Below are 277,500 nucleotides of genomic sequence, written 5' to 3' on the forward strand. Positions count from 1 at the left end.
TTGCCTATTTGAATGCAGTGATCTCCTTCTAAGGGGTCTATTTCATAGGTTCTCTGTTATCGGTCGTAGAGATTCATCTCTTACCTCCCTTTTCAGATCGACGATATACTCTTATATACCATTACCTCTGCTGATTCTCGTTTCAGTACTGGTTTGGCTATCTGCTATATGTAGATGAGTGTCCTGGGGTAAGTAAGTCTTATTTTCTGTGACACTCCTAGCTATGGTTGGGCACTTTGTTTATAAAGTTCTAAATATATGTATTCAAACATTTATTTGCCTTGACTCAGAATGTTCAACTTTCCTTATTTTTCAGACAGTCAGTTTCATATTTGGGATAATGCATTTTAATTTAACATTTTTTACCTTAAAATTTGACTTTTTCCCTGTGGGCTGTTAGGCTCGCGGAGGCTGAAAATGCTTCATTTTATTGCGTCATTCTTGGTGCGGACTTTTTTGCGCAAAAATTCTATTTCCGTTTCCGGCGTCATACGTGTCGCCGGAAGTTGCGTCATTTTTTGACGTTATTTTGCGCCAAAAATGTCGGCGTTCCGGATGTGGCGTCATTTTTGGCGCCAAAAAGCATTTAGGCGCCAAATAATGTGGGCGTCTTATTTGGCGCGAAAAAATATGGGCGTCACTTTTGTCTCCACATTATTTAAGTCTCATTTTTTATTGCTTCTGGTTGCTAGAAGCTTGTTCTTTGGCATTTTTTCCCATTCCTGAAACTGTCATTTAAGGAATTTGATCAATTTTGCTTTATATGTTGTTTTTTTCTTTTACATATTGCAAGATGTTCCACGTTGCAACTGAGTCAGAAGATACTTCAGGAAAATCACTGCACAGTGCTGGAGCTACCAAGCTAAGTGTATCTGCTATAAACTTTTGGTATCTGTTTCTCCAGCTGTTATTTGTATTGCATGTCATGTCAAACTTATTAATGCAGATAAAATTTCCTTTAGTACTGTTACGTTACCTGTTGCTGTTCCGTCAACATCTAATTTTCAGAGTGTTCCTGATAACATAAGAGATTTTATTTTTTAAATCCATTAAGAAGGCTATGTCTGTTATTTCTCCTTCTAGTATACATAAAAGTCTTTTAAAACTTCTCTTTTTTCAGATGAATTTTTAAATGAACATCATCATTCTGATACTGATAATGGTTCTTCTGGTTCAGAGGTTTCTGTCTCAGAGGTTGATGCTGATAAATCTTTGTATTTGTTCAAGATGGAATTTATTCGTTCTTTACTTAAAGAAGTGTTATTTGCATTAGAAATAGAGGATTCTGGTCCTCTTGATACTAAATGTAAACGTTTAAATAAGGTTTTTAAATCTCCTGTAGTTATTCCAGAAGTGTTTTATCTCCCTGATGCTATTTCTGAAGTATTTTCCAGGGAATGGAATAATTTGGGTAATTTATTTACTCCTTCTAGACGTTTAAGCAAATTATATCCTGTGCCATCTGACAGAGTAGAGTTTTTTGGGACAAAAATCCCTAAGGTTATGGGGCTGTCTCTACTCCTGCTAATGTACTACTATTCCTACGGCAGATAGTACTTCATTTAAGGATCCTTTAGATAGGAAAATTGAATCCTTTCTAAGAAAAGCTTACTTATGTTCAGGTAATCTTCTTAGACCTGCTATATTTTTAGCGGATGTTGCTGCAGCTTCAACTTTTTGGTTAGAAGCTTTAGCGCAACAAGTAACAGATCATAATTTTATAGCATTATTATTATTCTATAACATGCTAATAATTTTATTGGTGATACCATCTTTTGATATCATTAGAGTTGATGTCAGGTATATGTCTCTAGCTATTTTAGCTAGAAAAGCTTTATGGATTAAACTTGGAATGCTGACATGTCTTCTAAGTCAACTTTGCTTTCCCTTTCTTTCCAGGGTAAATAATCATTTTCGTTCCTTTCCTCACAAGGAACAAAAGCCTGATCCTTCATCCTCAGGAGCGGTATCAGTTTGGAAACTATTTCCAGTTTGGAATATATCCAAGCCTTATAGAAACCTATAGCCAGCTCCTAAGTACCTTTGAAGGTGCGGCCCTTATTCCAGCTCAGCTGGTATGGGGCAGATTACGTTTTCTTCAAAGAAATTTGGATCAATTCCGTTCTTAATCTCTGGTTTCAGAAACATTGTTTCAGAAAGGTACAGAATTGGCTTCAAGTTAAGGCCTCCTGCTAAGAGATTCTTTTCTTTTCCGTGTCCCAGTTAACACAGCAAAGGCTCAGCATTTCTGAAATGTGTTTCAGATCTAGAGTTGGCTGGAGTATTTATGCCAGTTCCAGTTCTGGAACAGGGGCTGGGGTTTTATTTTATCTCTTCATTGTACCAAAGAAGGTCAATTCCTTCAGACCAGTTCCGGATCTATCATTATTGAATCGTTATGTTAGGATACCAACATTCAAGATGGTTACTGTAGGACTATCCTGCCTTTTGTTTAGCAAGGGCATTATATGTCTACAATAGATTTACAGGATGTGTATCTGCATATTCCGATTCATCCAGATCACTTTTAGTGTCTGAGATTCTCTTTTTAGACAAGCATTACCAGTTTTGTGGCTCTACCGTTTGGCCTAGCCTCAGTTCCAAGAATTTTTTTCAAAGGTTCTCGGTGCCCTTCTTTCTGTAATCAGAGAATAGGGTTTTGGTATTTCCTTATTTGGACGATATCTTGGTACTTGCTCAGTCTTCTCATTTTCGAAGAATCTCATACGAATCGACTTGTGTTGTTTCTTCAAGTTCATGGTTGGAGGATCAATTTACCATTCAGTTCATTGATTCCTCAGACAAGGGTAACCTTTTTAGGTTTCTAGATACATTCAGTGTCTATGACTCTGTCCTTGTCAGACAAGAGAAGTTTAACATTGATATCAGCTTGTCAAAACCTTCAGTCACAATCATTCCCTTTGGTAGCCTTATGCATGGAAATGTTGGGTCTTAGGACTGCCGCATCAGATGCGATCTCCTTTGCTCGTTTTCACATGCGACCTCTTCAGCTCTGTATGCTGAACCAATGGTGCAGGGATTACTCAAAGATATCTCAATTAATATCTTTAAACCGATTTTACAACACTCTCTGACATGGTGGACAGATCACCATCGTTTAGTTCAGGGGGCTTCTTTGTTCTTCCGACCTGGACTGTAATCTCAACAGATGCAAGTCTTACAGGTTGGGGAGCTGTGTGGGGGTATCTGACGGCACAAGGGGTTTGGGAATCTCAGGAGGTGAGATTTCCGATCAATATTTTGGAACTCCGTGCAATTTTCAGAGCTCTTCAGTCTTGGCCTTTTCTGAAGAGAGAGTTGTTCATTTGTTTTCAGATAGACAATGTCACAACTGTGGCATACATCAATCATCAAGGAGGGACTCACAGTCCTCTGGCTATGAAAGAAGTATCTCGAATTTTGGTTTGGGCGGAATCCAGCTCCTGTCTAATCTCTGCGGTTCATATCCCAGGTATGGACAATTGGAAAGCGGATTATATCAGTCGCCAAACGTTGCATCCGGGCGAATGGTCTCTTCACCCAGAGGTATTTCTTCAGATTGTTCAAATGTGGGAACTTCCAGAAATAGATCTGATGGCTTCTCATCTAAACAAGAAACTTCCCAGGTATCTGTCCAGATCCCGGGATCCTCAGGCGGAGGCAGTGGATGCATTATCACTTCCTTGGAAGTATCATCCTGCCTATATCTTTCCGCCTCTAGTTCTTCTTCCAAGAGTAATCTCCAAGATTCTGAAGGAATGCTCGTTTGTTCTGCTGGTAGCTCCGGCATGGCCTCACAGGTTTTGGTATGCGGATCTTGTCCGGATGGCCTCTTGCCAACCGTGGACTCTTCCGTTAAGACCAGACCTTTTGTCTCAAGGTCCTTTTTTCCATCAGGATCTGAAATCCTTAAATTTAAAGGTATGGAGATTGAACGCTTGATTCTTGGTCAAGAGGTTTCTCTGACTCTGTGATTAATACTATGTTACAGGCTCGTAAATCTGTATCCAGAGAGATATATTATAGAGTCTGGAAGACTTATATTTCTTGGTGTCTTTCTCATCTTTTTTCTTGGCATTCTTTTAGAATACCGAGAATATTACAGTTTCTTCAGGATGGTTTAGATAAGGGTTTGTCCGCAAGTTCCTTGAAAGGTCAAATCTCTGCTCTTTCTGTTCTTTTTCACAGAAAGATTGCTATTCTTCCTGATATTCATTGTTTTGTACAAGCTTTGGTTCATATAAAGCCTGTCATTAAGTCAATTTCTCCTCCTTGGAGTTTGAATTTGGTTCTGGGGGCTCTTCAAGCTCCTCCATTTGAACCTATGCATTCATTGGATATTAAATTACTTTCTTGGAAAGTTTTGTTTCTTTTGGCCATCTCTTCTGCCAGAAGAGTTTCTGAATTATCTGCTCTTTCTTGTGAGTCTCCTTTTCTGATTTTTCATCAGGATAAGGCGGTGTTGCGAACTTCTTTTGAATTTTTACCTAAGTTGTGAATTCCAACAACATTAGTAGATACATTGTGGTTCCTTCATTATGTCTTAATCCTAAGAATTCTAAGGAGAAATCGTTGCATTCTTTGGATGTTATTAGAGCTTTGAAATATTATGTTGAAGCTACTAAGTCTTTCCGAAAGACTTCTAGTTTATTTGTTATCTTTTCCGGTTTTAGAAAGGCCAGAAAACTTCTGCCATTTCTTTGGCATCTTGGTTGAAATCTTTAATTCATCTTGCCTATGTTGAGTCGGGTAAGACTCCGCCTCATAGGATTACAGCTCATTCTACTAGGTCAGTTTCTACTTCCTGGGCGTTTAGGAATGAAGCTTCGGTTGATCAGATTTGCAAAGCGGCAACTTGGTCCTCTTTGCATACTTTTTCCAAATTCTACCATTTTGTTGTATTTTCTTCTTCTGAAGCAGTTTTTGGTAAAAAAGTACTTCAGGCAGCGGTTTCAGTTTGAATCTTCTGCTTATGTTTTTCATTAAACTTTATTTTGGGTGTGGATTATTTTCAGCAGGAATTGGCTGTCTTTATTTTATCCCTCCCTCTCTAGTGACTCTTGTGTGGAAAGATCCACATCTTGGGTAGTCATTATCCCATACGTCACTAGCTCATGGACTCTTGCTAATTACATGAAAGAAAACATAATTTATGTAAGAACTTACCTGATAAATTCATTTCTTTCATATTAGCAAGAGTCCATGAGGCCCGCCCTTTTTTTGTGGTGGTTATGATTTTTTTGTATAAAGCACAATTATTCCAATTCCTTATTTTATATGCTTTCGCACTTTTTTCTTATCACCCCACTTCTTGGCTATTCGTTAAACTGAATTGTGGGTGTGGTGAGGGGTGTATTTATAGGCATTTTAAGGTTTGGGAAACTTTGCCCCTCCTGGTAGGAATGTATATCCCATACGTCACTAGCTCATGGACTCTTGCTAATATGAAAGAAATGAATTTATCAGGTAAGTTCTTACATAAATTATGTTATTTGGACAACATAACATGGGCATGGGTGGGGGGGGGGGAATCTAAAAGTACCCAAATGAGATACTGAGTCACTGTGGGAACATTTTGTAGGCTAAAACAATAAACAGAATAAAATAGGTAGCCTAATAGGCTATAGCTGCCTCATTTAAAGACACCTACAGTGAGGCTAGGCAAAGAAAACCCATTGCCATGTGTTGCCTTCATACTGTATATTATGACTTTGTTATATAAACACAAAAACTAAAGTTATAGTTACTAAGAAGTAATTAATTTATTTCCCTGAAAAGCAAAGCAATATATTAAACAAGTTACAAGACCATTGCTTTTCATGCAAATTAATTACTAATTAGGAAATAGGACTATCCTGCTGATTTATTTGTTCTATATATGTTTTGAGCTTTATTTTTCCACTTTCCAGACAAATATAAGATAAGAAAGCAAGTGTGTGTACACAGAAAGGGATAACATAATGAGATATATCTGAGATTACCTACAAGCTAAACCCTTCACCCATTATATTTGCCACAGTCTTTAAAGAAAATTCACAGACCAACTTACTTCAGCTGACACACAACCCTCTGCAACCAGCTGAATTTAAAGTATATTTGCCATAGTCTTTAAAGAAAATTCACAGACCAACTTACTTCAGCTGCATCACATCCCCCTGCAACCAGGTAGCCTCTGGAAGATAGTTTCCCTCATTTATAGATAGTCTCCCACACAACTTTCATTCTCCTAAACTGACAGCTGCAAACAGTGATCAGCACATCCTTCCATTCACTTAACCCTTTAGAATACATACCCTCTCTCCCTAAAAATAGCTATATATCCCACATCGATAGATCAATAGAGTATATATATATATATATATATATATATATATATATATATAATATATTATATATACAGTATCTCACAAAAGTGAGTACACCCCTTACATTTTGTAAATATTTTATTATATCTTTTCATGTGACAACACTGAAGAAATGACACTTTGCTATAATGTAAAGTAGTGAGTGTACAGTCTGTATAACAGTGTAAATTTGCTGTCCCTTCAAAATAAGTCAACACACAGCCATTAATGTATAAACCGTTGGCCACAAAAGTGAGTACACCCCAAGTGGAAATGTCCAAATTGGGCCCAAAGTGTCAATATTTTGCGTGGCCACCATTATTTTCCAGCACTGCCTTAACCCTCTTGGGCATGGAGTTCACCAGAGCTTCACAGGTTGCAACTGGGGTCCTCTTCCACTCAGGCTCTCAATTAGAGTTTTTTTATTCTGACTACATTGGATGAAACCTTTCTCCCCTTGCTATTCCATAAGGAAGATAATTGTCTAGTCTTTTATTTAGATTTTTTTTTTTATTTTTATGAAAATTTCCTTCAGAAAAAAAAATATCTTGCAGCCCAATTAGATTATGATTTTTTTAATGGCAATTTACCAAATAGATTGCTAGGTCAGTAGACTTTTGCTCACTAAAGTTCCACTTGACTTTTTGAAAGAAAAAAAAATGGCCACCCAGGCCAGCCCCTGACTACTCTACTCATCTCAGTCTGTCTCCTCTCTGAGCTCTGACAGTCCTCCTCTGCTCCTCAGTTGGTCTCACTCCTCCCCAGATTCCCAGTTCCTCAGGCTCTCCCCACAGACTGAGACTGACTGATACACTACACTCCAACTCTGTCTCCCACACAGCTACAGGGACCCCACAAGAAGAAGAACTCTAGTGACACTTAATTTGACTGACTCTGACACTTGATTCTGACTCACTCCACTTCCTCCTACTCTCCGTCTCCGTGACCCTGGACCGCACTGCTCTTGCTACTGGGCCACAGGGCCAATTGCGACTGTGACAGTCTGTTGCCTGCTGCACACTGAAATCTGACAGCCATGCTCCGCCCTGCGGTGCTCCGCCTCCTCCCCTAACCCTCTCAGCACAGAATGATTGGAGAATAAAAGTTTATATGCTCCAATCATTCAGATGCTGTCACCTGTCTGTGCCGTGTGCTCGTGTCTGAGACTGTCTGTCTCATGGCCTCCCCTGCCAGTCTGCCTAAAATTTGCGGCAAAAAATAAAAATGTCTCTAAAATTATTATTTTTCCCGGTGCAGCGTGGCCCCCTGTCCACGGGGCCGGAGGCGGCTGTCTCGCTTGCCTTGCCCAAAAGCCGGCCCTGTGCTGCATGATATAGAAAAGGTGCAGGAGGCTATTTGCAGCTTAATCTAAGGTAAGTATTTAAGATGTAGACTGTCCATTTAAATACATAGTTTTATACAATCAGTGGTACAATAATAAAATGATCTAACATATTAAACATGATTGCATCTTTAGATCCCTTTAATTAATAACAGATAATAACTAAAAATTCTAGGTAATCAATATCTTGGTAAATTTATCACAATGTTATCTTAAACAAGGTATCCTCCGGCAGCTGGACACCAACACTTCAGTGGTACAAAGGGTCCCCACTGTTATAGTGATTCCTCTATTCACTACATACAAACTGTAATAAACAAACAGGAGAGGACAGTCCTATTTATTAAGGCAGCTTTATTAGAAAGATTCTATAAAGAGACAGAGAAGGTGCCACATATCCTGTGATATATCAGGATATAAGTAAAAACTCTGATACACGCACGTGTTGTGAATCACCAAGATGTGGTGCAAGCTGGGCAGACCGGAACCTCAGAGTTGTCCGGTAAAACTCTCCTCTCAAGCTCAGACTCCCAGGAACCAATTAGTAATCACTAGATGTACGTGATACTTGTAGGTCAATTTCACTGTTTCACCTCCAGCAGTTAGAGAGTTACGACAGGCAGGGATATCCAAAAGAGGCAACGTAGCAAGTAGTATGTATAAAAGTGTTTTTTATTAACACATTAAAAACACAGCAACGCATTTCTCAGTATCCAGTACTGTTTCCTCAGGCTGATAAAACTATACTAAACTTGCTACTTAATTACTTATTAAGTAGCAAGTTTAGTATAGTTTTCCTGGGTTCTGTTTCCTGGGAGTCTGAGCTTGAGAGGAGAGTTTTACCGGACAACTCTGAGGTTCCGGTCTGCCCAGCTTGCACCACATCTTGGTGCTTCACAACACGTGAGTGTATCAGAGTTTTTACTTATATCCTGATATATCACACAGAATTATGCTATGTGGAGCTTTCTCTGTCTCTTTATAGAATAACTCCTTGTGGATGACCTTATACCTCGAGGAGAGCTGCCTTTTATCTTTCTAACAAGACACTGGAGACTCATTGGACTTACTTAGTTCTGTGGGACAATCTTGTTACATACAGGTTTTGATTACCTGGATTCCCCGTATGTAATTTTCTGTATAGGTGACACCCCACTCTGTTACTAATATCTACTATCAGTTATATATGTGTGTGTTACCTTGGTTTTGTATACCATATTTTTTGTCACTTTGTGTACACTGATAGCGCCCCTATTTTATACTCTTGTGTGTATATTTTCTGGTTTATTAGAAAGATGCAGCATTATCATGACCTCTTATTGTGACTTCATCAGAGACATCTGACAAATCATTTGATGAGCAAAACGCGTAAGAATGGTCCTGATAATGCTGCCTTCTTTCTAATTAAGTAGCTGTGCCGTAATCTATAGGGTTGTTCTCTGTCATTTGCTTTATTTATTACTTTTACCTTTATTATTATTTTTTTTGCCCCATTTTCCTGTAATTTAAGTCTGAAAATTGTGTATTTTTCAGTCCTGAAAACTGAAAGTGCACATAGCAGGATCACATATCTACCAGAAGTGGATTCTTTTTGATCCAGGAGTTATATCTTACTGTAAGGTATATAATGTCAAGTTGCTATGAATACTTTCCTTTCCTTACATATTTCATCTTTTCAGTCTATAAAAAAAGAGATTAGGGGGTAGATTTAACAAGGGCTGAATGGCCCCTGTTCCCCTTGTTTCTGCGTGAGCCTTCAGGCTCGCCGGAAACATCAGTTATGAAGCAACGGTCTTAAGACCGCTACTCCTTAACTGGTCCGCTGCCTCTGAGGCTGCAGACATCAATCCTCCCGATCATATACGATTGGGCTGATTGACACTCCCTGCTAGAGGATGATTGGCCGTGAATTTGCAGGGGGCGGCATTGCACAAACAGTTCACTAGAACTGCTTGTGCAATGCTGAATGCCGACAGCGTATGCTGTCCACATTCAGTGATGTCTGGCGGACATGATATGCTACAGCATGTCTGATGAAACAGTGGTATACCCACTGAGAAATGTATTGCTTTTAAATAAAACCCCTTTTAACTAGAACTATCATTTTATTGTATACATTATATACAATTTCAGCAACTTTTTTACCTTCTTTTGCCAAATTGGTAACCTGAGTGCTATCCTGCTTGTCTGGCGAAGCTGTTTGCACATTCAGCTAATTGAGCTGACACTCTGCAGGAATCCTTTCCACAGAATTGCATTGATGCTGTGTGTGGGATCTGTTTCCACTCAAGCCTCCTGAAACAACCAGGGTTTGTCTCGCTGGAGGGACCGGTGTGCCCCAGCTCTCCTCTCACGCACCACTGGTGGTGCCTGCAAACACGTGAGTTGCCATTTTTCTGTTACTTGCAGCACTTAACTTGTCCTAACATACTCACCCTATGAAGCGCCTCCATTTCTTCTTTTTCATATATCTCTAGTATCGTTTGGGACTCAGAATCCCTACCATTGGAGAGCCGAATCGCTGGGTCATTTATCCACTCTGACAGCCTGTATATCCAATGGGTTTTGGTTTGTGGATCATCATCTGACTACAAGGACATATTTTATGTTATTCCTTGTTTATACACTTGTGGACTCACTCCAATTGTGCTCAATTGTTTTTTATTTTTACTATTGTTGTAGTGATTTATTATACATTGCCTCTCTGCTATTACTTTTATTGGATATTGATTTTGTCACATTTTATCTAATTTATATTACTTAGATTGGATATTGGTATAGCTACACTACACTTGCCACCTGTTGCACTTTACATTGTTGCACTTTATATTAACACCTCTTGTAGTGTTATATAATCGCTACTTTACACCAGCATAGTCACATATATATTTACGTATGCGCATATATTCTTAGGTATGTGTATGTTTGTTTTCCCTTACTGTTACTATTGAATATTGGTGGGCGCCCCCTAGTTTGTTATAGTACGCCGTTGGTACTCCATCTGGTGCACTTATATACAATTGTTGTCTTACCTGATAAATCCATTTATTTTCGGATATGGTGAGTCCACGGCCCTAGCCTTCTTATTTAAGACAGTTATCTTTAACTAACATCAGGCACCTCTACACCTTGTGTTACTTCCTTTTCTCCATTTACCTTCGGTCGAATGACTGGGGGTTATGGGTAGGGAGGTGATACTTAACAGCTTTTGCTGTGGTGCCCTTTGCCTCCTCCTGCAGGCCAGGAGTGGTATTCCCAACAGTAATTGATAAACCCGTGGACTCACCATATCCGAAAAGAAATGGATTTATCAGGTAAGCATAAATCTTATTTTTTCTATAAAAAATATAGTGAAAAAGTACAGGGACTTCCGGCTGGGTGGGGCACAGGACCGTGCGGCTGAGTCTTCTGCAAAGGCTATTGCCAGCCCCAAATAGTTGCAGCCTACACGGCATGGAAGCCATTGGTAGTATCTCCCGCAACTCTGATGTAAGAAGGTGCCTAGTCAAGCACCCACGAATGGGAGCAACGGATATTGATAGGAGAGAGCTGCAGATATACATCACAGGGAAGCTGCGAGAGCCCTGAAGTGTGAGGGGCAAAAGGGCAAAGAAATTAGAAGTTTGCAATCACAGCTGTTATCCTGTGTCCATACTAAAGGAGATAAAAGCATCAGAAATTAAGAAAAGCAGCAAAGAGTAATTGATACTTCACTGAAAATATTTCTAGTTTTAACTTGCATAATATTGCTGACTTTGTGTAAAGCATAACACAATTGTTGTCCATAATATCTCTAGAGACTGTAAAAGGCTGTCAAGGGGGCAAAGCTCAAAGGACTTAAAATAGGAATACAGCATCAAATGGTATAGGAGACACAAAATCCTGGTAACATCAGACTAACCTGGCTTACCTGCACCCTTGAGTCCTTTGGTGGATATACTGGTAAAAAGATATGCTATATTATTAGAGGAGCCTATTCAAGTGGGGTAGGTACAGATGGAAAGGTACACTATCCCAATAAACATGCCACCCGAAATGAGAAGTGCAGAAAAAAAAACAAAAAAAAACAGGGCGTGTCTGGACAGTGGCCAAGCTAGGTCGCAATTTTTGAAGCTCCCAGGAAAAATATGATAACCCGCCGATTATCTCTCGTCAATCCAGCCATCAGCTAATGAGAACACTAGTGTTAGCACCTACTTATCACGCTGATTAGCACCATATCAAATTCGAGATACACACATCTCCTGAGACCTGATCTGAACCGCTGAGGACCTAGGCAGCGACCTTTACACAAGTCCTCAGCATTCCGCCTGTACATCAGGGTAGACCAGCTTCCATACTGCTGCTGTCATAACTAAAACTACTACTACAGATAAGAGCCAACCTTACAAGTAGAGGGGACTATTCAATTGCCAACTATGACAGAGTTATAATGCTTAATACACACTTTGCTAAAGGATTTTGAGCAGGAACCTCCAGTTAACAAACCTGCTCAAGCTCAATCAAGGAAGAGCTTCCCGCTGCTCACAAGCTGTGCAGACGTTGGAAGAGGATCTCCTAACAGTGCAAGAACGCTTCATATGAGTATGTTGCCGATGCTCTGTCGCGGGGCATCATCCGCAAATCCTGCTCTCCTGCAGGGGCTGGATTCTTCTTTGTGAAGAAAAAGGGTGGCGAGTTAAGACCATGCATTGATTATAGGGGTCTTAATCATCTTACCATTAAGAATGCTTACCCTATTCCGCTCATTACGGAACTCTTTGACCGCCTCAAGGGAGCTACGGTCTTTACTAAACTTGATTTGAGAGGAGCGTACAATCTCCTTAGGATCAAGGAGGGCCACAAATGGAAAACTGCATTTAACACCAGGAGTGGGCATTATAAGTATCTTGTAATGCCCTTTGGTCTATGCAATGCTCCTGCTGTTTTCCAGGAATTTATTAATGATGTCCTACGAGATATGTTGCAACAGTGTGTTGTGGTGTACGTGAGAAAGGTCTGTTTTGTAAACTCGAGAAATGTGAGTTCCATCAGACTCAAGTAACCTTCCTAAGTTATGTTATCTCCGTTGCAGGGTTCTCCATGGATCCTGACAAGTTATCTGCAGTTCTGCAATGGCCTCGCCCAGTTGGTCTTCGGTCTATTCAACGTTTTTTGGGGTTCGCCAATTACTATAGAAAGTTTATTAAAAACTTTTCTTCCTTAGTCAAACCTATCACAGACATGACCCGTAAAGAGAATAATCAACTCCATTGGTCACCTACTGCCATTAAGGCCTTTGATAGTCTTAAGACTGCCTTTGCTGCTGCTCCAGTTCTGGCTCATCCTAACCCTGCCCTGCCTTTCGTTCTTGAGGTCGATGCGTCTGAGACTGGAGTAGGTGCCCTCTTGTCTCAACGTCCTACACCTGACGGTTCCTTGCATCCGTGTGGTTTCTTCTCTAAGATATTGTCTCCAGCAGTGTACAATTATGAAATTGGCGACAGGGAATTACTGGACATAATTTTGGCACTCAAGGAATGGAGGCATCTTCTCGAGGGTACTAGCGTGCCAGTGCTCATTCTTACTGACCACAAGAATTTAACTTATCTATCTGAAGCAAAACGTTTGTCGCCCCGACAGGCCAGATGGGTGCTATTTTTGTCTCGGTTTAATTATGTGGTCTCCTACCTGCCTGGTAGTAAAAATGTTAGGGCTGATGCCCTCTCTCGACAATTTTCCACTCTGTCCAAGGAGGAGTCTGTACCTACTCCAGTTATACCTCCTGACCATATTTTGGCTACCATACGTACTAATTTGACTTCTCCCTTGAGGGAAGAGATCCTGGCTGCACAAACCAATGCACCTCCTGAGAAACCGAGTGGTAAGTGTTTTGTTCCTGAGAATCTTTGAACTAAACTTTTGCACACTAACCACTATCCTAAAGCCGCAGGTTACCCAGGCAAGAACCAGATGACTTGGTCTGTCACTCGACAATTCTGGTGGCCAGCTCTTCGTTCTGATGTTGCTGTGTATGTTGCCTCCTGCTCAGTTTGTGCACAGAATAAGACTCCTCGACGTGTTCCTGTGGGTCTTCTTCAACCTATTGCTAATAGTGAGCATCCTTGGACACATCTTTCCATGGACTTCATTGTTGAGCTCCCCGTTTCCAATGGCAATACTGTTATCCTTATGGTGGTTGACCGTTTTTCTAAAATGTCACATTGCATTCCCTGAACTGTTACCTTGGGCAGAGTTTGCTCGTAATAGTGCTATTAATGCTTACTCCAAGTTAGCCCCGTTCATGGCGAATTATGGGTATCAACCATCCTTGTTGCCCGATTCATTCATGTCTCAGGGTATTCTGGCTTTGGAGGAGCATCTCTGGTAACTCTGTTCCACGTGGGTGCAGATTCAGGATTGCCTTCATCGTTCTATGCAGCGCCAAAAGTTCCAGGCTGATCGTAGGCGTCTGCCCATGCCTTCCTACCAGGTTGGTGAGAGAGTTTGGCTGTCCTCCCGCAACTTGAACCTTCGTGTGCCTTCCAATAAACTGGCTCCCCATTATATTGCTCCTTTTCGAATACTCCGACGGGACAATCCTGTGGCCTACGCTCTTGACCTTCCTCCTGCAATGCGCATCTCCAATGTTTTTCATGTCTCCCTCTTGAAACCTTTGGTTTGTAATCGGTTTACCACTGTGTTGCCCCGTCCCCATCCTATCTTTGTTGACAACCATGAGGAGTATGAGGTCAGCAGCATTATTGACTCTCGTATGTCCAAGGGTCCGCGTACAGTATTTGGTTCACTGGAAGGGCTACGGTCTGGAGGAGCGTTCATGGGTTCCCTCCTCTGATGTTCATGCTCCCGCCCTCCTCCGTGCCTTCCATGCCCGTTTCCCCAATAAGCCTTTTGTCCTCCCGTGGGGGAGGGGTCGTTGAGGGGAGGGTACTGGTACTGTCAGGGTTTTTTCCCTGCCTTGTTTGCCATGTGCTGCTGGCAGCCATTTTACTCACTTCCCTTGCGGACTCTGGTGCATACTGTGTGATGCTGCTCATTTCCTGTACTTCCTTTTATGGCCAGACTGGTGTACATCATCTGTGTGAGACAGGATGCAGTCTCAGAATTGTGATGTCATCACTTATTATTTAAAGGGCCTCTGTTCAGTATGCTTTGCCCTTGCATTGTCTCAGACCTGTTTGTGAGAGCTCCTGTGTATTACCTGGCTGTCTGACATCCCTCCTGGTTCCTGATCTCTGGCTTGTTCCTGACTCTGCTGTTCTCCATGTTCCTGATTCTGGCTCGTCTGACTATTCGCTTTGGCTCCTGACTCAGCTCGTCTGACTACCAGCTATGTTTTGATTCCTGTCTTGTTATTTGACTTGTGGATTTTATATTATTTGTTGCTATTAATAAAGGTGTGATTATTTTTGCACTTCTCTTCTCAGTCTGATTCCTGACACCATGACAGGTATGCTGAAACTGTACATCCCCAGCATACTACTGTAAGCCTTTTAATGCTACACTGGTGCCACATGCACAGGTGATTGTAGGTATGCTCTATGCACAGCCGACACAGCACTTAGCAATATGCCCCTTTGTTAGTGCTCTGATTGGCACTGCTGACGTTGGTAGCTATATCAGTTTAATTAATTAATAAAAAAATAAAATAACAGACTGAAGCAGCCTTGTTTTGTTGATGCTGTAATAGAATAGCTGCTGCTTTCTAGCAGGAGTATACTAGCAACCTTTTATGTCTGCTTTAAAGCCTAACATTTTCAGGTTGGTCAGATAAAATGGCTGATTGAAACTAGACATCTCCTATGCTATGTACTAAACCAAACTGTCACTAAAAGGGAAATTAATATATTGGCACATACAAGAAATAAAAACTAAAAAGATTTGTTATTCTATAGGTAATACATTAAACTCGGGTCCCGGGTTGGGAGTCACTTACTTCACAACTTCGCAAGCACATGCAGCAGCTATCCACTATCCAGCGCTGACTAGTCTGAGGTCACTCACTCGTGGTAACGGCTTACGGCTCGGCTTCCTCACACATGTGACGACTGGTATCATTCCGTCTCCACCTTGCTCAGTGGCTCCTAGATGTGAGAGAGGAGAGAGCAGGCGGCTGATTGGCTCCCAAGGCTACTTATAGAAAAGCCTCGTTTGGAGCAGTATGGGTTGCGAAGAGACTTAAGCGCCACTGGGTGGCACAGTCTCTAGCGGCTCATAGAAAAATTCAGTAAAATTTCCATATTGCGCAATGGAGGGGAGCTGAACGGCTCACGGCCTCTCCTTCATTGCGCAATATGGATGGATATGGGATCATTGCAGCCTTAGTTTTTTGGTATGGTGGCGGAGTCGGCGGCGGGGATGGGGGGGCTAGGGGGGTACTTCCTTGGGTACATTTTTTTTTTTTAAATAAATTAACTTAACCCCCCCCCCCCCCCCGGCGGCAAAAAAAAATGAAATGTGGTGGGCGGGACTTAAAAATCATAAGACTAAAGTAATATATATAAAATTCTAAATAAAGTCATATGTTTTAATACACAGGCAGCAAATCAAACACAAGCTCAAACCACTGGTATGGTTATGTGAGCTATGTATTTAATTAGCCTTTGCAAAGATATTGCTAAATATTTTTATCTTAATTGGACATTTAATTAGGCTTACCATACGTCTCGTTTTTACCGGGATTGTCCCTGTTTTGAGCCCCTGTCCCAGTGTCCCACCCGTTTCAACATTTTGTCCCGGCTGCCGGTGTTCAAATCACCCAGCAAATTTTGCTCATGCGCTGCCTTTAACAGCTGTCTCTGCTCTCTGCTGGCTGTCGGATTCTGCGACCCATCTGTTGTGGTGATGTCACGGTCGCACATTCCGACAGCCAGCAGAGAGCAGAGACAGCTGCTCCGCCTCTTCTTCATACATTTTAGGCGCCAGTTGTGAAAGCATCGTGTGGCTGCACACTGTGACTGCCTGTCCAGCTAGCAAATAAAAAGAATATTTTCGAATCCTGCCGATGATGATCTTCTTGAGGTGTTGAGGAGAAATAATATTTCACCAACATAACAGTATGTGTCATTTTTTTTACTACTTACTACAGCCAGTTACTACAGTCATTAGTTAGTTACTTACTTTACTTGATATTTTCATCAGATTTATAAAAATACCACATTCTAACTCTATGTCCCCCAGCAGCAGTGTCAAGTCAACTGTCAAGTTATATATTATTTTATTTATATATTTATATAATAATTAATAATTATGATATTTGCTGTGTAATTTATATAATAATTCAATTGTGCTGCAGTCACTCATCAATCATCATTAATTATAATTTATGGTAATATAAAATATAATTGTGCTGCTGGTCATTATTTTTAATTATGTTAATATAACATTGTGCTGCTGGGGTCATCATCATTAAATTAATGATGATGACCCCCAGCATCACAATTATATTAACATAATTAATGATGATGACCCCAGCAGCACAAGTAAATTAACATAATTAATGATGATGACCCCAGCAGCACAATTAAATTAACATAATTAATGATGATGACCCCAGCAGCACAATTATATTAACATAATTAATGATGATGACCCCAGCAGCGCAATTATATTAACATAATTAATGATGATGACCCCAGCAGCACAATTAAATTAACATAATGATGATGATGACCCCAGCAGCACAATTCAATTAACATAATTAATGATGATGACCGCAGCAGCATAATTATATTAACACAATTAATGATGATGACCCCAGCAGGACAATTAAATTAACATAATTAATGATGACCCCAGCAACACAATTATATTACCATAATAATGTAATTAATTATGTTAATATAATTGTGCTGCTGGGGTCATCATCATTAATTGTGTTAATATAATTGTGCTGCTGGGGTCATCATCATTAATTGTGTTAATATAATTGTGCTGCTGGGGTCATCATCATTAATTGTGTTTATATTATTGTGCTGCTGGGGTCATCATCCTTCATTGTGTTAATATAATTGTGCTGCTGGGGTCATCATCATTAATTGTGTTAATATAATTGTGCTGCTGGGGTCATCATCATTAATTGTGTTAATATAATTGTGCTGCTGGGGTCATCATCATTAATTGTGTTTATATTATTGTGCTGCTGGGGTCATCATCATTAATTGTGTTAAAGGGACAGTCTAGGCCAAAATAAACTTTCAGGATTCAGATAGGGCATGTAATTTTAAACAATTTTCCAATTTACTTTTATCACCAATTTTGCTTTGTTCTCTTGGTATTCTTAGTGGAAAGCTTAACCTAGGAGGTTCATATGCTAATTTCTTGAAGGCCTCCTCTTTTCAGAATGTATTTTAACAGTTTTTCACCACTAGAGGGTGTTAGTTCATGTGTTTCATATAGATAACACTGTGCTCGTGCACGTGAAGTTATCTGGGACCAGGCACTGATTGGCTAAACTGCAAGTCTGTCAAAAGAACTGAAATAAAGGGACAGTTTGCAGAGGTTAAAAGTGTATTAATATAACTGTGTTGGTTATGCAAAACTGGGGAATGGGTAATAAAGGGATTATCTATCTTTTAAAACAATAAAAAGTCTTGTGTAGACTGTCCCTTTAGTATAATTGTGCTGCTGGGGCCATCATCATTAATTATGTTAATATAATTGTGCTGCTGGGGTCATCGTTAATTGTGTTAATATAATTGTGCTGCTGAGGTCATCATTAATTGCGTTAATATAATTGTGCTGCTGGGGTCATCATTAATTATGTTAATATAATTGTGCTGCTGGGGTCATCGTTAATTGTGTTAATATAATTGTGCTGCTGAGGTCATCATTAATTGCGTTAATATAATTGTGCTGCTGGGGTCATCATTAATTGTGTTAATTGTGCTGCTGGGGTCATTATCATTAATAATGGCAATATAATTGTGCTGCTGGGGTCATCATCATTAATAATGGCAATATAATTATGCTGCTGGGGTCATCATTAATTGTGTTAATTGTGCTGCTGGGGTCATCATCATTAATTGTGTTAATTGTGCTGCTGGGGTCATCATCCATTAATTGTGTTAATTGTGCTGCTGGGGTCTTCATCATTAATTATGGTTATATTGTGCTGCTAGGGTCATCATCATTAATTATTTATAAATAATTAAATAATTAAATCATTTTGTTTGATTAACTCAGCAATGTCAAACAATGGAACAATACTTTTGTGTGGGCTACTGTGCAAGAAGCTATGTATTTTTCAACTGGGGAGTGTAATGTTGTTCAAAGCAGGCTTGTTGAAATAATACTAATAAATAAATAATACTTATCTTATTAACTATTATAAAAGTAACAGCACACACTTACTATTTAATGACCCCAGCAGCATACAATTATTTAATTTAAATAATAATGGTTTGCTGCGGGGGTCATTAAATAATAAGGGTTTGCTGCCATGCAGTGTTAATTTTGACGGCAAATTTCAATTTAGTCTTAGTTTAAGTCTTTTGACTAAAATGCCATTTTAGTTTTAGTCATATTTTAGTCATCTGAATTGTTTTAGTTTTAGTCTAGTTTTAGTCTAGTTTTAGTCGACTGAATTTTCAGTAGATTTTAGTCGACTAAATCCCAGTAGATTTTAGTCAACTAAAATCTAAGGGGTTTAGTTAAAGTGTAATGCGTTATTTAAGCATTTCTCTATCATTTGCAAACTGATTACATACTCCAGGAGTAAACATAATACCTGTTAATATTTATGGTATTAAGGTTTAAACATGCAATATAGACACAGATTTAGCCGTTGTGATGTGTAACATCTTTATTAAACTTACAATTAAATAAAACCAAGTTTCATAAAAAAACAGAAGTGCAACTTTAAAATATAAAAAAAAACTGTAAACTGTATTGGCTAAATTGAACATATTACCCAATATAAAACCTCTAAAAGTTCTCTGTTAATAATTAAAACAAGTATCAAGTAACTCAACACAACAAAAAGTTTCTGCAGATAGCACAGGCACAGCATAACTTAAACCCATACTGGTGGGTTATGCTTATTTCTATAGGAAGAATCAATTGATTGTTCACAGATTCGAAAAAGTTTCGGCAACGATATTAGCACTGCTCTAGAACTTCCAAACTCATTATATACTCCTGGAGTAAAGGTTTATTAACCTGTTTTTATTTATGGTATTAAGGTTTGAACATGCAATACAGATTTAACAGATTTAACTGTTGTGGTATATAACATGTCTTTATTTATCTTAAAATTTAATAAAATTAAGTTTAGTAAATTTTACAAAAGAGCAGTAATTAGATATGGATTGATTATAACAACTTGCATAAAATGTTTTTGTCAGCAAATTTTGATTTACTTTTAGTCATAGTCTTTTGACTAAAATGTCATTTTGATTTAGTTTTAGTCATAGTCTTTTGACTAAAATGTCATTTTAGTTTTAGTCGTATTTTAGTCATCAGAATTTCTTTAGTTTTATAGTAATTTTAGTCTAGTTTTAGTCGACGAAATTAACACTGCTGCCATGTTCATTAACCCCTTAATGACAACTGACGTACCAGGTACGTCCTGCAAAAACTTGCAGTTAGTGACAATGGACGTACCTGGTACGTCAGTTGTCTAAGAGAGTGCTGGAAGCGATCGCAATCGCTTCCAGCAGCTCTCAGGGTATTGCAGTGATGCCTCGATATTGAGGCATCCTGCAATACCCTTTAAAAAGCATCCGATGCAGAGAGAGCCACTCTGTGGCCCTCTCTGCACCGGTAGCGATGGGGCCGTTCGTTGGTGGGTGGGAGCTTACAGGGAGGAGGGTGGGCGGCCCATCGCTACCCGGCATCCGGTTCCTTCAAGTGCATTGTGCACGCCGGATGCCGGGAGCGTGCGGGGGGGGGGCTGCGTGCACGTGTGTGTGTGTGTGTGTGTGTGTGCGCGCGCGCAGCAATCACTGGCTGCCACCAATGAATTTTGTTAAGAGGGAGGGGGGCAGCAAACTATAATTTTTTTTTAATAATAATAGGATCTGGTAGGGTTAGGGGGGTGGGGGTACTGGGGGGGGCAGCTACACTACAGAAAAAATGAAAAAAAAAACATTTAAAAATAAAAAAAAAAACACTTTATTTTTTGGGGAAAACTGGGTACTGGCAGACAGCTGCCAGTACCCAAGATGGTGGCAATTAGGTAGGTGGGGAGGGTTAGAGAGGTGTTTGGGGGGGATCAGGGAGGTTGGGGGTTAAGGCAGGGGTCCATCACAGCTGAATAATTAAAAAAAACAAAAAAAAAACACCTTTTATTTTAGTACTGGCAGACTTTCTGCCAGTACTTAAGATGGCGGGGACAATTGTGGGGTGGAGGAGGGAAGAGAGCTGTCTGGGAGGGATCAGGGGGTGGGATGTGTCAGGTGGGAGGCTAATCTCTACACTAAAGCTAAAATTAACCCTGCAAGCTCTCTACAAGCTACCTAATCACTGCTGGGCTTAATACAAGTGTGGTGCGCAGCAGCATTTAGCGGCCTCCTAATTGCCAAAAAGCAACGCCAAAGCCATATATGTCTGCTATTTCTGAACAAAGGAGATCCCAGAGAAGCATTTACAACCATTTGTGCCATGATTGCACAAGCTGTTTGTAAATAATTTAAGTGAGAAACCTAAATTGTGAAAAATGTCACTTTTTTTTTATTTGCTCGCATTTGGCGGTGAAATGGTGGCATGAAATATACCAAAATGGGCCTAGATCAATACTTTGGGTTGTCTACTACACTACACTAAAGCTAAAATTAACCCTTCAAGGTCCCTACAAGATCCCTAATTAACCCCTTCACTGCTGGGCATAATACACGTGTGGTGCGCAGCTGCATTTAGCGGCCTTCTAATTACCAAAAAACAACGCCAAAGCCATATATGTCTGCTATTTCTGAACAAAGGGGATCCCAGAGAAGCATTTACAACCATTTGTGCCATAATTGCACAAACTGTTTGTAAATAATTTCAGTGAGAAACCTAAAGTTTGTGACAAAATTTGTGAAAAAGTGAACAATTTTTTTTATTTGCTCGCATTTGGCAGTGAAATGGTGGCATGAAATATACCAAAATGGGCATAAATCAATACTTTGGGTTGTCTTCTAAAAAAAAATATATACATGTCAAGGGATATTCAGGGATTCCGGACAGATATCAGTGTTCCAATGTAACTAGCGCTAATTTTGAAAAAAAGTGGTTTGGAAATAGCAAAGTTCTACTTGTACTTATTGCCCTATAACTTGCAAAAAAGGCAAACAACATGTAGCCATTGGGTATTTCTAAACTCAGGACAAAATTTAGAAACTATTTAGCATGGGTGTTTTTTGGTGGTTGTAGATGTGTAACAGATTTTGGAGGTCAAAGTTAGAAAAAGTGTGTTTTTTTTCCATTTTTTCCCTCATATTTTATATATTTTTTATATTAAATTATAAGATGTGATGAAAAAAATGGTATCTTTAGAAAGTCCATTTAATGGCGAGAAAAACGGTATATAATATGTGTGGGTACAGTAAATGAGTAAGAGGAAAATTACAGCTAAACACAAACACTGCAGAAATTTAAAAATAGCCATTGTCATTAAGGGTAAGAAAACTGAAAAATGGTCCGGTCATTAAGGGGTTAAATAATAAGGCTGTGCTGCTGGGGTAATTAAACAATAAGGGTGTGCTGCTATGTTCATTAAATAATAAGGGTGTGCTGCTGGGGTAATTAAATAATAAGGGTGTGCTGCTATGTTCATTAAACAATAAGGGTGTGCTGCTATGTTCATTAAATAATAAGGGTGTGCTGCTATGTTCATTAAATAATAAGGGTGTGCTGCTGGGGTAATTAAATAATAAGGGTGTGCTGCTATGTTCATTAAATAATAAGGGTGTGCTGCTATGTTAATTAAATAATAAGGGTGTCCTGCTATGTTCATTAAATAATAAGGGTGTGCTGCTGGGGTAATTAAATAAGGGTGTGCTGCTGGGGTCATTAAATAATTAATAAGGGTGTGCTGATAAGGTAACCTTGATTTTGGACATGAATTTAAAGAGGTATGAAATATTTTTTCTTTCATGATTCAGATAGAGCATATCATTTTTACCAACTTTCCAATTTACATCTATAATTAAATTTCCTTAATTTTCTTTGTATCCTTTTTGAAGGAGTAGCTATCTGGTAAGCCGATGACAAGAGGCATATTGTGCAGCCACCAATCATCAGATAGCTCCTAGTTGTGTATTGCTACCTCTGAGCCTATCTAGGTATACAAGTAAAATTGAAAGGCATTGATTCCAAAGGCCAGGAAAGTAAAGTTCTGATTTAGTTGAGATGTTCACTAAATGTTTGTGTATTAATTCCTGTTTATTCTTATGTTATTATTTCATTATTCTATATTTTCAAAGTGACCCCCTCAGCCACATATATTGGTATAGGAGGGAAGCACCTGGTGCTTTCCCATTTATACTTAACACCTCCCCTTCTGCTCAGCAGGTTGAGGGGTTTATACCGAATCCTTCCACCCAGCTATTGGTGACTGGAAGGGTTTTTGAGAGGTCAGCACTCAGACTCGCCAAGTATTTGTACTGAGAGAACCTTGGTAGTAATGATTTAATTAATATATTTATATTTTCTTTTCAGAATAATTTTGACACTTTGGAGTGTAGTGTACTGTAGTGTAGTGTTCACAGGAGCCACGATCTTGGAGATTTACAGGTAAGACTTTAATGAAGTGGTTGCAAAGGATCTTTCATTTGAACTTTGCTCACCACTCACTAACCCTTCTTTTCTACAGGAGTGCACCAGATAGTGAGCTGCTGGTCGTAGCCTCAGGCATCCCACAGCTGTACTTAATCCAAGGTGAAGCCTACCATAGAGACAAAGAAGCCGAGGTGCTGAGGGGGAACACTTTGCACAGTGGTCACAGCTCATGTGCAAGAGACAGTTGACATTCACATAATTTTGAACTTTACTTTGGCAAAGATTTTGATATTTGTAGTTTTAAATTTCTAATTAAATATGCCGAAAAGAGCATGCACAGTTACCAAAGAACTAGAACAGGAATACCCTTTTTAAAAAAGCTTTCTTTGGACAGGGTAAAATGTGATCATTGTCTTGCAGTGTTCTCGGTGTCGCACGGAGGGAGGTCTGATATTAAAAAACCATTTGCAAACTCAAAAACACAAGGTGAGTGTTGCCTCAGTTGCTACATCATCACGAGTAGATAGTTTTTTTTAAAGCTCAGAAACAACCGAATTGGAACTTCTCGTTGCCGCTAAAGAAGCTACCTTTGCTTTTCACACAGTTTCCCATGACTTGAGTTTCAAGACATCCGACTGTTCGTTAAAGTTGGTCTCAAAAAATTCTTTGAGCCAAAATTTCATCTGGCACGAACAAAATGTGAAGCAGTGATTTTGAATGTTATTGCACCAATGGCCAAATCTGAACTTACTGAAGACCTAGCAGTGGCAAATTTTGTCACAATTTCTATGGATGCTTCAAATAGAAAAGATGTAAAAATGATACCTTTCATGATTCAATACTATATACCTGGTCAAGGGGTACAAGTCAAATTTTTAGATATGCAAACTGTTCCTGGTGAGACGGCTGAGATCTTGACTGATGCCTTATTCTCGGTTATTGACAAATACAGGTTAAACAAAAAAGTTGTTGGATTTTGTGGAGACAATTGTAACACAAATTTTGTCGGTGTAAAACGAAAAGGCAAGAACAATGTTTTTAGCCGATTAAAAGCTAAACTAGCAAGGGACCTTGTTGGCATTGGCTGTGGTGCACACATTGTGCACAACTGTCTCCAAACAGCTGTTGACGTATTACCAATTGACATTGAAGCACTTATTGTCAAAAATTTTAAATATTTTCACATATACACAGTTCGTGTAACTCATTTAAAGGAATCTTGTGACTTTGTCGGAGTGGAATACAAAAAACTATTACAACATGGTAATACCAGATTTTTGTCAATGCTGCCAGCCGTTGAAATAATTCTTTAAATTTTTGATGGCTTGAAATCCTACTTTTGTTCTGAAGAACACTGCCCAGAATTGATAAAACAATTCTTTGACAATGAGTGTGGTGAAATATATTTATGGTTTGTACACGGGCAACTTAGCCTTTTCAACAAAGTGATTTTGGTCATGGAGAAGAACAATGCCAGTTCAGCAGATGTCACACTAGAAATGCAAACATTGATTACAAATATCAATGAATGGAAACTGTGAATTTATACCTCAAGGAGCAAAGGCTTTGCTGAGAAAACTTGAAGAAAATGGTGGTAACATTGAAAAAGTGAAGGGAGAATTTGAAAGATTTTATGAAAGATGTCTTTCATACCTAGACCTATGGAAGGAAAGCTTTGGACAGGCAGAAGACTTTGTCTGGTTAAATTCTGGAGACATATCTTGGCCAACTGTTGAAGAGTCTGCAGTTACGATCAATAAAAAGATAGGCAAGCAAGCAATAAACATTGATCAAATATTTGATGAGGTGGTTATTGCTAAGAGCTTTTTGGGCTTCTAGGGAAGAAATTTGGCCAATACAAAATTTTAATTATGAAGAAAAGTAGAAAGATGTTTTTGTTCATTGCAAAGAAAATAACATATTGGTACAAAATCTTAATGCTTTAGTAGAATACATTATTTGTCTTCCTGGTACTTCTGCACCAGTTGAACGAGTGTTTTCTATAATTAATAATGTATGGTCAGAAGACAGGAGTCAAATGTTGGAAGCTACAGTCAGGGGTCTTTTGATGGTTAAAATAAATTTGCCTTTAAGCTGTTTAGAGTTTTATGAAAAAATTAAAAGAAACAAACAATTTCTCAGAAAAGTTGTTTCAAGTGAAAAATATGGAAGTACTAGTGATTGAATAAAATATTACCTGTCAAGAAAAATATTTTTAATCACCACATCTGGGCCTCAAATTCACCAAACAGATATATTTCACTTTGATTTTATTGTTATGGTTTTATTTTTCTGTTAACAAAAGGGAGAGTGTATTGCATTGCATTTTCGATTATTAAGTCATTTTATCTATGGGATGCATAGAGACACATCCTAAGGAGGATTTTGCAAGTTCTTAATGTTGCACTAAGTGTTTTTTTTGTTTTACATTACCTCCTGACTAATAAAATGTTATTTTGAAAAAAAGAGTTGTTTCTTATTTTTAACTGTCAAATTTATCTTTAACTTAAAAATTAGTTCCGGTCGGCAGATGCCCCGCCCCTGGCCACACCCCTGACCACACCCCCACTGGCACTGCGCCAGGTCGTCCCAGTTTCACCTCTAAAAATTATGGTAAGCCTACATTTAATGATAAATTCTTTAAAACTGCTCTTTGCATTCCCCATTTATATTCTAAGTTCTGGCCTTTAAAGTCAGCAAAAATGCACAGTAGCACACTACATAGCATACACTTACACATACAGATACACACACACTACATAGCATACACTTATACATGCAGATACACACACACACTACACAGCATACACTTACACATGCAGATACACACACACTACATAGCATACACTTATACATGCAGATACACACATACTGTAAGATTTTAATGTGTATAAATGTAGTATTACTGTAGTTATAGAGAGATGGTATTATTACAGTTATAAAGAGGTTAATATGTCCTTCTTACTATTTTAAACATCAGGCATGAAGTAATGCTGAGGTAGCCAGTTTACGTATACCAAGAGTTAAGATCATATATGGGTAGAGAAGATTGCTTTGGGTAGCAAGAGCTTACAATAGTGTAGAACACCTTATTTGGAACAGAGCCAAAAGTATATGGTCAGTATTCTTAAAGGGTATAAGAATCAGGAGAAAGGAGAATAAGCTAGAGTTCATCTTTGAAAGGGAAACACCACGATACAAGCTGTAACCAGGACTCCCACAAGAAACAAACGGGGTAATATTCATTTTATGTATTATTTCTCTGTTAAATTGCTTTTATGTGTTTAACCTTGTAAACAATAACATGTAATCTTGTTATTTATCTATTCTTTAATAAATGTGTGATGGTTTAAATAGTTGAAGGTAGTATGGTTGTCTGTTTCTGGAGGGTTTAATAGATATACAGTACGGTATATGAAATTCGTTTGTACAGGGCCGATTATTAATATATTTATATATTAATTTTTAAACGTGAATGGTTTTTAACATAAGATCCTTTGGTTTAAGAGTAATTTCTTACATTTTGGTGGTAGCAGGTAGGAGAGTTGTTAAGATTCGTGTTCACAACAGATAGCTTTATTTTTAGGTTTTGTTAAAGAGAGATAGATAACTTGTGCTGAAGAATTAGCTAGCATTCTTTAGATGAGTAGTTGTTTGTAACATTCACAAGGTTAAAAGGTTATGGAGCTGTTTTTGGGAAAAATCGCTTCAGTTAAAAAACAAAATGAAATTTTAACTGTTTTGAAGGGGTTTTTAATCCATGGTCTAATGTGCAAGAGTATGTTAATAAATCTATTGACAATAAGATATTTTCCAAGTCTGAGGGAAAGAAAGCATTAATGTTTGGTGCATACAAAATAGCAGAAAATTATTCTAAAGTAACTGGAGAATTGCAGGATTTACAAAGACAGTTAACTGAGGTGAAATGTCGGAATGAATCTTTAACTCTAGCAAATACTTCAGCTGTTTCTTTTAGTCAGGAAACTAGAGAAGCTTTGTTGACAAATAGAGAATTGAGTGCAGAGAATGTGTCTTTACAACAAATGTTACTTGATGCTCATGGAGCAATACAAGTTTTAAAACAGTCAGGGCAAGTGTGTGTACCTGAGGATCATTCTAAATGTCATGAAATTATTAATGATTTACAAACAAAACTGGGTCAAAGCAATGCATTAATCGCTGCATGCAAAATACCAGTTAATTTTGTAGAGTCAGAGGGCTAGATTTAGAGTTGGGCGGTAGCCATGAAAACCAGCGTTTGGAGCCTCTACCGCCAGTATTTGGAGTCAGTCAGGAAAGGGTCTAACGCTCACTTTTCAGCCACGACTTTTCCATACCGCAGATCCCCTTACGTCAATTGCGTATCCTATCTTTTCAATGGGATCTTTCTAACTCCGGTATTTAGAGTCATGTCTGAAATCTAACGACAAAACTCCAGCCGCAGAAAAAAGTCAGTAGTTAAGAGCTTTCTGGGCTAACGCCGGTTCATAAAGCTCTTAACTACTGTGCTCTAAAGTACACTAACACCCATAAACTACCTATGTACCCCTAAACCGAGGCCCCCCCACATCGCCACCACTCTATAAAATTTTTTAACCCCTAATCTTCCGCTCCGTACACTGCCGCCAACTACGTTATCCCTATGTACCCCTAATCTGCTGCCCCTAACACCGCCGACCCCTATATTATATTTATTAACCCCTAATCTGCCGCCCCCGCTATCGCTGACCCCTGCATATTATTATTAACCCCTAATCTGCCGTCCGCACGCTGCCGCCAGCTACATTATAGCTATGTACCCCTAAGCTGCTGCCCCTAACACCGCCGACCCCTATATTATATTTATTAACCCCTAATCTGCCCCCTCAACGTCGCCTCCACCTGCCTACACTTATTAACCCCTAATCTGCCGAGCGGACCGCACCGCTACTATAATAAAGTTATTAACCCCTAATCCGCCTCACTCCCGCCTCAATAACCCTATAATAAATATTATTAACCCCTAATCTGCCCTCCATAACATTGCCGACAGCTAACTTCAATTATTAACCCCTAATCTGCCGATCGGAGCTCACCGCTACTCTAATAAATTTTTTAACCCCTAAAGCTAATTTTAACCCTAACCCTAACACGCCCCTAAGTTAAATATAATTTTATTCTAACGAAATAAATTAACTCTTATTAAATAAATTATTCCTATTTAAATCTAAATACTTACCTGTAAAATAAACCCTAATATAGCTACAACATAAATTATAATTATATTATAGCTATTTTAGGATTAATATTTATTTTACAGGCAACTTTGTATTTATTTTACTGGATGATTATAGGGCGCACTCTCACACACTGTAATTATTTTTTTTTGCACTTATTTGTATATAGTGTATATCTTGAGTCAAGCTTCAAACTGTATAGCGATATACGTGCTTTTTTTTTTCTGTGTAAATATATATAGTCTCTAGTTCACCTCACCGCAGTATGCACAAGAACATAGATTAGAATGTATGATGTAAATACGTATATCTATTGCATCTATCGGTATCTCTATAAACCAAAAGAGAGATTACCTTGTATCCACTGTGAAGTTCTATGCGTTCCTGCGTGGGTGGTAACGAGGCTCCTTGCAACCTGGAGATGAGACACTCCTTAGTCTCACGTGAAGGGATTCCTGGATACTGTGTAATTAGTCTGCTGCAAAGGAAGACACATCAGCCGCCTAGTTTGCAAGTAAAAACCGACTTTATTTAAAGTCAAAATTAAGCATGGTACAAGTATGCTCGGGAGGGAGCACTAAGAATGAAACGTCCGACACGTTTCCTGCCCGGAGGCACTTTGTCAGGGACTAAAGCACAGTGAATCACTTAGTTCTTTTAAACACATAGCATTTCCTGTTACGTTTGCTTATCTGCGTTGCAGCACACCTGTTGGTATTGATTAAGACGAATACTTCGTGGTATTGGTCTCTTCACACACAGCTTGTCCGCGCATGCGCTACGGACCACACACAGCTACTTCACAGTATATATATCTTGTATCTATTAGTGTCTCTGTCTGACTAATAGCTGTATGAGAAAAAACCAAAGCGCTTCCGGCTATTGCTGCATTATAAAAGTAACACTGGTAAAGCAATTTTGTAACAGTATCTTAAGAATCATTTCAAGCTAATATGTTTATAGATAATATAAAAAAAGGATATTAATAAAAAACAAAATTGGTATCAAAAAATGCTATTCTTATATGCAATCTTTATCTCATTACATGTTTACCTAATAAAATGGTTTCGGTATTTTTCTGAGAGAGGAAAAGAAAAGAGAATTCACTAAACATCCCCTTATATATACAGATCTACCAAATACAAGTTCATCTCTATATTAATACTTATGTTATATGTTATATTATATTATATTGTGTAGCACTGTACTCCCTCTTTTAGGTTTCCAATATTCAGGCTTCCAATGTTAAAGCTACAATTCCTCCATGTTGAATATGCTCTATATAGGTTCAAAAATTATTTATTTATTTATCTCTTTATTTATGTATTTATTTCCACTGGGTTTGACCTGGTATTAGTGTATATGAATTTATATTCTGTTTAAATCATTATTACCTATTTTCAAACCCACTGAGTTTTTAGCATACTTAACTCTCGTCATCCTTTCTTATCTCTTGTCATTTTTCATATTACTTTTTATTTAATTTTGTGTTATTTTATCTCCTCGTTTTTATCCCTATATTGGTTGTTATTTCTAATATTTTTAATTTATTATTTTTTATTTTTATTTTTTTTTTTTATTTTTTTTTTATTTTTATCTAGTGTTCTGTGACTTATCTTGTGATTAAACCCCTTGTGAAATGGAAAACTCTGATATATTAGTGTCTAATTGTGAATGAATTGTGTGTTGCACATCTACTACTTATTATGCTGTGTTTGTTCATCCCTTAGTGTTACTTCTTTTGAACTTGTGAATTTGTTAAAGTGACCATGGTGACTGTGTTGATGATAAAAAAAAATGTTTCATTATTACTGTTATTGTATAAAAAATAATAAACGCTCTATATGCTAAAACTTTGACTGTGTCGTGTCATATGAATCCTTTTTAAACTTACTGATTGCATTGCTGAGGTCAAACCCAGTGGAAATAAATACATAAATAAAGAGATAAATAAATAAATAATTTTTTAACTTATATAGAGCATATTCAACATGGAGGAATTGTAGCTTTAACATTGGAAGCCTGAATATTGGAAACCTAAAAGAGGGAGTACAGTGCTACACAATATAATATAATATAACATATAACATAAGTATTAATATATAGATGAACTTGTATTTGGTAGATCTGTATATATAAGGGGATGTTTAGTGAATTCTCTTTTCTTTTCCTCTCTCAGAAAAATACCGAAACCATTTTATTAGGTAAACATGTAATGAGATAAAGATCGCATATAAGAATAGCATTTTTTGATACCAATTTTGTTTTTTATTAATATCCTTTTTTTATATTATCTATAAACATATTAGCTTGAAATGATTCTTAAGATACTGTTACGTAATTGCTTTACCAGTGTTACTTTTATAATGCAGCAATAGCCGGAAGCGCTTTGGTTTTTTCTCATACAGCTATTAGTCAGACAGAGACACTAATAGATACAAGATATATATACTGTGAAGTAGCTGTGTGTGGTCCGTAGCGCATGCGCGGACAAGCTGTGTGTGAAGAGACCAATACCGCGAAGTATTCGTCTTAATCAATACCAACAGGTGTGCTGCAACGCAGATAAGCAAACGTAACAGGAAATGCTATGTGTTTAAAAGAACTAAGTGATTCACTGTGCTTTAGTCCCTGACGAAGTGCCTCCGGGCAGGAAACGCGTCGGACGTTTCATTCTTAGTGCTCCCTCCCGAGCATACTTGTACCATGCTTAATTTTGACTTTAAATAAAGTCGGTTTTTACTTGCAAACTAGGCGGCTGATGTGTCTTCCTTGCAGCAGACTAATTACACAGTATCCAGGAATCCCTTCTCGTGAGATTAAGGAGTGTCTCATCTCCAGGTTGCAAGGAGCCTCGTTACCACCCACGCAGGAACGCATAGAACTTCACAGTGGATACAAGGTAATCTCTCTTTTGGTTTATAGAGATACCGATAGATGCAATAGATATACGTATTTACATCATACATTCTAATCTATGTTCTTGTGCATACTGCGGTGAGGTGAACTAGAGACTATATATATTTACACAGAAAAAAAAAAGCACGTATATCGCTATACAGTTTGAAGCTTGACTCAAGATATACACTATATACAAATAAGTGCAAAAAAAATAATTACAGTGTGTGAGAGTGCGCCCTATAATCATCCAGCAACATATCGGGTTAACAGGCTCGAAAAATCTTTTACTCCTAGCACTCAACTCACAAATAACAACATGGCTGAAGCCAATTATTCAGACCGCAAAGCAAAATTCAATTTATTAATGCAAGGCACAGGCTCGGGAGGTGAGTATCCTGACGATCTAAGCTCTTTATTTGTTTTGAGAGAGAAAAAGGAAATTAAGGAGTTAAAACTATGGTGGGATATGGAGTTTCTTAAACTGTATACACAAGAAGAAAAAATTCCGAGAGGGCTCAGGATGAAGAAATATCCGGCCTATGCATCACAGCGTCCGGACTTCATGTCCGAGTGGAACAATACACTGAGTCACTGTTCACTTACTTTGATGAGACAGCTCCTAAAAGACAAAGAAGAGGAACATAAAAAAACATGTACAGAACTAACAGAATTGAAGGAAAACTGTAGACAATTTGAAAGTGACAAAAAGTATAAGGACTATGAGACTCAACTGAAAACAACTATCAGTACACTGGATGATGAACTAACTGAGACCAATATGAAAAAATACAATCGTGATAGCAAGGATTATGAGCTAAATGTTGTCTATAGTTGGAACCTAACGAGACGAAACTCCAGGAATAAAAACAAACGGAAGAATGAGGATAAGAGGGTCACCTTCTCCAGCTTTGAGGATGATACGGGTGATGAGAGCCCAAGAGCATCGACTCCTATACATGATAAGGAGGACCTACGATCAGAGGACCAGTCTGTCAAACCTAAGAAGGGCTCAAGTCATAAGTCCCTAGCTACATTATTGTCTACAGGGAACAAGAACACCAAGGGGGAAAAAACCCCAAAAAATGGAGGAGCCGTGGAAGAGGCAACAATTACCCCTGCCAGATATCCCAGCAGAAATCAGACAAAAAATAGGAATGTGAGTCACAACAGCATCAAGAAATAACGACTGGTGTGAATGGGGAAATAAGGAGTCAAACTATTCCACTAGATCCGGAAGGGAAAACCAATAAGAATGGGAAAGTTGAAGATCTAAATGTGGTGAATTTGTCATCTGTAACCTTGAGTGAGGCAGAAGAAGCGGTGCTTTCTAAAGGATTGGGTTTTGCACCAAGTAGGAACTTTGATCTATTTCAGACTTTGATCGATTTCAATAGATTCACTCGCAAGCTCACTCTTAAAAGACACTTTTCCTCAGCTATCACCCAAGAAGGAGGAGATACAGCTGGCGATGAAGGAAGTACAAATGGTATTGGCGTAGCTGGGGGACCAGCTGAAGCATATATTGGGGACATTAATATGGACACTTTTGATTTTCCTGACCAATGTCAATCTATTGACCTATTAAAACTAGAAAGTGAGAGTACACGATTCAGTGCAAATGATCTCAAAATCCCCAAAATTAATTATAGAAGTACAAACAAATTTTTTTTATCCAATACAAATGAGAGGGGATTTGATAGATGTGTTTCAGGGTCTAGTAGAACAGGATCTATATTTGCTATCCAAAGATATAGATATTAAATCCAATAAGAAAAGGTGGTCCCCAAATAGTAATTTAACAACTAAAGAACAGAGGGTCTTAAATAAGTTACAAAGAAACCACAACCTGATCATATTAAATTCAGATAAGGGAGGGAGCATAGTAGTGCAGGACAGAACCCAATATACTCGAGAAGCAGTGAGACAGCTAGGAGACACAGAAACATATCATAAACTTACATTTAATCCAATCAAGAAGTTTACCCAAGAACTAAATAAATTCCTTAAATTTTATGTGGAGAAAGGCATTATCACATCACAGACTGCTGAGAGTTTAAAAGTAGATTTTCCAGTGACACCGGTTTTTAAACATCTACCGAAAATACATAAGTCCCTAACTTCCCCCCCAGGACGCCCCATTATTTCGGGGATAGGGTCATTGGGGGAGAAATTGGGGTCTTACATAGATACTATTCTCCAGCCAATAGTCCAGATAACTCCTGCATATGTGAGGGATACAAAACATGTTTTACGATTATTGGATAACATACAGATTAACGAGGGAGACATCTTATTAACGATAGATGTAGCCTCGCTATATTCATGTATCCCACACCAACAGGGCTTAAAGGCTCTGGAACATATGTTGCAGCTATATACTGACTTTGACGAGAGATTCATCGAGTTCGTATGTGAGGGGGTGGGATTTTTGCTCTCCCATAATTGCTTCTCGTTTGAGGGGGACTACTATGTTCAAAACCAAGGCACAGCCATGGGAGCAAAGTTCGCCCCCTCATATGCGAATCTGTACTTAACAGATTTTGAACTACGAAAAATCTTCTGTGATAATAACCCTTACAAACCACATATCAGATTTTATCGTAGGTTTATCGACGACCTGATAATCATTTGGAAAGGGGGTATGGAACAAATAGAAGAATTTATTGGTTATCTGAACTACAATGACCAAAGTTTGAAATTTACATATACAGTGTCTGGTACTGATATACCGTTTTTAGACATAGAGTTAAAACTGGATTTTGATTTGCATAAAATAATATCAACTTACAGGAAATCGACTTCAGGGAATACTATACTTCGGGCAGACTCACACCATCCGTCCCACTTAAAAAGAGCTATTCCTAAAGGGCAATATATGCGTCTTAGACGAAACTGTACACATCTAGACGTGTATAAGGAACAAGCTGACTTACTTTCTAAGCGACTCATTGTCAGGGGATACGATAGAATCACACTTTCACAGACAAGCAAAGAAGTAGAAAACATGAGTAGAGAAGATCTACTGAAAGATAGCAATAAGAAACACAATAAAAGAAATAAACATAACATTGGACAACATACAGAGGGTCCAATTACATTTACTACTAGCTACAGTAGGCAATTCAAACACATAAATCAAATAATCAGAAAATATATTCCAGTTTTGGAAAAGGATACACTTTTACAAGAGGTGATGAAGAAACAAGGAATCAGATGTGTTAGTAAGAGAGCTAGAACTATTGGAAATCAACTAACTAGGGATTTCTCTAGAAAGCATACAGCTACATGGTTACAAAGTCAAAATGGATTTTACAAATGTAAAAGAATACCATGTAAAAGCTGTGAGTTTGTCATTTCAGGTGATTCATTTAAGTCCACGGTTACAGGTAAAACTTTTGATATCAGACATAGGATGACATGCCATTCTAATTTTGTGGTTTATTTAATTACATGCAATCTATGCCACAAACAATATGTAGGTAGGACTACAAGATTATTAAAAGATCGAATCCGTGAACATTTGATATCTATCAAACAAGACCCCCCTAAAACACCTATAGCGAAACACTTTGTTGCACATTTTAAAACTATGGGAATGCCCATAAATGATAACAATATAGGCACAGTACTAGGGTTTCAGGGCATTGACACAGCCATTAACAGTACCAAAGGGGGAGATAGAACAGCTGTACTAAATAGGAAAGAGGCTTTTTGGATTTTTCATTTGTCTACAGGGGTCCCTTTAGGAATTAATAAAATTACTGACCTTAGATATTTTGTGGACTAAGGCAATTCAAATAGAGAAGTACATAATACAGTTTAGACGAGAAGTTGACATAACAATCTAATGAGTACCACCAGTACCTCATAGCATCATTCATGGATTGGAATTGATGCAGTAGGGGCATGGAAAGTTATAAGCTTAAATGCATTAAACATCTAATATCTAACAAGTTAAGATGGCAACCATCAAATAATAATAATAATACAAGAAACCAAATACCAAAAATTAAATTATTCGTTGTGTAATATTGTATTCCAAGTATGCAGTATTTTGATGTTACAGTACCAATTCCTCAGTAAAACCAAAGAACAATAGTATTTAACATCATTACATAGGTTGTAGTTTAAGTTTTTATTTCAATTTTCTTTTTATATTGGATTGGATAAGAGTAAAGGAAATTTTATTTTTAAATATATATTTTTTTCGAGCACTATATATGTGAGACAAATTCTTAGCATAGAGAGATAATGCAATCAGTAAGTTTAAAAAGGATTCATATGACACGACACAGTCAAAGTTTTAGCATATAGAGCGTTTATTATTTTTTATACAATAACAGTAATAATGAAACATTTTTTTTTTATCATCAACACAGTCACCATGGTCACTTTAACAAATTCACAAGTTCAAAAGAAGTAACACTAAGGGATGAACAAACACAGCATAATAAGTAGTAGATGTGCAACACACAATTCATTCACAATTAGACACTAATATATCAGAGTTTTCCGTTTCACAAGGGGTTGAATCACAAGATAAGTCACAGAACACTAGATAAAAATAAAAAATAAATAAAAAATAAAAATAAAAATAAAAAATAATAAATTAAAAATATTAGAAATAACAACCAATATAGGGATAAAAACGAGGAGATAAAATAACACAAAATTAAATAAAAAGTAATATGAAAAATGACAAGAGATAAGAAAGGATGACGAGAGTTAAGTATGCTAAAAACTCAGTGGGTTTGAAAATAGGTAATAATGATTTAAACAGAATATAAATTCATATACACTAATACCAGGTCAAACCCAGTGGAAATAAATACATAAATAAAGAGATAAATAAATAAATAATTTTTGAACTTATATAGAGCATATTCAACATGGAGGAATTGTAGCTTTAACATTGGAAGCCTGAATATTGGAAACCTAAAAGAGGGAGTACAGTGCTACACAATATAATATAATATAACATATAACATAAGTATTAATATAGAGATGAACTTGTATTTGGTAGATCTGTATATATAAGGGGATGTTTAGTGAATTCTCTTTTCTTTTCCTCTCTCAGAAAAATACCGAAACCATTTTATTAGGTAAACATGTAATGAGATAAAGATCGCATATAAGAATAGCATTTTTTGATACCAATTTTGTTTTTTATTAATATCCTTTTTTTATATTATCTATAAACATATTAGCTTGAAATGATTCTTAAGATACTGTTACGTAATTGCTTTACCAGTGTTACTTTTATAATGCAGCAATAGCCGGAAGCGCTTTGGTTTTTTCTCATACAGCTATTAGTCAGACAGAGACACTAATAGATACAAGATATATATACTGTGAAGTAGCTGTGTGTGGTCCGTAGCGCATGCGCGGACAAGCTGTGTGTGAAGAGACCAATACCGCGAAGTATTCGTCTTAATCAATACCAACAGGTGTGCTGCAACGCAGATAAGCAAACGTAACAGGAAATGCTATGTGTTTAAAAGAACTAAGTGATTCACTGTGCTTTAGTCCCTGACGAAGTGCCTCCGGGCAGGAAACGCGTCGGACGTTTCATTCTTAGTGCTCCCTCCCGAGCTCCCTCCCGAGCATACTTGTACCATGCTTAATTTTGACTTTAAATAAAGTCGGTTTTTACTTGCAAACTAGGCGGCTGATGTGTCTTCCTTGCAGCAGACTAATTACATTGTATTTATTTTAACCAGGTACAATAGCTATTAAATAGTTAAGAACTATTTAATAGCTAAAATAGTTAAAATAATTACAAAATTATCTGTAAAATAAATCCTAACCTAAGTTACAATTAAACCTAACACTACACTATCAATAAATTAATTAAATACAATACCTACAATTATCTACAATTAAACCTAACACTACACTATCAATAAATAAATTAAATACAATTCCTACAAATAAATACAATTAAATAAACTAACTAAAGTACAAAAAATAAAAAAGAACTAAGTTACAAAAAATAAAAAAAATATTTACAAACATTAGAAAAAGATTACAACAATTTTAAACTAATTACACCTACTCTAAGCCCCCTAATAAAATAACAAAGACCCCCAAAATAAAAAAATGCCCTACCCTATTCTAAATTACAAAAGTTCAAAGCTCTTTTACCTTACCAGCCCTGAACAGGGCCCTTTGCGGGGCATGCCCCAAGAAATTCAGCTCTTTTGCCTGTAAAAAAACACATACAATACCCCCCCCAACATTACAACCCACCACCCACATACCCCTAATCTAACCCAAACCCCCCTTAAATAAACCTAACACTAAGCCCCTGAAGATCTTCCTACCTTATCTTCACCTCACCGGGTATCACCGATCGGTCCTGGCTCCAAAATCTTCATCCAACCCAAGCGGGGGCTAGACATCCATCATCCGGTGGCTGAAGAGGTCCAGAAGAGGCTCCAAAATCTTCATCCTATCCGGGAAGAAGAGGCGATCCAGACCGGCAACCATCTTGATCCAAGCGGCATCTTCTATCTTCATCCGATGAGGACCGGCTCCATCGTGAAGACCTCCAGCGCGGATCAATCTTCTTCCGACGACGTCCAACTGAAGAATGACGGTTCCTTTAAGGGACGTCATCCAAGATGGCGTCCCTCGAATTCCGATTGGCTAGGATTCTATCAGCCAATCGAAATTAAGGTAGGAAAATTCTGATTGGCTGATGGAATCAGCCAATCAGAATCAAGTTCAATCCGATTGGCTGATCCGATCAGCCAATCAGATTGAGCTCGCATTCTATTGGCTGATCGGAACAGCCAATCAGATTGAGCTCGCATTTTATTGGCTGATCGGAACAGCCAATAGAATGCGAGCTCAATCTGATTGGCTGATCGGATCAGCCAATCGGATTGAACTTGATTCTGATTGGCTCTTTTACCTTACCAGCCCTGAACAGGGCCCTTTGCGGGGCATGCCCCAAGAAATTTAGCTCTTTTGCCTGTAAAAATACACATACAATACCCCCCCCCAACATTACAACCCACCACCCACATACCCCTAATCTAACCCAAACCCCCCTTAAATAAACCTAACACTAAGCCCCTGAAGATCTTCCTACCTTATCTTCACCTCACCGGGTATCACAGATCGGTCCTGGCTCCAAAATCTTCATCCAACCCAAGCGGGGGCTAGACATCCATCATCCGGCGGCTGAAGAGGTCCAGAAGAGGCTCCAAAATCTTCATCCTATCCGGGAAGAAGAGGCGATCCAGACCGGCAACCATCTTGATCCAAGCGGCATCTTCTATCTTCATCCGATGAGGACCGGCTCCATCGTGAAGACCTCCAGCGCGGATCAATCTTCTTCTTCCGACGACGTCCAACTGAAGAATGACGGTTCCTTTAATGGACGTCATCCAAGATGGCGTCCCTCAAATTCCGATTGGCTGATAGGATTCTATCAGCCAATCGGAATTAAGGTAGGAAAATTCTGATTTGCTGATGGAATCAGCCAATCAGAATCAAGTTCAATCCGATTGGCTGATCCGATCAGCCAATCAGATTGAGCTCGCATTCTATTGGCTGATCAGAACAGCCAATCGGATTGAACTTGATTCTGATTGTCTGATTCCATCAGCCAATCAGAATTTTCCTACCTTAATTCCGATTGGCTGATAGAATCCTATCAGCCAATCGGAATTCGAGGGACGCCATCTTGGATGACGTCCCTTAAAGGAACCGTCATTCTTCAGTTGGACGTCGTCGGAAGAAGATTGATCCGCGCTGGAGGTCTTCACGATGGAGCCGGTCCTCATCGGATGAAGATAGAAGATGCCGCTTGGATCAAGATGGTTGCCAGTCTGGATCGCCTCTTCTTCCCGGATAGGATGAAGATTTTGGAGCCTCTTCTGGACCTCTTCAGCCACTGGATGATGGATGTCTAGCCCCCGCTTGGGTTGGATGAAGATTTTGGAACCAGGACCGATCGGTGGACCTGGTATGGTGAAGATAAGGTAGGAAGATCTTCAGGGGCTTAGTGTTAGGTTTATTTAAGGGGGGTTTGGGTTAGATTAGGGGTATGTGGGTGGTGGGTTGTAATGTTGGGGGGGGTATTGTATGTGTTTTTTTTACAGGCAAAAGAGCTGAATTCTTGGGGCATGCCCCGCAAAGGGCCCTGTTCAGGGCTGGTAAGGTAAAAGAGCTTTGAACTTTTGTAATTTAGAATAGGGTAGGGCATTTTTTTATTTTGGGGGTCTTTGTTATTTTATTAGGGGGCTTAGAGTAGGTGTAATTAGTTTAAAATTGTTGTAATCTTTTTCTAATGTTTGTAAATATTTTTTTATTTTTTGTGACTTAGTTCTTTTTTATTTTTTGTACTTTAGTTAGTTTATTTAATTGTATTTATTTGTAGGAATTGTATTTAATTTATTTATTGATAGTGTAGTGTTAGCTTTAATTGTAGATAATTGTAGGTAGTTTATTTAATTAATTTATTGATAGTGTAGTGTTAGGTTTAATTGTAATTTAGGTTAGGATTTATTTTACAGGTAATTTTGTAATTATTTTAACTATTTTAGCTATTAAATAGTTCTTAACTATTTAATAGCTATTGTACCTGGTTAAAATAAATACAAAGTTACCTGTAAAATAAATATAAATCCTAAAATAGCTATAATATAATTATAATTTATATTGTAGCTATATTAGGATTTATTTTACAGGTAAGTATTTAGCTTTAAATAGGAATAATTTATTTAATAAGAGTTAATTTATTTCGTTAGATTTAAATTATATTTAATTTAGGGGGGTGTTAGTGTTAGGGTTAGACTTAGCTTTAGGGGTTAATACATTTATTAGAATAGCGGTGAGCTCCTGTCGGCAGATTAGGGGTTAATACTTGAAGTTAGGTGTCGGCAATGTTAGGGAGGGCAGATTAGGGGTTAATACTATTTATTATAGGGTTATTGAGGCGGGAGTGAGGCGGATTAGGGGTTAATACATTTATTATAGTAGCGCTCAGGTCCGGTCGGTAGATTAGGGGTTAATAAGTGTAGTTAGGTGGAGGCGACGTTGGGGGCGGCAGATTAGGGGTTAATAAATATAATATAGGGGTCGGCGATGTTAGGGCAGCAGATTAGGGGTACATAGGGATAATGTAGGTGGCGGGGGTGTACGGAGCGGCAGATTAGGGGTTAAAAATAATATGCAGGAGTCAGCGATAGCGGGGGCGGCAGATTAGGGGTTAATAAGTGTAAGGTTAGGGGTGTTTAGACTCGGGGTACATGTTAGAGTGTTAGGTGCAGACGTAAGAAGTGTTTCCCCATAGCAAACAATGGGGCTGCGTTAGGAGCTGAACGCGGCTTTTTTGCAGGTGTTAGGTTTTTTTCCAGCTCAAACAGCCCCATTGTTTTCTATGGGGGAATCGTGCACGAGCACGTTTTTGAAGCTGGCCGCGTCCGTAAACAACTCTGGTATTGAGAGTTGCAGTGGCGGTAAATATGCCTGTACGCTCCCTTTTTGGAGCCTAACGCAGCCATTCTGTGAACTCTCAATACCAGAGTTATTTAAAAGGTGCGGCCAGAAAAAAGCTAGCGTTAGCTACGCGGGTCGTTACCGACAAAACTCTAAATCTAGGCGAGAGTGTGTTGAAGATGTGAGTGACAAAAAGAATGTGGAGAATGTAAAGATGGCACCAATTCTAGTGAAAGAACAGTTGGATGAAGAGGGAGAGATCATTTCACGTACTAAAATTAACCTTAATAAATGTGTGATGGTTTAAATAGTTGAAGGTAGTATGGTTGTCTGTTTCTGGAGGGTTTAATAGATATACAGTACGGTATATGAAATTCGTTTGTACAAGGCCGATTATTAATATATTTATATATTAATTTTTAGACGTGAATGTTTTTTAACATAAGATCCTTTGGTTTAAGAGTAATGTCTTACAATACTACATAGCCTACACTTATACATGCAGATACACACACACACTACATAGCATACACTTACACATGCAGATACACACACACACTACATAGCATACACTTACACATGAAGATACACACACTACATAGCATACACTAACACATGAAGATACACACACACTACATAGCATACACTTACACATGAAGATACACACACACTACATAGCATACACTTATACAGGCAGATACACACATATAACATAGCATACACTTATACATGCAGCATACACAGACACTACATAGTATACACTTATACATGCAGACCCACACACACACTACATAGTATACACTTATACATGCAGATACACAGACACTATATAGTATACACTTATACATGCAGACCCACACACACTACATAGCATACACTTATACATGCAGATACACACTTATACATGCAGATACACATACACACACTACATAGCTTACATTTATACATGCACACACACACACACTACATAGCATACACTTATACATGCAGATACACACACACTACATAGCATACACTTACACATGCAGATACACACACACTACATAGCATACACTTACACATGCAGATACACACACACTACATAACATACACTTACACATGCAGACACACACACACTACATAGCATACACTTGCACATGCAGATACACACACACTACATAGCATACACTTATACATGCAGATACACACACACACTACATAGCATACACTTATACATGCAGATACACATACACACACTACATAGCTTACATTTATACATGCAGACACACACACACTACATAGCATAAACTTATACATACAGATACACACACACACACACAGTTATGGATACAGATAGACACACACACTACATCATATATGGGTATCTGTAATTCATTGTATGGGGTCCTGGGGTTGGCAAGCACATTAGCTGGCAGTCTGCGGCTGCCACTGTTCGTTACCCTGGTATTAGCACTGCTCATTGTATAAAACTGAAGGCATGCTAGTATTATCACCAGGGGTTAGACATCATCAATACCAGAGGTAGGTTAGAGAGGTCACCATTACCCGTGGTCAGAGTGTAACAGCCTTCTTACTCCTGCTTAACCCACACACCATTCCTTTTCCACAGGGAATCTAACCCGGGACAGGGGGACAGACCCCTAAAATCGGGACTGTCCCGCGAAAATCGGGACAGTTGGGGGGTATGTAAATTAAGTGAATAGGTTAATACACACAGTGCAGCTCTATGTGCTAGTGAAGGGTTAATACACACAGTGCAACTATTTGTCTTAGTGAAGGGTTAATACACAGTGTAAATCTCTGTGCTAGTGAAGGGGTTAATACAAAGTGCAGGTCTTCTCAGTGCTAGTGAAAGTGCTAATAATATATATTGTGTAGCTTTATGTATATAGTGTAGCTTTATGTATATAGTGTAGCTGTAATGTATATTGTGTAGCTTTATGTATATAGTGTAACTTTATGTATATAGTGTAGCTTTATGTATATAGTGTAGCTGTAATGTATATAGTGTAGCTTTATGTATATAGTGTAGCTTTATGTATATAGTGTAGATTTATGTATATAGTGTAGCTTTATGTATATTGTGTAGCTTTATGTATATAGTGTAGCTGTATGTATATTGTGTAGCTTTATGTATATAGTGTAGCTTTATGTATATAGTGTAGCTGTAATGTATATAGTGTAGCTTTATGTATATAGTGTAGCTGTAATGCACTAGTAGAGGATATGACAGTGACAATGGGCTCAGTGCTAGTGAAAGTGCTAATATATATTGTGTAGCTTTATGTATATAGTGTAGCTGTAATGCACTAGTAGAGGATATGACAGTGACAATGTGCTCAGTTACTAATTTTATGAATTTGCAGCATTTAAACATCCAATTTGTCTTTGAAATAGCAGCATATTTTCTTTTGTCTGATTGGCTGCTGCTTAACATGTGACTTCTCGGCATGTATTGTATGCTGGGAGATGTAGTTCAGTATTGAATTGACCTTTGTTCCCCTCCCATTTACTTCCTGTGCAGGCGCAGCTGGGTGAGTGAGTCAGGCTGTGTGTATTGTGTGATAAAAAGTTTATAATTGTTATAAATGTTGTCCTTTTACTGCATGTTACTCATCTGCTTTTGCCACACAATGGGATACTAAGTGCTGTTCAAATTTTTGTGTTAGTGAAGGGTTAATACAGACGGTGTGCTCTCTGTGCTGGTTAAGGGGTTAATACAAATTACAGGAACGGTGTAAAAGCCGGAACGGAACGGAACAGGACGGAACAGGCCTTTTATGAAGGAAATTGATTTAAAATATAATGGGATGTGTTAGAGACTCTTGAGAACAATTTTAGGAACAAGAATATTTGTGATATAATAATTAATTAACCCTTTAACTACCAAAATAGTGTCTGGAACCAAACATAACAGCCCGGAACAGCACCTTCCCAGAAAACCAAATACACCAAATTCACAAGTCACATGTGACTAAATGTAATAAGTATAATCAGCCACAAACCATCCACAGAAACCACGTTCCAATACCCGTTCCGGCCTGTTAAACGCTTTTTCGTGAAAAGTGACGGAACGGCACCTTACCAGCAAACCAGATACACCAAATTCACCAATTACACATAACTAAATGTTATAAGTGTAATCAGCCACAAACCATCCACAGAAACCACGTTCCAACATCTAGTTATGTGTGGCTGGTGAATTTGGTCTTTATATTTTGCTGGGAAGGTGCTGTTCGCTTTTTATAAAAAAGTGTATTAAAGGCCGGAACAGATATCATAATGTGGTTTCTGTGGATGGTTTGTGGCTGATTACACTTATAACATTTAGTCATGTGTGACTGGTGAATTTGGTGTATCGTGTTTGCTGGTAAGGTGCTGTTCCGTCACTTTTCATGAAAAAGCATTTTACAGGCCGGAACGGGTATTGGAACGTGGTTTCTGTGGATGGTTTGTGGTTGATTACACTTATCACATCTAGTTATGTGTGGCTAGTGAATTTGGTCTGTATATTTTGCTGGGAAGGTGCTGTTCCATCACTTTTTATAAAAAAGTGTATTAAAGGCCGGAACAGATAATATAATGTGGTTTCTGTGGATGGTTTGTGGCTGATTATACTTATTACATTTAGTCACATGTGACTTGTGAATTTGGTGTATCTGGTTTTCTGGGAAGGTGCTGTTCCGGGTTGTTATGTTTGGTTCCGGACACTATTTTGGTAGTTAAAGGGTTAATTAATTATTATATCACAAATATTCTTGTTCCTAAAATTGTTCTCAAGAGTCTCTAACACATCCCATTATATTTTAAATCAATTTCCTACATAAAAGGCCTGTTCCGGCCTGTTCCGTTCCGTTCCGGCTTTTACACCGTTCCCAAATTACAGCTATTTTGAGTGCTAGTGAAAGTGCTAATATATATTGTGTAGCTTTATGTATATAGTGTAGCTGTAATGTATATAGTGTAGCTTTATGTATATAGTGTAGCTTTATGTATATTGTGTAGCTGTGATGTATATAGTGTAGCTTTATGCATATAGTGTAGCTGTAATGTATATAGTGTAGCTTTATGTATATAGTGTAGCTGTAATGTATATAGTGTAGCTGTAATGTATATAGTGCAGCTTTATGTATAAAGTGTAGCTGCAATGTATATAGTGTAGCTGTAATGTATATAGTGTAGCTGTAATGTATATAGTGTAGCTTTATGTATATAGTGTAGCTTTATGTATATAGTGTAGCTGTAATGTATATAGTGCAGCTTTATGTATATAGTGTAGCTGCAATATATATTGTGTAGCTTTATGTATATAGTGTAGCTTTATGTATATAGTGTAGCTTTCTGTATATAGTGTAGCTTTATGCATATAGTGTAGCTGTAATGTATATAGTGTAGCTTTATGTATATAGTGTAGCTTTCTGTATATAGTGTAGCTTTATGCATATAGTGTAGCTTTATGCATATAGTGTAGCTGTAATGTATATAGTGTAGCTTTATGTATATAGTGTAGCTTTATGCATATAGTGTAGCTGTAATGTATATAGTGTAGCTTTATGTATATAGTGTAGCTTTATGTATATAGTGTAGCTGTAATGCACTAGTAGAGGATATGACAGTGACAATGTGCTCAGTGCTAGTGAAAGTGCTAATATATATTGTGTAGCTTTATGTATATAGTGTAGCTGTAATGTACTAGTAGAGGATATGACAGTGACAATGTGCTCAGTGCTAGTGAAAGTGCTAATATATATTGTGTAGCTTTATGTATATAGTGTAGCTGTAATGCACTAGTAGAGGATATGACAGTGACAATGGGCTCAGTGCTAGTGAAAGTGCTAATATATATTGTGTAGCTTTATGTATATAGTGTAGCTGTAATGCACTAGTAGAGGATATGACAGTGACAATGTGCTCAGTGCTAGTGAAAGTGCTAATATATATTGTGTAGCTTTATGTATATAGTGTAGCTGTAATGCACTAGTAGAGGATATGACAGTGACAATATGCTCAGTGCTAGTGAAAGTGCTAATATATATTGTGTAGCTTTATGTATATTGTGTAGCTGTAATGTATATAGTGTAGCTTTATGTATATAGTGTAGCTTTATGTATATAGTGTAGCTATATTGTATATAGTGTAGCTTTATGTATATAGTGTAGCTGTAATGTACTAGTAGAGGATATGACAGTGACAATGTGCTCAGTTACTAATTTCATGAATTTGCAGCTTTTAAACAATGTTAAAAAGCATCCAATTTGTCTTTGAAATGTTTGCATTTTGTTCTTTTGTCTGATTGGGTGCTGCTTACTTAACATGTGACTTCTCAGTGTGTATTCTGGGAGATGTAGTTCAGTAAGTATTGAACTGCTCTTTGTTCCCCTCCCATTTACTTCCTGTGCAGCTGCTGCTGTGTGTACTGCAGACATCCCAACCTGCAAAAACTCATTTCAGGGAGGTAGCTTCACCAGCTATTGCAGCCCCCCCCCCCCCCCACACACACACACACTCTGTTTGAGAGGGGTTTTAAATCTATTATTTATTATGGTCCCTGCTGATTCTGCAGGGTATAGAATTGGTATTCTGCTTTTATTAGATCCCCTGTCAATGTGTTATCATATACAATCTAATAACCATTAATTTTCCTTTATAATGAGATACTGAAATCCTGATTTTTGTCTGTATTTCCAGCAATATAATAGTTTCTGCACAAACACTGTTCTCTACAGAATGTGACAAGAAAGTATGAATGTTTTATGGCAAAAAAAGTAAACATTTTTTTCAGTTTAGGACAAAAAGCAGTTAAATGCAGATCTTTGAGTGAAAAGGTTTATAGACTTGGTTTAAAAGGATGGGTTCAATGGCTCTGTGTAATGCACATCTGGTATGAAGAGGTTAGCAAATAGACTCAGGATCACACAGATCCTATTACCTTACATTATCACCTCCTCGCCCTCTCAGCCTCCCTCCCTCACACACAGACCCATGTTCATCCTCTCATGCCTTTTTCTTCCCCTCCCTACTAATCATACAACCCCAATCCTGTCTCACGCAGAAACCGTCCTCACCCCCACACATCAGTGATCACACAGTAGGCAGCTCACAAGTCACATATTATAAATAGCTGATAACTCACAGCAAAGATCACAGATTTGTTACCTCGGTTCCTCAACTAAAGTATAGCTGATGTCATGTGACTTTACCGGGCATATCAGGAATGATGGGATTTTACGAGAGCAGCTAGTTTCCATCCAGCATAAAGAAGCTGTGATTTTGTTGTAGCTGTATGAACTGCAGCCATGAAATATCAGAGCATAAAGCAACTGATCAGCAGAATAGTTTTGCTTCCTACGATCTGTATCATCTGACTGCGGTAGTCGCGTATCTACTGCAATGTTACTGGTTCTTTAGCTGGATGGGAGCCAGCTGTTACCAACTCAGTTCCCAATGTAGCAGATTCAGGAAAGTAGCTATAAGCACCGTACCTGTTTTGTAAAATATATGTTTATGTCGCAAGGATGGAGGGTGGGTTGTGTGCTAGAGAGGCAGAATAGCAGCTGTGTATAGGTGACTGAGGAGGGGCTGCGCTGGTACATGGCAGTCGCAGATAGACATACAATAATGTTATATATCTGTATGTATCTCAAAAAGAGAAACCAAGTGAGCCGAGTTTCCGGGATAGTGTATGTAATTTGCGGGTGTCAGAGAGCCGCTAGTACAATGCGGGAGACTCCCGGACCTTCCGGGAGACTTGGGATGTCTGGTACTGTGTGATAAAATGTTTTAGTCACTTTCTGGTCTTCTTAAAATGTTTACAATTGTTATAAATGTTGTTGTTCTTTGAATGCATATTACACTGTGCTGCTCTCTGTTCTAGTGAAGGGTTAATACACACTGTGCTGCTCTCTGTGCTAGTGAAGGGTTAATACACACTGTGTATCTCTCTGTGCTAGTGAAGGGTTAATACACACTGTGCTGCTCTCTGTGTTAGTGAAGGGTTAATACACACTGTGCTGCTCTCTGTGCTAGTGAAGGGTTAATACACACTGTGTAGCTCTTTGTGCTAGTGAAGGGTTAATACACACTGTGCTGCTCTCTGTTCTAGTGAAGGGTTAATACACACTGTGCTGCTCTCTGTTCTAGTGAAGGGTTAATACACACTGTGCTGCTCTCTTTGCTAGTGAAGGGTTAATACACACTGTGCAGCTCTCTGTGCTAGTGAAGGGTTAATACACACTGTGCAGCTCTCTGTTCTAGTGAAGGGTTAATACACACTGTGCTGCTCTCTGTGCTAGTGAAGGGTTAATACACACTGTGCTGCTCTCTGTACTAGTGAAGGGTTAATACACACTGTGCTGCTCTCTGTGCTAGTGAAGGGTTAATACACACTGTGCTGCTCTCTGTGCTAGTGAAGGGTTAATACACACTGTGCTGCTCTCTGTGCTAGTGAAGGGTTAATACACCCTGTGCTGCTCTGTGCTAGTGAAGGGTTAATACACCCTTCACATTGAAATTTGCCGTCAAAATTAACACTGGCGTGTGTCACGTGTCTGGCCCTGACTGTGGGTGTGGCTGACTGGCTGTGCGCGCTGCTTCAAGTTCATTCAACATCAAGAAGACTTGCTGGTAACAGTAGGATACTCACTGGCTGCTGAGCAGTCGAGACGAATGGGCAGGTTAATTAATAAACTATACCAGTGTATCGTCAGCAATGCAAAGTGCAAAGAAAGTGATTCCTGTTGTATTATTAATGGATTGATTTGCTTGTAGCTCCCTAAAATAGGGATTGGGCAAAAACGAGACTTCTGAAATTACTGACAAAAACGTTTTCAAGTTTATTTTACTTTGCCCACGCTACAATTTATTGGTTCTATAACGTCCCAGCAACTAAAGGCATTCCTTGAAAAAAACACTTTTCCGGATTTGGGTCACATTGGATCATGGTACTTGTAGTTTCAGGGAGATTGCGCATTCCATTTGCTGGCATCAGGAAGACTCCCGGAACTTCAGGGAGAGTTGGGATGTCTATGTATATAGTGTAGCTGTAATGCACTAGTAGAGGATATGACAGTGACAATGTGCTAATGTTAAAAAGCATCCAATTTGTCTTTGAAATGGTTGCATATTTTCTTTTATCTGATTGGTCGCTGCTTAACATGTGACTTCTCAGCATGTATTCTGGGAGATGTAGTTCAGTATTGAGCTGACCTTTGTTCCTCTCCCATTTACTTCCTGTGCACTGTGCAGCTGCTGCTGGGTGAGTGAGTCAGGCTGTGTGTATTGTGTGATAAAACATTTGTGTCACTTTCTGGTCTTCTTAAAAAGTTTATAATTCTTATAAATGTTGTTCTTTTAATGCTTGTTATTCATCTGCTTGTGCCTGGCAATGGGATACTAAGTGCTGTTCAACTCTCAGTGCTAGTGAAGGGTTAATACCCACTGTGCTGCTCTCTGTGCTAGTGAATGGTTAATACCCACTGTGCTGCTCTCTGTGCAAGTGAAGGGTTAATACACACTGTGCTGCTCTCTGTGCAAGTGAAGGGTTAATACACACTGTGCAGCTATCTGTGCTAGTGAAGGGTTAATACACACTGTGCAGCTCTCTGTGCTAGTGAAGGGTTAATACACACTGTGCTGCTCTCTGTGCTAGTGAAGGGTTAATACACACTGTGCAGCTCTTTGTGCTAGTGAAGGGTTAATACACACTGTGCAGCTCTCTGTGCTAGTGAAGGGTTAATACACACTGTGCTGCTCTCTGTGCTAGTGAAGGGTTAATACACACTGTGCTGCTCTCTGTGCTAGTGAAGGGTTAATACACACTGTGCTACTCTCTGTGCTAGTGAAGGGTTAATACACACTGTGCAGCTCTCTGTGCTAGTGAAGGGTTAATACACACTGTGCTGCTCTCTGTGGTGGTGAAGGGTTAATACACACTGTGCTGCTCTCTGTGCTAGTGAAGGGTTAATACACACTGTGCAGCTCTCTGTGCTAGTGAAGGGTTAATACACACTGTGCTAGTGAAAGGTTAATACACACTGTGCTGCTCTCTGTGCTAGTGAAGGGTTAATACACACTGTGCTGCTCTCTGTGCTAGTGAAGGGTTAATACACACTGTGCAGCTCTCTGTGCTAGTGAAGGGTTAATACACACTGTGCAGCTCTTTGTGCTAGTGAAGGGTTAATACACACTGTGCAGCTCTCTGTGCTAGTGAAGGGTTAATACACACTGTGCTGCTCTCTGTGCTAGTGAAGGGTTAATACACACTGTGCTGCTCTCTGTGCTAGTGAAGGGTTAATACACACTGTGCTACTCTCTGTGCTAGTGAAGGGTTAATACACACTGTGCAGCTCTCTGTGCTAGTGAAGGGTTAATACACACTGTGCTGCTCTCTGTGGTGGTGAAGGGTTAATACACACTGTGCTGCTCTCTGTGCTAGTGAAGGGTTAATACACACTGTGCTGCTCTCTGTGCTACTGAAGTGTTAATACACACTGTACTGCTCTCTGTGCTAGTGTAGGGTTAATACACACTGTGTAGCTCTCTGTGCTACTGAAGTGTTAATACACACTGTGCTGCTCTCTGTGCTAGTGAAGGGTTAATACACACTGTACTGCTCTCTGTGCTACTGAAGTGTTAATACACACTGTACTGCTCTCTGTGCTAGTGAAGGGTTAATACACACTGTGTAGCTCTCTGTGCTAGTGAAGGGTTAATACACACTGTGCTGCTCTCTGTGCTAGTGTAGGGTTAATACACACTGTGCTGCTATTTGTGCTAGTGAAGGGTTAATACACACTGTGCTGCTCTCTGTGCTAGTGAAGGGTTAATACACACTGTGCTGCTCTCTGTGCTAGTGAAGGGTTAATACACACTGTGCTGCTCTCTTCTCAGTGCTAGTGAAGGGTTAATACACACTGTGTTGCTCTCTGTGCTAGTGAAGGGTTAATACACACTGTGCTGCTTTCTGTGCTAGTGAAGGGTTAATACACACTGTGCAGCTCTCTGTGTTAGTGAGGGATTAATACACACTGTGCTGCTCTCTGTGCTAGTGAAGGGTTAATACACACTGTGTTGCTCTCTGTGCTAGTGAAGGGTTAATACTCACTGTCCTGCTCTCTGTGCTAGTGAAGGGTAATACCCACTGTGCTGCTCTCTGTGCTAGTGAAGGGTAATACCCACTGTGCTGCTCTCTGTGCAAGTGAAGGGTTAATATCCACTGTGCTGCTCTCTGTGCCAGTGAAGGGTTAATACCCACTGTGCTGCTCTCTGTGCCAGTGAAGGGTTAATACCCACTGTGCTGCTCTCTGTGCTAGTGAAGGGTTAATACCCACTGTGCTGCTCTCTGTGCCAGTGAAGGGTTAATACTCACTGTCCTGCTCTCTGTGCCAGTGAAGGGTTAATACACACTATGCTGCTATCTGTGCTAGTGAAGGGTTAATACACACTATGCTGCTATCTGTGCTAGTGAAGGGTTAATACACACTATGCTGCTATCTGTGCTAGTGAAGGGTTAATACACACTGTGCAGCTCACTGTGCTAGTGAAGGGTTAATGCACACTGTGCTGCTCTCTGTGCTAGTGAAGGGTTAATACACACTGTGCTGCTCTCTGTGCCAGTGAAGGGTTAATACTCACTGTCCTGCTCTCTGTGCCAGTGAAGGGTTAATACACACTATGCTGCTATCTGTGCTAGTGAAGGGTTAATACTCACTGTGCTGCTCTCTGTGCCAGTGAAGGGTTAATACACACTGTGCTGCTCTCTGTGCCAGTGAAGGGTTAATACACACTGTGCTGCTCTCTGTGTTAGTGAAGGGTTAATACACACTGTGCTGCTCTCTGTGCCAGTGAAGGGTTAATACACACTGTGCTGCTCTCTGTGCTAGTGAAGGGTTAATAACACTGTGCTGCTCTCTGTGCTAGTGAAGGGTTAATACACACTGTGCTTCTCTCTGTGCCAGTGAAGGGTTAATACTCACTGTGCTGCTCTCTGTGCCAGTGACGGGTTAAAGGGACAGTATACACTTATTTTCAAATAACTGCATGTAATCGACACTACTATAAAGAATAAGATGCACAGACACTGATATAAAAATCCAATATAAAACTGTTTAAAAACTTACTTAGAAGCTTTCAGTTTAGCTCTGTTGAAATGGTAGCTGGAAAGCCCACTGCAAGTGGGAAATAATATACTCCCCCCCTCCCCCTTCTTTTGCATTTGAAAAGACCCTTTACACAAACAGGAGCAAACTGGAGAAGGTAGCTGACGGTATTCTCATAAAACATTGGGGCATGGTTAGGAGTCTGAAAATCAGAGCAATGTTATTTAAAAATAAGCAAAACTATAAAAAAAAATGAAAAAACCTTTATGGGCTATATAAATAGATCATCTACAAAACATTTATGCAAAGAAAAAATTAGTGTATAATGTCCCTTTAACATACTTCCCAACATTTCAAAATTCAAGAGAGGGACCCCCCCACACACACACGGCAAAATAACCCATAAGATTAAAGTAATAAAAATAAAATTCTTAATAAAGTCATATATTTTAATATACTTAGGCAGCAAATCAAACACAAGCTCAAAACACTGGTATGGCTATGTGAGCTATGTATTTAATTAGCCTTTGCAAAGACATTGCTAAATATTTTTATCTTAATTGGACATTTAATAATAAATTCTTTATAACTGCTCTCTGCATTCCCCATTAATATTCTAGATTCTGGCCTTTAAAGTCAGCAAAAATGCACGGTAGCACACTACATAGCATACACTTACACATGCAGATACACACACACACACTACATAGTATACACTTATACATGCAGATACACACACACACACTACATAGTATACACTTATACATGTAGATACACACACACTACATAGCATACACTTACACATGCAGATACACACACACAACATAGCATACACTTATACATGCAAATACACACACACTACATAGCATACACTTACACATGCAGATACTCACACACTACATAGCATACACTTATACATGCAGATACACACACACTACATAGTATACACTTACACATGCAGATACACACACACTACATAGCATACACTTACACATGCAGATACACACACACACACACACACACTACATAGCATACACTTATACATGCAGATACACACACACTACATAGCATACACTTACACATGCAGATACACACACACACACTACATAGTATACACTTATACATGCAGATACACACACACTACATAGCATACACTTACACATGCAGATACACACACACACTACATAGCATACACTTACACATGCAGATACACACACACACACACTACATAGCATACACTTATACATGCAGATACACACACACTACATAGCATACACTTACACATGCAGATACACACACACACTACATAGTATACACTTATACATGCAGATACACACACTACAAAGCATACACTTATACATGCAGATACACACACACTACATAGCATACACTTACACGTGCAGATACACACACACACACTACATAGCATACACTTACACATGCAGATACACACACTACATAGCATACACTTATACATGCAGATACACACACTACAACGCATACACTTATACATGCAGATACACACACACTACATAGCATACACTTACACGTGCAGATACACACACACTACATAGCATACACTTACACGTGCAGATACACACACACACACTACATAGCATACACTTACACGTGCAGATACACACACACACACACTACATAGCATACACTTACACGTGCAGATACACACACTACAAAGCATACACTTATACATGCAGATACACACACACACTACATAGCATACACTTATACATGCAGATACACACACACACTACATAGCATACACTTATACATGCAGATACACACACACTACATAGCATACACTTATACATGCAGATACACACACACTACATAGCATACACTTACACATGCAGATACACACACACTACATAGCATACACTTATACATGCCAGATACACACACACACACACACACACTACATAGCATACACTTATGCATGCAGATACACACACACTACATAGCATACACTTATACATGCAGATACACACACACTACACAGCATACACTTATACATACAGATACACACACACACACACACACTACATAGCATACACTTATACACACACACACACTACATAGCATACACTTATACATGCAGATACACATACTCACACTACATAGCTTACATTTATACTTGCAGACACACACACACACTACATAACATACACTTATACTTACAGATACACACACACTACATAGCATACACTTATATATGCAGATACACACACACACACACTACATAGCATACACTTATACATGCAGATACACACACTGCATAGTATACACTTATACATGCAGACACACACACACTACATAGTATACACTTATACATGCAGACACACACACACTACATAGCATACACTTATACATGCAGATACACACACACTACATAGCATACACTTATACATGCAGATACACACACACTACATAGCATACACTTATACATGCAGATACACACACACTACATAGCATACACTTATACATGCAGACACACACACACTACATAGCATACACTTATACATGCAGATACACACACACTACATAGCATACACTTATACATGCAGATACACACACACTACATAGCATACACTTATACATGCAGATACACACACACTACATAGCATACACTTATACATGCAGATACACACACACTACATAGCATACACTTATACATGCAGATACACATACTCACACTACATAGCATACACTTATACATGCAGATACACACACACACACTACATAGCATACACTTATACATGCAGATACAGATACACACACACACTACATAGCTTACATTTATACATGCAGACACACACACTACATAGCATACACTTATACATAGAGATACACACAGTTATGGATACAGATACACACACACACTACATAGCATAAACTTATACATAGAGATACACACAGTTATGGATACAGATAGACACACACACTACATCATATATGGGTATCTGTAATTCATTGTATGGGGTCCTGGGGTTGGCAAGCACATTAGCTGGCAGTCTGCGGCTGCCACTGTTCTTTACCCTGGTGTTAGCACTGCTCATTGTATAAAACTGAAGGCATGCTAGTATTATCACCAGGGGTTAGACATCATCACTACCAGAGGTAGGTTAGAAAGGTCACCATTACCCGTAGTCAGAGTGTATACAGCCTTCTTACTCCTGCTTAACCCACACACCATTCCTTTTCCACAGGGAATCTAACAGGTATCTAACCCTGTGAGAGCAAAGCCAGCTGCTTCTGAGTATGGGCCCAATAGAATTAAAACAAAAAACAAAAAAAATTAAATGCATGGGGCAAATGAGGACAGATGGCTAGCAACCCGGGACAAGGGGGCAGACCCCTAAAATCGGGACTGTCCCCTGAAAATCAGGGCAGTTGGGGGGTATGTAAATGCACACTGAGCAGCTCTCTGTGCTTGTGAAGGGTTAATACACACTGTGCTGCTCTCTGTGCTTGTGAAGGGTTAATACACACTGTGCTGCTCTCTGTGCTAGTGAAGGTTTAATACACAATGTACAGCTCTCTGTGCTAGTGAAGGGTTAATACACACTGTGCAGCTCTCTGTGCTAGTGAAGGGTTAATACACACTGTGCTGCTCTTTGTGCTAGTGAAGGGTTAATACACACTGTGCTGCTCTCTGTGCTAGTGAAGGGTTAATACACACTGTGCTGCTCTCTGTGCTAGTGAAGGGCTAATACACACTGTGTAGCTCTCTGTGCTAGTGAAGGGTTAATACACACTGTGCTGCTGTTTGTGCTAGTGAAGGGTTAATACACACTGTGCTGCTCTTTGTGCTAGTGATGGGGTTACTACAATGTGTAAATCTCTTTGCTGTTTAAGGGGTTAATACAAAGTGCAGCTCTTCTCAGTGCTAGTGAAAGTGCTAATATATATTGTGTAGCTTTATGTATATAGTGTAGCTTTATGTATATAGTGTAGCTTTATGTATATAGTGTAGCTTTATGTATATAGTGTAGCTTTATGTATATTATGTAGCTGTAATGTATATAGTGTAGCTTTATGTATATAGTGTAGCTTTATGTATATAGTGTAGCTTTATGTATATAGTGTAGCTTTATGTATATTGTGTAGCTTTCTGTATATAGTGTAGCTGTAATGTATATAGTGTAGCTGTAATGTATATAGTGTAGCTTTATGTATATAGTGTAGCTGTAATGTATATAGTGTAGCTGTAATGTATATAGTGTAGCTGTAATGTATATTGTGTAGCTTTATGTATATTGTGTAGCTTTATGTATATAGTGTAGCTTTATGTATATAGTGTAACTTTATGTATATAGTGTAGCTGTATGTATATAGTGTAGCTTTATGTATATAGTGTAGCTTTATGTATATAGTGTAGCTTTATGTGTATAGTGTAGCTGTAATGTATATTGTGTAGCTGTAATGTATATAGTGTAGCTTTATGTGTATAGTGTAGCTTTATGTATATAGTGTAGCTGTAATGTATATAGTCTAGCTGTAATGTATATAGTGTAGCTTTATGTATATAGTGTAGCTTTATGTATATAGTGTAGCTGTATGTATATAGTGTAGCTTTATGTATATAGTGTAGCTTTATGTATATAGTGTAGCTTTATGTATATAGTGTAGCTTTATGTGTATAGTGTAGCTTTATGTATATAGTGTAGCTGTAATGTATATAGTGTAGCTGTAATGTATATAGTGTAGCTGTATGTATATAGTGTAGCTTTATGTGTATATTGTAGCTTTATGTATATAGTGTAGCTGTAATGTATATAGTGCAGCTTTATGTATATAGTGTAGCTTTATGTGTATAGTGTAGCTTTATGTATATAGTGTAGCTTTATGTATATAGTGTAGCTTTATGTATATAGTGTAGCTTTATGTGTATAGTGTAGCTTTATGTATATAGTGTAGCTTTATGTATATAGTGTAGCTTTATGTATATAGTGTAGCTGTAATGTATATAGTGTAGCTGTAATGTATATAGTGTAGCTGTAATGTATATAGTGTAGCTGTAATGTATATAGTGTAGCTGTAATGTATATAGTCTAGCTGTAATGTATATAGTCTAGCTGTAATGTATATAGTGTAGCTTTATGTATATAGTGTAGCTGTATGTATATAGTGTAGCTTTATGTGTATAGTGTAGCTTTATGTATATAGTGTAGCTGTAATGTATATAGTGTAGCTGTATGTATATAGTGTAGCTGTATGTATATAGTGTAGCTTTATGTATATAGTGTAGCTTTATGTATATAGTGTAGCTGTAATGCACTAGTAGAGGATATGACAGTGACAATGTGCTCAGTTACTAATTTTATGAATTTGCAGCATTTAAACATCCAATTTGTCTTTGAAATAGCAGCATATTTTCTTTTGTCTGATTGGCTGCTGCTTAACATGTGATCTCTCTACATGTATTCTGGGAGATGTAGTTCAGTATTGAACTGACTTTAGTTCCCCTCCCATTTACTTCCTGTGCAGCCGTTGCTGGGTGAGTGAGTCAGGCTGTGTACTGTGTGATTTTAGTCACTTTCTGGTCTTCTTAAAATTTTTACAATTGTTATAAATGTTGTTGTTCTTTGAATGCATGTTACACGTCTGCTTGTGCCAGGCAATGGAGTAATAAGTCACCTTCTTCTTTTTTTTATGCAAGTAAAGGGCTAATGCACACTGTGTTGCTCTCTGTTCTAGTGAAGGGTTAATACACACTGTGTTGCTCTCTGTGCCAGTGTAGGGTTAATACACACTGTGCTGCTCTCTGTGCTAGTGAAGGGTTAATACACACTGTGCTGCTCTCTGTGCTAGTGAAGGGTTAATACACACTGTACTGCTCTCTGTGCTAGTGAAGGGTTAATACACACTGTGCTGCTCTCTGTGCTAGTGAAGGGTTAATACACACTGTGCAGCTCTGTTCTAGTGAAGGGTTAATACACACTGTGCTGCTCTCTGTGCTAGTGAAGGGTTAATACACACTGTGCTGCTCTCTGTTCTAGTGAAGGGTTAATACACACTGTGTTGCTCTCTGTGCCAGTGAAGGGTTAATACACACTGTGCAGCTCTGTTCTAGTGAAGGGTTAATACACACTGTGCTGCTCTCTGTGCTAGTGAAGGGTTAATACACACTGTGCTGCTCTCTGTGCTAGTGAAGGGTTAATACACACTGTGCTGCTCTCTGTGCTAGTGAAGGGTTAATACCCACTGTGCAGCTATCTGTGCTAGTGAAGGGTTAATACACACTGTGCAGCTCTCTGTGCTAGTGAAGGGGTTAATACAAAGGGTGCTGCTATTTGTGCTAGTAAATGGTTAATACACAGTGAGTTACTCTCTGTGCTAGTAAATGGTTAATACTCACTGTGCTGCTCTCTGTCATAGGGAAGGGGTTAATACACACTGTGCTGCTCTCTGTGCTAGTGAAGGGTTAATACACACTGTGCTGCTCTCTGTGCTAGTGAAGGGTTAATACACACTGTGCTGCTCTCTGTGCTAGTGAAGGGTTAATACACACTGTGCTGCTCTCTGTGCTAGTGAAGGGTTAATACACACTGCTGCTATTTGTGCTAGTGAAGGGTTAATACACACTGCCTTGCTCTCTGTGCTAGTGAAGGGTTAATACACACTGCGCTGCTCTCTGTGCTAGGGAAAAGGTTAATACACACTGTGCTGCTCTCTGTGCTAGTGAAGGGTTAATACACACTGTGCAGCTCTTTGTGCTAGTGAAGGGTTAGTACACATTGTGCTGCTATTTGTGCTAGTGAAGGGGTTAATACACACTGTGCTATTTGTGCTAGTGAAGGGTTAATACACACTGTGCTGCTCTCTGTGCTAGTGAAGGGTTAATACCCACTGTGCTGCTCTCTGTGCTAGTGAAGGGTTAATACACACTGTACTACTCTCTGTGCTAGTGAAGGGTTAATACACACTGTGCTGCTCTCTGTGCTAGTGAAGGGTTAATACACACTGCTGCTATTTGTGCTAGTGAAGGGTTAATACACACTGCCTTGCTCTCTGTGCTAGTGAAGGGTTAATACACACTGCGCTGCTCTCTGTGCTAGGGAAAAGGTTAATACACACTGTGCTGCTCTCTGTGCTAGTGAAGGGTTAATACACACTGTGCTGCTCTTTGTGGTAGTGAAGGGTTAGTACACATTGTGCTGCTATTTTTGCTAGTGAAGGGGTTAATACACACTGTGCTATTTGTGCTAGTGAAGGGTTAATACACACTGTGCTGCTCTCTGTGCCAGTGAAGGGTTAATACCCACTGTGCTGCTCTCTGTGCTAGTGAAGGGTTAATACACACTGTGCTGCTCTCTGTGCCAGTGAAGGGTTAATACACACTGTGCTACTCTCTGTGCTAGTGAAGGGTTAATACACACTGTGCTGCTCTCTGTGCCAGTGAACGGTTAATACACACTGTGCTGCTCTCTGTGCTAGTAAAGGGTTAATACACACTGTGCAGCTCTCTGTGCTAGTGAAGGGTTAATACACACTGTGCTGCTCTGTGTGCCAGTGAAGGGTTAATACACATCGATTGTCTGTTCCTCCCGGTAGGGAAAAAAACAAACAGACTCCTCCGTGGCAACTCTATAGGATACAATTAGGCGTTCACAGATATAGATATAGCAAAAATGTGAAGACTCACCCCCTTCTTCACGGCTCTTCGATGTGTTGTGCACCTGTTGTTTGTAGCCGTTAGGTGTAGCACTCTTTGCGCTTTAGCCGGACTCTGTGTATCGGCCTGGAGCCTCCACGCTCTAACAAGCCTCACGTCGGTCGCTGTCGCTCTGACTCACCCGGCCTACAGGCGTGACGTCATCCTCCGTAGCCGACTTGCAGGGGGTAAGGAGACTCGGATTATTATGTACTATTTCTCCTTTGAGGGGGTTTTCTATCTCCAGAGATGCGGGACAGCCATGGGTGCCAAGTTCGCACCCTCTTTCGCCAACCTCTACATGGGGTGGTGGGAGCTGTCCCGCATCTATGGAGATGGGAACCCCTTCAGGAGAAATATTCAATTCTACTGGCGTTACATAGATGATCTGCTCCTGGTGTGGAGGGGCACAGAGGCGGAGGCTGAGACCTTTGTGCAATGGTTAAACAACAATGACCTTGGGTTGGAGTTCACTTTTGAACTAAACAGGAATCAGATTAATTTCCTGGATCTTACATTAAGAGGCATTCCCAAGGTTGGGGTTGAAACCGAAGTTTACAGAAAACCAATAACGGGAAACACACTACTCCACGCCAGGAGCAGTCATCCTAAACCGGTTTTTAGATCAGTAGCTAAGGGTCAATTTACCCGATTGAAGCGCAATTGTAGCAATTCTGAGCAATTTGAGTTTCACGCTGACCAATTGGCGGAACGCTTAAAAGAAAGAGGTTATCAATCATCAGTCATTCGAAAAGCAAGGGAGGAAGTCACTTCCTGCAATAGAAGAAAGCTGCTAGAGAAAGCAGAACCAAAAAGAGACAAGGGAGGAAAGACTTATTTTGTAACAGACTATAGCACCCAATACAATAAGATTTGTCAAATAATAAGAAAACATTACAAATTGCTAGCTGCGGACAACGCACTAGCGGATGTGGTGGAAAAAGGTTGTAAATGCTCATTCAGAAAGGGAGTCACAATGGGTAACCTACTAGCTCCGACACAATTAAAAAATACACGGAGGGAGCAAAACAGCTCCTGGCTCCGGTTCAAAGGAGTTTATAGGTGCAGCAATCAATCTTGCAAAGCATGTGAACATCTCCTAATAGGAGAGGGATTCAGATGCAGTGCCACCAATGCACTTTTCAATCACAAACAGTGCATGAATTGCAGAAACAGTTTTGTGGTCTACCTAGCAGGTTGTGTCATGTGTAACCTACAATATGTGGGCATGACTACAAGAGAGACAAGGGAGCGGATTAGGGAACATTTGTTGGACATCAAAGCGGGCTCTCTGACCACCCCACTCGTCCAGCACTTCAAATTGTTCCATAACAAGGATGGTACACACTTTAAATGGACAATAATAGAAACAGTGGAAGCTGGGCGAAGGGGTGGTGACAGAAAATCCGTACTTGCAAAAAAAGAAGTCTTCTGGATTTTTAAATTAAAGACAAGATACCCCACAGGACTTAATTCAGCTTACGATCTCATTAATCATTGGATCTAAAACAGTTTAATTATATATACTGTCACATTGAAGACTTAGGCAAGGCAAGGCTATTTGTCCACATAATTCCCACTTTTTATCTATTTAATTGTTCTTTACTCAGTAGGACTAACTGCCCCAAAGATAAAATCCCTTTGGTTTAGGACAGTACCAACACTGATATTAATAATGAGAATCATATAATTAGATCTTAATTTCAATATGAAAGGTGATAGGAATACACTATTTGAAATTTAGAATATGCAGTGGTTGCAGCAAGAAAGAAACCTAAAAGAACAAACATAGGATAATGAAACAGGGATTGTAGGGGTCAGCAGCAGGGTCTAGCACTTCAGTGGATACATGTACTAGGACCCACATAGATGAGTAATTTAGACATTTTATAAAAAAATAAAAAAATATAAGAAGTACACTTTAATTGAGTAAGTAAATAAATACATAGATCAAATTAAGTAAATCACACACTGAGCACTGACAAATTCAATTATTACAGGCAGCATAGATAGGTCTTTAACATAGTTTATACAGAGACACTAAGTACACCAGTTAAGTAAGAGTTAAACTGGTCACAGCCTCTCAACCAATAGTTTGTTTTTAACCCCTTTTTAAGCCCAAGGTAAGGAGGGAGTAATTAAGCTATGATTACGGCATAACTGCTGAAACGCGTAAGCTTGTACACCATGGAAGGGCTGTTACTTTTGTGACCTGTTTTACCGGATGAAAATAAAAGTTGTAATCACTTTACAATTGCGACTCCAGCATCTCTTTTTTCTCAAGGGTTAATACACACTGTGCTGCTCTCTGTGCTAGTGAAGGGTTAATACACACTGTGCTGCTCTCTGTGCTAGTGAAGGGTTAATACACACTGTGCTGCTCTCTGTGGTAGTGAAGGGTTAATACACAATGTGCAGCTCTCTGTGGTAGTGAAGGGTTAATACACACTGTGCTGCTCTCTGTGCTAGTGAAGGGTTAATACACACTGTGCTGCTCTCTGTGCTAGTGAAGGGTTAATACACACTGTGCAGCTCTCTGTGCTAGTGAAGGGTTAATACACACTGTGCAGCTCTCTGTGATAGTGAAGGGTTAATACACACTGTGCTGCTCTCTGTGCTAGTGAAGAGTTAATACACACTGTGCTGCTCTCTGTGCTAGTGAAGGGTTAATACACACTGTGCAGCTCTCTGTGATAGTGAAGGGTTAATACACACTGTGCTGCTCTCTGTGCTAGTGAAGGGTTAATACACACTGTGCTGCTCTCTGTGCTAGTGAAGGGTTAATACACACTGTGCAGCTCTCTGTGCTAGTGAAGGGTTAATACACACTGTGCTGCTCTCTGTGCTAGTGAAGGGTTAATACACACTGTGCTGCTCTCTGTGATAGTGAAGGGTTAATACACACTGTGCTGCTCTCTGTGATAGTGAAGGGTTAATACACACTGTGCTGCTCTCTGTGCTAGTGACTGGTTAATACACACTGTGCAGCTCTCTGTGCTAGTGAAGGGTTAATACACACTGTGCAGCTCTCTGTGCTAGTGAAGGGTTAATACACACTGTGCTGCTCTCTGTGCTAGTGAAGGGTTAATACACACTGTGCTGCTCTCTGTGCTAGTGAAGGGTTAATACACACTGTGCTGCTCTCTGTGCTAGTGAAGGGTTAATACACACTGTGCTGCTGTCTGTGCTAGTGAAGGGTTAATACACAGTGTGTTGCTCTCTGTGCTAGTGAAGGGTTAATACACACTGTGCTGCTCTCTGTGCTAGTGAAGGGTTAATACACACTGTGCTGCTCTCTGTGCTAGTGAAGGGTTAATACACACTATGCTACTCTCTGTGCTAGTGAAGGGTTAATACACACTGTGCAGCTCTCTGTGCTAGTGAAGGGGTTAATACACACTGTGCTGCTCTCTGTGCTAGTGAAGGGTTAATACACACTGTGCTGCTCTCTGTGCTAGTGAAGGGTTAATACACACTGTGCTACTCTCTGTGCTAGTGAAGGGTTAATACACACTGTGCTACTCTCTGTGCTAGTGAAGGGTTAATACACACTGTGCTGCTCTCTGTGCTAGTGAAGGGTTAATACACACTGTGCTGCTCTCTGTGCTAGTGAAGGGTTAATACACACTGTGCTGCTCTCTGTGCTAGTGAAGGGTTAATACACACTGTGCTGCTCTCTGTGCTAGTGAAGGGTTAATACACATTGTGTAACTCTCTGTGCTAGTGAAGGGTTAATACACACTGTGCTGCTCTCTGTGCTAGTGAAGGGTTAATACACACTGTGCTACTCTCTGTGCTAGTGAAGGGTTAATACACACTGTGCAGCTCTCTGTGCTAGTGAAGGGGTTAATACACACTGTGCAGCTCTCTGTGCTAGTGAAGGGGTTAATACACACTGTGCTGCTCTCTGTGCTAGTGAATGGTTAATACACACTGTGCTGCTCTCTGTGCTAGTGAAGGGGTTAATACACACTGTAGATAGAGGGGAGATAAAAAGGAGGCACCACAATAGTGTGAGATTGTAGATGACAGAGACCCCCACATACGATACAGAATCACTTACTAGATTGCAAGCACTTGAGAAGTGCCACAGGTGCAGACTGAACCATTAAAAGCTGTCCAGCGAGCTTATCCTCACGATAGAAGAGCCAGAGGGTTAGCTTCAAAATTCCCCACACGTACTGGAGTCAGATATGAGCCGAACTGGTTTAGGAAATCCCAATCTAGGAAAAATTCAGCTCCCAAAAAACTTAGCCAATAAAGTGAAAAATCGGCTGATGTATAAAAACAGTTAAAATAAAACAGGCGTGATGACAGCAAGGTTAAAATATAACAATTAAGTTTATTATAACCTAATACACTACGCGTTTCCCGGTCACAACAACCGTTTCATCAGGTGTAAATTACTAACACAGTCATCACACTATTTAAAACAAATCTCGGCGTCTCAAGTCTTACAATGAGCATGCGTGCTAAAACTATGAACCAATAAGGTGTTCGTCTAAGCCGGCTCATTGTTGATAGGGCAAATCAAAAAAATAATAACCGGCTCAGGGATCCAGCGTTATATATATATATATATATATATATATATATATATATATATATATATATATATATATATATATATATATATATATATATATATATATATATATATATATATATATATATATATATATATATATATGTAGCCCTCAGTTTACGCCGGGGTTAGGTTCCAGAAGGAATGGTTGTAAATCGAAACCGTTGTAAATTGAAACCCAGTTTATAATGTAAGTCAATGGGAAGTGAGGGAGATAGGTTCCAGGCCCCTCTCCAAATTGTCATAAGTAACACCTAATACTTATTTTTAAAGCTTTGAAATGAAGACTTTAAATGCTAAACAACATTATAAACCTAATAAAATAATCACACAACACAGAATATATAATTAAACTAAGTTAAATGAACAAAAACATTTGCTAAACAGCGTTATAAACCTAATAAAATAATCACACAACACAGACTTCACTTGCATTTATCTGCAAACAGTTCTTTCTATGCATTCCAATCTGGACTGATTTATAGACAGGAAGATCTTGTTCCTTTGAAATCTGCTCGATAGCTCAGGTCTGGTTAAACTGATTAATTTCAGCTTGCTTGGCTTTGCTGCAACACAAGCGGACAGCTCCACCTACTGGCTATTTTAATAAATGCACTGCTTAATGCTTTTCAATAGCAGTCACATGACTGGAAAAAAAGGTTGTTATTCTGAAACGGTGTAAATTGAACCGTTGTAAAACGAGGGCCACCTGTATAGCGTTTTTTATATATATATATATATATATATATATATATATATATATATATATATATATATATATATATATATATATATATATATATATATATAATTTATAATTATATACCCATGATTCGCTCCCACTGTAATATTTCCATTTATGGGGTGCTATCCTGTCACTCTGTATATATGGTATGTGATGTATTTTAATTTATTATTGGTATAATGCTTATGTTTATTATACTTATTTGTATTATCTTATATGGGTTTTTTGGTTCCAGATATTATTTGATAGTGGATTTTGTTTTGTTATTTTATATACTTTTAACATGATTTTTCACCATTCATTTTTTTTTATATATATCGAGTATATTTTTATATTTATCATAGTATCTATGTGATTGGTTCCTTTTTGTTTGTTTGGCTGACTTTATAGAAGTATCTAAGTGTGTGTAACTTTGTATTATATAGTACACATATTTCTATTTCCCCTGTAGATACTCACTAATATTGAGTATTGATAATGGGTACAATTTCTAGTAGCATTAATGTCAGTTTGTTATGCGGAGTCATAAGGTGGAATATGCTATACATTTTTATACTTTTACGACCTTTTGCTTAGTGATTTTAGCACAAGTATTATGTTTGTATTTCTTTTTATTGTCAGTGGTTTTTTGCCATTGGGCATAGCGGAGCTTTACAGCGGCTTCCTAAGAGTGACAGGTAACACTCCTACTTTGGTTGGTACCACACGCCCCTCCTTATTGCCCTATCAACAATGAGCCGGCTTAGACGAACACCTTATTGGTTCATAGTTTTAGCACGCATGCTCATTGTAAGACTTGAGACGCCGAGATTTGTTTTAAATAGTGTGATGATTGTGTTAGTAATTTACACCTGATGAAACGGTTGTTGTGACCGGGAAACGCGTAGTGTATTAGGTTATAATAAACTTAATTGTTATATTTTAACCTTGCTGTCATCACGCCTGTTTTATTTTAACTGTTTTTATACATCAGCCGATTTTTCACTTTATTGGCTAAATTTTTTGGGAGCTGAATTTTTCCTAGATTGGGATTTCCTAAACCAGTTGGGCTCATATCTGACTCCAGTACGTGTGGGGAATTTTGAAGCTAACCCTCTGGCTCTTCTATCGTGAGGATAAGCTCGCTGGACAGCTTTTAATGGTTCAGTCTGCACCTGTGGCACTTCTCAAGTGCTTGCAATCTAGTAAGTGATTCTGTATCGTATGTGGGGGTCTCTGTCATCTACAATCTCACACTATTGTGGTGCCTCCTTTTTATCTCCCCTCTATCTGCAGATCGTCGCTTGTGCCATCAGCCTTGGAAGGAGTGTTTGCTGCCGCACACCCGCTATTTAGCGGACGTTTGGAGATATTTCCAGTATTTGGATTTTGTATGAGGACTATACTAACGATCTGTAGTACCTGGGTATTTTACTATATGTATCCTGCTATGTTATTTAGCACTGTCACTATTGTTTGAGACTATTTTTGTTGTTAGTCATTTGCACTTTATTATATATTCTAGCATTGTATGATATTATATATATTGCTGGTTATTTGCATATTATTATCAGACTGCATATACTTTACATTGTCCGATCCAGTTTTTGAGGATTTTTTGCTCCTTTGTTGAAGGATATTAGAGCATATCTCAATATACTGGCACTGTTTATTACGCTTTATATTTTGTTCACAGTTTTTCACATTATTGTGAATCTACAGTCACTTTTCCTTGTTATATTTGGTGGATATTGTTACCAAATCTTATCACTCATATTTTCAGATTCACTCATTTTCCTTTGTTGAAAGATATTTAGAGTATATATCTTTAGCACGCATTACGCCTAGGCGCCTTCACTTTTCACATCACATTTTGTTATTAATACACACTGTGCTGCTCTCTGTGCCAGTGAAGGGTTAATACACTCTGTGCTGCTCTCTATGCCAGTGAAGGGTTAATACACACTGTTCTGCTCTCCATGCTAGTGAAGGGTTAATACACACTGTGCTTCTCTCTGTGCTAGTGAAGGGCTAATCACACTGTGCTGCTCTCTGTGCCAGTGAAGGGTTAATACACACTGTGCAGCTCTCCGTGCTAGTGAAGGGTTAATACACACTGTACAGCTCTTTGTGCCAGTGAAGGGTTAATACACACTGTGCAGCTCTGTGCCAGTGAAGGGTTAATACACACTGCGGTTCTCTGTGCCAGTGAAGGGTTAATACACACTGTGCGGCTCTCTGTACCAGTGAAGGGTTAATACATACTGTGCTGCTCACCATGCTAGTGAAGGGTTAATACACACTGTGCTGCTCTCTGTGCCATTGAAGGGTTAATACACTTTGCTATTCTCTGTGCAAGTGAAGGGTTAATACACACTGTGCTGTGAAGGGTTAATACACACTGTGCTGCTCTCTGGGCTAGTGAAGGGTTAATACACACTGTGCTGCTCTCTGTGCTAGTGAAGGGTTAATACACACTGTGCTGCTCTGTCATAGGGAAGGGTTAATACACACTGTGCTGCTCTCTGTGCTAGTGAAGGGTTAATACACACTGTGCTGCTATTTGTGCTAGTGAAGGGGTTAATACACACTGTGCTGCTATTTGTGCTAGTGAAGGGTTAATACAGAGTGTGTTGCTCTCTGTGCTAGTGAAGGAGTTAATACACACTGTGCTGCTCTCTGTGCTAGTGAAGGGTTAATACACACTGTTCAGCTCTCTGTGCTAGTGAAGGGTTAATACACACTGTGCTGCTCTGTGCTAGTGAAGGGTTAATACACACTGTTCTGCTCTCTGTGCTAGTGAAGGGTTAATACACACTGTGCTGCTCTGTGCTAGTGAAGGGTTAATACACACTGTGCTGCTCTCTGTGCTAGTGAAGGGTTAATACACACTGCAGCTCTCTGTGCCAGTGAAGGTTTAATACACACTGTGCTGCTCTCTATGCCAGTGAAGGGTTAATACACACTGTGCTGCTCTCCGTGCTAGTGAAGGGTTAATACACACTGTGCTGCTCTCTGTGCTAGTGAAGGGTTAATACACACTGTGCTGCTCTCTGTGCTAGTGAAGGGTTAGTACACACTGTGCTGCTCTCTGTGCTAGTGAAGGGTTAATACACACTGTGCTGCTCTCTGTGCTAGTGAAGGGTTAATACACACTGTGCTGCTCTCTGTCCTAGTGAAGGGTTAATACACACTGTGCTGCTCTCTGTGCTAGTGAAGGGTTAATACACACTGTGCTACTCTCTGTGCTAGTGAAGGGTTAATACACACTGTGCTGCTCTCTGTGCTAGTGAAGGGTTAATACTGTGCAGCTCTCTGTGCCAGTGAAAGTTTAATACACACTGTGCTGCTCTCTATGCCAGTGAAGGGTTAATACACACTGTGCTGCTCTCCATGCTAGTGAAGGGTTAATACACACTGTACACCTCTTTGTGCCAGTGAAGGGTTAATACACACTGTGCAGCTCTGTGCCAGTGAAGGGTTAATACACACTGCGGTTCTCTGTGCCAGTGAAGGGTTAATACACACTGTGCGGCTCTCTGTGCCAGTGAAGGGTTAATACATACTGTGCTGCTCACCATGCGAGTGAAGGGTTAATACACACTGTGCTGCTCTCTGTGCCAGTGAAGGGTTAATACACTTTGCTATTCTCTGTGCAAGTGAAGGGTTAATACACACTGTGCTGTGAAGGGTTAATACACACTGTGCTGCTCTCTGGGCTAGTGAAGGGTTAATACACACTGTGCTGCTATTTGTTCTAGTGAAGGGTTAATACACACTGTGCTGCTCTCTGGGCTAGTGAAGGGTTAATACACACTGTGCTGCTATTTGTTCTAGTGAAGGGTTAATACACACTGTGCTGCTCTCTGTGCTAGTGAAGGGTTAATACTCACTGTGCTGCTCTCTGTCATAGGGAAGGGGTTAATACACACTGTGCTGTTCTCTGTGCTAGGGAAGGGGTTAATACACACTGTGCTGCTCTCTGTCATAGGGAAGGGTTAATACACACTGTGCTGCTCTGTCATAGGGAAGGGTTAATACACACTGTGCTGCTCTCTGTACTATTGAAGAGTTAATACACACTGTGCTGCTCTCTGTGCTAGTGAAGGGTTAATACACACTGTGCTGCTATTTGTGCTAGTGAAGGGGTTAATACACACTGTGCTGCTATTTGTGCTAGTGAAGGGTTAATACAGAGTGTGTTACTCTCTGTGCTAGTGAAGGGTTAATACACACTGTGCTAGACTGCTAGTGAAGGGTTAATACACACTGTGCTGCTCTCTGTGCTAGTGAAGGGTTAATACACACTGTGCTGCTCTCTGTGTTAGTGAATGGTTAATACACACTGTGCTGCTCTCTGTCCAAGTGAAGGGTTAATACACTCTGTGTAGCTCTCTGTGCCAGTGAAGGGGTTTATGCAGGGTTGTCACTGCTATTTTGTTAACCCCTTAACGACCGAGGACATGCAGGGTACGTCCTCAAAAAAAAGGCAGTTAACGCCTGAGGACGTACCCTGCACGTCCTCGGTGTGGAAAGCAGCTGGAAGCGATCCTGCTCGCTTCCAGCTGCTTTCCGGTTATTGCAGTGATGCCTCGATATCGAGGCATCCTGCAATAACCATTTTTAGCCATCCGATGCAGAGAGAGCAACTCTGTGGCCCTCTCTGCACCGGACATTAACGGCTAAGTTCGTTGGTGGGTGGGAGCCGGTGTGGGAGGCGGGTGGTGGCCATCGATGGCCTTTGTGATGCGGAGGGGGGCAGGATCTGTGCGGACGCGCGCAGGTGCATGGGGAGGCCGGGCAGGCGCGTGCACGGGGAGGGAGCGGGTGGGAACCACTACGCTACAGAAATTTTTTAGTTAGAAGTGGGGATAAAGGGGGGAATTTTATTTGATTTGATGATCGGTTTGGCTGGTGGGATATTGGTCTGTGGGGGGGAAGCTACACTACAGAAAAAAATAAAAACAAAGTAATAAAAAACATTTTCATTTGCAAACTGGGTACTGGCAGACAGCTGCCAGTATGCAAGAAAGCCCCCAATAAGGCAGAGGGGGGGGGGGGTTAGGGAGCTATTTTGGGGGGATCAGGGAGGTTGGGGGCTAAGGGGGGATCCTACATAGCAGCATATGTAAATATGCTATTAAAAGAAATAAAAATATTCGAAGATACCTTTTTATTTTAGTACTGGCAGACTTTCTGCCAGTACTTAAGATGGCGGGGACAATTGTGGGGTGGGGGAGGGAAGGGAGCTGTTTGGGAGGGATCAGGGGGTGCGATGTGTCAGGTGGGAGGCTGATCTCTACACTAAAGCTAAAATTAACCCTGCAAGCTCCCTACAAACTACCTAATTAACCCCTTCACTGCTAGCCATACTACACGTGTGATGCTCAGCAGCATTTAGCAGCCTTCTAATTACCAAAAAGCAACGCCAAAGCCATATAAGTCTGCTATTTCTGAACAAAGGGGATCCCAGAGAAGCATTTACAACCATTTGTGCCATAATTGCACAAGCTGTTTGTAAATAATTTTAGTGAGAAACCTAAAGTTTGTGAAAAAGTGAACAAATTTTTTATTTTATTTGATCGCTTTTGGCGGTGAAATGGTGGCATGAAATATACCAAAATGGGCCTAGATCAATACTTTGGGATGTCTTCTAAAAATATATATATATACATGTCAATGGATATTCAGAGATTCCTGAAAGATATTAGTGTCCCAATGTAACTAGTGCTAATTTTGAAAAAAAGTGGTTTGGAAATTGCAAAGTGCTACTTGTATTTATTGCCCTATAACTTGCAAAAAAAGCAAAGGACATGTAAACATTGGGTATTTCTAAACTCAGGACAAAATTTAGAAACTATTTAGCATGGGTGTTTTTTGGTGGTTGTAGATGTGTAACAGATTTTGGGGGTCAAAGTTAGAAAAAGTGTGTTTTTTTTTCAATTATTTCATCATATTTTGTATTATTTTTATAGCAAATTATAAGATATGATGAAAATAATGGTAGATTTTGAAAGTCCATTTAATGGCGAGTATATAATATGTGTGGGTACAGTAAATGAGTAAGAGGAAAATTACAGCTAAACACAAACACCGCAAAAATGTAAAAATAGCCTTGGTCACAAACGGACAGAAAATGGAAAAGTGCTGTGGTCATTAAGGGATTAACAACAGTTACATTGTTTTACATGATCTTATCACCCCTGTTCAGACTTACTAGGGGCAGATATGTAGCAGAGTCAGGTTTATGAAGCCTTTAGTGTGCACTTATAATGCTAATGATTGAAAAACCCACTATTTTCAGAGTTTAACCCCTTAAGGACCAAGGTCCTACAAAAAATGGTCGTTAACGACCAAGGACGTGCCTGGCATGTCCTCTTGGGTTTGAAGCGCTGGAAGCAATCATGATCACTTTCAGGGTATTGCAGTAATGCCTCGATATTGAGGCATCACTGCAATACCATTTTTTTTTCTCATTGATGCAGAGAGAGCCACTCTGTGGCCCTCTCTGCATTGGCCAGCGATGGTGCTGATCGTTGGTGGGTGGGAGCCATAGCAGGGAGGCAGGTGGGCGGCCAACGCTGGTCAGTTCCAGATAATGTATGGGAAGGATGGAGAGGGAGGGGGGAATAAACTTTTTTTTCTCAGCAAACTGGGTTCTGGCAGACGGCTGTCAGTACCCAAGATGGTGGCATATAGGTAGAGGGGGGAGGGTTAGAGAGCTGTTTGGGGGGTCAGGGAGGTTAGGGGCTAAGGGGGGATCCAGCACTGCAGTATAAAAATAAAAAAAGCCTTTTATTTTAGTACTGGCAGACTTTCTACCAGTACTTAAGATGGCAGTGACAATTGTGAGGTTGGGGAGGGAAGAGAGCTGTTTGAGAGGGGTCAGGGAGGGATCAGGGGGTGGGAGGATGATCTCTACACTAAAGCTAAAATTAACCCTACAACCTACCTAATTAACACCTTCACTGCTGGGCATAATACAAGTGTGGTGTGCAGCGACATTTACCAAAAAGTATTGCCAAAGCCATAATGTCAGCTATTTCTGAACAAAGGGGATCCCAAAGAAACATTTACAACCACGTGTGCCATAATTGCACAAGCTGTTTGTAAATAAATTCAGTGAGAAACCTAAAGTTTGTGAAAAAGTTAATATTTTTTATTTAATATCATTTGGCGGTGAAATGGTGGCATGAAATATACCAAAATGGGCCTAGATCAATACTTTGGGTTGTCTACTAAAAAAAAATATATACAGTACATGTGACAGGTTATTCATAGATTCCTGACAGATTTCAGTGTTACAACGTAACTTTCTCTAATTTTGAAAAAAAAATGGTTTGGAAATAGCAAAGTGCTACTTGTACTTATTGCCCTATAACTTGCAAAGAACATGTAAACATTCGGTATTTCTAAACTCAGGACAAAATTTAGAAACTATTTAGCATGGGTGTTTTTTGGTGGTTGTAGATGTGTAACAGATTTTGGGGGTCAAAGTTAGAAAAAGTGTGTGTTTTTTTTTTTTTTTTCAATTGTTTTCATCATATTTTTATTAAAAAAAGTGTTTATAGTAAATTATAAAATATGATGAAAATAATGGTATCTTTAGAAAGTCCATTTATTGGCGAGAAAAACGGTATATAATATGTGTGGGTACAGTAAATGAGTAAGGGGAAAATTACAGCTAAACACAAACACTGCAGAAATGTAAAAATAGCCCTGGTCCCTAACGGTAAGAAAATTGAAAAATGGTGTGGTCACTAAGGGGTTAAAGGACAGTAAAGATAAAATCAAACTTTCAGGATTCAGATAGGGCATGCAATTTTTACAACTTTCAATTTTATTTTTATCATAAAAGCTGCTTTGTTCTTTTGGTATTCTTTGTTGAAAGCTAAACCTAGATAGGCACATATGCTAATTTCTTGCCTCTTATCTTTTATCTATTAGTGCATTTTATAGCTTTTCACAGCAAGACACTGCTAGTTCATGTGTGCTATATAGATAACATGCTCAATCCTGTGGAGTTTTTTGAGCTAGCACTGATCTGAGATGAGGGCAGTCTGCAGAGGCTTAGATACAAGGTAATCACAGTGGTTAAAAGTATATTAAAGTGAAGGTCAATTTTCATCAATGAGTGCCCGTTTTTTAAAAATACTTTTAAAAACAGGGGCACTTTCATTGCTGAAAATTAACATTGCACTGGATTTGAAGAAATACTTACCTTTTACTCCTGCAAAACCGGATCGCCAATCTCAGCCTCAGTTCCTCTGTACTGACGTCAGAAATGACGAAAACCGGCTTCCTCCAATAATGGCTTGCTCCCCAGAGCGTCCAGCCCGTGATGCCTGGCTGTGATTGGAGGAAGCCAGTTTCGTCATTGCTGTGGTCTACAGCAGGAAGAAGAAGGAGGGGGATTTACAGAAGTAAAAGGTAAGTATTTCTTCAAATCCAGTGCAATGTTCATTTTCATCAATGAAAGTGCCCCTGTTTTTAAAAGTATTTTTAAAAACCGGGCACTCATTGATGAAAATTGATCTTTACTTTAATATAACAGTGTTGTTATGCAAAACTGGGGAATGGGTAATAAAGGGATTATCTACATTTTTAAAATAGAACAATTCTGGAGTAGACTGTCCCTTTAAGCACAGATTTAAGTGCTGTTTCTATTGGTTACAACAGATTGTACTTTGGCTGTGTTTTCATTGCGGTGGTAAAGTTTAGAAACTGCTGGTATCATAAAAATTCTCCATAGACTTTAATGGCGATAAATGTTTTTATCACTTAGTTTTCACAATTTACCTCCTCAGTGGGATTTAGGTCTTTGTGTTTTACAGCTGACAAAGCCCTTTATGACAATAACATTAGTTAATAAAAATGTATATACAGGGGCAGACTGAGACCAACCAAGGCCTCTGGGCAAAAGGTGTGACAGGACCCCCCACCCTCTTCAATTCCAGTGACCATAAAGATTAGAGCTGTCATTCCCTGCAGATTTACATTCTGAGCTCCCCAGCAGCACATAACCCCTATAGATGAGCATTCAAATAAATGTGTTATTCACCCTAATTTCACATAGATGATCCCAAAAAAGAGAAATACATAGAAAATCCACCTGTGAGAGCCCATGTGCATGGTCTAGGGCAGTGCTTTCTAAACTGTGTGTTGTGACACCTTAGTGTGTCGGCAGCAGTGTGTAAGTGCGTCCCTGCTTCAGCACACATTTGTTTTTCTTTTTTTTGTTTCCTACTTTCCGCCTGCCTGCTACGCATATCACATGGTTGTCACGTGATTGATACCTAGTGGGTCACAGATCATCTTAACCTAGTGGTGCAACTCAGCGGGAACTGAAACTATTCCCATTGGCGGCACATTGGCTTCTGACTGCACGTGTAGTCTCCTCAATAGGCTCGTGACTGCACGTGTAGTCTCTTCAATAGGCTTGTGACTGCACGTGTAGTCTCCTCAATAGGCTCGTGACTGCATGTGTAGTCTCCTCAATAGGCTTGTGACTGCAGGTGTAGCCTCCTCAATAGGCTCGTGACTGCATGTGTAGTCTCCTCAATAAGCTCGTGACTGCACGTGTAGTCTCCTCAATAGGCTCATGACTGCACGTGTAGTCTCCTCAATAGGCTCGTCACTGCACGTGTAGTCTCCTCAATAGGCTCGTCACTGCACGTGTAGTCTCCTCAATAGGCTCGTGACTGCATGTGTAGTCTCCTCAATAGGCTCGTGACTGCATGTGTAGTCTCAGTAGGCTCGTGACTGCATGTGTAGTCTCCTCAATAGGCTTCTGACTGCACGTGTAGTCTCCTCAATAGGCCCGTGACTGCACGTGTAGTCTCCTCAATAGGCTCGTGACTGCACGTGTAGTCTCCTCAATAGGCTCGTGACTGCACGTGTAGTCTCCTCAATAGGCTCGTGACTGCACGTGTAGTCTCCTCAATAGGCTCGTGACTGCACGTGTAGTCTCCTCAATAGGCTCGTGACTGCATGTGTAGTCTCCTCAATAGGCTCGTAACTGCATGTGTAGTCTCCTCAATTGGCTCGTGACTGCACGTGTAGTCTCCTCAATAGACTCGTGACTGCACGTGTAGTCATTGAGTGGGACAGCAGTGTGTTTGCAGCGCGGGCAGTATTCAGTCGGACTCGCAGATCTCTGAGGGCGGCAGTTTAAACGCTGAGCTGAAGTTAAAGTGTTGTATTTTTTGCAGCTAGCTCCCAGTAGTGCGTTACTGCTCCTGCTCTTGATATATGGATAGGAAGTGGAAGCTTAAAAATGCCTGATGATGAAATGCGAGAGTCTTTATCTAATATTCCACCAAATATTCAGAAACTGTGTTCATCCCATCAATCTCATAAATTCCATTAAAATAGTAAGTGGCTATTGGTGATATTAAACTTTTTTTAATTCTTGAACATACTTACTGTTACTTAATTTATGTATGTGTAGTATCTCTTAAAACAAGATAGTTTAACCTCCTGTTTGCTAGTACAACTGAATTACTGTGTCGCAAAATGATGTAGATCTAAAAAGTGTCACCAACATGAAAAGTTTGTAAAGCTCTGGTCTAGGGAATTATTAGATCCATACAATTGAGAAATCCCTGGTCTGTACTTTTTTAGTTTCCGTCATTGCCATAATAAATATATAATATATTACTGCTTGAGCTAACCCAGGTGTAGAGCCTGCTAAGTAGCGTTAAGTGTACCTAGTGATGCACTGAAGTATAAGCGGCTGGTGTAGTATCATTAAAGGGACCTAAAACATATTTCATTCATGATTTAGGTAGAACATACTACACACTACTGGTTTCTAACTGAACACATGGGGTGAGCCAATGACAATCAGTGTGTGTGTGTGTATGTATGTACGTATGTATGTATGTACATATACCGTGTATATATATATATATATATATATATATATATATATATATATTTATTTCATGTAATTGGCAAGAGTCCATGAGCTAGTGACATATGGGATATACAATCCTACCAGGAGGGGCAAAGTTTCCCAAACCTCAAAATGCCTATAAATACACCCCTCACCACACCCACAATTCAGTTTTACAAACTTTGCCTCCTATGGAGGTGGTGAAGTAAGTTTGTGCTAAGATTTCTACGTTGACATGCGCTTCTCAGCATTTTGAAGCCCGATTCCTCTCAGAGTACAGTGAATGTCAGAGGGATGTGAAGGGAGTATCATCTATTGAATGCAATGATTTTCCTAACGGGGATCTATTTCATAGGTTCTCTGTTATCGGTCGTAGAGATTCATCTCTTACCTCCCTTTTCAGATCGATGATATACTCTCATATTCCATTACCTCTACTGATAACTGTTTCAGTACTAGTTTGGCTATCCGCTATATGTGGATGGGTGTCTTTTGGTAAGTATGTTTCATTTACTTAAGACACTCTCAGCTATGGTTTGGCACTTTTTTATAAAGTTCTAAATATATGTATGTACTTATATTTGCCATGATTCAGGTTTTCAGTATATTTTCTTTTTGCAGACTGTCAGTTTCATATCTGGGAAATGCATTTTGTGAAAAAATTATTTCTTACCTGGGGTTTAGTCTTTTTCAAATTGACTCTTTTTCTAAATTGCCGGCTGTATTAGGCTTGCGAGGGTGCAGAATGCTAAAATTTATTGCGTCATTCTTGGCGCAAGATTTTTTTGGCCCGAAAGTTACGTTAGTTGACGCAAATTCGTCATTTCCGGCTTCTTAGTTGGTGCCGAGTCCCTCATGAGGTTGCGTCATCTATGACACTAGTGTTTCGTTTCCGGACGTTTTTGGCACCAAAAAATATTTTTCTGTTTGTGGTGCGTCATACTTGGCGCCAAACATTTTCATTATTTAAGACCCCATTCCTTTTGCCTCTGACCTTTTTTCTTTGTCAGAGGGCTATGCTTTTTGCATTTTTTTCCCATTCCTGAAACTGTCATATAAGGAAATTGATAATTTTGCTTTATATGTTGTTTTTTCTCTTACATTCTGCAAGATGTCTAAATCTGATCCTGTCTCAGAATCTACTGCTGGAATCCTGCTACCTGATATCGGTTCTACCAAAGCTAAGTGCATTTTTTGTAAGCTTGTGGAGGCTATACCTTCAGCTGTGGTTTGTAATAGTTGTCATGATAAACTTTTACATGCAGATAATGTTTCCATCAGTAGTAGTTCATTACCTGTTGCTGGTCCATCAACATCTAATGCTCAGGATATTCCTGTAAATTTAAGAGAATTTATTTCTGATTCCATTCAGAAGGCTTTGTCTGCTATTCCGCCTTCTAATAAACGTAAAAGGTCTTATAAAACTTCTCATAGAGTTGATGAAATTTCAAATGACCGACAACATACTGATTTATCTATCTCTGATAAGGATCTATCTGATTCAGAAGTTCCTGCCTCAGATATTGACACTGACAAATCCTCTTATTTATTTAAAATGGAGTATATTCGTTCTTTATTAAAAGAAGTGTTGATTACATTAGATATGGAGGAGACTAGTCCTCTTGATATTAAAACTAGTAAACATTTAAATTCTGTTTATAAACCTCCTGTAGTTATTCCAGAGGTTTTTCCAGTTCCTGATGTTATTTCAGATATGATTTCAAAGGAATGGAATAGACTGGGTACTTCTTTTTAGGGATGCACCGAAATGAAAATTCTGGACCGAAACCGAAACCGAAAATTCAGGATGCCCTTGGCCGAAAACCGAAACCGAAACCGAAACTGACTTTTTTTTTCAAAAATGATTTTAAAATAGTTTTTTTTCTATAATTTTATATTACAGTTTTTAATGAATTTAATGGATCTGAAATAAAAAAAAATACAAGCCAATAAATAAATAACCATTAACCACACTGAAATTGGACAAAAAAATAACTTTAAAAAGCAATATAAATAAAAATCTGTTAAATCTGTTTCTGTTATATATGAATGAGTGAAGAATAATATATTGTTGATTATTTAATATCAATATACATTCTTCATTCAGTTCTATGTAACAGAATCAGATTTAAGAGATTTTCTTTTGGTTTACTAGTTATCCAAATTTAGTATAGTCCTAGAAAACCTTTCTATCTATGCAAAACAGTAAGGGCTAGACAATTAAAACTTGCAAGAAATGGTTTACACTGCAGTATTAATATTTATTGGCAGATCAGGAATACTGCATGTGTAATAGTTATGTTATACACAGCTCACACACACTAATTACAGACTAAATAACAGCACAGAGCTACAGCTTGGTATTTGTTAGGTTTAATAAAGAGCAGATACACTTTGTATTAGATATTTAGCTTATAACTAGATATACTGTATATGGGTTATACACAGTAAATAGTTGTTATGCACAGCTCACACACTAATTACAGACTATATAACAGCACAGAGCTGCAGTTTGGTATTTGTCATGTTTAATAAAGAGCAGATAAGCTGTGTATTCGATATTTATGGGTTATACACAGCTCACACACACTATGTACAGGCTATATAACAGCACAAAACTGTAGTGTGGTATTTGTTGGGTTTAATAAAGAGCAGATAAGCTTTGTATATTTAGGTTATGAGTAGATATATATATATATATATATATATATATATATATATATAGGTTATACAGTAAATATGTTATACACAGCTCACACACACACTATTTACAGACTAAATAACAGCACAAAAAAGTCACACATGTGGTACACACACTAAGTAAAAGCCCTGCTTGTATAACTGTTTACTAGGGATTTAAAACGTAGAAGCTTTGTCTATTACTGCAATTATTCAGCATTTTGTGGAGGAAGAGTTGCTCCGGTTCAGCAGTTTAGCTCTGTTAGAGACAACGGAGGTTTGATTTACAACAGCATAACACAGAGCAACCCCCCTCTACCTCCTCACACTACACAACTGTAAATCAAACCTCCGTTGTCTCTCACAGAGGTGAACTGCTGAACCACTGAACCGGAGCAACTCTTCTTCTACAGCACTAAGCAAACAGTACACCGGAGCCTTTCAGAACAGGAAGTGCAGATTTTGCAAAAAGAGGAAGGAACCGCTCTAGGTAGGAAAGGAGGGAGGAGGCTGTGCTGCAGTGAGTGGTGTTGTGGGAAATGTAGTTGCTAATTAAACGGCCGAGAAGGCCTCTAGCTACACCATCCTTAATTTTAGGTGCAAGTAGATGCAGTAAGCGGCGGCCAGTAAGTGTAGGTGTGGGGCAGATAGAGCACGCAATTTTCGGCCGGTTTGCCCCTCTTTCGGCCCGAATGGGATAGGCTCATTTTCGGCCGAAAATTTCGGCTGCCGAAATTTCGGTGCATCCCTACTTCTTTTATTCCTTCTTCAAGGTTTAAAAAATTGTATCCTTTGCCAACTGATAGATTGGAGTTTTGGGAAAAGATCCCCAAAGTTGATGGGGCCATCTCTACTCTTGCTAAGCGTACTACTATTCCTATGGAAGATAGTTCTTCTTTTAAAGATCCTTTAGATAGGAAACTTGAATCTTATCTAAGGAAGGCTTATTTATGATCACGTCATCTTCTTAGGCCTGCTATTTCTCTGGCTGATGTTGCAGCTGCTTCAACTTTTTGGTTGGAAACTTTAGTGCAACAAGTATCGGATCATAATGTGTCTAGCATTGTTAAATTAATTCAACATGCTAATAATTTCATTTGTGATGCCATTTTTGATATCATCAGAATTGATGTTAGATACTGTATATGTCTTTCGACATTGCTATCTCTTTCTTTCCAAGGTAATAAATTATTTGGTTCTCAGTTGGATTCAATCATTTCAACTGTCACTGGGGGAAGGGAGCTTTTTGCCTCAGGATAAAAAGTCTAAGGGTAAATTTAAAGCTTCTAACCGTTTTCGTTCCTTTCAACTTAATAAAGAACAGAAATCTAATCCTTCGCCTAAGAAATCTGTTTCCAATTGGAAGCCTTCCTCAATCTGGAATACATCCAAGCCATTTAAGAGATCTAAACCAGCTCCCAAGTCCGCATGAGGGTGCGGCCCTCATTCCAGCTCAGCTGGTAGGGGGCAGATTAAAAATTGTCAAAGATGGTTGGATCAATTCAGTCCAAAATCATTGGATTCAGAGCATTGTCTCTCAGGGGTACAGAATAGGTTTCAGAGTAAGACTGTCTGTGAGAAGATTTTTTCTCTCACGCATTCCAGTGAACCCAGAGAAAGCCCAAGCTTTCCTGAAGTGTGTTTCAGACCTTGACTTATCATGGGTAATCATGCAGGTTCCATTTCAGGAACAGGGTCTGGGGTTTTATTCAAATCTATTCATTGTCCCAAAGAAAGACAATTCATTCAGACCAGTTCTGGATCTAAAGATCTTGAATCATTATGTAAGAGTACCAACATTCAAAATGGTGACTATAAGGACTATTCTGCCTTTTGTTCAGCAAGGGCATTATATGTCCACAATAGACTTACAGGATGCATATCTTCATATTCCAAATCATTCAGATCACTATCAGTTCCTGAGATTATCTTTTCAAGACAAGCATTACCAATTTGTTGCTCTTCCTTTTTGCCTAGCGACAGCTCCAAGAATCTTTTCAAAGGTTCTCGGTGCCCTACTCTCTGTAATCAGAGAGCGGGGTATTGCAGTGTTTCCTTATTTGGACGATATCTTGGTACTAGCTCAGTCTTTACGTTCTGCAGAATCTCACACAAATCAACTAGTGTTGTTTCTTCAAAGACATGGTTGGAGGATCAATTTACCAAAAAGTTATTTGATTCCTCAGTCAAGGGTAACCTTTTTAGGTTTCCAGATAGATTCAGTGTCCATAACTTTGTATCTGACAGAAAAGAGACGTTTAAAATTGGTTTCAGTCTGTCAGAACCTTCAGTCTCAATCATTCCCTTCAGTAGCTATGTGCATGGAAGTTTTAGGTCTCATGACTGCAGCATTGGATGCGATCCCCTTTGCTCGTTTTCATATGAGACCTCTCCAGCTTTGTATGCTGAATCAATGGTTCAGGGATTATACAAGGATATCACAATTAATATCCTTCAATCCCAATGTTTGACTTTCTCTGACTTGGTGGTTAAATCACCATCGTATAATTCAAGGGGCCTCTTTTGTTCGTCCAACCTGGACTGTGATCACAACAGATGCGAGTCTTTCAGTTTGGGGAGCTGTTTGGGGATCTCTGACAGCACAAGGGGTTTGGAAATCTCAAGAGGCGAGATTACCATTCAATATTTTGGAACTCTGTGCGATTCTCAGAGCTCTTCAGTTTTGGCCACTATTGAAGAGAGAACCGTTCATTTGTTTCCAGACAGATGGGATTCACAGTCCTCAGGCTATGAAAGAAGTATCCCGGATACTTGTTTGGGCGGAATCCAGCTCCTGTCTAATTTCTGCGGTCCATATTCCAGGTATAGACAATTGGGAAGCGGATGATCTCAGTCGTCAAACTTTACATCCAGGAGAGTGGTCTCTTCACCCAGATGTGTTTTCTCAAATTGTTCAGATGTGGGGGCTTCCAGAAATAAATCTGATGGCATCTCATCTAAACAAGAAACTTCCCAGGTACCTGTCCAGGTCCAGGGATCCTCAGGCGGAAGCAGTGGATGCATTGATACTTCCTTGGGGTTATCAACCTGCTTATATTTTTCCGCTTCTAGTTCCTCATCCAAGAGTGATCTCCAAAATCATCATGGAGCAATCATTTGTGCTGCTGGTGGCTCCAGCATTTTCTCACAGGTTTTGGTATGCGGATCTTGTTTCGGATGTCCAGTTGCCAGCCTTGGCCTCTTCCATTAAGGCCAGACCTTCTATCTTAAGGTCAGTTTTTCCATCAGGATCTCAAATCATTAAATTTGAAGGTATGGAAATTGAACGCCTAGTGCTTAGTCATAGAGGTTTCTCTGACTCAGTGATTAATACTATGTTACAGGCTCGTAAATCTGTTTCTAGAAAGATTTATTATTGAGTTTGGAAGACTTACATTTCATGGTGTTCTTCTCATAAATTTCCTTGGCATTCTTGTAGACTTCCTAGAATTTTACAATTTCTTCAGTATGGTTTGGATAAAAGTTGAAGGGACAAATCTCTGCTCTCTCTGTTTTATTTCACAGAAAAATTGCTAAACTCCCTGATATTCACTGTTTTGTAAAGGCTTTGGTTCGTATCAAGCCTGTCATTAAATCAATCTCTCCTCCTTGGAGTCTTAATTTGGTTTTGAAGGCTTTACAGGCTCCTCCGTTTGAGCCTATGCTTTCTTTGGACATTAAATTGCTTTCTTGGCAAGTGTTGTTCCTTTTGGCCATCTCTTCTGCTAGAAGAGTTTCTGAATTATCTGCTCTTTCTTGTGAATCTCCTTTTCTGATTTTTCATCAGGACAAGGCAGTTTTGTGGACTTTATTTAAATTCCTACCTAAGGTTGTGAATTCTAATAACATTAATAGAGAAATTGTTGTCCCTTCCTTCCTAACAATTCTTTGGATATGGTGTGAGCTTTGAAATATTATATTGAAGCTACTAAAGATTTCAGGAAGACTTCTAGTCTATTTACTATCTTTTCTGGTTCTAGGAAAGGTCAGAAGGCTTCTGCTTTTTCCTTGGCTTCGTGGTTAAAACTTTTGATTCTTCAAGCTTATTTGGAGTCGGTTCAAGCCCCGCCTCAGAGAATTACAGCTCATTCTACTAGATCAGTCTCCACTTCATGGGCTTTTAAGAATGAAGCTTCAGTTGATTAGATTTGCAAAGCAGCAACTTGGTCTTCTTTGCATACATTTACTAAATTCTACCGTTTTGATGTATTTGCTTCTTCAGAAGCAGTTTTTGGTAGAAAAGTTCTTCAGGCAGCTGTTTCAGTTTGAGTCTTCTGCTGTTTTAAGTTTTTCTTTTCATTATGAGAATAAATTTATATTTTGGGTTGTGTATTAATTTTTCAGCGAAAAATGGCTGTTTTTATTTTTATCTCTCCCTCTCTAGTGACTCTTGCGTGGAGTTCCACATCTTGGGTATTGCTATCTCATACGTCACTAGCTCATGGACTCTTGCCAATTACATGAAAGAAAACATAATTTATGTAAGAACTTACCTGATAAATTCATTTCTTTCATATTGGCAAGAGTCCATGAGGCCTACCCTTTTTATGGTGGTTATGTTTTTTTGTATAAAGCACAATTATTTCCAAATTCCTTTGTTGATGCTTTTTACTCCTTTCTTTATCACCCCACTACTTGGCTATTCATTAAACTGAATTGTGGGTGTGGTGAGGGGTGTATTTATAGGCATTTTGAGGTTTGGGAAACTTTGCCCCTCCTGGTAGGTTTGTATATCCCATACGTCACTAGCTCATGGACTCTTGCTAATATGAAAGAAATGAATTTATCAGGTAAGTTCTCACATAAATTATGTTTTTTATATATATATATATATATATATATATATATATATATATATATATATATATATATATATATACATATATATATATATATATATTACAGCCACCAATCGGCAGCTAGAACCTAGGATAACAAAAGAAGGAAGCAATATAAATAATAGAAGTAAAATGTAAAGTCGTTTAAAATGATATGCTCTGTCTAAATCCTGAATGTCTAATGATGACTTTACTGTCCCTTTAATTACCATACAATTCTGCTATCCACTAGGGATGCACCGAAATTTCGGCCGCAGAAACGTTTCGGCAGAAAATAGCAATTTCGGTTATTTTGTTTTTCTGGGTTTTTTTTGCCTATTTTCAGTAAAATGATTGTGTAGCATATTACAAATGTGATGCTAGCCTAGAGCTGCTGTTTGTTACTTGACTTACTGTTCTGCACTTGACTTACTGTTCTGCATACAATAATAGCTTTCTAGGGCTATACTTTATTTGGATAATTGGTTAAATCTGATTCTGTTATACAGAACTACAGAATAATACAATATATTGATATTTAATATTGTTTTAAGTAGGGATGCAGAAACTTTTTGGCCGAAAAAATGGTATCGTTTTTTTCGTTAGTTTTTTTTGTTTATTTTATTTTTTTTTGCCTTTTTTTCTTATTAAAATTATTGTGTAGCATATTATTGTTTTAAGATTTTTTTGTCCAATTTTTGTGTGTTACTGTCAATAAAAGTGTGGTTATTTTATTTTATTGGCTTGCAGCTTTTCAATTCAGATAAATTCATTAACCCTTTGAGTGCTAAGCATGTTTTTTTATTTTTTGAACATTTTTTTTGTTTAGGTTAGGCGATTACCTTTCCAATGGTGGGTCTTGGGGGTCTGTAGCTGCTTAGATGCCTGAGATACAGGCTTCTAAGCAGCATGCCCCCTGCTCCTATACTTAACATTGTTAAGTATAAATAAAGTTGCGCAGTGACGTTATTGCGCGTGATGTCACCACGCAAAACGGGAAGCTCCGGCATGACTGTCACTCTACAGGCCGGGGTAGGAGCGGGTGGGAGCCCCCAGATCTCCCTCAAGGTGGGAGAGTGCTCATGACGGCTCTGAGCCGTCATTAGCACCAGAGTGGGAAACTCTGTGATGGCTCAGAGGCGTCATTAGCACTCAAAGGGTTAAAAGGACATGAAACACAAAAATTTTATTTCATGATTCAGATAGAGAATACAATTTTAAACAACTTTACAATTTAGTTCTATTATTTAATTTGCTTCCTTCTTTCAGCAAAGGATAACAAGAGGTTTATCTTGGCAAGCTCAGGAGCAGCAGAGAACCTAGGTTCTAGCTGTTGATTGGTGGCTGAACATGTATATCGATTGTGATTGGCTCACCCATGAGTTCAGTAAGAAACAAGCAATTCGGCTGTCTCTCCCTCCCACCGATGCTGCGTGAGGGAGATTGACAGCTAGACTTTTGACATCTGCTATTATCCTCTGGCTCGCAGTGGGGTGACATCCGCTGCTTCTGGCTCTGTGACCAACACTTTCCGCGCCTCTAGTGGATGTGTATATCTGGAGATTAAAAATAATCCTTACTCTGCACTAACAGGTAACTGCTGGGATATCGCTGAGGAGCAAAGCATAATTGACAACAATCTACAAATACGGCAAGCAGCCTAGAGATCATCCTTGGTAAGGTAAAGCATAAAAATGTTCTTCTTACAATATACCGCAAACACCTCAGATTGGACAGGCATAAACCAAACCCTAAAATCTGGATTGGCTTTGTACTTGCGGTAACACACTAACTGAACTTTGCTTCCTACCTGGCTAAGTGGCTAAATAACGCTCTAAGCTTCTTTGTTGAACTTGTGCTTTGGATGGGACACTTATTGAGAATGGGCTTTAACGCTGGACTGGCCCTCCACACGCAATACTGCACTGACTATGCCCTGCTTTCTGCTTGCTTATCTCTATCTCCTCTGCATTCTATTTCTGTCTGATATACTGCATTTGGCAACATAAAGATAAAACAGCTTGGCTAAGTTAAATAATGAATACACCGCAAACACCTCAGATTGGACAGGTATAAAACCAAGCCCTAAACTCTGGACGGGCTTTGCACTTGCGGCAACATATTAACTGTATTTTGCTCCTTACTTGGCTAAGTGGCTAAATAACGCTCAAAGCTTCTTTGTTGAACTTGTGCTTTGGAGGGGACACTTATTGAGAGTGGGCTTTAACGTTGGGCCAGCCCCCCACATGCAATACTGCACTGACTATGTTCTGCTTTCTGCTTGCTTATCTCACTAAGTAATTTCTATCTCCCTTGCATTCTAAATGTTTTTCTGCTTGTTACATTGCACTTAGCCACATAAGGGTAAAGTAGCTTGGTTAAGTTAAATAATGAAATAATTTTGAGTATAATATGAGAAAATTTCTGAATAAGGGCCAATTTAGTATTATTTTGTATTTATTTGCTTGTTAATTTGTATTTAAGCAAATCCATTTCAGGATCTAAAATTGGGATACATTAATACTGACTCTTCAAATTAAAAAGGAAGGGGAAGGAAATAAGAGATAGAAAGGGAAATCTTTAATAATTAGGAAAGAATTAAGGGAAATAAATCCCTAATATTGTTACCTACTGCAATAATTTATTTTCTTCCTGTCTGGCAAAAAATAACTCGTCTGAGGTTAATTGAATTTACTCTCTTTTGTGTATGTATGCTTATTCCTATGCTTGCTTAACTAAGGGACTGCAGACTGACACTTAACATAAGAGGTGCTTTGGGGTAATTTGTTGGTCTGATAAGAATAAATCTGATTGTTAATAGCATAACCTGTAAATTATTCCCTCTTACTGTATCATTAACTACTGAGTTTAATGTTTTTGCTTGTACGGGACAAAGAGGATAACTGCTTAGCAAAAATCACATAATAATATTACTAAACTTAACTGGCATACTGTGTACTTCTGGACTGGAGGTAATTATCTATTGTATTGTTTAAAGGGAGATAGAAACAATAAGTATTAACTAAAAAGTATCTCTTCTTAGTATCCTCCTTTTTGCCTTCTTTAAATCTAATTAAAGCACCCAAATAAGGGCGTTGCTTATCAACTCTCCTGCATAAACACACATTCATAATATTTAATCCTATCACAAATCGCCCTTTACTCACCCCTTTTTTTTTTTTCTTCCACTCTTCTTTTTCACTCCCCCCTCCGGTTTGAGTATAGGAGGGGGCTTTAGAATTGCACGGCTTACTATGCCACATGGATAAATTCCTTAACCATGGCTACTAAGTCAAGGGAGAGAAAGAACAAAAATCTCACAGAAACACCTGTCGAAATTCACCCACCACCTATCAACACCTCTAAAACCACTGAATGTGTCGATATGCAAGGATTAGTAGAAAGTATAGCGGGTGCTCTTACCCCAAAGTTTGAAACCTTAAGAGATGAAATCAAACAAGATCTATCACATCTTACTAATGAAGTTAGGCAGTTCGCAACCAGATTACAAGATGCAGAAAAAAGATTGTCAGACTTAGAAGATATGCAAGATTCTCTTAGACCTAGAGTAGAAAACAATAGTCTTGCTGTTAATAAATTATTAAATAAAATAAAAGACTTGGAAAACCGCTCCAGAAGGAACAATTTACGTATTATAGGCCTCCCTGAGAGTAGGGAATATGAAGATCTAATTAAATTTGTTTCGATTACACTACCACAGTTAATGGATATCTCAACATCTGGCACGCCTATTCTAGTCGAAAGAGCACACAGAGTGGGGAGCCTCAATCATAGTGGAGGTTCGAACTCTAGACCTAGACCCCTGCTGGCTAGATTTCTGAACTTCCAAGATAAGGTTACATTTTTGCGACAATTTCGAAAAAAACAACCCATTATGATAAATGGATCTAAAATTCTTCTGTTTCAGGATTTCTCATATGAGACGTCCCTCAAGAGAAAAGAGTTCTCCCCACTTTGTACTAAGTTAATTAATCAGGGTGCACAAGCCACCATAATTTACCTGGCTAGATTAAAAATTATGGCCCAAGACAAGACTTTTTTTTTTTTGTAAAATTAGGGAAGCAGAGCATTCCCAGATAGTCAGAGAGATTCTTTTAGATACAAATCCAAAGAAGAATTTGGCTTAAACTACTGATTGTTTGAAGTTCTAAATTACTGATTGTCTGAAAATGGTTTGGCTCTTCCTTGGTTCTTGGGGTAGGGTTTTTATTGGGAGGGGGTCGCGGGGATGGGGTGTGAAGGGGAAGGAAGTTTTTTTTTTTGTTTTTTTTTGTTTGTTTTTTTCTCTTTTGTTGTCTTTTGAAAAAACATGAATAGGTCAGCTGTGTTAAATATCATATCTTGGAATATAAGGGGCATAACATCTCCCATTAAACGAAAATCTATTATAACACATTTAAGAAAGTTAAAAACTGATATTGCGCTACTCCAGGAAACACACTTAAATGCTGAGGAAGCAAAAAAATTTAAATTTGCTTGGATAGAAAGTGTCATTGCTACACAAAGTAAGAAAAGAAAAAGAGGGGTAGCTATCTTAATTGGAAAAAAAAATTAATTATGAAATTTTGTCAGTGGATATGGATTCTGAGGGCAGATATCTCCTCCTCAGAATAAAACTGGATACTATAACTTACATAATATGCAACGTGTATGCTCCTAACTACTTCTGTAGAGAGTTTTGGGATTACCTCCAATTGAAGATATTGCAGTTGGGCCCAGGTTTCCTGTTAGTTGGAGGAGATTTTAATATGACCCCTCACTCCCTATTAGATAGATTTAGACAAAAATCTAAACCTATAAGGACTAAGAGAGATCGGTTAGCGACTGGGTTATTAAGAGTTATTTTTCAAAACCTTGGCTTAAGAGATATTTGGAGGACTCAAAATCCTGAAATTAGAAAATATTCTTGCTTATCGAAAGCGCACAAAACGCTGTCTAGAATTGACTTTTTTAATAGATGATAATATAGCTAAAATGAAACTTAAAACTGATATTCATTCTATCTGCCTATCGGATCATGCCCCAATCTCGCTGCAAATCTTTACTAGAAATAACAATGATCTTCCTGCTCGTTTTTATTATTCTAGGTACTTATACACTAATATTAAATTTAAAAACTGGCTTAAAGCCAAATTTGAGGAATATATACAATATAACAATGGTTACCTTGATATATTCAATTTTGGCTTATAATTTTAGGCAGAAAAAAAGAGAAAGAGAGTTTCCCAATTTATAACTAATTCCTATAATAAATATCTGCAATCCAAAACACAACCAATCTGGGATAGATATAATAAAGCCAAAAAAGAAAGAGGCATGTTTCTCTTAAAAGAAACCACTCAAAGAGAGCTTAAAACTCAAGCCAAATATTACAGGCAGGGTAATAAATCAGGCAAGCTTCTTGCCTCTTTAGTTAAAAATAACAACAAATCTCCGGTATTTCAGAGAATACAAAGTGAAGACAAGATTTGTAATACTCCTGAAGAAATAATGGAGACTTTTACTGACTATTATAGAAAGATTTATGAATATAGAGAATCCAACTACCTTCAAAGAGAAAGATACTGGGAAAAGTTGACTTATCCATCTTTAAATATGGACATGATACACACCATAAACTCCCCCATCTCTGAACATGAAATATCTAAAGCTATTCAAAAATTATCTTTAAACAAATCTTCAGGGCCAAATGCCCTGCCCAATGAATACTATAAGATTTTAGAGCAGCAAGTAACGCCTCATTTGAAGAACCTTTATAATTATTTCTTTGCTCAGAATAACTCAGTCCCTGCCAATTTTTTAGCATCCTATGCAACTCTGATTTTAAAACCAGGGAAAGATCCTCTTAAAAAGGATTCCTACAGACCCATAGCACTACTCAACACTGACTATAAGTTATTAGCCTCAATTCTAGCTTCTCGATTGCAGACAGCCTTACCCAATATAATTCATAAAGACCAAGCAGGCTTTCTAAACAATAGAAATTCAGCCTTCGACTCTGTCCATCAGGATCACATATTATTCTCCTTAAATAAGTTTGGCTTTAAAGGCAACATAGAATTCATCTAAAAAATACAATATAATGCACATACAAAATTGATTATCAATAATATGGAATCCTCAGAAATAACACTGAAACGAGGAATGTGACAAGGCTGCCCCTTGTCCCCACTTCTGTTCTACATAGCAATTGAATCTCTAGCCATTATGATTAGACAACAAATAGAAGGGATCAAGATAAGGCAAACTGAGTTGAAAATAGCTTTATATGCAGATGACATATTATTATATGTATCTAACTCTAAAATCAATTTTCCCAAATTGCTCACAATAATTGATCAGTTTGGCTCCTTCTCCGGCTATAGGGTCAATGTTTTAAAATCGGAGATCCTGTGGCTGAAGAGGGAGCCAAGTTCGGCTATTAATGTTCCCTTTCAACCAGTTAAGGAGGCTTTTAAATACTTAGGCATCTATATTTCTCGCAACCCAGATTTATGGTATGAACTTAACATCATACCAATTCTTCATAAAATTAAAGAGACTATGAAAAACTGGCAGAGTTTCCCGCTCTCTATTTCTGGGAGGATTGCCTTGTTCAAGATGATTCTTTTACCTAAGATACTTTATGTCTTACAAAACACCCCAGTACTTCTAAAGACAAAAGATTTAAATGACATTAACTCTATGTTACGCCAGTTTATCTGGCAAAATAAAATACCAAGAATATCTTTGGGCAGGCTTTCCCTGGCAAGGGAGGGCGGAGGATGTTAACTATGTTACCAAAAATGTGTTGGAGCGAAACATTCTTTACCCATACCTCCCATCTTCCCTATTACACTGCAGGAGTAAATCAATGCCAAAAAATGTTAAACACCTTAGATCTATTTTTATACTAATCCAAGCATTCTGGAAACTTTTAGGGATGACAGGGATAGATCCACATATTCCAAGATTCCAAACTTTGGTAGGTAATCCTGAATTTAAAATGGGAATCCAATCTCCTTTATTCAAAAGATGGGAAAACCTGGGCCAAACTAAGATCTTTGACCTAATAGACACAAATTCAACAACTGTTAAATCTTTTGATACACTTAAAAGGGAATATAACTTTCCTAATATTGACTTCTTTGCATACTTACAGGCAAGACACTATGTTTTTAAATTAACTACTGAACATGGGTGGAATTGGACTTGGGGACCCCTTGAGAGATGGTTCCCACTGGTGAGAGGGGGAATACACTCAATTTCGTTATGCTACCAACTATTAATTTCAAAAAGAGGAGACATGAACCTAGAACAATTATCCCAACAATGGAACAATGTGGACCCTCAGCTAGCCACTAATCATGATATTATTCAAAGGTCAATTGAAAGAGCAAAAATTACTACAGTGTCTTTAACATGGAGAGAATATCATATAAAGCTCCTATATCAGGTTTACTATACACCAGCAAAGGGTGCTAAATGTGGAAATAGGTTTTTCTCAACATGTCCAAAATGCTCCCGTAAGGCAGCTGACCTGAAGCATATGATCTGGGATTGTCCTAGAATCAGACAGTGTGACAGACCCCTCTGTCAACCTCCCTACGCATTATGGATTCAGGCATTATGTTAAGTCACCCTGTGCCCATTATGGGTACAGGGTGCAAATCCAACAGTACTGGAGGGGTTAACTTCTGTATTGTCTAACTGTATTGTCTAGCTGTATTGTCTGAGACAGTTGTAGTTGTTGCACCAGTTTTTAAGCAGTGGCTAGAAGCAAAATAAATAGCTTATTTAGACTTAAACTTGGACTGAATTATTTAGACAACATTTTTAAGATGAGGATGTCTCTGCTTAACTAAAATATATTACACTTAATCTGTAGATACTATGGAAAAAATGAATCAACAAATAATGTGAATTTGAAAAGATTTTACTACAATAAAACACATTAAATATATAAGGGACGTCTCCCTTAGGCAAGTATATAAATATATATCATAAATAATATACTCTAAAAAGAAAATAATAAATAACTTGCTAGAATACCACCCTAAAAATTTATGTATATAAAAAATATATGTATCCAAAAAATAGGAAAAAATCAAAAGAAAAAAGAAAATGTGACCAAAAATCCTTTGTTGAAAAATATGTAGGTCAAATTTACATCAGATAATAGTTAGTTCATAATATAAAGGCAATGATATTGTCCATGAAGTTGATAAAGTTGATGTCCAGATAAAGTTAATATAATATTGATTGATATAATGTCTAATAGTTATAGAAACTATTCCGTTATAAAAACTCTTGTAAATCGCAACACTGTTGCTGAACGAAAACGTACTGTGTAAACAGTGATTAGTGTTCCACCTTATAGCGTAAGTGTATAAAAACATTCTTAATAGATACTTAAAACAGTCTTTTGTGTATGAGCCACTAGTATAATCAGATGACAGCACTCTGTGGCGCCCTGCCTGAATATTCTTAGGCAGATATGATCTGTGTAGTATGGCTCACCTTGTAAGCAGATGATGGCGGTGGATCCAATTGATATATGGCAGCCTCAGTTCGTAACTGAGCTAACACACTCACTGCTTCAAAAGTGATATCCAATGTCTGCCTCTCTCTGAACTCTCGCCGCTCCTAGCATCTCTCATACAGACAGGAGCCCGGCAGCAGCAGAAGTCAATTTGCCTGTGAAGACCCGCACTTAGCGTATAGACGCGCGGGCAATGAACTAGGTACCTAGTAAGAATTGCCATATATCAATCAATATTATATTAACTTTATCTGGACATCAACTTTATCAACTTCATGGACAATATCATTGCCTTTATATTATGAACTTCTAACTATTACCTGATGTAAATTTGACCTACATGTTTTTCAACAAAGGATTTTTGGTCACATTTTCTTTTGATTTTTTCATATTTTTTGGATACATATATTTTTTTTTATACATAAATTTTTAGGGTGGTATTATAGCAAGTTATTTATTATTTTCTTTTTAGAGTATATTATTTATGATATATATTTATATACTTTCCAAAGGGAGACGTCCCTTATATATTTAATGTGTTTTATTGTAGTAAAATCTTTTCAAATTCACATTATTTGTTGATTCATTTTTTCCATAGTATCTACAGATTAAGTGTGATGTTTTTTCCTGGCTTGAGCGCCCTCTCATTCCCCTAATCTTTTTTTGTCTGTCATTGTGGCCATTTGGAGAAGTGGTCAGAGAGAGGCTTGTGAAACTCTTTAGACTTTTAGCACTATTATTTTTTTCTTTGTCATAACTAAAAGATATTGCCAATCCTACAGCCTCTCCGCTACAATTGGTGGCAAGCAACGGGGTAGTCCTCATAGCCCAGAAGAGCAACTACATATCCGGACCTAATGGGAATACAGTATGAAAGGCTGAAAAGAGCCACCCTTAAAGACCTGCTAGAACAACGGGGCAGACAAGCCAGTAACCTCATGAAGAGGGAGATTATTACAATACTGACCGAGATGGACGGAGTACCAGGGCCCGAAGGAACTAATGAGCCCAGCATATCAGACAGAACTCCCGAAGAAGCAAGCTTTGACCGGGCGGTTAAAATAAGACTGACACATTATGGCCCCAACCCGACTGCCGAAATTATCGACCGGGTCATAGCAGCTGTGGATGCCAATCTACTTCACCAAAGCAGCGCTGCAGCAGCCCAAGTCACAGCAACCCCAGTGGAAAAGAGAGAGGTACACTTTGCAGCTTTTAAAAACTTAATGGAAACAGGAGGAGAGATTGATGGGTACCTTGCGGATTTTGAGAGGCAATGTGCACTACACAAGGTACCCGCAGAGGACTGGGTCACAATATTATCCGGAAAATTATCCGGCCGGGCCAGTGAGGCTTTTCGGGCCATTCCAGATGAGGAAGTCAGGTATTATAATGCTGTAAAAGAGGCTCTGCTCTCCAGGTATGCGGTTACACCGGAGGCATACAGGAGGCGGTTCAGAGACACTGTTAAATTAGCTGGTGATTCCTACGTTGAGTGGGCATGTAAGGTGCACCGCACAGCAGCTCACTGGATGGCGGGGTGCCAAGCCTTATCTGGGGAAGAGGTGCTGCAGCTATTCCTGTTGGAACATTGCTTTGACAAGTTATCAGCAGGAGTTAGAGAGTGGGTTTGGGGCCGTAAACCCTCCACACTGCATGAAGCTGCTCGCCTGGCAGATGAGTATACGGATGCCCGCAAACTGGACACTGCTACCACTAAACCCCCTGCCAGAGTGGAGTACTGACCCACAGTCACCCCAGCAGCTACCAGTTACCAACCCCCGGCGCACCGCTCTACCACACCGCCTTCAGCCACAAACTATCTTCAGACAGCCCGGTTCAACTCACGGGACTACTCACAACCTATTCGGTGCTTTGGATGTAAGCAAATAGGGCACAAAAGACCAGAGTGTCCCCTAAACACAGTGAACCAAGCACAGTCCTGGTGGAGACCCGCCGGCGGAAATTCACGTAACCCTCAGCCTGCTGCCCACTGCTTAAAGAAGGAAGAATGCTGGGGCATCCTACATGAAGCAGACCCGTGCAAGCTGCCCACCGGGATAACTGACAACAGCACCGGCAACTGGTTAAAGTGAATGGGAAGGAGGTCAGTGGTCTACGAGATACTGATGCTACCATGACCTTGCTCCAAAAGAACTTGGTGTCCGAGAACCAGCACACCGGAGACACTGTGGCTGTGAGGGTAGCAGGGGGTGCTGTGTTCCGCCTACCTGTTGCCTGGGTACATTTGGATTTGGGAGTGGGCGCTAGACATGTGAATGTGGGGATCATGAAGGACTTACCAGCTGATGTTCTCCTTGGAAATAACTTGGCCCCCCTTGTTTCTGCCTATGCTCCCATGGGTCCCGCCGATGTTAACCCTGTGACTATACATGCCCAGATTCGTGCCGCCAAGATAGACACACCTGCTGCTAAGCCCCAGGATGCTGAGCTCAGTAAATCTCTATCCGCTATTGATACATGGAAGTCCCGTTACAATGCGCTGATGAAGGAGAAGAGTCAAGTAGAGGATGAAATGGTCACGTTAAACAATCACGTAACGGTGCTAGCGGGAGAGAAGAGGAGCGCAGAGAAAAAAGCGTGTTTAGAACGGGAATCTCCGCTAGACAAGCTGCACCGACAGACCGCAGAAAACACCAGCTTCAGAGTGAAACATTAAAGACAAACTTAGCGACACTGGAGGAGAAGCTGACGCTGGCTCATAGTGAGGTTCAGCAACTCAAGAGCACCCTACGTCAGTATGAAGGGCTTGTGGATACCTATAAAGAGCAGGTACAAAAAACTCGTAAAGAAGCCGATGAGATTTGTCTCTGAAAACAAAAACTTGAAGGAATGTTTAGCCCTGGTCTGGGCATTGAAGAAGTTGAACCCTTATTTATACGGACAGGAATTCTCTCTCATAATGGGAATGCAGATGGATTGTCCCGGCAAACTTACATTCCTACCACCTCCTAGTCCGGTCATCCCCAAGTTGACCCGCCAAAGGGTCAAGCCAGGTCTGCCGGAGTGTCCCACTAGGAGGGGGCCATGTGACAGACCCCTCTGTCAACCTCCCTACGGATTATGGATTCGGGCATTATGTTAAGTCACCCTGTGCCCATTATGGGTACAGGGTGCAAATCCAACAGTACTGGAGGGGTTAACTTCTGTATTGTCTAACTGTATTGTCTGAGACAGTTGTAGTTGTTGCACCAGTTTTTAAGCAGTGGCTAGAAGCAAAATAAATAGCTGATTTAGACTTAAACTTGGACTGAATTATTTAGACAACATTTTTAAAATGAGGATGTCTCTGCTTAACTAAAAGATATTGCCAATCCTACTGCCTCTCCGCTACAGACAGCTATGCCGCAAAGTAGAATATTGGATCAATAGGGTCCTGATAGTGCCTACGATTGAATTTTCTTTTTTTCACAGTATCTTCCTATGGGAAGATCCTGAAAAACGAATTTATAAGAAACTTATAAACACAATTATCCTCTCTGTTAGAAATCTGATTTTCCGTTACTGGAAGAAAACTAATGTTCCCAGTTTCATAGAAATTAAAAATTATGTGCAAAAGCAATGTAAGATAGAGCAACATGACACGGATATGAATAACGACCAAGATATTTGCCTTTTCTTTCAAAAATGGTCTATGTTTATTAAGAGTTTATCTCCAGGCGAAATAGACCATTTAATATTTCCATTCCGGCATTCAGAACTAGTTTTACTTGGGGTCTGGTGATCCTGGAAAATTAATTAATACAATGTAATAATTTTTTTTTTCCTGTCTCCTCCTCCTCTCCCCCCCCCCCTCTTTCCCCTGTTTCCGCAACTGTATAGGGCACCAAAGTGTATGATCCAGGAGGGGAACTACCCCTTGATATAACGTATCCTTTCAATGACCCTTCTCCCAGGAAAGGGGAAAATTGTACAGTTTGTGTCGTAGCTAATACAGCAATAATTGAAATTTGTTTAAGTTGATTAAGACTATGTTGTCAATAAGTTAACAAAACATTGTGTGTGGTTTTTTTTTTGTTGCTTTTTTTCTGCATCAAAATTTCAAGATGTTGAGAACTTTTTTGTTTGTCCATGTACAATGTAAATAATTAAAAATAAAAAATATAAAAAGGGAGAAAGTTGTTTAAAATGTTATTTTCTAACTCAATCATGAGAGAGAAAATGAGGGTTTCATGTCCCTTTTTAAATAGTCGAATTATGCAAGTGCATCCTCGATCTTAGGGTTCAGTTTTGGTCCAGAATCTCTATTTCTGTGCATCACTACCATCCTCTGATATACAGAGCAGCAGATGATTCGTATAAGGGACACGTGAAGCATTCCAGCTTTAACCCTTTAGCAGGCACAAAGGGTCCTCACTGTAAGCCTTTTTTGTTTAAATTTACCCTTTTTGTTTTACCAGAGAGTGGTCACATTGTTTATTATAATTTGTAATTTACACACAGATATGTACTTATTAAATCACACTATAAAGCCTGGGTACATTTACACACAGATGTACTTATTAAATCACACTATAAAGCCTGGGTACATTTACACACAGATTTGTACTTATTAAATCACACTATAAAGCCTGGGTACATTTACACACAGATGCACTTATTAAATCACACTATAAAGCCTACGTACATTTACACACAGATGTACTTATTAAAACACACTATAAAGCCTGGGTACATTTACACACAGATGTACTTATTAAATCACACTATAAAGCCTGGGTACATTTACACACAGATGTACTTATTAAATCACACTATAAAGCCTGGGTATATTTACACACAGATGTACTTATTAAATCACACTATAAAGCCTGGGTACATTTACACACAGATGTACTTATTAAATCACACTATAAAGCCTGGGTACATTTACACACAGATGTACTTATTAAATCACACTATAAAGCCTGGGTACATTTACACACAGATGTGTACTTATTAAATCACACTATAGAGCCTGGGTACATTTACACACACATATATAAACTTATTAAATCACACTATAAAGCCTGAATACATTTACACACAGATGTACTTATTAAAGCACACTATAAAGCCTGGGTACATTTACACACAGATATGTACTTATTAAATCACACTATAAAGCCTGGGTACATTTACACACAGATGTACTTATTAAATCACACTATAAAGCCTGGGTACATTTATACACAGATGTACTTATTAAATAACACTATAAAACTTGGGTACATTTACACACAGGTGTGCTTATTAAATCACACTATAAAGCCTGGGTACATTTACACACAGATGTGTACTTATTAAATCACACTATAAAGCCTGGATACATTTACACACAGATATGTACTTATTAAATCACACTACAAAGCCTGGGTACATTTACACACAGATGCACTTATTAAATCACACTATAAAGCCTGGATACATTTACACACAGATATGTACTTATTAAATCACACTATAAAGCCTGGGTACATTTACACACAGATGCACTTATTAAATCACACTATAAAGCCTGGATACATTTACACACAGATGTGTACTTATTACATCACACTATAGAGCCTGGGTACATTTAAACACAGATATGTACTTATTACATCACACTATAGAGCCTGTGTACATTTACACACAGGTGTACTTATTAAATTACACTATAAAGCCTAGGTACATTTACACACAGATGTACTTATTAAATCACACTATAAAGCCTGGGTACATTTACACACATATATAAACTTATTAAATCACACTATAAAGCCTGGATACATTTACACACAGATGTGTACTTATTACATCACACTATAGAGCCTGGGTACATTTAAACACAGATATGTACTTATTACATCACACTATAGAGCCTGTGTACATTTACACACAGGTGTACTTATTAAATTACACTATAAAGCCTAGGTACATTTACACACAGATGTACTTATTAAATCACACTATAAAGCCTGGGTACATTTACACACATATATAAACTTATTAAATCACACTATAAAGCCTGGGTACATTTACACACAGATGTACTTATTAAATCACACTATAAAGCCTGGATACATTTACACACAGATATGTACTTATTAAATCACACTGCAAAGCCTGGGTACATTTACACGCATATGTACTTATTTAATCACACTATAAAGCCTGAATACATTTACACACAGATGTACTTATTAAAGCACACTATAAAGCCTGGGTACATTTACACACAGATATGTACTTATTAAATCACACTATAAAGCCTGGGTACATTTACACACAGATGTAGTTATTAAATCACACTATAAAGCCTGGGTACATTTATACACAGATGTACTTATTAAATAACACTATAAAACTTGGGTACATTTACACACAGGTGTGCTTATTAAATCACACTATAAAGCCTGGGTACATTTACACGCATATGTACTTATTAAATCACACTATAAAGTCTGGGTACATTAACACACAGATGTGTACTTATTAAATCACACTATAAAGCCTGGGTACATTTACACACAGATGTGTACTTATTAAATCACACTATAAAGCCTGGATACATTTACACACAGATGTGTACTTATTAAATCACACTTTAAAGCCTGGATACATTTTCACACAGATGTGTACTTATTACATCACACTATAGAGCCTGGGTACATTTACACACAGAGATGTACTTATTAAATTACACTATAAAGCCTTGGTACATTTACACACAGATGTACTTATTAAATCACAATATAAAGCTTGGGTACATTTACACACAGATGTACTTATTAAATCACACTATAAAGCCTGGGTACATTTACACACAGATGTACTTATTAAATCACACTATAAAGCATGGGTACATTTACACACAGATGTACTTATTAAATTACACTATAAAGCCTAAGTACATTTACACACAGATGTACTTATTAAATCACAATATAAAGCCTGGGTACATTTACACACAGATGTACTTATTAAATCACACTATAAAGCCTGGGTACGTTTACACACAGATGTGTACTTATTAAATCACACTTTAAAGCCTGGATACATTTACACACAGATGTGTACTTATTACATCACACTATAGAGCCTGGGTACATTTACACACAGATGTGTACTTATTACATCACACTATAGAGCCTGTGTACATTTACACACAGGTGTACTTATTAAATTACACTATAAAGCCTGGGTACATTTACACACAGGTGCACTTATTAAATCACACTATAGAGCTTGGGTACATTTACACACAGGTGCACTTATTAAATCACACTATAAAGCCTGGGTACATTTACGCACAGATGTACTTATTAAATCACACTATAAAGCCTGGGTACATTTACACACAGATGTACTTATTAAAGCACACTATAAAGACTGGGTACATTTACACACAGATATGTACTTAATAAATCACACTATAAAGCCTGGGTACATTTACACACATATGTACTTATTAAATCACACTATAAAGCCTGGGTACATTTACACACAGATGTGTACTTATTAAATCACACTATAAAGCCTGGGTACATTTACACACAGATGTGTACTTATTAAATCACACTATAAAGCCTGGGTACATTTACACGCAGATGTACTTATTAAATCACACTATAAAGCCTGGGTACATTTACACACAGATGTACTTATTAAATCAAACTATAAAGCCTGGGTACATTTACACACAGATGTACTTATTAAATCACACTGTAAAGACTGGGTACATTTACACGCAGATGTACTTATTAAATCACACTGTAAAGACTGGGTACATTTACACGCAGATGTACTTATTAAATCACACTATAAAGCCAGGGTCTGTGTTGCTGTTTGTTTAATATTAACCAGTATTTTACTTACAAAAGATTTCTTAAAGGGACATGAACCCCAATTTTTTTTGGCTGTTTAAATCAAACAACTGCAACCACAATCTTAAATTATCATAAGATCACTGCTTCTTATCCTCTCAAACCATCTCAAGCATTAGATAATACAGTTAGTGAAAAAATAATAAAATTATCAAATTATTAGTATTGATATATTCAGCATTGTATCTCATATGTATCTAATAACATGTTAATATTATACATCTGTTTACAACTAAGTGCTGTTAAAACAACAATTCCCATCAATAAAAACATAATATAATGCTGTATCCTGAGATATTTTAGGGCACAACAGAAAAATCTCACAATTAAATAAACAGTTTGTTTCCTCCTTACTTATCCATATGATAATCACACCCAGAGGGGGGGCAGTATTCATGTGACACCAGAGGGGACAATAGACATCTATATGAGAACAAAAGTCCAGGTGTGACCCTCTCATTGTCTCCCAACTTACAAGTTGTACTCATGTGAGTCACACATAGAAAGGTGACACTCACAAATTAGTATAAATATCTGTGTAACACTCAGTGATATCACAGGAGGAACCAGAGAGACTTCATACTTACAGAGCTTCTGCTACACGGTAATATGCAAAACCTGACATAAATCTTTATTAACAGCCTCACACTGTTGTGTTTTATATAATGATGAGAAAATATTGTTCTGTATTTTGTTGTGATAAAAATAAAATATTTCACTTCATATAAGAAACTGAGTTTATATAAAAAAAACTCAACTGTACTTATTTAATTTATTTTCTATATTTTTATGTGGTGTTAATGAATTTAAAATTAAAGGGACATAATACTCATATGCTAAATCACTTGAAACTGATGCAGTATAACTGTAAAAAGCTGACAGGAAAATATCACGTGAGCATTTTTATGTAAAAAGGAAAATATTTTACCTCATAACATCCTCAGCTCAGCAGAGTATGCTCAGCAGAGTATGTTCTGATTAAAAATTGTACTTTAGAGGAGGCGGAGCCTGGAGCCGAACAAAGATAGAGCTGTAAGCTAGGAGCTCCGTGATATACTGCTTAAGTTTGAACCTTTGAGGGGCAAGAGAAGTCTCAAAACTGATTGTAAGGGACATCAAAAGTGAGGTGATCATTCACTATGCACACTGAGAGCTGAGCTGGACACCTCGGTAGCGCACTGATCAGATATGCAGCGGAGGCTGTGAGGAACCGGTCGCCATCTTGGCCACGAGGGACAGCCGTAAACACGCAGCAGAAACTGTTAGACATACCGGCTAAAGCAGATGAGTGGTCGGCGAATCCACCAAAACCAGACATAAGGATACGGTCTGGCATACAAGTAAGCCGCAATAGGCCTCCTAGGTCACGACTTTTAGTGATAAAATGTAAAGGGGTTGAGGAAAAATGTTTAAATGGAACAACAGCTTGTGGTAAACATTGTAGAAGGCTCTATGATAGAAAGAAGCTATGCACCCTATAGTGCTAATTGGGATCCCATATGTGAATGATGAGCAAATGTTATAAGCAAAAAACCCATTTAGCAGACATATAAGAATCCTATTACACATGTTGAAAGCAGTGATATGTTCGGCTGGAAGCCAGGCCTTATCGTCAAACCCCATGCTATAAAAACCACAATGCAATTATAAGAAGCTGTAGTAGAAACCGTCTGCAATACTACATATATATATATATGAACAAGAGAATTTCTAAGGCTACTTGAGTATATTAAGAATGCTGTGCAATACCACATTACAATAGAGCGGTGAACTATATCTGATAAAACAAAAGACTGTAATCCTAACTGGAATTCCTGTATGCTTTTATTATTCTGAAGGCTAGACTTCATATTGAATTTTAAACTGCAAAGAAATTTGATCAAAGGGCCTCTAGAAAGCAGGGCAATCTAACACTCAGTGTTTTTCAGAAGGAATATTATACAAAACTGTTTCACCATATATCTGCAACTCAAAAGTATTCAGAGACAAATCAAACACAATCAGCACGCATATTTCTGGTTGTGTTTATAATCAAAAACTGACATACACAAGATTGAGGGAAGAGCATCTAAAATCCTGATCAAGACACACCACTCTGCTGTTTAGTATTTTAAATTCAGTATGTCAGCCAGGAAGCAAAATAAACCCTCTCTGGGGCCCAAAACACCAGCAGCTACCTTGTTTTTTAAGCCTGTCAAAGGAGATAAAATCTCAGAAAATGCCAACAGCATTATAGAGGAAGATATAGATTTTGAAACAGACTCACAACTTAATGATGATGACTCGATACCTACAACAAGAGCTGATCTTAAAGCTTTAGTGTCCAAGCAGGACCTCAGCAAGAATTTCGACAAGCTCTGGGAAAAATTTGATGCATTCCAGAACACTGTCACCAACAGTTTAGCAGACTGCACAACAACAAGAAGTGAAAGATATACAAGACAAATTAGAAGATCTTGAAAATAGAAGCCACAGATGCAATTTAAGGCTGAAGGGAATCCCAGAATCAGTATCTACAGATGAACTACCCATCTTTCTCCATCAGCTCTTCGAAGCAATAACTGGCGAGGTTGCAGACGAGAAGTTTCAATTAGAAAGAGCACACAGAGCACTAAGGGCCAAACCAAAAGAAGATGCTCCACCAAGAGATGTGATTATTAAGTTTTACAAATTCCCAGAAAAAGAAGCAATTCTTGCAGCTGCAAGAAAGAATCCCACCTTTAAGTTTCAAGGGACAATAATCCAATTCTTTCAGGACTTATGTGTCAAAACTTTACAGAGAAGAAGTTATTTAAAACCGCTTACTACACTCTTGAGGAAACATCAAATCATATACCGCTGGGGATTCCCCTTCAACTTGCATATCTTACATAATGGAAGAACGATAAGCCTTAAAGAGCCAACGGAAATTCCAGCGATATGCACCAAACTCCAATTAGAGATACCGGACATACCACAGATGAAAAATACGGAAGAGCCATCACAACAACCTTCTGGATCAAGTCAACCACAAAGGCAAAGGTGGACTAGGGTGACAAAAAGAAAGGCCAAACCTTGAGACTCCTTTAATACAGACTTTTTCAGGATTCGCTGTATATGATCCACACTTGCAGAGTGTGGAATGGTGAGATAATACCCTTTGTCTCCACTAGGTCATTTTCAACCAGGAGGCTGAGACGCACTGGTATGTAAAAAGAAGGTATAACTTCAAGAATCCCAAATAAGTAGGCCTTTAGAAAGAGACTTAACAGAAGGGATCAGTGTTCTATATACAAAATACCTTGGCATAGATAGCCGAGGATAAGAACTGATCAGATTAGATTCATTAATAATCTGCCCATAAAAGTAACGTAAAAGACTTTTCTTAGCTTAACCTTTGCGTAACGTACTCAAGGACTGTTGTTTTCATTAGTGGGGGGGGGGGGAGTTTTTTTTTTTTTTTTTTTTTTTTTTCTTAGGCTATGTTCTACACCACCTGTTAAAATTGTTGCTGTTCGATAACAAATTTGTTTTTGTTTTTACACCTGTTTCTATTTTATGTTACTATTCTGCCTGTGCTCGTGGTCGGCTCAATAAAAGAAGCACACATAAGCAACTTCTTTGGATAGATGTGTGGATCATGCAGATGGACCCGGGGGGGAGCCCCTAACTCAGGTATGTAGATAATGACTGGGGACATAAGACTTATCTCACACAATCCAAGAGGCCTTAATTCGGACCTTAAGCATAGAACGGCCTTGGGCCAATACTCTAGATTAAAGGCCAACATCATATTCTTACAGGAAACACACTTCACTAGGGAAGTAGTACCGAAATATTGGTCAAAATGCTATACACAACATTACCACTCTACAACAGACAAGAAAAAAAGGGGAGTATCAATCCTGATACATCAATCTTTAGGGTTTGTAATGGAACATATAATCAAAGACCCAGAAGGAAGATTTCTTATACTGCGGGGAAGGCTACGAGATAAACAATTAGTTCTATGTAACATATATGCACCAAACGAGACACAGACCTCCTTTTTTGCCCATATCGCTCACATATTAACCCAATGGTCGCAGGCTAGGATATTGTTAGGTGGGGACTTTAAATATATCGATGTATGCTCACCAAGATACAAACAACCGGAAGTTAACCCAGAAACAATTGAGACACAACTCCTTGGTTAAAAAAATTAAAGAGATCTTCTTATCCCACAATTTGATAGACTCCTGGGACACTTTGTACGGCAAAACCACTGACTACACTTACTACTCTCATGCACCCAAGACTTACTCCAAGTTAGACTATATCTACCTGTCAGATTTGGATCCCAGATTTAATGACTTCTACGTTACACGCATGCGCATGGTCAGATCACTCTATAGTACAGGTAAATATTAAAGAAACATTCTACACTAGCACGACACGTTATTGGAATTATGACCCTTTTGTATTACAAAATCCAGGCATACACAGTTCTATGACTCAAGCATTAACGGAGTACTGGGAATTAAACACAGGTACCACTTCTAACCCGATTAGCGCTTGGGCAGCACACAAACCATTTATCAGAGGATTGCTCATTAAAGAAAAATCTGCCCTTACTAAAGCCAACAGACACCTAATCGACTCTCTTCAAACTCAGATAGACAACCTTACTAAATTACACCAACAAAATCTATCGACAGAAGTCTTCCAAGAGCTACAAACTAAAAGATCAGAATTAGCAACTATTATGAACAAAGAATCCTTAAGAGCAGCTCATAGACTGGGGTCACAGTACTTCCTATACTCCAATAAGCCAGATAAATACTTGGCGCATAAGCTAAGAGAGAAAACAAAATCTTTTACAATACCGTATCTACAAAGAACAGATGGTACATGCACCTCAAACCCCCAAGAGATAGCGGCCAGTTTCGCACAATATTATGCACACCTATACGATGGGGAAAAAACAACACATAACGATCACACAAAAAAATTATTAAGCAAATTTTTAGAAAATGCTGCACTCAAACCCATAGATAAAAGCATTAGGGACGAGATGAATACGAGGGTGTCGACCAGGGAGGTACTCATGGCCATTAAGGAATTAAAACCAGGAAAAGCAGCAGGCCCAGATGGGTTTCCAGGAGAGTACTGCCAACTTTTTAAATCAACACTAATTCCGCATGTAGTGACATTTTGTAATGACATCTTGCAGGGTAGAGAAATCCTAAAAGAAATTTTACAAGCTAAAATAGTGGTAATCCCTAAGCCAGGTAAAAATCCACAATTATGCCAAAGTTACAGACCCATATCTCTAATCAACCAAGACATAAAGATTTTCACTAAAATTCTAGCAAACAGACTTAAAACACACCTACCTGACCTGGTTCATCCGGATCAGGTGCGATTTATTATGGAAAGAGAGGCCCCAGATAACACAAGGCGCATGGTTTCCCTGGTGGACTACCTCCATAAAACACGAACGCCTTCTCTGGTCCTATCTCTGGACGCGGAGAAGGCGTTCAACAGGATAGATTGGGACTTAATGTTTGAAGTACTAGATAGGCTAGGGTTTCATGGCCCATTTGTTCAGGCTATTAAAAGCATATATTCTCATCCCACAGCACATATTAGAGCGGCAGGCTACCAATCCAAAATTATCGACATACGAAACGGCACAAGGCAGGGCTGCCCCCTGTCGCCACTTCTGTTTGCACTATGTATACAGCCATTAGCAGCGACAATTCGTCAATCCCCAGGGGTCCATGGGGTCAGGGTGGGAGGAGAGGAATTTAAAATATCTTTGTTTGCGGATGATGTCCTGCTTACCCTGACCAAACCACTGACGTCTCTGACGCACCTATACCAAATAATACAGGACTATTCTGATGTCTCAGGATATAAGGTTAATTTAGATAAAAGCGAGGCTCTACCCATAGCACTCCCAAATCATACAAAAAAACTAATTGACATCAACTTTGCATTTAAATGGGTAAATGAGTCACTTAAAGGGACACTCAGGTTAAATTAAATTTTCATGATTCAGATACAGCATGTAATTATAAACAACTTTCCAATTTACTTCCATTAAAAAAAATGTGCACAGTCTTTTATATTTACAATTTTTGAGTCACCAGATCCTACTGAGCATGTGCAAGAATTCACAGACTATACGTATATGCATTTGTGATTGGCTGATTGCTATCACATGGTACAAATCTAATGTGTTGACTGGTCCTTTAAATATTTAGGAATAAAAATGTCAAGTGAAATCACAGAACTGTATAAATTGAACTATATCCCCCTATATAAGACGATCAGAAAAGATATAAATATTTGGAGGGCTGGTGGTTTCTGATGGTACGGAAGATTATCGGCCATTAAGATGAACACTCTGCCAAGGCTACTATATTTATTTAGGGCCCTACCGATTAAAATTCCCCTAATGGAACTCAATAAATTACAATCGGACCTGGTTAACTTTGTAAGGGGAAACCAGAAGGCCAGAATTCCATCCCATACACTAATGCAACACAAACAGCTAGGTGGAGTAGGGGTTCCAAACTTACTAAATTATTATCAGGCGGCGAGATTGGCGCAGACCACTTTAATGGGTAAAAGGCCAAATGATTTGGTGTGGGTGCGGGTGGAGACTTTGATGACAGGCTATAAATACCCGGGAATATACTATGGGAACAACCAGGACAAATCTCTAAAATGACACAGGCCTCGAAACTGACAGGAGAGATGATGGCATTGTGGAATACGATGACAGCATCTTTACGGATATTCCCGACAGATTCAGTGATGAGACCACTAAGGACACTTATTAACCAAGACTTTTGTGGACCTATCGGGAAGTGGGAAAACAAGGGGCTCTACAGGGTGGCCGATTTTTTTACACAAGGGTAGAATTGCCACATTCCAACAGATACAAGAAAAAATATTGCCAGAAAAACTCCATTGGTTTCTGTATTTGCAGATAGCATCAGCAATAACAGAATTCACATAACGAAACCAGAGACAGAATTTAACAACACTAGAAAGATTCTCTAGCTCCAGTCTTAGACACAAAAAACTTATCTCCCACATATAAATAATAATACAGTCAGCCAAGAACACTTCTAAAACTCCTTTAATGGAGAAATGGGAACGGGACACGGACATGATAAAGTCAAGAGAGGAATGGGAGACAATTTTTCAGACAGCAGGGAAGGGCCTACTGAGTGCAGACTTCAAAGAAAACTGTATCAAGACCACCTTCCGGTGTTACCTCACCCCAACAATCACATCACACTACACTCAAAAGGGCAATAAAAATTGTTACAGAGGCTGTGCAGCAATAGGAACCTATAAACACATGTGGTGGGACTGCCCACAGGTGAAACAAGTGTGGGTTAAACTATCTAGGATGTTAAGCGAGGTACTATCTGAGAATATAAACTTGACTATGTCCCAAGTACTGTTAATCGAACGTGTCAAACCATTTAACAAAGCTATAAACACATTCATACGCATTTTATGCACTGCAACCAGAATATGTGTAGCCAGATATTGGAAAACAGGGATACCCACTTGGGGAGAGGTAATGGAAAAGATTAAAACCACATACAAAATGTCTGAGTCAGCATCTTTCATACAGGCCAACCATGATCAATTTAAAGGTGTGGGACTACTGGATCCTCAAGGGATATTGACACAATACGCATATAGAAACATGAAATCCAGGCAATGCATAAACGGACAGTGTACAATGACTGTATGGGCTGATCCGTGAACAGCTTGGGGGGGGGGCTCCCTCCTTGGATCCGTGACAAGCAAACAAATGAGACAGGCAAGTTAATGTTCAAGTTTTATTTTATTGTTTATTCTTTACTGTTATAAGAAAAAATGTCTGAGAGATACAGAAGGAGGAAGATGAATATTGGACTATATAAATCTTCTTCTGGTATGCTGTTCATTCTTCTTTCCTGTTAAAAACATACCTACGCATGCAGAAACACCGAAAAGCAGACCACTTTTAGCTGGTCTATACAATACTCTTGATTATATCTGAGAGATCTCCCTTATATGTATATTATGTGATGTAACCTTTGTGTATTCTGCAATAAAAATTATTTCAACTAAAAAGTTATACTTTAGCTGCTGCCCAGCTGCAAGTAAAAAAAGAAAAAAAAGAAATAAATGAACAGCAGCCAATCAGCATCAACAGTGCTGAGGTCATTAACTCTCTTACTGTGATCCCATGAGTTTCCATAGTAAACATCCTTAAACTAAATAATGAAATAACATGAGTGTGCACAAGGCTCACTCCCTTGCCTGCCTGGGACAGACATACTGATTTGCTGCTTAAAGCCCTTTACAATGGGGTGTGAGACAATTTGAGGTAAAATATTCTCCTTTTTTACATAGAGATGTTCAGGTGATATTTTCTACTCGGCTTTTTACAGTTATACTGCATCAGTTTAACTTTAATTTGATACATATAGTCTTATAATCAGACTAGATTATCTGATCAATCATGCTTAAACAAGAAAGAAAAAAAAGATTACTAATGTAGAAGAGAGATCCCTATTCTCAAAAAAAAACAATATCCGTGTGGGGACTTCTGCTTCTACTTAAAATACTAAGCCCGCTTATACTCCTCGCTATCTGTCATCTATCATTTTTAGTACTTTGAAACTGCTTAGGAATCTCAGACTCTGGGTGGGAAATCCTATTGTGTATAACCTAACTTGTATCTGTTTAGTTGCATCTAAACTCCTCATTTCTAGCTCTACTTATACCCCAGAATTCAAATGACTCTTATATAGATCCGCTTATCTAGGGCATCTAGGACTTATGTGGGAGCGGGAGTAAAGGAGAGCACAGGAAAGGGATGGAGGAGGGTGGGGAGGAGGGGAAAAAAAAAAAAAAAAAACATCCTCTCTTGAATACTATTGGTTCAGAAACCATGATCTAGGAAGTAGACCTTGATCTATTTGGTGTTGTACCCAAGTAGAGGGTTTATATTGCAAGACCACCTGTCTTTGAATCTCCAAAGGGAGTGAATTAATGTATTTCTTCCATTTACTAAAAAATCTAGCAACCTGTTTCAGATTGGTAACTCTAACGATACATTGTTCGAACACCATTTGGTCCTGCACTTCTTTCAAAAAAATCTGTAAATTTAGGTGGGTTATGGCTTCTCCAGTTTTTTAAGATTAAATTCCGACCCGTTAGAATAAGTAGATTGATAAATCTGTTATTAGGGAGGGCAACAATATATTTACATAAAAAGAATACCTGGTGTAGAGTCAATTTGAACTTTATCCCCATTATCTTGCTAGCCCAAAAATGTATCTTCTGCCAAAATTGGAATACTTTAGGGCAGTCCCAAAAACAATGTGTTAGGTCTGTCTGTTCCTTACGGCATTTGGGGCAATTCCTATTATCCTGACTCCATTTTGCCAACATAGCTGGCGTGAGATAGGCCCTATTTAATAATTTCATGTGCGATTCTTTCCATGTATGCATATATGTCGCACCAGCTACAGGTGTGATACTCTGTATGATAGTCTCACTCTCTACCCTCAACTTTTCTTTGGCCCACTTTATCGATATATCTACAATGTTTTCCGGCCCAGGAGTTTCATGATAGTATCGTAAGATTGAGAGATAGTGTTCACCCCCTCACGGTATTGTGTAATAATTTTTTTCAAATGTTTAGTATCTCGAGACCTGTATCATGTCTCAATTTCTCAACCCAGTGTGTCTAACTTGTAAATATGCAAAAAAACTTGACCTCAGGAGATCAAACTGATGGGAAATACTCTCAAACGGGCGGGGCCTAAGGTTATCGCCTTCACATATCTGTATTACATAGTTCACTCCTCGTTCTGCCGATAACCCAAATATCGAGGGATTTAGGGCTGCTGGAAAGCTCGGATTACCAAGTAAGGGTAAAAATTCTGATTTCTGATAATCTATTTCCAACTCCTTACATATTCTCTGCCATGCCTGTACAATATATTTAAAAGTAATCAGATGATTTATTTTGTCCGGAAGTTTACTTGCCGTATGATGTAAAATCGCCTTTAGATTGAACGGTTTTATCAACGTAGATTCCATCTCGTAAAACGAGATTAGGCTTTTTTCAGTGATCCAATCCAGAGCAAATTTAGCTACCGCTACATAATTGTAAAATTTCAAATGGGGACATGCCATTCCTCCGAGAGCTTTTGGTAATGTTAACTTAAGTAGTGAGATCCGAGGTTTCTTACCTTTACAAATAAATTGGTTAAAAGACCTATTAAGAAAAAACAGGTCTTTCTTATATAAAAGGAGAGGGAGATTCTGCAGAAAATATAGAAGTTTGGGAAATAGCACCACTTTAACATGATTCGGGCAGTAACTGAAAGAGGAATATTTCCCCAACTCTGTAACTTCATAACTAAACCCTTAATACATTGTTTAAAGTTAAGCTCATACCAGAGATTAGGATCCCTGCTTAACAAAATTCCTAGGTATGAAATCTGTGTAGATTATGTAAATGGATGGTTACTCTGGCCTAGTGCTGAGGTCATTAACTCTTTTACTGTGATCTCATGAGTTTTCATAGTAAAATTCCTTAAACTAAATAATGAAATAACATGAGTGTGCACAAGGCTCACTCCCTTACCTGTCCCAGGACAGACATACTGATTTGCTGCTTAAAGCCCTTTACAATGGGGTGTGAGACAATTTGAGGTAAAATATCTTCCTTTTTTACATAGAGATGTTCAGGTGATATTTTCTACTCGGCTTTTTACAGTTATACTGCATCCGTTTCAAGTGATTCAACATTTGGGTATCATGGCCCTTTAAGTTCTTTCATTTAAAAATCCCAATTTAATACATAATGATTTATAGCTTTTGTATAATGAATGTTTGTAGCAGAACCAAACCATATTTTCAAGCTGGAGGAGGTCTGTCCTATAATACATTTGTGGGGGTTGTTCCTGTTATCCAATGAGCAACAGACTCTTAAGTATCAGCCAATTAGAATCCTGTATTTCCCTGTAGGTTTATAATTAACTGTAGAGCCCAGATAAACCATTTTCATTTAATATTAGTCTGAAGCTGCTATTTGCTCCAGTAATAAATATCACTCAGCTTATGGCTCTGTTGTATCAGTCTCATCACATATACTGCTCTAATCATAAATATCTTGTGATCTGCATATTATTTTATTTCTAATGAGGTTATTTTATAATACATTTCTTATTTCTATTGGCTGCACCTGTTTGTCATCAGAACGTTTATCCCACTGATCTGTGACTGATTCTTGTTGTTAGTAAAGACCTTAGTAAGTGTATTCTGCACCTTCAGCTGCTGCTGTTTATGTCACATGATCACAGACTTAAAGGGACAGTGTCCTGTAAATTTCAGTTTCCCTTAAAATAATAAGAAACCCCAAAAGTTTTTCATTATTTAAACAAAACATATAATTTTAAGCAACTTTCCAACTGACTTCTATTATGATATTTTCTTTATTCTCTAGATATCCTTTATTGAAGCAGCCCCAATGCACTACTGGGAGCTAGCTGAGCACATAAGGTGAGACAATGGCAAGAGGCTTGTATGTGCCATTAATCAGCAGCTAGCGCACCATAGTGCATTATATGCTTTGCCCTAAAGGTCCCCAAGGGAATAAAGCAGATTTGATAATAGAAGAAAATTATAAAGATGTTTATATTTGAATCTTTTAAATTGTGACTTTGCTGTCCCTTTAATGTGTTTCTAATGACTTGTTTTACCGGTGTATAAAATAGTATAAAGTGTATGGGAAATTTCACCTTTAGCTTTATTTTTATGTAAAATAACTGTTTGCTGTTTGTAATTTATTTTCATTATTAAATTGTACACAGCCTTTTAAATGACCTGAGGCTCCTACTTAGCAAATGCAGGCGATCACATTATATAAAAATATGAGTCTGTTGGGGGCGGAGCCAGCTATCTAAGAGGAAAGACGCACATTAACAGAGCTCCTGAAGCCAGACTACTAAAACTCTGTTTCACGAAGCCCTAAGTACCTATATTCTTCCCTTACTCTACTCTTAGAATGGCAGTCTATTCCATGCACCTTGCTTCTCTACTCGAAGACCTGTGTGAGCAAGCTGATAGCCAATTTTATAGTTTGAAGTCAGTTTTTGCAGAGCTGCGCAACCAAGATGTGGTCTCATCCCTGCCCAGCCCAGACACTAGCACGGGGGATCTGACTGAGGATACGCTATCTGCTCAACACCTTACAGATCGACCGCAAGAAGGGCGGCCCAGATGGGGATCAGCCGACATCCTGCCTAGACTGATAAGCAGAAACCCGGCACCACTACTCACAGTTGATCCGCACCACATGGCTGCTGATTATCTACAACAAGTGGAACTCCCTCAGATCAAAGCTAAGCGGCGCCTACAATCCTCCGCTACTATTACATATCTAAAGCCGCATCGCACAGCTCAACCGGAGGTACCCCTGATGCAGAGGAAGGGGAAAACCCAAACAAGCAGCCTAAAAACCTCGTCTTCCACTCTTGCTGACAAGAGCATGTTATTACCAGGTGCCTTCCCTCAAATCTGGAGATCCCGCTGAGCAGATCACTAAAAGCCGAAGCCTGCTTGTGGTCACACGCCGTACAGCAGACCCTACCGGCTTATATTAAAACCCTGACACACATTGTAAGGCAGAGAATGCTCAGTGTAAGAGCTGGAATTGGGTAGACTAGCAGGTCTTTGCTTTGACGGGTGTAAGAATGGAAGGTCAGGCATAATACACCCATTAAGGCTAGATGAGGGCCTGATACACTTTCATCTAACGGCAGGAGATCCAATTGACACCGGGTTAAAAGACTGATACGTAGCACACATTAATTAACGACCTGCCAGCCGCATCAAATTATCAGTCTACTTGGCTATTTACATTTGTACTTTTCCCGTTCTCAGTACCCTATAGGAGATATACAAACAGCAGCTGTTTACGTACCAGAACATGCTCTGTGATTTATTAAGTGGGGAGTTTTCAACGCTGCCTCTGAGAGATATTTATGAAAAACAATGATTCTTACAGTTTGGACATTGGCTGAATGTATTATGGTGCCTTCTTTGAGAGATCAGGGAGACCATCTGGCCTTACAGAGACTTTATTTCATTGTATATTTTCTCAGAGGATGAGGACCTTTTTCGAACTCTCTAGATTTCACTGGCTGCATAAATCTTAAGTTTAAAAAGTTTATTGCGGATATTTGTCTTTTTATGCTTTATTTGCTCGATCTGAGTTAGAAAATGTGAGCTTAAATGTTTAACCCCTGTAACTCAAGCTAAGTATTGGAGATTCTATCTAAAAATACCCTCCTTATTTATCCCATATAATCCACTAATATTAATATTAGCTCTAAAAGTCTGAGATGTTATACTGGGGTTGTGCAGCTTCTGTCAGCTTAACTCATAATTGTTTGGTTTATGCTTAAGTTTCAACCTGTTGGGTGATTTTATTTTACCATCTTTAAATGTTTAACCCCTATTGATTTTTTTATTAAGTAAAGCTAACCCACTTTAAGCCAGAGTATTTAGGTTGATGGATCTTTGTCTATATACATACTCTCAGAAACCTTGCACTATCCTATTGAGATATTCTCTTTTAAAATCAATCTCTAGTTCACTCCTATCCTCCAAATTATATTAGATGGTATATTCAGAAAGTCCCTAGTGTGGCCTATTAGACATTATAGGGAGTATTTGCGTATAATTTAATACTGCTTATTATACTATTTGTTACTTGTTTATATGCCTGGTCATGATAGGGAATTTATGGTATCTGCAGTTAGTTTATTAGCTTGACCTAGATTAGTTAGATAGTTTATTGTTTTGCATTCTACAGTCTAATATCAAAGCATTATATTTCATCTGGAGCTCTATTGACCACACACTCAACACTCCTGCCATTGACAATCGCGCTGCGAGACTACCTTAGACATGCAGGCTAGGCAGAGATGGCGTATAATGTAGGGCTCCATCTCCTTTGTCACAATGGTACTCAAGTTAGCTCTCATGTGGTAGATCTGTGCAGGGTAGCTAGCGTGGCTTAGTCCTCATATGTTGTGCTGTATAATCCCAGCTTTTACTAATACATATACTGATTTTATATCCTCATGGCATATTTAGGCTTGGTTTAAGCTTGTATGGATAATTTTTATTTTGATTTGCCTTTAGCACAATGCCTATTAATGTTGCATACTATAGTATTTAAGGCTTATATATATGTATTACCATTGTAGGGTATGTACAGTATATTCAGTTTATTTACTAACAGAAGTTAGACTAACTATCTAACCTATAGTTTTACATCTGTATGTTTAGTACTGTTTGTTTATCACACAATGTGTTCTCTTTGTTTAGTCTTTAAATTACATACCCTTCTACTAAGATCCAATCCTACGTGGGCTTATCAGTTTGAATATTATATATGCTGTGTGTAACCTAGCCCATATGAATATTGTTAGCAGCTAATGTATATGATTTACACTTTCACATTTTATTTCAGCCGTGCTAGTCCTGATAGCTGGTTTTGAGACTATATGTGCATAATACCTATGCAGAAATTGTTAAGCATAGCAGGTACTTGATTCAGATAGGATTATTTGACTCATAGATATATTGCCCCTGCAAATCTATCTACTTTAATTCCCTCACTGGCAGAATGACACCGGGTATGCAACTATTTTGTCCTATAATTGTCCCTACGAAAATAAAATCTTAAATGCAACTAATCCTCACAAGAAGATTTTCTATATAGCCCCCCCCCCCCCATCCCCCCTATTTCATAAGCGGTGCTTACCCGCTGAATCCCCCCCCCCCCTTATTACATTTTCACTATATACTACTCTTTGGCCCAGTAGAGGCCGCAGAACTGACTACCATGTGCTATCCCATTCTCACGCAATTAATGGACTCATTAGAGACCTATTAACTAGTCAGTCAGTTATGCCATTATATTTATAAAATCTGAGGTTTGAGATACTTGTCTATTTTCAGGCATTGTTATTCTTTCTGTTGTATTTGATTTTTATTGCCTTGCTATGCTCAACTTTGTTTATTGACAAATGATGTACACACATTTATTATTGCAAACTTATTATTTTATGTTATTCTCTTCAACGCATAACCTCAAAAAAATAATAATAAAAAAATAAAAAAATATGAGTCTGTTATTGGCTGATAGCTGTCACATGGTACAGGTGCATAACTACATTTATCAGAAAACAATCTATTGCTCTTTTTAAATTCATAGTAAGTTTTATTGCATTGTGTTTTTATTATGCAACTGTGGTTTTGTAATTCTTTATTTTCTTAACTCCATCCAAGAAAACAATTGAAATTGAACTTAACATTTTAGTGCCTATATCTTCCACACCCCTTGCAGTGTGATTGAAGACAACTAAGTATTTTTTTTTATTTTTTTTTAATTCTTTTATTAAACCATTTCACAAGACAGACATGCAATAAGGAGTTACATACATTTCATGTGCATAAAACAAATGACATATTATGATATGTTAATATAAAAATAATAAGTAAATACATAAACCACAGAAAAATAAAAAAAATAAATGAATACCACATATCTTCTAAAAATTGATCTCAATTTGGATAAATTACCCTAATTTCAAAAACCAATAAGGGGCAATACCTATATATTATCCCTAAGTCTTTTGGTACTATCATGCCTGTGAGCCGAGCAGATTTTTTTTCCTTTTATCCCCCCAAAAAACAAACCATAACCATAAATAATAAATAAATCGCTCCATCCCTCTACACCACTGTTCTTTTTAACATTGTCTTCAAACCACTATGCTACAAATGTAGCTGGCATCCAGGAAAGAGGAAACAGCCCAGCTTTAGCAGCCAACAGAAATGATTTGGTGTTAAGTAATAGAGATAATAACTGTTTTTGAATCACCAATGTTTGAGCTTTAATTAGTGGCAACCATTTGTCAAAAAAAATCCTGGATCTTATTATCATTTTATAAATTAATATTCTAAATCTCAAACGTAATGTGTTGTAAGAGGGTACTTATGAAACTAGAAAAGTATCCTTCCACTTCTTCAATATCATGTACCGCATTATCATTATCATTGTACAATAACTATGATAGTAGTTCAGTCTAATAATTGCCGAGTCTGGCAGGAAAAAATATAGCTACCATTAAGCGTAAAATGATCCGAAAAAAGTTTGTTGTACCAAAAATTTAATTTGGACCATAATTGTGATATTTTTGGACATTTCCAGAATATATGTAGAATATCTGCTTTGTCTAGATGGCATTTAGAACAGTAAAAATCATTGTTTGGGAAGCATTTTGTCAATTTAGAGGGAGAGAAATAAACATTGTGAATCAATTTGATATGTGATTCCTTCCAACCGATAGGAATTGTAAGCTTTTCTATTAACATAAGACTATGTCTAATATTAATAGAGTCTACTGCTGGAAAATGCATTGCCTAAAAAGCTTGAATTTTATTTAAATATAACTGACCCTGTTTAGAAAGCAGAATATCCTACAATAACGAAATAGAATATTTGCCTACAGAAAATTTTCTGATGCATATATTTATCTCGGACCATCGACACAGTAGCTCAAATTTCCAATTTTTAGAATGAATAAAATGATGTATTTGAAAATATGCAAACAAATCGTTCCTAGATACTTGGAACGTGTGAGTAAGGTAATTAAAGGATAATAGATGTCCGGTCGAAGAGAGCAATTGATGCAGATATATCAACCCCTTTTGAGACCTTGATTTAAGAAAATGTTTGTTGGATTCCTGGTATAAATTCTGGATTCCCACATATCGGAAGAAGGGAAGAGCATTAAAAGTCTATTCCCAAATTGGAGTAAATCTTCTGCCATGCAGTGATAACATTCTTAAAGGTTATTAGATTTGTTAGAGTACTAGGGAGATTCCCTATTGAGCAGTGCAGAATCGCTTTGAGAGAAAATGCTGAGATTATTTTTGTTTCAAGTTCATTAGAGGTGAATTTATTAAGATTCGTTAGCCAGTCCATAGCTGTCCTAGCTAATGTTACAAAATTGTACAGTTTTTGTGAACAAATTGAATACAATTTATTTATTTGCTGTTTAAAAATAAAAAGTGGTAAATTCTGTAATAAGTACAAAATTTGTGGAAATATGATTGTTTTTATCAAGGTGATTCTGGCAGACAAAGAAATGGGGAGATCCATCCAGTTTTTAAGATCTAGGATAGATTTACTAAAGACCTGGGGAAAATTCATCTCATACCAAAATTTCGAATTTTTATGAAGTTGTATCTCCAGATATTTTATATAATCTGTTGTTTTAAAAGGGTGATGTACATAGCTATCTGATTTCTTCATAATCCACATCAATTTGCTTTTTCCCAGATTAATTTTATAACCTGAAATTGAGCTAAAGATAGTGAGCATATCTAATAATAAAGGTATAGATTTTTTTTAGTTTTCCAAGAAAACCAGTAAGTTATCAGCATACAATAATATTTTAATCTTCTCAGTACCAAATTTCAGCCCTATCAATTCAGACCGGAGCCATATAACAAGGGATTCTATAGATATATTGAACAACAACGGGGAGAGGGGACATCCTTGGCGAGTCCCACGACCTAGTAAAATTCTAGCTGAGGGGTTACCATTAATTAATAAATATGAATAGTGATTTGTTAAAACTGTTAAACCTTTTGGGACAGATGATGATTTTTATGTGTTTGATAACATCCTGTTATGTTTAGATTATTTTGCTGTGAAATATGCCAACCCAATAAAAACTATTGAACCAAAAAAAAAGAATAGTGATTTGTATATAATTTCTCCAACATAGGTGTGTCCGGTCCACGGCGTCATCCTTACTTGTGGGATATTCTCTTCCCCAACAGGAAATGGCAAAGAGCCCAGCAAAGCTGGTCACATGATCCCTCCTAGGCTCCGCCTACCCCAGTCATTCTCTTTGCCGTTGTACAGGCAACATCTCCACGGAGATGGCTTAGAGTTTTTTAGTGTTTAATAATAATATCGGCAGGCACTGTTTTAGACACCTTATTCTTTAGGGGCTTTCCCAAATCATAGGCAGAGCCTCATTTTCGCGCCGGTGTTGCGCACTTGTTTTTGAGAGGCATGACATGCAGTCGCATGTGAGAGGAGCTCTGATACTTAGAAAAGACTTTCTGAAGGCGTCATTTGGTATCGTATTCCCCTTTGGGCTTGGTTGGGTCTCAGCAAAGCAGATACCAGGGACTGTAAAGGGGTTAAAGTTAAAAACGGCTCCGGTTCCGTTATTTTAAGGGTTAAAGCTTCCAAATTTGGTGTGCAATACTTTGAAGGCTTTAAGACACTGTGGTGAAAATTTGGTGAATTTTGAACAATTCCTTCATGTTTTTTCGCAATTGCAGTAATAAAGTGTGTTCAGTTTAAAATTTAAAGTGACAGTAACGGTTTTATTTTAAAACGTTTTTTGTACTTTGTTATCAAGTTTATGCCTGTTTAACATGTCTGAACTACCAGATAGACTGTGTTCTGAATGTGGGGAAGCCAGAATTCCCATTCATTTAAATAAATGTGATTTATGTGACAATGACAATGATGCCCAAGATGATTCCTCAAGTGAGGGGAGTAAGCATGGTACTGCATCATTCCCTCCTTCGTCTACACGAGTCTTGCCCACTCAGGAGGCCCCTAGTACATCTAGCGCGCCAATACTCCTTACTATGCAACAATTAACGGCTGTAATGGATAATTCTGTCAAAAACATTTTAGCCAAAATGAACACTTATCAGCGTAAGCGCGACTGCTCTGTTTTAGATACTGAAGAGCATGACGACGCTGATAATAATGGTTCTGAAGGGCCCCTAACCCAGTCTGATGGGGCCAGGGAGGTTTTGTCTGAGGGAGAAATTACTGATTCTGGGAACATTTCTCAACAAGCTGAACCTGATGTGATTACGTTTAAATTTAAGTTGGAACATCTCCGCATTCTGCTTAGGGAGGTATTATCCACTCTGGATGATTGTGACAAGTTGGTCATCCCAGAGAAACTATGTAAAATGGACAAGTTCCTAGAGGTCCCGGGGCTCCCAGAAGCTTTTCCTATACCCAAGCGGGTGGCGGACATTGTTAATAAAGAATGGGAAAGGCCCGGTATTCCTTTCGTCCCTCCCCCCATATTTAAAAAATTGTTTCCTATGGTCGACCCCAGAAAGGACTTATGGCAGACAGTCCCCAAGGTCGAGGGAGCGGTTTCCACTTTAAACAAACGCACCACTATACCCATAGAGGATAGTTGTGCTTTCAAAGATCCTATGGATAAAAAATTAGAAGGTTTACTTAAAAAGATGTTTGTTCAGCAGGGTTACCTTCTACAACCAATTTCATGCATTGTCCCTGTAGCTACAGCCGCATGTTTCTGGTTCGATGAGCTGATAAAGGCGGTCGATAGTGATTCTCCTCCTTATGAGGAGATTATGGACAGAATCAATGCTCTCAAATTGGCTAATTCTTTCACCCTAGACGCCACTTTGCAATTGGCTAGGTTAGCGGCTAAGAATTCTGGGTTTGCTATTGTGGCGCGCAGAGCGCTTTGGTTGAAATCTTGGTCAGCTGATGCGTCTTCCAAGAACAAGCTACTTAACATTCCTTTCAAGGGGAAAACGCTGTTTGGCCCTGACTTGAAAGAGATTATCTCTGATATCACTGGGGGTAAGGGCCACGCCCTTCCTCAGGATCGGCCTTTCAAGGCAAAAAATAAACCTAATTTTCGTCCCTTTCGTAGAAATGGACCAGCCCAAAGTGCTACGTCCTCTAAGCAAGAGGGTAATACTTCTCAAGCCAAGCCAGCTTGGAGACCAATGCAAGGCTGGAACAAGGGAAAGCAGGCCAAGAAACCTGCCACTGCTACCAAGACAGCATGAAATGTTGGCCCCCGATCCGGGACCGGATCTGGTGGGGGGCAGACTCTCTCTCTTCGCTCAGGCTTGGGCAAGAGATGTTCTGGATCCTTGGGCGCTAGAAATAGTCTCCCAAGGTTATCTTCTGGAATTCAAGGGGCTTCCTCCAAGGGGGAGGTTCCACAGGTCTCAGTTGTCTTCAGACCACATAAAAAGACAGGCATTCTTACATTGTGTAGAAGACCTGTTAAAAATGGGAGTGATTCATCCTGTTCCATTAAGAGAACAAGGGATGGGGTTCTACTCCAATCTGTTCATAGTTCCCAAAAAAGAGGGAACGTTCAGACCAATCTTAGATCTCAAGATCTTAAACAAGTTTCTCAAGGTTCCATCGTTCAAGATGGAAACCATTCGAACTATTCTTCCTTCCATCCAGGAAGGTCAATTCATGACCACAGTGGATTTAAAGGATGCGTATCTACATATTCCTATCCACAAGGAACATCATCGGTTCCTAAGGTTCGCATTCCTGGACAAGCATTACCAGTTTGTGGCGCTTCCTTTCGGATTAGCCACTGCTCCAAGGATTTTCACAAAGGTACTAGGGTCCCTTCTAGCTGTGCTAAGACCAAGGGGCATTGCTGTAGTACCTTACTTGGACGACATTCTGATTCAAGCGTCGTCCCTTCCTCAAGCAAAGGCTCACACGGACATTGTCCTGGCCTTTCTCAGATCTCACGGATGGAAAGTGAACGTGGAAAAGAGTTCTCTATCTCCGTCAACAAGGGTTCCCTTCTTGGGAACAATAATAGACTCCTTAGAAATGAGGATTTTTCTGACAGAGGCCAGAAAAACAAAACTTCTAGACTCTTGTCGGATACTTCATTCCGTTCCTCTTCCTTCCATAGCGCAGTGCATGGAAGTGATCGGTTTGATGGTAGCGGCAATGGACATAGTTCCTTTTGCGCGCATTCATCTAAGACCATTACAACTGTGCATGCTCAGTCAGTGGAATGGGGACTATACAGACTTGTCTCCGAAGATACAAGTAAATCAGAGGACCAGAGACTCACTCCGTTGGTGGCTGTCCCTGGACAACCTGTCACAAGGGATGACATTCCGCAGACCGGAGTGGGTCATCGTCACGACCGACGCCAGTCTGATGGGCTGGGGCGCGGTCTGGGGATCCCTGAAAGCTCAGGGTCTTTGGTCTCGGGAAGAATCTCTTCTACCGATAAATATTCTGGAACTGAGAGCGATATTCAATGCTCTCAAGGCTTGGCCTCAGCTAGCGAGGGCCAAGTTCATACGGTTTCAATCAGACAACATGACAACTGTTGCGTACATCAACCATCAGGGGGGAACAAGGAGTTCCCTAGCGATGGAAGAAGTGACCAAAATCATTCTATGGGCGGAGTCTCACTCCTGCCACCTGTCTGCTATCCACATCCCAGGAGTGGAAAATTGGGAAGCGGATTTTCTGAGTCGTCAGACATTGCATCCGGGGGAGTGGGAACTCCATCCGGAAATCTTTGCCCAAGTCACTCAGCTGTGGGGCATTCCAGACATGGATCTGATGGCCTCTCGTCAGAACTTCAAAGTTCCTTGCTACGGGTCCAGATCCAGGGATCCCAATCCGGCTCTAGTGGATGCACTAGTAGCACCTTGGACCTTCAAACTAGCTTATGTGTTCCCGCCGTTTCCTCTCATCCCCAGGCTGGTAGCCAGGATCAATCAGGAGAGGGCGTCGGTGATCTTGATAGCTCCTGCGTGGCCACGCAGGACTTGGTATGCAGATCTGGTGAATATGTCATCGGCTCCACCTTGGAAGCTACCTTTGAGACGAGACCTTCTTGTTCAGGGTCCGTTCGAACATCCGAATCTGGTTTCACTCCAGCTGACTGCTTGGAGATTGAACGCTTGATCTTATCGAAGCGAGGGTTCTCAGATTCTGTTATCGATACTCTTGTTCAGGCCAGAAAGCCTGTAACTAGAAAGATTTACCACAAAATTTGGAAAAAATATATCTGTTGGTGTGAATCTAAAGGATTCCCTTGGGACAAGGTTAAGATTCCTAAGATTCTATCCTTCCTTCAAGAAGGATTGGAAAAAGGATTATCTGCTAGTTCCCTGAAGGGACAGATTTCTGCCTTGTCTGTGTTACTTCACAAAAAGCTGGCAGCTGTGCCAGATGTTCAAGCCTTTGTTCAGGCTCTGGTTAGAATTAAGCCTGTTTACAAACCTTTGACTCCTCCTTGGAGTCTCAACTTAGTTCTTTCAGTTCTTCAGGGGGTTCCGTTTGAACCCTTACATTCCGTTGATATTAAGTTATTATCTTGGAAAGTTTTGTTTTTAGTTGCAATTTCTTCTGCTAGAAGAGTTTCAGAATTGTCTGCTCTGCAGTGTTCTCCTCCTTATCTGGTGTTCCATGCAGATAAGGTGGTTTTACGTACTAAACCTGGTTTTCTTCCAAAAGTTGTTTCTAACAAAAACATTAACCAGGAGATTATCGTACCTTCTCTGTGTCCGAAACCAGTTTCAAAGAAGGAACGTTTGTTGCACAATTTGGATGTTGTTCGCGCTCTAAAATTCTATTTATGTCATGAACCAAGCCTCCAGACTAAAAAGAAAAAGAAAAGGTCTGGGAGGCATTCTGCTAAGAAGGGCTGTATGGGGATTTGAACCTGTGGCTCTGTGATTGCTATTTCTGTTTGCTTACATGTTGAGCCACAGCCAGTTCTAGCAATAGCATGGATCTTAAAAGATCTGATAAATAACTATTTGCCTTACTTGTTATTACACCTGTGCAACACACAGGTGTTCTCAATTCTGGAATGAATCAGAACCAACCCTGTGCAAAACCTCCCTATTTAAGGATGGCTTTTAGTCTGCATTAGTGTCTTCACATTGGATCTGTTTTGTCAAGTCAGAACCTGTTTCCTGTATTTCTTTGGAGAAATATTTCCTTTGCACCTGTTTACAAGGTTTTACCAGGAGAAAGCCTTTACCTTTAAACCTGTTACCAATCTACAAGTTTGTTTCCTGCTTTATGCAATTCCTGCACTTGGCCATTGCCAGGAGAAAGATTTCCTTTGCACCTGTTTACAAGGTATTGCCAGGAGAAAGCCTTTACCTTTAAACCTGTTACCAATCTTCAAGTTTGTTTCCTGCCTTGTGCATTTCCTGCACTCAGCAATTACAAGGAGAGAGACTTTACCTTTAAACCTGTTACCAGTTTGCAAGTTGTTTCCTGCATTGTGTAATTCCTGCACTCAGCAATTTCAAGGAGAGAGACTTTACCTTTAAACCTGTTACCAGTTTGCAAGTTGTTTCCTGCATTGTGCAATTCCTGCACTCAGCAATTACAAGGAGAAAGACTTTACCTTTAAACCTGCTACCTGTTTACAAGTTGTTTTCTGCCTTGTGCAAATCTTACATTTCAGTTATTACCAAGAGAAAGACTTTCCTTTTTGAATCTGCATCTCTGCTTACTAGTTTTCTTTATTTTCACTCCTGCTGTATGTGGTCTTAACATACCCGTGTAGCATATTTAAATATTCTGCAAGTATTTGCTTAAACAAAGTATTTTGTTGTTTAAATAAATTTGTTTTCATTTTCAATCAGTATGGCTTCTACTAATCTTCCTTTAAAGCAACTGTTCCAGACAATGAGGCTCTCACATGATATCCTGAGACAGAACATGACAATTTAGATGCTACAAAGGATTTTAGACAAACATCTTCCTTGTTTGTTGTTTATTCCGGTAAAAGGAGAGGTCAAAAAGCAACTTCTACCTCTCTCTCTTTTTGGATTAAAAGCATCATCAGATTGGCTTACGAGACTGCCGGACGGCAGCCTCCCGAAAGAATCACGGCTCATTCCACTAGGGCTGTGGCTTCCACATGGGCCTTCAAGAACGAGGCTTCTGTTGATCAGATATGTAGGGCAGCGACTTGGTCTTCACTGCACACTTTTACCAAATTTTACAAGTTTGATACTTTTGCTTCTTCTGAGGCTATTTTTGGGAGAAAGGTTTTGCAAGCCGTGGTGCCTTCCATTTAGGTGACCTGATTTGCTCCCTCCCTTCATCCGTGTCCTAAAGCTTTGGTATTGGTTCCCACAAGTAAGGATGACGCCGTGGACCGGACACACCTATGTTGGAGAAAACAGAATTTATGTTTACCTGATAAATTACTTTCTCCAACGGTGTGTCCGGTCCACGGCCCGCCCTGGTTTTTTAATCAGGTCTGATAATTTATTTTCTTTAACTACAGTCACCACGGTACCATATGGTTTCTCCTATGCTAATATTCCTCCTTAACGTCGGTCGAATGACTGGGGTAGGCGGAGCCTAGGAGGGATCATGTGACCAGCTTTGCTGGGCTCTTTGCCATTTCCTGTTGGGGAAGAGAATATCCCACAAGTAAGGATGACGCCGTGGACCGGACACACCGTTGGAGAAAGTAATTTATCAGGTAAACATAAATTCTGTTTTCCGGATAAAACCTACAAAACTGCCAATAAATCCAAACTGAGATAATGAATCTAGCAGATGATTCCAAGAAATAGAGTCAAACGCTTTCTCTGCGCCTAACGAAAGCAGAGCCAAGTCTGTATCAAACATCTTTTTATTGGATTTTTTTGGTAATTGTTGGGGATTTGTGTTCCAAAAATAATCCAAAATGACTTCCACTTTGTGCAAGTTTAGAGACATATTTCTTCCCTGTATAAAACCTGTTTGATCAGGATGTATTATTTTATACAGACATTTATTTAACCTGTTCGCTAGAATAGACGTGAGGATTAGCTGCGGAAAAGTAACTTGATATTGGCATATTAGTAGTATAATATGAGTTGAACAGTTTAGTCAGTGTATATTTAATTTCTTCTACTAAAAATATGTAAAACTCTGCAGGGAGCCAATCTGGGCCAGACGCTTTATTCAGTTTGGATTCACCGATAGCCTCACAAATCTCACATACTGAGAATACTTTATTGATGAGTTCAAGATCATTTTCTGAAACCTTAGGAGGAGAAATTTTGGACCAGAAGTTTGTTCTATTCGATAGATCTTCTTCAACTTTTTTTATATAAATTTTGATAAAATTTAAAAAATACCTCCCTGATATTTTCGTTATCAGTATATCTATGGCCCCCTTCCTTCATTGCTGCTATGTAGTTTTTACTCTTCCTATTCTTAGTTATTTTTGCTAAATATTTAGCTGAGCAACCAATATATCCCTTATATCGATTATTGATTTTCTTGTCTTCCTCTAAACACTTTTGCTTTAAGAATAACTCCCTTTCGGTTCTAGCATGACAATATTTATCCCAATTGAACTTAGTGTTCTCTGATCTATATCGTATTAATGCATTGCTGAGATGATTAGATAGTTGTAATTCCCTAGCTTGCTGTTTTCTTTTCCAATTACACATATATGCTTTTATCTATCCCCTCAGAACCGCTTTTGCCGTTTCCCAATATACTTCAATTTTATCCTAATGCCCTCTATTATTATGATGGAATTCTTTCCATTGACCGGACAGGCAGGTATTAAATTTAGTATTCTCTAGCATAAAGTGTTGGAACATAAAAAAATGATTTACACAATTTTTAGCTTTTATCGCTTGAAATTTGATGGAGATTATTGCGTGATCCGAGACCAAGATATCACGAATTTAAGGTTCTGAATCTAATAATATAAGCTGCTCTGAAATAAGAATATAATCAATTCTGGGAAATAACCGATGGGTCTTGGACACACACGTATATTCATAGCTCTCTGAATTTTTAATTCTTCATATATCATTGAGTTTTAAAGCCGTACAATTTTTTTTTTAAATACTAGGCAATTTTTTCATTCTTGACCTTCTCTTTAATGGAAGATCTGTCTAACTTAGGACATAGTATCATGTTGAAATCGCAGACAAGAATTACTTTTTCACTAGCAATTGAATATAGCTTACTTTTAATTGTGTCCCAAAATTGTGGAGAGAATACATTTTGCCCATATATATTACCTATCCCATATTGTGTGCCACCAGTTATTAAGTGAACAAAAATATACCCACTATTCGTGTCAAGCTGCACTTTTAATATTTGATAATCTAATTTTTTGTGCATTAAAATTGCAACCCCACAGCTCCTTTTAGTGGATGATGTGGCCAAAACTTCCCCCACCCATCAGGTTTTTAATTTGCTTAATTAATTCTCCTTAAGATGTGTTTCTTGAATCATGGCAATGTCGGGGGCGTGTCTACCCAGCTGTACTATTATTTGCTCATGTTTTATTGGGGAGGAAATTCCCCCGACATTCCATGACAGTATATTCAACTGTGTCCCCATTTAAAGATATTCTGTATACTTAAATGATGCATAGAGAGATGGAGCGACAAAGCACACAAAAAAAACACCCCACACAGCACAAAACGGAAACTCCTAACATACCCCTACCGAGCGAATATCCTATGTTAATTAACCTTTGGTCACTCTGACAACAGAAACAAATACAAATTTTATTGACCCTATTTTCCATAGGGATGAACCTTGGTAAATTAAAAGAAACAATTTAAATAGCAGCCAGTAATTCCTGCACTTCTAGAACATTATTTAATAATGTTCCGTTTGGGGTGGTGCAAGGAGCAGGAAGTGTTGCAGGGATTTTCCCCTATCAATCAGTCTTGAGGCGCAGGGTGATATTCTTGGGCGGAGACACTGTGCTGTGAGCAGCTTATTGAAGGAAGTCAATCTAATGCCTACTTAGGCGTTGTGGCGCACGCCAGAGCAAAGAGGTAAGGGAGAGGAATGGGGTGAAGAACCTGCCTGATTCCTGAGAGACAGAGGACGGTAAGAGTTCTTGTGTATTTTTGTGCCGGGAGAATGGGTCAAAATGGATGACTGTCTATGGAGACAGGAGCTCAATATACTAGAGAATTATTGGCTTAATCCCTCTCATATGGTTTGCTTAAAAGACCATTTTTAAATATAGACCCAGGGTCCTCCCTGGTACTGGAAATGTGGCAATAAATGACCAGTCCCCTCCTCTCCCCCTTGGTGGATTATAATCTTATTTGGTCACAAGATTAAAAGGATTCAGTGTCAATATATTAAAAAAGGGACATTGTTATTATCCACACTTGTTGCTGAACCTGAAATAGCCAGCTTAATTCTACCTGTTCCAGTTGAAAACACCTCTGTATTGGGTACATCTTGGTATATTTTGACAACTAAGTATTGATTAAGAGACGTTAAAGGACTGGGGGTGGAGCACATGACAAAATGTCTGACAGGGAGAATTAGTAGGAAGTACAATACCAATACTGCAGTATGCAATTTAACTTATATTTAAACAACTGATATTTAACATTTCTTTCAGGAGAAAATATTGTTTCATATAAATGATATAAAACAAAGATTATAATTTATTTGTAAAGTTGTGATGTGGCCCCACTTAACTAGATTTTCTACCATTATGTTGTATAAAACTGCGAAGATTCATATTTAATGGCAGTTATAACACCCACAGAGCTAACTGTACTACATTCTTGTGCTGAATCAATAGCACATATTTAATAACCTAATCAGCCGATCTGTATCACATGAATTGTTATGTGTGCCTTTAATCATACCATAGGTACAGTTAATCAGAATCATTATTTATTATTATCTGTATAAACCATTTAATATACTTTTTACAGACACGACCAGAGCACTCAGAGATATCAGATATTGATGTAATTGCAGTGAATAAGGGAACCTTTTTCCTGAGCACAGACATTGGAGCCTGGTTATCAGCATGAACTCATATGTGTTAGGTGAGTAAAATAGATATTATGCTGACTTTAATTACAGGAAAATAGAACAGATCACTCATTAAACAAATAAGCTATTATATTTATATCTGCATCTTTGGTGTCAATGACGTTATAAAGAAGGAACAACCCCCATTGAGCTGAGGAGGAGGGTAAAAAATACTTCTCCCCTCTGTTGTTTTAGACAGATCATGTCTAACAACTGCCTAACCTCACCCTCTGACCTGGTTCTGTACTCAGAACACCATCACCTTTCACCTGCCCTGACCTCGCTCATGGAACACCCATAACACCAAGGCAGAACATACTGAGATGTAGGATCTCATTGCAGAAAATTTACTGTTTCTGCAGAAATTCTTTTTTGCCTGCACTTTTAATTTCTGCCTGCAGGTGTCACTGTTCCATTCTATCTCAGTGTAAATATTTTCTACGTTCCTCTATTTCAATTTCCTTTCCCTTCCTGAACTCCAGTGCGGTACAGGGTAACCGCACATTGCGGTACAGGGTAACCGCACAGTGCGGTACAGGGTAACCACAAATTTATTCTAGGAGTCTAGGAGCCAACCAAAATACTTAGGAGCCAGTAATTGTTTTTTTGTTCTTTAATGTGTGTGTGTGTATGTATGTATGTGTAAATGTATATTTGTATCTGTGTTTGTGTATGTATCTGTGTGTGTGTGTATGTATGTGGGTGTATATATGTATCTGTGTTTGTGTGTGTATGTATCTGTGTGCATCTGTGTGTGTCTGCATCCGTGTGTTTCTGTGTATGTATGTATGTATGTATGTAACTGTGTGTGTATGTATCTGTGAGTATGTATGTATGTGTGTCAATTTCCTCCCCCTTCCTGAACTCCAGTGTGGTACAGGGTAACAGCACATAGCAGAAATGGTAAGTCAGGGCTTAAAATTTTTATTTTAAGTCTAGGAGCCAACAAAAATACTTTTAGGAGCCAGATTTTTTTTCTTTAATAAATGTGTATGTGTGTATATGTATGTGTGTGTGTATGTCTGTATGTATGACTTTGTGTATGTGTGTATATGTATGTGTGTATGTCTGTATGTATGACTTTGTGTGTGTGTGTATATGTGTGTTTGTGTATATGTGTATTTTGTGTGTGTATATGTATGTATGTATGTATGTATGTGTGGGTATGTCTGTGTGTGTGTATATGTGTATTTTCTTCATAAATGGGAAGAGTCCACAACTGCATTCATTACTTTTGGGAATTCAGAACCTGGCCTCCAGGAGGAGGCAAAGACACCCCAGCCAAAGGCTTAAATACCTGCCCCACTTCCCTCATCCCCCAGTCATTCTTTGCCTCTCGTCACAGGAGGTTGGCAGAGAAGTGTCAGATGATTTTGGTTTAGTTTCTTATGGAGGGTTGTACTCTTTGGAATGGGACTGGAGTTTTAAGTAGTCCTGTCAGACTCTCAGTGAGAGCATGGATGAAAGTTGGGGTCCAGAGATCCAGAAAGAGTATTTCTGTGATGCCATCCTGACTCCTATTAACAGCTCCATTAGCAATCAGCATTGACAAGTTTCGCTGCCTTTTTTCTTCTCTCAAGTCCATGTCAGAAGCGACGCTACTATCTGTCACACTTGAAGGGCTGTGTTACTGTTCCACGGCGTCAGTGGCGACTCTAGGAACAATATATAGGGGGGGCACATAAGATACCACAGTCAAAACTGGGGGGGCACTAATCATTCACCACTAAATCATGCCACTGAAAAAAAACTAAATAAGGGGATAGTAGCTGTAGTGAGAGGATAGAGGCTTTAGTGGGGTATATGGTCTGTAGCGAGGGGATAGGAGCTGTACTGGGGTATAGGGGTTGTTGTGATGGGATAGAGTCTGTAGTGAGGGTATAGGGCTGAAGTGGGGGAATAGGGGATGTAGTGGGGGGATAGGGGCTGTAGTGAGGGGATAGGGGCTGTATTGGGGTACTAAAAAAAAAAACTAAACGAAAATGTATTCCCCTCTCCCTGAGTCTTACCTTATACCAGGGAGGGGGAATCCTGAACCCTAGTGGTGGTGGTCCTGTGGGATTTGGAGCTTATCTGTCCACAATAAAGGGATTATCTATCTTTTTAAACAATAACATTTCTGGAGTAGACTGTCCTTTTAAAAATAAAGAATTTTAGTTCTGACAGAGCATGCATTAATGTACTACGAGTAATTAAATTCACATTGTTCTCTTTGTATCCAGGAGCAGCAATGCACTACTGGAAGCTAACTGGTGATTGGAGGTCACACACACATATGCCTCTTGTCATTGGCTCACCATATGTTTTTAGTTAAGTTCCAATAGTGTTTTGCTGCTCTGGAGATGACTATCAGTTTGACCCTTTTGCAGAGTTAAACAAATAGGTGTATACAAGCACCAGTGTAATAATTAAATGCTCAAACATACAGCATGTTCTTTTTGCACGTTCTTTGTCCCTTTAATATAAGCATATAGTATATAGTTTTTTGTTAAAGGGACATGAAACTGAAAAATGTTCCTTCGTGATTCAGATCACCCATACAATTGTCCTCACATTTACTTCATTCTCTTTGTATACTTTGTTTAAGGATGGGGCAATGCACTACTGGGAGGTAGCTGAATACATTAAGTGAGCCAATGACAAGAGACATATGTGCAGCCACCAATCAGCTGCTGCCTTCCAGTAGTGTATTGCTGCTCCTGCTCCTACCCACGTTTGCTGTACCACAAAGGATTCCAAGAGAATTTAGCAATACATACATTATACACACATACATACATTTATACACATACATAAATACATTTATACACATACATAATACAAATATACATACATTTATACATATACACACACACATAATACACATATACATACATTTATACACACATACATAATACACATATACATACATTTATACACACATACATAATACACATATACATACATTTATACACACATACATAATACACATATACATACATTTATACACACACACATAATACACATAAACATACATTTATACACACATACATAATACACATATACATACATTTATACACACATACATAATACACATATACATACATAATACACACATACATAATACACATATACATACATTTATACACACATACATAATACACATATACATACATTTATACACACATACATAATACACATATACATACATAATACACACATACATAATACACATAAACATACATTTATACACACATACATAATACACATATACATACATTTATACACACATACATAATGCAAATATACATACATTTATACACACATACATAATACACATATACATACATTTATACACACATACATAATACACATATACATACATTTATACACACATACATAATACACATATACATACATTTATACACACATACATAATACACATATACATACATTTATACACACATACATAATACACATATACATACATTTATACACACATACATAAATACATTTATACACACATACATAATACAACTATACATACATTTATACACAGATACATAAATACATTTATACACACATACATAATACAAATATACATACATTTATACACACATACATAATACAAATATACATACATTTATACACACATACATAATACAACTATACATACATTTATACACAGATACATAAATACATTTATACACACATACATAATACAAATATACATACATTTATACACACATACATAATACAAATATACATACATTTATACACACATACATAATACAACTATACATACATTTATACACACATACATAAATACATTTATACACACATACATAATACAAATATACATACATTTATACACACATACATAAATACATTTATACACACATACATAATACAAATATACATACATTTATACACACATACATAAATACATTTATACACACATACATAATACAAATATACATACATTTATACACACATACATAATACAAATATACATACATTTATACACACATACATAATACAAATATACATACATTTATACACACATACATAAATACATTTATACACACATACATAATACACATATACATACATTTATACACACATACATAAATACATTTATACACACATACATAATACACATATACATACATTTATACACACATACATAATACACATATACATACATTTATACACACATACATAAATACATTTATACACACATACATAATACACATATACATACATTTATACACACATACATAATACACATATACATACATTTATACACACATACATAAATACATTTATACACACATACATAATACACATATACATACATTTATACACACATACATAATACACATATACATACATTTATACACACATACATAAATACATTTATACACACATACATAATACACATATACATACATTTATACACACATACATAATACACATAAACATACATTTATACACACATACATAATACACATATACATACATTTATACACACATACATAAATACATTTATACACACATACATAATACACATATACATACATTTATACACACATACATAATACACATATACATACATTTATACACACATACATAATACACATATACATACATTTATACACACATACATAAATACATTTATACACACATACATAATACACATATACATACATTTATACACACATACATAATACACATAAACATACATTTATACACACATACATAATACACATATACATACATTTATACACACATACATAAATACATTTATACACACATACATAATACACATATACATACATTTATACACACATACATAATACACATATACATACATTTATACACACATACATAATACAAATATACATACATTTATACACACATACATAAATACATTTATACACACATACATAATACAAATATACATACATTTATACACACATACATAAATACATTTATACACACATACATAATACAAATATACATACATTTATACACACATACATAAATACATTTATACACACATACATAATACACATATACATACATTTATACACACATACATAAATACATTTATACACACATACATAATACACATATACATACATTTATACACACATACATAAATACATTTATACACACATACATAATACACATATACATACATTTATACACACATACATAAATACATTTATACACACATACATAATACACATATACATACATTTATACACACATACATAAATACATTTATGCACACAAACATAATACACATATACATAATACAAATATACATACATTTATACACACATACATAAATACATTTATACACACATACATAATACACATATACATACATTTATACACACATACATAATACACATATACATACATTTATACACACATACATAATACACATAAACATACATTTATACACACATACATAATACACACATAATACACATAAACATACATTTATACACACATACATAATACACATATACATACATAATACACACATACATAATACACATAAACATACATTTATACACACATACATAATACACATATACATACATTTATACACACATACATAAATACATTTATACACACATACATAATACACATATACATACATTTATACACACATACATACATTTATACACACATACATAATACACATATACATACATTTATACACACATACATAATACACATATACATACATTTATACACACATACATAATACACATATACATACATTTATACACACATACATAATACACATATACATACATTTATACACACATACATAATACACATATACATACATTTATACACACATACATAATACACATATACATACATAATACACACATACATAATACACATATACATACATTTATACACACATACATAATACACATATACATACATTTATACACACATACATAAATACATTTATACACACATACATAATACACATATACATACATTTATACACACATACATAATACACATATACATACATTTATACACACATACATAATACACATATACATACATTTATACACACATACATAATACACATATACATACATAATACACACATACATAATACACATATACATACATTTATACACACATACATAATACACATATACATACATTTATACACACATACATAAATACATTTATACACACATACATAATACACATATACATACATTTATACACACATACATAATACACATAAACATACATTTATACACACATACATAATACACATATACATACATTTATACACACATACATAAATACATTTATACACACATACATAATACACATATACATACATTTATACACACATACATAATACACATAAACATACATTTATACACACATACATAATACACATATACATACATTTATACACACATACATAAATACATTTATACACACATACATAATACACATATACATACATTTATACACACATACATAATACACATATACATACATTTATACACACATACATAATACAAATATACATACATTTATACACACATACATAAATACATTTATACACACATACATAATACAAATATACATACATTTATACACACATACATAAATACATTTATACACACATACATAATACAAATATACATACATTTATACACACATACGTAAATACATTTATACACACATACATAATACACATATACATACATTTATACACACATACATAAATACATTTATACACACATACATAATACACATATACATACATTTATACACACATACATAAATACATTTATACACACATACATAATACACATATACATACATTTATACACACATACATAAATACATTTATACACACATACATAATACACATATACATACATTTATACACACATACATAAATACATTTATGCACACAAACATAATACACATATACATACATTTATACACACATACATAATACAAATATACATACATTTATACACACATACATAAATACATTTATACACACATACATAATACACATATACATACATTTATACACACATACATAATACACATATACATACATTTATACACACATACATAATACACATAAACATACATTTATACACACATACATAATACACATATACATACATTTATACACACATACATACATTTATACACACATACATAATACACATATACATACATTTATACACACATACATAATACACATATACATACATTTATACACACATACATAATACACATATACATACATTTATACACACATACATAATACACATATACATACATTTATACACACATACATAATACACATATACATACATTTATACACACATACATAATACACATATACATACATTTATACACACATACATAATACACATATACATACATAATACACACATACATAATACACATATACATACATTTATACACACATACATAATACACATATACATACATTTATACACACATACATAAATACATTTATACACACATACATAATACACATATACATACATTTATACACACATACATAATACACATATACATACATTTATACACACATACATAATACACATATACATACATTTATACACACATACATAATACACATATACATACATTTATACACACATACATAATACAACTATACATACATTTATACACACATACATAAATACATTTATACACACAAACATAATACACATAAACATACATTTATACACACATACATAATACACATAAACATACATTTATACACACATACATAATACACATATACATACATTTATACACACATACATAAATACATTTATACACACATACATAATACACATATACATACATTTATACACACATACATAATACACATATACATACATTTATACACACATACATAATACACATATACATACATTTATACACACATACATAATACACATATACATACATTTATACACACATACATAATACACATATACATACATTTATACACACATACATAAATACATTTATACACACATACATAATACACATATACATACATTTATACACACATACATAATACACATAAACATACATTTATACACACATACATAATACACATATACATACATTTATACACACATACATAAATACATTTATACACACATACATAATACACATATACATACATTTATACACACATACATAATACACATATACATACATTTATACACACATACATAATACACATATACATACATTTATACACACATACATAATACACATATACATACATTTATACACACATACATAATACACATATACATACATTTATACACACATACATAATACACATATACATACATTTATACACACATACATAAATACATTTATACACACATACATAATACACATATACATACATTTATACACACATACATAATACACATAAACATACATTTATACACACATACATAATACACATATACATACATTTATACACACATACATAAATACATTTATACACACATACATAATACACATATACATACATTTATACACACATACATAATACACATATACATACATTTATACACACATACATAATACACATATACATACATTTATACACACATACATAATACACATATACATACATTTATACACACATACATAATACACATATACATACATTTATACACACATACATAATACACATATACATACATTTATACACACATACATAATACACATATACATACATAATACACATATACATACATTTATACACACATACATAATACACATATACATACATTTATACACACATACATTTATACATACATTTATACACACATACATTTATACACATAACACACATACATACATTTATACACACATATATTTATACACATAATACAAATATACATACATTTATACACACATACATTTATACACATAACACACATACATACATTTATACACACATACATTTATACACATAACACACATACATACATTTATACACACATACATTTATACACATAACACACATACATACATTTATACACACATACATAATACACATATACATACATTTATACACACATACATAATACACATAAACATACATTTATACACACATACATAATACACATATACATACATTTATACACACATACATAAATACATTTATACACACATACATAATACACATATACATACATTTATACACACATACATAATACACATATACATACATTTATACACACATACATAATACACATATACATACATTTATACACACATACATAAATACATTTATACACACATACATAATACACATATACATACATTTATACACACATACATAATACACATAAACATACATTTATACACACATACATAATACACATATACATACATTTATACACACATACATAAATACATTTATACACACATACATAATACACATATACATACATTTATACACACATACATAATACACATATACATACATTTATACACACATACATAATACAAATATACATACATTTATACACACATACATAAATACATTTATACACACATACATAATACAAATATACATACATTTATACACACATACATAAATACATTTATACACACATACATAATACAAATATACATACATTTATACACACATACATAAATACATTTATACACACATACATAATACACATATACATACATTTATACACACATACATAAATACATTTATACACACATACATAATACACATATACATACATTTATACACACATACATAAATACATTTATACACACATACATAATACACATATACATACATTTATACACACATACATAAATACATTTATACACACATACATAATACACATATACATACATTTATACACACATACATAAATACATTTATGCACACAAACATAATACACATATACATACATTTATACACACATACATAATACAAATATACATACATTTATACACACATACATAAATACATTTATACACACATACATAATACACATATACATACATTTATACACACATACATAATACACATATACATACATTTATACACACATACATAATACACATAAACATACATTTATACACACATACATAATACACACATAATACACATAAACATACATTTATACACACATACATAATACACATATACATACATAATACACACATACATAATACACATAAACATACATTTATACACACATACATAATACACATATACATACATTTATACACACATACATAAATACATTTATACATACATTTATACACACATACATACATTTATACACACATACATAATACACATATACATACATTTATACACACATACATAATACACATATACATACATTTATACACACATACATAATACACATATACATACATTTATACACACATACATAATACACATATACATACATTTATACACACATACATAATACACATATACATACATTTATACACACATACATAATACACATATACATACATTTATACACACATACATAATACACATATACATACATAATACACACATACATAATACACATATACATACATTTATACACACATACATAATACACATATACATACATTTATACACACATACATAAATACATTTATACACACATACATAATACACATATACATACATTTATACACACATACATAATACACATATACATACATTTATACACACATACATAATACACATATACATACATTTATACACACATACATAATACACATATACATACATAATACACACATACATAATACACATATACATACATTTATACACACATACATAATACACATATACATACATTTATACACACATACATAAATACATTTATACACACATACATAATACACATATACATACATTTATACACACATACATAATACACATAAACATACATTTATACACACATACATAATACACATATACATACATTTATACACACATACATAAATACATTTATACACACATACATAATACACATATACATACATTTATACACACATACATAATACACATAAACATACATTTATACACACATACATAATACACATATACATACATTTATACACACATACATAAATACATTTATACACACATACATAATACACATATACATACATTTATACACACATACATAATACACATATACATACATTTATACACACATACATAATACAAATATACATACATTTATACACACATACATAAATACATTTATACACACATACATAATACAAATATACATACATTTATACACACATACATAAATACATTTATACACACATACATAATACAAATATACATACATTTATACACACATACGTAAATACATTTATACACACATACATAATACACATATACATACATTTATACACACATACATAAATACATTTATACACACATACATAATACACATATACATACATTTATACACACATACATAAATACATTTATACACACATACATAATACACATATACATACATTTATACACACATACATAAATACATTTATACACACATACATAATACACATATACATACATTTATACACACATACATAAATACATTTATGCACACAAACATAATACACATATACATACATTTATACACACATACATAATACAAATATACATACATTTATACACACATACATAAATACATTTATACACACATACATAATACACATATACATACATTTATACACACATACATAATACACATATACATACATTTATACACACATACATAATACACATAAACATACATTTATACACACATACATAATACACATATACATACATTTATACACACATACATACATTTATACACACATACATAATACACATATACATACATTTATACACACATACATAATACACATATACATACATTTATACACACATACATAATACACATATACATACATTTATACACACATACATAATACACATATACATACATTTATACACACATACATAATACACATATACATACATTTATACACACATACATAATACACATATACATACATTTATACACACATACATAATACACATATACATACATAATACACACATACATAATACACATATACATACATTTATACACACATACATAATACACATATACATACATTTATACACACATACATAAATACATTTATACACACATACATAATACACATATACATACATTTATACACACATACATAATACACATATACATACATTTATACACACATACATAATACACATATACATACATTTATACACACATACATAATACACATATACATACATTTATACACACATACATAATACAACTATACATACATTTATACACACATACATAAATACATTTATACACACAAACATAATACACATAAACATACATTTATACACACATACATAATACACATAAACATACATTTATACACACATACATAATACACATATACATACATTTATACACACATACATAAATACATTTATACACACATACATAATACACATATACATACATTTATACACACATACATAATACACATATACATACATTTATACACACATACATAATACACATATACATACATTTATACACACATACATAATACACATATACATACATTTATACACACATACATAATACACATATACATACATTTATACACACATACATAAATACATTTATACACACATACATAATACACATATACATACATTTATACACACATACATAATACACATAAACATACATTTATACACACATACATAATACACATATACATACATTTATACACACATACATAAATACATTTATACACACATACATAATACACATATACATACATTTATACACACATACATAATACACATATACATACATTTATACACACATACATAATACACATATACATACATTTATACACACATACATAATACACATATACATACATTTATACACACATACATAATACACATATACATACATTTATACACACATACATAATACACATATACATACATTTATACACACATACATAAATACATTTATACACACATACATAATACACATATACATACATTTATACACACATACATAATACACATAAACATACATTTATACACACATACATAATACACATATACATACATTTATACACACATACATAAATACATTTATACACACATACATAATACACATATACATACATTTATACACACATACATAATACACATATACATACATTTATACACACATACATAATACACATATACATACATTTATACACACATACATAAATACATTTATACACACATACATAATACACATATACATACATTTATACACACATACATAATACACATATACATACATTTATACACACATACATAATACACATATACATACATTTATACACACATACATAATACACATATACATACATTTATACACACATACATAATACACATATACATACATTTATACACACATACATAATACACATATACATACATTTATACACACATACATAATACACATATACATACATAATACACATATACATACATTTATACACACATACATAATACACATATACATACATTTATACACACATACATTTATACATACATTTATACACACATACATTTATACACATAACACACATACATACATTTATACACACATATATTTATACACATAATACAAATATACATACATTTATACACACATACATTTATACACATAACACACATACATACATTTATACACACATACATTTATACACATAACACACATACATACATTTATACACACATATATTTATACACATAATACAAATATACATACATTTATACACACATACATTTATACACATAACACACATACATACATTTATACACACATACATTTATACACATAACACACATACATACATTTATACACACATACATTTATACACATAACACACATACATACATTTATACACACATATATTTATACACATAATACAAATATACATACATTTATACACACATACATTTATACACATAACACACATACATACATTTATACACACATACATTTATACACATAACACACATACATACATTTATACACACATGCATACATAGAGAAGGAAATACATTTATTTACATATAACTCATGTTCTAGTTTTGCCCCATGCAAGCTGATTTTAGAGCAGTAAGCTTTATTTCAGGGGAAATAGGTTGTTTTTATTCTGTAGTTAGGCAGCATGGCATACCATAAAAATGTTTGAATTAATTAAATTAGTGACAAAAACAACAAGTTACTTTTCACAGGAAAGGCATGAAGAGTTTACAATGAAGAATACAAAATTATCTTCATTTCTAAACAACTTCTGCCTTTCTGAGCAGCCACAGTGTAAATGAAAAAAGGATTTATTACTTAGCTCTTTCCTCCTGAAGCTGCACTGCCTGTCAGCAGCACGATGTGCAGTGTGAGGCTTGAGCCCGGGCTGCTTGCTGATGGTTGGATGATGCAGCTGTCAGTCAGCACAGAACTCCTGTTAGAGCACTCAGGCAGGAACACAGCAAATTCATGACATCATGGTTGCCATGGTTAGTTTGCAATTTCTTCCTGGTTTCGGAAGGCAAACTTTGAAAGCATGGTGCTGCTTGTAAACAGTCACTGCTCACTCTCTCTGACTTGATCAACTCTCTGCTGCATTATATTAGCGCAGCAGCCGAGTGTTTAAGCAGCACATTGGAGGAGATTAGATTGAGTAAGCAGTGAGTGGTGTGCTGTTCCTATGTCTATGAGCCCCATCTGCAACAGTGATTGTTCCACCCCTGCAGCTACTCACCGTAAATGAAGTAGATCTCTTTGGGGGGGCAAATAGGGGGGCAAAATATTTTCCAGGGGGGGCGGTTGCCCCCCCTCGCCCCCCTGTAGTGACGCCTATGCACGGCGTAGATTCCAGTAAGATCATTTCATTTTACTTTCAATATGGAATGTAATGTTAATGATGAAGACAGGGTCTCAGTGGGACTCCTTTTATCTTTAGAATAAAGGGTTAATATCTCCTGAGAGGGGTTATTGAACAGGGGGGGACTTTAATCATGTTTATGTGATTCTGTCTGCTAATGTGTAGCAATAGCTAATGTGTAGCAATATTTGGGCTTGTGGCTATTTCGGAGCATACAGGCCTTTTTTTTTTTTTTTTTTTTAAATATTTTTATTGAGGTTTAAAAATAAGGCATACAGATAAACTGCGACATTTTGAAAAGAAAAATATACATAGAATTTGTTACAAAACATAAACGCAATAATTTGCATATAGGTAATTAAACACATCATTTGCCCTTTTGTAACTAACTATAAATCTTTTAAAGATAACACCTCAATTTAAAGTAGGGAGGGGGTATATCAATAGCCTCTAAAAAAAAGATGATCACCTTTAAACTTAGTTTAGGGAGTTACGTATGGGGTCTGTGCCCCTAGGCTTAACCAGTAAGCTATATAGTGGGGGTAGACGGAGCTTAACATAGAATAGTAGGCTTAACATTAAGATAGTTATTTAGAAAAACTGGTCTAGGAATATAAGTTTCATTTGATTACGATATAGACTTATGTAGTGGGGGATCAACCTATTGTAAAACGGCTAGTATATCTAGGGAATAGGAATGACTCAATACGTCCAGCTCGTAAACACACAAGACCAGACAAAATCCAAGGCACTTGACTGAGTGTAAAACTCAGGAATCTGAAAGCACTATAACCCAACTAAATGGTGGCGTTATAAACATAAACCATACTGTGTAGCTCAAGAACTATGGACATATATAGACTTTAAATCATTAAAGTATGAACTGGCAGGTAAACATTAACTAGGGATACTATACTCTATAATATCACATAGCACTGAATACACAGAGAAACTAAACATCAGAAAGATAATGAGAGTGAAATATTTTGCAGTTTGAACATGGTAAACGTAATGGGAATCAGTGCTATACCTGCAAATAAAGTTGTGAAGTTCTGAACATAATTTGAACAATGATATAAGCTGCAATACATGGTACTAAGCGGCTATTAATATATGCATACACAAAAAAGCTATTTGCATAGCAATCAAGCAGAAGGTTGCTTCCTCTATTTCAGACATTGCAAGTACATGGGGTGACATTATTTAAGCTATCCTTCCACACATAAATGTCTGACTGACCTGTAGACCTATTCTTATGTTATGGATAAATTCGGCTATATAACTGGAGGGTACTGGATTTGGGTTAATATATCTAGAAGTAAGCCTAGCTCCATATTAAGTTGTAAATAGTTACAGAACAACATATTAAGTAAACAGCTATATGTTATGGTATAAGGAACTAGAAGTATCTAGTTGGAGGAATATATTTACATTTTAATTTATATTGTTGGAGTACCAATGGGCTTCATCAGTATATGCATTTAATCTGTGATTGTATAACTTCTGGGAGGGTGTTAAAGGAAATTAGCTATGATTGGTGATAGAGAGAATCCCCCGTCCCGGCCGCGGACAGAGGGGCTCACATATTTGTTTGTTTTTGGACTATGATTGCTTAACACCCACCATGTCAACATAAACCAGCACCCACCATAGCAACAGCAAAATGGGAACATTATAATAACTGTAACTTGGCAGAATGTATTAACTGTTCATAATAAACCGTTCTATAAGTTAATAAAGATGTAACATCAGAACTCCAGATCATCATTAGCCTGTCTTCACTCTTAGCCGAGGCAAGCATCTAGTCTCTTTGAAGGACTAAATGAAAGCTGTGACCTTGTGTAAGTTACCCTAAGGTATCAGTACATCGATTGCGCAATCTATCCCCTTTGCAACTCTAAAATGTACAGTAAAAATTAGTTATTCATTTAACAAATTAAGGCAAAACATAGCGCCGTCACATTATCTAGGCATCAACAAACTGTTTAGTTAGAAGTCATAAAAACCAGAACGGATGATGTATGTAGGAATATTTAATGCCTCTTTAACAAGTTCCCCAATGAAAGACCTCCAGGGTCCCAACGCAAGTTCCACATGTAGGGCAGACATATCTTGTAAACAGACCGAAGGTTTTGGGCAAGAGGACAGCCCCAGTCCAGGCAAAGCTGTAATCTTACTGCAAGACTGGCGTCCTGCAGCACACTGTGAAGCTTCATGCAGTCAGCGCCTGGAACGGACTTCGGATGGCAGGCTTTGGGAACTGAATAGAGTCGGTTGCCGCAAGACCCAGCGGACATCGCGTCCACTCGAGTCAGAGATCCTGTAAAGCGAAGCATCACCCCTGCTGTTGAATCCTCTTCTGTGGCCCTAAACAGTAGTTGGCCAGAGCCCAAAGTTGTCCCAAAACTTGAGCGCAGGGAATTCATGGTCAATCTGCTTGAATCAATGCCTGAGTCCGCCTGAAATGTAGGCGCCACGGTGTCACAGCTTCTGTCTCCCTGTTCAGGCACCATAACATCCATGTCCTGAGGTAGTTGCCGTTCTTGGTAGGAGAGGAAAGATAAAAGGCATATTTTGAGACTCTGAAAGTGCCGGTCAATGAGCTGCTGGGTACGTCGCTCCCAGGCCTCTAGTGCCTCCATAGTAATATTGTGTATGGGGCACAATCCACAAGTAGTTAGGTTATAGAATAAACCGCCAGAGCGCTTAGCCGCAACCCTTGTTCTGCTCTTATTTGTGTGGTCTAGAAGCTGTTATGCAATCCGTGAGGGGATCATGTTGTGATCGCCTGGAGTTATGACAATAAAGGATTTCAATGTAGTAAGGGCCTAGTCGGCAAGATGGCGATGCTCACCGCATGGCATTCACAAGTAGCTCAGGTCTCTGTGCATCTTTGGAGCAATGCCTCTCTCTATGTTTCAGTAACGGAGAGATGTGCGTGTAGTCTTGAGTCTTATAGTAGGGAATCTAAGTTGAAAATATGGTATGATTTCCCATTATTTAGATCTCCAAGCTCGGAGCTCCACACAAACACGTCCGTCCACTTTGGCAGTTAGCTCCGCCCCCCGCATACAGGCCTTTTATTGCAAACCGTGCGGTCTTCACGGACTGACACGCTTTTTTCTTGGACTGAAAGGTGCGCCTTATGATCGGGCATGGTAACTTTTTTGTCCTCCATTTCCGTATTCCTGACGGAGGCAACAAAGAGAATCTGTTTCACTAGAGTCTGGGTCATAGGAGGTGGTGTGCCCCAGCCATTGGAGGTTTAAGGTGACGTTTATTTTATGTCCATATTTACACTCTCCAAGTTATGGAGGATTCTGATTCCGATTCTGCTTCTTGCGAAGAAAATGAATTGGCCTGGGTGATTCATTCCCATCAGTTATGTTCCCAATGCCACTTTAGACTGCTCTCTGCCCTGGAATCGGGGAAGTTAGAGTCTGCTGAGCTATCCTCCCCTGAAGATTCTACATTCCGCGAGGCACTCGCCCTAGAACCTTCTTTTGCTATGCAAGCAGGTGTCCCACATGCCTGTACCCATTCTCCGGAAGGCGGTTTGTTTCCTCCAGAAGTTACAGCACAGTTCCGCATAGCCATATTTTTGGTGTTGGTGCATTTACATCTTCCCAGATATTGTTCGTGTTCCACTAACCAGGGCGCGTCAGGCATGGGACTGCCTGGTCCAGTTCAGCCCTCTGGGAAAGCGGTTTCCTCTGAGGTTTCAGGGGTCCAGCCCTCTGGGCCAGGGTCATCAGTTGCTCCGGTGGAGGTAAGTCTTGCCTTTTGTTATAGACTGGCGCGCCTTTGTGTCCTGCTGATGCATGTTTTAGCAGTGCTGGAGGATCCCAGTCCTAATGGGTTGGCGGATTCTCGGTCTTCCATTCCAGATGGCAAGCAAGGTTAGACAAATGGGGATGTAATACTTTCCTTATCTCCTTTTTATGTTTATTTTTCCATTTTAGGTATCTTCTTCCAGTTATGAGCTTTGGAAGACATGGATCTCTGACTGGCTGGTCCTGTTGGTGTGTCCGGTCTTCTTGGGCGTTAACCTGCGGGTGTTGCCCTTAATTATGTTGATTCCGTTAGGATGTGTTTTATTTACTTACAAGCTCATGTTTGTTATCATTTTTGTTTCCTTGGAAACATTTTCTTCTCTGGAAGTTGATACTAGCAATTTTGTAGTTGCATTTGCTTCTACGGAAGTTCTGTGAAAAGTTAGTATATATTATGTCTACCGTTTTGTCTGTTAATTTGTCTATCCCTTTTAGGGCTGCTACTTCTGTGACCTTGGATTTTCTTGGGTGCCCTATGTGTCAGACTGGTCTTGATTGGGTACTAGTTTTCTCTGTCCCTTAGGAACTTTCTCAGACACGTGGTGCCCGGTTGGGGTGACGAGTGGCTCTATCTTGTTTGGAGTTTGTTTCTTGTTTTTGTTACAAATTATAGGGGTTCCTTTGTTCCTAGACGTTAGAAATTACAGAAATAGTACAGCGCTACAATCTGAAGGTTGAACTAAGCCACTCTCCTACCACCTCCCCAGGACGGTATTATAAGACAGAAATAAAAACCACAAAATGAGAGGGCGCTAAAAGCTAAGAAAAACCAACACACTTAATCAGATATAATAACAGTGAAATAAATGATGAGAGATATAACACAGCATAAGATATATATAATTTACTTCAAGGAACAATTAATACAACATTACAAGGGACGTCTCCCTATAAGTAATGCAATGAATTATGATAATATAAGAAATAAAAATAGAAAATAGAAATGAATAATTAAATAAATAGAAAAAGAAAAAAAATATAAGAATATAATAACTTATGGAATACCACCCTAAAAAATATATAAAAACATGAGAAAAAAATCCACTGGCTAAAAAAATGCCAATTTAAAAAAGCACCAAAATGTTCCTCGTAATTGCAATAGGATCCGGTCTTGGGCTGATTGCAGATATAATAATAACGGTGTTGCTAGTATAAAAGTAACAATGTTTCTATTGCTCCATATCTTTATGTCAGATCATATGATATTAGTAACATATGTCAGATTTGCAAAATACCATAATCAGATATGTGCATTGTGGGACACCTTGATATATACAGAGTGAGCTGCAATAAAGTCTCTGTATCAGGGGAGATAGACTCACTCGAGAATGAATAATAGTGGTTCCGTAGTGTAAACAAGCCAGTCACTTATATTGTGCACACTGTTCACCTTGAGATCAAGCTGTTTGGCAATTACTCACACTCTGGACGGCAACCCTGGTTCATTACTGGAAACTTTTTCTTCGCCAGGCGCGTTATCACTCTGGTCAGCGTCTCGCTGAGATTCACACCTGCGTCGGCTGTGAACAGCAGGATTCCAGCAAGAGGGAAGATGCGCTGAGTCGAAGAAACAAAACAACCCCCGCTCATACCGTATATTACGCGCGGGTATAGGACTAGGTACCTAGTTTAAAAGTTCTTGACAAGATCAGCAACTTTCTTTCTACGCGTTTCACCCGTGTATTTGGGCTTTTTCAAGATGACAGTTGCTCCCAGAACTCAGTTTAAAAACCCACTGCGTTAATTCAATTGGATGATGGTTTTTTCAATTAGATCTCAAGGTGAGTTTCTTTTTAAGGTGGTAAGCAGAATTTTCGTGCACTCCTTATTATATCCCACATATAAATTCTTTAGGATTTTTGCAGACTCCAAAATACTTCATAAAATGACAATAGTTATGTCCATAAGTTATGTGTTTATCAAAACATATTAGACGATGTTATGGTATTATAAAGATTTTTTTTTTATCTTAAATACAAATTACAAAAAACTATATTAGGGTGGTATACTCCAATAGGTGATATTCCATAATATTAGAAAAAAAAATGCCAAACAAAAAATATTCAAGAAATAAAATAATTATATAACAATCTTAAAATTAAAAATATAGCTGCAAGCAGCGATAGAGGTGGCCATGCGCATCGACATTGCAATGGCATACAAGCAGCTAAGTCACAATATAAAGCTTTATAGAAGTTTTTACAATTCTAACATTAGCAGTTGGAAAGAAAACACATTTTCAAAATTTTTGCATTTTTTTAAGATGGCTGCCCCACCATATGACCAATACTTTCATCACGATCAGATGTAACTCTAGGTCACAAGATTTTGTTTTACAGCAAATTTCACAGCTTTAACATAAGCGGTTGGAAAGAAAACACGTTTTCAATATTTTCACGTAAACCAATATGGCTGCCACAGCTTGGAACCAATTCCTTCAACATGAACAACTGTGACTCTAGGTCACAATATAAGGTTATACAGCAAGTTTCACAGTTCTAACATAAGCAGTTGCAGAGAAAATAGATTTTCGAAATATTCGCATAAAACAAAATGGCTGCCAGATCATATGATATACAGCCTCCATATTACGCACAATAATTGTCACCATAGATCTTAATAAACATGGCAAAAATAAAGCATTTTTGTTAAACGGTTTTTGTTTTATTATTAATTTAAAAATATCGTTAAGCGTTTTTGAACAATTCAAAATGGCTGCCAAACCACATGACCTATCAACTTCTCTTGAACAAATCTGAATGTTAGTCATAAGATAACTCTGTAAACAAAATTTCAAGTCTGTGCTATAAGCGGTTCCTGAGAAGAAGATTTTTGTAGTTTTTTAAAAACGCGCATACGAAACAAAATGGCCGCCAAGCTATGCATTTTATGGCTTTCAAATTGCACATACTAATGCTCACTATAGACCTCTACAATTTGCAGAAGTTTTTTTGAAAATTTGCAAATGTTTTATTTCATGAAGGCGACTGCGCAGTGCGAATTTTTACTGCAATATTGCCTTTAGGGGTCACGACTATGTGTACTCATGTGTCTGCTACACTGTAATATAGTTAAATAGTGTAAACATAATGCATAAAGTGCAAATTTACGCAGTTAAACAGCGATAAAAAGGCGAATGGCTCATAGCAGCCATGTTGATTATGGAAAATTTGCAGTTTGAACAAACTTGGTAGAGGACCTTGCAAGGAGTACATGTGCAAAATTGCGCTTCATTGCACTTACCGGTTGCAGAGAAGAAGATGTTTAAAGATTTTCGCACAATTCAAAATGGCAGCTAGGTCATGTGACTAAATCACTTCTCTTGAACAAACTTTATTCTAGGTCAGTACAGCAGTACACACAGCAAGTTTTACAGCTGTAACATAAGCGGTTCTGGAGAAGAAGATTTTCAAGCGGTTGTCGAAATTTGTCGCAAAAAGCAATATGGCTGCTAGATCACATGACCTATGAGATTTATTTTGCATAGGATTATGCACAGCATAGATCTTTAGCATAGTGCCAAGTTTCATGAATTTTAGAGTTATGCTGTTGTTTTTATAAGCATTTGAATAAGTGGCGGAATAATAATAATAATAATAATAATAATAAATATAGCTGCAAGCAGCGATAGAGGTGGCCATGCGCATCGACATTGCAATGGCATACAAGCAGCTAAGTCACAATATAAAGCTTTATAGAATTTTTTACAATTCTAACATTAGCAGTTGGAAAGAAAACACATTTTTGAAATTTTTGCGTTTTTCAAGATGGCTGCCCCACCATATGACCAATACTTTCGTCACGATCAGATGTAACTCTAGGTGAAAATATATGGTTATACAGCAAATTTCATAGCTTTAACATAAGCGGTTGGAAAGAAAACACATTTTTGAAATTTTCGAGTAAACCAATATGGCTGCCACAGCTTGTGACCAATTCCTTCAACATGAACAACTGTGACTCTAGGTCACAATATAAGGTTATATAGCAAGTTTCACAGTTCTAACAAAAGCAGTTGCAGAGAAAATAGATTTTCGAAATATTCGCATAAAACAAAATGGCTGCCAGATCATATGACATAAAGCCTCCATATTATGCACAATAATTGTCACCATAGATATCAATTAACATGGCAAAAATAAAGTATTTTTGTGAAACGGTTTTTGTTTTATTATTAATTTAAAAATATTGTTAAGCGTTTTTGAACAATTCAAAATGGCTGCCAAACCACATGGCCTATCAACTTCTCTTGAACAAATCTGAATGTTAGTCATAAGATAACTCTGTAAACAAAATTTCAAGTGTGTGCCTTAAGCGGTTTCGGAGAAGAAGATCTTTATAGTTTTTAAAAACAGCGCATACGAAACAAAATGACCGCCAAGCTATGCATTGTATGGCTTTCAAATTGCACAAACTAATGCTCACTATAGACCTCTACAATTTACAGAAGTTTTATGAAAATTTGCAAATGTTTTATTTCACGAAGGCGACTGCGCACTGCGAATTTTTACGGCAATATTGCCTTTAGGGATTATGACTATGTGTACTCATGTGCCTGTTACACTGTAATATAGTTAAATAGTGTAAACATAATGCATAAGGTGCAAATTTACGCAATTAAACAGCGATAAAAAGGCGAATGGCTCATAGCAGCCATGTTGATTTTGGAAAATTCACAGTTTGAACAAAATTGGTAGAGGACCTTGCAAGGAGCACATATGCAAAATTGCGCTTCATTGCACTTAGCGGTTGCAGAGAAGAAGATGTTTAAAGATTTTCGCACATTTCAAAATGGCAGCTAGATCATGCGACTAAATCACTTCTCTTGAACAAACTTTATTCTAGGTCAGTACAGCAGTACACACAGCAAGTTTCACAGCTGTAACATAAGTGGTTCTGGAGAAGAAGATTTTCAAGCGGTTGTCAAAATTTGTCGCAAAAAGCAATATGGCTGCTAGATCACATGACCTATAAGATTTATGTTACACAGGATTATGCACAGCATAAATCTCTAGCACTGTGCCAAGTTTCATGAGTTTTTGAGCTATGCTGTTGTTTTTATAAGCAATTGAAAAAAACGGCGGAAAAATAATTATAATGATACAAGCAATAACAAATAATAATATAGCTGCAAGCAGCAATAAAGGTGGCCAAGAGCATTGCCTTTGCAATGGCATACAAGCAGCTAAGTCACAATATAAAGCTTTAACGCAAGTTTTTACAGTTCTAACAGATGCAGTTGGTAAAAAAAATACATTTTCGAAATTTTGCATTTTTCAAGATGGCTGCTACAGCATATGACTAATACTTTCAACACGAATAGATGTAACTCTAGGTCACAATATATGGTTATACAGCAAATTTTACAGCTTTAACATAAGCGGGTGCAAAGAAAATACATTTTCAAAATTTTCACGTAAACCAATATGGCTGCCACAGTGTGTGACCAATTCCTTCAACATGAACAACTGTTACTCTAGGTCACAATATAAGGTTATACAGCAAGTTTCACAGTTCTAACACAAGCAGTTGCAGAGAAAATAATTCTTTGAAATTTTCGCGTAAAACAAAATGGCTGACAGATCATGTGATATACAGCCTTCATATTATGCACAATAGTGCTCACCATAGATGTCAATAAACATGGCAAAAATAAAGCATTTTTGTAAAACAGTTTTTGTTTTATTATTGGTTAAAAAATATCGTTAAGCGGTTTTGAACAATTCAAAATGGCTGCCAAACCACATGACCTATCAACTTCTCTTGAACAAATCTGAATGTTAGTCATAAGTTAACTCTATAAACAAAATTTCAAGTCTGTGCCATAAGCGGTTTTGGAGAAGAAGATTTTTGTAGTTTTTAAAAACAGCGCATTCGAAACAAAATGGCTGCCAAGCTATGCAATGTATGGCTTTCAAATTGCACATACTGATGCTCACTATAAACCTCTACAATTTGCAGAAGTTTCATGAAAATTTGCAAATGTTTTATTTCACGAAGGCGACTGCGCAGTGCAAATTTTTACTGCAATATTGCCTTTAGGGGTCATAACTGTGCGTAATCATGTGTCTGCTGCACTGTAATATGGTTAAATAGTGTAAATATAATGCATAAAGTGCACATTTATGCAATTAAACAACGATAAAAAGGCGAATCGCTCATAGCAGCCATGTTGATTATTGAAAATTCACAGTTTTAACAATCTTGGTAGATGACCTCGCAAAGAGTACATGTGCAAAATTGCGCTTTATTGCGCTTAGCGGTTTCAGAGAAGAAGATGTTTAAAGATTTTCGCACATTTCAAAATGGCAGCTAGATCATGTGACCAAATCACTTCCCTTGAACAAACTTTATTCTAGGTCAGTACAGCAGTACACACAGCAAGTTTCACAACTGTAACATAAGCGGTTCTAGAGAAGAAGATTTTCAAGCGTTTGTCAAAATATGTCGCAAAAAACAATATGGCTGCTAGATCACATGACCTATGAGATTTATATTGCATAGGATTAGGCACAGCATAGATCTCTAGCACTGTGCCAAGTTTCATGAGTTTTTGAGTTATGCTGTTGTTATTATAAGTATTTGAAAAAAACGGCGGAAAAATAATAATAATAATAATAATAATAAAAATAATAATAATAATAATAATAATAATAATAAAAATAATAATAATAATAATAATCTGAGCAAAAACAATAGGTGTCCAGCACTATAGTGCTTGGCCACCTAAATATAGCTGCAAGCAGCGATAGAGGTGGCCATGCGCATCAATATTGCAATGACATACATGCAGCTAACTGACAATATAAAATTTTATTGAAGTTTTTACAATTCAAACATTAGCAGTTGGAAAGAGAACACATTTTCGAAATTTTAGCGTTTTTCAAGATGGCTGCCCCACCTTATGACCAATACTTTCATCACGATCAGATGTAACTCTAGGTGACAATATATGGCTATACAGCAAATGTCACAGCTTTAACATAAGCGGTTTGAAAGAAAACACATTTTCCAAATTTTCGCGTAAACCAATATGGCTGCCACAGTTTGTGACCAATTCCATCAACATGAACAACTGTGGCTCTAGGTCACAATATAAGGTTATACAGTAAGTTTCACAGTTCTAACATAAGCAGTTGCAGAGAAAATAGATTTTCTAAATATTCGCATATAACAAAATGGCTGCCAGATCATATATACAGCCTCCATATTATGCACAATAATTCTCACCATAGATGTCAACAAACATGGCAAAAATAAAGCATTTTTGTAAAACGGTTTTTGTTTTATTATTAATTTAAAAATATCGTTAAGCGTTTTTGAACAATTCAAAATGGCTGCCAAATCACATGACCTATCAACTTCTCTTGAACAAATCTGAATGTTAGTCATAAGATTACTCTGTAAACAAAATTTCAAGTCTGTGCCATAAGCGGTTTCGGAGAAGAAGATTTTTGTAGTTTCTAAAAAACGCGCATACGAAAAAAAAATGGCCACCAAGCTATGCATTGTATGGCTTTCAAATTGCACATACTAATGCTCACTATAGACCTCTACAATTTGCAGAAGTTTTATGAAAATTTGCAAATGTTTTATTTCACGAAGGCGACTGCGCAGTGCAAATATTTACGGCAATATTGCCTTTAGGGGTCATGTCTATGTGTACCCATGTGTCTGCTACACTGTAATATAGTTAAATAGTGTAAACAGAATGCATAAAATGCAAATGTACGCAATTAAACAGCGATAAAAAGGTGAATGGCTCATAGCAGCCATGTTGATTATGGAAAATTCACAGTTTGAACAAACTTAGTAGAGGACCTTGCAAGGAGCACATGTGCAAAATTGCGCTTCATTGCAGTCAGCGGTTGCAGAGAAGAAGATGTTTAAAGATTTTCGCACATTTCAAAATGGCAGCTAGATCATGTGACTAAATCACTTCTGTTGAACAAAATTTATTCTAGGTCAGTACAGCAGTACACACAGCAAGTTTCACAGCTGTAACATAAGCGGTTCTGGAGAAGAAGATTTTCAAGCGGTTGTCAAAATTTGTCGCAAAAAGCAATATGGCTGCTAGATCACATGACCTATAAGATTTATGTTGCATAGGATTATGCAGAGCATAGATCTCTAGCACTGTGCCAAGTTTCATGAGTTTTTGAGTTATGCTGTGGTTAATATAAGCATTTGAAAAAAACGGCGGAAAAATAATTTTAATAATACAAGCAATAACAAATAATAATATAGCTGCAAGCAGCAATAGAGGTGGCCAAGCGCATCACCTTTGCAATGGCATACAAGCTGCTAAGTCACAATATATAGCTATATAGTAAATTTCACAGCTTTAACTTAAGCGGTTGCAAAGAAAACACATTTTCGAAATTTTCGCATAAACCAATATGGCTGCCATAGATTGTGACCAGTTTTTGCAACATGAGCAACTGTGACTCTAAGTCACAATATCAGGCTACAAAAACAAGTTTCACAGTTCTAACATAAGCGTTTGCAGAGAAAATAGATTTTTTGAAATTTTTGCATAAAACAAAATGGCTGCCAAATCATATGATATACAGCCTCCATATTGTGCACAATAGTTCTCACCATAGATGTCAATACACATGGCAAAAATAAAGCATTTTTGTAAAACAATTTTTGTTTTAATATTAATTTAAAAATATCGTTAAGCATTTTTGAACAATTGAAAATGGCTGCTAAACCACATGACCTATCAACTTCTCTTGAACAAATCTGAATGTTAGTCATAAGATAACTCTATAAACAAAATTTCAAGTCTGTCCTATAAGCGGTTTCGGAGAAGAAGATTTTTGTAGTTTTTAAAAACAGCGCATATGAAACAAAATGGCCGCCAAGCTATGCAATGTATGGCTTTCAAATTGCACATACTAATGCTCACTATAGACCTCTACAATTTGCAGAAGTTTCATGAAAATTTGCAAATGTTTTATTTCACGAAGGCGACTGCGCAGTGCGAATTTTGACTGCAATATTGCCTTTAGGGGTCATGACTATGTGTAATCATGTGTCTGTTACACTGTAATATAGTTAAATAGTGTAAACCTAATGCATAATGTGCAAATTTACGCAATTAAACAACGATAAAAAGGCGAATGGCTCATAGCGGCCATGTTGATTATGGAAAATTCGCAGTTTGAACAATCTTGGTAGAGGACCTTGCAAGGAGCACATGTGCAAAATTGAGCTTCAATGCACTTAGTGGTTTCAGAGAAGAAGATGTTTAAAGATTTTTGCACATTTCAAAATGGCAGCTAGATCATGTGACTAAATCACTTTTCTTGAACAAACTTTATTCTAGGTCAGTACAGCAATACACACAGCAAGTTTCACAACTGTAACATAAGCGGTTCCAGAGAAGAAGATTTTTAAGTGTTTGTCAAAATTTGACGCAAAAAGCAATATGGCTGCTTGATCACATGAACTATGAGATTTATGTTGCATAGGATTATGCACAGCATAGATCTCTAGCACTGTGCCAAGTTTCATGAGTTTTTGAGTTATGCTGTGGTTATTATAAGCATTTGAAAAAAACGGCGGAAAAATAATTTTAATAATTCAAGCAATAACAAATAATAATATAGCTGCAAGCAGCAATAGAGGTGGCCAAGAGCATTGCCTTTGCAATGGCATACAAGCAGCTAAGTCACAATATAAAGCTGTAACGCAAGTTTTTACAACACATGCAGTTGGTAAAAAAAATACATTTTCGAAATTTTGCGTTTTTCAAGATGGCTGCTACAGCATATGACTAATACGTTCAACACGAATAGATGTAACTCTAAATCACAATATAAGGTTATATAGCAAGTTTCACAGTTCTAACACAAGCGGTTGCAGAGAAAATAATTCTTTGAAATTTTCGCGTACAACAAAATGGCTGACAGATCATGTGATATACAGCCTTCATATTACGCACAATAGTGCTCACCATAGATGTCAATAAACATGGCAAAAATAAAGCATTTTTGTAAAACAGTTTTTGTTTTATTATTGGTTAAAAAATATCGTTAAGCGTTTTTAAACAATTCAAAATGGCTGCCAAACCACATGACCTATCAACTTCTCTTGAACAAATCTGAATGTTAGTCATAAGATAACTCTATAAACAAAATTTCAAGTCTGTGCCATAAGCGGTTTCGGAGAAGAAGATTTTTGTAGTTTTTAAAAACAGCGCATACGAAACAAAATGGTTGCCAAGCGATGCAATGTATGGCTTTCAAATTGCACATACTAATGCTCACTATAGACCTCTACAATTTGCAGAAGTTTCATGAAAATTTGCAAATGTTTTATTTCACGAAGGCGACTGCGCAGTGCAAATTTTGACTGCAATATTGCCTTTAGGGGTCATGAATATGTGTAATCATGTGTCTATACACTGTAATATAGTTAAATAGTGTAAACATAAAGCATAAAGTGCACATTTACGCAATTTAACAGCGATAAAAAGGCGAATGGCTCATAGCGGCCATGTTGATTATGGAAAATCCGCAGTTTGAACAATCTTCGTAGATGACCTTGCAAAGAGCACATGTGCAAAATTGCGCTTCATTGCACTTAGCGGTTTTAGAGAAGAAGATGTTTAAAGATTTTCGCACTTTTCAAAATGGCAGCTAGATCATGTGACTAAATAACTTCTCTTAAACAAACTTTATTCTAGGTCAGAACAGCAAAGCACATAGCAAGTTTCACAACTGTAACATAAGCGGTTCTGGAGAAGAAGATTTTCAAGTGTTTGTCGAAATTTGTCGCAAAAAGCAATATGGCTGCTAGATCACATGACCTATAAGGTTTATATTGCACAGGATTATGCACAGCATAGATCTCTAGCACTGTGCCAAGTTTCATGATTTTTTGAGTTATGCTGTTGTTATTATAAGCATTTGAAAAAAACGGCGGAAAAATAATAATAATAATAATAATAATAATAATAATAAAAATAATAATAATAATAATAATCTGAGCAAAAACAATAGGTGTCCAGCACTATAGTGCTTGGCCACCTAAATATAGCTGCAAGCAGCGATAGAGGTGGCCATGCGCATTGACATTGCAATGACATACAAGCAGCTAAGTCACAATATAAAGCTTTATAGAAGTTTTTACAATTCTAACATTAGCAGTTGGAAAGAAAACACATTTTCGAAATGTTTGCGTTTTTCAAGATGGCTGCCCCACCAAATGATTAATACTTTCATCACGATCAGATGTAACTCTAGGTGACAATATATGGTTATACAGCAAATTTCACAGCTTTAACATAAGCGGTTGGAAAGAAAACACGTTTTCGAAATTTTTTGAAATTTTTGCGTAAAACAAAATGGCTGACAGATCATGTGATATACAGCCTTCATATTACGCACAATAGTGCTCACCATAGATGTCAATAAACATGGCATAAATAAAGCATTTTTGTAAAACAGTTTTTGTTTTATTATTGGTTAAATATATCGTTAAACGTTTTTGAACAATTCAAAATGGCTGCCAAACCACATGACCTATCAACATCTCTTGAACAAATCTGAATGTTAGTTATAAGATAACTCTATAAACAAAATTTCAAGTCTGCTCTATAAGCGGTTTTGAAAAAGAAGATTTTTGTAGTTTTCAAAAATAGCGCATACGAAACAAAATGGCCGCCAAGTGATGCCATGTATGGCTTTCAAATTGCACATACTAATGCTCACTATAGACCTCTACAATTTGCAGAAGTTTTATGAAAATTTACAAATGTTTTATTTCACGAAGGCGATTGCGCAGTGCGAATTTTGACTGCAATATTGCCTTTAGGGGTCATGACTATGTGTAATCATGTGTCTATACACTGTAATATAGTTAAATAGTGTAAACATAAAGCATAAAGTACAAAATTACGCAATTTAACAGCGATAAAAAGGCGAATGGCTCATAGTGGCCATGCTTATTATGGAAAATCCGCAGTTTGAACAATCTTGGTAGATGACCTTGCAAAGAGCACATGTGCAAAATTGCGCTTCATTGCACTTAGCGGTTTTAGAAAAGAAGATGTTTAAAGATTTTCGCACTTTTCAAAATGGCAGCTAGGTCATGTGACTAAATCCCTTCTCTTGAACAAACTTTATTCTACGTTAGTACAGCAGTACACACAGCAAGTTTCACAACTGTAACATAATCGGTTCTGGAGAAGAAGATTTTCAAGTGTTTGTCGAAATTCATCGCAAAAAGCAATATGGCTGCTAGATCACATGACCTATAAGATTTATGTTGCACAGGATTATGCACAGCATAGATCTCTAGCATTGTGCCAAGTTTCATGAGTTTTTGAGTTATGCTGTGGTTATTATAAGCATTTGAAAAAAACGGCGGAAAAATAATTTTAATTATACAAGCAATAACAAATAATAATATAGCTGCAAGCAGCAATAGAGGTGGCCACGCGCATTGCCTTTGCAATGTCATACAAGTTGCTAAGTCACAATATATAGCTATACAACAAATTTCACAGCTTTAACATAAGCGGTTGCAAAGAAATCACATTTTTGAAATTTTCGCGTAAACCAATATGGCTGCCATAGCTTGTGACCAATTCCTTCAACATGAACAAATGTGACTCTATGGGGCCCATTTATCAAAGGGCTTGCGGACCTGATCCGACACTGCGGATCAGGTCCGCAAGACCTCGCTAAATGCGGAGAGCAATACGCTCTCCACATTTAACATTGCACCAGCAGCTCACAAGAGCTGCTGGTGCAACGCCGCCCCCTGCTGACTCGCGGCCAATCGGCCGCCAGCAGGGAGCTGTCAATCAACCCGATCGTATTCGATCGGGTTGATTTCCGGCGGTTCCTGTCCGCCTGCTCAGAGCAGGCGGACAGGGTTATGAAGCAGCGGTCTTTAGACCGCTGCTTCATAACTTGTGTTTCTGGCGAGTCTGAAGACTCGCCAGAAACACGGCCCTTCAAGCTCCATACGGAGCTTGATAAATGGGCCTGTATGTCACAATATAAGGTTATACAAATAGTTTCACAGTTCTAACATAAGCAGTTGCAGAGAAAATAGATTTTTGAAATTTTCGCATAAAACAAAATGGCTGCCAGATAATATGATATACAGCCTCCATATTATGCACAATAATTCTCACCATAGATGTCAATAAACATGGCAAAAATAAAGTATTTTTGTGAAACGGTTTTTGTTTTATTATTAGTTTAAAAATATCGTTAAGCGTTTTTGAACAATTCAAAATGCCTGCCAAACCACATGACCTATCAACTTCTCTTGAACAAATCTGAATGTTAGTCATAAGATAACTCTGTAAACAAAATTTCAAGTCTGTGCCTTAAGCGGTTTCGGAGAAGAAGATTTTTGTAGTTTTTAAAAACAGTGCATACGAAAAAAATGGCCGCCAAGCTATGCAATGTATGGCTTTCAAATTGCACACACTAATGCTCACTATAGACCTCTACAATTTGCAGAAGTTTTATGATAATTTGCAATTGTTTTATTTCACGAAGGCGACTGCGCAGTGCGAATTTTACCTGCAATATTGCCTTTAGGGGTCATAACTGTGTGTAATCATGTGTCTGCTGCACTGTAATATAGTTAAATAGTGTAAACATAATGCATAAAGTGCAAATTTACGTAATTAAACAACCTTAAAAAGGCGAATCGCTCATAGCAGCCATGTTGATTATGGAAAATTTGCAGTTTTAACAATTTTGGTAGATGACCTCGCAAAGAGTACATGTGCAAAATTGCGCTTTATTGCACTTAGCGGTTTCAGAGAAGAAGATGTTTAAAGATTTTCGCACATTTCAAAATGGCAGCTAGATCATGTGACCAAATCACTTCTCTTGAACAAACTTTATTCTAGGTCAGTACAGCAGTACACACAGCAAGTTTCACAACAGTAACATAAGCGGTTCCAGAGAAGAAGATTTTCAAGCGTATGTCAAAATTTGTCGCAAAAAACAATATGGCTGCTAGATCACATGACCTCTGAGATTTAAATTGCATAGGATTATGCACAGCATTGATCTCTAGCACTGTGCCAGGTTTCATGAGTTTTTGTGTTATGCTGTGGTTATTATAAGCATTTGAAAAAAACGGCGGAAAAATAATTTTAATAATACAAGCAATAACAAATAATAATATAGCTGCAAGCAGCGATAGAGGTGGCCATGCGCATCGACTTTGCAATGGCATACAAGCTAAGTCACAATATATAGCTATACAGTAAATTTCAAAGATTTAAAATAAGCGGTTGCAAAGAAATCACATTTTCTAAATTTTCGCGTAAATCAATATGGCTGCCACAGCTTGTAACTAATTCCATCAACATGAACAACTGTGTATCTAGGTCACAATATAAGGTTATACAGCAAGTTTCACAGTTCTAACATAAGTGGTTGCAGAGAAAATAGATTTTCGAAATTTTTGCGTAAAACAAAATGGCTGCCAGATCATATAATATAAAGCCTCCATATTATGCACAATAGTTCTCAATATAGATGTCAATACACATGGCAAAAATAAAGCATTTTTGTAAACCGGTTGTTGTTTTATTAATAATTTAAAAATATCGTTAAGCGTTTTTGAACAATTCAAAATGGCTGCCAAACCACATGACGTATCAACTTCTCTTGAACAAATCTGAATGTTAGTCATAAGATAACTCTATAAACAAAATTTCAAGTCTCTCCTATAAGCGGTTTCGGAGAAGAAGATTTTTATAGTTTGTAAAAATGGCGTATACGAAACAAAATGGCCGCCAAGCTATGCAATGTATGGCTTTCAAATTGCACATACTAATGCTCACTATAGACCTCTACAATTTGCAGAAGTTTCATGAAAATTTGCAAATGTTTTATTTCACGAAGGCGATTGCGCAATGAAATTTTAACTGCAATATTGTCTTTAAGGGTTATGACTATGTGTAATCATGTGTCTATTACACTGTAATATTGTTAAATATTGTAAAACTAATGTATAAAGTGCAAAATTACGCAATTAAATGGCGATAAAAAGGTTAATGTCTCACAGCAGCCATGTTGATTATGGAAAAATCTCAATTTTAACAAACTTGGTAGAGGACCTAGCAAGGAGCATATGTGCAAAATTGCGCTTTATTGCACTAAGCGGTTTAAGAGAAGAAGATGTTTAAAGATTTTTGCAAAATGCAAGATGGCTGCTACATCATGTGACCAAGGCACTTCTGTTGAGCAATGGCAAATCTAGTTCATAGCAGCACTGAGCACAGCAAGTTTCAAAGTTGTAACATTAGCAGTTCCGGAGATAAAGATTATTAAGCGTTTATCGAAATTTGTCGCAAAAAGCAATATGGCTGCGTAACCTTATGACCTATGAGTTCAATATTGCATGAGATGTAGCAGAGCAATAGGCTGTACTAGCATACCTGATTTCAAGAGCTTTGCTTTAGTAGTTCAAAAGTTATGGGCAATAGAAAAAGTGGCGGAATAATAATAATAATAATAATAATAATAATCCTGACAATAACAATAGGTTGTCCTGCAACTTCGTTGCATGGCCACCTAATAAAAAAATATATAGCTGCAAGCAGCGATAGAGGTGGCCATGCGCATCGACATTGCAATGGCATACAAGCAGCTAAGTCACAATATAAAGTTTTATAGAAGTTTTTACAATTCTAACATTAGCAGTTGGAAAGAAAACACATTTTCAAAATGTTTGCGTTTTTAAAGATGGCTGCCCCACCATACTTTCATCACGATCAGATGTAACTCTAGGCCACAAGATTTTGTTTTACAGCAAATTTCACAGCTTTAACATAAGCGGTTGGAAAGAAAACACGTTTTCGACATTTTCACGTAAACCAATATGGCTGCCACAGCTTGTGACCAATTCCTTCAACATGAACAACTGTGATTCTAGGTCACAATAGAAGGTTATACAGCATGTTTCACAGTTCTAACATAAGCAGTTGCAGAGAAAATAGATTTTCGAAATATTCGCATAAAACAAAATGGCTGCCAGATCATATGATATACAGCCTCCATATTATGCATAATAATTGTCACCATAGATGTCAATAAACATGGCAAAAATAAAGCATTTTTGTAAAACGGGTTATGTTTGATTATTAATTTAAAAATATCGTTAAGCGTTTTTGAACAATTCAAAATGGCTGCCAAACCACATGACCTATCAACTTCTCTTGAACAAATCTGAATGTTAGTCAAAAGATAACTCTGTAAACAAAATTTCAAGTCTGTCCCATAAGCGGTTTTGGAGAAGAAGATTTTTGTAGCTTTTAAAAACAGTGCATACGAAACAAAATGGCCGCCAAGCTATGCAATGTATGGCTTTCAAATTGCACATACTAATGCTCACTATAGACCTCTACAATTTTCAGAAGTTTCATGAAAATTTGCAAATGTTTTATTTCACGAAGGCGACTGCGCAATGCGAATTTTAACTGCAATATTGTCTTTAAGGGTTATGACTATGTGTAATCATGTGTGTATTACACTGTAATATTGTTAAATATTGTAAAACTAATGTATAAAGTGCAAAATTACGCAATTAATTGGCGATAAAAAGGTTAATGTCTCACAGCAGCCATGTTGATTATGGAAAAATCGCAATTTTAACAAACTTGGTAGAGATTCTTACAAGGAGCATATGTGCAAAATTGCGCTTTATTGCACTAAGCGGTTTAAGAGAAGAAGATGTTTAAAGATTTTCGCAAAATGCAAGATGGCTGCTACATCATGTGACCAAGGCACTTCTGTTGAACAATGGCAAATCTAGGTCATAGCAGCACTGAGCACAGCATGTTTCAAAGTTGTAACATAAGCAGTTCCAGAGCTGAAGATTTTTAAGATTTTCTCGAAATTTGTCGCAAAAAACAATATGGCTGCGTAACCTTATGACCTATGAGTTCAATATTGCATGAGATGTAGCATTGCAATAGGCTGTACCAGCATACCTGATTTCAAGAGTTTAACATAAGTAATTTGTGTTTTGTGAGCAATTGACTCAAAAGAGGCAGTATTGAATTACAAATAATTACGATAAACATAAAACCGATATTGCTGTCGCATCATGTGACTGATTCTCTCCTAATGAGCAATTGTGAATCTAGGTTACAATATAAGACAGTACAGCAAATCACACCATTCTTACATAAGCGGTTGCAGAGAAAATAGACTTTCGAAATTTTCGCGTAAACCAAGATGGCTGCCCGATCGTAAGATATACAGCCTCCATATTACGCACAATAGTGCTCACTATAGATGTCAATAAACATGGCAAAAATAAAGCATTTTTGTAAAACGGTTTTTGTTTTATTATTAGTTTAAAAATATCGTTAAGCAATTTTGAACAATTCAAAATGGCTGCCAAACCACATGACGTATCAACTTCTCTTGAACAAATCTGAATGTTAGTCATAAGATAACTCTATAAACAAAATTTCAAGTCTGTCCCATAAGCGGTTTCGGAGAAGAAGATTTTTAGAGTTTGTAAAAATGGCGCATACGAAACAAAATGGCCGCCAAGCTATGCAATGTATAGCTTTCAAATTGCACATACTAATGCTCACTATAGACCTCTACAATTTGCAGAAGTTTCATGAAAATTTGCAAATGTTTTATTTCACGAAGGCGATTGCGCAATGCGAATTTTAACTGCAATATTGTCTTTAAGGGTTATGACTATGTGTAATCATGTGTCTATTACACTGTAATATTGTTAAACATTGTAAAACTAATGTATAAAGTGCAAAATTACACAATTAAATGGCGATAAAAAGGTTAATGTCTCACAGCAGCCATGTTGATTATGGAAAAATCGCAATTTTAACAAACTTGGTAGTGGACCTTGCAAGGAGCATATGTGCAAAATTGCGCTTTATTGCACTAAGCGGTTTAAGAGAAGAAGATGTTTAAAGATTTTCGCAAAATGCAAGATGGCTGCTACATCATGTGACCAAGGCACTTCTGTTGAGCAATGGCAAATCTAGTTCATAGCAGCACTGAGCACAGCAAGTTTCAAAGTTGTAACATTAGCAGTTCCGGAGATAAAGATTATTAAGCGTTTATCGAAATGTGTCGCAAAAAGCAATATGGCTGCGTAACCTTATGACCTATGAGTTCAATATTGCATGAGATGTAGCAGAGCAATAGGCTGTACTAGCATACCTGATTTTAAGAGCTTTGCTTTAGCAGTTCAAAAGTTATGGGCAATAGAAAAAGTGGCGGAATAATAATAATAATAATAAAAAATTAAAAAAAATAAAAATAATAAATATAGCTGCAAGCAGCGATAGAGGTGGCCATGCGCATCGACATTGCAATGACATACAAGCAGCTAAGTGACAATATAAAGCTTTATAGAAGTTTTTACAATTCTAACATTAGCAGTTGGAAAGAAAACACATTTTCGAAATGTTTGCGTTTTTCAAGATGGCTGCCCCACCATATGACCAATACTTTCATCACGATCAGATGTAACTCTAGGTGACAATATATGGTTATACAGCAAATTTCACAGCTTTAACATAAGCGGTTGGAAAGAAAACACATTTTCGAAATTTTCGCGTAAACCAATATGGCTGCCACAGCTTGGAACCAATTCCTTCAACATGAACAACTTTGACTCTAGGTCACAATATAAGGTTATACAGCAAGTTTCACAGTTCTAACATAAGCAGTTGCAGAGAAAATAGATTTTCGAAATATTCGCATAAAACAAAATGGCTGCCAGATCATATGATATACAGCCTCCATATTATGCACAATAATTGTCACCATAGATGTCAATAAACATGGCAAAAATAAAGCATTTTTGTAAAACGGTTTTTGTTTTATTATTAATTTAAAAATATCGTTAAGCGTTTTTGAACAATTCAAAATGGCTGCCAAACCACATGACCTATCAACTTCTCTTTAACAAATCTGAATGTTAGTCATAAGATAACTCTGTAAACAAAATTTCAAGTCTGTGCCATAAGCGGTTTCGGAGAAGAAGATTTTTGTAGTTTTTTAAAAACGCGTATACGAAACAAAATGGCCGCCAAGCTATGCATTGTATGGCTTTCAAATTGCACATACTAATGCTCACTATAGACCTCTACAATTTGCAGAAGTTTTATGAAAATTTGCAAATGTTTTATTTCACGAAGGCGACTGCGCAGTGCGAATTTTTACTGCAATATTGCCTTTAGGGGTCATGATTATGTGTACTCATGTGTCTGCTACACTGTAATATAGTTAAATAGTGTAAACATAATGCATAAAGTGCAAATTTACGCAATTAAACCGCGATAAAAAGGCGAATGGCTCATAGCAGCCATGTTGATTATGGAAAATTCAAAGTTTGAACAAACTTGGTAGAGGACCTTGCAAGGAGCACATGTGCAAAATTGCGCTTCATTGCACTTACCGGTTGCAGAGAAGAAGATGATTAAAGATTTTCGCACAATTCAAAATGGCAGCTAGGTCATGTGACTAAATCACTTCTCTTGAACAAACTTTATTCTAGGTCAGTACAGCAGTACACACAGCAAGTTTTACAGCTGTAACATAAGCGGTTCTGGAGAAGAAGATTTTCAAGCGGTTGTCGAAATTTGTCGCAAAAAGCAATATGGCTGCTAGATCACATGACCTATGAGATTTATTTTGCATAGGATTATGCACAGCATAGATCTTTAGCATAGTGCCAAGTTTCATGAGTTTTAGAGTTATGCTGTTGTTTTTATAAGCATTTGAATAAGTGGCGGAATAATAATAATAATAATAATAATAATAATAAAAAAAATAATAATAATCTTGACAATAACAATAGGTTGTCCTGCAACTTCGTTGCATGGCCACCTAATAATAATAATAATAATAATAATAATAATAATAATAATAATCTGAGCAAAAACAATAGGTGTCCAGCACTATAGTGCTTGGCCACCTAATAATCTGAGCAAAAACAATAGGTGTCCAGCACTATAGTGCTTGGCCACCTAAATATAGCTGCAAGCAGCGATAGAGGTGGCCATGCGCATCGACATTGCAATGGCATACAAGCAGCTAAGTCACAATATAAAGCTTTATAGAAGTTTTTACAATTCTAACATTAACAGTTGGAAAGAACACATTTTCGAAATGTTTGCGTTTTTCAAGATGGCTGCCCCACCATATGACCAATACTTTTATCACGATCAGATGTAACTCTAGGTAACAATATATGGTTATACAGCAAATTTCACAGCTTTAACATAAGCGGTTGGAAAGAAAACACATTTTCGAAATTTTCGCGTAAACCAATATGGCTGCCACAGCTTGTGACCAATTCCTTCAACATGAACAACTGTGACTCTAGGTCACAATATAAGGTTATATAGCAAGTTTCACAGTTCTAACGTAAGCAGTTGCAGAGAAAATAGATTTTCGAAATATTCGCATAAAACAAAATGGCTGCCAGATCATATGATATACAGCCTCCATATTATGCACAATAATTGTCACCATAGATGTCAATTAAGATGGCAAAAATAAACATTTTTGTAAAGCGGTTTTTGTTTTATTATTAATTTAAAAATATCGTTAAGCGTTTTTGAACAATTCAAAATGGCTGCCAAACCACATGACCTATCAACTTCTCTTGAACAAATCTGAATGATAGACATAAGATAACTCTGTAAACAAAATTTCAACTGTGTGCCTTAAGCGGTTTCGGAGAAGAAGATCTTTATAGTTTTTAAAAACAGCGCATGCGAAACAAAATGGCCGCCAAGCTATGCATTGTATGGCTTTCAAATTGTACACACTAATGCTCACTATAGACCTCTACAATTTGCAGAAGTTTTATGAAAATTTGTAAATGTTTTATTTCACGAAGGCGACTGCGCAGTGCGAATTTTAACTGCAATATTGCCTTTAGGGATTGTGACTATGTGTACTCATGTGTCTGCTACACTGTAATATAGTTAAATAGTGTAAACATAATGCATAAGGTGCAAATTTACGCAATTAAACAGCGATAAAAAGGCGAATGGCTCATAGCAGCCATGTTTATTATGGAAAATTCACAGTTTGAACAAACTTGGTAGAGGACCTTGCAAGGAGCAGATGTGCAAAATTGCGCTTCATTGCACTTAGCGGTTGCAGAGAAGAAGATGTTTAAATATTTTCGCACATTTCAAAATGGCAGCTAGATCATGTGACTAAATCACTTCTCTTGAACAAACTTTATTCTAGGTCAGTACAGCAGTACACACAGCAAGTTTCACAGCTGTAACATAAGCGGTTCTTGAGAAGAAGATTTTCAAGCGGTTGTCGAAATTTGTCGCAAAAAGCAATATGGCTGCTAGATCACATGACCTATGAGATTTATTTTGCATAGGATTATGCACAGCATAGATCTTTAGCATAGTGCCAAGTTTCATGAGTTTTTGAGGTATGCTGTTGTTTTTATAAGCACTTGAATAAGTGGCGGAATAATAATAATAATAATAATAATAATAATAATAATAAAAAAAATAATAATAATAATAATCTTGACAATAACAATAGGTTGTCCTGCAACTTCGTTGCATGGCCACCTAATAATAATAAATATAGCTGCAAGCAGCGATAGAGGTGGCCATGCGCATCGACTTTGCAATGGCATACAAGCTGCTAAGTCACAATATATAGCTATACAGCAAATTTCAAAGAAATAACATAAGCGGTTGCAAAGAAATCACATTTTCAAAATTTTCGCGTAAATCAATATGGCTGCCACAGCTTGTGACTAATTCCATCATCAACATGAACAACCGTGTATCTAGGTCACAATATAAGGTTATACAGCAAGTTTCACAGTTCTAACATAAGTGGTTGCAGAGATAATAGATTTTCGAAATTTTTGCGTAAAACAAAATGGCTGCCAGATCATATAATATAAAGCCTCCATATTATGCACAATAGTTCTCACTATAGATGTCAATACACATGGCAAAAATAAAGCATTTTTGTAAAACGGTTGTTGTTTTATTAATAATTTAAAAATATCGTTAACCGTTTTTGAACAATTCAAAATGGCTGCCAAACCACATGACCTATCAACTTCTCTTGAACAAATCTGAATATTAGTCATAACATAACTCAGTAAACAAAATTTCAAGTCTGTGCCATAAGCGGTTTCGGAGAAGAAGATTTTTGTAGCTTTTAAAAAGAGTACATACAAAACAAAATGGCCGCCAAGCTATGAAATGTATGGCTTTCAAATTGCACATACTAATGCTCACTATAGACCTCTACAATTTGCAGAAGTTTAATGAAAATTTGCAAATGTTTTATTTCACAAAGGCGACTGCGCAGTGCGAATTTTAACTGCAATATTGTCTTTAAGGGTTATGACTATGTGTAATCATGTGTCTATTACACTGTAATATTGTTAAATATTGTAAAACTAATGTATAAAGTGCAAAATTACGCTTTTAAATGGCGATAAAAAGGTTAATGTTTTACAGCAGCCATGTTGATTATGGAAAAATCGCAATTTTAACAAACTTGGTAGAGGACCTTGCAAGGAGCATATGTGCAAAATTGCGCTTTATTGCACTAAGCGGTTTAAGAGAAGAAGATGTTTAAAGATTTTCGCAAAATGCAAGATGGCTGCTACATCATGTGACCAAGGCACTTCTGTTGAGCAATGGCAAATCTAGGTCATCACAGCAGTAAGCACAGCAAGTTTCAAAGTTGCAACATAAACAGTTCCAGGGCTAAAGATTATTAAGCAGTTCTCGAAATTTGTCGCAAAAAACAATATGGCTGCGTAACCTTATGACCTATGAGTTCAATATTGCATGAGATAAAGCATTGCAATAGGCTGTACCAGCATACCTGATTTCAAGAGTTTAGCATAAGTAATTTGTGTTTTGTGAGCAATTGACTCAAAAGAGGAAGTATTGAATTACAAATAATTACGATAAACATAAAACCGATATTGTTGCCGCATCATGTGACTAATTCTCTCCTAATGACCAATTGTGAATCTAGGTCACAATATAAGACTGTACAGCAAATTTCACAGTTCTTACATAAGCGGTTGCAGAGAAAATAGACTTTCTAAATATTCGCGTAACCCAAGATGGCTGCCCGATCGTAAGATATACAGCCTCCATATTACGCACAATAGTGCTCACTATAGATGTCAATAAACATGGCAAAAATAAAGCATTTTTATAAAACGGTTTTTGTTTTATTATTAGTTTAAAAATATCGTTAAGCAATTTTGAACAATTCAAAATGGCTGCCAAACCACATGACGTATCAACTTCTCTTGAACAAATCTGAATGTTAGTCATAAGATAACTCTATAAACAAAATTTCAAGTCTGTCCCATAAGCGGTTTCGGAGAAGAAGATTTTTATAGTTTGTAAAAATGGCGCATACGAAACAAAATGGCCGCCAAGCTATGCAATGTATGGCTTTCAAATTGCACATACTAATGCTCACTATAGACCTCAACAATTTGCAGAAGTTTCATGAAAATTTGCAAATGTTTTATTTCACGAAGGCGATTGCGCAATGCGAATTTTAACTGCAATATTGTCTTTACGGGTTATGGCTATGTGTAATCATGTGTATTACACTGTAATATAGTTAAACATTGTAAAACTAATGTATAAAGTGCAAAATTACGCAATTAAATGGCGATAAAAAGGTTAATGTCTCACAGCAGCCATGTTGATTATGGAAAAATCGCAGTTTGAACAAATTTGGTAGAGGACCTTGCAAGGAGCATATGTGCAAAATTGCGCGTCATTGCACTATGGGGTTTAGGAGAAGAAGATGTTTGAATATTTTCGCAAAATGCAAGATGGCTGCCACATCATGTGACCAAGGCACTTCTCTTGAGCAATAGCAATTTCAGGTCATAGTAGCACTAAGCACAGCGAGTTTGAAAGTTTTAACATAAGCAGTTCCAGAGCTAAAGATTTTTAAGCGTTTGTAGAAGTTTGTCGCAAAAAGCAATATGGCTGCCAGAGCATGTGACCTATGAGTTCAATTTTGCATGAGATGTAGCAGAGCAATAGGATGTACCAGCATACCTGATTTCAAGAGCTTTGCACAAGCAGTTAAGCAGTTATGGGCAATTGAATAAAAAGCTTGGCGGAATAAAAAGAATAATAATAAATATAGCTGCAAGCAGCAATGGAGGTGGCCAGCGCATTATTTTTGCAATGCCATATAAGTAGTTATGTCACAAAATATAGCTATATAACAACTGTTTACAGTTCTAACATAAGCATTTGGAGAAAAAAAAACATTTTCGAAATGTTTGTGTTTTTTAAAATGGCTGCCACACCATATGACCTATACTTTCAACATGAACAAATGTAACTCTAGGTGACAATATATGGTTATACAGCAAATTTCACAGTTTTAACATAAGCGGTTGGAAAGAAAACACAGTTTCAAAATATTTGCATAAACCAATATGGCTGCCACAGCTTGTGACTAATTCCTTTAACATGAACAACTGTGACTCTAGGTCACAATATAAGACTGTACAGCAAATCTCACAGTTCTTACATAAGCGGTTGCAGAGAAAATAGACTTTTGAAATTTTTGCGTAAACCAAGATGGCTGCCCGATCGTAAGATATACAGCCTCTATATTATGCACAGTAGTGCTCACTATAGATGTCAATAAACATGGCAAAAATAAAGCATTTTTGTAAAACGGTTTTTGTTTTATTATGAATTTAAATATATCGTTAAGCAATTTTGAACAATTCAAAATGGCTGCCAAACCACATGACGTATCAACTTCTTTTGAACAAATCTGAATGTTAGTCATAAGATAACTCTATAAACAAAATTTCAAGTCTGTGCCATAAGCGGTTTCGGAGAAGAAGATTTTTGTAGTTTTTAAAAACAGCGCATACGAAACAAAATGGTTGCCAAGCGATGCAATGTATGGCTTTCAAATTGCACATACTAATGCTCACTATAGACCTCTACAATTTGCAGAAGTTTCATGAAAATTTGCAAATGTTTTATTTCACGAAGGCGACTGCGCAGTGCAAATTTTGACTGCAATATTGACTCTAAGGGTTATGACTATGTGTAATCATGTGTCTATTACACTGTAATATTGTTAAATATTGTAAAACTAATGTATAAAGTGCAAAATTATGCAATTAAATGGCGATAAAAAGGTTAATGTCTCACAGCAGCCATGTTGATTATGGAAAAATCGTAATTTTAACAATCTTGGTAGAGGACCTTGCAAGGAGCATACGTGCAAAATTGCGCTTTATTGCACTAAGCGGTTTAAGAGAAGTAGATGTTTAAAGATTTTCGTAAAATGCAAGATGGTTGCTACATCATGTGACCAAGTCACTTCTGTTGAGAAGTGGAAAATCTAGGTCATAGCATCACTAAGCTCAGCAAGTTTCAAAGTTGCAACATAAGCAGTTCCAGAGCTAAAGATTATTAAGCAGTTCTCGAAATTTGTTGCAAAAAACAATATGGCTGCGTCACCTTATGACCTATGAGTTCAATATTGCATGAGATGTAGCATAGCAATAGGCTGTACCAGCATACCTGATTTCAAGAGTTTAGCATAAGTAATTTGTGTTTTGTGAGCAATTGACTCAAAAGAGGAAGTATTGAATTACAAATAATTACGATAAACATAAAACCGATATTGCTGCCGCATCATGTGACTGATTCTCTCCTAATGAGCAATTATGAATCTAGGTAACAATATAAGACTGTATAGCAAATTTCACATTTCTTACATAAGCGGTTGCAGAGAAAATAGACTTTCAAAATGTTCGCGTAAACCAAGATGGCTGCCCGATCGTAAGATATACAGCCTCCATATTACGCACAATAGTGCTCACTATAGATGTCAATAAACATGGCAAAAATAAAGCATTTTTGTAAAACGGTTTTTGTTTTATTATTAATTTAAATATATCGTTAAGCAATTTTGAACAATTCAAAATGGCTGCCAAACCACATGACGTATCAACTTATCTTGAACAAATCTGAATGTTAGTCATAAGATAACTCTAGAAACAAAATTTCAAGTCTGTCCCATTCGGAGAAGAAGATTTTTATAATTTTTAAAAATGGCGCATACGAAACAAAATGGCCGCCAAGCTATGCAATGTATGGCTTTCAAATTGCACATACTAATGCTCACTATAGACCTCTACAATTTGCAGAAGTTTCATGAAAATTTTCAAATGTTTTATTTCACGAAGGCGATTGCGCAATGCGAATTTTAACTGCAATATTGTTTTTAAGGGTTATGACTATGTGTAATCATGTTTCTATTACACTGTAATATTGTTAAATATTGTAAAACTAATGTATAAAGTGCAAACTTACGCAATTAAATGGCGATAAAAAGGTTAATGTCTCACAGCAGCCATGTTGATTATGGAAAAATCGCAGTTTGAACAAACTTGGTAGAGGACCTTGCAAGGAGCATATGTGCAAAATTGCGCTTTATTGCACTAAGCGGTTTAGGAGAGGAAGATGTTTGAATATTTTCGCAAAATGCAAGATGGCTGCCACATCATGTGACCAAGGCACTTCTCTTGAGTAATAGCAAATACAGGGCATAGTAGCACTAAGCACAGCGAGTTTCAAAGTTATAACATAAGCAGTTCCAGAGCTAAAGATTTTTAAGCGTTTGTCGAAATTTGTTGCAAAAAGCAATATGGCTGCCAGAGCATGTGACCTATGAGTTCAATTTTGCATGAGATGTAGCAGAGCAATAGGATGTACCAGCATACCTGATTTCAAGAGCTTTGCACAAGCAGTTAAGCAGTTATGGTCAATTGAATACAAAGCTTGGCGGAATAAAAAGAATAATAATAATAATAATAATAATCCGAACAATAACAATAGGTTGTCCTGCAACTTTGTTGCTGGCCACTTAATAATCCTAACAATAACAATAGGTTGTCCTGCAACTTCGTTGCATGGCCACCTAATAATAATAATAATCCTGACAATAACAATAGGTTGTCCTGCAACTTCGTTGCATGGCCACCTAATTAATTGTTAAAATGCTGAAACCAACTTCTACCAAACATTATTAATATAGGATTGATGATTATATAACTATTCTTATTTTCATATACTGAAGGTTAATAAATAAATAAGAATAAATAAATGAAAATATATTTATATCATAAAATTTCATATCTCTCTTTCATAAATTTTTTTATAGATTTGCATTTCGTTTATAATAAAAAATTGCAGACAGTAAATCAATTAAATCTTCGATGGCTTCTTTAGAGTGTAACTTTTCTTTTGGGGATTTCTATTTATAGGGACATACTTAGATAAATGCCAATGTTATGCATTAAATTCACACAATATTTGTAAATGGTTGACATATTGTCCATAACTTATTCCATATGTGGACATGTAACTTTTTATTTTGCAGTATAAATCATTCAAAATTTTCAAAGTTATTTATATACAAGAATATAAATAATCTACATATTATATTGATGACTCAAGATTAAATATTTCATATTCTGCATGTGGGCCTTAATTGTAGGGATCTTAACAGGTTTTACACTCCTAGAAATGGAGACAGATCCATCTCTGAGTTTAGACCTCTTGGATAAAGGGTGTCAAATTTATATATAAGGTCCGATTCTTTCTTCAAGAGCTTATTTTCAAAATTGCCCCCTCTCCAGTCTCCTCTCACTATACATATACCCCAAAATTTAAAATGTTGCATATTACTATGAATTTCCCTAAAGTGCTTATTGAGGTGGGTGTCCAGATTGCCCTTTTCAATATTACAGAGGTGCTCTCTAATCCTGTCTCATAACATTCTAGTGGTTTCACCAATGTAAAAGAGGTTACATGAGCATTTAATAAGGTATACCACCCCTTTTTGTGAGCATCTAATAATATCTTTAATATTAAAATCTTCTCCTGTTCCTACTATATGAACAGTACTACTCTTACTACTATACCTACAGGCTCTACAAAGATGACAGGGGAAGAAACCTTTGAGATTATGACCCTGTAAATCTTGGTCAATCATACTAGTGCCCTCTTTCTTTAGTTCACTGGGTGCCAAGATTTGTTTTAGGTTTTTAGCTTTCCTGAATATGATTTTAGGTTTATATGCTAATAAGTCTCCTATTGTTGGGTCCTTCTTAACTATATGCCAGTGTCTATTAATTGCTTTCCTTACAACTTGATGGTTTTCACTATAGTCAGTAATAAGGGCTACATTGTATTCATTATTGTCAGCACAAGTGTTGGATGTGTCTTTATCTTTGTATTGTAAAAGAGAACTTTTTTCTGTTGTTGCTGCTCTATTAATGGCTCCTTCCAGTTCTTGTTCTGAATATCCTCTATCATGGAATCTTTGCTGCAAGACATTAATCTGTGTTTGAAAATCAACATGTCTAGAACAATTCTTCCTAATTCTAAGAAATTGTCCTGTGGGTATGTTCTCTTTCCATCTTTGATGATGGCAGCTTCTCTTATGTACATAATTGTTGCAGTCTACTTTTTAAAGAAAGTTCTGGTGGCAATGTTACCTTCATCTACAAACAATTCTAGATCTAAAAACGAGATAGAGGTTCTACTATAGTCATAAGTAAAATGAAGACCTCTATCATTGGTATTCATTGCTTGAAAAAAGAGCTTTAGATTGTCTTCTGATCCTCTCCATACAATTAAGATGTCATCTATGTACCATTTGAAGAGCACGAGGTCCGCGCCAAATTCATGTGTGTTGAGGAAATTTTCTTCCCAGTCGCCCATGAAAATATTGGCATAACGGCGTTAACCTCGTGCCCATCGCGGTACCTTCAAGCTGGAGGTAGTATTTACCATTGAATTCAAAGTAATTGTTCTCTAGAATGAATTTTATCCCTTTCAAGATAAATTGACTTAACTGTGTACTGATATTTTCATCTTTGCTTAGAGTGTTATTCACAGCTTGTAGACCTTTATTGTGGTCTATGACTGTGTATAATGATGTAACATCACTTGTAGCAAGAATAAAATTGTCTTCCCATTTAATATTTTCTACCAGTTGTAATACCTGTGTGGAATCCCTGAGATATGTATCTAGATTTTTAACATATTTTTGAAGAAAAACATCAACATACCTAGATAAATTACAAGTAATGGAGCCGATTCCGGAGATTATGGGTCTTCCAGGGGGGTTGACAAGGCTTTTGTGCACTTTTGGTAGGAAATAAAAGATGGGGGTTCTAGGAAACTCAGGATATAAGAATTTGAATTCATTGTCATTCAGAATCCCACCATCTTTTCCTTCCTCCAAAATATCAAGAAGACTCTTCATAATTTTCTTAATAGGATTAAGATCTAGTGTCTTATAAGTTTTGGAGTCACTAAGAATCCTATTGGCCTCTGTGATGTAATTAACTTTGTCCATGATAACCCCCTACCCTTGTCAGCTGGTTTTATAACTACTTGCTTGTTTTTTTTGTAATTTCTCAATGATATCCTTATCCTCTTGTGTAAGATTAAAATTAGGCTTCAATTTCTTGGGGTTAAAATCCTTTAGGTCTTTAAGGACCATTTTTTCAAAGGTATCTAAGTTTGAGCCTTTCACATGAGTAGGATAGAATTTTGATTTCGGTTTTAAGTTGGTATGTGAAGTATTTCTCTCCTTATCTATAGCAATCTGGGGGAATCTAGAAGGATTAACCTGCTTCTCAATGTTTTTTTTAATAAAATAGCGTTTTAAAGAGACTTCCGGTGAGCGGCTCAGCAAGATGGCCACTGCTTCTCACTGCTCTGTGCATGTCAGCTGCCATTGAGTGAACAGTGGCTGAATCTTAGGCCATCCAGATATCCCTTGACAATCATTGTGTCCGGGAAACTTGTGGGATTGGGAAGCTCCAACTCCTGGCCACCGAGAAGGCATACAAAGAAATTTAAACCCATTCCCTTTTTCCGGGGGGGGGGAAGTGTTCTCTGCGGAACTAAGATGGAGTGCACTATTTCCTCCCTTATTGACATTTTTCAGCCCGTGTTTGACTCCCTAACGGCTGCTATGGATGTACTGCTCTGGGAGACACGAGAGTTTCGAGCAAATGACAGCATAAAAACTTCCCCTACCGGGGTGAGAGTGCCGCTACAGATATCAGCTGGCAAGATGCATGCAGAAGAGGCCCTTTCAGCGGCACCCATTTTGGACAAAAGCATGGCATTCCCGGTGAGAAATACAGGCTGTGTCAAAACCCTAACACAGATGAGTGACCGGGCTGCTGGGGAGACTGGAATAGTTAGCGAATGTCAAACGCATCACCCCACTGATGTCACTGCAGACCTTGTCTATTTGTCGGGAGACTGGCCGCTTTGCCTGAGGATGGAGCCTAATGACTCTGCACACACTATCTCTTGCTTCCCCTGGCACTATATTCAGATCGCGAGTAGCTTCGGCACGAAGGTTACTGTCTCTGGCCCCACAGGTTTTGCAGCTGACTCTCCTCGGCTCTATGCCCCTATATACGGCCCCTGGCTGTGCCTCAGCCTTAGATCAAAAGACAGGCTGCACCCACCGAAAGCTGGAGTGGGATACGGGAGGTACTTCCTGGCAGCCTCAGAACGCAGTGGAATCGGCTGAGCCTAACAGACATTTTCCTTTTCTTCACCAATGTGGTGTGTAATTGTTTAGTGCCTCTACATTCTCTACTGCAAATATTAAATTGCCATCAATAAGTTAATCACTGCTCTGGGTTGTGGTAGGGTACTAATTAAGGTAGTTACTTTATTTTGAACAGTTAATATGACCCTTTATATCACCTAATTTCTTTCATGTAATTAGCAAGAGTCCATGAGCTAGTGACGTATGGGATATACATTCCTACCAGGAGGGGCAAAGTTTCCCAAACCTCAAAATGCCTATAAATACACCCCTCACCACACCCACAATTCAGTTTTACAAACTTTGCCTCCGATGGAGGTGGTGAAGTAAGTTTGTGCTAGATTCTACGTTGATATGCGCTCCGCAGCAAGTTGGAGCCCGGTTTTCCTCTCAGCGTGCAGTGAATGTCAGAGGGATGTGAGGAGAGTATTGCCTATTTGAATGCAGTGATCTCCTTCTACGGGGTCTATTTCATAGGTTCTCTGTTATCGGTCGTAGAGATTCATCTCTTACCTCCCTTTTCAGATCGACGATATACTCTTATATATACCATTACCTCTGCTGATTCTCGTTTCAGTACTGGTTTGGCTATCTGCTATATGTAGATGAGTGTCCTGGGGTAAGTAAGTCTTATTTTCTGTGACACTCCAAGCTATGGTTGGGCACTTTGTTTATAAAGTTCTAAATATATGTATTCAAACATTTATTTGCCTTGACTCAGAATGTTCAACTTTCCTTATTTTCAGACAGTCAGTTTCATATTTGGGATAATGCATTTTGATTTGACCATTTTTTCTTACCTTAAAATTTGACTTTTTCCCTGTGGGCTGTTAGGCTCGCGGGGGCTGAAAATGCTTCATTTTATTGCGTCATTCTTGGCGCGGACTTTTTTGGCGCAAAAATTCTATTTCCGTTTCCGGCGTCATACGTGTCGCCGGAAGTTGCGTCATTCTTTGACGTTATTTCGCGCCAAAAATGTCGGCGTTCCGGATGTGGCGTCATTTTTGGCGCCAAAAAGCATTTAGGCGCCAAATAATGTGGGCGTCTTATTTGGCGCGAAAAAATATGGGCGTCGCTTTTGTCTCCACATTATTTAAGTCTCATTTTTTATTGCTTCTGGTTGCTAGAAGCTTGTTCTTTGGCATTTTTTCCCATTCCTGAAACTGTCATTTAAGGAATTTGATCAATTTTGCTTTATATGTTGTTTTTTCTCTTACATATTGCAAGATGTCTCACGTTGCATCTGAGCCAGAAGATACTACAGGAAAATCGCTGTCAAGTGCTGAATCTACCAAAGCTAAGTGTATCTGCTGTAAACTTTTGGTAGCTATTTCTCCAGCTGTTGTTTGTATTGATTGTCATGACAAACTTGTTAAAGCAGATAATATTTCCTTTAGTAAAGTACCATTGCCTGTTGCAGTTCCCTCAACATCTAAGGTGCAGAATGTTCCTGATAATATAAGAGATTTTGTTTCTGAATCCATAAAGAAGGCTATGTCTGTTATTTCTCCTTCTAGTAAACGTAAAAAATCTTTTAAAACTTCTCTCCCTACAGATGAATTTTTAAATGAACATCATCATTCTGATTCTGATGACTCCTCTGGTTCAGAGGATTCTGTCTCTGAGGTTGATGCTGATAAATCTTCATATTTATTTAAAATGGAATTTATTCGTTCTTTACTTAAAGAAGTTCTAATTGCTTTAGAAATAGAGGATTCTGGTCCTCTTGATACTAATTCTAAACGTTTAGATAAGGTATTTAAAGCTCCTGTGGTTATTCCAGAAGTTTTTCCTGTTCCTAATGCTATTTCTGCAGTAATTTCCAAAGAATGGGATAAATTGGGTAATTCATTTACTCCTTCTAAACGTTTTAAGCATTTATATCCTGTGCCGTCTGACAGATTAGAATTTTGGGACAAAATCCCTAAAGTTGATGGGGCTATTTCTACCCTTGCTAAACGTACTACTATTCCTACGTCAGATGGTACTTCGTTTAAGGATCCTCTAGATAGGAAAATTGAGTCCTTTCTAAGAAAAGCTTATCTGTGTTCAGGTAATCTTCTTAGACCTGCTATATCTTTGGCTGATGTTGCTGCAGCTTCAACTTTTTGGTTGGAAACTTTAGCGCAACAAGTAACACATCGTGATTCTCATGACATTATTATTCTTCTTCAGCATGCTAATAATTTTATCTGTGATGCCATTTTTGATATTATCAGAGTTGATGTCAGGTTTATGTCTCTAGCTATTTTAGCTAGAAGAGCTTTATGGCTTAAAACTTGGAATGCTGATATGGCTTCTAAATCAACTTTACTTTCTATTTCTTTCCAGGGTAACAAATTATTTGGTTCTCAGTTGGATTCCATCATTTCAACTGTTACTGGTGGGAAAGGAACTTTTTTACCACAGGATAAAAAATCTAAAGGTAAAAGCAGAGCTAATAATCGTTTTCGTTCCTTTCGTTTCAACAAAGAACAAAAGCCTGATCCTTCATCCTCAGGAGCAGTTTCAGTTTGGAAACCATCTCCAGTCTGGAATAAATCCAAGCCAGCTAGAAAGGCAAAGCCTGCTTCTAAGTCCACATGAAGGTGCGGCCCTCATTCCAGCTCAGCTGGTAGGGGGCAGGTTACGTTTTTTCAAGGAAATTTGGATCAATTCTGTTCACAATCTTTGGATTCAGAACATTGTTTCAGAAGGGTACAGAATTGGTTTCAAGATAAGACCTCCTGCAAAGAGATTTTTTCTTTCCCGTGTCCCAGTAAATCCAGTAAAAGCTCAAGCATTTCTGAAATGTGTTTCAGATCTAGAGTTGACTGGAGTAATTATGCCAGTTCCAGTTCAGGAACAGGGGATGGGGTTTTATTCAAATCTCTTCATTGTACCAAAGAAGGAGAATTCCTTCAGACCAGTTCTGGATCTAAAAATATTGAATCGTTATGTAAGGATACCAACGTTCAAAATGGTAACTGTAAGGACTATCTTGCCTTTTGTTCAGCAAGGGAATTTTATGTCCACAATAGATTTACAGGATGCATATCTGCATATTCCGATTCATCCAGATCATTTTCAGTTCCTGAGATTCTCTTTTCTGGACAAGCATTACCAGTTTGTGGCTCTGCCGTTTGGCCTAGCTACAGCTCCAAGAATTTTTACAAAGGTTCTCGGTGCCCTTCTGTCTGTAATCAGAGAACAGGGTATTGTGGTATTTCCTTATTTGGACGATATCTTGGTACTTGCTCAGTCTTTACATTTAGCAGAATCTCATACGAATCGACTTGTGTTGTTTCTTCAAGATCATGGTTGGAGGATCAATTTACCAAAAAGTTCTTTGATTCCTCAGACAAGGGTAACCTTTCTGGGTTTCCAGATGGATTCAGTGTCCATGACTCTGTCTTTAACAGACAAGAGACGTCTAAAATTGATTGCAGCTTGTCGAAACCTTCAGTCACAATCATTCCCTTCGGTAGCCTTATGCATGGAAATTCTAGGTCTTATGACTGCTGCATCGGACGCGATCCCCTTTGCTCGTTTTCACATGCGACCTCTTCAGCTCTGTATGCTGAAGCAATGGTGCAAGGATTACACGAAGATATCTCAAACAATATCTTTAAAACCGATTGTTCGGCACTCTCTAACATGGTGGACAGATCACCATCGTTTAATTCAGGGGGCTTCTTTTGTGCTTCCGACCTGGACTGTAATTTCAACAGATGCAAGTCTCTCGGGTTGGGGAGCTGTGTGGGGATCTCTGACGGCACAGGGAGTTTGGGAATCTCAGGAGGTGAGATTACCTATCAATATCTTGGAACTCCGTGCAATTTTCAGAGCTCTTCAGTTTTGGCCTCTTCTGAAGAGAGAATCGTTCATTTGTTTTCAGACAGACAATGTCACAACTGTGGCATACATCAATCATCAAGGAGGGACTCACAGTCCTCTGGCTATGAAAGAAGTATCTCGAATTTTGGTTTGGGCGGAATCCAGCTCCTGTCTAATCTCTGCGGTTCATATCCCAGGTGTAGACAATTGGGAAGCGGATTATCTCAGTCGCCAAACGTTGCATCCGGGCGAATGGTCTCTTCACCCAGAGGTATTTCTTCAGATTGTTCAAATGTGGGAACTTCCAGAAATAGATCTGATGGCGTCCCATCTAAACAAGAAACTTCCCAGGTATCTGTCCAGATCCCGGGATCCTCAGGCGGAGGCAGTGGATGCATTATCACTTCCTTGGAAGTATCATCCTGCCTATATCTTTCCGCCTCTAGTTCTTCTTCCAAGAGTGATCTCCAAGATTCTGAAGGAATGCTCGTTTGTTCTGCTGGTAGCTCCAGCATGGCCTCACAGGTTTTGGTATGCGGATCTTGTCCGGATGGCCTCTTGCCAACCGTGGACTCTTCCGTTAAGACCAGACCTTCTGTCACAAGGTCCTTTTTTCCATCAGGATCTGAAATCCTTAAATTTAAAGGTATGGAGATTGAACGCTTGATTCTTGGTCAAAGAGGTTTCTCTGACTCTGTGATTAATACTATGTTACAGGCCCGTAAATCTGTATCTCGAGAGATATATTATAGAGTCTGGAAGACTTATATTTCTTGGTGTCTTTCTCATCATTTTTCTTGGCATTCTTTTAGAATACCGAGAATTTTACAGTTTCTTCAGGATGGTTTAGATAAGGGTTTGTCCGCAAGTTCTTTGAAAGGACAAATCTCTGCTCTTTCTGTTCTTTTTCACAGAAAGATTGCTATTCTTCCTGATATTCATTGTTTTGTACAAGCTTTGGTTCGTATAAAACCTGTCATTAAGTCAATTTCTCCTCCTTGGAGTTTGAATTTGGTTCTGGGAGCTCTTCAAGCTCCTCCGTTTGAACCTATGCATTCATTGGACATTAAATTACTTTCTTGGAAAGTTTTGTTCCTTTTGGCCATCTCTTCTGCCAGAAGAGTTTCTGAATTATCTGCTTTTTCTTGTGAGTCTCCTTTTCTGATTTTTCATCAGGATAAGGCGGTGTTGCGAACTTCTTTTGAATTTTTACCTAAAGTTGTGAATTCCAACAACATTAGTAGAGAAATTGTGGTTCCTTCATTATGTCCTAATCCTAAGAATTCTAAGGAGAAATCGTTGCATTCTTTGGATGTTGTTAGAGCTTTGAAATATTATGTTGAAGCTACGAAATCTTTCCGTAAGACTTCTAGTCTATTTGTTATCTTTTCCGGTTCTAGAAAAGGCAAGAAAGCTTCTGCCATTTCTTTGGCATCTTGGTTGAAATCTTTAATTCATCTTGCCTATGTTGAGTCGGGTAAAATTCCGCCTCAGAGAATTACAGCTCATTCTACTAGGTCAGTATCTACTTCCTGGGCGTTTAGGAATGAAGCTTCGGTTGACCAGATCTGCAAAGCAGCAACTTGGTCCTCTTTGCATACTTTTACTAAATTCTACCATTTTGATGTATTTTCTTCTTCTGAAGCAGTTTTTGGTAGAAAAGTACTTCAGGCAGCGGTTTCAGTTTGAATCTTCTGCTTATGTTTTTCGTTAAACTTTATTTTGGGTGTGGATTATTTTCAGCAGGAATTGGCTGTCTTTATTTTATCCCTCCCTCTCTAGTGACTCTTGTGTGGAAAGATCCACATCTTGGGTAGTCATTATCCCATACGTCACTAGCTCATGGACTCTTGCTAATTACATGAAAGAAAACATAATTTATGTAAGAACTTACCTGATAAATTCATTTCTTTCATATTAGCAAGAGTCCATGAGGCCCGCCCTTTTTTTGTGGTGGTTATGATTTTGTATAGAGCACAATTATTCCAATTCCTTATTTTATATGCTTTCGCACTTTTTTATCACCCCACTTCTTGGCTATTCGTTAAACTGAATTGTGGGTGTGGTGAGGGGTGTATTTATAGGCATTTTGAGGTTTGGGAAACTTTGCCCCTCCTGGTAGGAATGTATATCCCATACGTCACTAGCTCATGGACTCTTGCTAATATGAAAGAAATGAATTTATCAGGTAAGTTCTTACATAAATTATGTTTTTTCTGGATATCTGCATTATATAATTGCTATGCATTTGCTAACGAACTGTACCGGTTATATAAATATCCTGGACATTAATAGAGCTGAGTAGTTTTCTGACACAAATTTTTCTATTACAGGCAGCTTTCGGTTTTACTTACATAAAGGTAATTTCAGTGTTTTATATTTGAAGGAGAATACCTCAACATTGCTTCATCTCAAATGTATGTGTATTTTAAAAAAAGTGCATTAGCCAATTATTATAGTCACTGCAATGTTGGGAGACAATTGTTACTTACTCATTAACCCATATGATTGCGTGGGCACTTTTCCCTCACTTACTCTATGAGCTGCATAGGCAAATAACTGCCTGCTTGTACATCCTCTCGTTTTAAAACAAAATAAATCTCATACATTTCGGAGAACTGACAGTTATGTATACCAGCTGTTGGAGCTTCAGTGTTATAAGTCTATAGAGCTGTTGCAGTGTAATAGCGTGTGCAGTGGCGGCTGGTGAATTTTTAGGATGGGGGTGCACAAGACCCTGCCCCTTTTAGAAAGTCACGCCCCTTTGAAAAAACACACGCCCCTTTTTAAAAAACCACGCCCCTTTTAACAAGCCACACCCATTTTAAAAGCCACACCCCTTTGCAAAAGTCACGCCCATGAAATGGCCCCACCCATTTGAACCAGCAGTCTTTTTGGTCATCGTCTTCTTGAAATATCCAGCCCCGGCCTGGGGGTAACTTCAACTGAAGTTTGTGACTGATTCCTCAACATTATTCTCAAGTATCTGCTGATATTGAGTGGAATCCATGAGACCCTCAACAATATTCCCAGTAGTACAGGTCTTTGGAGGTGGTCTGTGGGCTGTTTTTGACCGTTCTTATCATCCTTTGCCTATCCTATATTTTACTTGGCCTGCCACTTCTGGCCTTAACAAGAACTGTGCCTGTGGTCTTCCATATCCTCACCATGCTGACTATGTTCCTCACAGTGGACACTGACATCTTAAATCTATGCAATAGCTTTTTGTAGCCTTCCTCTAAACCATGATGTTGAACAATCTTTGTTTTTAGGTAATTTGAGAGTTGTTTTGTGGCCCCCATGTTGCCACTCTTCAGAGGAGAGTCATAGAGAACAACTTGCAATTGGCCACCTGAAAACCTTTTCTCATGATTGGATACACCTGTCTATGAAGTTTAAGGCTTAATGGGCTCACCAAACCAATTTTTTTCTTCCAATTAATCAGTGCTAGGTAGTTACAGGTATTCAAAGCAACAAAATAACAAGGGTGCACAAATGTATGCACCTGTCTAATTTTGTTTTGATGCATATTGCACATTTTCTGTTAATCCAATAAACCTAATTTCACTACTGAATTTTTACTGTGTCCTTCATTTATTTGATAGATCAAAATGAAATTACTGATCCAAACAGCCAATTATTTATAACTGAAAATCATGGAAATTGTCAGAGGTGCCTAAACTTTTGCATACAACTGTATATGATTTCATGCACTCAAACTGTATTAAAGTAATGTACTCAGATATGAAATATATTTTTATGAAATGTAACATCAATTATATATAAATACTATGCTCCAATACAGCTCACAGGCACGATATCTAAAAAATATACAAAGGGACCATTTGTTAAAGTTTAAGCTTCAAAAGATTTTTTACTTCATCGCTTAATGAGATTAGATCTCTACAAACAAGATAACCATGTTACCTCTCTGGGGTGACAGAGAAACAATTCTGTACTTTAGTTCAGATATGCTCAATCTTCAGGAAAGTAAGTAATTATCCCTTGTATGATATACAAATGATGAGACTAACAATACTTTTGAAGGTGTGAATCCACATATACGTCTGGAAAGGTTTTCTAGGTCAGAATCGATGCAAGCATATAGAAGACAAAATTTCATATGAAATGACTTGTACCTAATTTTCATATAGTTTTATATACTCCTATACTTTATTAAGCAATGACTTCAAATATGGAATATATTTATATTAAAGTGGGATAATAAGGAAATATAAATATCGTTACAATAAATTAATCACTACAGAATTCTAATTAAATGCAATGTAATATCAGAATATGAAATGATTAATCAATTGATTTCAAATAGTTAATAGTATAGCTGATTATTATTATCATACTAAGTATTAAATTACAATCCTTTTAAGTCTCCCAATATGTAATGAATCATCGCGTTCATCATGTCCTCGAAGTGAAAGCTCAAATGCGCCGGAAAATAGAATGCAATTCATAATTTTGGAAAGAACATAACGATTTGTGGTTACTTGATCATTGTGTTTTTTAACATTCAAACAATATGCACTGACAAGTTGTTGGCGAATATCAATCCTTCATAGCAAATTAAACTCTAATGGGGAGTATAAATGTGATTGGTAGCAATTATTTATATTTTTGGAGTTAAATGTGATAAATCGGCGACACCATAACTCACCCAACTTGAATCACCACTTTGTTTTTCAAACAGGAGACAATAAAAACAAGATCCTGTTTGCAAAATGACTATTAAGTTAATCTCTTAAGATATTATCAGTAGTAAGTATATATATATATATATATATATTTATATATATATTTATAATATTTAATATTATGACCATGTCTAATATTTACATTAATATACAAGAATAATACTCTTCAGTATACTCATGTCTAGTCTTAAAATATACATGCTCAGTTAAATTATATAATAACATATATATTAACCAAATGATTAATCAAAGCTGTGAAATAATAAGTATCTTGAATGTACATTTATGAAAATATATATATTCCTGGATTTAAAGAACCTTCCACTTTATAGAGAAATAAAACCACATCTCAATTATTGTTGCCCTAGCCCCCAGTGTTCGATATTAGGCAATGCAGCCAAAGGCCGTGGCAACATTTATATAAATACACCAACATTTTACTTTCTACAAAAGAAGATTATTTCTATTACACTAGTGCTTAATAATTAACTTCAACGGTAAAGATTAAAACAGAATGTTGATAACTCAAGTACAATTTTTGTAAATTAAGTCAATCCGCCTGTCTTTTTTTGAGGCAAATAAATCAATAACATTTTCGGTGAATGTAGGCATGTCATTGATCAATTGTTTTTCAATTGTGAGCATGGCTAGAGCAGTCAGTCTTTCCTCAGTCATGGTGCTCCTTAGAAATGTCTTAACTCGTTTTAAAGTTGAGAAACATCTCTCAGCCTCAGCAGTTGTCACGGGAATAGTCGAAATAATTTGCAACAGTTTGTAGGTCTCCGAGAAAGTACTGTCCAAGTTATTTTCTATTACAAACTGTAGAAGACTGGTGGCACCATTCATATTTCGGAAATCTGGTCTTCTGTAAATTACTCCTAGTTCAGTTTTCAGGCGATCTTTCTGTAATGTGTGATAAACCGCTGATGTTTGTTCAAGAAGCTGATTTGGAAATTTATTCTCGTAATCCGCAAATTTTTCCGCTTGGAGGAGAGAAACAGCCGAGTAGTGAGTTATAAAAGAAAATCTATCTTTTACTTGATTTGTGATAACATCGCATATCTCTTTAGCTGCCACAGTCTGAGCAATGTGAATATTTTCTCTCTTCCTTTTCCTAGATGTTTCCTCTGTTTCTGATATCGTCATGGTCACTGTGTCCATTCTATTCCTTTCGTTTTCCATTGTCTGCTGGAAAGTGTTAATATGTTTTCGAATAAGTGCCGCATCTGTTTGTGTTTTCTGAAGTTGGTTGTATAACACATCTACATGTGGCATAATATTGTGAAAAACTGTAAGCCAAAACACGAATACCGAGTCTTGTAACATACGCCGAATAGCCCCTGCTTGATTTATAGCTATTTCTTTTTTCGATGTTGACTCTATTTTTTCCATGCATTCAATTAACTGTTCCTTGTTTTCAAAAACTGTATTGACGGTTCGACTCTTGAAATTCCACCTGGTAGCTGAACCATGAGGTATCCTTCTTCTAACAGTTTCATCTAGAATAGCTATCCTTTGTGGCGAGTTACTAAAAAAGCTAGTAATGTCACTTAGATTTGAAAAAAATACTCGAACTTGTTGATTTTGACTGCTTGCTTGGCTGACAATTAAATTGAGCTGATGTGCATAGCAATGCACAAAATGTGCATTCTTGTAGGTACGTTTAATTATAGCCTGAACACCTGCATACTGACCACTCATCACGCTTGCAACCGTCGTAACTCTGCGATATCAGTTTCTCTGGGTTGTCTATAACTTTTTCCAAAGTAGCTTGAATACACGTAGCTAAAGATTCTGCATCATGTCCAGCTGGATTAGTGAATTCCCAGAATCTCTCAACCGGTTGTCCGTTACCTATAATGTATCTAAAAACAACAACCAATTGGAAGGCAGATGAAACATCAGTAGTTTCATCTGCTATCACTGCTACAAAACTTGCATTTGAGATTTCCTTCTTTATTTGGTTCTGGCAAACAGTAAGCATACAGTCTAATAAATCGTTTTGAATTTCTTTTGACGTTCCTTTAAAAACAGTGGCACTAGCGAGATGTTCTTTTAGAGATGCATCAAGTTCTGCTGAGAAGTTTATAAGACCTCTGAAAATGCCTGGATTTAATGAATCATCGCGTTCGTCATGTCCTCGAAGTGCAAGTTCAAATGCGCCGCAAAATAAAATACAATTAATTATTTTCGAAAGAACATAACGATTTTTCGTTACTTGCTCATTATGTTTTTTAATATTTAAACGATATGCACTGTCAAGTTGTTGTCGAATATCAACCCTTCCTAGCAAATTAAACTCTAATGTGGAGTTTAAATGTGATTGTGAACAATTATGTTTATTTATTTTTTGATTTAAATGTGATAAATCGGCGACACCAGAACTCACCCAGCTTGATTCACCACTTTGTTTTGCAAACAGGAGACAATAAAAACAAAAGAGTCTGTTAGATAATTCACAGCCACAAATCCATGCATATTTATCATATACCTCGGGTTTGAATTCTCTTTTGAAATCTCTAGTTTTACATTTTGGGCGCCATGTACTAAGGCGTAAATTTTTTCGCACAGACCGTATCGAAATAACCCGCCGGCATTCGCACCATGCGGATGGCACTTCGTTACATGAATGTACTAAAAACCAAGCCGTAAAATTTTGCGTCTATTGTGTGTCGAAGACAATCGGATTATTGATAACTTTGAAGCTTCGTTCGGCGCGAAAGAGCAAAGTTAAGAAGCAGTCTGCGACCTGATTGGTTTAGTTCTTTACCCACGTGAAGATCTAGGTGTCATAATCGCCAGACAAGCGGCAACGTCTGGCTGCTGACATGTATAAGAATGTGCATTTTCCCAGAAATCTTAGAATATTGTTTATTTACTTTTCGGTATTCACTTTGACAAGATGGCTTGCTCCGAATGCATGACATAAACTACGTTTGACAATTATAATAATACTGTAACATGACATCCCTAAAATATAATTACCTAACAGCCATCCTTCAGGCATCTCTCCCTCCTCAAACTTCCGATATAACCCAGACTGACGCAAGATATACGAATCATGGCAGGATCCAGGGAAGTTGGAACGGACACTGATTATTTTCATGTTATGGTCACACACCATCTGAACATTGAGGGAATGGTACTGTTTTCTGTTCCTGAAAACTTCCTCACGTTCTCTGGATGGTTTGACTGCAACATGGGTGCAATCGATGGCTCCAAGTACATTGGGCATTCCGGCAATTCTATAAAAATTAGACTTCACAGATTGCCACTCTTCTGGAGTCGATGGAAGGCACACGTACCTTGGAAAGACGACCATCAAAGCATCAATAACTTTGGTTAGGTGCCTCGAAAAAGCAGACTGGCTGATGCCAATTATAACGCTAGACACAGCTTGGAATGAACCGGTGGCAAAAAAGTGTAAGGCTGCCAACAGTTTTAATAGTCCGGGTATGGCTTGTGAACGCGCTGTCATTGGTTCAAGGTATTCTGCTATTTCATTGTAAAGTTGCATAATAGCTTCTCTATCCAAACGGAATCTCTGGATAATCTCTCGATCAGAAATGCTTTCCAAACCCATACGTGGAAGGAAAACTCTAGGGACTCTAATTCTTCTACCTCTCCTTCTCTCCAAGTTGTTAACCGGTGCCTGTATAGCCCTTCTTCCTCGTAATTGAATTAATCGGAAAAGAAACGTGTAAAACTGTCTCCATCTTCATTCACTGATCCAAAAACCAATAATGCTACAATAGTAGTCTAGTCCTTTCACTTAAGTACTTCTACCTGGCGTCAGGTTGATAACCCCTATAGTTTTCTATTGTATTCGCTACCTAAATGGTCGCGAAGCAAATCACGCGAAGTTACAGTGAAAGTTGGAGCGGACGGATTAGTTGTAACATTCATAATTTCCGATTACAGCGAATTTACGTGCGATCGAACATGTAGTAAGTGGAAAAAGGCTTCGGAACGATGAGTTGAGTAAAATTACGATCGCTGATGAAAAATAGTGGTTTTTCGAGCAGATCGCAGACTGATACATACGAGAAGCAGATCGTGAGCGAATTTTGACGCGGAAATACAGACGGACGGTCACTTCGAAGCTTAGTACATGGCGCCCTTTGTCACCTGGATAAGGTTAAGCATAGGTGTTGGCCTGAGCATTTTAATTTCAATTTTTCTTTCCATGGGTAACGTTGAAAAATGTAATTGCTTTAGCTCAGACACACTGATTTTACTAAGTGCCATCTTAACTGTTAGTTTACACACAAAGGACAGTCCTTTGCTGTTATAAAATATATAACTTTAACTAGGTAAGTAGCCTTGCGGCTCTTATAAAATATATAACTTGTAGGTTAGTTGTTTTGCTGTTATAATATAGATATATATATATATAACTTTGAGACAAGTAGTTTTGCTGTTATAATATATAAATAGTAGTATTGCTGTTATAAAATATAAAACTTGACTTAATAGGCAAGTCAAGTTGGTAATTAGCTTTGCAGCTGTTATAAATTATACAACTTGTAGTAGGTAAGTAGCTGTGAAGCTGTTATAAAATATATAATTGTTTTAAAAACTCTGAGACTCTCTGCAAACTGCTAATAATTCTAAACTAAAATAGTGTTTTAACTAAGTAGTATAATTACAGCAGGCAGCAGCCGTGACAGCCGTCAACGGGCAAGGTGAACTCCAGTCTAAAACTAGTAGGCAAGTAGATTTTTGGTTGTTCTAAAATATATAACTTTTAGGACTGTAGGTAAGTAGCTGTGAAGCTGTTATAAAATATATAATTGTTTTATAAACTCTGAGACTCTCTGCAATCTGCTAATAATTCTAAACTAAAATAGTGTTTTAACTTTAAGTAGTATAATTACAGCAGGCAGCAGCCGTGACAGCCGTCAACGGGCAAGGTGAACTCCAGTCTAAAACTAGTAGGCAAGTAGATTTTTGGTTGTTCTAAAATATATAACTTTTAGGACTGTAGGTAAGTAGCTGTGAAGCTGTTATAAAATATATAATTGTTTTATAAACTCAGACTCTCTGCAATCTGCTAATAATTCTAAACTAAAATAGTGTTTTAACTTTAACTAGTATAATTACAGCAGGCAGCAGCCGTGACAGCCGTCAACGGGCAAGGTGAACTACAGTCTAAAACTAGTAGGCAAGTAGATTTTTGGTTGTTCTAAAATATATAACTTTTAGGACTGTAGGTAAGTAGCTGTGAAGCTGTTATAAAATATATAATTGTTTTATAAACTCAGACTCTCTGCAATCTGCTAATAATTCTAAACTAAAATAGTGTTTTAACTAAGTAGTATAATTACAGCAGGCAGCAGCCGTGACAGCCGTCAACGGGCAAGGTGAACTACAGTCTAAAACTAGTAGGCAAGTAGATTTTTGGTTGTTCTAAAATATATAACTTTTAGGACTGTAGGTAAGTAGCTGTGAAGCTGTTATAAAATATATAATTGTTTTAAAAACTCTGAGACTCTCTGCAAACTGCTAAATAATTCTAAACTAAAATAGTGTTTTAACTAGTTAATTACAGCAGGTAGCAGCAGTGACTTTTATAACTTGTAGGTAAGTAGCTGTGAAGCTGTTATAAAATATATAATTGTTTTAAAAACTCTGAGACTCTCTGCAAACTGCTAATAATTCTAAACTAAAATAGTGTTTTAACTAGTTAATTACAGCAGGTAGCAGCCGTGACACGACAGCCGTCAATGATCAAGGTCGACTACTGTCTAAAACTAGTAGGCAAAGGCAATAAGGCTTAGGCAAGTAGTTTTGGGGTTGTTATTAAATATATAACTTGTAGGTAAATAGCTCTGAAGTTTTTAAAAAATATACACTTGTGGTAAATAATATAACTAATATAATTATAATTTATATTTTATAATAAATTAGACTGTTAATATAACAGCACAGGCAGTTAACTGCTTTTTTGAAAAGAAAAAAAAATTCAAAACTTGCAATCTAATTAATGATCTATTGATTTAAAACTAAAAGTAACCACACTACTCCCTAGTCCTACTCTAGTAGTGTAGATTAATTCTAATAATTAACTTTAAGTATCTGGCCTGCTGCTAATTCACTACACTCTCACTCTGAAACTGACAGACTGACTCAATCTATCTCTGACTAAATAACTTTCTGTTCAAAATGAGGGGACAGGGCCCCAGGCAAGAACTAAGAAGCCTCTCACAGTGTCTCACAAATAAAATTCTGCCCAAAAAGCTAAGCAAAGCAGCCCAAGTGAGTGACTGACAAAATGACAGACAGTTCCTCTGCACTGGCCCCACTAACTTTCCCTCTAACTTTCCCTCTCTAGCCTAGGGCTAGCCCGGCGGCTAGTCTAACAGACAGACAGGCAGATGAACTAAGTAAGTAAGTGCTGGCTGGCTGTGTAACTGTAATTCAACAGGTAACAGCAGTTTTACAGCACAGCACAGTAGCACACAGGTTAGTATTGTTATTGTTAATCGTTGGTTGCAATGGCAAATGGCATGCAGAGTAAAGTTCGCTTAGACTAGTAGACAACTAGACACAGACAGGGTCAGGCTCTCAGTTCACACTGACTCCTCTCCGCTCAACAGCAAACTCAAGACTGAATTTTTCGCGCCGTTGATGCGGGGAGGAGCCGGTGATGACGTCACCGGCATCATGGTGCGAGCAGGCGCAGCCTATCCGAGGGCACACAGGCAACTTGGCTAGAAGTTCTAGAACGCCTGTTTGATACGGGGGAGGAGCCGGTGATGCAGGGTTACCTGCAGCCAATCAGAGCGCAGCTGAACTTGGCTCCTTGAAGTTGTCCCTCCCCACTCGCACACTTCAGCTTGTGCGAACAGGGATCTATATACAAGCAGCTTAAGCCTGGCCCAGATGCCTGCAGTGAAATAGACTTCACTGACAGGCAGGGTATAGGGCTCTATCGCACGTGCGATTCCCTTAAAGAGACACACCAGGAAACAAAATTTTGTATGTTTAATTAAAAAAAAAGCATCAGAATTATTTTTTTGGGGGGGTTAGAAATAAAATATAATTTTTCTAATAGGGGGCTATTGGAAAAATTATATTTTATTCAGCAAAATTAAAAAAACATCATTTTTTTGGGGGGGTTTAGAAATAAAATATAATTTTTCTAATAGGGGGCTATTGGAAAAATTATATTTTATTCTGCAAAATTATTTTTTTTCCTCTGCATCTGACAGGGGGGCACGTGCTCATGTGCACAAATGGAGGAGCCTCCACTGAGCGTGTGGAGTGATCTCCTGATCAAGAGAGATGTAACGCTTAACAGATTCCTTTCAAGGATAACCTTAAGGTATATATATCATGTCATCCATGCTTTATTGATGGTGTTCACCCTCTCTCTGCTCATGTAGGAGCTGGATGATATCCTTTGCAGCAGTCAGGTATCCTACCCACCCCCTCAGGTTTTGGAATTTCTCAAGCCATAACGCTAAAGAGATGGCACCAGCATTTTATCTGTGACATGCTGCCTGCAATTTTGACATATATGTGCTTCATTATCCTTTTAAATATGTACCTAATAATAACAAAGAGTCTGTTAACTCTTTCTCAAGCTGTCACAGTTATCATTTTATACAATGCATATGATATTTCATATATTTGTATACCCTATTCTATTTTATGTGCAGAGACATGTTACACCTACTGACTTGTTTTGCAGCATTATGCACACCTGGGGTTACCATACTGAGATTTTCCAGGTCTTATACTAGCAACACCATTCTTGTATACAATGCACTAGATTTTGTTGCCTAACTCACTTTTCACATTGTATGAAGTAAAGTGTATCTCATGGCTTGGTTTTTCTCATGTAACGTTGTAAGAACATGCTGTTTCACTTCCTAAGGCTTAGCTTCAAGGGCAACACTATACATATCTTATGTTAATATTCAGATAATGCCCAGTTTCTTGTACTGTACACACATCTTATTTCTACGGTATAGCCTAGGCATTAATATAATTAGTTATGGATCTTGTAAGTTTCCCAAGTAGAACTCCACCACTTCTCTCCACTTGTTAATATTTTGACTAATGTTTTGCTTTTGTTCTGTTTTGTTTTATTCATTTTTTATTTTTGTTTTGTTATTATTCTAAAATTAAGAAACACAGGTCCAATATTAAATGGTTTAAGGCTAGTTTTGCATAGATTCTGCATAAATTTACTTCATATAGTAACAATGTTCTGTATTCAGACGTGTGCAGCCCATACACACTGAAGAGTAATATCTATCCTAGTTAACCTCTTATCTGTTTGGTATGCTAAAAAAAGACTCTGCAAGGATTACAATAAGTGATTTCAGTTTTGTGAATAGGAATGATCACATTATTTTCTCTCTGTATCGACAATAACAACTGTACCACCTTTGATAGTATATTGATGTTAGATATATGGCACTTATTCCAGAATGTGCAATGTAATATATTTGTAACTCTACCTTGTACGTGCATACATATACTTGCTTGTACCTGTGTTTCTTTAATAAAAAATAGTGTTTTAAAGTTAGTTTCCTAACGAATTGCTGTATGTGTATATGAGTATTGAACTTATTTAAGGTGGTGGTAGGGGCAAAATGCATGCCTAAAGAGAGCACTCTTTTTTCATCTTCATCTAATTCTTTATCACTTAGATTAAAAATACCTGTATCACCTGTCCTTATCTCACTCTTTTTGCCTCTCCTTCTATTCTTTCCTCCTCTTTGTCCTCTAGTTGTCTTTTCTTTTGATTTTGTGGGGTGTAAAATTTCTCTCTCTTTTCTGAGGCTATAAGGCTTTTTGAGGTGCCCTCTCTCAGACGGCTGTTGTCTAAAAAATCCTTTTCAGTGAGGTTAAGTTGGTGAGTTCCACTATCTTGTAAGTCATTAAGGGGTAAATATCTATTTCTGGTCTCTAAGTGCCAATTATCAGGATTTCCTCTTTGTGGCCTATCACTTTGATGATATTCGTTAGAATTATAACCATCATTGAAATTTCTTGAAGGTCTACGATTGGGCCATTGATTGTAATAGCCATTATAGTTCCTATTTTCATATTGATGAAATCTATTTCTATTTGTATAATTGTCTCTATTTGTCTGATGTGATCTGTAATCTGAATCAGTGTCTATATATTGCTGATGCATTCTGTAATAATTGTCATAGTTTCGTCTATTATATTGATGATATGATTGGAAATGTTGTTTGACTCCATAATTGGAATGATTCCTCCAGTTTGGGTTAGTGTAATTATGTTCAGAGAATTCTGTGTTAAATGGATCTCTGCCATATTGACCACCTCTATGATTACCTTCTCTATAGGTATTATTGTTTCTATCTTTAAATGTACCTTGTGGTTTGAACCCTCTATCTCTTTGTCTCCTATTAGGGTTAGTCTGATCCCAATTGTCTTGTTAAGATGTGACTATATTTTCCTTAGCATTCTTCACCTTTTGATCCATATTTTGTTCTACCAAATCATTCCTATCCCTCTCCAGTTTCCTCCATTTTATATCTAGAAGTCCATGTTTTAATTCTGTTAATTTCTTAACTAAATTATTTTGTCTTTCCTTAAAATTAGGATGTTCTCTCTTTGTTTCTAACTGACTTCTAAAATCTGTAATTTGAGTGTTAATTTCACCTAAAGTTTCTTTTCTTGATTTTTTTAAAATTCCTATCAAACTACGTGATGCTTCTTTTAAAACTAAATCCCATTCATTCTGGTGAATCTTACTTAAAGACAAAATAATTTAGTTAAGAAATTAACAGAATTAAAACATGGACTTCTAGATATAAAATGGAGGAAACTGGAGAGGGATAGGAATGATTTGGTAGAACAAAATATGGATCAAAAGGTGGAGACTGCTAACGAAAATATAGTCACATCTCAACAAGACAATTGGGATCAGACTAACCCTAATAGGAGACAAAGAGATAGAGGGTTCAAACCACAAGGTACATTTAAAGATAGAAACAATAGTACCTATAGAGAAGGTAATCATAGAGTAGGTCAATATGGCAGAGATCCATTTAACACAGAATTCTCTGAACATAATTACACTAACCCAAACTGGAGGAACCATTCCAATTATGGAGTCAAACAACATTTCCAATCATATCATCAATATAATAGTCGTAACTATGACAATTATTACAGAATGCATCAGCAAAATATAGACCCTGATTCAGATTACAGATCACATCAGACAAATAGAGACAATTATACAAATAGAAATAGATTTCATCAATATGAAAATAGGAACTATAATGGCTATTACAACCAATGGCCCAATCGTAGACCTTCAAGAAATTTCAATGATGGTTATAATTCTAACGAATATCATCAAAGTGATAGGCCACAAAGAGGAAATCCTGATAATTGGCACTTAGCGACCAGAAATAGATATTTACCCCTTAATGACTTTTTTAGACAACTGCCCTTTGAGAGAGGGCACCTCAAAAAGCCTTATAGCCTCAGAAAAGAGAGAAATTTTACACCCAACAAAATCAAAAGAAAAGACAACTAGAGGACAAAGAGGAGGAAAGAATAGAAGGAGAGGCAAAAGAGTGAGATAAGGACAGGTGATACAGGTATTTTTAATCTAAGTGATAAAGAATTAGATGAAGATGAAAAAAGAGTGCTCTCTTTAGGCATGCATTTTGCCCCTAAGTATTGAATAAGTTCAATACTCATATACACATAAAGCAATTAGTTAGGAAACTAACTTTAAAACGCTATTTTATAAAAAAAAAAAACATTGAGAAGCAGGTTAATCCTTCTGTTCTGTCTGAACATCTTAGTAACATCCGCAACGCACAGAAAGACTTAGAAAAGGGCAAACAAATAACTAGCGTGGCTAAACATTTTTAACAATCCCACTCAGGTAAAACTGTCTCTTTCAAATGTTGGGGTATGGAACAAATCAAACCTGGAATCAGAGGGGGTAACTGTGAGAAAATCCTACTACAAAAAGAAAGAGGTTGGATTTTCAGACTAAATACAATTATACCCAATGGAATGAATGAGGCTAATAACTTTTGGGTGTTTCTTTAAAAACTATGCTTACTGAATATTAATAATAATTAAATAACATGACTATTGTCATACTTCACATCACTGACTATATATATGTGCAAGTATATATATGTATACACATATGTATGTATATATTTTTCTAACATATTTAAAAACAAGTATTATGAACCATATACATCCCAACATATGAGACAGATGGTATCCATCAAGCTATTTTATTGTATTCTATGAATTATTTCACTCTTCCGTTACAATACAGGAATACTTATATAATGCGGTTAATGATTTATACCTAACTTTAACCTAACTAGCGACCTCTCCTTCATCATAATATGATATCCATAGGTATAACCTGAATTATTTCAGAAATAAGAACCTTGAATAAGAAAGAGAGTGGGACCTATAAATAATAGGTATTCATTAATCGTAGAATAACATATAAGTTCATTTCAATAACAAATTTTAGGTGTATAGTGGCCGCCCATAGCACTTCACATACCTTTAATCAATTCCTTTCCTTATCCTACTAGTGTTCTGTATAACTCACATATAATTTTTCTTTGGTTTGAGTATAGAAAAGTGTATGGTATGAGAACATACTAGCCTAATACTACATTGATACTAATATGTGTTTTCACACTAAGACAGTATAAAGAACATAGTTAAGGGCAACGTATTGTTAGGAATACTAAGCATTTTATTTGCAAAGTGATATTCAACATTAGAAGTATAGTCTGTTTTCATTACCTACATCTGAGATACTTACGACAGCAGAGATACTGAATCAATATGAGACAGTCTAACAATGTAGAAATGAGTGGTATTTCTTTCTAATCCTAAGAGACCATTATCCCTAGACGGAAATTGTTTACTTAGAATCTGATAATATTGAAATATAAGTTTTAAGAAAGTGTTATTAAAAAAAAAGTGTAATATATGAATCGTAATATCACTGGGGTAACTTATTCCCCATGTACATACAATAAACATTGTGCTCGGATTGTACTAACAGTAGTCCCCAATCATGAGTGACATTGAGATACAATTTCATATAAACTTATATAAATCCAAACATAAGTTCTCTTTGTATAGGAGTAACACTCAATTACAACACTTATGATTTTTACGGGATATAATGATTCTAAGTAGACTGACTAAGGTACCCAAATATTTTGACATATACAACGGGATATTACGCGATCTTTACACATAAAGACGATTGTCTGATTGGACTGCGCCTAATATGTGGGTGTGTTACAAGTGACCAATAGAAATTGCCCATTTCCGTTTTGTTCATAACTGAACCAACGAAACTACTCACTTACGGCTAGATTTAGAGTTTTGTCGGTAACGACCCGCGTAGCTAACGCATGCTTTTTTTCCCCCGCACCTTTTAAATACCGCTGGTATTTAGAGTTCACAGAATGGCAGGGTTTTAAGTGCGTTAGGCTCCAAAAAGGGAGCGTAGAGCATAATTTAACGCCACTGCAACTCTAGATACCAGCAGTGCTTACGGACGCGGCCAGCTTCAAAAAACGTGCTTGTGCACGATTCCCCCATAGAAAACAATGGAGCAGTTTGAGCTGAAAAAAAACCTAACACCTGCAAAAAAGCAGCGTTCAGCTCTTAACGCTGCCCCATTGTTTTCTATGGGGAAACACTTCCTACGTCTGCACCTAACACTCTAACATGTACCCCGAGTCTAAACACCCCTAACCTTACACTTATTAACCCCTAATCTGCCGCCCCCGCTATCGCTGACCCCTGCATATTATTATTCACCCCTAATCTGCCGCTCCGTATACCGCCGCAACCTACATTATACCTATGTACCCCTAATCTGCTGCCCCTAACACCGCCGACCCCTATATTATATTTATTAACCCCTAATCTGCCCCCCACAACGTCGCCGCCAGCTACCTACAATAATTAACCCCTAATCTGCCGACCGGACCTGAGCGCTACTATAATAAAGTTATTAACCCCTAATCCGCCTCAATAACCCTATAATAAATAGTATTAACCCCTAATCTGCCCTCCCTAACATCGCCGACAGCTAACTTCAAGTATTAACCCCTAATCTGCTGATCGGAGCTCACCGCTACTCTAATAAATGGATTAACCCCTAAAGCTAAGTCTAACCCTAACACTAACACCCCCCTAAGTTAAATATAATTTAAATCTAACGAAATAAATTAACTATTATTATATAAATTATTCCTATTTAAAGCTAAATACTTACATGTAAAATAAATCCTAAAATAGCTACAATATAAATTATAATTAAATTGTAGCTATTTTAGGATTAATATTTATTTTACAGGCAACTTTGTAATTATTTTAAACAGGTACAATAGCTATTAAATAGTTAATAACTGTTTAATAGCTAAAATAGTTAAAATAATTACAAAATTACCTGTAAAATAAATCCTAACCTAAGTTACAATTAAACCTAACACTACACTAGCAATAAATTAATTAAATAAACTACCTACAATTACCTACAATTAAACCTAACACTACTCTATCAATAAATTAATTAAATACAATACCTACAAATAAATACATTTAAATAAACTAACTAAAGTACAAAAAATAAAAAAGAACTAAGTTACAAAAAATAAAAAAATATTTACAAACATTAGAAAAATATTGCAACAATTTTAAACTAATTACACCTACTCTAAGCCCCCTAATAAAATAATAAAGCCCCCCAAAATAAAAAAATTCCCTACCTTATTCTAAATTAAAAAAAGTTCAAAGCTCTTTTACCTTACCAGCCCTTAAAAGGGCCCTTTGGGGGGCATGCCCCAAAGAAAACTGCTCTTTTGCCTGTAAAAAAAAAACACAATACCACCTCCCAACATTACAACCCACCACCCACATACCCCTAATCTAACCCAAACCCCCCTTAAATAAACCTAACACTACCCCCTGAAGATCTCCCCCCTGAAGATCTGTTCCTATCAGCCAATAGAATGCGAGCTCAATCTGATTGGCTGATCGGATCAGCCAATCGGATTGAACTTGATTCTGATTGGCTGATTCCATCAGCCAATCAGAATTTTCTTACCTTAATTCCGATTGGCTGATAGAATCCTAGAATTCGAGGGACGCCATCTTGGATGACGTCATTTAAAGGTACCTCATTCGTCGTTCAGTCGTCAGCCGGGATTGATGCTCCGCGTCGGTGGAGCGAAGAAAGAAGATTGAAGATGCCGCTTGATGGAAGATGCTGTCGGATGGAAGAAGACTTTGCTGCCGCTTGATGGAAGATGCTTCCGGATGGAAGAAGACTTTGCTGCCGCTTGGATGAAGACATCGCCGGGATGAAGACCTCTTCTTTGCCGCTTGGATAGACATTGCCCGGATCGGATGAGGAGTTCGGCCCGGCGTGGTGAAGATAAGGTAGGGAGATCTTCAGGGGGGTAGTGTTAGGTTTATTAAGGGGGGTTTGGGTTAGATTAGGGGTATGTGGGTGGTGGGTTGTAATGTTGGGGGGTGGTATTGTGTTTTTTTTTACAGACAAAAGAGCAGTTTTCTTTGGGGCATGCCCCGCAAAGGTCCCTTTTAAGGGCTGGTAAGGTAAAAGAGCTTTGAACTTTTTTTAATTTAGAATAGGGTAGGGAATTTTTTTATTTTGGGGGGCTTTATTATTTTATTAGGGGGCTTAGAGTAGGTGTACTTAGTTTAAAATTGTTGTAATATTTTTCTAATGTTTGTAAATATTTTTTTATTTTTTGTAACTGTCATGTTCTGTCTCAGGATATCATGTGAGAGCCTCATTGTCTGGAACAGTTGCTTTAAAGGAAGATTAGTAGAAGCCATACTGATTGAAAATGAAAACAAATTTATTTAAACAACAAAATACTTTGTTTAAGCAAATACTTGCAGAATATTTAAATATGCTACTCAGGTATGTTAAGACCACATACAGCAGGAGTGAAAATAAAGAAAACTAGTAAGCAGAGATGCAGATTCAAAAAGGAAAGTCTTTCTCTTGGTAATAACTGAAATGTAAGATTTGCACAAGGCAGAAAACAACTTGCAAACTGGTAACAGGTTTAAAGGTAAAGTCTCTCTCCTTGTAATTGCTGAGTGCAGGAATTGCACAATGCAGGAAACAACTTGCAAACTGGTAACAGGTTTAAAGGTAAAGTCTCTCTCCTTGTAATTGCTGAGTGCAGGAATTGCACAATGCAGGAAACAACTTGCAAACTGGTAACAGGTTTAAAGGTAAAGTCTCTCTCCTTGTAATTGCTGAGTGCAGGAATTGCACAATGCAGGAAACAACTTGCAAACTGATAACAGGTTTAAAGGTAAAGTCTCTCTCCTTGTAATTGCTGAGTGCAGGAATTGCACAATGCAGGAAACAACTTGCAAACTGGTAACAGGTTTAAAGGTAAAGTCTCTCTCCTTGAAATTGCTGAGTGCAGGAATTGCACAATGCAGGAAACAACTTGCAAACTGGTAACAGGTTTAAAGGTAAAGTCTCTCTCCTTGAAATTGCTGAGTGCAGGAATTGCACAATGCAGGAAACAACTTGCAAACTGGTAACAGGTTTAAAGGTAAAGTCTCTCTCCTTGAAATTGCTGAGTGCAGGAATTACACAATGCAGGAAACAACTTGCAAACTGGTAACAGGTTTAAAGGTAAAGTCTCTCTCCTTGTAATTGCTGAGTGCAGGAAATGCACAAGGCAGGAAACAAACTTGAAGATTGGTAACAGGTTTAAAGGTAAAGGCTTTCTCCTGGTAATACCTTGTAAACAGGTGCAAAGGAAATCTTTCTCCTGGCAATGGCCAAGTGCAGGAATTGCATAAAGCAGGAAACAAACTTGTAGATTGGTAACAGGTTTAAAGGTAAAGTCTCTCTCCTTGTAATTGCTGAGTGCAGGAAATGCACAAGGCAGGAAACAAACTTGAAGATTGGTAACAGGTTTAAAGGTAAAGGCTTTCTCCTGGTAATACCTTGTAAACAGGTGCAAAGGAAATGTTTCTCCTGGCAATGGCCAAGTGCAGGAATTGCATAAAGCAGGAAACAAACTTGTAGATTGGTAACAGGTTTAAAGGTAAAGTCTCTCTCCTTGTAATTGCTGAGTGCAGGAAATGCACAAGGCAGGAAACAAACTTGAAGATTGGTAACAGGTTTAAAGGTAAAGGCTTTCTCCTGGTAATACCTTGTAAACAGGTGCAAAGGAAATCTTTCTCCTGGCAATGGCCAAGTGCAGGAATTGCATAAAGCAGGAAACAAACTTGTAGATTGGTAACAGGTTTAAAGGTAAAGGCTTTCTCCTGGTAATACCTTGTAAACAGGTGCAAAGGAAATCTTTCTCCAAAGAAATACAGGAAACAGGTTCTGACTTGACAAAACAGATCCAATGTGAAGACAAAAATGCAGACTAAAAGCCATCTTTAAATAGGGAGGTTTTGCACAGGGTTGGTTCTGATTAATTCCAGAATTGAGAACACCTGTGTGTTGCACAGGTGTAATAACAAGTAAGGCAAATAGTTATTTATCAGATCTTTTAAGATCCATGCTATTGCTAGAACTGGCTGTGGCTCAACATGTAAGCAAACAGAAATAGCAACCACAGAGTCACAGGTTCAAATCCCCACACAGCCCTTCTTAGCAGAATGCCTCCCAGACCTTTTCTTTTTCGTCTGGAGGCTTGGTTCATGACAGATGCCCCCTCCAAAGAGCGCACTCTGGGCGCTCACAGCCTGTTCAAACATCTGAAGGTGGGATTTACGAACAAGTGTTCCATTTGAAGCCCTAATACAATCAGATGGAATGGATTCTTTGCTTGGAACAGCTGCCTGAGATTGGGGACCCTTAGAAGATATCCCTGTAGGCATAACAAGAGCTGAAAAACCAAGACAGTTTTGATTCAGAGGTTCCTGATTATACCCAGCAGCTTGCAATGGACTGGCTGATGGGCAGGGTACCTCCGGGTAGGAAAAGACCTCTCCTTCAGAGTCAAGGAATTCGTTATCTGGGTCATATCTGCCTGATGGGTAGAGTACCTCCGGGTAAGGTATGACCTCTCCTTCAGAGTCCAGGAATTCATTTTCTGTGTAATTTATATCCAATTCAACCATCTCATCCAATTCTTTCTCAGTCAATGAGTAGCTGGGTGAAGGTGGTACAAGGAGATGTGGATCTTTAGAATTGGCAGAGTCTGATTAAGCTGGAAGGTTTGTCACTTTTATGTCTGATGAGTGACTTTTGTTAGCTGGATCTCCAGCCAGGGCAGAAACAAGGTAATGTGCAGGATTTCCAGGAGGTATTTTTGCAGAGTTCCCCAATGTGGTTGATGCAGAAACAGACGCAGTGGTATGGGTAATGGATGTAGTTGGAGTTGTACTCCCAATGAGCATCTGTTTCAAATCAGGTACCATTTCTTGAAGCGTGTTAGAAACGGTTGTTTGTAGAATAGATGTATTCTCCATAGCTGGGTCATCTCCAGGGGTATCATACAGTTTGCTAGTGGAAGTATAATTTGTTCCCTTAACATCAGAGTTCATTTTCAACTTGGCTGTATCTTGACTTGATCCTCTAGGAGGTCTTACTGGACACCCTGTGATGCGGTGACCAGGTCCCCCACAATAGAAACAGAGGTTAAGCTGTCTTCGCCGAATTTTCTCCTCTTCTGTTAAGGGTTCTTTAAAACCTTTCCTTGTTTGGGAGGTAACTTTAGGCAAGGTTTCGGTTGGGAGAGATAACATTTCCACCAGCTCCATAAAGTTAATGAGTATGTCCTTAATAAACTTTAACACTGAATCCAATATAGTAATAATCCCAGAGGGCTCTCTTTTAAGGTCTTCACATTCTGTCATGTTCTGTCTCAGGATATCATGTGAGAGCCTCATTGTCTGGAACAGTTGCTTTAAAGGAAGATTAGTAGAAGCCATACTGATTTTTAAATGAAAACACATTTATTTAAACAACAAAATACTTTGTTTAAGCAAATACTTGCAGAATATTTAAATATGCTACTCAGGTATGTTAAGACCACATACAGCAGGAGTGAAAATAAAGAAAACTAGTAAGCAGAGATGCAGATTCAAAAAGGAAAGTCTTTCTCTTGGTAATAACTGAAATGTAAGATTTGCACAAGGCAGAAAACAACTTGCAAACTGGTAACAGGTTTAAAGGTAAAGTCTCTCTCCTTGTAATTGCTGAGTGCAGGAATTCCACATGCAGGAAACAACTTGCAAACTGGTAACAGGTTTAAAGGTAAAGTCTCTCTCCTTGTAATTGCTGAGTGCAGGAATTGCACAATGCAGGAAACAACTTGCAAACTGATAACAGGTTTAAAGGTAAAGTCTCTCTCCTTGTAATTGCTGAGTGCAGGAATTGCACAATGCAGGAAACAACTTGCAAACTGGTAACAGGTTTAAAGGTAAAGTCTCTCTCCTTGAAATTGCTGAGTGCAGGAATTGCACAATGCAGGAAACAACTTGCAAACTGGTAACAGGTTTAAAGGCAAAGTCTCTCTCCTTGAAATTGCTGAGTGCAGGAATTGCACAATGCAGGAAACAACTTGCAAACTGGTAACAGGTTTAAAGGTAAAGTCTCTCTCCTTGAAATTGCTGAGTGCAGGAATTACACAATGCAGGAAACAACTTGCAAACTGGTAACAGGTTTAAAGGTAAAGTCTCTCTCCTTGTAATTGCTGAGTGCAGGAAATGCACAAGGCAGGAAACAAACTTGAAGATTGGTAACAGGTTTAAAGGTAAAGGCTTTCTCCTGGTAATACCTTGTAAACAGGTGCAAAGGAAATCTTTCTCCTGGCAATGGCCAAGTGCAGGAATTGCATAAAGCAGGAAACAAACTTGTAGATTGGTAACAGGTTTAAAGGTAAAGTCTCTCTCCTTGTAATTGCTGAGTGCAGGAAATGCACAAGGCAGGAAACAAACTTGAAGATTGGTAACAGGTTTAAAGGTAAAGGCTTTCTCCTGGTAATACCTTGTAAACAGGTGCAAAGGAAATCTTTCTCCAAAGAAATACAGGAAACAGGTTCTGACTTGACAAAACAGATCCAATGTGAAGACAAAAATGCAGACTAAAAGCCATCTTTAAATAGGGAGGTTTTGCACAGGGTTGGTTCTGATTAATTCCAGAATTGAGAACACCTGTGTGTTTCACAGGTGTAATAACAAGTAAGGCAAATAGTTATTTATCAGATCTTTTAAGATCCATGCTATTGCTAGAACTGGCTGTGGCTCAACATGTAAGCAAACAGAAATAGCAACCACAGAGTCACAGGTTCAAATCCCCACACAGCCCTTCTTAGCAGAATGCCTCCCAGGCCTTTTCTTTTTCTTTTTCGTCTGGAGGCTTGGTTCATGACAGTAACTTAGTTCTTTTTTATTTTTTGTACTTTAGTTAGTTTATTTCATTGTATTTATTTGTAGGTATTTTATTTAATTTATTTATTGATAGTGTAGTGTTAGGTTTAATTGTAGATAATTGTAGGTAGTTTATTTAATTTATTTATTGATAGTGTAGTGTTAGGTTTAATTGTAGCTTAGGTTAGGATTTATTTTACAGGTAATTTGTAATTATTTTAACTAGGTAACTATTAAATAGTTATTAACTATTTAATAGCTATTGTACCTGGTTAAAATAAAATAAATACAAAGTTGCCTGTAAAATAAATATTAATCCTAAAATAGCTACAATATAATTATAATTTATATTGTAGCTATATTAGGGTTTATTTTACAGGTAAGTATTTAGATTTAAATAGGAATAATTTATTTAATAAGAAATAATTTATTTCGTTAGATTTAAATTATATTTAATTTAGGGGGGTGGTAGGGTTAAGGTTAGACTTAGCTTTAGGGGTTAATAAATGTATTATACTAGCGGTGAGCTCCGGTCGGCAGATTAGGGGTTAATACTTGAAGTTAGGTGCCGGCGATGTTAGGGAGAGCAGATTAGGGGTTAATACTATTTATTATAGGGTTATTGAGGCGGGAGTGAGGCGGATTAGGGGTTAATACATTTATTATACTAGCGGTGAGCTCTGGTCGGCAGATTAGGGGTTAATTATTGTAGGTAGCTGGCGGCGACGTTGTGGGGGGCAGATTAGGGGTTAATAAATATAATATAGGGGTCGGCGGTGTTAGGGGCAGCAGATTAGGGGTACATAGGGATAACTTAGCTGGCGGCGGTGTACAGAGCGGCAGATTAGGGGTTAAAAAATTAAATAGAGTGGCGGCGATGTGGGGGGCCTCGGTTTAGGGGTACATAGGTAGTTTATGGGTGTTAGTGTACTTTAGAGCACAGTAGTTAAGAGCTTTATGAACCGGCGTTAGTCCAGAAAGCTCTTAACTACTGACTTTTTTCTGCGGCTGGAGTTTTGTCGTGAGATTTCTAACGCTCACTTCAGCCACGACTCTATATACCAGCGTTAGAAAGATCCCATTGAAAAGATAGGATACGCAATTGACGTAAGGGGATCTGCGGTATGGAAAAGTCGCGGCTGAAAAGTGAGCGTTAGACCCTTTAATGACTGGCTCCAAATACCAGCGGTAGCCCAAAACCAGCGTTAGGAGCCTCTAACGCTGGTTTTGACGGCTACCGCCCAACTCTAAATCTAGGCCTTAGAAAACAAGAGGTATCAATGCCCCACATTATAATCAGATCTTATGTAAGAGATAAGACCTACATTTTACAAGGTAAATCAGATTTACAGCATTAAAACTTATAGAAATTATATGTTAAATAAACCAATACATATATGTGTGCTGAAATTATTGACAGATAATAGGGAAAGTGAAGGAATAGACCTAATAACACTCGGTACTTAAGATTGCATTAATATTAACCCAAATACATGTTTATATGAACGATGCTATGCGAGTGTATGTCACAATCCCGTAATTGACAGGGATTGGATTTGAAGTAGGTGTGTTCCCACATAGATCGCTGATTGGCTTAAAGATTAAGTTCAGTGCTATTTAAAGGGGTGGCACCCGGGCCTCGGTTTGTCCATAGCATTGAGAAAGGCTGATAGCACAGCCGAAACTAGTTTGCTGCTCATTTATTGTGCACTTAGTTGCATGTTTGTGGTTGTTGTTTTTAACTTTCTAGTCCATTTGTCCCTGTCACCTGAAGCCGAGGGAGCTGCTATCGGCCAGGAAACAGGGGGACAATTGAGACTTAGTTTTAAATAATGGTACACTGTGGTATTTAGGCCGGTATTTTAAATTTACCTATTAAAGTTTTGCTTTTTAACTTACATTTAACTCACGTTTGACAGGAATGAGTGCTAACTTTAACCACCAGCTTTAACTGAGGTTCTCTTACCTCTTCCCTCCCTATATATATATTTTTTGGTGGTAAGCACCGGAACATTCACTAGTTCCTTATATTCCTGCATATACTTAACTAGTGCCAGTACTCTTACTCCTCTCCAATCATGACTATAGTGAAAACCATCAAGTTGTAAGGAAAGCAATTAATAAACACTAGCATATAGTTAAGAAGGACCCAATAATAGGAGACTTATTAGCATATAAACCTAAAATCATATTCAGGAAAGCTAAAAACCTAAATCAAATCTTGGCGCCCAGTGAACTAAAGAAAGAGGGCACTAGTATGATTGACCAAGATTTACAGGGTCATAATCTCAAAGGTTTCTTCCCCTGTCATCTTTGTAGAGCCTGTAGGCATAGTAGTAAGAGTAGTACTGTTCATATAGTAGGAACAGGAGAAGATTTTAATATTAAAGATATTATTAGATGCTCACAAAAAGGGGTGGTATACCTTATCAAATGCTCATGTAACCTCTTTTACATTGGTGAAACCACTAGAATGTTACGAGACAGAATTAGAGAGCACCTCTGTAATATTGAAAAGGGCAATCTGGACACCCACCTCTATAAGCACTTTAGGGAAATTCATAGTAATAATCTGCAACATTTTAAATTTTGGGGTATATGTATAGTGAGAGGAGACTGGAGAGTGGGTAATTTTGAAAATAAGCTCTTGAAGAAAGAATCGGAGCTTATATATAAATTTGACACCCTTTATCCAAGAGGTCTAAACTCAGAGATGGATCTGTCTCCATTTCTAGGAGTGTAAAACCTGTTAAGATCCCTACAATTAAGGCCCACATGCAGAATATGAAATATTTAATCTTGAGTCATCAATATAATATGTAGAATGTTTATATTCTTTTATATAAATAACTTTTAAAAAATTTGAATGATTTATACTGCAAAATAAAAAGTTACATGTCCACATATGGAATAAGTTACGGACAATATGTCAACCATTTACAAATATTGTGTGAATTTAATGCATAACATTAGCATTTATCTAAGTATGTCCCTATAAATAGAAATCCCCAAAAGAAAAGTTACACTCTAAAGAAGCCATCGAAGATTTAATTGATTTACTGTCTGCAATTTTTATTATAAATGAAATGCAAATCTATAGATTTTTTATTAATGAGAGATATGAAATTTTATGATATAAATATATTTTCATTTATTTATTCTTATTTATTTATTTATTAACTTTCAGTATATGAAAATAAGAATAGTTATATAATCATCAATCCTATATTAATAATGTTTGGTAGAAGTTGGTTTCAGCATTTTAACAATTAATTTTAAATTTAAGATTGTTATATAATTATTTTATTTCTTGAATATTTTTTGTTTGCCATTTTTTTCTAATATTATGGAATATCACCTATTGGAGTATACCACCCTAATATAGTTTTTTGTAATTTGTATTTAAGATAATTTTTTTTTCTTTATAATACCATAACATCGTCTAATATGTTTTGATAAACACATAACTTATGGACATAACTATTGTCATTTTATGAAGTATTTTGGAGTCGGCAAAAATCCTAAAGAATTTATATGTGGGATATAATAAGGAGTGCACGAAAATTCTGCTTACCACCTTAAAAAGAAACTCACCTTGAGATCTAATTTAAAAAAACCATCATCCAATTGAATTGAAGCAGTGGATTTTTAAACTGAGTTCTGGGAGCAACTGTCATCTTGAAAAAGCCCAAATACACGGGTGAAACGCGTAGAAAGAAAGAAAGTTGCTGATCCTGTCAAGAACTTTTAAACTAGGTACCTAGTCCTATACCCGTGCGTAATATACGGTAAGAGCGGGGGTTGTTTTGTTTCTTCGACTCAGCGCATCTTCCCTCTTGCTGGAATCCTGCTGTTCACAGCCGACGCAGGTGTGAATCTCAGCGAGATGCTGACCAGAGTGATAACGCGCCTGGCGAAGAAAAAGTTTCCGGTAATGAACCAGGGTTGCCGGCCAGAGTGTGAGTAATTGCCAAACAGCTTGATCTCAAGGTGAGCAGTGTGCACATTATAAGTGACCGGCTTGTTTACACTACGGAACCACTATTATTCATTCTCGAGTGAGTCTATCTCCCCTGATACAGAGACTTTATTGCAGCTCACTCTGTATATATCAAGGTGTCCCACAATGCACATATCTGATTATGGTATTTTGCAAATCTGACATATGTTACTAATATCATATGATCTGACATAAAGATATGGAGCAATACAAACATTGTTACTTTTATACTAGTAACACCGTTACTATTATATCTGCAATCAGCCCAAGACCGGATCCTATTTCAATTACGAGGAATATTTTGGTGCTTTTTTAAATTGGCATTTTTTTAGCCAGTGGATTTTTTCTCATGTTTTTATATATATTTTTAGGGTGGTATTCCATAAGTTATTATATTCTTATATTTTTTTCTTTTTCTATTTATTTAATTTTTCATTTCTATTTTCTATTTTTATTTCTTATATTATCATAATTCATTGCATTACTTATAGGGAGACGTCCCTTGTAATGTTGTATTAATTGTTCCTTGAAGTAAATTATATATATCTTATGCTGTGTTATATCTCTCATCATTTATTTCACTGTTATTATATCTGATTAAGTGTGTTGGTTTTTCTTAGCTTTTAGCGCCCTCTCATTTTGTGGTTTTTATTTTTGTTCCTAGACGTTAGGCTGGTCCTCGTTTGGTCTTTTGGGGGCATCAGAGGGGACTGTGCTCAGTCCTAATTGTCCTTCCATACTTAACTGGCGGGTTTTCCGAGGTCGGATCCTGCTAAGGCGTACTCTGTAGGCTCCTGGGTTCCGTTGGATCAGGTGCTAGAGTTTCTCTCCTGCCCAGTGGGTTGGAAGTTCAGAGGATCCATGGAGATTTGTGATGCCAGGTTCTGGTGTCGGTTTCTGCGTCTCCTCTTTAGGCTTCTGTGGGATGGTCCTCTTGGACTCTGTTTCCTTGATGACGGTACCTCTTCTTTGGGTCAAGGCTGATGGGCCTTTTTTGTTCTCTTTCTTGGGGTTGGCCTTCTGGTCATCTGTTTCAGGTTTGAAACCAGCTGCTACTAATTGCACGTTGAAGGTGTGCTAGCAAGCTGTTTTAAGGGCATGTTTGGCCATTTTCTACTTCCGGGTTTCGTCTGCTTCCATATTTTTGGAGGTTTGCAGATTAGGTGGTCTCCTTTTTTTCCCTCTGTTCGCCCCTGCTTAGGCGTTTTGTGTTTTCAACTTCCAGGGCTTAGGATGCTCGTTCATTCATTAATCCTCAAGCTGTAGGGGCTTCTGGGAAGATGATCCTGCAAGGATTTTGGAGTCTACTGTTTTATTCTTATCCAGATTTTAAGGTTTGGGCTCTGTTCGCTTGTACGTTTTCCCTTAGTCTTTGGACTTAGTGGGGTTGTCCCTAGAGCCTTTAGGGTCAGTCAGAGTACCTGTGTGGCTTCATCTTTGCCTAGCACCCTTTAGGTTGGGAGTTAGGATACTTATGTGAGTGTTCAGTGTCCAAAGTGCCTTGGATATGTCTGTGATTGCGCCGACTGTGGTGCACAATTTGCTCCAGATGGGGTAACCCGGCGGTTCCTTAGGGGTTATTGGTTGTTTAAAGCAGGATCCAGATTCTGGGTGTCAATGTTTTTTTTTTCTTTCATGTAATTAGCAAGAGCCCATGAGCTAGTGACGTATGGGATATACATTCCTACCAGGAGGGGCAAAGTTTCCCAAACCTCAAAATGCCTATAAATACACCCCTCACCACACCCACAATTCAGTTTTACAAACTTTGCCTCCCGTGGAGGTGGTGAAGTAAGTTCTACGTTGATATGCGCTTTGCAGCAGGCTGGAGCCCGGTTTTCCTCTCAGTGTGCAGTGAATGTCAGAGGGATGTGAAGAGAGTATTGCCTATTTGAATTCAATGGTCTCCTTCTACGGGATCTATTTCATAGGTTCTCTGTTATCGGTCGTAGAGATTTATCTCTTACCTCCCTTTTCAGATCGACGATATACTCTTATGTACCATTACCTCTACTGATTCTCGTTTCAGTACTGGTTTGGCTATCTACTATATGTAGATGAGTGTCCTGGGGTAAGTAAGTCTTATTTTTTGTGACACTCTAAGCTATGTTTGGGCACTTTATTTATAAAGTTCTAAATATATGTCTTTAAACTTATATTTGCCATGATTCAGGTTGATCAATATTCCTTATTTCAGACAGTCCGTTTCATTATTTGGGATAATGCATATGAATAATCATTTTTTTTCTTACCTTAAACATTGTTTCAAATTGACTTTTTTCCCTGTGGGCTGTTAGGCTCGCGGGGGCTGAAAATGCTTCAATTTATTGCGTCATTCTTGACGCAGACTTTTTTGGCGCAAAAAATTCTGTTTGTCATTTCCGGCGTCAAACTTGACGCCGGAAGTTGTTCGTGTTTGCGTCATTTTTTTGACGTTTTGTGCCAAAAATGTCGGCGTCACCGGATGTGGCGTCATTCTTGGCGCCAAAATTTTTTTAGGTGCCAATAATGTGGGCGTCTTTTTTGGAACTAAAAAATGTGGGCGTCATTCTTGTCTCCACCTTTTTTTCACATTATTTCAGTCTCATTTTCCATTGCTTCTGTTTGCTAGAGGCTTGTTCATTGGCATTTTTTCCCATTCCTGAAACTGTCATTTAAGGAATTTGATAATTTTGCTTTATATGTTTTTTTTTCTTTTACATATTGCAAGATGTCTCACATTGACCCTGGATCTGAATCTACTTCTGGAAAGACGCTGTCTGATGCTGTTTCTACCAAAGTTAAGTGCATTTGCTGTAAACTTGTGGTGATTGTTCCTCCGGCTGTAGTTTGTGATGAATGTCATGATAAGCTTGCTAATGCAGATAGTATTTCCATTAGTAATATACCATTACCTGTTGCTGTTCCTTCAACATCTAATACTCAGGATGTTCCTGTTAATATAAAAGAATTTGTTTCTAAATCTATTAGGAAGGCTATGTCTGTTATTCCTCCTTCCAGTAAACGTAAAAGGTCTTTTAAAACTTCTCATTTTTCAGATGAATTTTTAAATGACCGTCATCATTCTGATTTGTCTGTTTCTGATGAGGATATTTCTGGTTCAGAGGATTCTGTCTCAGATATTGACACTGATAAATCTTCATATTTATTTAAAATGGAATTTATTCGCTCTTTACTTAAAGAAGTTTTAATCGCATTAGAGATGGAGGATTCTAGTCCTCTTGATACTAAATCTACTAAGCGTTTAAATTCGGTTTTTAAACCTCCTTTTGTTATTCCAGAAGTTTTTCCTGTTCCTGATGCTATTTCTGAAGTAATTTCTAGGGAATGGAATAATCTGGGTAATTCTTTTACTCCTTCTCAAAGGTTTAAGAAATTGTATCCTGTGCCATCTGACAGATTAGAGTTTTGGGACAAAATCCCTAAAGTTGATGGGGCTATCTCTACTCTTGCTTAACGTACTACTATTCCTACAGCAGATAGTACTTCCTTCAAGGATCCTTTAGATAGGAAGATTGAATCCTTTCTAAGGAAAGCTTATTTATGTTCAGGTAATCTTCTTAGGCCTGCGATTTCTTTGGCTGATGTTGCTGCCGCTTCCACTTTTTGGTTGGAGGCTTTAGCACAACAAGTATCAGATCATAATGCTCATAGCATTGTTAAACTTCTTCAACATACTAATAACTTTATTTGTGATGCCATCTTTGATATCATTAGAGTTGATGTCAGGTATATGTCTTTAGCTATTTTAGCTAGAAGAGCTTTATGGCTTAAAACTTGGAATGCAGATATGTCTTCTAAGTCAACTTTGCTTTCTCTTTCTTTCCAAGGTAATAAATTATTTGGTTCCCAGTTGGATTCAATTATTTCAACTGTTACTAGGGGGAAAGGAACTTTTTTGCCTCAGGATAAAAAGTCTAAAGGTAAATATAGGGCTGCTAATCGTTTTCGTTCCTTTCGTCAGAATAAGGAACAGAAGCCTGACCCTTCCCCTAAAGGAACGGTTTCTGTTTGAAAGCCTTCTCCAATCTGGAATAAATCCAAGCCTTTTAGAAAGTCAAAACCAGCTCCCAAGTCCACATGAAGGTGCGGCCCTCATTCCAGCTCTTTGGATTCAGAGCATTGTTTCTCAAGGGTACAGAATAGGTCTCAAGGTAAGACCGCCTGCGAAGAGATTTTTTCTCTCTCGCATTCCAAAAAATCCAGTGAAGGCTCAGGCATTTCTGAAATGTGTTTCAGATCTCGAGTTGGTTGGAGTAATTGTGCCAGTTCCAGTTCTGGAACAGGGTCTGGGGTTTTACTCAAATCTATTCATTGTACCAAAGAAGGAGAATTCCTTTAGACCAGTTCTGGATTTAAAGATATTGAATCGTTATGTAAGGATACCAACATTCAAAATGGTAACTATAAGGACTATTCTGCCTTTTGTTCAGCAAGGGCATTATATGTCCACAATAGATTTACAGGATGCATATCTTCATATTCCGATTCATCCAGATCACTTTCAGTTTCTGAGATTCTCTTTTCTAGACAAGCATTACCAGTTTGTGGCCCTTCCGTTTGGCCTAGCAACAGCTCCAAGGATCTTTTCAAAGGTTCTCGTGCCCTTCTCTCTGTAATCAGAGAACAGGGTATTGCGGTTTTTCCTTATTTGGACGATATCTTGGTACTTGCTCAGTCTTCACATTCTGCAGAATCTCATACGAATCAACTTGTGTCGTTTCTTCAAAGACATGGTTGGATGATCAATTTACCAAAGAGTTCATTGATTCCTCAGACAAAGGTAACCTTTTTGGGTTTTCAAATAGATTCAGTGTCCATGACCTTGTCTCTAACAGAAAAGAGACGTCTGAAATTGGTTTCAGCCTGTCGGAACCTTCAGTCTCAATCATTCCCTTCGGTAGCTTTATGCATGGAAATTCTTGTTCTCATGACTGCTGCATCGGACGCGATCCCCTTTGCTCGTTTTCACATGCGACCTCTTCAGCTTTGTATGCTGAACCAATGATGCAGGGATTTTACAAAGATATCACAATTAATATCCTTAAATCCCAATGTACGACACTCTCTGACGTGGTGGATAGATCACCATCGTTTAGTTCAAGGGGCTTCTTTTGTTCGTCCAACCTGCACTGTGATCTCAACAGATGCAAGTCTATCAGGTTGGGGAGCTGTATGGGGATCTCTGACAGCGCAGGGGGTTTGGGAATCTCAGGAGGCGAGATTACCAATCAACATTTTGGAACTCTGTGCGATTTTCAGAGCTCTTCAGTTCTGGCCTCTTCTGAAGAGAGAATCGTTTATTTGTTTTCAGACAGACAATGTCACAACCGTGGCATATGTCAATCATCAGGGTGGGACTCACAGTCCTCAGGCTATGAAAGAAGTATCTTGGATACTTGTATGGGCGGAATCCAGCTCCTGTCTAATCTCTGCGGTTCACATCCCAGGTGTAGACAATTGGGAAGCGGATTATCTCAGTCGCCAGACGTTACATCCGGGCGAATGGTCCCTTCACCCAGAGGTATTTCTTCAGATTGTTCAAATCTGGGGACTTCCAGAAATAGATCTGATGGCCTCTCATCTAAACAAGAAACTTCCCAGGTATCTGTCCAGATCCAGGGATCCTCAGGCGGAGGCAGTAGACGCGTTGTCGCTTCCTTGGAATTATCATCCTGCCTATATCTTTCCGCCTCTAGTTCTTCTTCCAAGAGTGATTTCCAAAATTCTAATGGAACGTTCGTTTGTACTGCTGGTGGCTCCAGCATGGCCTCACAGGTTTTGGTATGCGGATCTCATTTGGATGGCCAGTTGCCAACCTTGGACTCTTCCGTTAAGACCAGACCTTCTGTCTCAAGGCCCTTTTTTCCATCAGGATCTCAAATCATTAAATTTGAAGGTATGGAAATTGAACGCTTGATTCTTAGTCATAGAGGTTTCTCTGACTCAGTAATTAATACTATGTTACAGGCTCGTAAATCTTTATCTAGGAGGATTTATTATCGAGTCTGGAAGACTTACATTTCTTGGTGTTCTCATAAATTCTCTTGGCATTCTTTTAGAATTCCTAGAATTTTACAGTTTCTTCAGGATGGTTTGGATAAAGGTTTGTCTGCAAGTTCCTTGAAAGGACAATTCTCTGTTCTTTCTGTTCTTTTTCACAGGAAGATTGCTAATCTTCCTGATATTCATTGTTTTGTACAGGCTTTGGTTCGTATCAAACCTGTCATTAAATCAATCTCTCCTCCTTGGAGTCTTAATTTGGTTCTGAGGGCTTTACAAGCCCCTCCGTTTGAACCTATGCATTCTCTGGACATTAAATTACTTTCTTGGAAAGTTCTGTTCCTTTTGGCCATCTCTTCTGCTAGAAGAGTTTCTGAGTTATCTGCTCTTTCTTGTGAATCTCCTTTTTCTGATTTTTCATCAGGATAAGGCAGTGTTGCGGACTTCATTTAAATTTTTACCTAAGGTTGTGAATTCTAACAACATTAGTAGAGAAATTGTTGTTCCTTCATTGTGTCCTAATCCTACAAATTCTAAGGAAAGATCTTTACATTCTTTGGATGTAGTAAGAGCTTTGAAATATTATGTTGAAGCTACTAAAGATTTTAGAAAGACTTCTAGTCTATTTGTTATCTTTTCTGGGTCCAGAAAAGGTCAGAAGGCCTCCGCCATTTCTTTGGCGTCGTGGTTAAAGTCTTTAATTCATCATGCTTATGTGCAGTCGGGTAAATCCCCGCCTCAAAGAATTACAGCTCATTCTACTAGGTCAGTTTCTACTTCCTGGGTGTTTAGGAATGAAGCTTCTGTTGATCAGATTTGCAAAGCAGCAACTTGGTCTTCTTTGCATACTTTTACTAAATTCTACCATTTTGATGTGTTTTCTTCTTCTGAAGCAGTTTTTGGTAGAAAAGTACTTCAGGCAGCTGTTTCAGTTTGATTCTTCTGCTTATAATTTCAGTTTTTTTCATTATTAAGATTAAAACTTTTGTTTTGGGTTGTGGATTATTATTTTTCAGCGGAATTGGCTGTCTTTATTTTATCCCTCCCTCTCTAGTGACTCTTGCGTGGAAGTTCCACATCTTGGGTATTTATTATCCCATACGTCACTAGCTCATGGACTCTTGCTAATTACATGAAAGAAAACATAATTTATGTAAGAACTTACCTGATAAATTCATTTCTTTCATATTAGCAAGAGTCCATGAGACCCACCCTTTTTTGTGGTGGTTATGATTTTTTTGTATAAAGCACAATTATTCCAATTCCTTATTTTTGATGCTTTTGCTCCTTTCTTATCACCCCACTTCTTGGCTATTCGTTAAACTGAATTGTGGGTGTGGTGAGGGGTGTATTTATAGGCATTTTGAGGTTTGGGAAACTTTGCCCCTCCTGGTAGGAATGTATATCCCATAAGTCACTAGCTCATGGACTCTTGCTAATATGAAAGAAATGAATTTATCAGGTAAGTTCTTACATAAATTATGTTTTTTTTTGTCTTGTTCCTTGACTGGACATTTTGGGGGTTCTGTATCCAGGTCCCTTAGGGATAATTCAGGACAGCCCAGTTTCCCGGTTCCAGGACATCTTATGTTCCTACGGGATAATTTTTATCTCTTTCAGAGCATTAGATTTTTCTACTCGGCCGGCTGTAGGGACCGGATGGTTCTTAATTCGGTGCTGGACTTTTTTGTGTCCACCTACAGCTTCACTTCATTCCTATGTGCAGGTGAGCTGTTCTGTCTTTGTTTTCCCTCCTTTTGGGGTGATCTTGGCATTCTACAGTATCCGCCTGGTTCGTGAAGGTTATTTCCTCCCCTATGCAGTGGGTTTGTCTCCTCCTCCTTGAATGCAGGATGTTCAGAGTGAAAGGCTGGATTTCTGGTGACATGCTATTACTGTAGTTTCAGTAGAGGGTCTCCTTTTAGGAGTTTCCTTAGTCTTCGGGAAGGGAGCTCTTTCTGGGTTCGGGAACCCAAGCTCTTTTTGGGGGGGCCGAATCCCTCCCTTTTCCTTCCTGAAGTTCTTGGGCCAGCTGTTGTAGCCTGATGGTTTGATTAGCTGCCTAACAAGCGAAAGGTTTGCATTTTGAAATCAGCTGCAGCTCTTTGCAGCTTGATTGTGTGCTAGCTAGCTGTTTAGAAGATGATCGGGGGGTTTTAATTCTCTTGTCTTTCAGGCTTGTTCGGTCACTTGGGTGCTGGGTCCATTGCCCGGAGCGAGGGTCAGGAATCTGTTTGAACTGTTGATCTTTTACCAGTGTATCATAGTTAGATCTTGTGAGCCTTCTTTAGGTTGGAGGTTTCGCTGTGGATCCCTCCTCGGCAGGTAGTTTTCCCTGCTGGTTCTGTTTTTCTTTTTCTTCTCTTCCAGCCTTTTTGGGACAGAGTGGTTTTGCACTACTTTGGAGTTCTTCCTTTCTGAAGACAGTCCTGTGCAGTTTACTAGCTAGGGTAGGCGGCTTGTGTTCGCTAAAATCTCCTTTGCAGCTGGAAGCCTATGGCTTCGGAGGAGCGTAGTCAGATATTCTAATGCTGTTCTTCAGTGGCTCGTGGGGACGATTTGTCTTTTGGTTGCTCTATCCTGGGTGCGAGTTAGCACTCGGCGAGGAGAGGGGTTCTTTCTTCTCCCTTTCAGTTTTCAGGGCATTTCTCTAGTCCCTTGGTTTCTATGCAGATTGGGGTCTGGGTTTTCCTCCCTTTGCTCTACTGGGTCGGTAGGGTTCCTTCACAGGTTTTGCCCTATTTCATCCTGGTTTACTATCTTGGAGTTACCTTGGATTTTCTTTATTGCCCTAGTCCTTTTATGTGTTCTGAGGGTTCTTTCAAACTCCCTTATCTGGGTCCTTTTTTCTTCCCTTCAGGGGGAATGTGGATGTTCCCCTTCTAGTCAGGGATGAGTTTATTTTGTAGGCTGAGTGCCTGCGGGACTTTGTCTCCTCAGAGACCTTTTGGCTCGGTCGAGTCTAGTAACCTGAGCGGTCTCTAAAAAGGGCCTTGCTGGTTCTAACTGTTGGACGATTCCTTGGGCCTTTTCCTTTTAGTTACTGTGACAGACCCTTCTGTCAGGACTGAAGGAGTTAATTGTGTTTAGCTAAGAAACTAATTTCTAAAGACAGAGTTGCTGGCCTCAGCTATTGTGTGCCATAATTACATTTAAGTAATAAACAGGCCATTGTTTAATCACCCTCAGAGAGCAGACGCTAGGTGATAAGACAAGCCAAATGTGTTTAAGTTGTTATCTGCCTAAGTAAAGTATTTAAGTAATGTAATTCTACTGTTTCATAAAAGGGCGTCTTCCCCTTTTTATCTAAATGTACAAGAGTCTTTCAACCCCCCCATCTGGGGTCAAACCTGTATAAATACTAGGCATCTAGCCTTTAATAAATGACATTCTGTTTTAAACCTGAAACTGGCTGGGTTGTGAATTGCTGATTCCCTATGCAGGACGTTGTTCCCTGGTATTAACCCTTGGTACACTGTTGGTACTGTAACATTGGTGGCAAGCGACGGAATGAACCTTATCGCCCAGAAGAGCAACTACACAAGCCAGTAACCTCAGGAAGAGGGGGATTATTACAATACTGACTAAGATGGAAAGAGTACCAGGGACAGAAGGAACCAATGGGCCCAGCATAGCAGACAGAACCCCCGCAGAAGCAAGCTTTGATCGGGTGGTTAAAATAAGACTGGCACATTATGGCCCCAACCCATCTGCGGAAATTATCGACCGGGTCATAGCAGCTGTGGAGGCCAACCTACTTCGCCAAAGCGGCGCTGCAGCAAACCCAGTGGAAAAGAGAAAAGTAAATTTTGCAGCTTTTAAAAACTTCCTGGAAACAGAAGGAGAGATTGATGGGTACCTTGCGGATTTTGAGAGGCAATGTGCACTACACAAGGTACCCGCAGAGGACTGGGTCATGATATTATCCGGAAAATTATCCGGCCGGGCCAGTGAGGCTTTTCGGGCCATTCCAGATGAGGAAGTCGGGGATTATAATACTGTAAAAGAGGCTCTGCTCTCCAGGTATGCGGTTACACCGGAGGCATACCGGAGGCGGTTCAGAGACACTGTTAAATTAACTGGAGATTCCTACCTTGAGTGGGCATGTAAGGTGCACCGCACAGCAGCTCACTGGATAGCGGGGTGCCAAGCCGTGTCTGGGGAAGAGGTGCTGCAGCTATTCCTGTTGGAACATTGCTTCGACAAGTTACCCGCAGGAGTTCGAGAGTGGGTTCGGGACCGTAAACCCTCCACCCTGCATGAAGCGGCTCGCTTGGCAGATGAGTATACGGATGCCCGCAAACTGGACACTTCTACCACTAAGCCCCCTGCTAGAGTGGAGTACAGACCCCCAGTCACCCCAGCAGCTGCCAGTTACCAACCCCCGGCGCACCGCTATACCACACGGCCTCTGGCCACGAACTACCCTCAGAGAGCCCGGTTCAATTCACGGGGCTACTCACAGCCTATTTGGTGCTTTGGATGTAAGCAACTAGGGCACAAAAGACCAGAGTGTCCCCTAAATGCAGCGAACCAAGCACAGTCCTGGAGAAGACCCGCCGGCGGAATCCCACGTAACTCTCAGCCTGCGGCCCGCTACGTAGAGGCGCAAGAATGCTGGAGCATCCTACATGAGGCAGACCTTGTGCAAGCTGCCCACCGGAATAACCGGCAACTGGTTAAAGTGAATGGGAAGAAGGTCAGTGGTCTACGGGATACTGGTGCTACCATGACCTTGCTTCAAAAGAACTTGGTGTCTGAGAAACAGTACACTGGAGACACTGTGGCTGTGAGGGTAGCAGGGGGCGATGTGTTCAGCCTACCTGTTGCCAGGGTACATTTGGATTGGGGAGTGGGCGCTAGACCTGTGAATGTGGGGGTCAAGAAGGACTTACCTGCTGATGTTCTTCTTGGAAATGACTTGGCTCCCCTTGTTTCTGCCTATGCTCCCATGGGTCCCGCTGATGTTAACCCTGTGACTACCCGTGCTCAGATCCGTGCAGCAGAGACTGACCCCCCTGCTGCTAAGCCCCAGGACGCTGAGCTCAGTAAATCTCTATCCGCTATTGATACGTGGAAGTCTCGTTACAATGCGCTGATGAAGGAGAAGAGGAGCGCAGAGGAAAAAGCACGTTTAGAACGTGAATCTCTGCTAGACAAGCTGCACCGACAGACTGCAGAAAACACCAGCTTGAGAGTGGGACATGAAACATTAAAGACAAACTTAGCGACACTTGAGGAGAAGCTGACGCTGGCTCATAGTGAGGTGCAGCAACTCAAGGGCACCCTATGTCAGTATGAAGGGATTGTGGATACCTATAAAGAGCAGGTACAGAAAACTCGTAAAGAAGCTGATGGGATTTTGAAGGACTGTTTAGCCCTAGTCTGGGCACTGAGGAAGTTGAACCCTTCTTTGTATGGACAGGAATTCTCTCTCATAACGGGAATACAGATGGATTGTCCTGGCAAACTGACATGCCTACCACCTCCTAGTCCGGTCATCCCCAGGTTGACCCGCCAAAGGGTCAAGCCGGGTCTGCCGGAGTGTTCCACAAGGGGGGAGATATGTGACAGACCCTTCTGTCAGGACTGAAGGAGTTAATTGTGTTTAGCTAAGAAACTAATTTCTAAAGACAGAGTTGCTGGCCTCAGCTATTGTGTGCCATAATTACATTTAAGTAATAAACAGGCCATTGTTTAATCACCCTCAGAGAGCAGACGCTAGGTGATAAGACAAGCCAAATGTGTTTAAGTTGTTATCTGCCTAAGTAAAGTATTTAAGTAATGTAATTCTACTGTTTCATAAAAGGGCGTCTTCCCCTTTTTATCTAAATGTACAAGAGTCTTTCAACCCCCCCATCTGGGGTCAAACCTGTATAAATACTAGGCATCTAGCCTTTAATAAATGACATTCTGTTTTAAACCTGAAACTGGCTGGGTTGTGAATTGCTGATTCCCTATGCAGGACGTTGTTCCCTGGTATTAACCCTTGGTACACTGTTGGTACTGTAACAGTTACCTTCTGCTTCTGGTGAAGCTGTTTTTTCGTTGGGAGTTTGGGTGTTTTCAGGCTGTGGTTACCTCAGAATGGGCCGCCTTTTGTACCCCCCCCCCCAGTTTTGCATTCAGTGTCCTCTATAGCTTGGGTATTGTTTTCCCAAAAGTAATGAATGTAGCTGTGAACTCTTCCCGTTTATGAAGAAAAACTTAAATTATGCTTACCTGATACCGCCTGTGTTTTTTTTTGTTTTTTTTTTATATATGGGGCGGCTGTAATTTTTGTTTTTTTGTTCTTCTTTCACCTTTTTCATCCTGATATTTTTCCTACTGTTCCTTGTTCCCTCGGCAGAATGACTGGGGGATGAGGGAAATGGGGGAGGTATTTAAGCCTTTGGCTGGGGTGTTTTTGCCTCCACCTGGTGGCTAGGTTCTGAATTCCCAAAAGTAATGAATGCAGCTGTGGACTCTTCCTGTCTGAAGAAATGAAAATTATCAGGTAAGCATAATTTAAGTTTTTGTTTGTGTGTGTGTATATATGTGCGTGTGTATATATATATATATGTGTGTGTGTGTGTGTGTGTGTGCATATATATGTCTGTGTGTATATATATATATATATATATATATATATATATATATATATATATATATATATATATATATATATATATATATACACACACACATACACATATATATACATATATACAGACACACACACATATAATACACATAATATACACACACATACATATATATATATACACACATATATATATATATATACACACACATATATATATATATATATATACACACACACACGTTATATGTACAGTGGATATAAAAAGTCTACATACCCCTGTTAAAATGTCATGTTTCTGTGACGTATAAAAATTAGACAAAGATAAATCATTTCAGAACGTTTTCCACCTTTAATGTGACCTATAAACTATGCAACTCAATTGCAAAACAAACTAAAATCTTTTAGGTGGAGGGAAGTAGAAATAAAAAACTAAAATAATATGGTTGCAAACTAATACTTTGTTGAAGCACCCTTTGATTTTATTACAGCACTCAGTCTTTTTGGGTATGAGTTTTTCAGCATGGCACATCTTGACTTGGCAAGATTTGCCCACTCTTCTTTGCAAAAACACTCCAAATCTGTCAGATTGTGAGGGCATCTCTTGTGCACAGCCCACTTAAGATCACCCCCCAGATTTTAGATTGGATTCAGTTCAGGGCTCTGACTGGGCCATTCCAAAACTTTAATCTTCTTCTGGTGAAGCCATTCCTTTGTTGATTTGGATGTATGCTTTGGGTCGTTGTCATGCTGAAAGATGAAGTTCCTCTTCATGTTCAGCTTTCTAGCAGAAGCCTAAAGGTTTTGTGCCAATATTGTCTGGTATTTGGAACTGTTCATAATTCCCTGTACCTTGACTAAGGCCCCAGTTCCAGCTGAAGAAAAACAATCCCAAAGCATGATGCTGCCGCCAAAATGCTTCACTGTGGGTATGGTGTTCTTTTGGTTATATGCAGTGTTGTTTTTGCGCCGAACATATCTTTTGGAATTATGGCCAAAAACTTTAATCTTGGTTTCATCAAACCAGAACACCTTTTGTGACATGCTTTTGGGACGGTTCAGCTGTGTTTTTGCAAAATTTAGCTGGGCTTGGATGTTTTTTTTTCATAAGCAAAGGCTTCCATCTTGCCACTCTACCCCATAGCCCAGACATATGAAGAATATGGGCAATTGTTGTCACATGCACCACACAGCCAGTACTTGCCAGATATTCCTGCAGCTCCTTTAATGGTGCTGTAGGCCTCTTGGCAGCCTCCCAGACCAGTTTTCTTCTCGTCTTTTCATCAATTTTGGAGGGACGTCCAGTTCTTGGTAATGTCACTGTTGCGCCATATTTTCTCCACTTGATGATGACTGTCTTCACTGTGTTCCATGGTATATCTAATGCCTTGGAAATTCTTTTGTACCGTTCTCCTGACTGATACCTTTTAACAATGAGATCCCTCTGATGCTTTGAAAGTTCTCTGCAAACCATGGCTTTTGCTGTAGGTTGCGACTAAGAAAATGTCAAGAAAGACCTACTAGAACAGCTGAACTTTATTTGGGGTTAATCAGAAGCATTTTAAATGATGGCAGGTGTGTACTGACTACTATTTAACATGATTTTGAATGTGATTGCTCAATTCTAAACACAGCTACATCCCAGTTATAAGAGGGTGTTCACACTTATGCAACCATATTATTTTAGTTTTTATTTTTACTTCCCTCCACCTAGAAGTTTCAGTTTGTTTTTCAATCAAGTTGTACAGTTTATAGGTCACATTAAAGGTGGAAAAAGTTCTGAAATGATTTATCTTTGTCTCATTTTTTTACATCACAGAAACCTGACATTTTAACAGGGGTGTGTAGACGTTTTATATATATATATATATATATATATATATATATATATATATATATATATATATATATATATATATATATATATATATATATATATACATATATACATACATACATACAGAGAAAAGTGCACTCACAAGAACGAACAACTGTAACAATACCATTGTTAGCCTGTTCTATGGCGATTTAACACCTGGGTGCAGCTTTTAGCCCAGTAATGCTTTTCACAGAGTAGAACTTTCCTGTAGTATATCTGTCTGATCCCGCCTATTACGGTCAGTCCAGTGCCGAAATACCAGGCAATTCCTCTCTGAACAAGGAACACAGCAACCCCAGACGATCGTTTTGGCCTTCATTTGGCCTCGTCAGTGAGGTGTAGCCATATTCTCCTAAGCACACTGAGCAAGGAGTCCACGTCTGGTTGTCCCTTTTTCCCATAGGGAGACTAAATACACACAGAGAGAAGCACACTCACAGGAACGAACAACTTGCTCGATGCTATTGTTACTATTGTTACTACTAAAAGAAGCTGCACCCAGGTGGTAAATCGCTTCTCTCTGTGTGTGTGTGTGTGTGTGTGTGTGTGTGTGTGTGTGTATATGTATGTAAATATATATATGTATGTGTGTGCATTGAGACACTCCAGAAACATTTTCGCTAAAAAAAATCTCATCGCAGAAAATAAAAAAAGTTCTGCCTCTGGGCCCATAACTACACTTAAAGGGACATAATACTTATATGGTAAATCACTTGAAAGTGATGCAGCATAACTGTAAAAAGCTGACAGGAAAATATCACCTGAGAATCTTTATGTAAAAAAGGAAGATTTCTCTTGTAAGATGTATCAAGTCCACGGATTCATCCTTACTTGTGGGATATTTTCCTTCCCTACAGGAAGTGGCAGAGAGAGCACCCACAGCAGAGCTGCCTATATAGCTCCCCCTTAGCTCCACCCCCAGTCATTCTCTCTGCCTGCTTAACTGCTAGGAAGGGCAAAGAGCTATGTGGTGACTAAAATGTAGTTTTTTTACTTCTCAAGCAAAAGTTTATCATTTTAAATGGTATCGGTGTGTACTATTTACTCTCTGGCAGAAAAGGGATGAAGATTTCTGCAAGAAGGATGATGATCTTAGCACTTTGTACCTAAGATCCACTGCTGTTCTCACAAGGCCTGAAGAGTATAGTAAAACTTCAGTTGGGAGAACGGTTTGCAGACTGCGTATGTTCAGTCTATATTTTTCTAGACAGACTGTGTTAAATCTAGAAAAGGCTGGCAATATCCCCATGAGGGAAGGGTAAGCTGTATTCAGATACTTTAACAGGAATTTCAGCTTGCTTGAAGGGCTCATTAGTTACTGGTGACACTTTTAGGAAAAATCGTTTTGTTTTTTGATGCATTTATAACGTTTTTTGAAGGGACTAAAGGGGTCATTGTGGCTTGCTTTTGAGTTTTGTAACTCACATGGTTAATTAAGAGACACTCTGGTGTTTCTCTGATAGGCCTCAAAACATCGAGTGAGGTGGGAGGGGCCTATTTTCGCGCCTCAGTTGCGCAGTTTCCTCTCCCCTGAGACATATCACTGCTTCTCCTGTTGTTTCTGCTGTGTTTGAGGGTTGTTAAAGAAGTTTTTTCCCCCACAAATCGTTCTGAAGGGCAGGTAGGAGCCACAGCAGAGCTGTGGCATGGTGCTGAAAGTCTTTTTTACTGGGGTTATAGTTTTTTCAATCCGTTTTTGCCATTAAAGGGTTAATTGTTTATTTGCATAGCTGTGCAAAGTTACTAAGCCTTTATAATGCTACTGTAAAAATTTTGAGACTGCTGGACAGCAGCCTCCTGAAAGAATTACTGCTCATTCTACTAGAGCTGTGGCTTCCACATGGGCTTTTAAAAATGAGGCTTCTGTTGAACAGATTTGTAAGGCAGCGACTTGGTCTTCGCTTCATACTTTTTCCAAATTTTACAAATTTGATACTTTTGCTTCTTCGGAGGCTATTTTTGGGAGAAATGTTCTATAAGCAGTGGTGCCTTCCATTTAAGGTCCCTGTCTTGTCCCTCCATTCATCTGTGTCCTAAAGCTTTGGTATTGGTATCCCACAAGTAAGGATGAATCCGTGGACTCGATACATTTTACAAGAGAAAACATAATTTATGCTTACCTGATAAATTTATTTCTCTTGTGATGTATCGAGTCCATGGCCCGCCCTGTTTATTACGACAGGCATATATATATTTTTATTTTTTAAACTTTCAGTCACCACTGCACCCTATGGTTTCTCCTTTTTCTTCCTAGCCTTCGGTTGAATGACTGGGGGGTGGAGCAAAGGGGGGAGCTATATAGGCAGCTCTTCTGTGGGTGCTCTCTCTGCCACTTCCTGTAGGGAAGGAGAATATCCCACAAGTAAGGATGAATCCGTGGACTCGATACATCACAAGAGAAATAAATTTATCAGGTAAGCATAAATTATGGTTTTTTAGTGCTGTGTAAAAAGTTATACTTTAGCTGCTGTCCAGCTGCAGGTAAAAAAAAAAAAAAAAGAAGGAAGGAAGAAATGAACAGCAGCCAATCAGCATCATTAGTGCTGAGGTCATGAACTCTTTTACTGTGATCTCATAAGACTTTACTTAGATCTCATGAGTTTTCATAGTAAACTTCCTTAAACTGAATAGGGAAATAAGATGAGGGTGCATGATGCTCACTCCCTTGCCTGTCCCGTGACAGGAATACTGATTTGCTGCTTAAAGCCCTATACAGTGGGATGTGAATACCTAGGACATTTTGAGGTAAAATATCCTTCTTTCTTTCTTTTTTACATATAGATGTTAAGGTGATATTTCCCTGTCAGCTTTTTACAGCTATGCTGCAGCACTTTCAAGTGTTTAAACATTTGATGGCCCTTTAAGCCTAGCTTGTTCCCATGTGTGGAACACCCACAACTCCTCCAATGTGTGTTCCCTACCCCACAAACAACCACTGATTTGTGTGCTTAATTTTCCAGTAAGTATTCTTAAACTAATAAAGTTTTTGGCTGTTTATATAAATAGAACAACCACAGTCGAAAGCTAAAGATTATCATAAGGTCACTGCTTCTTACCCTCTCCAAACATCTCACACTGATTATTAGTCTTTGATGATTAAGACATCATGTTCTCACCAACTGGTTGAGCATGAGCCAGGCAGGCCTGGATGTGCACTTGCTTGTGCAATGTTAAATGAGGATGGTGGATGCCACCTCTCTTGCCCAGAATACAGATGTACTTGTTCCCTGGCTGAGAACATTATCTACACGCACCTTGTTTAATGGAGCCCTATAACTTGTTTTCATCAGTAATCAGTAATTTAGGTTGCTATGATGTAGTAATGTTTACATTCTATGTCATCCTTTTTTAATTTATGATTTCCAGGTAAATAAATGTAAAAATACAAAACGGAAGACATTTTCAAGTATAAAAAATGTTTTTTTTTATTGAGATGGATTATATTATAAAGAATAAACAGTCTTATTTTTCTTTATTCCATTTCTTTGCATATAGACAAACACGTCAATAGTTCATATCCATCCTTCACTTCAGGAAGCATCAGAATGATACCGCAAACTCCAATAGTCTTAGACACCAATGACTATTCACAAACATTGGGGATATCACAGCAGATTTTTAAAGGAGATGGTGATTTGGCAGGAACTGGGCAGCAATCATTATGTACAGAGAGTAATTTAGTCATCAAACAAGAGGACAACATTTATGACTTATCTAGTGAAATTATTATCCCTGAGGATAAACCACACACATTTACAGAGTTTTCAAAACATATTAAAGAAGGAAAATGTCTACAGTCTAGCCAAATGATTCATACAAAGGAGAAACCTTTCAAATGTACAGAATGTGAGAAAAGCTTTAGATGGAAGTCTCATCTACTAGAACACCACAAAATTCAAACAGGTGAGAAACCACACACATGTACTGAGTGCGGCAAATGTTTTACACAAATGGATAATCTGAAAAGTCATAAAAAGATTCACACAGGAGAGAAGCCTTTCACGTCTACAGAGTGTGGAAAAAGTTTTACAAACAAGAGTAATCTGAAAAGTCATGAAAGGAGTCACACAGGAGAAAAATCTTTCACATGTACAGAGTATGGAAAAAGTTTTAAACAAAACAGTGATCCGAAAAAGCATGAAAGGATTTACACAGGAAAAAAGCCTTTCACATGTACAGAGTGTGGAAAATGTTTTACACGTAAGAGTAGTCTGAAAAACCATGAAAGGATTCACACAGGAGAAAAACCTTTCACATGTACAGAGTGTGGAAAATGTTTTACACAAAAGAGTGAAATGAAAATTCATGAAATGAGTCACACAGGAGAAAAGCCTTTCACATGTACAGAGTGTGGAAAATGTTTTACACAAAAGGGTAGTCTGAAAAAGCATGAAATGATTCACACAGGGGAAAAGCTGTTTACATGTACAGAGTGTGGAAAAGGTTTTACAGTAAAGGGTAGTCTGAAAAAGCATGAAAGGATTCACACAGGGGAAAAGCTGTTCACATGTACAGAGTGTGGAAAAAGTTTTACACTTATGAGTAATCTGAAAAACCATGAAAAGATTCACACAGGAGAAAAGCCTTTCACATGTACAGAGTGTGGAAAAGGTTTTACAGAAATGAGTCATCTGAAAACTCATGAAAGGATTCACACAGGAGAAAAGCCTTTCACATGTACAGAGTGTGGAAAACGTTTTACACAAATGAGTCATCTTAAAACTCATGAAAGGATTCACACAGGAGAAAAGCCTTTCACATGTCCAGAGTGTGGAAAAAGTTTTACAGAAAAGAGTAGTCTGAAAAAGCATGAAAGGATTCACACAGGGGAAAAGCCTTTCACATGTACAGAGTGTGGAAAAAGTTTTACACAGAAAAGTTATCTAAAAACTCATGAAAGGATTCACAAGGGAAGAAACCTTTCACATGTTTATAAAGTGGAAAAAGTTTTTTTTTAAATCGGGTATCACAAAACACCAACTATTTACACACAAACTTTATATACACAGTGTACAAACCTTTTTATAATTATCCTAAAGAGGACAAACTCTCTAAATAGAAGCGTCAAAAAGGAGTTATTGTAAATAATACTTTCTAAATGACAGTTATAAAAGCCCCAGATTAGAAGTGCTCTCCTGCTGTCCTTTGTTCCTCTATATATGTGCACCTCAGTTTCTCTCATATTAATGTGATAGAATCCAAACACCACACAGGAATATACAGATCTGTCATCATACTGACCAGTTTACACTACCATTCACCCCCAGTGTTGTTTATTAAGTGTTAGGAGTTGTACTTTTGATTTACATAGAGGAGAATATAATTATATTTACAGAATAAAGGAGTCTTTATATGAATAGAGTGTTAGAAAATTATATAAACAAGAACATCAATCTCAAATGATTGACTTCTGGGAGATATATTGAATGTGCACATCATGTGGATAAACCTTTTCTTATAGCAATAGATGCTTAGCATTGTACATGTTATATACCAGAGGAATTACTGAGGGGAAACTGATTTTATTTAATGAGACACAATATCAGTAACCGGTACATACGTGAGCATAATCAGTATAATTTAAATGGCTACTATAACCTACATGTATACTGGGTATGTAATATGTGTGTCATGTGATCATAATCAGTTTAATTTAAATGGCTACTATAACCTACATGTATACTGGGTATGTAATATGTGTGTCATGTGATCATAATCAGTTTAATTTAAATGACTACTATAACCTACATGTATACTGGGTATGTAATATGTGTGTCATGTTCTGTAACTTGATATTATGTCTGTTAGATGTTTTCATGTTAGTTAGAAGCCACAAGAACTGATAATAGCACATACTGTATATATAAAGGGAGCATTATATGTCTGATAAATCCCTTTGTATCAAGAGCACAAGTGTTAGGTATATTTATACCATTGTGTGCATATATCATGTAATGCTGCTGTTTACTATATGATGATATACAATGTTTTTTCATGCAAATAAAAAGTGATTGTAATCCAGACCAGTATTTTGTGTTTTTTGTATAATTAAAAACCCAATATGACAGAATAATTAGGAAAACAACATCAAAGACAGAAGCCAAATCTGACAGTCAAAGTTAAACGCTGATAACTCAGATAGAGCAGCAATTTTACCAAACTTTTCAATTTACTTCTATTATCTAATTTGCTTTGTTCTTTTAGTATCCTTTGTTATAGAGTAAACCTAGGAAGCTAATATTACATGAGCTTAGGGGCGTGCACGTGTATTTAGAACTCTGTGCAGCAGTATTTGTAACTATGTAAAACAATGCTATAAATGTTCTTGCAAACTCTGCTGTCTGAAGACACATGCACGCTCCTGAGTTCACCTAGGATTATTCTTTTTTTTTTTGTTTAATCTTTTATTTGTGTCAGTTTTTACAATACAATACAATAAACATGCTTATCACAACGAAAACAGGACTCCAAGAATGTCTACAATCATAGTTCGATACAGAGAAATTTTTTTAACATTTTGCAACTGTCCCATGAAGAATGTCCATCCAACAATTATCTTATCTTCACCTATTATAGTCATCTTAAATACATGTAAACATTTACTCAATGTGTGCTACCCCTCAATCAAGTCTGTCGTCACCCTCGTTCCGCCCAAGAACAGATGCACTTGGATATATTTATATGTCTGTGTTTCTAATAGAGTATTGACTATCTTTATAAAAATAGAGGTGTGCATAAACTTCATCTCATGTTGGGACCAATATCTGTACCCCTAGTCATAAGAGTCTGGCCATTGCTACTAAAGATGCTTAGGTCTACCTAGGGTGATAGTGGGATTCCCAGAAGAACATAATTTCAGCATAATAGTCCAGTTTTTCTGTTGTGTAATAAAAATATCTTTCTAGTGATAAATTCGTCTCCATCTGTGATTTGTTAAACGCTTGCTGGAATGTTTAAGCGTTTTTATATATGCTTTGGTGATAAAACTTTATTGGGGCCTAGTTTTTTTTCCACATGGCTGGCTTAAATTTGCCTAGAAACAGTTTCCTGAGGCTCTCCACTGTTTTAACATGAGTGGGAGGGGCCTAATTTAGCACTTTATTGCAGACTGAGACATCCAGCTTCCTCCAGGAGTCCCCTGAATGCTATAGGACCTCTCTAAAGGGCTCTAAGGCTTTCCAAAGTCATTTGTTTGGGAAGGTAGGGCCACAGCAGAGCTGTGGCAGTTTGTTGTGACTGTTAAAAAACGTCTATATCGTTTTTTTGATCCGTTTTTTGAACTAAGGGGTTAATCATCCATTTGCAAGTGGGTGCAATGCTCTGTTAGCTTATTATACACACTGTAAAAATTATGTTTAGAAGCCATGGTGGAACCCCCTCTTAGAATGTGTACCAAATGTACTGATTTCACTTTAAGTAATAAAGATCATATTCTGTCTTTAAAAAATTTATAACCAGAGGAATCTGACGAGGGGGAAGTTATGCAGACTAACTCGCCCCATGTGTCAGACCCTTTGACTCACGCTCAAGGGACTCACGCTCAAATGGCGCCAAGTACATCTAGGGCGCCCATAGCGTTTACTTTACAAGACATGGCGGCGGTCGTGGATAATACACTGTCAGCGGTATTATCCAGACTACCTGGGTTTAGAGGAAAGCAAGACAGCTCTGGAGTTAGAAGAAATACAGAGCATACTGACGCTTTAAGAGCTATGTCTGATACTCCCTCACAATATGCAGAAGCTGAGGAAGGAGAGCTTCTTTCTGTGGGTGATGTTTCTGACTCAGGGAAGATGATTCAACCTGATTCTGATTTGTCTACATTTAAATTTAAGCTTGAACACCTCCGCGTATTGCTCAGGGAGGTTTTAGCTGCTCTGAATGACTGTGATACAATTGCAGTGCCAGAGAAATTGTGTAGATTGGATAAATACTATGCAGTGCCGGTGTGCACTGATGTTTTTCCAATACCTAAAAGGTTTACAGAAATTATTACTAAGGAATGGGATAGACCAGGTGTGCCATTCTCTCCCCCTCCTATTTTTAAGAAAATGTTTCCAATAGATGCCAACACACGGGACTTATGGCAGACAGACCCTAAGGTGGAGGGAGCAGTTTCTACCCTAGCTAAGCGTACTACTATCCCTGTTGAGGACAGTTGTGCTTTCTCAGATCCAATGGATAAAAAGTTAGAGGGTTACCTTAAGAAAATGTTTATTCAACAAGGTTTTATCCTACAGCCCCTTGCATGCATTGCCCCAGTCACTGCTGCTGCTGCTGCGGCTTTCTGGTTTGAGTCTCTGGAAGAGGCTTTACAGGTAGAGACTCCATTTGATGACATACTTGACAAGCTTAGAGCACTTAAGCTAGCCAATTCTTTTGTTTCTGATGCCATTGTTCATTTGACTAAACTAACGGCTAAGAATTCTGGTTTTGCTATTCAGGCGCGCAGGGCGCTATGGCTTAAATCATGGTCAGCTGACGTCACTTCAAAATCTAAGCTGCTTAACATTCCCTTCAAGGGGCAAACCCTATTCGGGCCTGGTTTGAAGGAGATCATTTCTGATATCACTGGAGGAAAAGGTCATGCCCTTCCTCAGGATAGGTCCAAATCAAGGGCCAAACAGACTAATTTTCGTGCCTTTCGAAACTTCAAGGCGAGTGCGGCATCAACTTCCTCTAATGCAAAACAAGAGGGAACTTTTGCTCAGTCCAAGTCGGTCTGGAGACCTAACCAGACCTGGAACAAAGGTAAGCAGGCCAAAAAGCCTGCTGCTGCCTCTAAGACAGTATGAAGGATCGACCCCCTATCCGGTAACGGATCTAGTAGGGGGCAGACTTTCGCTTTTCGCCCAGGCTTGGGCAAGAGATGTCCAGGATCCCTGGGCGTTGGAAATTATATCCCAGGGATATCTTCTGGACTTCAAAGCTTCCCCTCCAAAAGGGAGATTTCACCTTTCACAATTATCTGCAAACCAGATAAAGAGAGAGGCATTCTTACACTGTGTTCAAGACCTCCTAGTTATGGGAGTGATCCATCCAGTTCCAAAGGAGGAACAGGGACAGGGATTTTACTCAAATCTGTTTGTGGTTCCCAAAAAAGAGGGAACCTTCAGACCAATTTTAGATCTCAAGATCTTAAACAAATTCCTCAGAGTTCCATCATTCACGATGGAGACTATTCGTACCATCCTACGTATGATCCAGGAGGGTCAATTTATGAATACAGTGGATTTAAAGGATGCTTATCTTCACATTCCGATACACAAAGATCATCATCGGTTTCTCAGGTTTGCCTTCCTAGACAGGCATTACCAGTTTGTAGCTCTTCCCTTTGGATTAGCTACAGCCCCAAGCATCTTTACGAAGGTTCTGGGGTCACTTCTGGCGGTCTTAAGGCCGCAGGGCATAGCAGTGGCCCCTTATTTAGACGACATCCTGATAGAGGCATCAAATTTCCAAATTGCCAAGTCTCATACGGACATAGTTCTGGCATTTCTGAGGTCGCATGGGTGGAAGGTGAACGAAGAAAAGAGTTCTCTATCCCCTCTCACAAGAGTCTCCTTTCTGGGAACTCTAATAGATTCTGTAGAAATGAGGATTTACCTGACAGAGTCCAGGTTATCAAAACTTCTAAATTCCTGCCGTGTTCTTTATTCCACTTCTCGCCCTTCGGTGGCTCAGTGTATGGAAGTAATCGGCTTAATGGTAGCGGCAATGGACATAGTGCCGTTTGCACGCCTACATCTCAGACTGCTGCAACTCTGCATGCTCAGTCAGTGGAATGGGGATTACACAGATTTGTCCCCTCTACTAAATCTGGATCAATAGACCAGGGATTCTCTTCTCTGGTGGCTATCTCGGGTCCATCTGTCCAAAGGTATGACCTTTCGCAGGCCAGATTGGACAATTGTAACGACAGATGCCAGCCTTCTAGGCTGGGGGGCAGTCTGGAACTCCCTGAAGGCTCAGGGATCGTGGACTCAGGAGGAGACACTTCTTAAAAAAGAGAATTGAGTGACCAGCGCCAAAAAGAAGTATTACTACAAACTCCAACTAGAAAAATAGGTAACCCTCTAAAACTACAAAAAGATAAATATACAACTCAAACACTAGGGAGCGCTGAAACCAGCTAAAGAGTAAATTAAAAGAAAACTAAATGCCTAACCTGATACTAATACAATATGTAATTCAATATTGATAGAAAATGTTGATAAAAAATATAATAATATATAATAAATGTAAATATATATATATATATATATATATATATAAAGGATATATAAAAAATTAAGAATAAATTAAAATGTAACTATAATATAATGTATATAGAAGATGCCAGCAACAAATACTAAAATAAAAAAACTGTAGGTAAAAAAGCTTTAATATTACAATATAGGTCGACCTATTTAAAACATTAAATCCTATAACACAAAGAAAAACACAATATTAAAACTCCTGTGGCTTAGAGTTCATATAGCAATCGAGTTCCAGGATAAATGAATTCTCCAACTTGTCACTATGGGGACCCACGCTCAAAGCTGTGCGGATCTGTGTATAGTTGTAAGAGGAGCCTTCCCAGGACAGAGAGGCAGTCACAGCCGGTAGCAGTTTTTTCCTACGAACAAGGAATCCTCTTAGTATATGTCACACAATATATGACAAAGGAAGGTATATCCGTACTCACATAATAATAAGCAACAACCGGCCTCCAAACTTGGACCAACGATCTGTGCCGTGGACCACCCTCCAGGAATAACGAATAGCCTCTGGAAACAGGAGTGCTTGACAAGAATAAATTGGATACGCTAGGCTAGAAACCCGGTGAACTTTGGCAGTTTGCTTTTACAGGATAAGCGTAATAGCTCCCAAGGCCTGCTTGCAACGGCCAATACTGCAAAGAGTCACCTACAAGGGTTATTCAGCCACAAGGTATACAAACAAACAAATAAATACTCCAAAGGTATAGGAGTCAGTTTAAAATAGAGCAACGCGTTTCAAAACTGTAGTTTCTTCCTCAAGCTCTAAAATACAGATACACAATGCTCTCTTTTAAACCCACTTCCAGCCAGCTGATTTCATTAATCAATTACCTTAACACCTGTTTTTTAAAAGGTGAGGCTGATATTGTGAATAGATCTTAAAGCATTGTGAGCAATATAATTCTTATACAAAATATATTTAAAAGTTTCATATATTTTTCTAGTGTAGTAGGAAACAATATTTGGAAAAACATCAGATATAAAATACAATTTGTTGCCGGCATCTTCTTATTGTGACATAAAACATTTTTTATATATCATTATATTATATCTCAAAAACGTCATGATAGGATTAGTTTCTCTACAAAATTGGAACAGATGTATATAATAGAAAAAATATATATTTAAAAAATGAACAACTAAGCAAAATAAAATAAAATACACCAAACAGGGAATTGAACCCATAACCTTGAATTTTAAAAAAGTATAGACTTTAAATACACTTCTAAATAACTCATATCACATTCAGATGAGTTATGGTTGAGTGGTTAAACACTCTTGGTAGAAAAGTTTTTACAAAAACATAGATTCGAACCCAGGACCCACACAGTCTAAAGCTAGAGGCTAAACCATTCGGCCATCCTCATTCATTTATAATTAAGCTCTAGTTTTACAAATTAGTAGCTATCATACTACTTTGCTTCAAAAATATATATATGTGATAGGAATCGAACCAGTGACCTTCGAGTCCAAAAACAAACACCTTCCAATATACATTCTGGAACTGAGAGCGATATTCAATGCTCTTCAGGCTTGGCCTCAGCTTGCGACAATGAGGTTCATCAGATTTCAGTCGGACAACATCACAACTGTGGCTTACATCAACCATCAAGGGGGAACAAGGAGTTCCCTAGCGATGTTAGAAGTCTCAAAGATAATTTGCTGGGCAGAGATTCACTCTTGCCACCTATCAGCTATCCATATCCCAGGTGTAGAGAACTGGGAGGCAGATTTTCTAAGTCATCAGACTTTTCATCCGGGGGAGTGGGAACTCCATCCGGAGGTGTTTTCACAATTGATTCATCGTTGGGGCAAACCAGAACTGGATCTCATGGCGTCTCGCCAGAACGCCAAACTTCCTTGTTACGGATCCAGGTCCAGTGATCCCAAGGCGACGCTGATAGATGCTTGGTCTTTCAACCTGGCTTATGTGTTTCCACCGTTTCCTCTGCTCCCTCATCTGATTGCCAAAATCAAGCATGAGAGAGCATTGGTGATCTTGATAGCGCCTGCGTGGCCACGCAGGACTTGGTATGCAGATCTGGTGGACATGTCATCCTTTCCACCATGGACTCTGCCGCTGAGACAGGACCTTCTACTTCAAGGTCCTTTCAACCATCCAAATCTAATTTCTCTGAGACTGACTGCCTGGAGATTGAACGCTTGATTTTATCAAGGCGTGGCTTCTCAGAGTCAGTCATTGATACCTTAATTCAGGCATGAAAGCCTGTCACCAGGAAAATCTATCATAAGATATGGCGTAAATATCTTTATTGGTGTGAATCCAAGGGTTACTCATGGAGTAAAGTCAGGATTCCCAGGATATTATCTTTTCTCCATGAAGGATTGGAAAAAGGATTGTCAGCTAGTTCCTTAAAGGGACATATTTCTGCTCTGTCTATTCTTTTGCACAATCGTCTGGCGGATGTTCCAGACGTTCAGGCTTTAGTTAGAATCAAGCCTGTGTTTAAACCTGTTGCTCCGCCATGGAGCTTAAATTTGGTTCTTAAAGTTCTTCAAGGGGTTCCGTTTGAACCTCTTCATTCCATAGATATCAAACTTTTATCTTGGAAAGTTCTTTTTTTGGTAGCTATTTCCTCGGCTCGTAGAGTTTCCGAGTTATCTGCCTTACAATGTGTTTCTCCTTATCTGATCTTCCATGCAGATAAGGTAGTTCTGCGTACCAAACCTGGGTTTTTACCTAAGGTGGTATCTAATAAGAATATCAATCAGGAGATTGTTGTTCCATCATTGTGTCCTAATCCTTCTTCAAAGAAGGAACGTCTATTACACAATCTTGACGTGGTTCGTGCTTTAAAGTATTATTTACAAGCTACTAAAGATTTTCGTCAAACATCTGCTTTGTTTATTGTCTACTCTGGACAGAGGAGAGGCCAAAAGGCTTCGGCAACCTCTCTTTCGTTTTGGCTAAGAAGCATAATCCGCTTAGCTTATGAGACTGCTGGCCAGCAGCCTCCTGAAAGGATTACAGCTCATTCTACTAGAGCTGTGACTTCCACATGGGCCTTTAAAAATGAGGCTTCTGTTGAACAGATTTGCAAGGCGGCAACTTGGTCTTCGCTTCATACCTTTTCAAAATTCTATAAATTTGATACTTTTGCTTCTTCGGAGGCTATTTTTGGGAGACAGATTTTACAGGCAGTGGTACCTTCCGTTTAAGTACTTGCCTTGTCCCTCCCTTCATCCGTGTACTTTAGCTTTAGTATTGGTATCCCACAAGTAATGGATGATCCGTGGACTGGATACACCTTACAAGAGAAAACATAATTTATGCTTACCTGATAAATTTATTTCTCTTGTGGTGTATCCAGTCCACGGCCCGCCCTGTCATTTTAAGGCAAGTGATTTTTAACTTTAAACTACAGTCACCACTGCACCCTATGGTTTCTCCTTTTTCTGCTTGTCTTCAGTCGAATGACTGGATATGGCAGTTAGGGGAGGAGCTATATAGCAGCTCTGCTGTGGGTGATCCTCTTGCAACTTCCTGTTGGGAAGGAGAATATCCCACAAGTAATGGATGATCCGTGGACTGGATACACCACAAGAGAAATAAATTTATCAGGTAAGCATAAATTATGGTTTTTTATATTTTAATTTTTTTTCTGTTGTTTAGTGGTCCTACCACCTCCCACTCTCCTGCGATCACCATTTAGTACCCCCCGCACCCCCAAACCCCTTTTCTGTAGTGTAACTGCCTCATCCCTCCCTGTCCCTTATTTCTGTTACATAGGGCCCTCCCACTCACTCCCTTTCCCTCCCCCTCCACCCGCCTCCCGCCTACACCTCCCGCCGGCACCAGCAGAAGATAGGTACAGGCGGTAACGCACAGTGTCACCGTCTAACGATCAGGCATTTTCCCTCATATGGGGGCAGAGCACTGATCGTGCTCTGTCTCCTTATGCGGCAAGATGCCTGAAACTTCAGGAGCTCCAACTCTCGGCTGTAACATAACAGCTGAGAGTGCTGGAGCTTCCTGAAACTGCCTCGTGCCGCGGGTAAAGGCCAGGAATGTTTGTCCTTGCGCAGTCTCCACTGTGCATGACAGCTTTGGACAAACATACTTGGCCTTTTATCCCAAGAGCTAATACGCAGCTATGAACCACTTCTGTACAACAGATAACTGTACCTATGTACAGCATGTGAGAGGGAAAATAAAGTTATCAGATTTACATAGATAAATCTAAGTCATTGTAAAACAAACAGACACTCTGAGGATGGACATTATGGTGTTGAATATCTAAAGCTCTGGGATGGCGAGATTATTTAAAGGGAAAGTAAAGTCCAAATTAAACTTTCATGATTTATTAGACGCTCCTCCCTAGATCCCTCCTTGCTACTGCCCTCTCCTTCCACCTAGCTTTTTTCCTTCCCCCTTCCTCCCCCTCAGTCTTTTCTACCTTCCTCCCCTTCCTTTCCCCTTTTTATTTATTTTTTTTTCTCCCCAAGAAAATGGTCATCACATGTTTTTCCCAAAATGTTAGGGGCCTTAATTCCCCTACAAAAAGGAGCCTCTTGCTCCATTCCTTAACTTTTTTGCAGGCCAAGGTGGTCTTTCTACAGGATACCCATTGGGTGGAGAATCAGCCTTTACTTTTTAAGTCTCCCTTATACCCAATTGTTCAAATAGTGTCCTATACTAAAAAGGCAAGGGGAGTGGCCATCTTAATCCATAAAGATGTCCACTATGAACAGATTCGGGTGTACACTGACCCACAAGGATGCTTTTTGATCCTAATTTGCAAATTAGATTGCTCATTGTATACTCTGGCATCCTATTATAGCCCCAATACAAAGCAAATTTGGCACCTGAGGAAATTTCTCACTAAATTACACACTGTCAAGCAAGGCTCGCTATTGATAGCGGGAGACATCAACATGGCTCTGGATCCCAATATTGACAAACGTATACTTCAGGGACGTACTTAGGATAAAGTGCTATTTACCACTTACCAACAGTTTTTTACCCTCCAAGCTCAGGCAGATCTTTTTGATGAATGGTGGTCCCTTCACTCTGCAGATAGGGACTTCACGTTTTTTTTCCCCAGGTACATAATTCGTACTCTAGAATTTATTTATTTTTTGTAGTTCCTGGCTCTTAGACCAAATTTTGAATGTGCAAATTGGCAGCTGTACATGGTCGGATAATTCTCCTATCACCATCCAGTTGCTGTTATCCCAGACCCATGACCTAGACACCCTTGGCGCCTGCTAGACTCTCTTCTTTCTATCCCGGGTCTCAAGGACAATATTTCTGAAGAAATTTTCCACTTTTTGCAACATAATGATAACGGTGCAGTTGATGACTTTTGTCTATCAGGCTCCTTAAAAGCCTTTCTTAGGGGTCTCTTTATTAAAATACAAAGTCAAATCCGCAAGAGTTCTGCAGCATCTCTGGCTCAACTGCATAGAACCCTTAGATCCCTTGTTTTCCCAACATATGGCCTCTCTAGACCCGTCCTTAATGCCTCTAATTGATTCCACTAGAAATTCTATTAAACTATTGGAAAATCAAAAAGTTCAAGATTGTTTACGGGCCAATAGACACTTATTTTATTATAAAGGTAATAGACCGGATTTCCTTTTAGCTAAGAAATTAAGAAACCGTACAGCCCACTCTAGAATTCCATTTTTGATTAAAGGAGAAACCAAGATCTACAACACTAAAGACATAGGAGAGGAATTTGCTAGTTACTACACCCTATTATATAATTTGCATTCAACCCAACCCCACACTAAGCCTAATAGCGAATCTATACAATTGTTTCTGTCCAACTTAAATCTCCCACGTCTATCGAAGAAGCAGATTGACAGGGTGGCTTTACCACCCTATTTTATAAGTCCTTTATAGACCATATCTCCCCCATCCTATTGAGAGTATTTGATAAGGCAGGTCATATAGGATCTTTCCCAGAATAGTTTTTACAGGCCACAATCATCACTCTCCCAAAACCTGGCAAGTCGCCAGACAGTTGCCCTAACTTTAAGCCTATTTCCTTGTTGAATGTATGTATTGGGTACTTGTAAAGCATGGCTAATCACCAGTTAGGGTCTCAAGGCACTGCTCATTTTATTGACCTCGGAAGGATTAAAGGCTGAGTGGACCTCGCCATGGATCGAACCTGCAACACTTGGGTTGTTACAGAGCTCAGCCACAGTGCCTTAGCATGCTGAGCTATCTGTCCGGCAACTGTAGATACTAAGGTATATGCCAAGGTCTTAGCAAATTGTTTGAACACGATCATCCCAGACTTAATTGACCCTAACCAGGTAGGTTTCACCTTGGGCCATGAAGGTCCTGATAATACCAGAAGGTTGCTTAAAGTTTTCCTTGAAGACAGCCTACTCGGCCAATCATGTGTTACTCTATCACTTGACGCTGAGAAAGCCTTTGACCGAGTCGACTGGCTTTATATGAAAGAAACTCTGGCAAGATTTGGGTTTCCCCAAATATTTTTCAACATGTTCATGGCTTTGTATTCCTTCCCCTCAGCAAAGGTATGTGGTGTCGGCTTCTGTTCATCTAGCTTCATGATCTCTAATGGTACCCAGCAGGGGTGCCCTCTGTCCCCACTTTTGTTTGCCCTTGTGATGGAACCGTTGACGGAAACAATAAGAATTTCTCCAGAGATTGAAGGTGTCAACATTTCAGATAGTTTGCATAAAGTAGTATTATTTGCCGACAACTTAACTGTTGTCACTTCAAACCCCCTTTCTTCCATCCCGGCCCTCTTTTCCATACTAGATGAGTTTATTACAGTCAACTGTTATAAACATAACATCTCCAAAACTATGGCTTATACTATTAATATACCAGATAGGGATGTCCAGGGGCTGGGAGGTCAATTCCCTTTCCATTGGTCCAAAGACGAGATACAACACTTAGGTGTCTTTCTCTCACATAACATCTCCATGGCCATCACTAGCAATTTTACCCCTCTGCTCCAAAAATTTAAGGACCTTCTGAAAAGTTGGGACTCACCCTACATTTCTTGGTGGGTTAGAATTGCCGCTGTAAAGATGAATCTCCTTCCCAAAATAACATACTTATTTAGATGTCTACCCATAGCTATACCTAAATCCATTTTAATTAAATTCCAATGAGCGTGCAATCAATTCCGGCTAGATTACGAGTTTGTCGGCAATGGTGTACGGTGCTAACGAGCCTTTTTTTCTTACCGCTCACTTAAGACAACGCTGGTGTTACGAGTTTTCTGCAAGCCGGCGTTAGCCTCAGAAAAGTGCGCGTTGAGCAAAATTTAGCTCCACATCGCACCTCAATACCAGTGTTGCTTAAATCAGCGGTAAGCTGGCTGAACGTGCTCGTGCACGATTTCCCCATAGCAAACAATGGGACTGAGCTGGCAACTTTGTATTTATGTTAACTAGGTACAATAGTTAAATAGTTATTAACTATTTAATAACTACCTAGCTAAAATAAAGACAAAAGTACCTGTAAAATAAACCCTAACCTAAGTTACAATTACACCTAACACTACACTATAATTAAACTAATTACCTAAACTACCTACAATTAATTACAATTAAATTAAATAAACTAAATTACAAAAAAAAACTCCCACTAAATTACAGAAAATAAAAAAAGAATTACAATTTTTTTAAACTAATTACACCTAATTTAATCCCCCTAATAAAATAAAAAAGCCCCCCCAAAATAAAAAAAAAATCCCTACCCTATACTAAATTACAAATAACCCTTAAAAGGGCCTTTTGCGGGGCATTGCCCCAAAGTAATCGGCTCTTTCACCTGTAAAAAAAATACAATACCCCCCCAACATTAAAACCCACCACCCACACACCAACCCTACTCTAAAACCCACCCAGTTAGAAAATTCGGGGTGTACATGAGGCCGTACACCATCTCCTTTCCCAGTCAGTTAGTGGTCACAATGGTGAACTCAAAAACCCCCAAGATCGTAAAAAACTTAAGTCAGAGGAACTCAAACTGAAATAGGGGTCTATCGGGGAGTTTATTTTGAAAGGCGACCACTGTCATGCAAGAGTTATTGACCCAAAGATCTATTATAGTTCTTAATCCCTGTGTCTCCCACCACTCAGGATGTGAGTTTGGTAGTGCTTGCAGAAGATCAGAAACAGGATGAATCGGGAAGGGGTGTGGTGTGCAAGGGTATGTGTAAGGTTGTAATGCATGCAATCTAGGTACCGCTCAGTCTCACACCTAACCTGTGACTCTTGAGTAATTAGAGTCAAGATCTTGCTCATAGACTTGAAGGGACTAAGAGAAGTCAGAGAAAATATTTTTGGTGTGACAAATGTGAAAGATTCAGATTTAGAAAGAGTGTCACAGTATGCCTAGGATAGCTTTAATAAGCAGGTGAGAGTGTGAAATTTATCAGGAGTATAGCCAAAAGAGAGGAGAGTGGCTATTGTGTTGTGTAGAGAATCTGTATTAACAGCAATCAAAGTGTTAATGCTTCAGATTATGGCAAATGCAGCTGATTAGGTAGACCGGTTACTTGTGCAAGAGTTGTTAGTTGACATAACATCAGAGTGTTTGTAAAGGTACACTGTTTAAGTGTTGACTAAGCAGTTCCTGTTGTACCGTAACTGTTATCAATTAATTAGCAGGGAAAATAGAGCACACAGAAAATCAGGTTTTGGCAGCGCTGCCTGAGTTTAAGTACTTGCGCTTTTGGTTGTGAGCAGGCTCTGTCTACATCCCTGGAGAGCGGAGGAAGATAGAATTACCAGCTGCTTAAACCGCAGCCTCCGGTAACAGTATACAGGAGGAGTGAAGGTGAGCGTGTTACTCACGGCGTGGTTCCGTGTCTCAGCTCCGGATGTCAGTCGCAGCTGCGAGAGGCTGCGTTAGCAGCGTGACTTGTAAACAAATGGTGTTGGAGTTTGGCAACTATGTTACAATCAATTTCTTAATGTATCCAAAGTTCTACAAACTAGTAGATTTCAGGAAGCAAGGTAAATCCAGATTACAGGATAAGCAGAAAGCTACAGATCCGGCTGTTCTGCCTTCAAAGACAAAATACTTAGCCCCGAGAAAGGATAGGGAGGAGCCTTAAGTAACCTTGGTAGGTAATGTTTAAAGAGACAGTGCAGAACATTACATGGTGAGACCCCTACCGAGTGATGGATTTTATCCCAGAACCTAAGATTTGCCTGGACTATGTGATTTTGGGATATATTACTACTCCTAACATGTTTGGGGATCCACAACAAATTTTCCAATGACATGTCCGAAAGGATCGACCTTTGCGCTATATTGATCCATTTACTGGAGGAAGAGTGATCTCCCCATGCTGAAATGTGAGCCAATCTTACGGCCTCATTATATTTAATAATATTGTGAAGGGCTGTCCCACTCGCCAAGATTGGGTTATATAAGTATTTCACCGCTATCCTAGATTCTTTCCCTTTCCAAATGAACGCCTAGATTGCGAGTTTGGCGTTAGCCTTTAAAAGCAGCGTTAAGGGGTCCTAATGCTGCTTTTTAACAGCCGCTGGTATTACGAGCCAGGCAGGTACAGGTGTACTGCTCACTTTATTTCCGCGATTTTAGCATACCGCAAATCCTCTTACGTCAATTGCGTATCTTTTTATTGCAAGTTTTTTTTTCAAGCAAGAATAGTATTTAGCTAAATATACCAATGTCTTACTATTTGAGAATTATTTAAGGTGAATTTAGTCTGCAATATAACCTCCACCAGTTTTAGTTAGTATACTTATGTATCATTTGTGAGCTTTATGGTGCCAATCGCTAAATATTTTCTCTGTTATAAAATCACTCTTCTTCCTTATTCATGTCTCATATTATGTTAAGATGAGGAAAAGTTCCTGAGGGTCTCAGAACTCAAGCACAGTGCATATGCTTTCTCCCTTGCGCAAAAGCTCAAACCCTTCATTGATTTTTTCAAATGGAAATTTGTAACTTATTAGCCCATCCAGCTGGGACTTATTATCCATAAATTCAGAAACCAGCTTTGGCACAGCTTCTTTGCTCTTCCAACCTCCAAACAATCCTCCTGCCAGTTTGCGGCCAGTGAGCATTAATGCAGGGCCAAAATTCATTTTCACTGATGCAGGAGCCAAGCCAACAATAACAGAAGTCCCGCAGCCATGATGAGCACCCAAAAGTGCAGATGTCATTATATCAACATTTCCAATGCACTCAATTGCGTAGTCCACTCCTCCATCGGTCATATTTGCCAGCACCTCATGTATGGGTTCCTTAAATTCCTTTGGGTTGACACAGTGAGTGGCTCCTAACTCTTTTGCTTTAGCAAACTTATCATTGTTTACATCAAATGCAATGATCTTAGAAGCACCTGCTACTTTGCATCCAATAATGGCTGAAAGGCCAACACCTAGACCAAACACAGCACACAAGGAGTTAGGGGTAACCTGAGCAATGTTCACTGCAGAGCCATATCCTGTAGAAAAGCCACAGCCAATCAGACACACTTTATCCAGAGGAGCATTATCATCTATCTTAGCGACAGCTATTTCATCCACCACAGTCTATTCTGTGAAGGTGCTGCAGCATATGAAATTGTGTAGCATCTGTCCCTTGCAGGTGAATCTGGTTGTGGTGTCCAACAGCACACCTTTGTATTTACCTTTGTATTTACCAATGCTCCTCCTCAGGTGCGACCGCTCTAGCCTCATGGATCCCCTACTATTCCGCTGCCCCCCAGCAGCTGCTGCTCTGTTTCCAGGTACGTGGATGGGACTCCTCTCCTTGTTTGGGGCAGAGGAGGTGTGTTTCGGGATCATTAGGGCTGCTGGTGTTGAGAGCCTCTATGTTGTTAGCCCCCGCCATGCTAGGTATAAGATCATCATCCGGTTCCCTATTAGGCTGGTTTTTAGATTCCACCCTTGCTAAATCGGTGTTTAGGGCATTCGTAAGCAGGCCACATAGATCTCTCTCCAAGGCCCAAAAGTAATCTTCTATATGCCGGATCATTTGGGATTCCCATCTTCTCAGGCCCTCCATTTTCAGTGAACAGACTAGGTAGAACGCTGTGGAGGCACTGTGCAGCAGGTTTATTTAGGTAGATGATTCCCTCTGTTTTGTGAGGTAAATTAAGTTGGTAGCTCAATAGAACTAGTTATAGATGGAAAGCTGCGCACTCAGGCACAGTGAGATTGGGGACGATGTTAAGGCTCCAAGTATAGGAGAAGGCCTCAAGAATAATAGTCCGGTACTGAGGGCTTTAATGCCACGTCGCAATCTAAGACCCTATAAATCTCAGCTTAGGACACCAACAGCTAGATTTCTTCACTATTTTGGTAAGGTTATATTTGCTTCTGGAACTCAAAATTAGTGATATTTAAAGAGAGCTGAAGGAGCTGAAGCTCAGTGCGACCACTAAGATGGTTGCCGCCCGGACGTCCCCGTATCCTATCTTTTTAATGGGATTTTCCTAACGCCGGTATTACGATCACTTGAAAAAGTGAGCGGTACAGCCTCTCCTGTCCAGACTCCTAACGCATTTTAAAGTCAGTAGTTAAGAGCTTTATGGGCTAACGCCGGAACATAAAACTCTTAACTAAAGTGCTAAAAAGTACACTAACACCCATAAACTACCTATTAACCCCTAAATCGCCGCCACTTTAATAAATGTATTAACCCCTAAACCGCCGCACTCCTGCCTCGCAAACACTAGTTAAATTTTATTAACCCCTAATCTGCCGTCCCTAACATCACGACACCTACCTACATTTATTAACCCCTAATCTGCCGCCCCAACGTCGCCGCCACTATACTAAATTTATTAACCTCTAAACCTAACACCCCCTAACTTAAATATAATTTAAATACATCTAAATAAAATTACTACAATTCAATAAATTATTCCTATTTAAAACTAAATACTTACCTATAAAATAAACCATAAGATAGCTACAAAATAACTAATAGTTACATTGTAGCCATCTTAGGGTTTATTTTTATTTTACAGGCAACTTTGTATTTATTTTAACTAGGTACAATAGTTATTAAATAGTTATTAACTATTTAATAACTACCAGCTAAAATAAAGACAAAAGTACCTGTAAAATAAACCATAACCTAAGTTACAATTACACCTAACACTACACTATAATTAAACTAATTACCTAAACTACCTACAATTAATTACAATTAAATTAAATAAACTAAATTATGAAAAAAAAACACTAAATTACAGAAAATAAAAAAAATTACAGTTTTTTTAAATTAATTACACCTAATCTAATCCCCCTAATAAAATAAAAAAGCCCCCCAAAATAAAAAAATTCCCTAACCTATACTAAATTACAAATTTGCCCCAAAGTAATCAGCTCTTTCACCTGTAAAAAAAAATACAATACCCCCCCAACATTAAAACCCACGACCCACACACCCAACCCTACTCTAAAACCCACCCAATCTCCCCTTAATTAAACCTAAAACTAACCCCTTGAAGATCACCCTGCCTTGAGCTGTCTTCACCCAGCCGGGCACAAGTGGTCTTCCAGAGGGTCCGAAGTCTTCATCCTATCCGGGCAGAAGAGGACCTCCAGACCGGCAGAAGTCTTCATCCAGGCGGCATCTTCTATCTTCATCCTTCCGGAGCGGGTCCATATTCAAGACATCTGACGCGGAGCATCCTCTTCATCCGACGGCCGACGACTGAATGACTGGTCCTTTAAGTGACGTCATCCAAGATGGCGTCCCGAACAGAGCTTATGGGCCTGTGTTTCTGGTGAGTCTTCAGACTCGCCAGAAACAGCAGTTATGAAGCAGAGGTCACAAAGACCGCTGCTTCATAACCCTGTCCGCCTGCTCTGAGCAGGAGGACAGGAATCGCCGCAATTCAACCCGATCCAATACGATCGGGTTGATTGACACCTCCCTGCTGGCGGCCGATTGGCCGCGAGTCAGCAGGGGGCGGCCAATCGGAAGGGGTATGGGGGGACGACAATATCCAACACATTAGATTTGACATATCGCATAATATTAGGTTATGGGAGCATTGTCAGAGGATTGTTGACATGTTTGCTCCCAGATGAATATTACATCTAGAATAAAGTCTTTTCTCCCATTGTAGCTGTGGTGAATCCTTTCAAGTGCTAGAACATGGGAGACCTCTTGGCACCTGCTGTTTCTTCCAATAACGTGGAATAATATGTTTAGTACAGTTTAACATACATTGCAAAAGTTTTAGTCGAAGTTTGCAACTCAACTTATGGTAGTGATTTAGAAGTATCAGGGAAGGGGACAGGGATATGGCCAGACCTAGTGTTGTATCTATGTGGGTACTTATCTGGGACCAGAAATTTGTAATCTGCTTGCACGTAAACCATTTGTGTGTGATATACTGCCTATCTCGCCGCAGCCCCTCCAGCACTTAGGTGACACGTTCGGGTATATCGAACTTAATTTTTGTGGGGTGAGGTACCATAGGAAAAGTATCTTGTAGTTCAGCTCTAGTAGGGGCGATAGAGGATTTGGATGTAGAAAGACAAAAATTCCTCCATACTTTATCAGAAAACTGCATCGGAATTTCTGATTCCTATTGTTTAAGGTAAGTAGGTTTTTTGTCTGGAAAGGAACCCCTCAATATCTTGTAAATAATGGAAATGTGCGCTCTGCTTATATCGGGTGAGATATTTAATTGCTCAAATTAAGTTAGTGATCTAAGAAGCAAAGTCCTATGTGGGCTGGACATGATGACATGTCTGGTTTGAAGGTATGAGAACCACTGAATAAAGGGGGGACCTATTTCCTCAAGTGTGACCATGGTTTTGAGGGTGCCATCCTTAACTAATAAGAAAATGGGCAAATTAGCAAGTAGCCCCTTATTGTTGGGTAGTCTTAAGATTTGTTTTTCCAAGAAAAGGGGATTATTAAGCAAAGGCGTTAGAGGTGAAATTGGGCTGGAGACGCATGTAGTATCCCTGAGCACCCTGTCCTGTTGAGTGTGTGTTTGATGTATTTGTTTTGGTATAGTAGGGGGGTCAATGTTGCTTGGGTAGCCAGCTAATATCCCTCATGTAATGTAAATTGGATGAGTGGGATTCAATTTTCACCAATAATTTGGACTGTGGATTGTGGTTCCATGTTACAATGCGGCTTAAATGTACTGCTCTGTAGTAATTGGTAAGATTTGAAACCCCCAGTCCCCCGTCTTCTTTTTCTAAATACAAAGTATGTTTGGTGACTCTCAGTTTATTATGAGCCCAGATAAGAGTTTATCATGTGTTGCTGTGTTATGAGATATCTGTCTGGCAATGCTAGGGGGAGGGTTTAAAAGAGATATAGGTACTTAGGAACGATTGTCATTTTGACTGCACTGATGCGGCCAAGCCACAAGAATTGTTTGTGCTCGTGCCAGGTTTCTAATAGCTAAGATATTTCTGTTTGGAGTGGATTATAGTTGAGGTCAAAGAGGTTAGTGGGTTCGTCTGAAATGCTAAGTCCTAAATATAGTAGTCTGTCTGAGATTAGAAGTCTGTATTCTGAGCAAGAAATTGCTTCTCGGCTTGCGATAAGTTAATCGGGATAAGCGCTGATTTATCAGCATTTATTGAGTTGGAGACTAATTTGTATTCCCTCAATATTTGGTTTCAAGCGGGTATAGAGGAGAGAGGTGACTGCAGAGTTAAAATAATATCGTCTGCGAACAGCAAACATTTTTTTGTTAAGTCTCCAAAACTTACTCCGATGTCGGGGTGTGTTCTAATTTGGATCGCAAGTATTTCTACCGACAGGGCAAACAGTAAGGGCGAGAGTGGGCAGCCCTGCCTTGTACCATTGCTAATTAGGAATGGTTGTGAGAGGGTATTATTAACTCGTACTCTGGCAGATGGTTTGTTGTAGAGGGCTTGAATTCATGTAATAAAACTATTAGGAATTCTAAACTTTGACAGGGCAGACCACATAAAGTCCCAGTCCACCCTGTGGATAATAATAGTAAGGGAGTATCATTGTCTTTTGCTACCTGGAGTGAGTGTAAAAGTCTCATGGAATTGTCTTTGGCTTCCCTACTGGGGATAAATCCTAATTGGTCAGGGTGTATTAAATTAGGGAGGAATTTGTTTAGCCTAGCTGACAGAAGTTTGACCGTGATCGTCGCTTCAAGTAAGGGTTGTGTAAAATGGTTGTTTTGGTCTATACATTGGTAGAGTATCAGTAGTGGATCTCCCAATTGGCCCATGAATAATTGGTAGAATTTCGATGTGAGGCCATCGGGTCCAGGTGATTTACCTGATGGTAATGCTTTTATTGTAGGGTAAATGGGGAGTTCAGGAAATCCACATCGTCTTTTGCTAAGGTTGGGGTTTTTATTTGAGAGAGATAGTGTTTGATAAGCTTGTATTTTGTCTGGCTGACTAGAGGTCTGCAGGTTTTATAGGGATTTATAGAAGGTCACAAAACTGTCTGCTATGTCCTCCAACTTTATTGCTAGGTGGGCCTGAGGGGTTGGATATAGATCTAATGAAATTACCCATTTTTTATTTTTGAGTGCCCTGGCCAGCAGGCAACCTTATAAAGAACTTGGTTTTAGTGGTAAGTGCTCGCAATTGAGCATGCTGTGTTAAGTAGCTATTCATATTTTCCCTGGCTTCCTGTAGGTTTGCTAAGGTTTAGTCTGAGGTCGTCTGTTTGTGACAGTGTTCTGTAGTTGTTAGTGCACTGGATAGTGCCTGAGTCTAGCAGTGTGTTTTATGAATTCCCCTCGAATATAGCTTTTGTAGGCTTCCTAGTTATTAGAGATAGAAGTGTCTTGGGGGTCGTTAAATTGGAAGAATTCTTCTGTGCTCTTAGAGAAGTGTTCAACCGTCAGAGAAGATAGTCATTTAACCTCCAGTTAGTCCTATTAGTGGGCCTCGAGGACCAGATAAAAGTGCTAAGGACCATGCTATGATCAGACCACGTAGTATGGGACATTTTTAAAGTTTTTAATGAAGACGGTATATTTCGAACTGACTAGGATATAATCAATCCGTGAGTAGTTACGTTGTGGGTGAGAGAAAAAGGTGTAATTTCTTTGTGTAGGATGTGCAATTCTCCAGGTATGAAAGAGTGTTAGGTTAGATATAGTTGTCCAATTCACTTTGAGTTGGCTGGCTGTTATGTAAGATTTGCCTGTGTGTGTGTGTCTATGGAAGGGCAGATAGGAAAATTTAAATCGCCACCAAGGAACACCGGTCCCTTGGCAATATCTAGGACTGCATTGATCACTGACTTAAAAAAATAGCGGGGAAGGTCTGTTAGGGGCATAAGCATTGACAATTGTGACCGGTGAGCCATATAACAGACCAACCACAATTATCATTCTACCTTCCCTGTCATTTTGTTGTTGGATAAGTTTGAAAGGTATATTACGTCTGAATGATATACCTACACTGTTTTTCCTGTTGGGCCCTGAACTAAGGAAATGTTAGGTGTAAGGAAACCTTTCACATTTTGCGTGGCTATGGAGATAGTATTAGGTTGGATCCTGGGACACATAATTACTCTATATTAAACTGTAAAGTATGTTTTAGTGTTAGCAAGTTAATCATGCTCTTAGACTAGTAACTGTCCTCCCTGCAGTATTTTGTGGTATGTGTGGATTGTCAAGGGTAAGGGTAAGGGAAAGTGAAGAGGAAGGTAGGGAGTAAAACTAGGGGTGGGCTAAGCGCCTGTTGTAGGTAAGTGTTGGTGTACTGGAAGGGGGGTCTGTAGCCATGAACAACCAGAAACCAGCTTGCTGAAAGAAAAGGAAGTTATCACATTTAGAACCATAACAGTTGCATTTTGTATACCTTATTGTGGGCAAGGCTAGGGAGGAGAGGGGGAAAATGGAGAAGGAAGGGGGCAGGGGGTGGAATGCAATTAGAAGTATAACTGACATTTTTTACTTCTAATTTAACTAAGAATACATATAAAACATATAAAGAAAAAGACAAAACATAATAGTCAACACAATAAATCTACAGTGGACACTAGCTAAAGAGGTTGTTGCAGCCGTAAGATCTTTAACATAAAGAGATGAAATAACAGATGGTGTTTATTCATATTTAGTTTCTCTTAACTACCCGGAACTTGCAAACATAGTGTAAGAACCTGAATGGGCCTTGTAGGTCCTAACTGAACTACATTTTGAATAACATTACAACTATAGCAACAAGTGTAGGTTGGGGTGTTAAATCCCCTAAAGCAGAAGAGCCTGGAACAAGAACCTTAAGTTAAGGGGAGTTTCATATGGCCTAGGTTGGGATTTCCAGTTCCTATATTGTCCTGAAGAGGCCTGTGGTTAACTAGGCTTAGGCAGGCCAGTAAACAGTTCCTCATGTGGAGTGTGAAGTTCAGTTACCTGAAGTCCATAGACTTACGTATTCAGTTACGGCAAACTGGATTCAGGCATCTTTCACTCTTTTGGGGAATCGTGGAGGGCTTCTTGGCACCCCTTCTCTTGTCATCCACCCATGATTCTCTTTGCGGTCTTGGGTGTGCAGTGAGGTTTTCTTCAGAGCGGTCAAATGCTGGTGGTGGATGTGGAGCTGGGATGCCCAGTAGTTTGCAGAAGGGAACCATGTCTTCTGTTGCTGTGAACTCCATTCTTCTCCCATTTTTTGAAGTTATTACTGAGGTTGGGAAACCCCATCTGTAAGGAATTTTCAAGTTCCTGAGGTGGGATGTAAATGGGGCGAAATCACGCCTTTTTTGCAAGGTTTTAGTAGAAAGATCTTGAAAAATTTGTATTATAGCATCTTGGAATTTTATGACAGAGTGATTTCTAGCTAGATTGTATATCAGTTCTCTGTGCCTATATATTTGAAAACAGAAAAGAATGTCTCCTGGGGGCTGAGAATCAGGAGGCTTTGGTCTTATGGCACGATGGGCTTGTTCCAGAGGTATGGACTGCATATTGCTGTCTTGTTCCTTCACTAGTTCTTCAAACAGAGCCTGAAGAAAATCAGGAATAGCTGGCTCCTGTAAATCCTCAACCAGATAGCAAGGATAACTTGCCACAAACCTGTAGCAAGTTTTCACTTTAAGTCTGCTTAACTTGCTGCAAGTTTGAACTGGCAAGTGTGTTTACTTGCAGCATAATTGCTGCACAAGTTCTAGTTGATGCTTTTTCAACTTGCAGCAATTTTTCGTGGCAAGTCTCTAGCAAGAGGTAATTTGTAATTTTGAGACAAGTTAGCAGCAAGAGCTCTAGAAGTCTCCTGCAAATATTTGTTAAGTCAACAGCAAGAGCTCTGCAGGTTTGCAGCAATTTTCTGGCAAGTCAACAGCAAGAGCTCTGCAAGTCTCCTGCAAATGTTTGACAAGTCAATAGCAAGAGCTCTGCAGGCTTGCATCAATTTTCTGGGAAGTCACAAGCAAGAGCTCTGCAAGTCTCCTGTAAATGGTTGACAAGTCAACAGCAAGAGCTCTGCAGGCTTGCAGCAATTTTCTGGCAAGTCACCAGCAAGAGCTCTGCAAGTCTCCTGTAAATGTTTGACAAGTCAACAACAAGAGCTCTGGAAGTCTCCTACAATTTTCTGACAAGTCAACAGCAAGAGCTCTGCAAGTCTCCTTTAATATGCTGACAAGTTGATAGCAAGGGCTCTGCAATTCTGTTGCAAATCTCAGACAACTCAATAGTAAGAGTGCTGTTAGTCTGTGGCAAATCTCTGACATGTATGTCATAATTAAGTGCAGTGTCTGCCATAAGAGCACTGTAAGTTTACTGTTATAGGTGTAGATTATAATTACAAATTAATAATTTGTTAATAATAAAATGTTTTTTTCTTCAAAAGTTAGTTTATGTAAGTTATTTGTATGAATTTAATTAATTTCAGAGTTGTAGCTATATATTATCTGAGAGAATATACTATGGCAGATAATATATTACTTGAAGTATTCTAATATTAGTGTTATAACACAAATATCATTATCTCGGTTACAGTAGGACAGGCTTTAAGGCATTCTGCTTATACAGCGATTGTCAGTTCTGCCCATGTTCGATATGTTTAGTGCTTGCACCTCTATTTCAGTGGTTTTTGACAGCATTGTGTGTACTGTATATGTATGTTTTATTGTGCACATCTTATATGAAAATGCAAACATCTCATTATGTTTTTATATGCATTTACAAATAAAGAAGTCTATCGGCTAGATTTAGAGTTTTGTCGGTAACGACCCGCGTAGCTAACGCTGGCTTTTTTCTGGCCGCACCTCTAAAATAACTCTGGTATTGAGAGTCCACAGAATGGCTGCGTTAGGCTCCAAAAAAGGAGCGTAGAGCATTTTTAACGCAACTGCAACTCTCGATACCAGAGTTGCTTACGGACGCGGCCAGCTTCAAAAACGTGCTCATGCACGATTCCCCCATAGGAAACAATGGGGCTGTTTGAGCTGAAAAAAAACCTAACACCTGCAAAAAAGTCGTGTTCAGCTCCTAACGCAGCCCCATTGTTTGCTATTGGGAAACACTTCCTACGTCTGCACCTAACACCCTAACATGTACCCCGAGTCTAAAGACCCCAAACCTTACACTTATTAACCCCTATTCTGCCGCCCCCGCTATCGCTGACCCCTGCATATTATTTTTAACCCCTAATCTGCCGCTCCGTAAACCTCCGCTACTTACATTATCCTTATGTACCCCTAATCTGCTGCCCCTAACACCGCCGACCCCTATATTATATTTATTAACCCCTAATCTGCCCCCCACAACGTCGCCTCCACCTGCCTACACTTATTAACCCCTAATCTGCCGAGCGGACCGCACCGCTATCATAATAAATTTATTAACCCCTAATCCGCCTCACTAACCCTATAATAAATAGTATTAACCCCTAATCTGCCCTCCCTAACATTGCCGACACCTAACTTCAAACATTAACCCCTAATCTGCCGACTGGAGCTCACCGCTATTCTAATAAATGTATTAACCCCTAAAGCTAAGTCTAACCCTAACACTAACACCCCCCTAACTTAAATATAATTTAAATCTAACGAAATAAATTAACTCTTATTAAATAAATTATTCCTATTTAAAGCTAAATACTTACCTGTAAAATAAATCCTAATATAGCTACAATATAAATTATAATTATATTATAGCTATTTTAGGATTAATATTTATTTTACAGGTAACTTTGTATTTATTTTAACCAGGTACAATAGCTATTAAATAGTTAAGAACTATTTAATAGCTAAAATAGTTAAAATAATTACAAAATTACCTGTAAAATAAATCCTAACCTAAGTTACAATTAAACCTAACACTATACTATCATTAAATTAATTAAATAAAATACCTACAATTACCTACAATTAAACCTAACACTACACTATCAATACATTAATTAAATACAATACCTACAAATAACTACAATGAAATAAACTAACTAAAGTACAAAAAATAAAAAAGAACTAAGTTACAAAAAATAAAAAATATTTACAAACATAAGAAAAATATTACAACAATTTTAAACTAATTACACCTACTCTAAGCCCCCTAATAAAATAACAAAGACCCCCAAAATAAAAAATGCCCTACCCTATTCTAAATTACTAAAGTTCAAAGCTCTTTTACCTTACCAGCCCTGAACAGGGCCCTTTGCGGGGCATGCCCCAAAGAATTCAGCTCTTTTGCCTGTAAAAAAAACCATACAATACCCCTCCCCCCCAACATTACAACCCACCACCCACATACCCCTAATCTAACCCAAACCCCCCTTAAATAAACCTAACACTAAGCCCCTGAAGATAATCCTAACTTGTCTTCACCATACCAGGTTCACCGATCGGTCCTGGCTCCAAAATCTTCATCCAACCCAAGCGGGGGCTGGCGATCCATCATCCGGCGGCTGAAGAGGTCCAGAAGAGGCTCCAAAGTCTTCATCCTATCCGGGAAGAAGAGTAGATCCGGACCGGCAACCATCATCTTCCAAGCGGCATCTTCTATCTTCATCCGATGAGGACCGGCTCCATCCTGAAGACCTCCACCGCGGACCCATCTTCATCCGGCGACGTCCAACTGAAGAATGACGGTTCCTTTAAGGGACGTCATCCAAGATGGCGTCCCTTGAATTCCGATTGGCTGATAGGATTCTATCAGCCAATCGGAATTAAGGTAGGAATATTCTGATTGGCTGATGGAATCATCCAATCAGAATCAAGATCAATCCGATTGGCTGATCCAATCAGCCAATCAGATTGAGCTCGCATTCTATTGGCTGATCGGAACAGCCAATAGAATGCGAGCTCAATCTGATTGGCTGATTGGATCAGCCAATCGGATTGAACTTGATTCTGATTGGCTGATTCCATCAGCCAATCAGAATATTCCTACCTTAATTCCGATTGGCTGATAGAATCCTATCAGCCAATCGGAATTCGAGGGACGCCATCTTGGATGACGTCATTTAAAGGAACCGTCATTCGTCGTTCAGTCGTCGGCCAGGATGGATGTTCCGTGTCGGAGGTCTTCAGGATGCTGCCGCTCCGCATGGATGACGATAGAAGATGCCGCTTGGATGAAGACTTCAATCGGATGGAAGACCTCTTCTGCCCCGCTTGGATGAAGACTTCTACCGGATCATGGACATCTTCAGCCCCCTGCTTGGGCTTGGATCAGGACATCGGAGGAGCTCTTCTGGACCGATCGGTAAACCTGGTATGGTGAAGATAAGGTAGGAAGATCTTCAGGGGCTTAGTGTTAGGTTTATTTAAGGGGGGTTTGGGTTAGATTAGGGGTATGTGGGTGGTGGGTTGTAATGTTGGGGGGGGGGTATTGTATGTTTCTTTTTTACAGGCAAAAGAGCTGAACTTCTTGGGGCATGCCCCGCAAAGGGCCCTGTTCAGGGCTGGTAAGGTAAAAGAGCTTTGAACTTTAGTAATTTAGAATAGGGTAGGGCATTTTTTTATTTTGGGGGGCTTTGTTATTTTATTAGGGGGCTTAGAGTAGGTGTAATTAGTTTAAAATTGTTGTAAGATTTTCCTTATGTTTCTAAATATTTTTTTATTTTTTGTAACTTAGTTCTTTTTTATTTTTTGTACTTTAGTTAGTTTATTTCATTGTAGTTATTTGTAGATATTGTATTTAATTAATGTATTGATAGTGTAGTGTTAGGTTTAATTGTAGGTAATTGTAGATATTTTATTTAATTAATTTAATGATAGTGTAGTGTTAGGTTTAATTGTAACAGGTTAGGATTTATTTTACAGGTAATTTTGTTATTATTTTAACTAGGTAACTATCAAATAGTTCTTAACTATTTAATAGCTATTGTACCTGGTTAAAATAATTACAAAGTTGCCTGTAAAATAAATATTAATCCTAAAATAGCTACAATGTAATTATAATTTATATTGTAGCTATATTAGGATTTATTGTACAGGTAAGTATTTAGCTTTAAATAGGAATAATTTATTTAATAAGAGTTAATTAATTTCGTTAGATTAAAATTATATTTAATTTAGGGGGGTGTTAGTGTTAGGGTTAGATTTAGCTTTAGGGGTTAATCCATTTATTAGAATAGCGGTGAGCTCCGGTCGGCAGATTAGGGGTTAATAATTGAAGTTAGGTGTCGGCGATGTTAGGGAGGGCAGATTAGGGGTTAATACTATTTATTATAGGGTTAGTGAGGCGGATTAGAGGTTAATAACTTTATTATAGTAGCGGTGCGGTCCGCTCGGCAGATTAGGGGTTAATAAGTGTAGGCAGGTGGATGCGATGTTGAGGGGGGCAGATTAGGGGTTAATAAATATAATATAGGGGTCGGCGGTGTTAGGGACAGCAGATTAGGGGTACATAAGGATAACTTAAGTAGCGGCGCTTTGCGGTCGGCAGATTAGGGGTTAATTATTGTAGGTAGTTGGCGGCGACGTTGTGGGGGGCAGATTAGGGGTTAATAAATATAATACAGGGGTCGGCGGTGTTAGGGGCAGCAGATTAGGGGTACATAAGTATAACGTAGGTGGCGGTCGGCAGATTAGGGGTTAAAAAAATTTAATCGAGTGGCGGCGATGTGGGGGGACCTCGGTTTAGGGGTACATAGGTAGTTTATGGGTGTTAGTGTACTTTAGAGTACAGTAGTTAAGAGCTTTATGAACCGGCGTTAGCCCAAAAAGCTCTTAACTCCTGACTTTTTTCTGCGGCTGGAGTTTTGTCGTTAGATTTCTAACGCTCACTTCAGACACGACTCTAAATACCGGAGTTAGAAAGATCCCATTGAAAAGATAGGATACGCAATTTACGTAAGGGGATCTGCGGTATGGAAAAGTTGCGGCTGAAAAGTGAGTGTTAGACCCTTTTTTGAATGACTCCAAATACCGGCGGTAGCCTAAAACCAGCGTTAGGAGCCTCTAACGCTGGTTTTCACGGCTACCGCCAAACTCTAAATCTAGGCCTATGTTTCTTTGTTCTACTTACAGAGATTTTGGTGGGGGTCTGGAATTTAACCCGCTGTATAAATTGGGCCCTGCTTTAATATATTAAAACTTTTTACATTTTTACTTGATTATTTTTTTAATTGTTTCTGAATATTAGTTTTACAATTATTACCTTATCTATTTCTGTTAGTTATATAAAAACAATTATCATTGTATACAACTAACTGAAGTTGTGTGGAAATCACCCAGCCAGAATGTAAACTTTGACAATCATATACATTTTTTCTTGATTTTTGCCTTGTCTCAATTGTTTAGCCTAAAGCAGAACTATAATTTCTAGATCTAAAAAAGGGAATTTGACAGATGGTACAACACATAGCAGTATTTCAACTTCAAGGTTGTGAAGAATACAAATTTTTTTTTTTTTATATATGGTCAGATTAATTTCTCACATTAATTCAATTTTCCATAGTCCTTATCATACATATATGGGGTAGATTTATCAAATGACGGGCAGACATGATTCGCTGTAGTGAATCATGTCTGCCTGACATCGCTACGCATACGCTGTCTGCATTTAACATTGCACAAGCATTTCTATTGAAATGCTTGTGCAATGCTGCCCCCTGAACATTCACGGTCAATCGGCCGCTAGCAGCGGGTGTCAATCATCCAGATCTGTTGACAGGAGATAGTGCTGCCAGCTACTGCTCCTGCTAATGTGTAACATTGTTGCAAAACTGCTGCCATATAGTGCTGCAGACACGTGCACACTCTTGAGCTTACAATTTTGGTTTTCAACAATGGATAACAAGAAAACGAAGAAAATAGGATAAAAGAAGTAAATTAGAAAGTTGTTTAAAATTTTATGTTCTATTTAAATCATGAAAGGAAAAAAATTGGGTTTTATGTCCCTTTAAAGAAAAATTAAAAACTACAAAAAAACTAAGTAAGAATTCTTAGCATACTTCCTAAAAGTTGTAGTTTATCAAAACTACAGAATAAATGTAAGGCTAGCCAGTACATGGTTAACATAAAAACTACAGACTAAATGTAAGGCTAGCCAGTACATGGTTAACCTAAAAACTACAGACTAAATGTAAGGCTAGCCAGTACATGGTTAACATAAAAACTACAGACTAAATGTAAGGCTAGCCAGTACATGGTTAACATAAAAACTACAGACTAAATGTAAGGCTAGCCAGTACATGGTTAACATAAAAACTACAGAATAAATGTAAGGCTAGCCAGTACATGGTTAACATAAAAACTACAGAATAAATGTAAGGCTAGCCAGTACATGGTTAACATAAAAACTACAGAATAAATGTAAGGCTAGCCAGTACATGGTTTACATAAAAATACAGAATAAATGTAAGGCTAGCCAGTACATGGTTAACATAAAAATACAGAATAAATGTAAGGCTAGCCAGTACATGGTTAACATAAAAACTACATAATAAATGTAAGGCTAGCCAGTACATGGTTAACATAAAACTACAGAATAAATGTAAGGCTAGCCAGTACATGGTTAACATAAAAACTACAGAATAAATGTAAGGCTAGCCAGTACATGGTTAACATAAAAACTACAGAATAAATGTAAGGCTAGCCAGTACATGGTTAACATAAAAACTACAGAATAAATGTAAGGCTAGCCAGTACATGGTTAACATAAAAAATACAGAATAAATGTAAGGCTAGCCAGTACATGGTTAACATAAAAAATACAGAATAAATGTAAGGCTAGCCAGTACATGGTAACATAAAAAATACAGAACAAATGTAAGGCTAGCCAGTACATGGTTAGCATAAAAACTACAGAATAAATGTAAGGCTAGCCAGTACATGGTTAACATAAAAACTACAGAATAAATGTAAGGCTAGCCAGTACATGGTTAACATAAAAACTACAGAATAAATGTAAGGCTAGCCAGCACATGGTTAACATAAAAACTACAGAATAAATGTAAGGCTAGCCAGCACATGGTTAACATAAAAACTACAGAATAAATGTAAGGCTAGCCAGTACATGGTTAACATAAAAACTACAGAATAAATGTAAGGCTAGCCAGTACATGGTTAACATAAAAACTACAGAATAAATGTAAGGCTAGCCAGTACATGGTTAACATAAAAACTACAGAATAAATGTAAGGCTAGCCAGTACATGGTTAACATAAAAACTACAGACTAAATGTAAGGCTAGCCAGTGCATGGTTAACATAAAAACTACAGAATAAATGTAAGGCTAGCCAGTACATGGTTAACCTAAAAACTACAGAATAAATGTAAGGCTAGCCAGTACATGGTAACATAAAAACTACAGAATAAATGTAAGGCAAGCCAGTACATGGTTAACATAAAAATACAGAATAAATGTAAGGCTAGCCAGTACATGGTAACATAAAAACTACAGAATAAGTGTAAGGCTAGCCAGTACATGGTAACATAAAAATACAGAATAAATGTAAGGCTAGCCAGTACATGGTAACATAAAAGCTACAGAATAAATGTAAGGCTAGCCAGTACATGGTAACATAAAAACTACAGAATAAATGTAAGGCTAGCCAGTACATGGTTAACATAAAAACTACAGACTATATGTAAGGCTAGCCAGTACATGGTTAACATAAAAACTACAGAATAAATGTAAGGCTAGCCAGTACATGGTTAACATAAAAATACAGAATAAATGTAAGGCTAGCCAGTACATGGTTAACATAAAAACTACAGACTAAATGTAAGGCTAGCCAGTACATGGTTAACATAAAAACTACAGAATAAATGTAAGGCTAGCCAGTACATGGTTAACATAAAAATACAGAATAAATGTAAGGCTAGCCAGTACATGGTTAACATAAAAACTACAGAATAAATGTAAGGCTAGCCAGTACATGGTTAACATAAAAACTACAGAATAAATGTAAGGCTAGCCAGTACATGGTTAACATAAAAACTACAGACTAAATGTAAGGCTAGCCAGTACATGGTTAACATAAAAACTACAGAATAAATGTAAGGCTAGCCAGTACATGGTTAACATAAAAACTACAGAATAAATGTAAGGCTAGCCAGTACATGGTTAACATAAAAATACAGAATAAATGTAAGGCTAGCCAGTACATGGTTAACATAAAAACTACATAATGAATGTAAGGCTAGCCAGTACATGGTTAACATAAAACTACAGAATAAATGTAAGGCTAGCCAGTACATGGTTAACATAAAAACTACAGAATAAATGTAAGGCTAGCCAGTACATGGTTAACATAAAAAATACAGAATAAATGTAAGGCTAGCCAGTACATGGTTAACATAAAAAATACAGAATAAATGTAAGGCTAGCCAGTACATGGTAACATAAAAAATACAGAATAAATGTAAGGCTAGCCAGTACATGGTTAGCATAAAAACTACAGAATAAATGTAAGGCTAGCCAGTACATGGTTAACATAAAAACTACAGAATAAATGTAAGGCTAGCCAGTACATGGTTAACATAAAAACTACAGAATAAATGTAAGGCTAGCCAGCACATGGTTAACATAAAAACTACAGAATAAATGTAAGGCTAGCCAGTACATGGTTAACATAAAAACTACAGAATAAATGTAAGGCTAGCCAGTACATGGTTAACATAAAAACTACAGAATAAATGTAAGGCTAGCCAGTACATGGTTAACATAAAAACTACAGAATAAATGTAAGGCTAGCCAGTACATGGTTAACATAAAAACTACAGAATAAATGTAAGGCTAGCCAGTACATGGTTAACATAAAAACAACAGACTAAATGTAAGGCTAGCCAGTGCATGGTTAACATAAAAACTACAGAATAAATGTAAGGCTAGCCAGTGCATGGTTAACATAAAAACTACAGAATAAATGTAAGGCTAGCCAGTACATGGTTAACATAAAAACTACAGAATAAATGTAAGGCTAGCCAGTACATGGTTAACATAAAAACTACAGAATAAATGTAAGGCTAGCCAGTACATGGTTAACATAAAAATACAGAATAAATGTAAGGCTAGCCAGTACATGGTTAACATAAAAACTACAGACTAAATGTAAGGCTAGCCAGTACATGGTTAACATAAAAATACAGAATAAATGTAAGGCTAGCCAGTACATGGTTAACATAAAAACTACAGAATAAATGTAAGGCTAGCCAGTACATGGTTAACATAAAAACTACAGAATAAATGTAAGGCTAGCCAGTACATGGTTAACATAAAAACTACAGACTAAATGTAAGGCTAGCCAGTACATGGTTAACATAAAAACTACAGAATAAATGTAAGGCTAGCCAGTACATGGTTAACATAAAAACTACAGAATAAATGTAAGGCTAGCCAGTACATGGTTAACATAAAAATACAGAATAAATGTAAGGCTAGCCAGTACATGGTTAACATAAAAACTACATAATGAATGTAAGGCTAGCCAGTACATGGTTAACATAAAACTACAGAATAAATGTAAGGCTAGCCAGTACATGGTTAACATAAAAACTACAGAATAAATGTAAGGCTAGCCAGTACATGGTTAACATAAAAAATACAGAATAAATGTAAGGCTAGCCAGTACATGGTTAACATAAAAAATACAGAATAAATGTAAGGCTAGCCAGTACATGGTAACATAAAAAATACAGAATAAATGTAAGGCTAGCCAGTACATGGTTAGCATAAAAACTACAGAATAAATGTAAGGCTAGCCAGTACATGGTTAACATAAAAACTACAGAATAAATGTAAGGCTAGCCAGTACATGGTTAACATAAAAACTACAGAATAAATGTAAGGCTAGCCAGCACATGGTTAACATAAAAACTACAGAATAAATGTAAGGCTAGCCAGCACATGGTTAACATAAAAACTACAGAATAAATGTAAGGCTAGCCAGTACATGGTTAACATAAAAACTACAGAATAAATGTAAGGCTAGCCAGTACATGGTTAACATAAAAACTACAGAATAAATGTAAGGCTAGCCAGTACATGGTTAACATAAAAACTACAGAATAAATGTAAGGCTAGCCAGTACATGGTTAACATAAAAACAACAGACTAAATGTAAGGCTAGCCAGTGCATGGTTAACATAAAAACTACAGAATAAATGTAAGGCTAGCCAGTGCATGGTTAACATAAAAACTACAGAATAAATGTAAGGCTAGCCAGTACATGGTTAACATAAAAACTACAGAATAAATGTAAGGCTAGCCAGTACATGGTTAACATAAAAACTACAGACTAAATGTAAGGCTAGCCAGTACATGGTTAACATAAAAACTACAGACTAAATGTAAGGCTAGCCAGTACATGGTTAACATAAAAACTACAGACTAAATGTAAGGCTAGCCAGTACATGGTTAACATAAAAACTACAGACTAAATGTAAGGCTAGCCAGTACATGGTTAACATAAAAATACAGAATAAATGTAAGGCTAGCCAGTACATGGTTAACATAAAAACTACAGACTAAATGTAAGGCTAGCCAGTACATGGTTAACATAAAAACTACAGAATAAATGTAAGGCTAGCCAGTACATGGTTAACATAAAAACTACAGAATAAATGTAAGGCTAGCCAGTACATGGTTAACATAAAAACTACAGAATAAATGTAAGGCTAGCCAGTACATGGTTAACATAAAAACTACAGAATAAATGTAAGGCTAGCCAGTACATGGTTAACATAAAAACTACAGAATAAATGTAAGGCTAGCCAGTACATGGTTAACATAAAAACTACAGAATAAATGTAAGGCTAGCCAGTACATGGTTAACATAAAAAATACAGAATAAATGTAAGGCTAGCCAGTACATGGTTAACATAAAAATTACAGAATAAATGTAAGGCTAGCCAGCACATGGTTAACATAAAAACTACAGAATAAATGTAAGGCTAGCCAGTACATGGTTAACATAAAAACTACAGAATAAATGTAAGGCTAGCCAGTACATGGTTAACATAAAAATACAGAATAAATGTAAGGCTAGCCAGTACATGGTTAACATAAAAATACAGAATAAATGTAAGGCTAGCCAGTACATGGTTAACATAAAAACTACAGAATAAATGTAAGGCTAGCCAGTACATGGTTAACATAAAAACTACAGAATAAATGTAAGGCTAGCCAGTACATGGTTAACATAAAAATTACAGAATAAATGTAAGGCTAGCCAGTACATGGTTAACATAAAAACTACAGACTAAATGTAAGGCTAGCCAGTACATGGTTAACATAAAAACTACAGACTAAATGTAAGGCTAGCCAGCACATGGTTAACATAAAAACTACAGAATAAATGTAAGGCTAGCCAGTACATGGTTAACATAAAAACTACAGAATAAATGTAAGGCTAGCCAGTACATGGTTAACATAAAAATACAGAATAAATGTAAGGCTAGCCAGTACATGGTTAACATAAAAATACAGAATAAATGTAAGGCTAGCCAGTACATGGTTAACATAAAAACTACAGAATAAATGTAAGGCTAGCCAGTACATGGTTAACATAAAAATACAGAATAAATGTAAGGCTAGCCAGTACATGGTTAACATAAAAACTACAGAATAAATGTAAGGCTAGCCAGTACATGGTTAACATAAAAACTACAGAATAAATGTAAGGCTAGCCAGTACATGGTTAACATAAAAACTACAGAATAAATGTAAGGCTAGCCAGTACATAGTAAACATAAAAAATACAGAATAAATGTAAGGCTAGCCAGTACATGGTTAACATAAAAAATACAGAATAAATGTAAGGCTAGTGGCCGATTGGCCATGAATCTGCAGAGGGCGGTAGCGTATGCTGTCGTCATTCAGCAATGTTGGGAGGACATGATTCGCTACAGCGAATCATGTCCATCCGACTTTATTAATCGTCCCCAAAGACTCAACAAACTATAACTTAAAGGAATAGTCTAGTCAAAATTAAACTTACATAATTCAAATAGAGCAGCAATTTTAAGCAACTTTCTAATTACCCCTATTATCAATTTTTCTTTATTCTCTTGGTATCTTCATTTGAAAAAGCAGGAATGTAAGCATAGGAGCCGGTTCATTTTTGGTTTAGAACCTGGGTAGCACTTTCTGATTGGTGTCTAAATGTAGCCACCAATCAGCAAGCTCTACCCAGGTTGTGAACCAAAAATGGTCCGGCTCCTAAACTTACATTGAAATAAAGATAATAAGAGAAGGAAGGAAAATTGATAATAGGAGTAAATTAGAAAGTTACTTAAAATTGCTGCTCTATCTGAATCATGAAAGTTTCATTTTGATTAGACTATTCCTTTAAGTATACAATAAAAAAAGATTCTCTAAACACATCATGTGGAGCTATAAAGCTCTTATATATATATAAAAAAAGTTATGGCCAATCTAAAAAAGCCCTGAAAGATTAATTGTATGCAAATATTAAACCATGTCAATGCCTATATAGGTCTGGGAACCAAAATCCAGAATTGTTTAGGTATTAGGCATTCTGGATATGAGGAATTTCTGGATTTTGATATTCTGTAGAGAATAATATAAATTTTGGGTACCTGCACAAATGTTTAATGTGTCTTTACAATAGAATAGTAAATAACATAATTTATGCTTACCTGATAAATTCCTTTCTTCTGTAGTGTGATCAGTCCACGGGTCATCATTACTTCTGGGATATTAACTGCTCCCCTACAGGAAGTGCAAGAGGATTCACCCAGCAGAGCTGCATATAGCTCCTCCCCTCTACGTCACTCCCAGTCATTCGACCAAGGACCAACGAGAAAGGAAAAGCCAAGGGTGAAGTGGTGACTGGAGTATAAATTAAAAAATATTTACCTGCCTTAAAAACAGGGCGGGCCGTGGACTGATCACACTACAGAAGAAAGGAATTTATCAGGTAAGCATAAATTATGTTTTCTTCTGTTAAGTGTGATCAGTCCACGGGTCATCATTACTTCTGGGATACCAATACCAAAGCAAAAGTACACGGATGACGGGAGGGATAGGCAGACTCTTTATACAGAAGGAACCACTGCCTGAAGAACCTTTCTCCCAAAAATAGCCTCCGATGAAGCAAAGGTGTCAAATTTGTAAAATTTGGAAAAAGTATGAAGCGAAGACCAAGTTGCAGCCTTGCAAATCTGTTCAACAGAGGCCTCATTCTTGAAGGCCCAAGTGGAAGCCACAGCTCTAGTAGAATGAGCTGTAATTCTTTCAGGGGGCTGCTGTCCAGCAGTCTCATAAGCTAAACGAATTATGCTACGAAGCCAAAAAGAAAGAGAGGTAGCGGAAGCTTTTTGACCTCTCCTCTGCCCAGAGTAAATGACAAACAGAGAAGACGTTTGTCGGAATTCCTTAGTTGCCTGCAAGTAAAATTTTAGAGCCCGGACTACATCCAGGTTGTGCAGTAGACGTTCCTTCTTTGAAGAAGGATTTGGGCATAAAGAAGGAACAACAATCTCTTGATTGATATTCCTGTTAGTAACTACCTTAGGTAAGAACCCAGGTTTAGTACGCAGGACTACCTTATCCGAATGAAAAATCAAATAAGGAGAATCACAATGTAAGGCTGATAATTCAGAGACTCTTCGAGCCGAGGAAATAGCCATTAAAAATAGAACTTTCCAAGATAACAACTTTATATCAATGGAATGAAGGGGTTCAAACGGAACGCCCTGTAAAACATTAAGAACAAGGTTTAAACTCCATGGTGGAGCAACAGTTTTAAACACAGGCTTAATCCTGGCCAAAGCCTGACAAAAAGCCTGGACGTCAGGAACTTCTGACAGACGTTTGTGTAACAGAATGGACAGAGCTGAGATCTGTCCCTTTAATGAACTAGCAGAAAAACCCTTTTCTAAACCTTCTTGTAGAAAAGACAATATCCTAGGAATCCTAACCTTACTCCAAGAGTAACCTTTGGATTCACACCAATGTAGGTATTTACGCCATATCTTATGGTAAATCTTTCTGGTAACAGGTTTCCTAGTCTGTATTAAGGTACTAATAACTGACTCAGAAAACCCACGTCTTGATAAAATTAAGCGTTCAATTTCCAAGCAGTCAGCTTCAGAGAAGTTAGATTTTGATGTTTGAAGGGACCCTGTATCAGAAGGTCCTGTTTCAGAGGTAGAGACCAAGGCGGACAGGATGACATGTCCACCAGGTCTGCATACCAAGTCCTGCGTGGCCACGCAGGTGCTATTAGAATCACTGATGCTCTCTCTTGTTTGATTCTGGCTATCAATCGAGGAAGCAACGGGAAGGGTGGAAACACGTAAGCCATCCTGAAGTCCCAAGGTGCTGTCAGAGCATCTATCAGGACTGCTCCTGGATCCCTGGATCTGGACCCGTAACGAGGAAGCTTGGCGTTCTGTCGAGACGCCATGAGATCTATCTCTGGTTTGCCCCAACGTCGAAGTATTTGGGCAAAGACCTCCGGATGAAGTTCCCACTCCCCCGGATGAAAAGTCTGACGACTTAAGAAATCCGCCTCCCAGTTCTCCACTCCCGGGATGTGGATTGCTGACAGGTGGCAAGAGTGAGACTCTGCCCAGCGAATTATCTTTGATACTTCCATCATAGCTAGGGAGCTTCTTGTCCCTCCCTGATGGTTGATGTAAACTACAGTCGTGATGTTGTCCGACTGAAACCTGATGAACCCCCGAGTTGTCAACTGGGGCCAAGCCAGGAGGGCATTGAGAACTGCTCTCAATTCCAGAATGTTTATTGGCAGGAGACTCTCCTCCTGACTCCATAGTCCCTGAGCCTTCAGGGAATTCCAGACGGCACCCCAACCTAGAAGGCTGGCGTCTGTTGTTACAATTGTCCAGTCTGGTCTGCTGAATGGCATCCCCCTGGACAGGTGTGGCCGAGAAAGCCACCATAGAAGAGAATTTCTGGTCTCTTGATCCAGATTCAGAGAAGGGGATAAGTCTGAGTAATCCCCATTCCACTGACCTAGCATGCACAGTTGCAGTGGTCTGAGGTGTAAGCGTGCAAAGGGTACTATGTCCATTGCCGCTACCATTAAGCCGATTACCTCCATACATTGAGCCACTGACGGGTGTTGAATGGAATGAAGAGTGCGGCAAGCACTTTGAAGTCTTGATAGCCTGTCCTCTGTCAGGTAAATCTTCATTTCTACAGAATCTATAAGAGTCCCCAGGAAGGGAACTCTTGTGAGTGGAACGAGTGAACTTTTCTTTTCGTTCACCTTCCATCCATGTGACCTTAGAAATGCCAGCACTAACTCTGTATGAGATTTGGCAGTTTGAAAGCTTGAAGCTTGTATCAGAATGTCGTCTAGGTATGGAGCTACCGAGATTCCCTGCGGTCTTAGTACCGCCAGAAGAGCACCCAGAACCTTTGTGAAGATTCTTGGCGCTGTAGCCAATCCGAATGGAAGAGCCACAAACTGGTAATGCCTGTCTAGGAAGGCAAACCTTAGGTACCGGTAATGATCTTTGTGAATCGGTATGTGCAGGTAAGCATCTTTTAAATCTACAGTGGTCATGTACTGACCCTCTTGGATCATAGGTAAAATTGTCCGAATAGTCTCCATCTTGAACGATGGAACTCTTAGGAATTTGTTTAGGATCTTTAAGTCCAGGATTGGTCTGAAAGTTCCCTCTTTTTTGGGAACCACAAACAGATTTGAGTAAAACCCCTGTCCCTGTTCCGATCGTGGAACTGGATGGATTACTCCCATTAACAAGAGCTCTTGTACGCAGCGTAGAAAAGCCTCTTTCTTTGTCTGGATTGTTGACAATCTTGACAGATGAAATCTCTCTCTTGGAGGAGAGTATTTGAAGTCCAGAAGGTATCCCTGAGATATTATCTCTAGCGCCCAGGGATCCTGAACATCTCTTGCCCAAGCCTGGGCGAAGAGAGAAAGTCTGCCCCCCACTAGATCCGATCCCGGATCGGGGGCCCTCAATTCATGCTGTTTTGGGGGCAGCAGCAGGTTTCCTAGTCTGCTTGCCCTTGTTCCAGGACTGGTTAGGTTTCCAGCCTTGTCTGTAGCGAGCAACAGCTCCTTCCTGTTTTGGTGCAGAGGAAGTTGATGCTGCTCCTGCTTTGAAATTACGAAAGGAACGAAAACTAGACTGTCTAGTCTTGGCTTTGGCTTTGTCCTGAGGCAGGGCATGGCCTTTACCTCCTGTAATGTCAGCGATAATCTCTTTCAACCCGGGCCCGAATAAGGTCTGCCCTTTGAAAGGTATATTAAGCAATTTAGACTTAGAAGTAACATCAGCTGACCAGGATTTTAGCCACAGCGCCCTGCGTGCCTGAATGGCGAATCCTGAATTCTTCGCCGTAAGTTTAGTAAGATGTACTACGGCCTCCGAAATGAATGAATTAGCTAGTTTAAGGACTCTAAGCCTGTCCGTAATGTCGTCCAGAGTAGCTGAACCAATGTTCTCTTCCAGAGACTCAATCCAGAATGCCGCTGCAGCCGTGATCGGCGCAATGCATGCAAGGGGTTGCAATATAAAACCTTGTTGAACAAACATTTTCTTAAGGTAACCCTCTAACTTTTTATCCATTGGATCTGAAAAAGCACAGCTATCCTCCACCGGGATAGTGGTACGCTTAGCTAAAGTAGAAACTGCTCCCTCCACCTTAGGGACCGTTTGCCATAAGTCCCTTGTGGTGGCGTCTATTGGAAACATTTTTCTAAATATCGGAGGGGGTGAGAACGGCACACCGGGTCTATCCCACTCCTTAGTAACAATTTCAGTAAGTCTCTTAGGTATAGGAAAAACCTCAGTACTCGTCGGTACCGCAAAATATTTATCCAACCTACACATTTTCTCTGGTATTGCAACTGTGTTACAATCATTCAGAGCCGCTAACACCTCCCCTAGTAATACACGGAGGTTTTCCAGTTTAAATTTAAAATTTGAAATATCTGAATCCAGTCTGTTTGGATCAGAACCGTCACCCACAGAATGAAGTTCTCCGTCCTCATGTTCTGCCACCTGTGACGCAGTGTCTGACATGGCCCTAATATTATCAGCGCACTCTGTTCTCACCCCAGAGTGATCACGCTTACCTTTTAGTTCTGGTAATTTAGCCAAAACTTCAGTCATAACAGTAGCCATATCCTGTAATGTGATTTGTAATGGCCGCCCAGCTGTACTCGGCGCTACAATATCACGCACCTCCCTCTGAGTGGGAGATGTAGGTACTGACACGTGAGGCGAGTTAGTCGGCATAACTCTCCCCTCGTTGTTTGGTGAAATTTGTTCAATTTGTACAGATTGATTTTTATTTAAAGTAGCATCAATACAGTTAGTACATAAATTTCTATTGGGCTCCACTTTGGCATTGCAACAAATGACACAGGTATCATCTTCTGAATCAGACATGTTTAACACACTAGCAAATAAACTTGCAACTTGGAAATACAATTCAAATAGAATAATATTAAAACGTACTGTGCCTTTAAGAAGCACAGAAGATCTATGACAGTTAAAAATTAATAAATTGAAACAGTTATAGCCTCAATCCTTGTAAACAACACAACTTTAGCAAAGGTTTAATCCCATTAGCAAAGATAACAATTTCTGAAAGCAGGAAACAAATTACAGAATAAAAGTTTTTATTTCAGTCAAACTATAATTCTCACAGCTCTGCTGAGAGAAATTACCTCCCTCAAAATAAGTTTTGAAGACCCCTGAGCTCTGTAGAGATGAACCAGATCATGCAGGGAATACAATGAGTTGCTGACTGAAATATTTGATGCATAGTAAAAGCGCCCCTCCCCCACACACACAGCAGTGAGGGAGAACAGAAACTGACAGAAAAAACAGATTTAAGCAACTGCCAAGTGGAAAAATGGTGCCCAAACATTTATTCACTCAGTACCTCAGCAAATGAAAACGATTTTACATTCCAGCAAAAACGTTAAACATAATCTCTAGTTATTAAACAGCTTTATGTCCTTCTTACAGTGTAATTCTAGTGAAGTACCATTCTCCCAGAATACTGAAGTGTAAAGTATACATACATGACATTATATTGGTATGGCAGGATTTTCTCATCAATTCCATTGTCAGAAAATAAAAACTGCTACATACCTCTATGCAGATTCATCTGCCCGCTGTCCCCTGATCTGAAGTTTACCTCACTCCTCAGATGGCCGAGAACAGCAATATGATCTTAACTACTCCGGCTAAAATCATAGCAAAACTCTGGTAGATTCTTCCTCAAACTCTGCCAGAGAGGTAATAACACACTCCGGTGCTATTTTAAAATAACAAACTTTTGATTGAAGATATAAAACTAAGTATAATCACCATAGTCCTCTCACACGACCTATCTAGTTGCTGGGTGCAAGAGAATGACTGGGAGTGACGTAGAGGGGAGGAGCTATATGCAGCTCTGCTGGGTGAATCCTCTTGCACTTCCTGTAGGGGAGCAGTTAATATCCCAGAAGTAATGATGACCCGTGGACTGATCACACTTAACAGAAGAAAATAAGAATAAAGCATGGAATACAAATGTAATGAGAAACATGCCTTCAGAGACAGACTAAATCTGTTCAATTCCCAATACAATTCCAATGTTAATAAGAACTAGAGTGAACAAATGTCTGATAATGCTCAATTGACATTCAGAAAAGTACCTGGTCTCAATTCAATAAAGTTGTTTTTCCTCCCACACGAAAAATAAAAACATAATTTAAATTAGGACTCAATATGATTGCAGGCAGCCATTACTTTATTATATACATTAAGTAAGTACATTATAGAACTTAACAATTACATTTTTTTTGGTTCAATATTTAAACATGGGATTCTATTTTTAAAATACATCTGAGCCAGCATGCCAGAGTGTGAGAGTGATCTATGCTGCTTTAAAGTGAATTCATTTTTAACCTGGGTAAAAACATACAAGATGTAGATCATCTCTATCTTGTATGTTTTTAACCAATGCAATAGAACTCTCCTGACTGAAATCCTTCTCTTATAGAAGTTGACTTTTTATGTAACCAAGACAGCGAAAAGCCCTGTTGTACCTTTTGTTTATGTTTTTAACCAGGTTAAAAATGAATTTGAAATAAAATAACCGGCTTTCACTTTAAAGCAGCATAGATCACTCTCACACTCTGGCATGCTGGCTGGCTTAGACTCTGGGTCCTTTGGAAGTTGGAACTTGGCTGGCTGGCTCAGAGTGACTCTGGGTCCTTTGGAACTTGGCTGGCTGGCCCTGGGACGTCACCTGGGTAACTGTAGAGGCTAAGCTGCATTTTGCGCTCGTTGCTATTTCCAATCCCCATTCCCCAGGGCCCAGGCAAAAACAGCAACAGGGGCTATAATAATTTAATTATAATTCTGAATGGCGGTGGCACTGGTGGTCTGGTCCTGAGACGGACCCGGTGATGAGTTTGGTGATTTCGGTTGACACTACTTACCTTATTGTTGCGGGCGCAGCGTGCTAGTCAGTCTGACTCCACTCTGGCTCTGCTGCTCTGACTTCTTCCTCCCTCCTGACATGCACGCTGGGAGTGGACCGTGCTAACTAGTGACGTAAACGCTAGTCTAGCAGCAGGTAACGGTTGGATAGGATTACACTCATAAATTATGAAAATCAAATCATTACACAGCACATCTTGACAGTTCACTTGAGAGACAGAACGGCTGGGCGCAGGTGCTGTCAGATTTTTTAGCCTTCCTGTAGCGCCGCTGGGAGTGGGACTGTGACTGTCTACTGTCTTGAGATGGTGGGGACTGGGGAGGCTGTGAGCCGAGCGTTTTGCGCCCCTCAGAATTATACGCCCGGGGCAACCACCTTCGTGGCCCCCCCATGCTACGCCACTGGATTAATACGAAGAAGAAAGAGGATGCTTAAATCAAATGTTAATAGTTAATAATGTTAAAATAAAATAGTTAAGTTAAAAGATAAATGACTTACTTTTCACTGCAAATTGAAATTGCCACAGCTGGCATAAAATGTGTGTCACCTCTCCAAATCTGTAAATAAGGACACATGAGAAATTTTGCACCGAATTACACAAGCAAGGGTTACATTATAAACCCAGTTAAATAAAATGTGCGTCACCACTCCAAATCTGAAAATAAGGAATGAGAAATTTTGGGTTGAAAATTAAAAAAAAATTTCAAAAATCAAGAGTGATAATTAAAGGGAAACTGAACCCAAATTTTTTATTTTGTGATTCAGATAGAGCATAACATTTTAAGCAACTTTCTAATTTACTCCTATTATCAAATTTTCTTCGTTCTCTTGCTATCTTTATTTGAAAAAGAACGCATCTAAGCTTTTTTGGGGGTTCAGAACTCTGGACAGCACTTTTTTATTGGTGGATGAATTTATTCATCAGTCAGTAAGAACAACCCAGGTTGTTCACCAAAAATGGGCTGGCATCTAAACTTACATTCTTGCATTTCAAATAAAGATACAAAGATTGATAATAGGAGTAAATTAGAAAGTTGCTTAAAATTGTATGCTCTATCTGAATCATAAGAGAAAAATTTTGGGTTCAGTGTCACTTTAAATGTTAAAATGTTTGGGGGGGGGGGTTTCATGAAAAAACAAGTTACGGCAGGAAGTGCATATACACACCCATGGGCATAAGAACACAGAAAGTTTATTTTTCAACACAGGAACAACAATATTTTAAGAAACAAACAAAAATACATATCAAAATACCCTATTTTAACTGCAAACTCCAAAAATATAATTTGTATGTACCTTTAACTCATATGCAATACCCTCTAAAAAATAGCTTTTAGACCAGAGATAAATCTGATCTGAGGTCAGATGTGAGTAAAGGGCTCAGAAATAGCTTACAGGCCCATTTAGATCTGATCTTAGGTGGATATGGAAATCTTTAAATTTAAAAAAACCCCAGCAAAAATAAGACTTTTAGGTCATAGGATTAATTTCCTTTATTTAGTAGATTTTGTTGGTTTCAAATCAAATTTCTTTCATGTAATTGGCAAGAGTCTATGAGCTAGTGACGTATGGGATATACATTCCTACCAGGAGGGGCAAAGTTTCCCAAACCTCAAAATGCCTATAAATACACCCCTCACCACACCCACAATTCAGTTTTACAAACTTTGCCTCCCATGGAGGTGGTGAAGTAAGTTTGTGCTAGATTCTACGTTGATATGCGCTTCGCAGCAGGCTGAAGCCCGGTTTTCCTCTCAGAGTGCAGTGAATGTCAGAGGGATGTGAAGAGAGTATTGCCTATTTGAATACCATGTCTTCCTCTAGGGGATCTATTTCATAGGTTCTCTGTTATCGGTCGTAGAGATTTCTTCTCCTACCTCCCTTTTCAGATCGACAATATACTCTTATATACCATTACCTCTACTGATTCTCGTTTCAGTACTGGTTTGGCTATCTACTTTATGTAGATGAGTGTCTTTGGGTAAGTAAGTCTTATTTTATTTATGACACTCTCAGATATGGTTTGGCACTTTATATGTAAAGTTCTAAATATATGTTTTATACTTATATTTGCCATGATTCAGGTCAATCAGTTTATTTTCCTTTTTTCAGACTGTCAGTTTCATTTTTTGGGAAAATGCATATGAATGAAATATTTTTCTTACCTTCAATTTTCAATTGACTTTTTTCCTTTAAATTGCGGGCTGTTAGGCTCGCGGGTGCAAAAAATGCTAGAATTTATTGCGTCATTTTTGGCGCGAGATTGACGTTTGCCTGACGTCAATGACGTCATTTCCGGTGTCGTAGTTGATGCCGGAAGTTTTCACGTAGTTGCGTCATTTTTGACTCTCGTGTTTATTACAGATGTTTTTGGTGCCAAAAAATATGTGGGCGTCATACTTGGCGCCAGTTTTTTTACATTATTTAAGTCTCGCTTTTTTGTTGCTTCTGGTTTCTAGAGGCTTGTTCTGTTTGCATTTTTTCCCATTCCTGAAACTGCCATTTAAGGAATTTGATCATTTTGCTTTATATGTTGTTTTTCTATTACATATTGCAAGATATTCCAAAAACTGTTCCTGTATCAGAAAATACTGTTGGATTCCTGATGACTGATATCAGTCCTACCAAAGCTAAGTTTATTTATTTTAATGTTATGAATTTTATCTTTAGCTATGGTTTGTAATAAGTTATCATGATAAACTTTTACATGCAGAGTCCATTAGTATTTATGCACTATCTATTGCTATTCTTTTTACATCTAATGTACAAGATATACCTAGGAATCTATGAGAATGTTTTTCTGATTCTATCCTAAAGGCTTTGTCTGACATCCCGCCTTCTAATAAAATGTATAGGTCTTTTTTAAACTTCTCATTTAGTTGATGAATTTTCAAATGACCGACAATATACTAAATTATCCTTCTCTGATGATGTTTTTTCTCATTTAGAATATACTTCATCAGATATTTTACACTAACAAATCTACTTTTTTATTTTTAAATAGAGTACATTCGTTGTTGAAAAGGTGTTGATTATATTGGATATTGAGGAGTCTAGTTCTTTTGATTTAAGACTAGCTAACATTTAAATTCTACTCATTAACCTCCTGTGGTTTCTTCAGAGGTTTTTTTTTTTTTCCCAGTTCAAGATACTAGGGAATGGAATAGGCCTGGGACTTCTTTTATTCCTTCTTTAAGGTTTTTAAATTGTATTCTTTGCCGGCAGTTAGTTTAAAGTTTTGAGGAAGATCCCCAAAGTTAATGGGGCTATCTCTACTCTTGCTAAACATACTACTATTCCTATAGAAAATAGTATTTATTTTTTTCCTTCAGATGGGAAACTTGTATCTTATTTAAGGAAAGTTATTTTATTTCAGGTCCTTTTCTTAGGCCTGCAATTTATTTGGCTGATGTTGCAAATGCTTCAACTTTCTGGTTGGTTACTTTAGTGCAACAAGTATCGGATTATGATTTGTTTTAGCATTGTTAAGTTGATCAACATGCCAATAATTTCATTTGTGTCGTCATTTTATTGATATTTTCACAATTGAGGTTTAATCTATGTCTTTAGCTATTTTTAGCTAGAAGAACTTTGTGACTTAATCTTGGAATGCTAATTTGATTTCTAAAATTCATATTTCTTTTTTTCCAAGGTAATCAATTATTTGGTTCACAATTGGATTCAATTTTTTCCAACTGTTACTCTGGGGAAGGGAGTTTTTTGTTGCTTCAAAATTGAGTTCTAAGAGTAAATCTTAAGCTTATATTAGTTTGTTATTAATAAGGAACGGAATCCTAATTCTTCCCCAAGTAACATGTTTATAATTGGAAGCTTTCTTCAACATGGAATGAATTTAAGCTATTTAAAAGATCAAAGTCAGACCCCCAAAATTTGCATGTAGGTGCAGTTTTTTATTACAGCTTAACTGGTAAGGGGCAGGTTTTGACTTTTTAAAATTTGTTTGGTTCAATTCGGTCCAAACTTCTTAGATTGGGGTACTGAATATGATTCAGAGTAAAACCGCCTGTGAGAAGTTTTTTTCTCTCTAGCATATTCCAGCTATTCCAGTAAAGGCTCACACTTTTCTGAAGTATGTTTCAGACCTGTATGTGTTGGGTACTTGTGAGGCGCGGCTGGTTACCCGTTGGGGTCTCAAGGCGCTGCTCAGACCTGGAGTTATCTCGGGTATTCATACCAGTTCCATTTCAGGAACAGGGTTTGGGATTTTGTTCAAAACTATTCATTGTCCCAAAGATAGAAAATCTTTTGGATTTGTCATATAAGAGTTCCTTCTTTCAGAATGGTGTTTATATGGTCTATTCTGCCTTTTTGGTCAGTAAGGGCATTATTTGTTTACAATAGATACAATAGATGCATATCTTCTTCTGTTTTCATTCAGATTATTTTCATTTTCTGAGATTCTCTTTTTTTGACAAGCATTACCAATTTGTTGCTTTTCCTTCTGGTCTAGCGACAGCTCTGAGAATCTTTTCAAGGTTCTGAGTGTTTCCTTATTTGGACGATCTCGTGGTACTGGCTCAGTCTTTTCGTTCTGCAGAATCTCATACGATTCAACTTTTGTTGTTTCTTCTAAGACATGGTGGAGGATCTTTTTATCAAAAGATCCTTGGTTGCTCAGACAAGGGTCACCTATTTTAGGTTTCCAGATAGATTGTGTCAATGTCTTTATCTCTAACAGCAAGGAGACAATTATATTGGGTTCAGTTTGTCGGAACCTTCAGTCTCTATTATTTCCTTCAGTAGCTATATGCATGGAAGTTTTAGGTCTCATGGTTGCAGCATTGGATTCAATTCCCTTTGCTCATTTTCATATGAAACATTTCCAGTTTTTTATGCTGAATTAATGGTGCAGGGATTCTAGGATATCATTTTTAATATCTTTGAATTCCAATGTTCAACTATCTTTGATTTGGTGGTTAGATCACCATCATATAGTTCTACGGGTCTCATCGATTCATCCAACCTGGACCTTGATCACTACAGATGCGAGTCTTTTAGGTTGGGAGGCTGTCTGGGGATCTCTGTCAGCACAAGGGGTTTGGAAATCTCAGGAGGCGAGATTACCATTCAATATTTTGGAACTCCGTGCATTCTCAGAGTTCGTCCGTTTTGGCTTCTTTTTGAAGAGAGAGACGTTATTGTTTTTCAGACAGACAATGTCACAACTGTGGCGTATGTCAATCATCAGGGTGGGACTCTCAGTCCTTAGGCTGTGAAAGAAGTATCTCGGATACTTGCTTGGGCTATATCCAGCTCCTGTCTAATTTCTGTGGTCCATATCCCAGGTTTAGACAATTGGGAAGTGGATTATCTCTGTCAATCAAGCTTTACATCCGGGAGAATGGTCTCTTCACCCAGATGTGTTTTTTCAAATTGTTCTGATGTGAGGGTTTCCAGTAATAGTTCTGATGGCATCTCATCTAAACAAGAAAACTTCCCAGGTACCTATTCAGGTCCGGGGATTCTCAGGCGGAAACTGTGTATGCATTGACACATCCTTTGTTGCTCCTTCTGGTTCTTCTTTTTAAGAGTGATTTTTCAAAATCATCATGGAGCAATCGTTTGTGCTGCTGGTGGCTCCAGCATGGCCGCTCAGGTTTTGGTATATGGTTCTTGTTCGGATGTCCAGTTGCCAACCTTGGTCACTTCCATTTAGGCCAGACCTTATATGTTAAGATTCGTTTTTTTCCATCAGGAAATCAAATTATTAAATTTGATGGTATGGAAATTAAAACGCTTAGTGCTTAGTCATAGAGGTTTCTCTGACTCAATGATTAATACTATGTTGCAGGTTCGTAAATCTGTGTCTAGAAAGATTTATTATCGAGTTTGGAAGACTTACATCTTATGATGTTCTTCTCATAATTTCTTTTGGCATTGTTTTAGAATTCCTAGGATTTT

The 277,500-nt window shown here is 37.8% G+C and overlaps 2 protein-coding genes across 3 annotated transcripts; one reads left to right on the forward strand and one right to left on the reverse strand.

Annotated features, from left to right (window-relative positions):
* Positions 1-57,541: 57,541 nt before the first annotated feature.
* Positions 57,542-229,550, forward strand: LOC128659869 (gastrula zinc finger protein XlCGF26.1-like). 2 transcript variants are annotated; one of them, XM_053713446.1, is made up of 5 exons: positions 57,542-57,563; positions 85,016-85,098; positions 103,412-103,486; positions 127,454-127,570; positions 227,025-229,550. In XM_053713446.1, the coding sequence occupies exons 4-5, from the start codon at positions 127,552-127,554 to the stop codon at positions 228,485-228,487; spliced, it is 1,482 nt and encodes a 493-aa protein (XP_053569421.1). In that variant the 5' UTR covers positions 57,542-57,563; positions 85,016-85,098; positions 103,412-103,486; positions 127,454-127,551; the 3' UTR covers positions 228,488-229,550. The 2 variants fall into 2 exon arrangements, with proteins under 2 accessions (XP_053569421.1, XP_053569422.1); XM_053713447.1 differs by lacking the exon at positions 103,412-103,486 and having other exon boundaries at positions 57,553-57,563; positions 85,016-85,103.
* Positions 229,551-243,415: 13,865 nt separating this feature from the next.
* On the reverse strand, positions 243,416-244,417 carry LOC128659207 (alcohol dehydrogenase 1-like). Its single transcript, XM_053712886.1, has one exon. The coding sequence runs from the start codon at positions 244,004-244,006 to the stop codon at positions 243,650-243,652; it is 357 nt and encodes a 118-aa protein (XP_053568861.1). The 5' UTR covers positions 244,007-244,417; the 3' UTR covers positions 243,416-243,649.
* Between the last annotated feature and the right edge of the window lie 33,083 nt (positions 244,418-277,500).

Source organism: Bombina bombina, chromosome 5 (genome assembly GCF_027579735.1).
Source record: "Bombina bombina isolate aBomBom1 chromosome 5, aBomBom1.pri, whole genome shotgun sequence".
Classification (NCBI taxonomy): Eukaryota; Metazoa; Chordata; class Amphibia; order Anura; family Bombinatoridae; genus Bombina; species Bombina bombina.

What these genes read in the sequence shown, in the direction of transcription:
- LOC128659207 (XM_053712886.1), bottom strand. Translation starts at nt 244,006, where the DNA reads ATGACCGATGGAGGAGTGGACTACGCAATTGAGTGCATTGGAAATGTT.